The 288,358-nt window shown below is 49.2% G+C and overlaps 1 protein-coding gene and 1 long non-coding RNA gene across 11 annotated transcripts; one reads left to right on the top strand and one right to left on the bottom strand.

Annotated features, from left to right (window-relative positions):
• Window positions 1-52,127: 52,127 nt before the first annotated feature.
• Window positions 52,128-250,404, top strand: USHBP1 (USH1 protein network component harmonin binding protein 1). Of its 10 annotated transcripts, none has more exons than XM_086946817.1 (15): window positions 52,804-52,966; window positions 64,960-65,126; window positions 65,912-66,045; window positions 134,015-134,205; window positions 136,500-136,703; window positions 138,186-138,308; window positions 139,153-139,319; window positions 220,610-220,750; window positions 221,678-221,775; window positions 222,861-223,005; window positions 230,529-230,808; window positions 231,425-231,634; window positions 239,780-239,874; window positions 246,761-246,883; window positions 250,007-250,403. In XM_086946817.1, exons 1-15 carry the CDS (start codon window positions 52,943-52,945, stop codon window positions 250,185-250,187), a joined length of 2,283 nt encoding a protein of 760 aa, XP_086802943.1. In that variant the 5' UTR covers window positions 52,804-52,942; the 3' UTR covers window positions 250,188-250,403. The 10 variants fall into 10 exon arrangements, with proteins under 10 accessions (XP_086802942.1, XP_086802944.1, XP_086802943.1 ...); XM_086946815.1 differs by having other exon boundaries at window positions 52,819-52,966; window positions 139,156-139,319; window positions 231,425-231,589; window positions 250,007-250,404; XM_086946814.1 differs by having other exon boundaries at window positions 52,819-52,966; window positions 231,425-231,589; window positions 250,007-250,404.
• LOC147673109 (uncharacterized) lies at window positions 77,190-78,876 on the bottom strand. The gene is made up of 5 exons (XR_015302499.1): window positions 78,793-78,876; window positions 78,610-78,703; window positions 78,233-78,358; window positions 78,051-78,138; window positions 77,190-77,402 (listed from the first exon to the last, which is right to left on the bottom strand). It is a non-coding gene; the product is annotated as an uncharacterized LOC147673109 (long non-coding RNA).
• Window positions 250,405-288,358: the final 37,954 nt, after the last annotated feature.

Here is a 288,358-nt window from a genome sequence, read left to right as displayed (position 1 = left end):
CCATTGTGACCCCACTTAATGACCTGACAAGTAAGAAAATGCCAAAGAAAGTTCAGTGGACAGCTAGCTGTCAAAAGGCATTCGATGACCTGAAGCAGGCCTTGTGTACTGCACCTATTCTCAAGAGTCCAGACTACTCCAAAACCTTCATTGTCCAAACAGATGGTTCTGAGTTGGGTGTGGGAGCTGTTCTATCTCAACTGAATATTGATGGTCATGACCAGCCCATTGCTTTTATAAGTAGAAGGCTGACCCCTAGAGAGAAACGTCGGTCAGCTATTAAGAGGGAGGCCTTTGCTGTGGTTTCGGCCCTGAAGAAGTTGAGGCCATACTTGTTTGGAACTCACTTCAAGATTCAGACCGACCATAAGCCCCTCTTGTGGGTAAATTAAATGAAGGGTAAAAACCCCAAACTTCTTAGGTGGTCCATTTCCCTACAGGGGATGGACTTTACAGTGGAGCACAGACCAGGGACTGACCATGGCAATGCAGATGGTCTCTCCAGGTACTTCCACTTAGAACAAGAAGACTCACCTGGTCAAGGTTAGTTTAATGTCCCTAAGTTTGGGGGGGGGTTATGTAGGAGAGTAGGGTCTGCAATCCTATGGTCACCCCAGATTTTTGCTTTTTGCTTCACTGGTTTAGGACTTTCCCTGGCTGTGGGCCTGCTAATCAGACCCACAGCCTAGCTGTTCTCTCTCTAAATACACACACATGTACTTTAGGTGCATTTACCAATTGGTATTGGGTCACTCTTGTAAGTCCTTGTACAGTGTACCATAGGTACCCAGGGCATAAGTGCACCCAAGGCCTACCAGGGGCTGCAGCACGTATTATGCCACCCCTGGCTGGCCATCTAAACAGACACAACTGGCTGGTAACACAGCTGGGGCAAGGTGGTGTAATCACCCTTTGCTTTAGATATAGTATACCTATATCTAACCCTAAAATGGACACATATACTCCTATAAGTCACTCCTATGGCATGCCTTATCAATCCTGAAGGCAGAGTGCTTGGAATTATGTGAGATGGTGCTTTAGCATGAGCTGAGCCTGTCTGCAGCTTTCGGAACCAAGTCCTTTAGCTGTTTCCATGATAACGCTATACCAATACTCTTAAGTGCATTATAATCCTCGCGGTTATTGCTAACTTTGGCTTAGCATTATCAAAACATGTCGAGTAAGGTGTCATACGAATTGGGATACTACCCCCTCGCCAGCTCTGGCAACGGGGGTAGCATTCCACCCTTTTAGAGGGACACAACATGTATGTAACTGTGAACCCCGGTTAAAGTTAAACAGAGCCTCAGCATCACAAAATGGATACTGCCACCACAGACACGAGTCTGACCTCCTGCTGCTGGGAGTCCTTCCAGCGAGGGAGGCCTGGACAAAGGGTTTCCTGCCTTGGGAAGTGCTAGCACCACCCCAGACAGGATTTTGTGTATTGAGGTAGGACAGGCTGAAAGGAATGAGACATGCGTGGGGCACACAAGGTGTCCCTGTGCATACACCGGTTCAAGCCAGTTGCTGGGGCACTCCAGCCCCAGCTCTGGCGCGAAACCGGACAAAGGATATGGGGTGTAACCACCCCCCTTCCTGGTCCCACCCATAGGAGGGACCTAGCCACAGTACAGCTCCCTTTAGGAGAATAAAGGTAGGAGCTGGTCCCATTCCAAAGTAGATTAATCCTGAACAACTTTACAAGAAGAAACTCTGGACTTCGACGTTCTGCTCCATAGAAGACTGAAGAAATCTCCCTTGTGGCCAAGGAGTGACCACCCTGCACAAGCAGGCACCATCAAGCGTCCTAGCGGTTCACTTTGTCGTCCTTCTTCCGGGAACCAGACTTCAGAACCCGACGAGATCCGGACTTGCAGACCTCTCCGACCTCTACCTACATCTGCAGCACAGCTGAGATCTGTGGGTGCGACGAGACATGTGGGACTGGCCATCTTGGAGAAACTGCACTTCGCTTCCAGCACGACTTCAGAGGCATCCTCGAGAAAGTGCTTTGGGGATTAAGAAGCCCCAGCCCCGAGCAGCTTCTGCACAGAAGATCAGCCCTCCAGCATCCACGAGATCTGCGTGGGGCCCTTTTGCTTGATTGCTGCTCGACGCGTTGTCTGGTCACTTGCCAGCTGGCTAGTGGCCTCCTAGACGACGATCCACGAAATCTACACCGCTGGTCTGGTTGCTCCAGACTGGCCCTTGCTTCCTTCCAATAGAGAAGCACCCCGGACCCTCCTGGTCCGCACCAGACGCCTTTTCCACTCACCGCGTGGGTTGCCTTTGCCAAGGCCTGTTGACGCCGAATCCAGAACAGACACCGCCGACAGCGAGAGCCTGCGTAGGACAGCTCGTGCCTCCATCCTGGTCGTCGAAGACACCTCCTGGTCCACGTGGCTGCAGAGTCAAGCGTCCACTCTTCACCTGATCGCGACAACAGCATCTGGTTCCTTCCTGGTTCCACTCCGGTCACTGGCTAGTGACTTTGAACACTGTCCCCTCTCCTTTCAGGTCTCCATCTTCCTCGATCCACCCTTGGATCGCACCGGACATCTTCCTCCTGGTCGCCTGCAGCATCTTTTTTCAAGGCTCCATAGACTTCAACGCGGAAACCCGACACACTTTCACACCTATGCACCCGCAGCCCGTGGGTGAGGTAACGAGAGCATTTCGGTGCTCAAGGGTAGATTGACTCTCCTAGTGTCCAGGTATCCTGTCGTTTTAGTCGTAACTAGTAGGAACTATCTTTTACTTACCTTTTCGTAATTTGTTCTGCCCATTGACTTTCTTCCGCATCTCGCGTGTGAGTTCACACTCTGCACACGCGTCCCGTGGGCCTCCTGCTACTTACCTAAGGTTAGGGTAGTGTAGTCCCAGCGATCCTACAGCCTCTGGGCATCTTCATTTCCTCTATCGATTTCCTTATACCATTTACTTAGTATATGGTTTGTCGTGCCCCTAGGCACCATTGTAATTTGTGCAACTTATCGTATTTTTCTTAAGAGTCTTGTCATGTGCTTAGCCCTCTGACTTCATAAAGAGTTCAGAGGTGTTTGTTAGTAATAAATATATTGTTTATTTTCATAACAACCTGTGTGGTGTCCTTTCATCTGGTATTCAAGGGGTTATATGTGGTAAAACAGCTGGCTTCACATGCCAAAAGAGTTTAGCCTAAGACTGCTTTGTCCATGCTACCATTAGGATAGCTGGTCTATAAGGTTGACTTACAACCAATCACCATAAGGGTTGTTTGGACTGATACAAGGTGATCACTAGAACTAGTGAGCATCATATATCAGGCCAACTTCTCACACTCTGAAAATACTACAAGAGGGGAAACAAATCTCTGCGGAGATTATTGATTCGGCTGTAGATGTCGCTTCTACAGGTCTCAGACAGCTAGCGGGTGCTGCTGTTCGACGTCGGCAAGGCTGGTTGAAATCTACCTCGTTTCGCCAGGAGGTACAGGCAAAAATACTCGACATGCTGTTCAATGGAGAGGCCTTGTTCGGCCACATGTAGAGGAAGCCCAGCAAACCATCAAAAAAGACACAGAAACAGCCAGATCTCTTGGCACCTTGCAATTTCGTAAGCCGCCCTTTCGGGGTGCGAAAGGACGTGGATCATTCTCTAATCGAGGAAACTATAATCAACAAACTTCCTACAAATCGTATCAAGGAAATCAGCGCTACCAATCACAAAGGTACCAATCATATGGCCAGCGCAACACTTCCTATTCTCAAAATAAAAGGAAGCCTTCCTACCGCGGAAAGGATTCAAACAAAAAACAATGAGTATTGCCACCTGCCACCGCTTCTGCCGCAGCCCCATGTAAAGGTTGGAGGAAGAATCTCAAAATGTTATTTAAACTGGTCCTGAATGACATCGGACAATTGGGTCCTAGACACTGTAGCCAAGGGCCATGCTCTAGAATTCAACAAGTTTCTTCCAAATATTCCTCCAAAGGGCCCACCTCCAGCTCATCTCAAAGAGCTGTGTTCCCAGATAAATTTGATGTTCAAAAAGGAGCGATCGAAAAAGTCCCCCAATTGCAGAGAGGAACACAATTTTATTCAAGGTTCTTCCTAATAAAGAAAAAATCCGGAGAATGGCATCCCATTCTAGATCTTCGATCCCTCAACAAATACCTAAAGAAATTATCATTTCAAGAAATACTTCAACTTTTGTTGGCAGGGGATCACATGGCCACCCTAGACCTTCAATATGCGTACTTCCACGTTCCCATTCTCCCCAGGCACAGAAAGTTCCTGTATTTCAGAGTGGCTGGCAGGGACTTCCAATTCAAAGTCCTTCCCTTTGGACTACGATCGGCACCCAGAGTATTTACGAAGGTCCTAGCTCCAGTAGCAACTCACCTCCGTCTGGAAGGGATTCAAATATTTCCTTACTTGGACGACTGCCTTATCAAGGCGAGTTCTTTTCTTTCTCAGACACAAACGCCCATGTCCAAAGATGTCTGTCTCTGTTTCAGTCGCTGGGTCTCTCTATCAACCTCGACAAATCGCATCTTGTTCGTTCGCAAAGGCAAACATTCTTAGGGGCGACTTTGGACACGCAACTAATTCAAGCCTTCGTATCAAACGAAAGACGACAATGGATCCGCAAGCTGGCTCACAAGTTAAGATCAAAAAAATCAGTTTCAGTCCGACAGTTCAAGTCCTTTCTTGGAATGGTTTCTTCTGCTTCTGGTTGATATCCAACTGCTGCATCAGAATGAGGCCCCTTCAAGAAGAAGTCAACCAGCAATGGTTACAAGTCTCAGGGTCATTCGAAGATCTCATTCAAGTCACTCCTTGAATGCGGGAGGCCTTTCTCAGGTGGACTCAAAAAAGAAATGTAGAGAAGGGATGTGCATTCCTTCAAGAAGCACCAAATTTTACTATCACCACAGATGCGTTCCTCGAGTGATGGGGAGCACATCTTTAAGGGCTAAAGGTCAGCGGAAAATGGAGCCCTCAACAACGTAAGTGGCATATCAATCTACTAGAACTAAGAGCCATCTTCTTAGCCCTAAAGTCGTTTCGGACAATCATTCTAGGAGCCACAGAATTGATTCGCACGGACAATACTACAAGTATACATTACTTGAACAAACAGGGAGGAACGAGATTGGCTCTTCTGTCTCAAGAAGCCCAAGAAATCTGGGATTGGGCGACACAGTATAAGATCAATCTCTTGGCAGTTCACGTGCCGGGAGTTTCAAATGTTCTGGCGGATTCCCTCAGCAGGTCTACGGTGTCCACCCACAAATGGGAACTGCATCAGCCGACGGTGGATCGAGTCTTCCAACAGTGGGGTCTTCCCGATCTGGACCTCTTTGCGACCAAGAAGAACAGCAAATGCCTATTCTTTGCAAGCTGGCTTCCCCACAAAGATTCTCAGGGGAATGCGTTTTCGATGAACTGGTCTCAAATATATGCTCATGCCTTTCCTCCGATACCGTTGGTTCCCAGAGTTCTCCGGAAGATGAAGAAAGAACCTTGTCGTCTAATTCTCATCACTCCCAGGTGGCCTTGCCAATTCTGGTTCACCGAACTTCTCCTCCTATCAGAGTGCGATCCCATTCAGTTTCGACCAGTACCAAATCTCCTGTCCATTCAGGATAGTCATATTTGCCATCCGGATCCTGCTTCTCTGAAATTAGCTGCCTGGCGCCTGAGCACCTTGAATTCGTTCATCTGAATATCCCTGCGGATTGCAAAGAAGTTCTGGCTAACGCGCGAGTGCCTGCCACAATAAAGACATACAGACTTAAATGGAAAAGATTCTGCATGTGGTGTCAATCTGCTGAGGTTCACCCGATTCACGCAACACCTGAGCAGATATTACCTTTTTTCTTGCACATGGCAAGATCAGGCCTCTCTCATTCAACGTTAAAAGTTTTTCTGGCGGCCATTTCAAGGTTCCGACAGGATGGGTCCAATTCTCTTTATTCTTCAAGAATAATGCAACAGTTTTTTAAAGGACTGTTCTGAATGTTTCCTCCTGTACTTCGTCCTCCTCCATCCTGGCATCTTAATGTGGTATTAGCGCAGCTCATACGCCACCCATTTGAACCAATTCATAGAGTGGATTTTAAATTTCTATCCTGGAAGGTTTCTCTGTTGCTAGCATTGACTTCATCAAGAAGAGTCAGTGACATTCAAGCTTTCACCCTCAATTCACCTTTCTTGCAATTCACGTCCAATTCTGTGGTGCTGCGCACAAATCCTAAATTTATGCCGAAGGTGCCTTCAGATTTTCACCTGAACGAACCAGTCATTTTGAAAAAAAATGTCCTAACCCGCAATCCCCTGCGGAGAGGGCATTGCATACCCTTGACCTGTCCGCCGCTTTCGATACGGTGTCTCATCAAATACTTTTAGACCGACTGGAGCAGATTGGACTGGGTGGTTCTGCACTGTCATGGATCACTTCTTTTCTCCAGGGTCGATCACAGAGGGTTCTCCTCAGACCTTTTAAATCAGGGTCCAAACCTCTTGCCTGTGGAGTCCCGCAGGGCTCCGCATTGAGTCCTCTGTTTTTTAATGTCTACCTTGCCCCGCTGGCCAAGGTAGTGGAGGCATGCGAAGTCAGAGTGATTTCCTACGCTGATGATACACAGCTGATATTCTCCTTTAGAGATCACTCTGACTCCAGCCTCTCTAGCTTCCGCCACTGTTTGGGAGAAATCTGTTCTTGGATGGCCTCGAATCATCTTCGTCTTAACACTGACAAGATGGAGGTCTTGTTTTTTAATCAAAAAATGACAATACCCCCCTCACTGTGGTGGCCTACGGTACTCAACCCCCCCCCCCCAATTCCGGTGCACACCGCACGTAATTTGGGATTCCAGTTTGACGACACGCTATCCTGCAGCCCTCAAATTAATAAAGTCACGGCTGCCTGCTTTGGAAAACTAAAAATGATGAGAAAAATCTTTCCATTTCTGCCAATGGACGCGCGCAGAACAGTTACCCAGGCCTTAATAACCTCCCATTTGGATTATGCCAACAGTCTTTATGCGGGGGCCCCTTTGTACCAAATTGAACGCCTGCAAGTGGTTCAAAACGCGGCAGCAAGACTGATTGGCAACATCCCCTTTCGACATTCAATCTCAATGTTTCGTAAAAAGCTCCATTGGCTTCCTATAGCCTGTCGGATCAAGTTTAAAATACTCACTCTTGCTTTCCGTGCTCTGAACGGAACCGGACCAGAATACTTGAGAAAGAGACTGACATTATCTCACTCAGTGAGAGACCTACGTTCCAACAGCCTACGTCTTATGGTCGTGCCACGCTTCCGCCGCACACGAATGGGTGGCAGAGCCTTCGCTGTCCTGGCTGCGAAACATTGGAACAACCTCCCTTCAGACCTCAGATTTGCCCCATCTGAGGCACTGTTTCGCAGCCGCCTGAAAACATGGCTATTTTCCTCATTATAGATAGGTCCTCCTCTATTTCTGCTGTCAGTTTTTAGCGCCGGGACACCTCCGATGGAGGTAGCTGTGCGCTCTACAAGATTCATAAATAAAATAAATAAATCAGAATAGGTCTTAAGTTCTATTTACAAAGGACCTCTACCATCCGTAAATCCGAACAATTATTTGTTGCCTACGGAAAAATACGGCAAGGACAAGCGGTGTCTAAACAGACCATAGCTAGATGGATTTCTACCGCTATTGACTTTTGCCATCAACAAGCTGGAAGACCTTTGCAGACAAATCCAAGAGCACACTCTACGAGGGCGGTCTCTTCATCGACTGCTCTTTTGGCTGGTGTTCCTCTTCAGCAAATCTGCAGAGCAGCAACTTGGTCCAGCAGACATACTTTCACCAAGCATTACTGTTTGGAAGCTGCCAGCAATGCTGATACATCAGTGGGACAGGCAGTTCTCCGCAATCTTTTCAAATAAGGTGAGCCTCTGTTTTTCTCCTCCTCTGTACTGCTTCTCAGACGCTTATTATCTTGCCTATATTGAGTACATGCTCATGTGATTGCAAATGTTCATATATTTATGCATGTTAGCATTTCTATTATGTGATTGCAAATGCTTTCTATAAGCAGGTTATGTTACAAATAGCGTCTTCCAAGCATGATTTGGGTACTGCTATCTAATCAAATCAAATCAAATCAACAATTTATATAGCGCGCTACTCACCCGGTAGGGTCTCAAGGCGTTGGGGGGAGGGGTCCGCTACTGCTTGAAAAGCCAGGTCTTGAGTTGCTTCCTGAAGGAGAGATGGTCCTCGGTCAGCCGTAGGTGGATGGGGAGGGAGTTCCATGTCTTGGCCGCCAGAAAGGAGAAGGATCTTCCTCCGGCGGTGGTTCTGCGAATGCGTGGTACGGTGGCGAGGGCGAGGCTGGTCGATCGTAGCTGGCGGGTGGGCGTGTAGAAGGTGAGACGGTTGTTGAGGTACTTGGGGCCCAGGTCATGGAGAGCCTTGTGTGCGTGGGTGAGGAGTCTGAACGTGATCCTTTTGCTGACGGGGAGCCAGTGCATGTCTCTCAGGTGGGCGGAGATGTGGTTGTGGCGGGGGATGTCCAGGACGAGTCGTGTGGAGGCGTTCTGTATGCGCTGGAGTCTTTTCTGCAGTTTGGCAGTGGTTCCCGCGTAGAGGGTGTTCCCGTAGTCCAGACGGCTGGTGACGAGTGCCTGGGTGACCGTCTTCCTGGTTTCGGTGGGGATCCATCGGAAGATCTTTCAGGGCATGCGCAGGGTGTTGAAACAGGATGACGAGATGGCGTTGACTTGTCTGGTCATCGAGAGGGAGGAGTCCAGGATGAAACCCAGGTTTCGTGCATGGTCCGTTGGCTTGGGGGTGGTGCCCAGGGCAGGGGGCCACCAGTAGTCGTCCCAGGCGGAGGGGGATGATCCCAGGATGAGGACTTCCGTCTTGTCTGAGTTCAGCTTCAGGCGGCTGTTCTTCATCCATTCGGCGACGTCCTTCATTCCCCCGTGTAGGCTGGCTCTTGCAGTGGCAGGGTCATTGGTGAGGGAGAGTATCAGCTGGGTGTCGTCGGCGCAGGTGATGATGTTGAGGTTGTGTTGGCGTGCGATGTCTGCGAGGGGGCTCATGTAGACGTTGATGAGGGTGGGGCTGAGCGAGGATCCTTGTGGTACGCCGCAGATGACTTCGGTGGCCGCTGATCTGAGCGGGGAGAGGCGGACTCTCTGGGTTCTTCCGGCGAGGAACGAGATGATCCACTCCAGTGCCTTCTCTTGGATTCCGATGTTGCTGAGGCGCTGTGTTAGGGTGCGGTGGCAGACTGTGTCGAACGCTGCAGAGAGGTCCAGGAGGATGAGGGCAGCTGTTTCCCCGTTGTCAAGCAGGGATCTGATGTCGTCGGTGGCTGCGATGAGGGCGGTCTCGGTGCTGTGGTTGGCTCGGAAACTGGACTGTGAGGAGTCGTTGGATCCGTTCGTCTCAAGGAAGGCGGTGAGCTGTTTGTTGATGGTCTTCTCGATGACTTTGGCAGGAAAAGGGAGGAGCGAGATGGGGCGGAAGTTCTTGAGGTCGGTGGGGTCTGCTGTCGTTTTCTTCAGGAGGGCGTTGAGCTCGGCATGCTTCCAGCATTCCGGGAAGGTGGGGGTGTTGAAGGAGGTATTGATGATGTCCCGGAGTTGGGGTGCGATGATGGAGTTGGCCTTGTTGAAGACGTGGTGGGGGCAGGGGTCGGTTGGGGAACCGGAGTGGGTGGTGTTCATCGTGCGGGTGGTGTCTTCGGTGCTGACCGGGGTCCAGTTGCAGAGGGTGGTGGTGGGGGGCGTTGGTTCGGTGGTTGGGTGCGTGGTCGATGCGCCGAAGCTGTTGTGTATGTCGGCGATCTTGCGGTGGAAGAAGGAGGCGAGTGAGTCGCAGAGGTCTTGCGAGGGTGTGATGTCGTTGTTTCCGGCGCTGGGGTTGGAGAGCTCTTTGACGATGCTGAAGAGTTCCTTGTAGTTGTGGGTGTTGTTGTCCAGTCGTTCTTTAAATGTTGTCCTTTTGGTGGTGCGGATCAGCTGGTGGTGTGTGCGGGTGGCGATCTCGAGGGCAGTCATGTTTTCTGTAGTCTGGTCGTGGTGCCAGGCTTTTTCGAGGGTGCAGCAGTTTTTCTTGGATGTTTTGAGTTCGTTGGTGAACCACGAGGCTTTCTTGCTGCCGGGTCTTCTGGGTGGGTTCTTCAGTGGTGCGAGGTCGTCGGCGCAGTTGGTGAGCCACTGTGTGAGGTTGTGGGCAGCTTCGTTGGGGTCCGTTGCGCTGGCGGGACGGTTCTGGCTGAGGGAGGTGGTGAGCTGGTCGGCGGTGATCTTGCTCCAGCTCCTGCGGGGAACCTGTTGCGGGTGGTGGTGGGTCGTGGTTCTCCTGAAGCTGAAGTGGACGCAGCTGTGATCAGTCCAATGGAGTCCAGTGGAGTGGCTGAAGGAGATGTGCTTGCTGGAGGAGAAGACGGGGTCAAGCGTTTGGCCGGCGTAGTGGGTGGGTGTGTTCACCAGTTGCTTGAGTCCGAGGTTGGCGAGGTTGTCCAGCAGGGTGGCGGTGTTGCTGTCATTGTTGTTCTCCAGGTGGAAGTTGAGGTCCCCTAGGAGGATGTAGTCAGATGAGGTGAGGGTGTGCGGGCTGATGAAGTCTGCGATGGCTTCGCTGAATTGCGTGCGTGGTCCCGGGGGTCTGTAGATTTGAGTGCCTCTGAGGGTGGTCTTGGGGTCGGTGTGTATCTGGAAGTGGAGGTGTTCGGCGGCGGTGAGGGTGTCGTCAGAAATGGTCGTGATGCGGCTGGTGTTCCTGTGGACGATGGCGATGCCTCCTCCGGTCTGGTTGACGCGATCCTTCCAGGTGATCTTGTATCCGTCCGGGAGGGCTATGGCGATGTCGGGCGCTGAGGAGGCGTTCATCCAGGTTTCCGTGAGGAAGGCGACGCCTGGTGATGTTGTGTCGAGCAGGTTCCAGAGTTCGACGGCGTGTCTGTGGACGGAGCGGGTGTTGAGCAGGATGCACTTGAGGTGGTTGTTGCTGGTGGCTGGTCTTGCGGGTGCGGTGCAGGTCCGGAGGCAGGTGAACTTGCAGGCTTGGCAGCTGAAGGGTCCGTGGGTGCGTTTCGGGGTGGCTCGGTAGCAGGCGGGATTCCGGTCGGGTTTGAGTGCATTGAGGGTGGCGGCGTCGTAGGTCCGTCGTGTGAGCTGGCATGGTGGGGGCCAGGGATCCTGGCACTGGGCGTGGTCCAGGCGCAGACGGGCTTGCCTTTGGCGCGCCTTCGGCGCACAATCGGCGCGCCCGCTGCACGTACGCGCGGGCTCCATATGAGGCGAAGTGGGAGGGAGGAGCAGCTGGGAGGCGGGAGCGGGCGGCCAATGGGGTAACAGAAGGAAAAGGGGGTGGGGCCGCGAGGGAGCAGCGGCGGGAAGCGGGGAGGGGGCACACCAGGGGTTACCAGGGGTTACAGTACTAACGTAAAGGCACAAGAATCTACTTACAGAATAAAGAAGGTACAATCACTAAATACACAGAAATGAGGGCAACAGCAGGGAAGATCTACTCTGATTCAGGCATGTGAATCTATGAAAGACACCCCAATACAGGAGAAGAACAATAGTTACTTACCTGTAATCTGTGGTTCTCCAGTATTGGTGACTTTCATAGATTCACATGCAACCCGCCCACCTCCCCTCAGAGGCTGGTTTATGCTGTTATCTCTTGGTTACACTCTTGTGCGAGAAAATCTGAGAGCCTGAGCTGTGGCCTGGTATATGATGTCCACTATTCTAGTGGGCACCTTGCACCAGTCCAAACAACCCTCATGGTGATGGTTGTAAAGTCAACCTTATAGACCAGCTATCCTAATGGTAGCATGGACAAAGCAGTCTTAGGCTAAAACTTCAGGGAGCATGTGAAGCCAGCTGTTTTACCAATAATAGTCCATTGAATATCAAATGAAAAGACACCACACAAGGTATATATCAAATATATATGTATTTATTACTAACACAACCCCTCTGCACTCTTTATGAGGTCAGAGTTCGAGATACAGCACAAGTTACTCAATAAGCATACTATAAGTTGCACAAATACAATTCTGCCCTAGGGACCTCACGAACCATATACTATGTAAGTGGTATAAGAACCACTTCAGGAAAGGTGAATAGCCTAGGGCCTAGAGAATCGCTGGGGCTACACTGAACAACTTAAGGTTAGGAAGTAGGAGTCCCACAGGATGCGTGTGCAGTGTCTAAACACACACGCGGGTTACCATAGAGTTTCAATGGGAACGTAAAAGTTACAAAGTAGTAGATTTCGGACACTTCCAGGTGGACTACAGGAAAACCCAGTTAAACTAGGACACTTGGATAGTTATCACCCACGGGAGCACCGGAGTACTCGAGTTACCTCACCCAGGGAAGCCGGGTGCATAGGTGTCTTTTCGTGTCGGGTTTCGTCAATGTATCCTATGGAGAGCTGCAAGAAAGTGCTGCAAGCGACCCGGAGGAAAGTGTCAGGATGGATCCAAGGGTGGATCGGAGCAGTGAAGAACCTGAAAGCAGAGGGGACAGAGTCTGGGTCACTAGCCAGTGACCAGGAAGGAACCAGAAAGGAACCAGGCGATGTCGAGATGCAATCAGGTGAAGAAGTGAAGCTTGTCTCCGCAGCCACGAGGTCCAGGAGGCGTCGACGATGACCAGGAGCTGGAGTCGAGCTGTCCCACAACGGATCTAGCTGTTGGCGGTGTCGGTATCTGGATTGGACCCAACAAACCTTGGCAAATGCAATCCACGCAGGGTTGGAAGATTGGCTTCTGTTCAGACCAGCAAGGTCTGGGGCGCTTCTCCTTTGCAGGGAAGCAGGAGCAAGCCCTGAGCAACCAGGCAAGCGGTGTTGTTTCAAAAGGATGTTTTCAGAGGGGCCACTAGCCAACGGGCTAGCAACCGCGAAGACGCGTTGAGCTGAAATGCAGGCGCAGGCCCCACGCGGCACTCGTGGACTGTGGAGGGCTGTGCTTCAGTGCAAATGCTGCTCAGGGCGGGGGCTTCTCAAACCCCAATACACAACTTCGAGGGTGCCTCAGAAGCTGCACAGGTAGCAAAAAGCAGGTACTGCAGGATGTCCGGTCCCACGTCTCTCGTGTCCGCCACGGGTCTCAGCTTTGCTGTGGATGTGGGTCGGAGTCAGAGAAGTCTGGAAGTCCAGATTCTGCGTCGCTAAGTCTTCGGGTTCCGGCGGGAGCATCGACAAAGCAAACCTGCAAGTTACTGGTGGTGCCTGTTTGCACAGGGTGGTCACTCCTTGACCACAAGGGAGATGTCTTCAGTCTTCCAGTCTAAATGGAACGTCGAAGGTCCAAGAGTTCGTTTCAGAGTTTCTTTCCAGGATAATCTAATGTCTCTAGACACAGCTCCTAACTTTATACCTAACTAATGGGCTAGATTACCTGCTAGGTCCATCGTATGCGTGGAACCTGAGAAGGGGGTGGTTACACTCCTTTCTCTTTGTCCAGTTTCGCGCCAGAGCTGGGGCTGGAGTGCCCCAGCAACTGCTTTGAACCGGGCTATGCATGGAGCACCTTGTGTGCCCCAGGCAGTGTCTGGAAACAGCAGTTTCCATTGAACCCACCCTGCCCCAATCCACTACATGCTGTCTGGGGAGGTGCCAGCACCTCTCTTGACAGGAAACCTATTGTCCAGGCCTCCCCTGCCGGAGTTTCGTCCAGCAGCAGGAGGTCAGACTCGTGTCTGTGGCAGCAGCATCCATTTTGTAATGCTGAGGCTCTGTTTAACTTTAACCGGGTAAAGCAGTAACTACATGTCTTCTCCCTCTAGAAGGGTGGAATGCTACCCCCGTCGCCAGGACTGGCGGGGGGGGGGTAGTATTCCAAAGTGTTTGACACCTTACACAACATGTTTTGATAAAGCCTGAATAGCAGGATCCCAGGCCAACTAAGTCAAAAACCAGCTAAACACTAGGCAAAAAGTTGGGGTAACCATATAGTCAGATATCCACCTTCCTACACAACCCCCCCCCCTCCCCAAACAAAAGGAGATAAGGCTATCCTTGACCAGGTAAGCCTATATTGCCTAAGTGGCCATATAAGGAAATACCTGCACTAGCATGGTTACCCCCTATCTCATGGTCCACTAAGCAATCCCTTACCCTAAGGGTATCATAGGGTCTCCACCATAGGGAATCTCTACCTGTGGTGTGTTTTGGCAAAGTAAAAGGCTGGTGTTGGGATGGAGTACTGAAGTGAGGCTCCTCTAATGTAGGGCTCAGCTTCCTCCAATCACTTTCCACCATGTATGCCTTTCTTTCCATGACTGAGTTGCACTGTGCTCTCAGGGTCAACCTCTGGCTACCTAGAGCTGGAGGCTGGGTCCCTTTTGTTGGACCACAAGAGGGACAGGTCAGATTTGGGGCCATCAGGTCCCATGTTTGGCTGTGCCCAACAGAGTCCATATGGTGGGAGGTTCTACCTAAGGGGAAGGGAGATCCCTCAGAAGTTTTGGGAATTTACACCGTGCTAGGGCTGCTAGCTTTGGTGCCCCTAATCTGCTGATGGGGGTGTTCCTGAGGACAGGGGGCCCTTTGGGGTCCACTGGCCTCCCTGACCTCTACAGCCCTGGGCTGACTGAGGCAGGGTAGAGAGGGGCAAGTTACCTGCTCCAGACTGGGTTCCACCTTGGAAGGGTCCACTGACATCAGGGGCTCTGCCAGACTAGGCCTGACTACCTCTGGGGCAGTTCCTTCACAAGGGGTCAGATCAGTTCCCTGAGGAGGCTGACTCTCACTTAATGTCTGGTGGGAGGGAGACTTTTCTTCCTCCCCAATACTCTCTGTCTGAGTGGAGTGATCCATAGTTTCAGGCTTCACAACACTAACATCTGTTTGAGTTTGGGCTGTGACCATCACATCCCTACCAACCTTTTCAGGAAGGAACTCTGTTTGCGTGTGGGCTGTGACCATCAGAGCCCTGCCAACCTTTTCAGGGCAGTCTGCTTGAGCTTGGGCTGTGACCATCACAGCCCTCCCAACCTTGTCAGGGAGGAATTCTGCTTGAGCTGGGGCTGTGACCATCACAACTCCACTAACCTTTTCAGGAAGGCCTACCATTTTGGAAGGGTTTCTTGTTCTACCTCAGCCCAGGCTGAGATCTCTAGATCATTTCCCAGTAGACAATCTACAGGCAAGTTTGTAGACACTGCCACTCTCTTTGGGCCAGTGACACCTCCCCAGCTGAGATTTACTACTGCCATGGGGTGATCTTTCTGCACTCCATCAATATTGAGTACCTGGTATGTGAACCCAGGTAAACGTTGACCTGAGGGGACTAGTCTCTCAGTCACCATAGTGATGCTAGCCCCTGTGTCTCTATAGGCTTCAACTTTCTGACCATTGATGAGGGGCTCCTGTCTGTACTTGCCCAAGGTGTTGGGACAAGCAGTGAAGTTGGCAAACCCCATGCCAGTCTCACAGACAAGAGTATCTAAGTTTGGGGACCTGGTTAAGCCAGAGTCCACCTGAGTTCCCCAAGTATACCCAGCCACAGTTTTGGGGGTACTCCCTGTAGGAAGGTGGATACCTAACTATGGTTGCCCCCAACTTTTTGCCTGGTGTTTTGCTGGTTTTGGACATAGTTGGCCTGGGATCCTGCTATTCAGGACCCCAGGCTTCCTGCTCTCTCTGTTAAAATGGACTCCATGTACCTTAGGTGCATATCTAATTGGATACTGAGCCACCTTATCAGCCCCTGTACAGTGTACCTAAGGTACCCAGGGCATAGGTGCACTCAGGGCCTACCAGGGGCTGCAGCATGTATTATGCCACCCCTGGATGGCCACCCAAATCTGACACAACTGGCTGCTTGACAGCTGGGGCAAGGTGGTGTAATCACCCTTTGCTTTAGATATAGTATTCCTATATCTAACCCTAAAATGGACACATATATTCCTATCAGTGGACACATATATTCCTATCAGTCACTCCTATGGCAGGCCGTATCAATCCTGAAGGCAGAGTGCTTGGAATTATGTGAGATGGTGCTCTGGCATGAGCTGAGCCCGTCTGCAGCTTGCGGAACCAAGTCCTAATAGCTGTTCCATGATAACGCTATACCATATACTCTTAAGTGCATTATGTACCTCGCAGTCATATGCTAACTTTGGTATAACATTATCAAAACATGTCGAGTAAGGTGTCATACGAATTGGAATACTAACCCCTCGCCAATTCTGGTGACAGGGTTAGCATTCCACCCTTCTAGAGGGACACGACATGTATGTAACTGTGAACCCCGGTTAAAGCTTAACGCAGCCTCAGCTCCACAAAATGGATGCTGACACCACAGACACGAGTCTGACCTCCTGCTGCTGGGAGTCCTTCCAGCGAGGAGAGCTTGGACAAAGGGTTTCCTGTCAGGGGCGGTGCTAGCACCATCCCAGACAGGGTTTTATGTATCACAGGTAGGCAGGGCTGAAAGGAAGGTGACTGCAAGTGGCACCCCGGTGCTCACTGTGCATAGGCCGGCTCAAACCAGTTCCAGGGGCACACCAGCCCCTGAGCTGGGGAGAGACCGGACAAAGGAGAGGGGTGTAACCACCCCCCTCCTGGTCCCACCCATGGGCAGGACCTAGTCGCGTGCCAGCCCCTTTTCTTAGAATAAAGGTAGGAGCAGGCCCCCTTCCCAAATTAGATAATTCTGAATCTTGACTACTTTCCACGAAAGAACTCTTGAACATTTCTGAAGACTCTCCCTTGTGGCTAAGGAGTAGCCACCCTACATCAGCAGGCACCATCTAAGCGCTGCGGTTTGCTGTAAGTCTCTCCTCCGGATCAAGACTGCCCAGCTCGACGAGACCCGGATTCCCTGCCATCTCTGACCTCTACCTGCCTCTACAGCTCAGCTGAGATTCGTGGGTGTGACGAGACCTGAGGGACCGGCCATCTTCAAAACCTGCACAACGCTTATTCAGCACGACCGCCGAGGGATCCTCGAGTGAGTGCTTTGGGGTTTGAGAAGCCCTAACCCTAAGGAGCTCCAGCACCGAAGTCCAGCCCCCCAGCATCCACGAGATCTGCGTGGGGCCCTTCTGCTCTTTGCTGCTTCCCGCGTTGTCCGGTCACTTGCCCGTTGGCTAGTGGCCCTCCTGACGACGTACCACGACGATTGCACCGCTGGTCTGGTTGCTTCAGACTGGCCCTAGCTCCCTTCCAAGAGAGGAGCACCTCGGACCCTCCTGGTCCACTCCAGACGCCATCTTGAGTCCACCGCGTGGGCTTGCCTTTGCCAAGGTTTGTTGCCCCAATCCTGGGTCCAGCATCGCCGACAGCAGATACCCTCGTGGGACAGCTCGCCCCTCCATCCTGGTCGCCGACAACGCCTCCTGGTCCGAGAGACTGCAGAGCACAGCGTCGCCCACTCACCTTGTCGAGGTGACTTCATCCGGTGCCATCCTGGTGCCCACCTAATCACTGGCTAGTGGTTAAGAACTGAGTCCCCTCTGCTTTCAGGTCGTCTCCATCACCGATCAGACATGAGTCCCTTGCTCACTGCACCATCAGGATTCAAGCAAGCCGGGCCAACGACGGCTGAAATGCCAGAAACCGGTCCCCGGAAGCTTGTCTCCTTTCTGGTGAAGAATTGGCTTGGTAGTTTGGTCTGCCCTGTTCCCATGATGCACTGGGCCAGGGACAGACTAATTTGCATATAGCCAGGTTCTGAGCTGGGATGGTGCAGTGAGCTAAATAACGGTGATGGATCAAGCCCTGATCTTTGGACTGGGTAAGAGTGGTCTGCTTAATTGAGACACTTTGTTCATCACCACCCCCTTTTCTGAATCGTTTTTGGCCACTATAGGTGTGACAGGGTATGCTCAGACATGAGTCCCTTGCTCACTGCACCATCAGGATTCAAGCAAGCCGGGCCGACGATGGCTGAAATGCCAGAAACCGGTCCCCGGAAGCTTGTCTCCTTTCTGGTGAAGAATTGGCTTGGTAGTTTGGTCTGCCCTGTTCCCATGATGCACTGGGCCAGGGACAGACTAATTTGCATATAGCCAGGTTCTGAGCTGGGATGGTGCAGTGAGCTAAATAACGGTGATGGATCAAGCCCTGATCTTTGGACTGGGTAAGAGTGGTCTGCTTAATTCAGACACTCTGTTCATCACCACCCCCTTTTCTGAATCGTTTTTGGCCACTATAGGTGTGGCAGGGTATGCTCAGACATGAGTCCCTTGCTCACTGCACCATCAGGATTCAAGCAAGCCGGGCCGACGACGGCTGAAATGCCAGAAACCGGTCCCCGGAAGCTTGTCTCCTTTCTGGTGAAGAATTGGCTTGGTAGTTTGGTCTGCCCTGTTCCCATGATGCACTGGGCCAGGGACAGACTAATTTGCATATAGCCAGGTTCTGAGCTGGGATGGTGCAGTGAGCTAAATAACGGTGATGGATCAAGCCCTGATCTTTGAACTGGGTAAGAGTGGTCTGCTTAATTCAGACACTCTGTTCATCACCACCCCCTTTTCTGAATCGTTTTTGGCCACTATAGGTGTGGCAGGGTATGCTCAGACATGAGTCCCTTGCTCACTGCACCATCAGGATTCAAGCAAGCCGGGCCGACGACGGCTGAAATGCCAGAAACCGGTCCCCGGAAGCTTGTCTCCTTTCTGGTGAAGAATTGGCTTGGTAGTTTGGTCTGCCCTGTTCCCATGATGCACTGGGCCAGGGACAGACTAATTTGCATATAGCCAGGTTCTGAGCTGGGATGGTGCAGTGAGCTAAATAACGGTGATGGATCAAGCCCTGATCTTTGGACTGGGTAAGAGTGGTCTGCTTAATTCAGACACTCTGTTCATCACCACCCCCTTTTCTGAATCGTTTTTGGCCACTATAGGTATGGCAGTGTATGCTCAGACATGAGTCCCTTGCTTACTGCACCATCAGGATTCAAGCAAGCCGGGCCGACGACGGCTGAAATGCCAGAAACCGGTCCCCGGAAGCTTGTCTCCTTTCTGGTGAAGAATTGGCTTGGTAGTTTGGTCTGCCCTGTTCCCATGATGCACTGGGCCAGGGACAGACTAATTTGCATATAGCCAGGTTCTGAGCTGGGATGGTGCAGTGAGCTAAATAACGGTGATGGATCAAACCCTGATCTTTGGACTGGGTAAGAGTGGTCTGCTTAATTCAGACACTCTGTTCATCACCACCCCCTTTTCTGAACCAATCCTGGGTCCAGCATCGCCAACAGCAGATACCTTCGTGGGACAGCTCGCCCCTCCATCCTGGTCGCCGACAACGCCTCCTGGTCCGAGAGACTGCAGAGCACAGCGTCGCCCACTCACCTGGTCGAGGTGACTTCATCCGGTGCCATCCTGGTGCCCACCTAATCACTGGCTAGTGGTTAAGAACTGAGTCCCCTCTGCATTCAGGTCGTCTCCATCACCGATCCAGGCTTGGATCACATCGAACTTCTTCACTGGTCGCCTGCCAGCAACTTCTTCTTTCAGGCTCCATAGACTGTAACGAGGATTCCTGATGTCTTTTGAACCCTATGCAGCCGCGGCCCCTGGGCTAGGTAACTTGAGTATTTCGGTGCTCCAGCACAGGTTCACTATCTAAGTGTCCAGATCCTTTTTCGTTTTCAGCCTATCTAGTCGGATTCGTCCGATAACTGTAACTTTACGAAAGCTAGCATCCATAGTCTTTTTCCCGCATCCCGCGTGAGAGTGCACACTCTGCACCCGATCTCCCTAGGCCTCCTGCTCCTAACCTAAGAGTTCAGTAGTGTAGTCCTAGCGATCCTGAAGCCTCTGGATCTTGTTACTTACCTGCTAGTATTTCGCATTCCACTTTTGTAGTATATGGTTTTCGTGCCCCTCGGGCATTTGTGTAAATTGTGCAACTTAAAGTATTTTCTTAAGAGTTTTGTATTGTGCTTAGCTCCCTGACTCATAAAGAGTTCAGGGTAGACTTGGTATAAATAAATACACTTTATTTTTCATAACAACTTGTGTGGTGTCCTTTCACTTGGTGTTCAAGGGGTATATGTGATGGTAAAACAGCTGGCTTAACACGCCCTCTAGAGTTTAGCCTGAAGACTGCTCGTGTCCATGCTAATAGGATAGCTGGTCTATAAGGTTGACTTACAACCAATCATCAATAAGGGTTGTTTGGTATGATACACAGTGATCACTAGAATAGTGAGCACTATATATCAGGCCAACTTCTCACATTGGTGAGCAGCGGTTGGGATTTGAGCTTGCTGTTGTTTTACCACACGTATCCTAAGAATATCATTTGAAAGATCACATAAGTACTAAGGTACATATAACTTAGCTTAGAATACTCTGAGTTCTACTGAACCAGCTGTTGTAGTGTCACAGGGCCTAGCACACCCTGACTACAACTCTAGCAAGGGATCAGTAGGTAAACCCATAGTGTAGCTAGGTGCATCACTTACACCACACTAGAAGCATGTCTGACCAAGGAGAATCTACACAGACTCCCCTGGTAGTCATAGACCCTCCACAGGTCATGTCCAGATATGTAGCTCTTAGCTTTCAGGAGATGAGACAGTTGTGTACCTCCAGAAAGCTAAAACAGGGTTCTAACCCTACCACTCCTTTTCTGATAGGTCTCTTAGAGACTTATGATGCCAGGAGGGCTTCTAACACAGGCCTTCCTCATCCAGATGGGAGTATGCCCCCCTTAGAGGGAACCCTTGGTGACCCAGACCTCCACCTCCTAGATACAGACAATCAGGAGGAGGCAGAGTCATCAGGGGACGAGGCAGACAAAGGTCCATTAGTAGTCAGCAGACTTACCAGGGCCAACTTAAGTAGGCATGAGAATGGAACTGGGGCACCCCCAGGCCCACTCTCAGGCAGGCTTAACATTGGGAATGGACGAGTTAGGTCTCTCTCCAGAGGCTCTAACAGATCTGTTCACACCATGTCTCTCAGGCATCTTCTAGGAGAGGGATGACATCCCCTCAGAGAAGAGAGCATGAAGCTAAGATGAGGGAAGTCAATCTGAGGATTGAAAGGGAAGAACTTGCCCTTGCCAAAGAAAGACTTGCCTTTGCCAGAGAGCAGGAATTGAGTGGGGCAAACCCCACTGGTGGCAGCATTATCCCTAGTGATAAAGACAGGAGTTTAGATACTAGACACCTGAGTAAAATAGCGCCCCCCTTTAAACAAGGGGATGACATCCACAAATGGATGACTGCTTTGGAGAGGGCCTGCACTGTCCAGTGCATCCCCCAGAGTCAGTGGGCAGCTATATTGTGGCCCTCCTTTGAAGGCAAAGGTAGAGATAAGCTCCTCACTACTAGAGCTGAGGATGCTAACAATTACCAAGTCCTGAAGAATACACTGATTGATGGGTTGGGCTTAACAACTGAACAGTACAGGTTGATGTTCAGAGACACCCAGAAAACTCAGTCTCAGGATTGGACTGACTTTGTTGATTGTGCCACTAAGGCTTTTGAAGGCTGGCTACTGGGAAGTAAGGTTACTGATTTCAAAGGATTGTATAATCTAATTATGAGAGAGCAAGTCTTAAATAATTGTCAGAACCAGTTATTACACCAGCACCTGGTAGACTCTGATCTGACCTCTCCACAGGAATTGGGTAAGAGGGCAGACAAATGGGTCAGAACCAGGGTTAGGCCTAAGAACCAAGGTGGTGACCAAAAGAAGGAATCAACCAAGCCTCAAGAGAAGGATGGGAATACATCTTCAGATCAAACCACATCAGGGCCCCAAAAATCCTCTGAAGGGGGTGGGTCCCAGAATCCTTCCAATACCCAAAAGAAACCTTATTGTCATACCTGCAAACAGGTAGGCCATTACAAAACTGACATCAGTTGCCCAAGGGCCAACAACAATAAGGAAAACATACCCCCAAGTAACACTTCCAAACCTCCTGTTACTACTAGTAGTAATCCCCCAGGTGGTGGAAGTGCCCCCAAGAATTTGGGTGCACTTACTTTGGGAGTTCCTAGGGACTCTGGCCTAACCAGGTCCTCTGACTTAGATACTCTTGTCTGTGAAAATGGCATTGGGTTTGCCAACTTCACTGCTTGTCCCAACACTTTGAGCAAGTACAGACAGGAGCCCCTCATCAATGGTATAAAAGTTGAGGCCTATAGAGATACAGGGGCTAGCATCACCATGGTGACTGAGAGCCTGGTCCCCTCAAGGCAACTTTTACCTGGAGCCATATACTAGGTGACCAATATTGATGGAGTGCAGACAGCTCATCCCATGGCAGTGGTCAATCTCAGCTGGGGAGGTGTCACTGGCCACAAGAGAGTGGCAGTGTCATCAAACTTGCCTGTAGATTGCCTACTGGGGAATATTTAGAGATCTCAGCCTGGGCTGAGGTAGAGCAAGAAACCCGTTTTAGAATGGTAAACCTCCATGGTAAGGTTAGTGGGGCAGTGATAGCCACAGCCCCAGTCCAAGATGTCCTCCTTGAACAGGTCAGGAGGGCTGTGCCAGTCACAGCCCCATCTCAGACAGATTCCTTCCCTGAACAGGTTGGCAAGGCTGTGATGGTCACAGCCCATACCCAAACTGAGTCCCTTCCTGAAAAGGATGGTGGAGTTGTGATGGCCACAGCTCAAACTCAGACAGATAATAGTGTTGTGTAGCCTGAAACTATGGATCACTCCACTCAGACAGAGAGCATTGAGGAGGAAGAGAAATCTCCCTCCCACCAGACTTTAGGAAAGGATCAGCCTCCTCAGGGAACTGACCTGACCCCTTGTGAAGAAACTGCCCCAGAGGTAGTCAGGCCTAGCCTGGCAGAGCCCCTGATGTCAGTGGACCCTTCCAAGGTGGGACCCAGTCTGGAGCAGGTAACCTGCCCCTCTCTATCCTGCCTCAGTCAGCCCAGGGCTGTAGAGGTCAGGGAGGCCAGTGGTGGACCCCAAAGGGCCCCCTGTCCAAAAGAACTTCCCAATCAGAAGATTAAGGGCACTGAAGCTAGCAGACCTAGCCCAGTGAAAATAAAACACACTCCTGAGGGATCCCCCTTAAACTTAGTTAGGGACCTCCCACAGGTGGACACTGTTGGGCACAGCCAAACTTGGGACCTGAGGGTCCCAGATCTGACCTGTCCCTCCAGTAAGCCAAACAGAGGGACCCAGCCTCCAGCTTTAGGTAGCCAGAGGTTGACCCTGAGAGTTCATAGCAACTCAGCCCTGGAAAGAAAGGCACACATGGTGGATAGTGATTGGAGGAAGTTGAGCCCAACATTAGTGGAGTCTCACTTCAGTACTCCATCCCAGCACCAGCCTTTTACTTTGCCAAAACACACCACAGGTAGAGATTCCCTATGGTGGAGACCCTCAGATACCCTTAGGGTGAGGGATTGCTTAGTGGACCATGATATAGGGCGTAACCATGCCAGTGCATATACCACCTCATATGGCCATTCAGGCAATATAGGCCTACCTGGTCAAGGATAGCCTTATCTCCTTTCGTTTGGGGGGGGGGGGTTTGTAGGAAGGTGGATACCTGACTATGGTTGCCCCCAACTTTTTGCCTGGTGTTTTGCTGGTTTTCGACATAGTTAGCCTGGAATCCTGCTATTCAGGACCCCCGGCTTCCTGCTCTCTCTGTTAAAATGAACTCCATGTACCTTAGGTGCATATCTAATTGGATACTGAGCCACCTTATCAGCCCCTGTACAGTGTACCTTAGGTACCCAGGGCATAGGTGCACTCAGGGCCTACCAGGGGCTGCAGCATGTATTATGCCACCCCTGGATGGCCATCCAAATCTGACACAACTGGCTGCTTGACAGCTGGGGCAAGGTGGTGTAATCACCCTTTGCTTTAGATATAGTATTCCTATATCTAACCCTAAAATGGACACATATATTCCTATCAGTCACTCCTATGGCAGGCCTTATCAATCCTGAAGGCAGAGTGCTTGGAATTATGTGAGATGGTGCTCTGGCATGAGCTGAGCCCGTCTGCAGCTTGCGGAACCAAGTCCTAATAGCTGTTCCATGATAACGCTATACTATATACTCTTAAGTGCATTATGTACCTCGCGGTCATATGCTAACTTTGGTATAACATTATCAAAACATGTCGAGTAAGGTGTCATACGAATTGGAATACTAACCCCTCGCCAATTCTGGCGACTGGGTTAGCATTCCACCCTTCTAGAGGGACACGACATGTATGTAACTGTGAACCCCGGTTAAAGCTTAACGCAGCCTCAGCTCCACAAAATGGATGCTGCCACCACAGACACGAGTCTGACCTCCTGCTGCTGGGAGTCCTTCCAGCGAGGAGAGCTTGGACAAAGGGTTTCCTGTCAGGGGCGGTGCTAGCACCATCCCAGACAGGGTTTTGTGTATCACAGGTAGGCAGGGCTGAAAGGAAGGTGACTGCAAGTGGCACCCCGGTGCTCACTGTGCATAGGCCGGCTCAAACCAGTTCCAGGGGCACACCAGCCCCTGAGCTGGGGAGAGAACGGACAAAGGAGAGGGGTGTAACCACCCCCCTCCTGGTCCCACCCATGGGCAGGACCTAGTCGCGTGCCAGCCCCTTTTCTTAGAATAAAGGTAGGAGCAGGCCCCCTTCCCAAATTAGATAATTCTGAATCTTGACTACTTTCCACGAAAGAACTCTTGAACATTTCTGAAGACTCTCCCTTGTGGCTAAGGAGTAGCCACCCTGCATCAGCCGGCACCATCTAAGTGCTGCGGTTTGCTGTAAGTCTCTCCTCCGGATCAAGCCTGCCCAGCTCGACGAGACCCGGATTCCCTGCCATCTCTGACCTCTACTTGCCTCTACAGCTCAGCTGAGATTCGTGGGTGTGACGAGACCTGAGGGACCGGCCATCTTCAAAACCTGCACGACGCTTATCCAGCACGACCGCCGAGGGATCCTCGAGTGAGTGCTTTGGGGTTTGAAAAGCCCTAACCCTAAGCAGCTCCAGCACCGAAGTCCAGCCCCCCAGCATCCACGAGATCTGCGTGGGGCCCTTCTGCTCTTTGCTGCTTCCCGCGTTGTCCGGTCACTTGCCCGTTGGCTAGTGGCCCTCCTGACGACGTACCACGATGATTGCACCGCTGGTCTGGTTGCTCCAGACTGGCCCTAGCTCCCTTCCAAGAGAGGAGCACCCCGGACCCTCCTGGTCCACTCCAGACGCCATCTTGAGTCCACCGCGTGGGCTTGCCTTTGCCAAGGTTTGTTGCCCCAATCCTGGGTCCAGCATCGCCGACAGCAGATACCTTTGTGGGACAGCTCGCCCCTCCATCCTGGTCGCCGACAACGCCTCCTGGTCCGAGAGACTGCAGAGCACAGCATCGCCCACTCACCTTGTCGAGGTGACTTCATCCGGTGCCATCCTGGTGCCCACCTAATCACTGGCTAGTGGTTAAGAACTGAGTCCCCTCTGCTTTCAGGTCGTCTCCATCACCGATCCAGGCTTGGATCACATCGAACTTCTTCACTGGTCGCCTGCCAGCAACTTCTTCTTTCAGGCTCCATAGACTGTAACGAGGATTCCCGACGTCTTTTGAACCCTATGCAGCCGCGGCCCCTGGGCTAGGTAACTTGAGTATTTCGGTGCTCCAGCACAGGTTCACTATCTAAGTGTCCAGATCCTTTTTCGTTTTCAGCCCATCTAGTCGGATTCGTCCGATAACTGTAACTTTACGAAAGCTAGCACCCATAGTCTTCTTCCCGCATCCCGCGTGAGAGTGCACACTCTGCACCTGATCTCCCTAGGCCTCCTGCTCCTAACCTAAGAGTTCAGTAGTGTAGTCCTAGCGATCCTGAAGCCTCTGGATCTTGTTACTTATCTGCTAGTATTTCGCATTCCACTTTTGTAGTATATGGTTTTTCGTGCCCCTCGGGCATTTGTGTAAATTGTGCAACTTAAAGTATTTTCTTAAGAGTTTTGTATTGTGCTTAGCTCCCTGACTCATAAAAAGTTCAGGGTAGACTTGTTATAAATAAATACACTTTATTTTTCATAACAACTTGTGTGGTGTCCTTTCAGTTGGTGTTCAAGGGGTATATGTGATGGTAAAACAGCTGGCTTAACACGCCCTCTAGAGTTTAGCCTGAAGACTGCTCGTGTCCATGCTACTAGGATATAGTTATATTTGTCACGCTTGCACTCTGGAATTCCCTCTGTTTTTAATAAGTTGTTGCGTGCCCCAGGGTGTACCCTCCTTCTGAGTAGAGGTAAAACAACTTAATCGCGTGACCCCTAATTGAGTGACGTCCCCTGGTCACAGCACTTTCCCCATGTGTGGGGTTGTAAAGTTCCACAAAATGTTTCTGAATGTGAGTTCAAAGTGTTTCAAACTTCTTTATTCTCATTAATTTTCAAAGTTAGTTCTTCAAAGTAAGTAATCCAGCCTTATAGATACATTATTTTCTTGTCCAATGCATATCAGCTAAGCCATAGCCTTCGTCAGGGACCGTGTTCTACAAATTAAATAATCACAATTAAGGATATGTCAGAGGCTATATATCTAACTCATGTCGTCTAACTCATATCATCTAACAATCATATCTCAAACTCCGGTGATGTGGCTCGAGATTCAAAGTAAAAGGGGTCAAGGTGAGTTAACCGTGAAAATGATTATAAACGTACGTGAAAAGTGGATAGGATCCGTAAAAACAACCAATGGAGTTAAGAAACGTGAAGTATGTGCACCCCTTCACCAACTCAATAACAACATGTTATACGCAATTACGAACCCAAGGGTTAAATTAAAAAAGAGACCTCGAGTGAAGTTCAATCCGTGATTATTTAATTTGTAGAACACGGTCCCTGACGAAGGCTATGGCTTAGCCGAAATGCATTGGACAAGAAAACAATGTATCTATAAGGCTGGATTACTTACTTTGAAGAACTAACTTTGAAAATTAATAAGAATAAAGAAGTTTGAAACACTTTGAACTCACATTCAGAAACATTTTGTGGAACTTTACAACCCCACACATGGGGAAAGTGCTGTGACCAGGGGACGTCACTCAATTAGGGGTCACGCGATTAAGTCATGCTACTAGGATAGCTGGTCTATAAGGTTGACTTACAACCAATCATCAATAAGGGTTGTTTGGTATGATACACAGTGATCACTAGAATAGTGAGCACTATATATCAGGCCAACTTCTCACACTCCCACCACCTGGGGGATTACTACTAATAGTAACATGAGGTCTTGGAGTGTTACTTGGAGGAATATTTTCCTTATTGTTGGCCATTGGACAACTACTGTCAGTCTTCCAGTGGCCACGCTGTTTACAGACATGGCAATAAGGTTTCTTGGGGTTAGAGGAAGTGTTTTGGGACCCCCCCCCCCCCCCATTGGAGTTTTGGGGCCCTGTAGAGGATTCGTCCTTACATTTATCCCCACCTTTCTCTTGAGGTTTGGTAGAATCGTTCTTCTGGTCACCACCCTGATTTTTAGGCCTAATCCTGGTTCTGGCCCATTTGTCCGCCTTCTTACCCAATTTTTGGGAAGAGGTCAGATCAGAGTCCACCAGGTGCTGGTGTAGAAGCTGGTTTTAACAATTAATAAGGATCTGCTCCCTCATAATCAAATTATACAATCCTGTATAGTCATGCACGTTGCTGCCCAATAACCAGCCCTCCAGAGCCTTAGTAGCACAATCTACAAAATCAGTCCAGTCCTGAGTCTGTGTCTTCAGGGTATCCCTGAACATCAACCGATATTGCTCAGTGGTTAAGCCAAACCCATCTATCGGAGCATTCTTCAGGGCTAGGTAGTTATTAGCATCCTCATCACTAACTGTGAGGAGCTTATCTCTGCCTTTATCAGAAAAGGGGAGCCATAGTATAGCTGCCCACCGACTCTGGGGTACCTGTTGTACTTTACAGGCCCTCTCCAAAGCAGTTCTCCACTCGTGGATGTCATCCCCACTCTTGTAGGGAGGGACAATCTTACTTAGGTTTCTATGGTCATATGACCCTTCCCTATTTCTAGGGTGTAGGAACTGGGTTCACCAGTTCCCCGGGGGGTAGCTTGGCTCGAGCAGGTAGGCAACCAGGGGCTTACGTGTAAAGTAGCTACATAACACACTCATCCACTGAGACAATAAGTGGGCGCAATAAATGACACCATACCAGTACTTTTGATTAAAAATCAATAGCTTTTATATAGGATTAGGATCAAGGCAATCAATGTAAAAGCATTTCACTAAAGCATTTCATTAAAGCATTTCATTAACGCATTTCATTAAAGCATTTCATTAAAACATTTAATTAAAGCAAAGGTAGCAATTCAGAAAATACCATAGCCTGTTGCAATAAACTTCTCATCAAATGAAGTGGAATGTTTGCGTAATCATGAACTAACATGACAGGAAGTAAGACTGAGCATTACATCCCTTAATCCATTGCATCTTAAAAGAAGAAACAGTTCATTCAGGCACTTCTTTACATTAAGGCAATTCATCTCATTAAGGCAGATAACTCCCTTGGGCAGGGCTAAACCACTTCAGGATCATTTAAAGTGTTTTCAGGCATAACCAGTCACCAGGCCCGGTTCCACCTACTGGACCATCAGTGCCTAAAGAGTTAATCCAGGGCAAGCCTATCTCCAGGCAAAAGCAGTTAATTAGGGGCCTCGCAGTCACTAGAGGCACATTGGGGGCCAACAGGGCTCAGTCTCACTTTCCCCGGGGGATGGCGAACTCAGGGCCTTCTCCGGCCTTCCACCCTCCTCCCCTGGGGGTTACCTGGTGTCTTCGGCCCTCCGGGGCCCTTGCGAAGGCTCTAGGAAGGTGGGAGGGGCTTCAGCCCGACCGGGGGCCTCACTCGGCCCGGCGCGGTGAAGGGAGCTGATGCGTAGCACCGACGCCGGGGGCGAGGCAGTACAAGGTGGGGGCAACTCGGAGGGGGCTCTTCTGCTCCACGGCCCCCTTCCGCAACGAGTCACGGCTTTCTCCGGGCGCCGGGCCTTGTTAGAAGGGCTCAGCGGTGGCAGCCAATGGCTGCGCAGCTTGGGCGGGGGCGCGGCCGATGACGTGGCGGCGCTCCCGCTCACGTGATGTGGGAGAGCCCGGCTTCAGGCCTAGTGCGCTGTGAGCGGCGGCCCTCTCCTGGCATCCGGGGGCCGCCGAGAGGGCACAATGCTGGCGCGGGCCACAATAGAACGCCGGCGCCGGAAGGCGGGTCACTTGAGGCCTAGCGCAGCCTGTGGAGAATTCCGGCGGCCCTCTCCTGGCACACGGGGGCCGCCGAAGGGCAATCTTGGCGCTTCACGGGGCGCGGCAGGTAAGCGCTGGAAGGGCACACAGCACTTGATGAGGATCGCGCCTGAGGGGGCTTTCAGCGCGCCTGACAGGGCACAGCAGGGAAGCGCTTGAGGCAGTTTTCGGGCGTCAGCTCAGTCAGCTGAGGCAAGCGCTATTCACACGAAGCGGGGCACTCCCAGCAGCTCGGCAGGGCCCAGGGTAGGAGCGCTTACTAATTCAGGCAGTCTTTGACCCAGCGCTTGACAGGGGGGGGTTAGGTTACAGCGCTTTTATGGCGTTTCAGTCAGGAATACAAGCAGTTCAGTCAGGACAGCGCTGGGGGCACCGAGGGGAGACAGCACCAGTACCTGGTTGATCCCCCAGCAGTCTCTGGTTGTAGGGCAAGTAGTCTTCTCGGCGCTTGGATGGTTCCGCGCCCTTGTGAGGTGATTCCTGGAAGTGGGGGGGGTTTGAGTTGAGGGCTTGTCAAGTTCTCTCAGGTCACTGAAGAGGGCCCCTGGGTTCCCCTACCGCTGGGACAGATCAGGGGGCTAGTCTAGAGTACCTCACTCAGCTTAAGAGGCAGCACCTAAATCCTGTCCCTCCCAGTGGCATAAGTCCCTGACTAGGCCCTCCCGCCTAAATCTCCTGCGTGGGTCCCCCAGGTCAGTGATGCCCCAACTGACTAGAAAAAGTTCCCTCCCTTGCTTATATATGCCCAGGTCAGGTGACCACTCTCTAAGGCGGCAAAAATAGGCTCTGCCTTTCTTCTGGAAGGTTCCAGGAGCTTCCCCACTCTACCTAAGGGCAGGCGATGGCAGGCTGGCATTGCAACAATGTATGGGGTCCCAGCCAGCTCCTGGCAACTAGGGTGCTACACTAAAAGACCACGCTGCAGTAGCAGGGGCCAGTGGCAGCCATGTTTGTAGTAGAGAGCACCTGCACCCTAACATGGATTAGCCATGAAAAGGTGCCCGAAGACCTAAGGGCCAACAAAAAGAAGGTGGGAAAAATGAGGCAAGGGCGAAAAAAAGTAGGGAAAGACCACCCTAGGGCTGACAGGTCTAACATGCGTCCCCCCCAGCCGAAAGAGGGGAGAGCTACCCAACCTCTAGGGAGTTCTCGTCACTAAGGCGGAAAAACCGGGAGAGACCGTCAGCATTGGCGTGGTCAACTCCGGGCCGATGTTCCACCCTAAAGTCCATCCCCTGTAGGGAAATGGACCACCTTAGCAACTTGGGATTTTCGCCTCTCATCTGCATGAGCCAGCGAAGGGGACGGTGGTCGGTTTGAATTAGGAAGTGAGAGCCAAAAAGGTATGGCTTCAGCTTCTTCAAGGCCAGACCACAGCGAAGGCTTCTCGCTCGATGGTACTCCATCGCCATTCCCGAGGGAGGAGTCTTCTGGAGATGAAGGCCACAGGTTGGTCTTGGCCGTCATCGTTGAGTTGCGAAAGCACGGCACCTACAACATGCTCTGAGGCATCTGTCTGCACGATGAATTCTTTTTGGAAGTCCGGAGTGGCCAGCACCGGGGTGGTGCACATCGCGCGCTTCAGTGTTTCAAATGCCTCCTGGCAAGCAGCCGTCCAGATCACCTTGCGTGGCTGCTTTTTGGATGTCAACTCGGTCAAGGGGGCCACGATGGTGCCATATCCCTTGACGAACCTGCGGTAGTAGCCAGTGAGGCCGAGGAAAGCTCGGACCTCAGTCTGAGTTTTGGGGGGTTCCCAGGCCATGATGGTCTCAATTTTGGCCTGGAGGGGTTGCACCTTACCCCCGCCCACCAGGTGTCCCAGGTAGACGACAGATCCCTGTCCAATCTGGCACTTACTAGCCTTGATGGTGAGGCCAGCACGTTGCAACGCCTGCAGCACCTCCTGGAGATGCTGCAGATGGTCCTCCCAGGTGCTACTGAAGACAGCTATGTCATCCAGGTACGCCGCTGAGAAGGACTCCAGGCCAGATAGCACCTTGTTCACCAACCGCTGGAAGGTGGCCGGAGCGTTTTTGAGCCCGAAGGGCATCACTCGGAATTGGAAGTGGCCCTCGGGGGTGGAGAACGCTGTCTTCTCCTTCACTTCATCGGCCATGGCAATCTGCCAGTACCCTGCGGTCAAGTCGATGGTGCTGAGGTACTTGGCTGCTCCCAGCCGGTCAATCAGCTTGTCTGCCCGTGGGATCGGGTGAGCATCTGTCTTGGTGACAGAGTTCAATCCCCGATAGTCCACACAGAACCGAAGTTCTGGTGTGGTGCCCGGTGGGGCCGCTTTCGGCACCAGCACGACCGGACTAGCCCACGGGCTGCTGGAGGGTTCGATTACCCCCAGCTCCAGCATTTTGGTCACCTCACCCTGGATGCTGTTCTTCACTTTCTCGGACAGCCGGTAAGACTTGGTTTTTACTGGCGGACTGTCCCCTGTGTCCACATCATGGGTACACAGATGCGTAATTCCAGGCGTGAGGGAGAACAACGAGGCGTGCTGCGCCAATACCTGGCGGCAGTCCCTCTGTTGCTCCGGGGTCAAGGATGGGGAGAGGACAACTCCCTCCACTGAACCATCCTTTTCCTGAGCCGCTAGAAGGTCAGGAAGAGGCTCACTCTCCTCCTCCTCGCTCCCATCCGTCACCATGAGGAGAGCAAGCTCCGATCGCTCCTGGTGAGGCTTCAGGCGGTTGACGTGGAGCACCGATGGGGTTGACGGGGGGTCTTCAAATCCACGACGTAGGTGGTCTGGCCTCGACGCTCCACAATCTCGTACGGACCAGTCCACCGGTCCTGGAGGGCACTAAGCTCCCCAGGCTCCATGACCCACACCTTCTGTCCAGCGTCCAACTCCACCGTCCGAGCGTTGCGGTCATACCACTCCTTCATGACGGCTTGACTAGCCTCTAAGTTGTCTGAGGCTTCCTTCCACAGCTTGGCCATCTGGCTGCGGAACGCCAGCATATAGCTGACAACATCACGGGGAAGCTTCTTCGAAGTCTTCTCCCATCCCTCTTTGACAAGACTGAGGGGTCCCCTAACGGGATGGCCATAGAGCAATTCGAAGGGGCTGAACCCGACTCCCTTCTGTGGTACCTCGGGGTATGAAAACAGCAGGCAAGGGAGGAGGATGTCCCATTTCCGCCTCAAGTCCTCTGGCAGGCTCCGGATCATCCCCTTCAAGGTTTTATTGAAGCGCTCTACGAGCCCGTTAGTCTGGGGGTGGTAAGGAGTGGAGAACCGGTAGGTCACTCCGCACTCCTTCCACATGGCCTGCATGTAGGCCGACATGAAATTTGTGCCCCTGTCTGAGACCACGACCTTGGGGAATCCCACTCTGGTAAATATCCCCATTAGGGCCCGCGCCACCACAGGTGCAGTAACGGTCCTCAGAGGAATAGCCTCTGGGTACCGAGTGGCGTGGTCCACTAACACCAAGATGAACCGGTGTCCCGCAGAGGTCGGAGGGTCCAACGGCCCAACGATGTTGATTCCGACCCGCTCAAAAGGGGTCCCGACCACTGGGAGCGGTTCCAAGGGGGCCTTCACTTTGGTCCCCGTCTTGCCACTGGCCTGGCAAGTCTTGCAGGTCTTGCAGTAGGTGTCAGAGGCAATCCTCATCCTGGGCCAATAAAAATGGGGGACTAGCCTCGCAAAGGTCTTGTCCTGGCCCAGGTGTCCAGCCAAGGGTATTTCATGCGCCAGTTCCAACAAAAAGGCCCGGTAACATTGGGGGACCACTAAGGCCCTCGAGGATCCATGCACCGGAACCTTAGGCTCACTGTACAGGAGGCCATCCTCCCAATACACGTGAAAACTGCCGGTGTCCTGATCAGCCGCTTGGGCTTCGGCCTGTCGCCGCATGCCTTCAAGCATGGGGCACTCCTTCTGTGCCCGACAGAATTCCTCCCGGGTAGGGCCTCCTTCCACATGCCACTCGGCAAGGGTCGGCAAGTCCCCCACGGGAACGACATCCACCTCCACGGACTCCGGGGGTACCTCCGCGGGCTCCTCATCCATCACACGGGGCGTGTCCTCCACTCCATTCTCCTCTGGACCGGCATTGGGTTGGGCCATTGTCTCAGGCTCCAACCCGGGTTGAGCGTCCTGCCGGGCAGCCATGGACTGCGTGACCACGCAAGTCCACCCTGGTAACCCCAGCATCTCAGTGTGGGCCTTAAACTCCACTTCCTTCCAGGCGGTATGTTCCAGGTCATTACCAAGCAGACAGTCCACAGGCAAGGCAGGGCTGATCGCAACTCTCAACGGGCCTCGAACTCCTCCCCACTCAAAGGGAACTTGAGCCACGGGATAGTAGCTCATACTGCCGTCAGCCAACACGGCCGGATGGAACACATCAGGTACTACCTGCTCAGGGGACACCAGCCGCCTCACTACGGTGGTCATGCTGGCACCTGTGTCCTTCAGAGCGTCCACCTCCTCCCCATTGACCTTCAACCTCTGCTGGTACTTAGCAGTATTCGATGGTAAGGGCATCACTGGGACCATCTCTCTATCCCCAAGTGAAACCAGGGTCAGGCCTGTCCACTCCCCTTCCCTATCTAGGGGCAGCTCCATCCCCAGCGCTACACTAGCTACCCCGGGACTCTTGCCACCAGTGGGGGCTGGGGATCGTTTGCGACACTGGGCATCTCCCTGGTAGTGTCCGACCTCTCCGCACTCATAGCACCGGACCACTTTTGGCTGATGACTCTTGTCAGGGTAAGTGGGTTTTGGGGAACGGGACTGAGGTGGGGTACCTACTCCTCTCCCAAACTGTCTAGTTTGTGGGCCTCGTGAGAACCCCGTCTTTTTATCCCCACCCTCTTTCTTCTGGGGGGGCGCCCTGTCCGCCTTTCGGGCCATCTCCCCCGGGGCCCTTGTGTGACACCCGGGTGCTGACCCAGATATCCGCCTCCTCCGCAAGCTCACGGGGATCAGTAAGCTTGCGGTCCACCAGATGTTGGCGCAGCTCCGGAAAACACTTATCCAAGAGGTGCTCTCTCAAAAAAAGATTGTACAGGCCCTCATAATCATGCACCTCGCTGCCACGCACCCAACCATCCAGAGCCTTACGGGCATAGTCAAAAAAATCTACCCAATTCTCGGTGGACAGCTTATGGCTGCCACGAAACTTCTGGCGATACCTTTCGGGGTTGAGGCCAAACTTTTTAATAAGCTCCTCCTTCATGGGGGAATACCTGAACTGGTCTGCCTTGTCCAAATACAGGAGGGTGTCCCTGACGTCGGGAGGTATATAACGGTACAGGCCACCTCCCCAATGTTTCTCGGGCACCCCATGGGCAGTCAAGGCCACTTCATACGCTTCCAACCACCTCGCATTGTCATCCCCCTTGGTGTAGCTTGCTATCACCTCCTTAGGTAGCCTGAATCTGGGCTCCTGCTGAGCCCCTGGTTCGCTGCCACCATTAGGACTTCCTGGCGCACCCAACTGTAATGCTCTCAGCTCCATTTCCTTGAGCTAAAGCTTGTGCGCCAACTTCCTTTCCTCCATAGCTAATCTTTCTCGCTCCAAAGCCAACTTCTTATCTTCCCTTTCTCTCTCCCTCTCGTGCTCTAGTTTGGCAAGCTCCCACTTCAATCGCCTCTCCTCCCTCCTGTCCTCGTACTCCTGCGACGACGCACTCCCCCTGGATACACTACTCCCTGCCCTGGAACGTCTCCCTGGCAACACATTGTCAGTCATATCAATGTTGAGTAGGCCTGGGCCTTCAGGAGTGCCCGCCTCCCTTTGTGTGACCTGTCCCTCTTGCTCCTCATCCTCTCTCTCCCCTGGGTGGGCCCTTACCCATGCCCTCAAGGCAGTGCGGAGTTCTTCCTTTACAGCTCTCCGCCCAACCGGCACCCCCATCCCCTGACAAAACTCCTTTAACTGTGCTACCGTATACTCATCAAGGTCAGCCAGCTGGAACTCCATTTTGTCAGGTGGGGACCCAGATAACCTGGAAGAAAGATACTAGGACATAGGCAACAATGCTGGGTCAACATAGGTCCCTACACACTCTGCAGGCTAGACAGTGGGTGGTCAATTGGGTAAGCTTGTAGGCACGATAGGTGTCCAATTAATTGCAGCGCACTCTGTCCCACTGGAGGGTGCTAGGTAGCTACAGGTCCTGAATCCCACCGCTCGCCACCAATGTAGGAACTGGGGTCACCAGTTCCCCGGGGGGTAGCTTGGCTCGAGCAGGTAGGCAACCAGGGGGTTACGTGTAAAGAAGCTACATAACACACTCATCCACTGAGACAATAAGTGGGCGCAATAATGGAGACCACACCAGTACTTTTGATGAAAAATCAATAGCTTTTATATAGGATTAGGATCAAGGCAATCAATGTAAAAGCATTTCACTAAAGCATTTCATTAAAGCATTTCATTAAAGCATTTCATTAAAACATTTCATTAAAGCAAAGGTAGCAATTCAGAAAATACCATAGCCTGTTGCAATAACTTTCTCATCAAATGAAGTGGAATGTTTGCGTAATCATGAACTAACATGACAGGAAGTAAGAATGAGCATTACATCCCTTAATCCATTGCATCTTAAAAGAAGAAACAGTTCATTCAGGCACTTCTTTACATTAAGGCAATTCTTCTCATTAAGGCAGATAACTCCCTTGGGCAGAGCTAAACCACTTCAGGATCATTTAAAGTGTTTTCAGGCATAACCAGTAACCAGGCCCGGTTCCACCTACTGGACCATCAGGGCCTAAACAGTTAATCCAGGGCAAGCCTATCTCCAGGCAAAAGCAGTTAATTAGGGGCCTCGCAGTCACTAGAGGCACATTGGGGGCCAACAGGGCCCAGTCTCACTTTCCCCGGGGGAGGGCGAACTCGGGGCCTTCTCTGGCCTTCCGCCCTCCTCCCCTGGGGGTTACCTGGTGTCTTCGGCCCTCCGGGGCCCTTGCGAAGGCTCTAGGAAGGCGGGAGGGACTTCCGCCTGATCGGGGGCCTCACTCGGCCCGGCGCGGTGAAGGGAGCTGATGCGGAGCACCGACGCCGGGGGCGAGGCAGTACAAGGTGGGGGCAACTCAGAGGGGGCTCTTCTGCTCCACGGCCCCCCTCCGCAACGAGTCACGGCTTTCTCCGGGCGCCGGGCCTTGTTAGAAGGGCTCAGTGGTGGCAGCCAATGACTGCGCAGCTTGGGCGGGGGCACAGCCGATGATGTGGCGGTGCTCCCGCTCACGTGATGTGGAAGAGCCCGGCTTCAGGCCTAGTGCGCTGTGAGAGGCGGCCCTCTCCTGGCATCCGGGGGCCGCCAAGCGGCACAATGCTGGTGCGGGCCACAATAGAGCGCTGGCGCCGGAAGGCGGGTCACTTGAGGCCTAGCGAAGCCTGTGGAGAATTCCGGCGGCCCTCTCCTGGCACACGGGGGCCACCGAAGGGGGGAAACATCCATTACAACGCAACTTTTACCACGCAGTGCTTTTACATTGCAACTTTTACAACGCAAACCATTACAACGCATTGCGCTGGGGGGCGCTCTAGGATAGGGAATAGATTTAATTTACTATCCAACACCTTCCCTACTATCCACGGGGACTGGAGTTGGAATAGTAAATTAAACTATTCACTATCCAGCACCCCTCAACACTATGCGTTGTAACAGCATGCGTTGTAAAACTTGCGATGTAAAAGCATGCGTGGTAAAAGCATGCGTTGTAATGTCATACATCCGCCGAAGGGCAATCTTGGCGCTTCACGGGGCGCGGCAGGTAAGCGCTGGAAGGGCACACAGCACTTGATGAGGATCGCGCCTGAGGGGGCTTTCAGCGCTCCTGACAGGGCACAGCAGGGAAGCGCTTGAGGCAGTTTTCGGGCGTCAACTCAGTCAGCTGAGGCAAGCGCTATTCAGAGGAAGCGGGGCACTCCCAGCACCTCGGCAGGGACCAGGGTAGGAGCGCTTACTAAGTCAGGCAGTCTTTGACCCAGCGCTTGACAGGGGGGGTCAGGTTACAGCGCTTTTATGGCGTTTCAGTCAGGAATACAAGCAGTTCAGTCAGGACAGCGCTGGGGGCACCGAGGGGAGACAGCACCAGTACCTGGTTGATCCCCCAGCAGTCTCTGGTTGTAGGGCAAGTAGTGTTCTCGGCGCTTGGATGGTTCCGCGCCCTTGTGGGGTGATTCCTGGAAGTGGGGGGGGGGGGTTTGAGTTGAGGGCTTGTCAAGTTCTCTCAGGTCACTGAAGAGGGTCCCTGGGTTCCCCTACCGCTGGGCCAGATCAGGGGGTTAGTCTAGAGTACCTCACTCAGCTTAAGAGGCAGCACCTAAATCCTGTCACTCCCAGTGGCATAAGTCCCTGACTAGGCCCTCCCGCCTAAATCTCCTGCGTGGGTCCCCCAGGTCAGTGATGCCCCAACTGACTAGGAAAAGTTCCCTCCTTTGCTTATATATGCCCAGGTCAGGTGACCACTCTCTAAGGCGGCAAAAATAGGCTCCGCCTTTCTTCTGGAAGGTTCCAGGAGCTTCCCCACTCTACCTAAGGGCAGGCGATGGCAGGCTGGCATTGCAACAATGTATGGGGTCCCAGCCTGCTCCTGGCAACTAGGGTGCTACACTAAAAGACCACGCTGCAGTAGCAGGGGCCAGTGGCAGCCATGTTTGTAGTAGAGAGCACCTGCACCCTAACATGGATTAGCCATGAAAAGGTGCCCGAAGACCTAAGGGCCAACAAAAAGAAGGTGGGAAAAATGAGGCAAGGGCGAAAAAATTAGGGAAAGACCACCCTAGGGCTGACAGGTCTAACATAGGGGTATTGCTGCCACCAGTGGGTTCTAACCCACTTAACTGTTGCTCTCTTGCGAAAGCCAGGGTCTCTTTGGCCAGGGCAAGTTCTTGCCTCTGGATCCTAAGTTTGACTTCTCTCATCCTTGCTTGATGCTCTTTCCTCTCAGGGGAACTCATCCTCCTGAGAACATCTGACCCTATTGAGTCACCAGAGTGGTGAGATTCTCTGGAAAGGGATCTCCTCCTTCTGTGCTCAGTGTTAAGCCTGCTTGGGGGTCTGTATGGGGCTATGCCCCCACCCCAGCCCCATGTAGGCTTAGGTTGAAACTTCGAGGGTGCCTCAGAAGCTGCACAGGTAGCAAAAAGCAGGTACTGCAGGATGTCCGGTCACATGTCTCTCGTGTCCGCCACGGGTCTCAGCTTTGCTGTGGATGTGGGTCGGAGTCAGAGTAGTCTGGAAGTCCAGATTCTGTGTCGCTAAGTCTTCGGGTTCCGGCGGGAGCGTCGACAAAGCAAACCGGCAAGTTACTGGTGGTGCCTGTTTGCACAGGGTGGTCACTCCTTGACCACAAGGGAGATATCGTCAGTCTTCCAGTCGAAATGGAATGTCGAAGGTCCAAGAGTTCGTTTCAGAGTTTCTTTCCAGGATAATCTAATGTCTCTAGACACAGCACCTAACTTTATACCAAACTAAGGGGCTGGATTGCCTGCTAGGTCCCTCCTATGGGTGGAACCTGAGAAGGGGGTGGTTACACCCCTTTCTCTTTGTACGGTTTTGCGCCAGTGCTGGGGCTGGAGTGCCCCAGCAACTGGTTTGAGCCGGGCTATGCATGGAGCACCTTGTGTGCCCCAGGCAGTGTCTGGAAACAGCAGTTTCCATTGAACCCACCCTGCCCCAATCCACTACAGGCTGTCTGGGGAGGTGCCAGCACCTCCCTTAACAGGAAACCTATTATCCAGGCCTCCCCTGCCGGAGTTTTGTCCAGCAGCAGGAGGTCAGACTCGTGTCTGTGGCAGCAGCATCCATTTTGTGATGCTGAGGCTCTGTTTAACTTTAACCGGGTAAAGCAGTAACTATATGTCTTCTCCCTCTAGAAGGGTGGATTGCTACCCCCGCCGCCAGGACTGGTGGGGGGTGTGGGGGGGGGGGTAGTATTTCAAAGTGTTTGACACCTTACACGACATGTTTTGATAATGCCAAACCAAAGTTAGCATTAACCGCGAGGATTATAATGCACTTAAGAGTATATGGTATGGCTATATCATAGAACAGCTATAAGGACATGGTTCCGAAAGCTGCAGACAGGCTCAGCTTTTGCTAGAGCACCATCACACATAAAACCAAGCACTCTGCCTTCAGGATTGTCAAGGCCTGCCATAGGAGTGACTTATAGGTATATATGTGTCTATATATAAGGGTAGATATAGGAATACTATATCTAAGCAAGGGGTGATTACACCACCTTGCCCAAGCTGAGTGTTCAGCCTGTGGTGTCAGTTTGGATGGCTAGCCAGGGGTGGCATTATTCATGCTGCAGCCCCTGGTAGGCCTTGGATGCACCTATGCCCTGGGTACCTATGGTACACTATACAGGGGCTCACAAGGTGACCCAATACCCAATTGGATATGTACCTAAAGTACATGGAGTCCATTTTACAGAGAGAGCAGAAAGCCTGGGACCCTGAATAGCAGGATCCCAGGCCAACTAAGTCAAAAACCAGCTAAACACAAGGCAAAACGTTGGGGTAACCATATAGTCAGATATCCACCTTCCTACATGAGCTTCTGAGGAGAACATTCTGGTGGGTGCTGCAACCTGATTGTCTGCAGTTTGGGCTATGTATAATGACTATGATAGTCATAGATGTGGAACTTTTTTTTCTTGGTAGCTTTGGGCTACTTTACTTCCTGGTTCCATGTTACCAAGGTTTTTGGTTATTATGGGCATATTTATTGCTTTTTCATATACCGTGGGACTCCCACTCCGACGACGGGGAATGATTCAAGCATGTGAATCTATGAAAGACACCAATACTTGAGAACCACAGATTGCAGGTAAGTAACTATTGTTCTTCAGTCCGCTGCCGATATCCTGGAGAGTTTTCACACTCCATAATGGTTGTGCAAAGGCACCTAACAGTAGCTGGACACCCACCTTTTGAGCCACTCTGTGATATTGTCTTTTCACTGGGTGACTGTGTGAAGGGACACGTGTGACACATGGTGGTACTGTATGTGTTGCTAGAACTGGCATTCCATCCCGCCGAAGCATGAAGGGAGAGCACTGTATGCATGATCCCTAACTTGTCCCATTTCTCTTCCGTAGGGTGTCCTTACTAAGTCCAGATCTGCACCCCTTTGAGAATGGGGTGGCGGCCCAAGGAGCAATATGTGTGCTTACGTACCTGCAGCTGACATGGGCATAACGCAAGCCCCTGCAGCCCTCCGACCTTAAGGGCGCAACAATCCAGAGAACCTGCTTGTTTCTGAGAAGTGCTGCTACTATCCAATTAAACATATTACGTCCCTCTCGGCAGAGAACGGCCCGGGACCAGGGTTCAATTCCCGACGTGGCAGGGTCTTGGACCAGGGTCAACGGACTCGATAATTCTCGCCTCAGTGCCTACTCTAACCAGGGAACACACTCGGCAACTCTGGGCATTAAGCTTACCACATCTCCACAACGGCCCCCCACAGACGCTGGGGATGCCTGGTTTCACCCTGGAGATACCCAGAAAGGGACCATCTCACAGGGAAAACCAGGACGGGTTCCCCAGCGGTCTATAGCGCCAGGACAATGAGAGGGTATTTGGTGGTAGTGTTTCTCAAGGAGAAAGCGTCCGCACATACAGGTGATACAGCTCTCAAAGCATATCTACGTGTGATGTCAATATATATGAATATATTTAAGTAAGGTGCAATGTTGTCCTGTTATACACCCACCACCAGGGGTGTCAAACTAGCAAAAATTGCTAATGTACAAACTAAGGAAAAAACAGGTCTATCATAGCACTCTCACATTAGTTAAGTATTTCAGACAATAATTATTGTCATTCACTGTGAGCAGTGGAGGTTTCCCCGTGAATACACTTTGAAGAAGAGACTTATCATGGTCCCTATACTAATTATGAAGCAATGAACTAATCTCCATGCAGCAAGACTAAAGAACCCACTAAATTCATAGGAATACCACCTAAATCTTGGACTGCGACATTGGATCACTACCCATTCCCTTATTGTTACATTGGGCTGAGTAACCAGGACTGCAAGGATTATTTACCCTGGAAAATTCTAACTGGACTTACATTGAGTATACTACTGTTGACCTCATCCATACCGATACTTGAAAATAAGATCTGTGTTACACACACACCTCATCATAACATCTATTGCCTTGAAAAAGTCTCTATGAGACGAAACACGTGTCGGCGGTGTGAGCTGGAATAACTTTTAATGTATATCAAATAAAGAACTTGAAGCTTAACATCTTGTTTGGATCCGTATTTTGGAAATCTACTTTCTACAAATGAAATCTTCTCTATATTGAAGCTTTATTATTGATAACAAATTGTTTCTATCTAACTTTAGAACTTGTGAATGACAATAATTATTGTCTGAAATACTTAACTAATGTGAGAGTGCTATGATAGACCTGTTTTTTCCTTAGTATAGCGCCAGGACACTCGGGTAGAGTAACAGTGCGCTTTACAAGTATCCCACATTTACATTTGAAAAGTGCGGGTACTCTCCCTCTCAAAATAAAAAGGTGCCGGTACTCAGTACCGGCCCATTTAAAGCACCTTGAGATAATGGAAACCGAGAGGCCCCTCTTCACATTCTGCAGGGGGTCTCCATCATTTTACGTTACACCACTCGTAGCACACTAGGAAGTAAAGATATACCTCATTGTGGAAAAGCATAAATAACAAATATGTACGGTTTCACATGAGTACCGCGACCTCGTCCTCTTACGGACTAGGAATGTTGAATGGAGGCTGTTGCACAACAACGTGTATCTGCGACTACATTGCATTGCTTGTCAGTGGGGCTCACCGGCACTCATTTTTGGGGACTGGCCCTTGTTTTTCCACATCAGACATTGACCGAGAGCAGTAAATTGAAAAACACAAAATTTGTAAATAAGGGAGTTAAGAATGACGGATAAACAGCGACAGAGAAAGAAAGCAGGGGTGAAAATGAGCCTGAATAATGGAGATAAAAGGACGGGTAGAGCCTGGTGGTGGATTAGAGACATGGGCGGAACAGAAGTAAGACTAATCAACCTTCCAGTTCAGCACTCCAACATCCAGTGTCTCCGGTCCTGAGCTTTTGAGCAATGCTTTAGGCCCCAGAAACTGCTTCTTTTTAGGTCTCGTGACCTATCAATGCACTAGCATTGAGGTCACAAGACTATAGGGCTTTAAACAGACTTTAACTGACTGGCGATTTGGTCCTGTGCCCGTGCGCTTTTAGGTCAATGCGCAAGCGCATTGACCTAAAATGCGCGTGCACAGCATCAAATTGTCAGCCATCTGTTGCCCAGCTTGGTGCCGCTCCACCCCCTGCAGCATCAAAGGCTTTCACGGCCAGCCAGCCGTGCTTTCAGTTTCACGGCCGCCCGGCCGTGTGAAGTGCTGCTGTGTCGCATTTCTCCTCCCCCCTCCCCACAGGCACATCTCTGGGATCTGGGAGGACTGTTCACTTCTCGTTGTTTTCTTTTGCAGCTTCAATCCGTCCCCATTCAATGATGTCAGTGCATGGTCCCTCCGAAGTGGCACTGCATCCGCCTGGGTACTATCCCAGAACAATGCTGCTCTCTGCTTGCCACATTGCCGCTGTGGGGTCATTCTTCTACATTAGCCACAGGCCATGCCACGCTTTACCTACGTGGCCACAGTCTCGCTCTGCAGATGCTCTCTGCCGCTCTCTATCCCTCTTTGTCTCCCTCTCCTCTGTACCTTATCTGCATTTTTTTTCTCGGCCTCTACCTACGAACTGCGCTTGTTCTCCAAGTCTGTCCGCGTTTGCAGGGATTCTAGCAAAACCACCATGCTGTCTCGGTCTGCAGCCTCTCTAGCAACTCTTCACCTCTTTACCTTTGTGTTTTTTTATTTCTCTTTCTAGCTCTTTCAGCCTCTTTCCCTCTGTCCGCCTTTGTTTCTCCAACATTTTCTGTCTTGCTTTCTTTTCTCACTTATACGTTATCTTTGTTTGTTTCTTCCTTTGTCTTTTCTTCTCTTTTTCTCTCTCCGCTAAGCTGCCTCTGCGTACTATGAGTATGTAGCAAATCTTCTTTTCTTTGCGTCTCATACTATCTCTATTTTACTTTATTTCTTAGTTGTTCTTTGTCTCCCTCATTATTTTTTCTTTTTCCTCTATTTTTTCTTAGTTTTCTATCTTGCTACTTTGATCTCTTGCTATTTTTTCTGTTCCACTTTTATCTTCCATAATTTGCCTCCTACTTCTTTTTTTCATCTCTCCATTCTATTTTAATTTTTCCGCTTTCATTCTCTACTTTAAATGAGAATTATGATGAGTGATAAAACATTTGTTGGCAATTTGTTAATCCTGTAAGCATCCCTATCGTTTTTCCGTTACATTGTAAAATCTAACCTCTAATATGTACTGTTACATGTCTTTCCATTGATTTACAAATGGGGAACTCCAAGTCTAGCCCTAGACCTTAGCCTACACTTATCCTTTACCCTTATCCTGTTTACCAGGCCGGTCGCTTCCCTCACCGCCACGCAGCCCCCTGTGTGACCACTGACCGCTGCTGCATTGTGTCTGCCTGCGTTAAGATTGACTGTGCCCTCCTTCTCTTCTGTACCCACGAGTGAGTGATTCTAATGCCCAGCTCTGCTGATACAAGGCTTCTAGACAATATACACAACCACCCCATCCACCACCGCATCCACCATCACCACATCCACCGCATCCTCCACCATCACATCCACCACCACATCCACCATCACCTCCACATCCACCACCACCACATCCACCACCGCATCCACCACCACCGCATCCACCACCACCACCACCACACCCACCACCAGTACATCCACCACCACATCCACTACCACCACCACCCCATCCACCACTACCACCACCACCGCATCCACCACCGCATCCACCACATCCACCGCATCCACCACCACATCCACCGCATACACCACCACATCCACCATCACCACCACATCAACCACCACCACATCCACCACCACCACATCCACCACCACCACATCCACCATCACATCCACATCCACCACCACATCCACCACCCCATCCACCACTACATCCACCACCCCATCCACCACTACATCCACCACCACATCCACCACCCCATTCACCACCACCACCACCGCATCCACCACCGCATCCACCACCACATCCACCGCATCCACCACCACCGCATCCACCACCACATCCACCATCACCTCCACATCCACCATGACATCCACCGCCACATCCACCACCACATCCACCACCATCACATCCACCACCGCCACATCCACCACCACATCCACCACCGCTTCCACCACCACCGCATCCACCACCACCACTTCCACCACCACCACCACCACCACCACATCCACCACCACTACATCCACCACCACCACCACCACTACATCCACCACCACATCCACCACCACCACCACCCCATCCACCACCACCACCGCATCCACCACCACCGCATCCACCACCACATCCACCATCACCACCACATCCACCACCACCACATCCACCATCACCTCCACATCCCCATGACATCCACCGCCACATCCACCACCACCGCATCCACCACCATCACCACACCCACCACCATCACATCCACCACCACCACCACATCCACCACCACATCCACAATCACCTCTACCATGACATCCACCGCCACATCCACCGCCACATCCACCACCACATCCATCACATCCACCACCATCACATCCACCACCGCCACATCCACCACCACCGCCACATCCACCACCACCCCCACCACCACCGCATCCACCACCACCGCATCCACCACCCCCACCACCACTACCCCCACCACCACTACATCCACCACCACCACAACCACCACCCCATCCACCACTACATCCACCACCCCATCCACCACTACATCCACCACCACATCCACCACCCCATCCACCACCACCACCGCATCCACCACCACCACCGCATCCACCACCACATCCACCGCATCCACCACCACCGCATCCACCACCACATCCACCATCACCACCACATCCACCATCACATCCACCACCACCACCACATCCACCATTACCTCCACAACCACCACCACCACCACATCCACCATCACCTCCACATCCACCATCACCTCCACATCCACCATGACATCCACCACCACCACATCCACCACATCCGCATCCACCACCACCTCATCCACCACCACCACACCCACCACCACTACATCCACCACCACATCCACTGCATCCACCACCCCATCCACCACAACCACCACCCCATCCACCGCATCCACCACCACCACTGCATCCACCATCACCACATCCACCGCATCCACCACCACCGCATCCACCATCACATCCACCATCACCACCACATCCACCATCACATCCACCACCACCACATCCACCACAACCACCACCCCATCCACCACTACATCCACCACCACATCCACCACAAACAACAACCCATCCACCACCACCACCGCATCCACCACCACCGCATCCACCACCACATCCACCGCATCCACCACCACCGCATCCACCACCACATCCACCATCACCACCACATCCACCATCACATCCACCACATCCACCATCACATCCACCACCACCACCAAATCCACCATCACCTCCACAACCACCACCACATCCACCATCACCTCCACATCCACCATGGCATCCACCACCACCACATCCGCATCCACCACCACCGCATCCACCACCACCACCACACCCACCACCACTACATCCACCACCACATCCACCTCAACCACCACCCCATCCACCACCACCACCGCATCCACCACCACCACCGCATCCACCACCACCACCGCATCCACCATCACCACATCCACCGCATCCACCAACACCGCATCCACCACCACATCCACCATCACCACCACATCCACCATCACATCCACCACCACCACATCCACCATCACATCCACCACCACCACATCCAACATCACCTCCACATCCACCATGACATCCACCACATCCACCACCACCGCATCCACCACCACCACCGCATCCACCATCACCACATCCACCGCATCCACCACCACCGCATCCACCATCACATCCACCATCACCACCACATCCACCATCACATCCACCACCACCACATCCACCACCCCATCCACCACTACATCCACCACCACATCCACCACAAACAACAATCCATCCACCACCACCACCGCATCCACCACCACCGCATCCACCACCACCGCATCCACCACCACATCCACCATCACCACCACATCCACCATCACATCCACCACCACCACCAAATCCACCATCACCTCCACAACCACCACCACATCCACTATCACCTCCACATCCACCATGGCATCCACCACCACCACATCCACCACATCCGCATCCACCACCACCGCATCCACCACCACCACCACACCCACCACCACCACATCCACCTCAACCACCACCCCATCCACCACCACCACCGCATCCACCACCACCACCGCATCCACCATCACCACATCCACCACCACCGCATCCACCACCACATCCACCATCACCACCACATCCACCATCACATCCACCATCACATCCACTACCACCACATCCACCATCACCTCCACATCCACCATGACATCCACCACATCCACCACCACCGCATCCACCACCACCACCACTACATCCACCACCACATCCACTACAACCACCACCACATCCACTACAACCACCACCCCATCCACCACTACCACCACCATCGCATCCACCACCGCATCCACCACCACATCCACCGCATCCACCACCACATCCACCATCACCACCACATCCACCATCACCACCACATCCACCATCACATCCACCACCACCACCACATCCACCACCACATCCACCATCACCTCCACATCCACCATGACATCCACCGCCACATCCACCACCATCACATCCACCACATCCACCACCACATCCACCCCCACATCCACCATCACCACCACCACCACATCCACTACCACATCCACCACCACCACATCCCCCAGATCCACCATCACCACATCTATGTGTGTGTGTGGCTGTGTGTGTGTAGGTGCAAATGCAATGTTCTTGGATTTTCGTCACAATAAAATACACTGAACATAATCTTCACAAAAGTTATTTACAAACGTTTAAGCTATTGCCATTATAAATTACAATAACTTTTATTTAAGTATTAATTATTTACAAAATTAAAAGCCATTGTTATTTGTAATATCAATACATCTAAGTCAAGTAAATACAACACACATTGCATTACAAATGCTATAGGTGTCACATTTGCAAAAGTTAAAACTATTGACATTGTAACTGACAAAGCTATTAATTTTGCTACTTTCAAAACCAGCACATGAATAAAAAAAGTGTCATTTAGAATACCAATAGCTCAAACTTTCCTAATGCGAGACCTATTGCATTTCCAATGCTTGTTTAACCGAAGCACCGGTTGTGTGACTCCAAATCCGGGGGTTGTGCGGTGCTCCAGGTGCTCTGAACGGGAATTCTTTTGCCAAACCCTCTTGGCTGGAAATTGAAACCATCTGGCGATAATGAGCTCGGCGCCCGATGTGGTTTTACGGTGTGTGAGGTGGCCTCTGTCGGGAAGCTTGTGGAAGCCATTCGAAAAGCTCTTTACAGCCATCGAACTCGGAACTGTACCCCCAAATGAATGAACTCTCCCCTTGTGCTGCGGCTAGGCGAGTGCCTTAGGCAGTGTGACCTCTGGCCTCAAGCGACTGTGAAAATACATGGAGCTGTTGTCGGCGCGACAGGAACAGGGCGCGTCCTCGCGCAGACGCATGTTTCCGCAGCCACAGGAAGCTTCTCCGGGCGGAAAGGGAGGCGCGCAGGCCTCCGGGAAGTCCTGGGAGGGTAGAGCAGGCATGCCTCTAGCTGGCTCTGGGAGGGCAGTGCAGATGTGCAGCTTCCAGGAGAGGACTGGTGCAGGCACTTTATGAAGTCAGCGCGATGCAGGGACGCTCTGCTTGGACCCTGGACTCCGGAGCTGTAGCAGTGACAATCTGGTCGTAGACTCTGAAGAGGAAAGAGAAGTGTGCAGGCCTCCAGGGAGCCCTAGGAGCAGTGGGCAGGGCAGGCGTGTTTCCACCACTACCTGCATTCACTGATGCCCACGCGGCCTGGTTGATGCACTGCCCCTCTGCTTGAACCCATGGTTCTCTAGCTGTAGCAGTGGCCGTCTGGTTGTAGACTCTGCGGATGGAAAGGAAGGTCTGCAGACGTTCAGGAAGGCCTCGGAGGGCAGAGCAGGCATCCTTCAGCAGGTCTTGAGAGGGTAGAGCAGGAGGCTTCTGGCAGTGAGTGCATTCATTGATGGGCATGTGGCCTGGGTGATGCACTGAGGCTGTGCGTAGACCATAGACTAGCTGCAGCCGTGTCCGTCTGGTGGTTGGAATCCATAATACTCCAGCTTTAGCAGTGACCCGGCCGTCTGGTCATGCCGGTGATGTGTTTGATGTAGCGGTGACACAGTAGCAGTGACTGTCTAGTTCTAGCAGTTCCTGTCTGGTTGTGGCAGTAATACTTTAATTGTTGAGCTGTAGCAATGGTTTTCTATTGTAGCAGTGATTCTCTAAATGTTGCGGCCTCTGCCTTCTTATAGAATTGATAGTCTAGCGGTGTCAGTGCTTGTCTGGCTATACAGTAAGGCGATATGAGTAGCAGAATAGAGGCAAGAGTCACTCTCGGAGTAGGAGCACTGATTGTTTAGTTGTAGCAGTTACTTTCTAGATGTAGAAACCAGTGCCTCCTTATAGCAGTCACAGTGTAACTGTGCTATGGGTAGTGTGTACCAGTCACACTTCACCTATAGCAGTGGTGGTCTAATTACTGCAGTGACAATCTAGCTATAGCAGTGGTAGTCTAGCTGTAGCAGCCACAGTCTAACTGTAGCAGTGACAGTCTAGCTGTAGCGGTGACAGTCTAGCTGTAGCAGTCACAGTCTAGCTGTAGCAGTCACAGTCTAGCTGTAGCAGTCACAGTCTAGCTGTAGCAGTCACACTCTAGCTGTTGCAGTCACAGTCTAGCTGTTGCAGTCACAGTCTAGCTGCAGCAGTCACAGTCTAGCTGCAGCACTCACAGTCTAGCTGTAGCAGTCACAGTCTAGCTGTTGCAGTCACAGTCTAGCTGTTGCAGTCACAGTCTAGCTGCAGCACTCACAGTCTAGCTGTAGCAGTCACAGTCTAGCTGTTGCAGTCACAGTCTAGCTGTTGCAGTCACAGTCTAGCTGTAGCAGTCACAGTCTAGCTGTAGCAGTCACACTCTAGCTGTTGCAGTCACAGTCTAACTGTAGCAGTGACAGTCTATCTGTAGCAGCCACAGTCTAACTGTAGCAGTGACAGTCTAGCTGTTGCAGTCACAGTCTAACTGTAGCAGTGACCGTCTAGCTGTAGCAGCCACAGTCTAGCTGCAGCAGTCACAGTCTAGCTGTAGCAGTTACAGTCTAGCTGTAGCAGTCACACTCTAGCTGTTGCAGTCACAGTCTAGCTGTTGCAGTCACAGTCTAGCTGCAGCAGTCACAGTCTAGCTGCAGCACTCACAGTCTAGCTGTAGCAGTCACAGTCTAGCTGTAGCAGTCACACTCTAGCTGTTGCAGTCACAGTCTAGCTGTTGCAGTCACAGTCTAGCTGCAGCACGCACAGTCTAGCTGTAGCAGTCACAGTCTAGCTGTTGCAGTCACAGTCTAGCTGTTGCAGTCACAGTCTAGCTGTAGCAGTCACAGTCTAGCTGTAGCAGTCACACTCTAGCTGTTGCAGTCACAGTCTAACTGTAGCAGTGACAGTCTATCTGTAGCAGCCACAGTCTAACTGTAGCAGTGACAGTCTAGCTGTTGCAGTCACAGTCTAACTGTAGCAGTGACCGTCTAGCTGTAGCAGCCACAGTCTAGCTGCAGCAGTCACAGTCTAGCTGTAGCAGTCACAGTCTAGCTGTAGCAGTCACACTCTAGTTGTTGCAGTCACAGTCTAGCTGTTGCAGTCACAGTCTAGCTGCAGCAGTCACAGTCTAGCTGCAGCACTCACAGTCTAGCTGTAGCAGTCACAGTCTAGCTGTAGCAGTCACACTCTAGCTGTTGCAGTCACAGTCTAGCTGTTGCAGTCACAGTCTAGCTGCAGCACTCACAGTCTAGCTGTAGCAGTAAAGTAAGTAAAGTAAAGTAAAGTATGAAGTCTTATATAGCGCACGACTTACCCTGGGGCATCTCGGCGCTTGCTTAGGGAACCCGTCCTGGTATTCCCCTGTGAGATAGCCCTGGCAGGGTATCCACAAGGTGAAAGCCAGGCATCCCACCGCGAGGGGCCGTTGTGGAGATTAAGCAAGCTATTGCCCAGAGTCGCAGAGTGTGAACCCGTGAGCTGAGAAGGCACCGGAGCGAGAATTAACGAGTCCGCGGAATTTTGAGCCCAAGACCCGCCGAGGCGGGGAATTGAACCCTGGTCCCGGACTGAACTCAAGCTCCAGGTCTGCCGCCTCTAACCCCTGGGCCACACTTCTCCACTCACAGTCTAGCTGTTGCAGTCACAGTCTAGCTGTTGCAGTCACAGTCTAGCTGCAGCAGTCACAGTCTAGCTGTAGCAGTCACAGTCTAGCTGTTGCAGTCACAGTCTAGCTGTTGCAGTCACAGTCTAGCTGTAACAGTCACAGTCTAGCTGTTGCAGTCACAGTCTAGCTGTTGCAGTCACAGTCTAGCTGTTGCAGTCACAGTCTAGCTGTAACAGTCACAGTCTAGCTGTAGCAGTCACAGTCTAGCTGCAGCAGTCACAGTCTAGCTGTAGCAGTCACAGTCTAGCTGCAGCAGTCACAGTCTAGCTGCAGCAGTCACAGTCTAGCTGCAGCAGTCACAGTCTAGCTGCAGCAGTCACAGTCTAGCTGCAGCAGTCACAGTCTAGCTGCAGCAGTCACAGTCTAGCTGCAGCAGTCACAGTCTAGCTGCAGCAGTCACAGTCTAGCTGCAGCAGTGACAGTCTAGCTGTAGCAGTCACAGTCTAGCTGTAGCAGTGACAGTCTAGCTGTAGCAGTCACAGTCTAGCTGTAACAGTCACAGTCTAGCTGTAGCAGTCACAGTCTAGCTGCAGCAGTCACAGTCTAGCTGCAGCAGTCACAGTCTAGCTGCAGCAGTCACAGTCTAGCTGCAGCAGTCACAGTCTAGCTGTAGCAGTCACAGTCTAGCTGCAGCAGTCACAGTCTAGCTGCAGCAGTCACAGTCTAGCTGTAGCAGTCACAGTCTAGCTGCAGCAGTAATGGCCTCGCTGTAGCAGTGACAGCATAGTTGTAGCAGTCACAGTCTAGCTGCAGCAGTCACAGTCTAGCTGTAGCAGTCACAGTCTAGCTGCAGCAGTCACAGTCTAGCTGCAGCAGTAATGGCCTCGCTGTAGCAGTGGCAGCATAGTTGTAGCAGTCACAGTCTAGCTGCAGCAGTCACAGTCTAGCTGTAGCAGTCACAGTCTAGCTGCAGCAGTCACAGTCTAGCTGCAGCAGTCACAGTCTAGCTGCAGCAGTAATGGCCTCGCTGTAGCAGTGGCAGCATAGTTGTAGCAGTCACAGTCTAGCTGCAGCAGTCACAGTCTAGCTGTAGCAGTCACAGTCTAGCTGCAGCAGTCACAGTCTAGCTGCAGCAGTCACAGTCTAGCTGCAGCAGTAATGGCCTCGCTGTAGCAGTGGCAGCATAGTTGTAGCAGTCACAGTCTAGCTGCAGCAGTCACAGTCTAGCTGTAGCAGTCACAGTCTAGCTGCAGCAGTCACAGTCTAGCTGCAGCAGTCACAGTCTAGCTGCAGCAGTAATGGCCTCGCTGTAGCAGTGACAGCATAGTTGTAGCAGTCACAGTCTAGCTGTAGCAGTCACAGTCTAGCTGCAGCAGTCACAGTCTAGCTGCAGCAGTCACAGTCTAGCTGTAGCAGTCACAGTCTAGCTGCAGCAGTAATGGCCTCGCTGTAGCAGTGACAGCATAGTTGTAGCAGTCACAGTCTAGCTGCAGCAGTCACAGTCTAGCTGTAGCAGTCACAGTCTAGCTGCAGCAGTCACAGTCTAGCTGCAGCAGTAATGGCCTCGCTGTAGCAGTGGCAGCATAGTTGTAGCAGTCACAGTCTAGCTGCAGCAGTCACAGTCTAGCTGTAGCAGTCACAGTCTAGCTGCAGCAGTCACAGTCTAGCTGCAGCAGTCACAGTCTAGCTGCAGCAGTAATGGCCTCGCTGTAGCAGTGGCAGCATAGTTGTAGCAGTCACAGTCTAGCTGCAGCAGTCACAGTCTAGCTGTAGCAGTCACAGTCTAGCTGCAGCAGTCACAGTCTAGCTGCAGCAGTCACAGTCTAGCTGCAGCAGTAATGGCCTCGCTGTAGCAGTGGCAGCATAGTTGTAGCAGTCACAGTCTAGCTGCAGCAGTCACAGTCTAGCTGTAGCAGTCACAGTCTAGCTGCAGCAGTCACAGTCTAGCTGCAGCAGTCACAGTCTAGCTGCAGCAGTCACAGTCTAGCTGTAGCAGTCACAGTCTAGCTGCAGCAGTCACAGTCTAGCTGCAGCAGTCACAGTCTAGCTGCAGCAGTAATGGCCTCGCTGTAGCAGTGACAGCATAGTTGTAGCAGTGGTACTCTACAGCTGAGACGGTGTGCAATAGGAACAGTGGAGGTGAATTAGTTGCGGTCCAGTTTCTCCCAGTGTTTGTCGCTGTAGAAGAGCGCCGACTCTGGACCGCCCTGCGCCGGGGGCGGTGGGTCCAAGATTGTCGCCATCTTTACACCATTACAGAGAGCAGCAGCGCTCCACAGATGCGATGGACAGCGCTGAACTGGGCCAGGTAAGGACAGCTTGTTCTTTCCGGGGGTGTGCAAACTATAGAACAATATTAAGGATTCCTCGCACACTTACGTTTATATTTTGTATGGAGACCTCAAAGTCAATCCAAGCACTGTCCAAGTGCCTGGCTAAACACCAAGGAAAACAGCGTTGCAGGGTTTTGAACTCGAGCCTGTAGCTGAAAATAGAAGGTGCACCCTGGATTTCATGATATCCTTATGTAGTACATGGCCCCCGAACACTGAGCAGTCCTGTCCAGCTTGCCTGGTGGGAGAGTATATGTGTATGGTATGGCTTTAAAGGGATGACTGCGTGTTGTGCGAGAGGGCTGACGGGGTGCCCCACCCGTCGCTGCACATAAGCAGGCCATCGGTGCAGAAGTGTGGGAGCTGGCTAGGCTGGAGTTTGCTGATAGGGGCCATCTCATGGCGCCAGGACTGTAGGTCAGAACAGAGGTGTCAGTGCATTGATGAAACATTGGCAGTCCTCTGCGGCGCACGCTCTTGGGTGGGTAGCAGTGACGTGCGGCAGAGGGGAACAGCCAGGTCGCCATTGCTCTATGGAGCTGCAGGTATTCCCTCTTGGTTGGTGTGCACAGAGCTTGTGTGGCAGAAACATGGCCCAGCTCCCTGAATGACTCGAAGTGTGATGCACCGGGCCTTGAGGGCAGTCAGTGACCTGTTGGGAGAGCCAGGATCGTGTGATCCGGTTTGAGGGGTGTAGTAGTAGTCTAGCAGCAGCGTTCTGGACACTCTGAAGTCTGCTTAATCGAGACAGTAGAGCCCCGAGGTTTGGCCAAGTTGCGTTGTCTACGCGGAACATGGTCTTCCATGGTCCTCCCTCACAGCCACCGGGTGCACTGTAGGGGTAGGGCACTCATGCCACTCACTGGTGTAGTGCTCCCTCAGCACCAGGCACTTTCAAATTGACCAAGGTAAAGAGGACAGGAATAGTTACTGTCCTTAACTGGAAAGGACCTTTGTATAGCAATGTGAGGCGGGACCAAGATCTGACGATACAAAGAGGGACAGAGGACAAGACATGAAAAGAGAAAGAGAAGATGATAAGACTTAAATTCAAAAAGAGAAAGAATACAAGACCTGGAAATTAAAAAAAAGAGAGAGAGAAGAAGAGGACAAGACCTGAAAATAAAAAGAGAATGTGAAAAACAGGACAAGACCTGAAAATACAGAGAGGTCTAGACCTAAAAATACAAAGGGAAAGAGAAGAGCTTCGGAGTGGGACGATGTATTTTTTGTTCTGTTTAATTGTGCTAAAGTTTCACCATCTATGTGAGGCACCGTGATGCATTCTGGGAAGAGTAAAGGTAACTGATTCCAGGCGGGGATATGGGCGATGACACCCTGGGCTAGTGGACAGCCACTGTGTGGCCTTGGACGACTGTTGTTTTTTCCTTTCCATATATACACGCTTTTGATGTCTGAAGAAAGACGTCCTGCCCTGCCCCAGCCCCGCACGCCTGGATCCTTTTGTCCTGTTTGCCGAGGGGTCAAAGACACTGGAATGAGTTCCCTCTTCTATGGATATTGTAGTTCAACACCTGAACACAGGCGCTTGGCATCTCCTGGCTGCTGCTAGAAGCCTTCTGGTGGTTTAAGGTGGCGCTGTGTGATTCTAGACTCCTCTCCCTCTGGACATCTCTCCTTTTCACCCTTCAGTGGCGGCAGCCGAGAAGGGGTACGGTAAGGTGGAGAGGTGGGAGCGTTCCATAGTAGATAACTACTGAAAGGTTTTGTATAATGCTAATAACAAGAGCCTTTTTCAAGGATAGTCTTGACGTCTGTAGGGTGAGTGCAAAGACCGAGCCATTGACTGGGTAGAGTCCCCGAGATTGGATCGCTCTCTGTTTCTAACCCAAATGACTGAGTGCTTCCATTTATGAAACGCAATACAGCGATCAGCCTCAAGGCGCTAGGCCATGATTTCTAGAAGAGGCACAGAACACCTAGACTTTGCAGGCAGACAGAACTTGGAGACCCTCTCTCTGTGTTCCATGCTCAGGTCTCTATGCATCAAATCCCTCACTCTGTTGCATGCTCACATCTCTATGCATCAAGTCCCTCACTCTTTGTTCCATGCTCCTGTCTCTTTGCATCAAGTCCCTCACTCCCTGTTCCATTTTCACTTCTTTATCGGTCAAGTCTCTCTCTCTGTGTTCCATGCTCCAGTCTCTATGCATCAAACCCCTCACTCTCTGTTCCATGCTCCCTTCTCTATGCATCAAGTTCTTCACTCTTTGTTCCATAATCCTGTCTTTGCATCACGTCTCTCACTCTCTGTTCCATGATCCTGTCTCTATTAATGAAATACCTCTCTCTTTTTTCCATGCTCACTTCTGTATGCATCAATTCCCTCCCTCTCTGTCCGTGCTCACTTTTCTATGCATCAAATCCTTCCCTGCCCGTTCCATGCTCCCATTATATGCATCAAGTCATTCACTCTCTGTTCCATGCTCACTTCTCTTCCATGCTCACTTCTCTATGCATCATGTTTCTCTAGCTGTGTTCCATGCTCCAGTGTCTATGCATCAAGTGCCTCACTCTCTGTTCTATGCTCCAGTCTCTATGCAGCAAATCCCTCACTCTCTTTTCCATGCTCTTGTCTGTATGCATCAAATCCTTCACTCTTTGTTCCATGCTTCTGTCTGCATCAAGACCCTCACTCATTGTTCCATGGTCACGTCTCTATGCATCAAGTCCCTCACTCTCTGCTTTAATGCTCGTGTCTCTATGTATCAAGTCCCTCACTCTCTGCTGCATGCTCGCGTCTCTATGCATCAAATGCCTCACTCTCTGTTCCATGCGCCCTTCTCCATGCATCAATTCCCTCCCTCTCTGCCCGTTCTCACTTTTCTATGCATCAAATCCTTCCCTGCCCGTTCCATGCTCCCATTATATGCATCAAGTCCTTCACTCTCTGTTCCATGCTCACTTCTCTTCCATGCTCACTTCTCTATGCATCATGTTTCTCTAGCTGTGTTCCATGCTCCAGTGTCTATGCATCAAGTGCCTCACTCTCTGTTCTATGCTCCAGTCTCTATGCAGCAAATCCCTCACTCTCTTTTCCATGCTCTTGTCTGTATGCATCAAATGCCTCACTCTCTGTTCCATGCGCCCTTCTCCATGCATCAATTCCCTCCCTCTCTGTCCGTTCTCACTTTTCTATGCATCAAATCCTTCCCTGCCCGTTCCATGCTCCCGTTACATGCATCAAGTCCTTCACTCTCTGTTCCATGCTCACTTCTCTTCCATGCTCACTTCTCTATGCATCATGTTTCTCTAGTTGTGTTCCATGCTCCAGTGTCTATGCATCAAGTCCTTCACTCTCTGTTCCACGCTCACTTCTCTTCCATGCTCACTTCTCTATGCATCATGCTTCTCTAGCTGTGTTCCATGCTCCAGTGTCTATGCATCAAGCGCCCCACTCTCTGTTCTATGCTCCAGTCTCTATCCATCAAATCCCTCACTGTCTGTTCCATGCTCACTTCTGTATGCATCATGTCTCTCTATCTGTGTTCCATGCTCCAGTGGCAATGCATCAAGTCCCTCACTCTCTGTTCTGTACTCCAGTCTCTATGCATCAAGCCCCTCACTCTCTGCTTCAATGCTTGTGTCTTTAGGTATCAAATCCCTCACTCTCTGTTCCATGCTCACTTCTCTTCCATGCTCACTTCTCTATGCATCATGTTTCTCTAGTTGTGTTCCATGCTCCAGTGTCTATGCATCAAGTCCTTCACTCTCTGTTCCACGCTCACTTCTCTTCCATGCTCACTTCTCTATGCATCATGCTTCTCTAGCTGTGTTCCATGCTCCAGTGTCTATGCATCAAGCGCCCCACTCTCTGTTCTATGCTCCAGTCTCTATCCATCAAATCCCTCACTCTCTGTTCCATGCTCACTTCTGTATGCATCATGTCTCTCTATCTGTGTTCCATGCTCCAGTGGCTATGCATCAAGTCCCTCACTCTCTGTTCTGTACTCCAGTCTCTATGCATCAAGCCCCTCACTCTCTGCTTCAATGCGTGTGTCTTTAGGTATCAGATCCCTCTCTCTCTGTTCCATGCTCCCTTCTCTATGCATCAAATCCTTCACTCTTTGTTCTATGCTCCTGTCTCTGTTCATCAAACCCCTCTCTCTCTCTTTCCCAGGCTCACTTCTCAATGCATCAATTCCCTCACTTTCTTTTCCAGGCTCCCTTGTCTATGCATCACATCCCTCCCTCCCTCCCTGTTCCATGCTCCCGTTATATGCATCAAATCCGCCACTCTCTGTTCCATGCTGCTGACTCGATGCATTAAGTCCCTCAGTCTTTGATCCATGCCTCTGTCTCTATTTATCAAGTACCTCGATCCCAGTTCTGTGCTCCTGTCCCTATGAAACCCACTTTTTCGAGCTTCCTTCTCTGTATACCATGTTCCTTACCCTCTGTTCCATGATCTCTTCTCTATGTACGGTGTTTCACTCCCTATTTCTTGGCCCATTCTTTAGGCACCATGTCCCTCATGTCATGTTCCTTTCTCTTTACACAATGTTTCCTTCTTCCATGCTCCCTTCTATAAGCAATATCTCCCTCACTTCCCGTCCCATGGTCTCTTCTCCATGCCATGTCCCTCACTCCTTTCACCAAGTCTGTCATTCCCTGCTCCCTTTTTAATGCATCAGATCTCTCGCTCCCTGTCCCATGCACTCCTCTCCATGCACCATGTCCACCACTCCCTTCTTGAGGCCCCTTACGCTCATGCAGTATGCCCATCACTCCCTGTCCTATATTCTCTGTCAGACAGTTCTCTCATCCGCAGTGGCGCCTCTATTCGATGAGTGACCCTGGGGATGCGGGTGCTCCATAAGTGTCTGCGTTGATGCCTAGATTCTTTGAGAGATTGCGGCAACGCCTGTATTCGACGAGTAAGCTCAGTGATACTTCTATTCCCAGAGTGACCACGGTGATGCATGTATTCAGTGAATGATCACGATGATGTCTGCATTCCATTTGTGACCATGCTGATGCCCATATTCCCTGACCGACCGTGGTGATGCCCGTATGTCCGGAGCAACCTCATTGGCGCCCATATTCCATGAGTGATTCCGGTGATGGCATTATTCCATGAGTGTCTCTGGTGATACCTGTATTTCTTTAGTGATCCAGGTGACCCCGTATGCATGTATTTCATGAGTGACCTCAGTGGCGCCTGTGCAACCATGAGTGATTGCGGAGATGCTTGTATTCCATGAGTGACCATGGTGGCATGTAGATTGCATGAGTGACTGCAGAAGCGCCTGAATTCCATGAGTGACCTTGGTGGCATCTTTGTTCTCCAAGTGATCCAGTGATGCCCGTATTCCGTAAGGGACTGTGTTGGTGCACGTATTCCCTAAGTTAATCCGGAGTGAGGTCTGTATTCTAGGAGTGATAGTGCTGTTGCCCAACCTCAGATTGGCAAGGCGGGCAATCAGCCATCAGCCAGTGGGCTTGTGGTTGAGGCCCACTGGTGGGCCTTTTTAGGTCGAGGGACTGTAGGCTTGGCCGTAGGCCAAGACCGGAAGTCCGGAGAATTATTGTTACTTAGAGTGGCTGCTTTATCCCGCCTCTCTTTTCGTCTCTCCTCCATTGGCTGGCTTCCTAAACGGAGGCCAGCCATTGGAGGAGAGAGCACTCCCTCCAAAGAAGCTCCGTCTTTTTCGGATTCGGGGCGTAAGTTTTGCTGTTCTTTAGCTCGTGACGTCGTCCGTCACTCAGGACAGCAAAACACGCCCCCGAATCTGAAAATGGCGGCGCTTTTCTTTATGCCATTTCGCGAGGACCGCCGCACCAAGAAGTCGCCGAGTCCTCGCCCCTGCTGCTGCATTACTGCAACAGAGCTCGCAATGGCTGGGGAGTTAGGCGGAGGCAGCCCGGCCCAGACAGAAGACACCCACAGGATCGCAGGTACGGAATGGGAGCCAGAGCGCACAAGCAGCAGCCCCACTACACCCCGTCCTGCAGCTCGCACAGCCTGCACTCCCCATGGCCACCAGCGCCGTGCTGAGCATGTCCTCCCGGCTGGGCCCGCAGCGTCTCTACCCGGGAATGCACCAGGAGGAGCTTCCCGTTTTCGCCCAGCTCAAACCAGTGCAGCCGGGGGCCCGCGGGGGCGGCCCAGGTCTCTATGAAGAGGACTCTCTAAAGACCCCCTCCGGAGGCGAACAGCTGCTGCCGGAGGTGCAGGTATGTGGCATGCAGCTTTAGCGTGAAGGCTCGGGGCAGGGCTGATTGATTGCATTTTGGAATTGTGACTCAACAATTAAAGGTGCGTTTGAGCTCATAGGGCGGAAGGAGCAGGCAGCAGATGGGACACAATTGCACAGACTTCCGTAATTCTTGCCAGAGAGTCCCCGCAGCCCCCAACACGCAGGCTCCACGCTACACATTTCTCAGCGGAGGCTGAAGGCACGCAAAGTGTTTGTTTCCACTTATTTCCTTGTGTCTTTCTTTCTGTTCGTCGCTCCCAGGCCGAGAATGGCATGCGTGTTAACACATTTGAAATAAAACGCACATTCACCTTGAACACCCCAGAGAAGTGTGCGCATATGATTCAAAAGCGATTTTCCCAGAGCAGACTTTCCACCTCCAAAACCAAATCTTTTTAGAACCCATGACCCCAGATCCACACCACGCCCTCGGATCTGAACACTGAAGACCCCTAGCCCCCCCGGCCCTGGTATCAAAGACACAGGCTTGGCTTTGTGTGGTCCAGAGCATACTTACGCCACCAAATTCTGGCATTCATGCACTGCATTGACCCCAGGTTGTGTCGTATCAGATTCAACACTGACCGGACCCTCCATCCTGGCATTTAATTAACCTACACTACCCCCTCATCCTGGGACATTCCAGACGCTACACTGTCCGCCCCCACCCAATCATTGGCATTCCAGACACTGGGAGGGGGGCGAGGGGGCTGTCCTTGTCGCGTGGTGGAAATCTCTTTCAAGAACCGGCTCCGAGAGTCCCTGAATCCTAACCAGAGCATCCATTTCTCCTCCCATCCACTATTCTAGCGCCATTCTCTCGTTGATTCAACGAGACAGCGCCCGCCTCCCCGCTACGGCCCCCCCCACACACATAAAGAGCAGAGCAGCACAGACCTCGCATCTCCACACACCTCTTTTGCACTCAGCAGTCTGCGCTGGAACCACACAGGCACAAACACACACACCACCCTCCACTCAACAATGAACCGGCTGGGGCTGCCAGCGCTTCGATGTTGCAGCAGGTCAGTAGCTGCTAGAAGAGGGTGTGCAGCGGGTGAGGTGTTCAGGCAGGGCTTGTTGTGGATGCTGTGTGGTGCTTGGAACGGGCGTGAGAGGTCGGCGTGGTACTGCATAGGAGTTTAACGGTGTGCGGCATACTTAGCAGTACCATTAACGCAATAAAACAAAAAAAATATATGGCGCTTCACACGACACGTCTAGGTTTCTAAGCGCTCTAAATAAAACGCGTTGCTTTACTAATTGAATGGAACTCGTACCAGTGAGCAGGTATGCAGGAGGCATGGGGTTGTAGGGTGCGCCGGAGTTAATGAGGTGTAGGACTCACTGACTGGTGTAGAGATACTGTAGGGGAGTGGAGAGGGGCTAAGTGTTAATGGGTGTTGGACGAGTGTGTCGTGTTCATGCGAATGGTATGAGTGGACGTGACTGGGTAGTTTCGTGGGTATACGTGTTGGGTTGTGCTCTAAGTGTGTGGTATGTGTATGTGTTTGTGTAATCTACTTATTGGACATTTGATGTGGGTGTGTGGTGTTGAAGATGATTCAGTGGAGCCTATAGGTGTGAAGTGGGTGGATGATATACATCAAGGTGTAGATGTGGTTATAGATGGTGTGTGTGTGTGTATGTAGCTTGAGTGTTTGGAGTGCGTGCAATGGGTGGGGGAATCTTGTAGGGTTTGAGAGTAAGCGGTAGGTTCTTGGGGTGAAACCTATGAGTCACACCAAGGGTGGTCATAATAGTGGGAGGGTGATGTTAGATTTTAGAGAGAGGCTGAAGGGAGACATGTATATATCAAGCTGTGGGACGAGTTTTAAATGCTAATGTAGAGTTTAGGATTTTTTTATTTGTGTGATAAGCAGGTTTATTAATTGAATGCAGGAGGATTATAGCAGTGCAGTCCAACGTGTGATTGTTTGGAAGTGGTTTTCTCTCGTGGTGTAGAAGATTTGGGGTGAGTGTAGAGTGGTTAAAGGGGTTTACAGTGCATGGAGGAGTTGGGACAGTAGGCAGGATATGTGTTAGCATAGTCTGTGTGTGTGTGGAGCTCGGTCTGTGTGTGTGTGTAGTCTGTGTGTGTGTAGTCTGTGTGGCGCTCTGTCTGTGTGTGTGGCGCTCTGTCTGTGTGTGTGTGTAGTGCTCTGTGTGTGTGTGTGTGTAGCGCTCTGTGTGTGTGTAGCGCTCTGTGTGTGTGTGTGTAGCGCGTAGCGCTGTGTGTGTGTGTGTAGCTCTGTGTGGATAGCTTTTTTTGTAGTTGGCTCTATGTGTGGCTGACTATGAGAGTGGCTCTGTGCAGGTTGCTCTATGTGAATGACTGTGGGTGGGCGTAAATGCAATAGGTCATGCATTTGCGAGCGATTAAGCTATTGGCATTGTAAATTACAATGCCATTTATTTAACGATTAAGCTATTGGCAATGTAAATGACAATGCCATTTATTTATGATAAAAAAAAAGTCATGAGCAATGCCAATAGCTCTACCTTTAATAATGCAGAGACCATTGCATTGTAAATGCTTGTTTTGGTGGCCGTCTCAGTCTCCAGAGGTAGAATGACAATGGGCTGCTCCGGCTGTCACAGCATGAGGTGTGCCTGCCCTCTGGCTCCCTCCAGGTGTGACAGCATCTTCAAGGAGCTGCTGATGGGGAGCCATTAGCGCTTGCTTGGCTGGAGACTGGGACAGGCAGGAGGACTAGAGTGAGTGGTGGTAGGGATTTGTGAAGGCCAGCAAGGGGGCTCTCAGTTAATTTTGTCTCCTTCCCCTGCATGGATCAGGCAGAGATAAATTAGTCTCTGCTGTTCTCCTTTGCCTGCCAGAAATGTATTACCACATTCAACATGGGGAGATTGGGGCCTTAGCCGACTTTGATACTGGGAAACAGGGTTTGAGTTCCATCGTCAGCTCAACATCCTGTGATTCTGAGCAAATCACTTAGGGCCTTATTTAGAGTTCCGCTGACGGGTTACTCCATCATAAACGTGACCTATATCCTGTCCGCTGTATTACAAGTGCATTATATGCAAAGGCACTTGAACTATGATGGATGGGAAATCCGTCACCTTTATGACGGCGTAACCTGTCAGTCGAACTCTGAATCAGGCCCTTAATCTACATGAGCCAAAAAAGATGGCACTGACCGTCTGTAATGTTATCTCGTTCTCATGTATAACACTCCAATGACTCTGGGTCATTTTTGTGCTTTAAAAATGGGAATATAAAAAGGCATGTGCTTGAGGAAGGTGACACCATTTTTTAAAATGTATTTTTGCATTTAGACACTAGTATAATAATAATAATAATATAATTTCCTTTATTGGAATTTATACGTGATGTTAACAGTAAAACAAGAAAAAACATACGCCTTTCACCAGTCTCTGAGCATTGGGGGGCCTCTCTTAAGTACAGTAAACAAATATCTAAAAGCCCAGGGTGAGTGTAAAAGGCAGCCTAGTCTGTGCCATTTCCTGTTTCCCTGTGCATATTCATGATTTTTTCTTTGGAATTTTAATTTCCTATTTAAATACTGACCCTATTAGCCTTACAATACTTTCATTGCTGCAAATGTTTGCCAACACTTAGCTCCATGAACATAAACAAGCAGCTTATTCAGAAAGTTTGCGATCCGCAAATATGGGACATTTTTTGGGGGGCTGCCCGGAGCTAATTGTGGCCCCAGACCAACCCTGGTGTCTGTATTCTCTGAGTGGCTGTGATGGTGCCTACATTCCAAGAGTAACCCCTGTAGCTCCTGTATTCAGTGAGTAACCCCGAGGGTTCCTGTATTCCAAGAGTGGTGAACGCGATGACACCTGTATTCCATGGGTGACCGCAGTGACTCCTGTATTCCATGGGTGACCGCTGTGATTCCTGTATTCCATGGGTGACCGCAGTGACACCTGTATTCCATGGGTGACCGCAGTGACACCTGTATTCCATGGGTGACCGCAGTGACTCCTGTATTCCATGGGTGACCGCAGTGACTCCTTTATTCCATGGGTGACCGCAGTGACTCCTGTATTCCATGGGTGACCGCGGTGACTCCTTTATTCCATGAGTGGTCGCGGTGTATTCCATAAGTGACAACACTGGTGCCAGTATTGCATGAATGACCCCACTGGAGCCTGTATTCCATGAGTGACCATGGTGACTCCTGTATTCCATGGGTGACCACAGTGACTCCTGTATTCCATGGGTGACTGCAGTGACGCCTGCATTTCATGGGTGGCCGCGGTGACTCCTTTATTCCATGAGTGGCCGCGGTGGAGCTTGTATTCCATAAGTGACAACGCTGGTGCCAGTATTGCATGAATGACCCCACTGGAGCCTGTATTCCATGGGTGACCGTGGTGACTCCTGTATTCCATGGGTGACCGCAGTGACTCCTGTATTCCATGGGTGACCGCAGTGACTCCTTTATTCCATGGGTGACCGCAGTGACTCCTTTATTCCATGGGTGACCGCAGTGACTCCTTTATTCCATGGGTGACCACTGTGACTCCTGTATTTCATGGGTGAGTGCGGTGACTCCTGTATTCCATGGGTGGCCGTGGTGACTCCTGTATTCTATGGATGGTCGCGGTGACTCCTGTATACCATGGGTGACCGCTGTCACTCCTGTATTTCATGGGTGAGCGCGGTGAATCCTGTATTCCATGGGTGATCTCTGTGACTCCTGTATTTAATGGGTGAGTGCGATGACTCCTGTATTTCATGGGTGAGCGCAGTGACTCTTGTATTCCATGGGTGGCCGCGGTGACTCCTGTATTCCATGGGTAGCCGCGGTGACTCCTGTATTCCATGGGTGACCGCGGTGACTCCTTTATTCCATGGGTGGCCGCGGTGACTCCTGTATTCCATGGGTGGCCGCGGTGAATCCTTTATCCATGGGTGACCGCAGTGACTACTGTATTTCATTGGTGACCGGAGTGACTCGTGTATTTCTTGGGTGACCGCCGTGACTCCTGTATTCCATGGATGGCCACGGTGACTCGTGTATTTTATGGGTGAGCGAGGTGACTCCTTTATTTCATGGGTGACCGCGGTGACTCCTTTATTCCATGGGTGACCGCGGTGACTCCTGTATTCCATGGGTGACCGCTGTGACTCTTGTATTTCATGGGTGAGCGCGGTGACTCTTGTATTTCATGGGTGAGCGCGGTGACTCCTTTATTTCATGGGTGACCGCTGTGACTCTTGTATTTCATGGGTGAGCGCGGTGACTCCTGTATTCCATGGGTGGCCGCGGTGACTCCTGTATTCCATGGATGGTCGTGGTGACTCCTTTATTCCATGGGTGAGCGCGGTGACTCCTGTATTTCATGGGTGAGTGCGGTGACTCCTGTATTCCATGGGTGGCCGCGGTGACTCCTGTATTCCATGGATGGTCGTGGTGACTCCTGTATTCCATGGGTGGCCACAGTGACTCCTGTATTTCATGGGTGAGCGCGGTGACTCCTGTATTCCATGGGTGACCGCTGTGACTCCTGTATTTCATGGGGGAGTGCGGTGACTCCGGTATTTCATGGGTGAGTGCGATGACTCCTGTATTTCATGGGTGAGTGCGGTGACTCCTGTATTTCATGGGTGAGTGCGGTGACTCCTGTATTCCATGGATGGTCGCGGTGTAGCTTGTATTCCATAAGTGACCCAGTATTGCATGAATGACCCCACTGGAGCCTGTATTCCATGAGTGACCATAGTGACGCCCTAGTTGTCTGTCTTACAGGAAGACAGTGACCTCTTGGAAGAGGGCACTGAGTTTGCAGACTTGGAGGAGGTGGCATCGGCGGATGGTCATGCGATGCTGCGGTACGAGGAACACATCACCGAGCTGCTGGTAACCATTGCAGAGCTGAATGGGAGGATCGAGGCACTACAGCACAGTGAGGGCAGGTGTGGTACCCGGGTCCAGTGTGACAGCATCATTCTCTTGTCCCAGGAGATGTTCCCCTTCTGATGCCACCACATCGCAGTGCAGTCAGTCCTTCGCATTATTCTCTCCCATGGGGTATCACCCCTCACCCATCTCATCTCCTATGTGATGACATATCAATGCCTCCACTCTGTCATGCGGTGACACCCCTGCCCATGTCTCGTCTACCACGTGATGACGCCCCCTTCCTTCACTTCCACTCGATCACACACCCATCTCCCATTACTTTTCTCCTGTCATGACAGACCTATTCCATTTCCATCTCTTCTGTCACACAATGACACCTAAATCTCTTATATCTGTTGACAGCCTTTTACATCATCCCTCTCCTGTGATGGCACTCCTCCCTCTCCTCTCCCATGTTGCTGCACCCCTAGTGACACGCTCCTTCTGCTCTTTAACATGTCGTTAGTTGTGGCCACTGTCACCTTAATGATTTTGAGGCACTAGGCAAGAAATATTTTCGGGGCAACTGTTTGAAAGAATTTTGAATTTTATTACCCCCCTTTTTTTTTGCTTATTCAAGCCCTAGGCGGGTTAATATTATTTAAATATACGTTAAAGGTTAAGATAAAAGAATACACAGAAGTGAACCTGCCAGATCACCTTTCCAGGGAGTGCCTTGGCATGTGTGGCCCAGGGCAATAGCCCACTTTGCCCATGTCTTAAAACATCTGTTTGTGGTCTTGCTGGTGTCAATACCACCAATGGAACGCCACTTACCATTATTCACTCTTTCTTCCAGAGAGGAAGACGAGTTTTTCGACCAGTGCTCCCAGTACACGTCCAGCCTTCCCAGATATGTGTGGCAGCCAAAGGGGCTGGAGGTGAAGCCACAAGCGGATGAAGACTGTGAGGGCATACAACTCCCTGGTGAAGGTAAACTTTAAAATAGGGGCACCAAGCTCCGCTTTTACATGCAAAAACCGATTAAGAGAGTCAGGAAATAATCTGTGTCCCTAAATATATTTAATTTTAAAAACAGGAAAGACAGAAAGTATGTCTTCTTTCGAGTGACTTCATTTTGGGAATCCTTATTGCCTGGCTAACCGTTGTGCTAAGTGACCCAAAGGGATGAGTTAAAAGGGGAATAACATTTGATAGAGGATCTTAAGTGTCTATGGATGTGCAGATGCACCTGTACTACAATTATGATGTTGTCTGAGGAGTGCATTGTGTTATATGTGACTAAAACTCAACAGACAGCTGACAGCATATCTACACGTATCAGTTAAAAACGTAAGTAAATATACTTGCTTTAACACACAAGTTACTTACCTTCGGTAACGATATATCTGTAAGAAGCATTAGTTAGTGTTAGATTCCTTACCTTAGAATATTCGCAGGCGTCAGACTGGATCCGGAAAGTTTTTGTCAGCAGTACCCAGGCGCATCGCTAGGCATCATCTGAGGCTCCGCGTTTGTCGTCGGCGCAGCGATCGCCGGAATGACGTCGTCGGAGTACTTAGGCACCGCCCTCGTGCGCTGATGTCAGTTTTGTACATAGCTTTCCACGCCAGGAATGCAGCCATGCAAATAAACCGACACTGGTCCCATGAAACTAGGGCCCTCAAAGGGAGATACCTTAACCCTAGATATCGGTTCGCAGAATGGGGAGGATAGGTGGGGCGGTAGGGAATCTGACACTAACTAATGTTTCTTACAGATATATCATTACCGAAGGTAAGTAACTTGTGCATCTGAAAGAAACACATTAGTGTTAGATTCCTTACCTTAAAATAGATACCCCAGCAATGCCAACCCCGGTGGTGGGTCTGCGAACCAAGATCACACCAGGAAGTCCTGGAGAACGAAACGGCCGAAAAAACCATCTCTCCGGACTTGGCTGTCCAGGCAGTAGTGCTTGGCAAACGTGTGCAGCGAGGCCCACCTAGCTGCCTGACAGATGTCCTGCAGGGGGACTCCCCGACCCAGGGCAGTAGTAGCCGCCGTGGCCCGAGTGGAATTGGCGTGTAGTCCCACAGGAGGCTCCTTTTTAGCCAAGGAATAACAGACCTTGATGCACAAAACGACCCACCGAGAGATGGTCCGCTTGTGCACCGCCCGTCCCTTCTTAGTGCCCACGTAACCAACAAAGAGCTGGTCATCCACCCGGAACTGCTGTGAGCGGTCTAGGTAAAAAGAAAGCGCATCTTTTGGGTCCAGATGGTGGAGCCTCTCTTCCTCTTTCGAGGGATGCAGAGGCGGAAAGAAGGTGGGCAAGGTGATGGACTGCCCGATATGAAAGGCCGTAACCACCTTGGGCAGGAAAGAAGGACGAGTCCTTAGAACAACTTTGTCTGGATGGACAGAGAGGAAAGGAGGCTTGGAAGAAAGAGCCTGGAGCTCACTCACTCTTCTGGCAGAGGTGATGGCAACCAGGAAAGCAGTTTTAAGAGTCAGAAGATGGAGAGGGCAATTATGAAGTGGCTCAAAGGGAGCGCACATCAGATAAGTAAGCACCAAGTTCAAGTCCCACTGAGGCATCACAAAAGGAACAGGAGGGAACATGTGTCCAGAGAGGTTGAGCGTTTGGGAGGCAAGATGGCACCCGCACGACCGGACGTGTCGGACGTGTGAGCTGATCTCTCTCCCTGACCCACAGGTCTATGGCTTGGAGTAACTATCAGTGATGAGAGATAGACCTTGAAAACACCGGCGCAACAAAATAAACTCAAAACGGAAAGAAACGGAAAAGAAACGCAAGCAGCCCTTCTGACCTTTTCTGCAGGTTGTGGAGAATACTGCTAGCGCGACGAGGAAGAGAACGCTGACGCTGATGCGGAAAGTGGTTACAGCGCTGACGAGACTTCGCCGAGCCTGGTGGGTGGTAACTCACACAGGTGCTGCAGCTTGGCTTCGCTGTGAACGCTGTGAACGCCGCCTCACCGGACTTTGTGAGGAGAGAGGAGCCGCAAGAGTTTCTGACGTTATGGCCCCGAAAGGTACACGCAAAAAACGAGATCAGGAGGCAAATACTACCGGGACTGCATGTGGAGGTGAGAAAGACTTGAGTGGGGCAGCGGCAAAAACTGGGGCAGGGGTAGTTTCTGAAACTACTGGTGTAGTTAAACAAACGATCTCACCCTGTTTTTGGCGGTAGAGGAAAAAAAAACGAAAGGAAGCGGCGCGTAGTCCACAGTCAGCATCACAATCAAAAAACTGTACGGGAGAATCCACTACGGTATTAAAAGAGGTGATGCTGAACGATCAATCACTAGAGCAAGTATCAATCGCTGTGCCGCAAAATGTTATTACACCACTTGGTATTTCACCTTTAAATGAAAGCATCGGTCTTACTATGATAGATGGTGAGCCTAGCTCTGTATTATTGGAGAGAAGAGCTATAGATCCCCTTGATGGCTCAATTACGGTAGAGAAAGGCCTTGCTGTAAAGGTGGATACAATCGCAACTAATGAGGCAGAAGCAGTGGATTTTTACTCAGTCTCAGAAAACTCAGCCTCTTCATGTGAAGATTTGGTCACACAGTACTCTAAGCAAATGCGTATGGAGGAAGTTGAGAGTGAGGCTGATGATGACGAAGCCGATGAATGCACAGAAGAAAGCCCTATCACTGTGAGGGGTGAAGGGGATGCGTCTATGACAGAGGGGGCTGTCGGAGGGTATCAAGAAGGTCTGACGGATAATATTACTTTAGCCACGATATATCAGACAATCTTGAGCCATATGGACAAAACTGACCAAACAAGCCATAAAATCCAAAACTCTTGTTGGAAGCTTCAAAGTTCTATCCGGAGACTAGCGAAGTCACAGTCTGACTTCGGGGAAAGGTTTACTGAGGTTGAAACCAGAGTCTCTAATATTGAGGATGAATTGGTAAAACAGAAAGCGGCCACTGAAACTTTAAGTGCTAATAAAGAGGACTTGCTATGGAAAATGGCCGATTTTGAAAACCGCGCTCGGCGCAATATTTTAAGACCTATGCAAATCCCTGAAGGTAAAGAAGGGCAGGATTCACACAAGTTTATAGTGGAATTGTTCCAGAAGGCTTTCCCGGATCTGAAAAAATGTGACTGGGAGCGAGAGATCGAGCGCGCCCATAGATATCCCTTCAATATCCAACTTCGATCTGGGCAAAATGCCATTAAACCTAGACCTTTTCTTGTGGCCTTCAACAGCTTCCGTGCCAGAGAAGTTATATATATGCATACTCGACCAAATAGTAAAAGCATGGGTGAAGGGTTTCCCTTTTTTGCAACACCAGACTATAGTAAATATACAATGGATACTCGCTGGCAGCTACGACAGTTGGTGAATCAATTTCAAACAAAGGGTGCTCAAGCATATATCATGAACCCGGCTAAACTTAAAGTGATTTATAAGGAGAATGCTCGGTTCTTCACTAATGTTGCAGCCGCAAATGAATATTTGCATGCAATAAAGGACTCTTAGACTCTCAGATTAATTGGATCATCTATTTATACAAATATTTCCTAAATTAATGATATCCATGAATGACTTTTAGGTACCAGTTACTGACTTAGCTAAGGGGCATGCATTTTGTATGACGTACAATATAGAATGGTTGCTGCAATTTTTTCTCTATTTTTTAAAGGAATGGTCATGTATTTAGGAGATGTATTGTTTATCTTTTGGTCTTTGATAGTAAGAATTGGAAAGTTTGGATATGACGTTGTAAAATCAGCAGTTTGTATATAAGTTAAAAGATGAACGGAAAGAAGCCTGTGGGGTGACGACAGGGGGGGCGGGAAGCTCATTACAATCACCAGGACCAGGAGTCCGAAAGCCTCGGTAATGGAGGAGGGAGGGGGGAGGGTGGCCGGGGGGCTAGGGGGTTGCTGGTGGAGGGGGGCACTGGGGTTAAAGGGGGAAAAATACATGTTGGGGTCAAATGACTGTATAGAATCGACAAAAAGTCACAGATCTATTATTAGAGAACTAGCCGGGGGTAGGATGGGATTTACCAAAGCAACAATAAATCACGTAAGTGGAGAAGGCAAAGATGGTGGGAAATTACTGTGATGGCTAGGAATATCAAAATTTGTTCTTTTAACGTTTCGGGTCTCAACAATATAAATAAAAGGAAGAGGATTGCCTCTGAAATTCGTTTTTTGAAACCGGATATTTTGTGTCTGCAGGAGACCCATCACCCCTGGGAGAAAAGGGGCTTAGCTGCTGATCTAGGGTACATAATGTTGGCAGCATCTCAGCAAACAAGCTTGATTAGAGGGGTAATCATTTTGATTAGACCGCGTTTAGGTACGCTTGTACGCAGTCTAACGGATAAGTGGGGTAGATGGGTGATAGTGACATTAAATATAGGAGGTGCACACATAACGATATGTTAAATTTATGGATCTAATTTGGATGAGGGGGAAGTATTTGAGCATTTAAACTCTGAGCTGGCTAATTGGAGCTCTCCCTTAGTTGTGTGTGGTGACCTAAACATTAATTTGGCGGCTGGGGAGTTAGAGGCTGGAGCAGAGAATTATAAGAGGCGAAAGCCTCGTGTTTTTAAAGCATTATACAACCTTGTTAAGGCTTATGCGCTGGTTGACATCTGGAGTAAAAATGATCCAACATCACCAGGGTACACTTATTATTCCTCACCACATAGGAAATTTGTCCGCTTGGATTATTTTTTTACTTCAACTAGCATTCAATCCAAAATAAATATTCAGCTATACCCCAGGGTAACATCGGACCACTCCCCACTGATAATTGAGATCGCTTATGTTAGAGAAATGAAACAAAGCAGGAGCTTTTCGTTCGACAGGAAACCCTTGCCTGGATGAACAATACAGAGAAAATATGGGTAAATGGATTGCAGAATTTATACAGAACAACATGAGCTCCGCTAATATTGAGATAATATGGGATACTTGGAAAGTCTGTTTAAGAGGGTAAGCAGTGAGTTATGGCCTCTATCATCAAAATCAGCAACGGGGAAAAATGCGGGACTTGTATGAAGAATATCTGATTAAAGAAATAGAGAAGGGGGATAATAAGACCAAATCCAAGAGTATGAGGGGTTAATTGCTAAATGTCGTGCTAATATCACAGGAGTCTGGTGTGAGGAGATAGCTCGGAAATATCTAACATATAGAAGATATATCCATGAATATGGGAAGGCTATAGGAAGGGCTTTGGCCCTAAAATTCAAAATGAAGGAGTCAGCTCGCCAAATAACGAAAATGCAAGATAAAAATGGGGTCATGTTTGAGGATCCAGAGAAAATATTGGAATTATTATACCAGTTTTATACTGAGTTATATACCCATCAATCTAACCTATCTCCCGACGTCTTTTTGCATGAGCTCATTTTTAGCAAATTAACAGATTTTGCGAAAGAGGCGTTAGATCAGCCTTTTTCAGTGGAAGAACTGGAAAGAACCGTAAAAAATATTCTGAATGGGAAGGCAGCTGGCCCTGATTTTATTCCAGGGGAGGTGTACAAATGCTTTTTTGAACCTTTAAAAACTTTTATGTTGGAGACTTTCAGAATGGCACAATTGGGGAGAGCTCCACAGTCATGGGATAATGCTTCAATTGTTGTTTTTGCTAAAAAAGGGAAACCCCGAGAGCAGCCCGTCTCATATCGGCCCATATCTTTACTAAATTGCGATAGCAAGATTTATTCGAAGATGCTTGCAAACCGCATGTCTAAGGTTATAACACCTTTAGTATCACTGATTCAGCATGGGTTTATCCCAAATAGAGGAACTGTGGCACATGTTAATAAGGTGATCACCTTGATAGACATAGCAGAAACCGAGAGAAGAGACTTGGCGTTGTTATTACTCGACGCTGAGAAAGCGTTCGTTCGCGTAGAGTGGGCATATCTGTGGGTAGTAATGAACAGAATGGGATTTCGTAAAAACTTCCTGAGAGCTATTAAGGTATTGTATCGCTGACCTAACGCGAGAGTTGTGGTTATGGGCCGAAAGTCGTAAAGGATAGTTATTACAAGAGGTACACGCCAGGGGTGTCCCTGCTCTCCACTTCTCTTTGCGTTATTTATTAATCAATTCTTAACTAAATTGCTAGAGTCACCACATATAAAACCATTTATTGTTTCAAGCATACCTCACTCAGTATTTGCGTATGCGGATGACATAGCCATCATTACCACTGATCCTGGGCAGGCAATGACAGAGATTGAACGCTTGGCCACTGATTTTGGAAATAGCTCCGGCTATAAGTTAAATGCCGCAAAAACGCAGGTGCTCTGTACAGATAGCGTTCAATTTAACGATTATAGGGTTACCTCTGAAGTGACATTTAGGAATCACAATCAAATCTCATACACAAGAGATAGTGGACGTTAATTGGGGTAAAATAATCCAACAACTTAAGCAATCCTTAGATAGATGGAGGAGACTCCAATTGTCTATAAATGGGAGAGGTAACATCATTAAGATGAATGTATTAGCCAAGATATTATATTTATATCGCAGTATTCCCTTAGAGATACCCTTAAATCATATTTATAAATTGCAAACTTTATGTATAAAGCTTTTTTGGGCACCTGGAAAAACTAGGCGAGCAATGAAATGGTTGACTTTGCCAATAGAGAGAGGTGGGCGTGGGATTCCGGATTTCGTGTTTTATTATTATGTCTGTTTTTTACAAAGAATGAGAATCTTGCTGACTGGAGAACACATTGAGGACCCTGCAGAGCCCTGTCGATATTCTACCTATTATTGGGAGAGCATGCAAAGGGATGTTTGTTAAAAGAGTTGGAGGGGAATTACTACAAGCACACCCGTTTTAAGGTGGTTGAGTATGCGTATAAAGTTTGGAGAAAGGTCGCGAGGATCATGAAGCTTGAGAGAATCTCGTACCACACTCCTCTTTCAGTGGAGAAAATACTTCCATCGATATTCTGGGACAATGTAGCGAAGGAATGGAGCAAGAAAGGGGTGGTCAGAATTGGAGATCTATATGAGGCAGACGGAATATTCAGATCTTTTTCAAAATATGGGTAGTAAATATCAGTTACCTCATTTTTCTTTTTTTAAATATCTTCAAGTCAGAGATTTTTGTTTAAAGAAATTAACCAAATCCACTCCTAATAAATTATTAGAGGCAATTCAATTAAAAAAAGGATTGGTATGATATATCGGTCGCTGATGGAATATAAACCTGATGATTTGAACAAATATAATGCATACTGGCAGAATCAGTTGGAGGAATCCGACCTAAATATTGTAGATACTATTTTGATGGCTAAGGATATTTGTTTGTCAGCCAATCTGAAAGCTCAGGTATATAAGACTATATTTAGATTATATTATACTCCCAAACTAATGGCAACATGGGGGCCTATGTATGATGGAAAGTGTTTTCGGTGTGGAGGAGAAGATGCAGATATTGTTCATGTCTTTTACAACTGTCCTAAACTATCGTCTTTCATCTCCAGTATAGAAACGTTTAGATCTTTAGTCATTCATTATCCGATTAAAATATCCCCCGTACTTATGTTAATAGGGGGGGGGGCAATATGTCAATGAAAATGTGAATTTATGTAAATTTATGTAAATTTAAGAACTTTTTATTTGTGGCTATGACCATAGCCCGGTTCTGTATAGCCACGGAATGGCTACAACCTGAAGCACCGATGTTTGAATTTTGGAGAAGGAAATTGTTAAATGCATATGAATTAGAACGGAATCTGTAAGCTTTAAAGGGTGTTAGGAAAAAACGATTAGGTATAATGATTTGGGGGGCACTTAAAGAGTACTTAGAGGAATAGTTTATGGATTTATGTATTCTGCATTTGAATTTGGTAATCTTGTCCTACCCGTCCGTTTCAAATAATTTTGTAAAAGAAGATTGTGGATATTTATATTTTGATGCTGTGAATGTATTATTTGTCAAATGACCCAACTGTGGCAATAAAAATAAAAATAAATAAAAAAGAGAGAGGTTGAGGGCAGCAAATCGATTGAAGCATCAAGAATTATGGCTGACTCCAGGTAGCGTTTCATTGTTTTGCTCTCCATCGATCTCTTTCCAACAGTTGCGTGCAGGATGAAGGTATGTTTGCATCTCACTAATAGTTAATTGCAGCAGGCGAAAGGTTAATGGTTGGCATTTAACACCCCTTCCTGTTCCTTTATTCTTCACAAAAACAGTGACCCTTGACCTTCCAGGTAGGTCGCCCCCCCTGCAGCTCCACCTGCACTCTTGCCTGTGCCTGCATCCCTGGTCTCTTGCTGCCCATCCCTGGGCGCTATCTTTCCTCGCCCCCCTGTGCGTAATGCTCACTTCCCGCCCCTGCCGCCTGCCCCCGCACCTATTCGCTTGCCCCTGCCCCTGCCACCCGCCTCCCAGCTGCTCCTCCCTCCCAGCTCCCCTTTAAATGGTGGCAGTTGCGCGGCCGTGCCGCTGGCGCTCCGAAAGCACGCCTAAGGCAAGCCCATCTGCGGCCGTCCACGCCTGGACCGCGCCCAGCGCCAGAACCCCTGGACCACGCGAACGCCACAACACCAGACTCCACTACGACGCCAGCAGCCTCCACGCACTCAACACTGGCCGAAACCACACCTGCTTCCAGGCAGCCCCGAAACGTACCCACGGACCCTTCTCCTGCCGCACCTGCAGCTTCACCTGCAACAGAACCACCAAACCTCCAAGGACTGGACCCAACCACCTCCGCTGCATACTCCTCAACACCCGCTCCGCACGAAAACTCGCCGTCGAGCTCTGGGATCTGCTCGACACCTCTTCCCCGGACGTGGCCTTCCTGACCGAGACCTGGTGGAACGACTCCTCGGCGCCGGACATCGCCATAGCCATCCCGGGCAGCTACAAGATCACCTGCAGGGATCGCGCCAACGGAATCAGAGGAGGAATAGCCATCGTCCACAAGTCCACTCTCAAGGTCGCCACCCACGCAGACGACACCCTCAACACCGCCGAACACCTGCACTTCCGGATCCACACCGACCCCAACACCACCCTCAGAAGAACACTCATCTACAGACCCCCTGGACCCCGGGCTCAGTTCAGCGACTCCATCGCCGACCTCGTCAGCACCCACGCACTTGCCTCCACTGACTACATCCTCCTCGGGGACCTGAACTTCCACCTTGAGAACAACAACAACGCCAACTCCGCCACCCTGATCAACAACCTCGCCAAACCCGGCCTCAAACAACTTGTCACTACACCCATCCACTCCGCCGGCCACACGCTATACACCGTCTTCTCCACCCACGTTGCCTTCGACCACACCACCGAACTCCATTGGACCGATCACCGCTGCATAACCAACCACATACCACAGCACCCAAAAGCTGCCTCGCTACTGCTGGAGCAAAGTCACCGAAGACCGGTTGATCACCACCCTCGCCCAGAACCCTCCCACCGACCCCACCAACCCAGACACGCAGCCCGTAACCTCAGTCAGTGGATCGACGACTGCGCCAACACCCTCGCCTCGCTCAAGAAACCCTCCAACAGCCACGCCAGCAAGACAGCTACCTGGTTCACCGGCGAGCTCCAGACCTCCAAACCTGCATGCCAGAAACTGGAGAAAAAAATGGCTCCACGAACACCCACCGGACAACCACGCAGCCCACAAGGACGCCACCCGCAGACACCACCACCTCATCAGATTAGCCAAGAGATCCTCCTTCAAAGACCGCTTAGACAACAACGCACAAGACAGCAAAGAACTCTTCAGCATCGTAAAGGAACTCTCCAACCCCAACCCCAATGACATCCCGCCCTCACAAGAACTGTGCGACTCACTAGCCATCTTCTTCCACCGCAAGATCACTGACATCCACAACAGTTTCAACATCACAACCGCCCGACTACGACAGACTCCACCTCCCCTGTGAACACCACCAGGGCCATCCACCTGACCTCCTGGTCCAACGTCAACGACGACGAGACACGCAAGGTCATGAACACCGTCCACTCAGGACCTCCGTCAGACCCATGCCCACACCACGTATTCAACAAAGCAGATGCAGCCATCGCACCCCAACTACGGAAGGTCATCAACATCTCCTACGAAACAACGACATTCCCGGAAAGCTGGAAGCACGCCTAAATCAACTCCCTCCTCAAGAAGCCCATGGCGGACCCAAGGACCTCAAGAACTTCTGGCCCATCTCCCTGCTCCCGTTCCCGGAAAAGGTCATCGAGAAAATCGTCAACAGGCAATTGACCCGCCACCTGGAAGACAATAACATCCGTCCCAGTCTGGATTCAGACGAAACCACAGCACCGAGACAGCCCTCATTGCCGCCACAGACGACATCAGGCGACACTAGACAACGGCGAAACATCAGCCCTCATCCTGATGGACCTGTTGGCCGCCTTCAACACGGTCTGCCATCGCACTCTAAAGACAAGCCTCAGAGAAGCCGGAATCCAGGAGAAGGCCCTTGACTGGACCACGTCCTTCCTTTCCGGTAGAACCCAGAGCGTCTGCCTCCCACCCTTCCAATCAGAAGCCACGACATCATCTGCGGCGTCCCCCAGGGCCCATCCCTCAGCCCGACGCTGTTCAACATCTACATGGCCCCCCTGGCACAAGTGGCCCGCATCACGACCTCAACATCATCTCCTACGCCGACGACACCCAGCTCATCCTCTCCCTCACCAAGGACCCACACAACGCCAAAACCAACCTCCACGAGGGAATGAAGGCCGTCGCCGACTGGATGAGGAAAAACCGTCTGAAGCTGAACTCGGACAAGACGGAGGTACTCATCCTCGGACCCACCCCCTCAGCCTGGGACGACTCCTGGTGGCCGACCACACTGGGAACAGCACCAACACCCACCGACCATGCACGCAACCTAGGATTCATCCTCAACTCCTCCCTTTCCATGGCTAAGCAGGTCAACGCCGTCTCCTCCTCCTGCTACAATTTTGGAGAGCAAACAAGGACCCCCTGATACGGATAGATTTCCTGGGTCAGGGCAAAGAGCAAGTGTAAATAGATTACCCAGGCAAATGCATGGACCAACTGGCACAAGAAAAGTCACTCAATACATATTAAAAAAGATAATACACTATCGCATGTACATAAGAAAATACAAATTTAATAACATATTTCATAAAAACTGATACATATTCATACACAAAAGATAAAAAATGGTTGATAGCATTTTGACATATGCAAATTTTCAATCAAGTCAGTAATTCATTAGTATAAAAGGTCAGATGGTTTCCTGTTATTTGTCAACGCGTTTCGACACTTATGTGCCTTCCTCAGGACTGTACCATCCTACTGTAAAAGATTTAAAAAAAGATAATTTTACATTAATGTTTTGCTATGTACATGTCAACTAGTGCAATAGTTTTCTATCATGCGCTAAATGTTGGTCATATTCAAAGTTGATAATGCCACTTTAAACATTTTTACACTTTGATGGTGCTGCCATTTAGTTACATATCATACAAAATATTTGCCTTATACAGTCATTGGATAATTGTTCGATACGTTTTGTTATTATTTTGTTAAGAAAAACATACAGTTCATTTCATTCTTATAACAACATTGTATGTATAATTCCAACCCTAACTATTATGAACTAAAGACCGATAGACAAAAGAAACAGATGTACAGAGAGGACAGATATATGGCCTATTTTAGATAGAAAGTTACACAGAGTGTAGGTGAATGGTCCCTGTTCAGCCTATTGATGAAAGTATTCATCAAGATTTTAACCACTAGTTGTTCTAGACTACTCTTATTAATGCCATATAGACAGTGCCACATAGATAGTGCCATTTATGCGTCATTTGGGTGATGCTTGGCGGTACATAGCACCTCTATGCTAGTAGGATTTCAACATGCCTGTCCTCTATTTCTAGATATATTCTCTAATTATCTTGGTTTTAGCATTCTTATCTAACTTTATTAGGAGAAGCTTACCTATTATAAACAAAAAACCGGATTGATGCGCCCAAGGTTAAGGTCAATGTGCCATCCAAGTCAGTTTAAATATTGATGAACGTAGTGTCTGTATAATAAGAATGGTTTGCCTTTGATTAGCGTACATCTCCCAGCCAAAAAATGAAATAAAATGAAACCCTCAACATTGTCTGTATGCTTACCTGATTTTAATCTGACATTTTATTTTGGCAGGGTTTTCTGGTGAATATTTCGGATAGTCTACTAGTTATAGTTGGCTACTCCATATCGCAGCGCAGGAACAATATAGTAAGGATGAACAAATGCCACTGAGGATGGATAAAAAGGATCTTATTACTTAACCAATAGTGATATCTTTCATGGTGAATAATTCGAATACACAATGAGGTTTTGTAATCCTAAAAGGAGAATCCTTATTTTATTCTGTCAACATCCTGTTCGTATTTGTTAAATTCTATGTAGTCCCTTTTATTGGAAACATAGAGGTGTTTATCTATTTAACAAGCACATTGCTTTATTGCTATATTAAGCACACGTTACTAGTTGTTATATTTCTTACCATAAGTTTTTCTAGATAATTCCTAGCTGTCATCCGTTTATGAGCCGTGTTTTGGATATATCTTCTGGCAGTTTGGTTATTTACAGTCACCCATCTATAGAAAATATATAAACAGTACATATTGGCTGGGCGCTGAAGGATGTATTGCCTCTTAATTCGAAATAAGTTAGCTTTCTAATTTACCTATTTCCAATAGGTTGCAGGTCGCGCAGTGTCTCACTTGATATTTTCAATTATTTTCGGCGGATAAGCGGTACTTGCAATCTGTAACGATAGAGTATCGCTAGCATTACCATTCAGTCAGCACACTGCTTCGATTGATGTTTTCAGTTATTCTCGGCGGATAAGCGGTACTTGCATTCTGTAACAGCAGAGTATCGCTAACATTGCCTTCCTTCTCTTATTTTAAGCTTACGTGCATATGGGTTTAAAACTGCATTATATCTACATATGGCGCTTGTTTAACGGTACTTTCACTCTATAACAGCAGAGCATAGCTAGCATTAATTTACTGCCTTTACTTTACTTTAAGATAACGCGCATTTTGGTTTAGAGCTGCATTTTGACTCGATATAGCTCTTGTTTACCGGGATTGACTTACGCGTTGGAAAGAGCTGCTTCAGTGATACCTGCGGGCAGTTGTAACGATTGGGCGGTTCCTGTAGTCTGGAAGACAACAGAGTAACACTAGCGTTACCTTTTGTCCATAGTTTACAGCTATGTAGCATTAGGTTGCAGCGCACCGTAATATCAGCACTCACCTGTATTGTACTGTTCAAGACGGACCGCGCACAGCGGCGTTTCAGCGGTATTCGGTAATTTAAAAAAGAAATTGTTTTACAGTTTTTTATTGGCTTATATACCAGGACGGATCATTGGCCCATAGTGCGAGTATCCGTTTCTTAAAGGGACATGGTTCTGTATTGACTGAATGTGCCGGTTTTTCTTGAATGACGCCTGTGTATTTTTATAATTCATTTCTTAAGTATACCCCTACCTATATTCTTGTAGTATTTATTTATTTCAATTCATAAATCCTCCTCCTGCTACAACACCCTCTGCATGCTCGGCAGGACCTACAAGTGGATCCCGACCGAAACAAGAAGAACGGTGACACAGGCCCTCGTCAGCAGCAGACTGGACTACGGCAACGCACTCTATGCAGGAATCCCAGCCAAACACCTACGACGACTACAACGCATCCAAAATGCCTCCCCCCAACTGATCGTCAACGCCCCCCGCCGCAGCCACATCACCCCCCACCTGAGAGACCTACACTGGCTCCCCGTCGACAAGAGGATCACCTTCAAGCTCCTCACCCACACACACAAAGCACTCCACAACTCCGGACCAGCCTACCTTAACAGCAGACTCAGCTTCTACACCCCCACCCGCCAGCTCCGCTCCGCCAGCCTCGCCCTTGCCGCTGTCCCCCGCATCCAACGAATGACCTCTGGTGGCAGATCCTTCTCCTACCTCGCCGCCAAGACCTGGAACACCCTCCCCACCCACATACGGCAGACCAAAGACCTACTCGCCTTCAGAAGACTCCTCAAGACCTGGCTCTTCGAGCAGTCTCAGCACCCCCCCTCCCCTCAGCGCCTTGAGACCCTCACGGGTAAGTAGCGCGCTCTACATGTGCTCTGATTGATTGATTGATTGATGTGTGGGATGCCTTTCAAGAATATATTTACAACAGGGGACTTGAAAAGAGAAGGCTGATCAGGATCCTTAAGAAGGCTGAAATGGCACAGAGATAGCCTTTGATAATGCCCAGAGCAGTGCCCTGTTGGGCAAGATAAAGAAGAAAGAGGAGAACCTATGAAAGAGGGGCAGAAAGAGGATCCACAGCCTTTGATGTGCACCATGTCACAAATTTGTTCCACCTGCAGGCGTATACCGTTTTTGTGGAGCGACGCCTTGCTGCCAGAATCCCATCACAGACTTCAGGAGGCAAGTCAAATGACCTCAACTGTCGCCGCTCAATCTCCACACATGTAGGTGGAGACTGGACGGGTTCGGGTGGAGGACCGTCCCCTGTTGCTGCAACAGAAAGTCCTCCTGAAGAGGCAGACGAATCGGGGGATCGTCTGACATACTGAGTAGCTCGGGATACCACTATCTTCGTACCGAGTCTGGAGCCACAAGGATGACATGAGCCCAGTCGCGCCTGATATTCTGCACTCTGGGCAGAAGTGGTATAGGCGGAAAGGCGTACAACAGACCGCAACTCCACTTGTGACAAAAAGTGTCTCCGAGCGAGTGCCACCTTGGAAATTCCAACGCGCAGAACTGATGACTGCGTGTTCTCTTCGGTGGTGAATAGATCTAACCAAGTCTCTCCTCACTGCTGAAAGAGACCTTGCGCCATGTCCGAGTTCAGACGCCATTCGTGATCCATCATGCACTGGCGGCTGAGTTTGTCTGCCCTGGCGTTCAGGGAACCTGCCAGGTGTTGAACCACCAGGGTGACGCCCTGGTTGTTCCAGCCATGCCCAGAGGCGCAGAGCCTCCTGATAAAGGGTCCGCCCTGTTTGTTGCAGTACCACATGGTGGTGGTATTGTCCGTGAACACCTGCACTACACTTTCCCGGACAGAGGGAAGGAATGCTTTCAGTGCAAGTCGGATCGCCCGCAGCTCCAGAAGGTTGATATGGAGCCGGGACTCCGAAGCAGACCAGAGGCCTCTGATCTCCGCCTCTCCCATGTGGCCCCCCATCCCAGGAGGGACGCATCTATCACCACTGTGTGCTCTGGTTGGGGTAGGGAGTGGGATCTGCCGCTGACCCAATCGCGGTCCGTGAGCCACCACTCCAACTGCCTTGCAGTGCCCTTCGAGATCAGAACGTGGTTGGGCAAGTTGCCCTGATGCTGTGCCCACTGGAACTTCAGGTCCCACCTGGCGTGATGTAAAAGCAGGATGCAAGAGGCCATAAGCCCCAGGAGCCGCGCGTCATCCTGACCGAGACTCGGGATGAAGGCCGAAAGATCAGAATCAGAGCCTGAATATCCAGAACCCGCTACTCGGGAGGATACACCCGAAACTGCGCCGAGCCCAGAACCGCTCCTATGAAGAGGAGCTTCTGAGAGGGGCACAGGTGTGACTTCGGCACGTTGATGGAGAACCCCAGCGAGTGCAGGAGATCGGCCGTAGTCTGGAGGTGGGAGACGACTGTCTGGGACGAGCCCGCCTTCAACAACCAGTTGTTGAGATAGGGGAAGACTGGAACCCCTTGTAGGAAGGTGGACATCTGACTATGGTTACCCCCAACTTTTTGCCTAGTGTTTAGCTGGTTTTCTACTTAGTTGGCCTGGGACCCTGCTATTCAGGACCCCAGGCCCTCTGCTCTCTCTGTTAAAATGGACACCATGTACTCTAGGTACATACCAATTGGAACCTGGATCACCTTGTGAGCCCCTGTACAGTGTACCCTAGGTACCCAGGGCATAGGTGCATCCAAGGCCTACCAGGGGCTGCAGCACGTATTGTGCCACCCCTGGCCTGGCCTTACTATTTGACACAACTGGCTGATCACTCAGCTGGGGCAAGGTGGTGTAATCACCCTTTGCTTTAGGTATAGTATCTCTATATCTAACACATACAAGGACACACAGTAACCTATAAGTCACTCCTATGGCAGGCCTTATCAATCCTGGAGGCAGAGTGCTTGGTTATGTGTGAGATGGTGCTCTAGCATGAGCTGAGCCTGTCTGCAGCTTTCGGAACCATGTCCTTTAGCTGTTTCCTGATAGCGTCATACCATATACTCATAAGTGCATTATGAACCTCGCGGTTAAATGCTAACTCTGGTTTGACATTATCAAAACATGTCGAGTAAGGTGTCATGCGAATTGGAATACTACCCCCTCGCCAATGCTGGCGACGGGGGTAGCATTCCACCCTTCTAGAGGGACACGACATGTACAGAACCTGAACCCCGGTTAAAGTTAAACAGAGCCTCAGCATCACAAAATGGATGCTGCCACGACAGACACAAGTCTGACCTCCTTCTGCTGGGAGTCCTTCCAGCGAGGGAGGCTTGGACAAAGGGTTTCCTGCCTTGGGAGGTGCTAGCACCACCCCAGACAGGATTAAGTGTATCTGGTTAGGTAGGGCTGAATAGAATCAGACATGCCCGGGGCATACAAGGTGTCCCCGTGCATAGGCCAGTTCAAAACGGAGCTGGGGCACTCCAGCCCCAGCTCTGGCGCGAAACTGGACAAAGAAAAGGGGGTGTAATCACCCCCCTTCCTGGTCCCACCCATAGGAGGGATCTAGTAGGTAGTCCAGCCCCTAGAATTGGTTTAAAAGTAGGAGCTGAGTTCTAATACAGCAGATTACCCTGAAATTCGACTACACAAGAAGAAACTCTGGACCTTCGACGTTCTGCTGCTCAGAAGACTGAAGAATCTCCCTTGTGGCCAAGGAGTGGCCACCCTGTGAACACAGGCACCATCCAGCAATCAACGACTGCTTTGCCGCCGCCTCCCGCCGGAGCCCAGAGCCTGACCAGAACCAGACTCCCAGACATCTAACAGCCCGATCCACAGTCCCTGCAAAGCTGAGACGAGTGGAGGCGACCTGAGACGTGGGACCGGACCTCTTGAAAAGTCCACGAGAAGCTGACTGCGCAGCACCTGAGGCACCCTCGTCGCTGTGCTTGGGGTCTTGAGAAGCCCCACCACCGAGCTACATTTTCTCTAAGGACCAGCCCTCCAACTCTCACTAGATCTGCGTGGGGCCCTTCTGCTTTGTTCCAGTCGACGCGCCTATCCGGTTACTAGTCCGTTGGCTAGTGGCCATTTTGGCGACCAAACAACAACTTTCCAACGCTGGTCTGGTTGCTCCAGACTGGCCCTTGCTGCTCCCAAAAGCAGCAACCCATCTGACCTTGCTGGTTAGAGTGAGAAGCCTTCTCTGTTTCCTGCATGACTTGCTTTAGCCAAGGCCTGTTTGCTCCGATCGAGAAGCCGACTCCGCCATCAACTAGAGCCTACGTGGGACAGCTCGTGAGTGACTCCTGGTCGTCGTCATCGTCGCCTAGTCCACGCTGCTGAAGAGACAAGCTTCACGACATCACCTGTTGGCACCCAACAACGCCTGGTTCCTTCCTGGTTCCACGCCGGTCACTGGCTAGTGACTGTGAACATTGTCCCCTCTGCTTTCAGGTCTTGACCTCTTCAGATCCACCCTTTGATCCATCTGAACTATTCACATCATGTCGCCTGCAGCATCAACACTCCAAGGCTCCATCTGAGCTCCTGCAGAATCCCGACACACTTTGGCTCCACTGCACCCGCTTCCTGTGGGTGAGGCAACGCTGGCACTCCGGTGCCCCCGAGTAGTTTAACACTCATAGTGTCCAGATTCCAAAGGGTTAAGTTCTAGACTAACCAGAAGACTTCCTACCTTCACCTTTTTCACTTTTACGCATCCATTGACTTCAATGTAAACTGCTTCTAACTTTGCGCACAGCAAACCAGATCCCGTGGGCCTCCTAGTTCCTAACTGGCGTTAGTACAGCATAGCCCCAGCGATTCCCAAGGCCCTAGGCCTTACTTCCTTTCGACTCGTGGTATTTATACCACTTCTTTAGTATATGGTTTTAGGGACCACCCGGGCCTATCCATATTTGTGCAACTTTCATATACTTATCAATTGTATTGTTTTAACGTGTTTGCTTCTGTGCTCATAAAGAGTTCAGGGGACTATTTGTAGTAATAAATACATATATATTTTGAATATATATCCTGTGTGGTGTCCTTTCACTTGGTGTTCAAGGGGGTTACATATGGTAATACAGCTGGCTTCACATGCCAAAAGAGTTTAGCCTAAGACTGCTTTGTCCACACTACCACTAGGATAGCTGGTCTATAAGGTTGACTTACAACCAATCACCATAAGGGTTGTTTGGACTGATACAAGGTGGTCACTAGAATTAGTGAACATCATTTATCAGGCCAACTTCTCACACCCCTAATATGCGCAGGTGAGCGGCGACCACCGCCATCACTTTCGTGAACACCCGAGGGGCACTGGTGAGGCCGAAGGGGAGCATGGTAAACTGAAAGTGCTCGTGGCCTACCGTGAACCGCAGGTAGCGCCGGTGGGCCGGATGGACAGGGATGTGGAAATATACGTCCAGCAAGTCCAACGCTGCCATCCAGTCTCCAGGGTCTAGGGCAGCCAGGACCTGAGCTAAAGTCAGCATCTTGAACTTCTCCTTGTGGAGGAGCCCTTGACGCTCCGCAGGTCCAAGATAGGGCACAGGCCCCCTTTGCTCTTCTGGGAACCAGAAAGTAGTGGGAGTAGCAACCACATCCTACTTCTGGCCCAGGGATGCGCTTGATAGCCCCTTTGCCAAGCGGGCCATAGCTTCCTCCTGCAGAAGCTGCAAGTGATCCCCCGACATGCGGTGGTACTGCGGTGGCATGGCTGTAGGGGTCGCCTCGAAGGGGAGGGAGTAGCCCCCTGGGACGATTTACAGCACCCACCTGGCCGACGTGCTGGAGCGCCAGTGATTGCAAACCCTGCCCCCCGCTGGCGTTGAATGGGCCTGAAAGCTCAGACTAGGAAGGCTTTGAGGCAGATGCTGCGGGAGTGGATGTGGACTGACCGGGCCTCTGTCCCACTGCACCGCCACGGCAGTTACCACGTCCGCGACCGCGTTCAGGTTGGTTCTGCGGCCTGTGGCTGGACGAAAGTTTGGGGGCGCCCCTTCCTTGGCCACGAAAGGGGCGAAAAGCAGAAGTCTGCTGCGCTGGCCCGACAGGCCCAAGGACTTCGCCCTAGCCCTGGAGTCCTTGAAACGCTCAAGCGCACTGTCTGCTTTGTCGTCAAAAAGGCGACAGCCATCTAAGGGCATGTCCATGAGTGTGTTCTGGACATTCCCTGAAAAATTAGCGGACCTCAGCCAGGCGTGGCGACGGATCGTCACCATTGTTTAAATTGCTCTGCCCACGAGTCCATGGTATCAAGTCCACATCGGATGGAATAATGTGCTGCGTCCCGCCCCTCAGCAAGAGCCTAGGCGAGCCGTGCCTGGGCCTTCTGTGGACACTGGGGCAGCATGTCCACAACCGGATCCCACAAAGAGTGGGTGTAACGCCCAAAAGGCATGCAGTGTTGATGGGCCGCAATCCCAGGCTCACTGAGGAGAACAGTTTCTTCCCAAACTGATCAAGCTTTTGGATTCCCGATCTGGAGGAGCAGACGGGAATGCGGTCTGGGACATAGAGGCCTGGATCACCAGACTCTCAGGGGTAGGGTGTACGGACAGAAAGCAGGGGTCGCCCGGAGCCGGGCAGTGGCGTCGATCCACGTTCCGATCCACATGGGGCATTGTGGAGGGCTTGGACCAAGTGCCCATCAGAGCGTCTGTGAGGGCCTCATTGAATGGCAGCAGAGGCTCTGAAGAGATTACTGGCAGCTGAAGCACCTCATGAGGAGATTAGTCCTTACGTCCGCCGCAGGGAGCTCAAGAGCCAAGGCTTTGGCTGCCCTGCGCAACACCACACCATATGTAGCACCCTCCTCCGTGGCCACGGAGGGAGGAGAAATGAAGCCAGTGTCGGGCGATGTGTCAAGACCACTGGCACCCCCCAGCTCGTCTGCCCAGTCCTGACTCAGCTGGCACTGCCGTGCCAGAAGGTCCTCAGACCCCTCCCAGTCCTCCCCTTCATCCGTGTCCTGATAAACAGGAAGAAATGATGGAGCCAGGTCATAGATGAATTGCTCACCCACCGACGCCAGAGATTGGGGCCGAGTGGCGCTGCTCCGATGCGGGACCCGGAACGGGGCTGAAACCATGGGCGGCGTCTTCCGAAGACAGCGCCGGGAGTGACACCATAGGGGTCAGCACCAGCGGCGGAGTCGTGAGGTCAACTGGCGTCGGCCCGGATCCAGGCCTGAATCCCACGGGGGCCTGCGGCGTCGGGACCGAAGTCGACAACGGCGCTGGGGCCGAAGCCTCCGGCTCGCTCGGACCTCCAGTTGGGTCTGCGGGGCCCGAAGGTGTGCCGGCAGGCCTCAACGGAGGGAAGTGAGTCCACATGGCCACGAGGAAATCACGAATCTCCTCCGGCATCTCACGCAGTCCAGAGACTGAAGGGTATGGGACCGGATGCGACGCCTGCGGCTCCGGTGGAGCCACCTGAACCCTCGGCCGAGTCACGCGACGTGGGAACGTGCAGTGCAAAGTAAAGTGATTACATGGAAGTGATTAAAAAGGAATAGAGAACCAACATCAAACAAACTTTAATATATGTTGGTCTCTTTCGAGTTAAAAACCGGAACAGCGCAAGAATATGCAGTTTAAACAAATATCTGCAAATATCACTTCCATGTAATCACTTCACTTTGCACTGCACGTTCCCACCGAGTGATCATATGTATGGTCTACTTGTGATCGTGGGCAAACACCCCGTCCTACTTGGTGAGTGCTGGTTGAGTCTCGATACCCTAGAGATGACCTACTCTCACCTTGGGATGACCATATGATAAAACGATCACTTCCAAGATTTTGATGGGAATCCATCTCTGGATCGTGGGTCTCGCCTACGTTCGCTGATGACTATGTGTGTTGATGGCTGTTAGATGTAATTTAGACTGTTAGGTTGTGGTGGCATACCATGGTGATGCTCCAGTCTTATCAATGATCTGAGAACTGTTTGGACTATGGTGCAAAAACTAACAATTGTGTTTAGTGGCTGAGCCTGCTCTTCTGGTGTGGTAGGACACTTCTCCAGGATTAGCGTGTCTTTCATAGATTCACATGCCTGAATCATTCCCCGTCGTCGGAGTGGGAGTCCCACAGTACGTAAAAAAAGCAATAATATGGATATAATAACCACAAAAAAACCTTGGTAATAACCAACCAGGAAGTAAAGTAGCCCTAAGCTACAGGAGCAAAAACTTCCCCACTCATGACAATCTTAGTCATTTTGTATAGACCAAACTGCAGCCAATCAGGCGACAGCCCCTGTGAGAAGTTGGCCTGATATATGATGCTCACTAGTTCTAGTGATCACCTTGTATCAGTTCAAGCAACCCTTATGGTGATTGGTTGTAAGTCAACCTTATAGACCAGCTATCCTAATGGTAGCATGGACAAAGCAGTCTAGGCTAAACTCTTTTGGCATGTGAAGCCAGCTGTTTTACCACATATAACCCCTTGAATACCAGATGAAAGGACACCACACAGGTTGTTATAAAAATAAACAATATATTTATTACCAACAAACACCTCTGAACTCTTTATGAGATCAGAGGGCTAAGCACATAACAAAACTCTTAAGAAAAATACAGTAAGTCGCACAAATTACAATGGTGCCCTAGGGGCACGGCAAACCATATACTAAGTAAATGGTATAAGTAGAATGATGGAAGAAATGAAGATGCCCAGAGGCTGTAGAATCGCTGGGGCTTCACTACCCTAACCTTAGGTAAGGAGCAGGAGGCCCACGGGAAGCATGTGCAGTGTTAGAACACACACGCGGGTTTCAATGCAAAGTCAATGGGCATGAACAAATTACGAAATAGGTAAGTAAAGACAGTTCCGTCTGGTTGAGACTAAAACTACAGGATACCTGGACACTAGGAGAGTCAATCTACCTATGAGCACCGAAATGCTCTTGTTACCTCACCCACGGGCTGCGGGTGCATAGGTGTGAAAGTGTGTCGGGTTTCCGCGTTGAAGTCAATGGAGCCTTGGAGAAAGATGCTGCAGGCGACCAGCAGGAAGATGTCCGGAATGATCCAAGGGCGGATCGAAGAAGATGGAGACCTGAAAGCAGAGGGTACAATGTTCAAAGTCACTAGCCAGTGACCGGAGTGGAACCAGGAAGGAACCTGATGATGTTGTCGCAATCAGGTGAAGAGTGGACGCTTGACTCTGCAGCCACGTGAACCAGGAGGTGTCTTTGACGACCAGGATGGAGGCACGAGCTGTCCCACGCAGGCTCTCGCTGTCGGCGGTGTCTGTTCCAGGATCGGTGTCAACAGGCCTTGGCAAAGGCAACCCACGCGGTGAGTAAAGATGGTGTCTGGTGCGGATCAAGAGGGTCCGGGGGGCTTCTCTTTTGGAAGGAAGCAAGTGCCAGTCTGGAGCAACCAGACCAGCTGTGTAGATTTCAAGGTTCGTCGTCTAGGAGGCCACTAGCCAGCCGGCAAGTGACCAGACAACGCGTCGAGCAGTAATCAAGCAGAAGGGCCCCACACAGATCTCGTGGATGCTGGAGGGCTGGTCTTCGGTGCAGGAGCTGCTCGGGGCTGGGGCTTCTCAATCCCCAAAGTACTTTCTCGAGGGTGCCTCAGAGGTCGTGCTGGAAGCGAAGTGCAGTTCTTCGAAGATGGCCGGTCCCACGTGTCTCATCACACCCACGGGTCTCAGCTGTGATGCAGATGTGGCTAGAGGTCGGAGAGGTCTGGGAGTCCGGGTCTCGTTGAGCTCTGAGGTCTGGTTCTGGCAGGAAGGACGAAAAAGTTAACCGCTAGGACGCTTGATGGTGCCTGCTTGTGCAGGGTGGTCACTCCTTGGCCACAAGAGAGATTTCTTCAGTCTTCTGTGGAGCATAACGTCGAAGTCCAGAGTTTCTTCTTGTTAAGTTTCAATTCAGGATAATCTAATTTGGAATGGGACCAGCTCCTACCTTTATTCTGCTAAAGGGGGCTGTACTGTGACGAGGTCCCTCCCATGGGTGGGACCAGGAAGGGGGGTGGTTAGACCCCTTATCCTTTGTCCGGTTTCGTGCCAGAGCTGGGGCTGGAGTGCCCCAGCAACTGGTTTGAACCGGAGTATGCACAGGTACACCTTGTGTGCCCCAGGCATGTCTCATTCCTTTCAGCCCTGCCTATCTGGATATACAAAGTCCTGTCTGGTGTGGTGCTGGCACCTCCCCAGGCAGGAAACCCTTTGTCCAGGCCTCCGTTGCTGGAAGGACTCCCAGCAGCAGGAGGTCAGACTTGTGTCTGTGGCAGCAGCATCCATTTTGTGATGCTGAGGCTCGGGTTAACTTTAACCGGGGTTACAGTTACATACATAACGTGTCCCTCTAAAAGGGTGGAATGCTACCCCCGTCGCCAGAACTGGCGAGGTGGTAGTATTCCACTTCATATGACACCTTACTCGACATGTTTTGATAACGCTATGCCAAAGTTAGCAATAACCGCGAGGATTATAATGCACTTAAGAGTATATGGTATAGCGTTATCATGGAACAGCTATAAGGACATGGTTCCGAAAGCAGCAGACAGGCTCAGCTCATGCTAGAGCACCATCTCACATAATTCCAAGCACTCTGCCTTCAGGATTGATAAGGCCTGCCATAGGAGTGACTTATAGGAGTATATGTGTCCATTTTAGGGTTAGATATAGGTATACTATATCTACAGCAAAGGGTGATTACGGATCACTGAAATAATATCGAAGGACAAAATATAGACTTGCAAAAATATCGTTGACAAAATATCGACAGACAGAATATCGAGTTTGTATCTACAAACAGGTAAGTACAAAAATATCGAGTACAAAATATCGTTTACAAAAATATAGTTTTTAAAAAAATCGACTTTATTAAAAACAGTGTTAAATTAAATTAATATTAAAATTTAATTACTAAAATATACTTACAAATACTTAAATTAACTTATAATAATTAAATAATATATGAAATTAATAAAAATAAATTTTTACAATCATATTTGTTAAAACATATATATATATTAACATACTATAATTAAATAAGATACTATTATATTACCGTACAATAGCAGAAGTGTAAAAAATACTATTCCCACTCCAAAGAGTGCAAGCGTAGGGAAAGCATTGGATAGCGTAGGGGTTAAAATTACTATTCCCACTCCAGTGGGTGCAACAGTAGGGAAACCGTTGGATAGCGTAGGGGTTAAAATTACTATTCCCACTCCAGTGAGTGCAACAGTAGGGAAAGGGTTGGATAGCGTAAGGGTTTAAATTACTATTCCCACTCCAGTGGGTGCAACAGTAGGGAAAGCGTTGGATAGCGTAGGGGTTAAAATTACTATTCCCACTCCAAAGTGAGCGACAGTAGGGAAAGCGTTGGATAGCGTAGGGGTAAAAATTACTATTCCCACTCCAGTGGGTGCAACAGTAGGGAAAGCGTTGGATAGCGTAGGGGTTAAAATTACTATTTCCACTCCAGTGGGTGCAACAGTAGGGAAAGCGTTGGATAGCGTAGAGGTTAAAATTCCAATTCCCACTCCAAAGAGTGCAACAGTAGGGAAAGCGTTGGATAGCGTAGGGGTAAAAATTACTATTCCCACTCCAGTGGGTGCAACAGTAGGGAAAGCGTTGGATAGCGTAGGGGTTAAAATTACTATTCCCACTCCAAAGTGAGCGACAGTAGGGAAAGCGTTGGATAGCGTAGGGGTAAAAATTACTATTCCCACTCCAGTGGGTGCAACAGTAGGGAAAGCGTTGGATAGCGTAGGGGTTAAAATTACTATTTCCACTCCAGTGGGTGCAACAGTAGGGAAAGCGTTGGATAGCGTAGAGGTTAAAATTCCAATTCCCACTCCAAAGAGTGCAACAGTAGGGAAAGCGTTGGATAGCGTAGGGGTAAAAATTACTATTCCCACTCCAGTGGGTGCAACAGTAGGGAAAGCGTTGGATAGCGTAGGGGTTAAAATTACTATTCCCACTCCAAAGAGTGCAACAGGAGGGAAAGCGTTGGATAGCGTAGGGGTTAAAATTACTATTCCCACTCCAGTGGGTGCAACAGTAGGGAAAGTGTTGGATAGCGTAGGGGTTAAATTACTATTCCCACTCCAGTGGGTGCAACAGTAGGGAAAACGTTGGATAGCGTAGGGGTTAAAATTACTATTCCCACTCCAGAGAATACAACATTAGGGAAAGTAAATACTTCATAAATAATTAAAAAATGTATAAATGAATATCTATTAATAATTAATTAAAAATAAATAAAATTTGTATACAATATAATAATTAATATATTAAAATGACTAATTAACAATAATTATTTCAATTGATCACCTATTAATACTAATTAATAATAATATTTACAATTAATTATTTAATAATGAAAAAGTATTTAACAATTATTTGAAATTAAATAAATATAAATAAAAGTAATGAATTAATTAATTATAATTTAATCAATTCCCACCCGATTCCCCTATAAACTCACAACCCGCTACAAAAATAAATTATAAAAATTTACATAATTACCAATTAATCAATTAATTAAAATTAATTACCAATTAAAATGTAATTAATTAACTATTATAAATTAATTAACAATTAATTTAAATTTACTATCAATAAATAAATTTAAATATTTAATTAATTATAATTAAAATACTTCCCACCCTATTCCCCTATAAACCCACAACCCGCTACAGAATTAAATTACGCAATAATAATAAAAACAAAATTCATTAATAAAAATTAATTATAACATAAATACACACTTTTCACACATATTATACCATAAACATACACTATAAAAAATTATATATTATTAAAAAATCGATATTTTTTACTATCTATATTATATACTTCGATATTTTAACTTTCTATATTTTTAACAATCGATATTATATCACTTACCTTAAAAACGATATTTTGGTCATCTATATTCTGTCCTGTCGATATTTTGTCCAGTCGATATTTAAAACTCAATATTATGTCCAGTCGATATTTTGGAGTCGATATTATGTCTGTGCACCGGTGATTACACCACCTTGCCCCAGCTGTGTTACCAGCCAGTTGTGTCTGTTTAGATGGTCAGCCAGGGGTGGCATAATACATGCTGCAGCCCCTGGTAGGCCTTGGGTACACTTATACCCTGGGTACCTATGGTACACTGTACAAGGACTTACAAGAGTGACCCATTACCAATTGGTAAATGCACCTAAAGTACATGTATGTCAATTTAGAGAGAGAACAGCTAGGCTGAGGGTGTGATTAGCAGGCCCACAGCCAGGGAAAGTCATAAACCAGTGAAGAAAAAAGCAAAAATCTGGGGTGACCATAGGATTGCAGACCCTACTCTCCTACATAACCCCCCTCCCCCTAAACTTAGGGACATTAAACTAACCTTGACCAGGTGAGTCTTCCTGTTCCAAGTGGAAATACCCCGAGAGCCCATCTGCCTTGCCATGGTCAGTACCAGGTCTGTGTTCCACTGTAAAGTCCATCCCCTTTAGGGAAATGGACCACCTAAGAAGTTTGGGGTTTTCACCCTTCATTTGATTTAGCCACAAAAGGGGCTTATGGTCTGTCTGAATCTTGAAGTGAGTTCCAAACAAGTATGGCCTCAACTTCTTCAGGGCCCAAACCACAGCAAAGGCCTCCCTCTCAATAGCTGACCAACGTTTCTCTGTAGGGGTCACCCTTCTACTTATAAAAACAATGGGCTGGTCATGACCATCATTATTCAGCTGAGATAGAACAGCTCCCACACCCACCTCAAAAGCATCTGTTTAGACAATGAAGGTTTTGGAGTAGTCTGGACTCTTGAGAATATGTGCAGTACACATGGCCTGCTTCAAGTCATCGAATGCCTTTTGACAGCTAACTGTCCACTGAACATTCTTTGGAATTTTCCTGCTTGTCAGGTCATTAAGTGGGGTCATAATGGCCCCATAATTTCTGACACATTTCCTTTAGTAACCAGACAGGCCCAAGAAAGCTCTGACCTGTGTCTGGGTGGTTGGAGGAGCCTAGTCCTTTGTGGCCTGTATCTTGCTCTCCAATGGTTGAACATGGCCTCCACCTACAAGGTGGCCCAGGTACACAACCTGACTCTGCCCTATCTGGCACTTGGTGGCCTTGATAGTGAGGATTGCCTTCTGCAGGGCCTCCAAAACTTTCCTCAGGTGGATCAGGTGATCCTCCCAGGTGGAGCTGAAGGCAGCAATACATTTAGATATGCTGCACAAAGGTCATCCAACCCAGTGAGAACTTGGTTCACCAACCTTTGAAAAGTTGCAGGTGCATTTTTCAAACCAAAGGGCATCACCACAAATTGGCAATGATCTCCTGGGGTAGAAAATGCTGTTTTGGCCTTGGCCTCCTCAGCTAAACTGATTTGCCAATAACCAGCTGTCAGGTCAAATGTACTCAAGAATTTGTCAGAAGCCAATTTATCTATGAGTTCAACTGCCTTAGGTATTTGATGGGAATCTGTTTTAGTAACAGCATTGAGACCCCTGTAGTCTACGCAAAACCTCATCTCTCTCTTACCATCCTGGGTGTAATGCTTTGGCACTAGAACTACAGGACTAGCCCAAGGGCTCTCTGAGGGTTCAATGACTCCCAATTCCAACATCTTTTGTACTTCTTTCTTTATGCAGTCCCTGACGTGGTCAGGTTGCCTGTAGATTTTACTCTTTATAGGCAGACTGTCACCAGTGTCCACCTCATTTGTGCACCAGTTTGTCTGACTGGGGGTCAGAGAGAACATATGTCTGAAGGATTGAAGTACCTGTTTGCAATCCTTCTGTTGATGTTCAGAGAGGCTGTCAGAAAAGACTACACCATCTACTGACCCATCATCAGGGTTCTGAGTGAGCAGGTCTGGGAGAGGGTCACTCTCTTCCTCCTGTCCCTCATCTGTGGCCATGAGCAAGCCCATGTCCGCCCTGTCAACATATGCCTTGAGCCTGTTAACATGAAGCACCCTTTGGGGGCTCCTTCGAGTTCCAAGGTCTACCAGGTAGATGACGTCTCCCTTCTGCTCAATGATGGTGTGGGGTCCAGACCATTTGTCTTGGAGAGCTGCTGGGGCCACTGGCTCCAATACCCACACCTTCTGTCCTGGCTGGTAAACAGTTAGGACAGCCTTTTGGTCATGCCAAGCTTTTTGAAGTTCTTGGCTGGCCTCAAGGATTTTAGTTGCCTTCTCCGTGGACTCTGCCATCCTGGAGCGGAGACCAAGTACATAGTCCACTATGTCAAGTTTAGGCTTTTTGAGAGGTAACTCCCATCCTTCCTTCACAAGACATAGGGGTCCTCTTACAGGATGCCCAAACAGAAGCTCAAAAGGCCTGTAGCCAACCCCCTTCTGTGGGACCTCTCTGTAAGCAAACAGGAGGCAGGGTAAAAGGATGTCCCATCTTCGCCCAAGCTTTTCGGGTAACCCTTTTATCATCCCTTTTAGGGTCTTGTTGAATCTCTCCACAAGCCCATTGCACTATGGGCGATAGGGTGTGGTAAATTTGTAATTTACACCACACTCCTTCCACATTGCAGTCAAGTATCCTGACATGAAGTTTGCACCTGTGTCAGAGACAACCTCCTTAGGAAACCCCACTCTGGAGAAAACTCCAAGTAGGGCCCTGGCCACAACAGGAGCTGTAGTGGTCCTAAGGGGAATAGCTTCTGGATACCTGGTGGCATGATCCACTACCACCAGTATAAATCTGTGCTCAGATGCTGTTGGGGGGGTCCATTGGTCCAACAATGTCAATCCCCACTCCTTCAAAGGGCACTCCCAACACAGGTAGTGGTATAAGGGGGGCCTTTGTTGTGCCACCTGATTTGCCACTGGCTTGACAGGTGACACATGAGCGACAAAACTCTTTTGTGTCCTCAGACATGTGTGGCCAGTGAAAGTGAGGGACAAGCCTGTCCCAAGACTTGTTCTGGCCTAAGTGACCGGCAAAGGGAATCTCATGGGCTAAGGTAAGAAGGAAACCTCTAAGAGACAAGGGGATGACCAGCCTCCTGGTAGCACCAGGCTTGGGGTCTCTTGCCTCAGAGTATAGGAGTCCTTCATCCCAGTACACCTTGTGGGTACCTGTAGCATTCCCTGCAGCCTCAGCAGCAGCTTGCTGTCTGAGGGGTTCAAGGGAGGAACAGTCTAACTGTGCCTGCCTCAAGTCTGCCCTGGCAGGCCCCCCTGCCCCAAGAAACTCAACCTGTTCAGGTTCAAGCTCTTCTAGGACACTTCCTTCTGGGGTCTTTGGGTCAGCCTCCTGAGAGGGCTGATCCTCGACCTGAGGCAGGTGGGAAGGCATGATCCACTTCCACCAGTATAAGTCTGTGCCCAGATGCTGCTGGGGGGTCCATTGGTCCAACAATGTCAATCCCCACTCTTTCAAAGGGCACCCCACCACAGGTAGTGGTATAAGGGGGGGCCTTTGTTGTGCCACCTGATTTGCCACTGGCTTGACAGGTGACACATGAGCGACAAAACTCTTTTGTGTCCTCAGACATGTGTGGCCAGTGAAAGTGAGGTACAAGCCTGTCCCAAGTCTTGTTCTGGCCTAAGTGACCTGCAAAGGGAATCTCATGGGCTAAGGTAAGAAGGAAACCTCTAAGAGACAAGGGGATGACCAGCCTCCTGGTAGCACCAGGCATGGGGTCTCTTGCCTCAGAGTATAGGAGTCCTTCATCCCAGTACACCTTGTGGGTACCTGTAGCATTCCCTGCAGCCTCAGCAGCAGCTTGCTGTCTGAGGGGTTCAAGGGTGGAACAGTCTAACTGTGCCTGCCTCAAGTCTGCCCTGGAAGGTCCCCCTGTCCCAAGAAACTCAACCTGTTCAGGTTCAAGCTCTTCTAGGACAGTTCCTTCTGGGGTCTTTGGGTCAGCCTCCTGAGAGGGCTGATCCTCAACCTGAGGCAGGGGGGAAGGCACTGCCTTACCCTACTGCTCTTCCTCTTGGGTAGTGTCTGGTCCATTGTTCCAGGATCCAGCACTTGTTCAGCTGGGCATTTTCTGGCCTGTGACCTGGTCACAGCAAGGACACATGCTGACAAACCTAATATTTCCACATGAGTCCTATACTCCACTTCTGACCATAAGGAGGATTCCAAATCATTGCCCAAAAGACATTCTACCCGGAGGTCTGAACTAACTACAACCCTTTTGAGGCCAATTACCCCTCCCCAGGAGAAGTTAACAACTGCCATACTGTGGTTGGTAGTGACGTTGCTAGCATTGGTCACTAGATAGTCTGAACCTAGTATGATCTGATCAGAGTCCCCAAAGGCTGGTGTCACCATAGTGACACTGGCACATGTGTCCCTGTAGGCCTGAGCCATTTTTCTATTGAATAAAGGCATTTGCCTGTATTTGCCCAGAGTACTGGGACTTACAGTAGGGGTCATATCTGTAGGAGAGTAGGGTCTGCAATCCTATGATCACCCAGATTTTTTGCTTTTGTTTCACTGGTTTACGACTTTCTCTGGCTGTGGGCCTGCCAATCAGACCCACAGCCTGGCTGTTCTCTCTCTAAATTACGACATGTACCCTAGGTGCATTTACCAATTGGTACTGGGCCACCTTATCAGACCCTGTAACTCAGGGCATAGGTGTACCCAGGGCCTACCAGGGGCTGAAGCATGTATTATGCCACCCCTGGCTGGCCTCCTACATCTGACACAACTGGCTGCATGACAGCTGGGGCAAAGTCGTGTAATCACCCTTTGCTGTAGATATAGTATACCTATATCTAACCCTAAAAATGGACACACAGATTCCTATCAGTCACTCCTATGGCAGGCCTTGACAATCCTGAAGGCAGAGTGCTTGGAATCGTGTGAAATGGTGCTCTGGCATGAGCTGAGCCCGTTTGCAGCTTGCGGAACCAAGTCCTAATAGCTGTTCCATGATAACGCATACCATATACTCTTAAGTGCATTATAATCCTCGCGGTTAAATGCTATCTTTGGTATTGCTTTATCAAAACATGTCGAGTAAGGTGTCATACGAATTGGAATACTAACCCCTCGCCAATTCTGGCGACGGGGTTAGCATTCCACCCTTCTAGAGGGACACGACATGTATGTAACTGTGAACCCCGGTTAAAGTTAAACGAAGCCTCAGCTCCACAAAATGGATGCTGCCACCACAGACACGAGTCTGACCTCCTGCTGCTGGGAGTCCTTCCAGCGAGGAGAGCCTGGACAAAGGGTTTCCTCTCCGGGGCGGTGCTAGCACCATCCCAGACAGGGTTTTGTGTATCCTGGGTAGGCAGGGCTTTACAGGAAGGTGACTGCTGAGTGGCACCCCGGTGCTCACTACGCATAGGCCGGTCAGAACTAGTTCCAGGGGCACACCAGCCCCTGGCCTGGGGGAAGTCCGGCATGGGAGAGGGGTGTAACCACCCCCCTCCTAGTCCCACCCATAGGCAGGAGCTAGTCACCGGGTCAGCCCCTTTTCTTAGTATAAAGATAGGAGCGGGCCCCCTGTTCAAATTAGATCATCTTTGGAATCAAGACACGACTTTCTGCGAAAGGACTTCAAGATTTCTTCTTCAAGATTCTCCCTTGTGACTAAGGAGTAGTCACCCTGCATCCGCAGGCACCATCTTAAGAACACTGCGGTCTGCTGCAAGTCCTTCCTCCGGAATCCGACTGCCCAGCTCGACGAGAACCGGCTTCCCTGGCACCTCTGACCTCTACTCATCTCTACAGCAAAGCTGAGAACCGTGAGTGCGATGAGACCTCGAGGGACCGGCCATCTTCAAGACTGCACGACTTCTTTACAGCAAGCCCGCCGAGTAATCCACTGGTGAGTGCTTTGGGGTCCGAGAAGCCCCGACCCTGAGCAGCTCCAGCACCGAAGATCAGCCCTCCAGCATCTCCACGATCTGCGTGGGGCCCTTCTGCTTTTTGCTGCTCACCGCGTTGTTTGGCTACTAGCCCGCTGGCTTGTGGCCTTCTTAACGACGCCCGACGACATCACTGCTGCTGGTCTGGTTGCTCCAGACTGGCCCTTGCTCCCTTCCAAAAGAGGAGCACCCCGGACCCTCCTGGTCCACTCAAGACGCCATTTTAGGTCCACTGCGTGGGCTTGAATTTGCCAAGGCTTTGTTGCCCAATCCTGGGTCCAGCGACGCCGACAGCTTCATCCATCGTGGGACAGCTCGCTCCTCCATCCTGGTCGCCGACAACGCCTCCTGGTCCGTGAGATCTGCAGAGCCCAGCGTCGCCCACACACCTAGTCGAGGTGACTACCATCCGGTGCCCTCCTGGTGCCACCTGACTACTGGCTAGTAGTCACAAACTTGGTCCTCTCTGCTTTCAGGTATCATCCTTCTTCAAGATCCAGGCTTGGATCACTTCGAACTCTCTTCACTGGTCGACTGCCAGCATCTTTCTTCCAGGCTCCTGGTCCGTCTACGAGGATTCCCGACGTCTTTTGAGACCTATGCAGCTGCAGCCCCTGGGCTAGGTAACTTCGGCATTTCGGTGCCCCAGCATAGCCTCACAATCCAAGGGTCAGAATCCACTTTCGATTTCCTCCTACCAGGTCGTGTTCGCCCGAGAACACTAACTTTGTGAAATCTAGCTACCATAGACCTTGTCCCGCATCACGCGTGAGAGTGCACACTCTGCACCCGAGTACCCTAGGCTTCCTACTAGTAATCTGAAGGTTCAGTAACGTAGTCCTAGCGATTCCAAAGTCTATTAGTACTGTACTTACCTGCTAGTAATTTCGCATTCCACTTTCAGAGTATATGGTTTTCCGTGCCCCTCGGGCATTTGTATATACTGTGCTAACTTAAGTATTTTCGTAAGAGTTTCGTTTTGTGCTTAGTACCCTGTCCTCATAAAGAGTACAGGGCTGTTGTGATTCTAATAAATACATTGTTTATTTTCATAACACTTGTGTGGTGTCCTTTCACTTGGTGTTCAAGGGGTATATGTGTGGTATAATAGCTGGCTTAACACGCCCTCTCGAGTCTTTAGCCTTAGACTGCTCGTATCCACGCTACTAGGATAGCTGGTCTATAAGGTTGACTTACAACCAATCATCAATAAGGGTTGTCTGGACTGAAACATAGTGTTCACTAGAATAGTGAGCACTGCATATCAGGCCAACTTATCACATTGGTGGCAGCGGTGGGATTTGAGCTTGCTGTTGTTTTACCACACGTATCCTAAGAATATCTTGTTGAAAGATCACATAAGTACTTCAGGTACATATAACTTAGCTTAGAATACTCTGAGTTCTACTGAACCAGCTGTTGTAGCTCCTCAAGGCTTAGCACACCTTGGCTGCAACTCTTAGCAAGGGATTAGTAGGCAAACATATAGTGTAGGTAGGTGCATCACTTACACCACACTAGAATCAGCATGTCAGACAAAGGAGGGAACTCTGAGTCTCCCCTTGTGTCAGTGGACCTTCCACAGGTCACTTCCAGATATGCTGCTCTTAGCTTCTAGGAGATGAGGCAAATCTGCACATCCAGGAAGCTAAAACAGGGTTCTAACCCTACAATTCCCTTTCTGATTGGTCTCTTAGAGACTTATGATGCCAGGAGGGCTGGTAACCCAGACCCTTCTAATCCAGATGGGAACATGCCTCCCCTAGAGGGAACCCGAGGTGATCCTGACCTAATCCACCTCACAGTTGAGACTGATGAAGGGGATGAGGATGAGGATCTCTCGGGGGATGAGGCAGACAAGGGACAGGTAGAAGTCAGCAGACTAACCAGGTCCAACTTAAGCAGGCATGAGAATGGTACTGGGGGAACCCTGGGACCCCTCTCAGGCCAGCTTAACATTGGGAGTGGACGAGTTAGGTCTCTATCAAGAGGCTCTAACAGATCCATTCAAACCAATGGCTCTCAGAACTCTGCTCTGAGGAGGATGACCTCCCCTCAGAGGAGAATCTATGAAGCTAAGGAAAGGGAAGTCAATCTGAGGATTGAAAGGGAAGAACTTGCCCTGGCCAAAGAAAGACTTGCCTTTGCTAGAGAGCAAGAATTGAGTGGGTCAAAACCCACTGGTGGCAGCATTATACCTAGCAATAGGGAAAGGAGTTTTGATACAAAGCACCTGAATAAGATAGTGCCCCCCTTTAAACAAGGGGATGACATCCACAAATGGATTACTGCTTTGGAGAGGGCCTGCACTGTACAGTGTGTCCCCCAGAGTCAGTGGGCAGCTATCTTGTGGCTCTCCTTTGAAGGTAAAGGTAGAGATAAGCTCCTCACTACTAGAGTGGAGGATGCTAACAATTACCAAGTCCTGAAGAATACACTGATTGATGGGTTTGGCCTAACCACTGAGCAGAACAGGTTGCTGTTCAGGGATACCCAGAAAACTCAGTCTCAGGATTGGTCTGATTTTGTAGATTGTGCCACTAAGGCTTTGGAGGGCTGGTTGCTGGGCAGTAAGGTTACTGATTATACAGGATTGTACAATTTGATCATGAGAGAACAAATTTTAAACAATTGTCAGAACCAGTTGTTGCATCAGCATCTTGTTGACTCGGATCTGACCTCTCCCCAAGAATTGGGAAAGAAGGCAGACAGATGGGTCAGAACAAGAGTTAAGCAGAACCAGGGCCAGAATCAAGGTGGTCAGAAGAAAGCAGACCAGAAGGGTAAAGATTCTAAGGGGGAACAAAATGACCAGAAGTCTTCAACAGGTCCCCAACAACCCAAAGAGGGTGGGGGTCAGGCTCCCCAGAAAAAGAAGAATCAAGAAGGCCAATCTAAAAGGTGGTGCCAATACTGCAAAAGTAAAAGTCACTGGTTTAGTGAGTGCACCAAGAAAGGAGGAGGGCAGACTCCTGCCACTGCAGCCCCTAAGGCACCTGTGCCCCCTAGTACAGTCAGCAGTGGTAGTGCACCTCCCAAGGGTTTAGTTGGGTTAACCCTGGGTTCTGAGGGGTATGACAACTTAGTTGGCACACTCACTCAGGCTGTCCTTGTCTGTACAGGGGATATGGATATATCCCCTGATGTCAGTCCCAATACTTTGGGCAAATACAGACAGACACCTTTCATTAATGGAAAAATGGCTCAGGCCTACAGGGACACTTGTGCCAGTGTCACAATGGTGACACCTAACTTTGTGGACCCTGGACAGATCATGCCAGGTACAGATTTCCTGGTGACCAATGCAGGCAATGTCACTACCAGTCATAGTATGGCAATTGTAGCTTTCTCCTGGGGAGGGGTAACTGGCCAAAAGAAGGTTGTAGTTAGTTCAGACCTCCCAGTGGATTGTTTGTTGGGCAATGATTTGGAGTCATCACAATGGACAGAAGTGGAGCACAGGACTCACATGGAGATGTTAGGCTTGCCAGCACATGTGCTTGCTGTGACTAGGTCACAGGCCAGAAGATGCCCCACTGAACAGGTGCTGGATCCTGGAACAATGGACCAGACACCTTCCAAGAAGAAGAGCAGTAGGGTTAAGGCATTGCCTTCCCCCTTGCCCCAGGTTGTGGATCAAGTCTCAGAGGAGGCTGACCTACAGGAATTGAGGGAAACTGAGCCTAAAGAGTTCGAACTTGATCAAGTTGAATTTCTGGGTTCAGGTGGCCCCTCAAGGGAAGACCTGGGGAAGGACCAGTTAGACTGCCCTTCCCTTGAACCCCTCAGACAGCAGGCTGCTGCTGAGGCTGCTGGGAACGCTACAGGTACCCACAAGGTATACTGGGAAGATGGACTCCTGTACACTGAGGCAAGAGACCCCAAGCCTGACATGACCAGGAGGCTGGTTATCCCCTTGTCTCAGAGAAGTTTCCTCCTTACCTTGGCCCATGAGATTCCCTTAGCAGGTCACTTAGGCCAGACAAAGACTTGGGACAGGCTTGTCTCACACTTTCACTGGCCTCACATGAATGAGGATACCAAGGAGTTTTGTCGCTCCTGTGTCACTTGCCAAGCCAGTGGTAAGTCAGGTGGCACAACAAAGGCCCCCCTTATACCAATGCCTGTGGTGGGGGTGCCCTTTGAAAGAGTGGGGATTGACATTGTTGGTCCAATGGAACCCCAGACAGCATCAGGGCACAAGTTTATACTGGTGGTAGTGGATCATGCCACCAGGTATCCTGAAGCTATTCCACTTAGGACCACTACAGCACCTGTAGTGGCAAGGGCCCTAGTTGGAGTATTCTCCAGAGTGGGCTTCCCTAAGGAAGTTGTCTCTGACAGAGGTGCAAACTTCATGTCAAGCTACTTAACTGCTATGTGGAAGGAATGTGGTGTCAACTACAAGTTCACCACACCCTATCACCCACAATGCAATGGGCTTGTTGAAAGGTTCAACAGGACCCTAAAAGGGATGATTCATGGACTACCTGAAAAGCTCAGGCGTAGATGGGATGTCCTGATTCCCTGCCTTCTGTTTGCTTACAGAGAGGTCCCACAGAAGGGGGTTGGCTTCAGCCCTTTTGAACTTTTGTATGGGCATCCTGTAAGAGGACCCCTGTGCTTGGTGAAGTAAGGATGGGAGAGACCTCTCAAAAAGCCTGCAACCAGCATAGTGGACTATGTACTTGGTCTCCGCTCCAGGATGGCTGAGTATATGGAGAAGGCATCTGAAAACCTTAAGGCCAGTCAAGAACTCCAAAAAGCTTGGCATGACCAAAAGGCTGTCCTGACTGTTTATCAGCCTGGACAGAAGGTGTGGGTGTTGGAGCCAGTGGCCCCAGCAGCACTCAAAGACAAATGGTCTGGGCCCCACACAATTCTTGAGCAAAAGGGAGAGGTCACCTACCTGGTGGACCTTGGAACTCCCAGGAGCCCCCACAGGGTGCTCCATGTCAACAGGCTCAAAGCATATGTCGACAGGAAGGACATGAGCTTGCTCATGGCCATAGATGAGGGACAGGAGGAAGAGAGTGACCCTCTCCCAGACCTGCTCACTCAGAATCCTGATGATGGGTCAGTAGATGGTGTTGTCTTTTGTGGCAGCCTCTCTGAGCATCAACAGAAAGACTGTAAACAGGTTCTTCAGTCTTTCAGACATATGTTCTCTCTGACACCCAGTCAGACCAATTGGTGCACCCATGAGGTTGACACTGGTGACAGCCTGCCAGTCAAGAGTAAAATCTACAGGCAGCCTGATCATGTTAGAGACTGCATCAAAACTGAAGTGCAGAAAATGTTGGAGTTGGGAGTCATTGAACCCTCAGATAGCCCTTGGGCTAGTCCAGTAGTTCTAGTGCCAAAACCTCACACCCAGGGTGGTAAGAAAGAGATGAGGTTCTGCGTAGACTACAGGGGTCTCAATGCAGTCACTAAGACTGATGCCCACCCAATACCAAGGGCAGATGAGCTTATAGATAGATTGGCTTCTGCCAACTACTTAAGTACATTTGACCTGACAGCTGGGTATTGGCAAATCAGGTTAGCTGAGGATGCCAAGCCCAAGACAGCATTTTCAACCCCTGGTGGGCATTATCAGTTTGTGGTAATGCCCTTTGGTCTGAAAAATGCACCTGCCACCTTCCAGAAGGTTGGTGAATCATGTTCTCACTGGGCTGGATGACTTCTGTGCAGCATATCTTGATGATATTGCTGTCTTTAGCTCCACCTGGGAGGATCACCTGGTCCACCTGAGGAAAGTTTTAGAGGCTCTGCAAGCAGCAGGCCTCACTATCAAGGCCACCAAGTGCCAGATAGGGCAGACACAGGTTGTATACCTGGGCCACCTTGTAGGTGGAGGCCAGGTTCAGCCACTGGAGAGCAAAATACAGTCAATCAGGGACTGGGCTCCTCCAACCACCCAGACTCAGATTCGAGCTTTCTTGGGCCTGACTGGTTACTACAGAAAGTTTGTCAGGAACTATGGATCAATTGTGACTCCATTAAATGAACTGACAAGTAAGAAAATGCCAAAAAAGGTTCAGTGGACAGCAGGCTGTCAAAAAGCATTCGATGACCTAAAGCAGGCCATGTGCACAGCACCTATCCTCAAGAGTCCAGACTACTACAAACCATTCATTGTCCAAACAGATGCTTCTGAGTTGGGTGTGGGAGCTGTTCTATCTCAACTGAATGCTGATGGTCAAGACCAGCCCATTGCTTTTATAAGCAGGAGGCTGACCCCCAGAGAGAAGAATTGGTCAGCTATCGAGAGGGAGGCCTTTGCTGTGGTTTGGGCCCTGAAGAAGCTGAGGCCATACTTGTTTGGCACTCACTTCAAGATTCAGACCGACCATAAGCCCCTCTTGTGGCTAAATCAGATGAAGGGTGAAAACCCCAAACTGCTTAGGTGGTCCATTTCCCTACAGGGGATGGACTTTACAGTGGAACATAGACCTGGTACTGATCATGGCAATGCCGATGGGCTCTCCAGATATTTCCACTTAGAACAAGAAGACTCACCTGGTCAAGGTTAGCTTATTGTCCCAAAGTTTGGGGGGGGGTCATGTAGGAGAGTAGGGTCTGCAATCCTATGATCACCCATATTTTTTGCTTTTGTTTCACTGGTTTACGACTTTCTCTGGCTGTGGGCCTGCCAATCAGACCCACAGCCTGGCTGTTCTCTCTCTAAATTACGACATGTACCCTAGGTGCATTTACCAATTGGTACTGGGCCACCTTATCAGACCATGTAACTCAGGGCATAGGTGTACCCAGGGCCTACCAGGGGCTGAAGCATGTATTATGCCACCCCTGGCTGGCCTCCTAAATCTGACACAACTGGCTGCATGACAGCTGGGGCAAAGTCGTGTAATCACCCTTTGCTGTAGATATAGTATACCTATATCTAACCCTAAAAATGGACACACAGATTCCTATCAGTCACTCCTATGGCAGGCCTTGACAATCCTGAAGGCAGAGTGCTTGGAATCGTGTGAAATGGTGCTCTGGCATGAGCTGAGCCCGTTTGCAGCTTGCGGAACCAAGTCCTAATAGCTGTTCCATGATAACGCATACCATATACTCTTAAGTGCATTATAATCCTCGCGGTTCAATGCTATCTTTGGTATTGCTTTATCAAAACATGTCGAGTAAGGTGTCATACGAATTGGAATACTAACCCCTCGCCAATTCTGGCGACGGGGTTAGCATTCCACCCTTCTAGAGGGACACGACATGTATGTAACTGTGAACCCCGGTTAAAGTTAAACGAAGCCTCAGCTCCACAAAATGGATGCTGCCACCACAGACACGAGCCTGACCTCCTGCTGCTGGGAGTCCTTCCAGCGAGGAGAGCCTGGACAAAGGGTTTCCTGTCCGGGGCGGTGCTAGCACCATCCCAGACAGGGTTTTGTGTATCCTGGGTAGGCAGGGCTTTACAGGAAGGTGACTGCTGAGTGGCACCCCGGTGCTCACTACGCATAGGCCGGTCAGAACCAGTTCCAGGGGCCCACCAGCCCCTGGCCTGGGGGAAGTCCGGCATGGGAGAGGGGTGTAACCACCCCACTCCTAGTCCCACCCATAGGCAGGACCTAGTCACCGGGTCAGCCCCTTTTCTTAGTATAAAGATAGGAGCGGGCCCCCTGTTCAAATTAGATCATCTTTGGAATCAAGACACGACTTTCTGCGAAAGGACTTCAAGATTTCTTCTTCAAGATTCTCCCTTGTGACTAAGGAGTAGTCACCCTGCATCCGCAGGCACCATCTTAAGAACACTGCGGTCTGCTGCAAGTCCTTCCTCCGGAATCCGACTGCCCAGCTCGACGAGAACCGGCTTCCCTGGCACCTCTGACCTCTACTCATCTCTACAGCAAAGCTGAGAACCGTGAGTGCGACGAGACCTCGAGGGACCGGCCATCTTCAAGACTGCACGACTTCTTTACAGCAAGCCCGCCGAGTAATCCACTGGTGAGTGCTTTGGGGTCCGAGAATCCCCGACCCTGAGCAGCTCCAGCACCGAAGATCAGCCCTCCAGCATCTCCACGATCTGCGTGGGGCCCTTCTGCTTTTTGCTGCTCACCGCGTTGTTTGGCTACTAGCCCGCTGGCTTGTGGCCTTCTTAACGACGCCCGACGACATCACTGCTGCTGGTCTGGTTGCTCCAGACTGGCCCTTGCTCCCTTCCAAAAGAGGAGCACCCCGGACCCTCCTGGTCCACTCAAGACGCCATTTTAGGTCCACTGCGTGGGCTTGAATTTGCCAAGGCTTTGTTGCCCAATCCTGGGTCCAGCGACGCCGACAGCTTCATCCATCGTGGGACAGCTCGCTCCTCCATTCTGGTCGCCGACAACGCCTCCTGGTCCGTGAGATCTGCAGAGCCCAGCGTCGCCCACACACCTAGTCGAGGTGACTACCATCCGGTGCCCTCCTGGTGCCACCTGACTACTGGCTAGTAGTCACGAACTTGGTCCCCTCTGCTTTCAGGTATCATCCATCTTCAAGATCCAGGCTTGGATCACTTCGAACTCTCTTCACTGGTCGCCTGCCAGCATCTTTCTTCCAGGCTCCTGGTCCGTCTACGAGGATTCCCGGCGTCTTTTGAGACCTATGCAGCTGCAGCCCCTGGGCTAGGTAACTTCGGCATTTCGGTGCCCCAGCATAGCCTCACTATCCAAGGGTCAGAATCCACTTTCGTTTTCCTCCTACCAGGTCGGGTTCGCCCGAGAACACTAACTTTTTGAAATCTAGCTACCATAGACCTTGTCCCGCATCACGCGTGAGAGTGCACACTCTGCACCCGAGTCCCCTAGGCCTCCTACTAGTAATCTGAAGGTTCAGTAACGTAATCCTAGCGATTCCAAAGTCTATTAGTACTGTACTTACCTGCTAGTAATTTCGCATTCCACTTTCAGAGTATATGGTTTTCCGTGCCCCTCGGGCATTTGTATATACTGTGCTAACTTAAGTATTTTCGTAAGAGTTTCGTTTTGTGCTTAGTACCCTGTCCTCATAAAGAGTACAGGGCTGTTGTGATTCTAATAAATACATTGTTTATTTTCATAACACTTGTGTGGTGTCCTTTCACTTGGTGTTCAAGGGGTATATGTGTGGTATAACAGCTGGCTTAACATGTCCTCTCGAGTCTTTAGCCTTAGACTGCTCGTATCCATGCTACTAGGATAGCTGGTCTATAAGGTTGACTTACAACCAATCATCAATAAGGGTTGTCTGGACTGATACATAGTGTTCACTAGAATAGTGAGCACTCCATATCAGGCCAACTTCTCACAATATCCATGTCCCCACTACAAACAAGAACAAACAAGAACAGCCTGAGTAGGTATTTTGACTAAGTCAGAACTCACCTCAGTTCCACCTCCCTCCATGACAGCCAAGACGGATGTCCGGAGTACCGACGGACAGAGCGGTGCTCCGTTTTTGCCTGAGCTGTAGCCAGGTGAGGTGGAGCATATATTCCCCAGAAACTGGGCGAATTTCAGGTGACACTTTTATAATTTTTTTCACTGATATGCAGTAGCAATTTGACATAAGGTCCTGATGAAGCTGGAGGAGATCCTATGACTCCAACTACCGCAGAAACATGTTGACCTTTCTAACATCTGAGTATTTATAAGTTTAATAAACTCATGCACTGTTTTTATTGTTGGGTGTAGATAGGATACTATTAAAATATTTTTTCCACTTCTACAACCCAATCTTAATAATCACATACTTTGTCTACACAGTTACTTTAACACTTTTGGTGCACTGCTATCTATTCTTACCATCCTTATGCCACACATACCAACCCATCACATTTGAGTTTTTTCCACTTGATTAGGTTACAGTTCACCTAATTCCAAGTGGTTTTTCATCAATTCCTTCGGGTGAAGGATCCCAAATGATGTAGGGCGGCACAGGATGGGTATCTGATGGGAATCATTTTTGATGATCACCACGCACGTACTATTGAAATATAGATTTGGTGACTGCTCCCTAACCAACACGTTTTTGTGACAGTTTTTCTTTCGTTTGACCTACTGGTATCTTTTGGTAGTACTCAGAATCCAGGGGATGATACCATTTTAGGTCATTAAATATTCCCCATTGACCCTCTTTTTATTTATGGTATTTTGACTAAGTCAGAACCCAACTCAGTTCCCAGGGATAACCCAACTATAGCCTTGGGGGGTACACTACCACTACTAACTGTACTAGGGGGTGAAGGTGCCTTAGGGGCAGTAGTGGTAGGAGCTGAGCCTTTCTTGGTGCACTCACTAAACCAGTGAGTCTTACTTTGACAGTATTCGCACCATGGTTTCTTCTGAACATCATTCTTCTTCTTTTGTGAATTCTGGGACCCACCCTCCTTAGATTGTTGCGGCCCTGTTGAAGACTTCTGGTCATTTTGTTGATTCTGATTACTACCCTTTTGGTCTGCTTTTTTCTGGCCACCACCCTGGTTCTGGTTCTTCTGCGTAACCCTGGTTCTGACCCATCTGTCTGCCTTCTTTCCCAATTCTTGGGGAGAGGTCAGATCTGAGTCAATCAGGTGCTGATGCAACAACTGGTTCTGACAATTATATCAAATTTGTTCTCTCATAATAAGATTGTACAATCCTGTGTAATCAGTAACTTTACTTCCCAGTAACCAGCCTTCCAAAGCCTTAGTGGCACAATCAACAAAGTCAGTCGAATCCTGAGCCTGGTTTTCAGGGTGTCTCTGAACATCAACCTGTACTGTTCAGTTGTTAGGCCAAACCCATCAATCAGTGCATTTTTCAAGACTGAAGTCATTAGCATCCTCATCTCTAACAGTGAGGAGCTTATCCCTTCCTTTACCTTCAAAGGAGAGCCACAATATAGCTGCCCACTGACCCTGGGGTACCTGCTGTACTTTGCAGGCCCTCTCCAGAGCAGTCATCCATTTGTGGATGTCATCCCCTACCTTATAGGGGGGCACTATTTTACTCAGGTGTCTGGTATCAAAACTCCTGTCTTTATCCCTAGGGATACTGCTGCCACCAGTGGGTTCTATCCCACTCAATTTCTGCTCTCTGGCAAAAGCAAGTTTCTCCTTGGCAAGGGCAAGTTCTTCCCTTTGGATCCTCAGATTAACTTCCTTCATCTTTGCCTCGTGTTCTCTCCTCTGAGGGGAAGTAATCCCCCTCTGAGCAGACACATGAGAGACATGGGAGTGAAAAGATTTGTTAGAGTCTCTGGAGTGAGACCTACCTCTTCTATTCCCAAGGTTAGGCCTGCTTGTGGCTAGGTCTGGGGCTCCCCCAAACCCATCCCCTTGTAGGCTTAAGTTGGCCCTTGTAAGTCTGCTGACTAAAGCTTGGCCATTGTCTACCTCTTCCTCAGATGAGTTGCCATCTTCCCTACCATCTACATTTTCTGTTTCAGGGAGGTTAGAGTCATCTTCTAAGGGGGCATGCTTCCATCTGCTGGATCTGAGGGGCCTGGGTTAGAGGCTCTTCTAGCATCATATGTCTCTAAGAGACCTAACAGAAAAGGAAGGGTAGGGTTAGAACCCTGTTTCGGTTTCCTGGAGGTACACAATTGTCTCATCTCCTGGAAACTGAGTGCTGCATATCTGGAAAGTGTGAGAAGTTGGCCTGATATATGATGTTCACTAATTCTAGTGATCACCTTATATCAGTCCAAACAACCCTTATGTTGATTGGTTGTAAGTCAACCTTATAGACCAGCCATCCTAATGGTAGCATGGACGGAGCAGTCTTAGGCTAAACTCTTTTGGCATGTGAAGCCAGCTGTTTTACCACATATAACCCTTTGAATGCCAAATGAAAGGACACCACACAGGTTGTTATGAAAATAAACAAGATATTGATTACTAACAAAACACCTCTGAACTCTTTATGAGATCAAAGGGCTAAGCACATGACAAGACTCTTAAGAAAAATACGATAAGTTGCACAAGTTACAATGGTGCTCTAGGGGCACGACAAACCATATACTAAGTAAATGGTATTAGGAAATCGATAGAAGGAATGGAGCTGTCCAGAGGCTGGAGGGTCGCTGGGACTACACTACCCTAACCTTAGGTAAGGAGGAGGAGGCCCACGGGCCGCGTGTGCAGAGTGTGAAGTCACACGCGAGATGCGGTACAAAGTCAATGGACACTACGAGTTACGAAAAGGTAAGTAAAAGACAGTTCCGACTGGTTGAGACTAAAACTACAGAATACCTGGACACTAGGAGAGTCAATCTACCCTTGAGCACCGAAATGCTCTCGTTACCTCACCCACGGGCTGCGGGTGCATAGGTGTGAAAGTGTGTCGGGTTTCCGCATCGACGTCTATGGAGCCTTGAAGGAAGATGCTGCAGGCGACCAGGAGGAAGATGTCCGGAGCGATCCAAGGGTGGATCGAGGAAGATGGAGACCTGAAAGCAGAGGGGACAATGTTCAAAGTCACTAGCCAGTGACCAGAGTGGAACCAGGAAGGAACCTGAGGCTGTCGTCGCGATCAGGTGAAGAGTGGACGCTTGACTCTGCAGCCACGTGGACCAGGAGGTGTCTTCGACGACCAGGATGGAGGCATGAGCTTTCCCACGCAGGCTCTCGCTGTCGGCGGTGTCGGATCCAGATTCGGAGTCAACAGGCTTTGGCAAATGCAACCCACGCGGTGAGTGGAGATGGCATCTGGTGTGTACCAGGAGGGTCCGGGGTGCTTCTCTTTTGGAAGTAAGCAAGGGCCAGTCTGGAGCAACCAGACCAGCGGTGTAGATTTCTTGGGTCGTCGTCTAGGAGGCCACTAGTCAGCCGGCAAGTGACCAGACAACTCGTCGAGCAGCAAACAAGCAAAAGGGCCCCACGCAGATCTCGTGGAGGCTGGAGGGCTGGTCTTCTGTGCAGGAGCTGCTCGGGGCTGGGGCTTCTCAATCCCCAAATCACTTTCTCGAGGATGCCTCTGAAGTCGTGCTGGAAGCGAAGTGCAGTTTCTCCAAGATGGCCGGTCCCACGTGTCTTGTCGCACCCACGGATCTCAGCTGTGCTGCAGATGTAGGTAGAGGTCGAGAGGTCTGGAAGTCCGGGTCTGGTTGGGCTCTGAAGTCTGGTTCTCCAGTATTGGGGTGTCTTTCATAGATTCACATGCTTGAATATTCCCCGTCGTCGGAGTGGGAGTCCCACGGTAAATAAAATAGCAATAAATACTAAATATATATATATATATGCAAAAATACCCATATATAATTAGAAGAAAAAAACAGAAATATGTAAAGAAGAGGCATAGGTCGCCTGGTCAAAATTCTACATAGGAATGCATGGGAATAGAAAAGACCCAATGCAGCCTATCCTTGTCATTATGTTGGTCCAAACTTCAGCCAATCAGGCGACAGCAGCCCTCTAGAACCTTCTCCTCAGAGCTCAACACCTCAGATTTTCTACCGCACGTCGTGTCTCCCTGAGCTCTGCTCAGTTCCTTTCTCTTCAGGTTTTTTCCTGTTCTCTACAATGTTTTCTAGTAAGAAGTCTCTTTTCAGAGCCTGTTCATCCTGTGGAAAGCTAAGACTGTTTCATGAGGACCCACACAGTAAGTGTATTTATTGCCTTTACCCGGACCATGAGGTGGGAAGCTGTAAGTTCTGTAGAACTTTCTCCACTAAGACTCTTAAGGATAGAGAAGGCTGCTTACTACTCTGGCTTCAGAGGCTGAAGGATAAAGACAATGTACTTTCTGATGCTGGAAGTGTCATTTCAGGCCACTCTAAAGCAGCTTCAAAGCGTGGTAGTGTGCAGGAGGTGCCTTCTCCATTTTTAAAGAAGAGGAAAATCTCTCTCTCATTAACCCCTGCGGTGTCTTCACCTTTGCCTACCACTTCTGGGCCCACGAGACATGGCTCTCAGGCTCCTTCTGCTTCCACTTCCAGTTTTTCTCTGAAGAAAACTGATTTTCCGTCGACGACGGTGGCTTCTACTCCGTCGACGAGAATGGCTGTCTCTGGATCAAAGTCGATGACGACAGTCACGACGACGCTGACCTCTGGATCGTCGTCAGCCCCGGCGTCGACGTCTTCATCGTCGATGAGGGTTGTTCTCAGCTCCAAGACTGTTTCTTTAATTATTCCAATTTCGTCCTCGTCTATGAAGAAACTTCAGCCGTCGACATTCCGTTCGTCGTCGACGAAAGGCTCAAAGATGTTGGTTTCGTCGACGCTCTCGACGACGAGTGTTCCGTCGACTGTTGCCCCCTCGACGAGAGTGTCTGCGTCCTCTGTCCCGTCGACGACTGCTCCGTCGACGACTGTCTCGTCGGTGAAAAAGTTAAAATTGAAGGTTCCGTCGACGACTACGTCCATGAAGGTTCCGTCGTCGACTCCACTGCTGACGTCTCCCTCGGCGATGTCCTCGTTGACGACGATTTCAATGACAGCTCCCTCAAAGAAGACGACCGATAGATTGCCGTCGACACGGTCGCAGGATGTGGTTTCAATGTCAGCCTCTTCGTTTGCCTCACTACCTTTGTTACCGCTACAGTCCAGCAAATCGGACCAATTCGGAACTTTCACAGAAGGGGAAATGGCTCTTCCACCCTCTCCTTTGTTTGCTACTGACTCAGACCAGGAGTCTGACGGCTAAGCTCAAAGTCTTTCGGACTTGAATATAAAGTGCCAAGACTTCAGTAATGATGAAGATGAACAGTATGGCCAACATCATGAAGTTCACTCTCAAATACCAGCTGCGATGTTGCCTTTATTTATGATTTCGAGCCTCCAAAGCATGTTGGAGGATTACAATTGGCGATTCCCACCATCTCCACAAGTAACTACTGTCCCACCGGTTTTGAGCCCGATTACGGAACCGTCACCTGCTCCTTCACAACCAGCACCGCCTGTTACCATTCATAGAAGCACATCAGTTCAAGTTCACGCAACTCTTTATCCCGATGATGATGATGAGAATCCTCCAGAGCGTGAATATGGATAAGTTTCGGATGTGGATGGTGATGATGAACAGATGGCGGAGTGGGATGACTATCGTGCTCAAACACCATCCCCATCTCAGGTGACACCAGGGGATTCTCCTCCGGTGGGTATTGCCAGCTTCCACCAATTGATGGACAGGGCGGCGCAACGATTCAAGTTACCACGAGTCCAGAGAGAGGAAGATTGCTTCCTCTATGATTTTAAGAACCAACCGTTCAAACAGATTCACACTGTCCCGATTATAGATTTCATCTGGGCTGAAGTGGTAAAACTCATGAAGACCCCAAACTCTTTACCAGCACAATTGCCAAGGTTGGAAAAGAAATATAAGGCGCCGGTGGGATCTCCGGCATGCCTTACGGGCCAGCCTAAGCCTGATTCTGTCGTTACGCAGGCAGCTCAGAGAGGATCAAGAAATCCAGCATCTACTATCACCGCTCCTCCAGACCGAGAGGGCCGACGCCTGGATGCAATAGGGTGTAAGTTTTCCTCCGTGTCCTCTACAACTGTACGAGTGGCTAACGCTATGGCCATTTTAGGTCGCTATGACCGTCAGGTTTGGGCGGATATGTCCGCCTATGTGGCGTTACTTCCAGATGCTTCCAAGGCGGAAGCTCAGCAGCTTCTGCAAGACGGTGAGAGAACTTCCGAAGAGCTAATTGATTGTGCAGTGCATGTGGCCTGCACTGGTTTTCGACAACTCGCTGGAGCGGCCGTCCTACGTCGACAAGGTTGGCTACGCTCGACTTCTTTTCGGCAGGAAGTTCAAACAAAAATTCTAGATATGCCATATGACGGCGAATCACTTATTGGAGCGCATATTGACGAAGCATTGCAATCCATAAAGAAAGACACTGACACTGCACGTGCCTTAGGTACCCTTCAATTTAAGAAGCAGCCCTTTCGGGGTGCTCGAGGACGAGGCACTACCTCCACTTTTCGAGGGGGAAACAGTCAATATCGGTCCTATAACCAAGGCAACCAACGTTTCACCGGAAACCGACAACAGTCTTCTCGTCAGCAGCCTGCCATAAACTATCGAGGAAAGTCCAGTTTCAGGGGAACTTCCAACAAACGTCAATGACTTGCCTGTCAATCTAAGAATTGGAGGTCAAATCTCTCTGTTTGGTTCTCAATGGTCCTCCATTACAACAGACCGTTGGGTACTCGACATTGTGGAAAAAGGCCATGCATTGGAATTTGTCGAAGTACCTCCTCCAATGCCACCTTCCGGACCACCACCTCTGCACCTCAAGGAACTATTTCATCAAGTTCGCCTTCTCATTCAGAAGGGTGCAGTAGAAGTAGTGCCAAAGTCTCAGAGAGGGAAGGGGTTTTATTCCCGTTTTTTCCTTATTGTCAAGAAAAACTGAGAATGGAGACCCATATTGGACTTGAGAGCGCTCAATCAATATCTCAAGGATCAATCCTTCCGTATGCTGACGCTTGCAGAAATCTTGCGCTTACTCTTGGTCGGAGATTTCATGACAACCATCGACCTCCGAGACGCCTACTTCCATGTCCCAATACTCGCAGGTCATCGGAAGTTCCTGCGCTTCAAGGTGGGGCACCTTCATTTCCAGTTCAAGGTCCTTCCTTTTGGCCTCCAGTCGGCCCCCCGAGTCTTTACCAAGATATTTGCTCCGGTCATGGCCTTCCTTCGCCTCCAAGGTATCCAGATATTCCCATATCTCGACGACTGCCTCCTGAAATCGCAGTCCCGCTCACAACTGCTGCACCATACCTCCATTTGTCAGACAGTATTTTGTTCCTTGGGTCTGTCCATCAACCTGGAAAAATCTCAATTGCAGCCAACAACTTGCAAGGATTTCCTAGGAGCCACGCTGGACACCAAGCTGGCAAAGGTGTTTGTTTCCCTGGAACATCAACAAAGGATTCTAAGCCTAGTTTTGCTTCTACTGACAAAGAGGTGCATTTCAGTCCATCTGTTGAAGTCCTTTCTAGGGATGGCTTCTTCCTGCATCGCTCTTATCTCTCATTGCAGACTACGGGCACGACCTATTCAGGAGGGACTGGACGGACAGTGGCGTCAAGTCACCGGTTCCTTCAACGATCAGATCTCTGTCACCATTCCCATGAGGAAAGCGCTCAGATGGTGGGCACAGCCACGTCATCTTGCAGCAGGGATGTCCTTCCTGTTCAACACCACAGATCTGACACTAACTACGGACGCATCTCTGGAGGGTTGGGAAGCGCACCTCCAAGACCTGTCCATCAAGGGGAAATGGACTCTGCACCAGAAAGCCTGGCACATCAACAAATTGGAGCTCATGGCTATCTTTTTAGCCCTGAAATCGTTTCAACCCGTGCAGCAGGGAGAGTCTGTCCTCATACAGACAGACAACACAACCTGCATGCACTATATAAACAAGCAGGGCGGAACAAAGTCTCCGGTGTTATCCCGCCTAGCACAGGCGATTTGGGACTGGTCCATCAATCATCAAATCACAATCACAGCAGTTCATCTTCCGGGGTTGTCCAACCTCCTGGCAGATTCCCTAAGCAGATCCCGATCATCCACCCACGAGTGGGAACTACATCAACCGACACTCGATATGATCTTTCATCGCTGGGGTCACCCAGCACTGGACCTCTTCTCAACTCCAGAGAACCGCAAATGCCCCGCTTACGCAAGTTGGCATCCCCACAAAGGGTCACAGGGCAATGCCCTTTTGATGGATTGGTCGAATCTCTTTGCTTACGCCTTTCCTCCAATCCCTCTGGTGCCGCGAGTGCTTTGGAAGATACGGAGAGAACTCTGCCACATCCTTCTCATTGCTCCCAGGTGGCCACGACAGGCGTGGTTCTCGAAGCTGCTCCTCCTGTCTCAATGCAAGCCCATCCTTCTTCATCCTCGGATGGATCTTCTTTCCATGGACAGGGGTCTAGTCTACCATCCGGACCCCTCTTCTCTGAGCTTATCAGCCTGGAACCTGAGCACTGTGAATTTGCACATCTAGCCATTCCTCAAGAGTGTCGGGACATCCTTGCTCAGGCCAGAGCTCCATCAACTATAAAGACTTACAAGTTAAAATGGAAACGCTTCTGCCATTGGTGTGCTGACGCCAGGGTGCATCCCTTGCGTGCCACGCCCGCTGAGCTCCTCCCTTTCTTTTTTCAACTAGCTCAGTCGGGCTTGTCTCATGCTACTTTAAGAGGTTTTCTGGCGGCAATTTCACGCTTCCGCCATGATGGCTCCGCCTCCCTATATTCCTCCAGGATAATACGCCAATTCTTCAAGGGACTCTTTCGAACATTTCCTCCAGTTCGGCGTCCCCCTCCCGAGTGGCGCCTCAACATTGTCCTAACACAGTTAATGAATGCACCATTTGAACCAATCCATAGAGCAGACCTCAAGTATATCACCTGGAAGGTCGCGCTTCTTCTTGCTTTAACGCCTTCACGTCGAGTGAGTGACATGCATGCATTCACGATCAAACCACCTTTTCTTCAGTTTAAAACGGATTCTGAGCTGTTACGCACTAACCCTACTTTTCTTCAAAAAGTGCCTTCAGACTTCCATATTAATGAGCCTGTTATCCTGAAGTCTTTCTTTGCTAACCCGCAGTCTCCTGCGGAACAACGCTTGCACTCCTTAGACATTAGACGGTGCTTGAAGTTCTACATCAGCAAAACAGCCCAGTTCCGAAGATCGGATCAGCTCTTCGTGGCCTGTGGCCGCTTTCAAAGGGGACGACCAGTCACCAAACCTACAATAGCCCGATGGGTGGCTTCGGCTATTCCTTTCTGCCATCAGAAGGCGGGAAAGCCTTTACAGACTGCAGTACGGGCCCATTCCACCAGATCTATGGCGTCTTCTACTGCACTCTTTGCCGGTGTCCCATTGCATCAGATTTGCAGAGCAGCCACGTGGTCCAGCAGGCGCAAGTTCACGAAGCACTACTGTCTGGGTGCCATGGCTGAAGGGGATACCGCACTAGGACAAGCTGTGCTCCGTAATCTTTTTCAATAAGGTGAGCCTCTGTTCTACCCTCCTCCTATTAGTTTCCAAATGATTTATGTCTATTCATTATGTATACATTTGTGTATATATTTTCAATTGCATGTGTTCTTACACCTAAAATTGTTTTCAGTCTTTGCTTATGCATTGCATCTATGGAAACTTTGTTTTTTAGTACGGACTGCTAACTATTCTATATTCAAGCATGTGAATCTATGAAAGACACCCCAATACTGGAGAAGAACAATTGTTACTTACCTGTAAACAGGTGGTTCTCCAGTATTGGTGTCTTTCATAGATTCACATGCGACCCTCCCTCCTCCCCTCAGAGGCTCTCTTCTCCTCATAGACTCTTTGGGTCACTCTGTGCTACGAAAATCTGAGGTGTTGAGCTCTGAGGAGAAGGTTCTAGAGGGCTGCTGTCGCCTGATTGGCTGCAGTTTGGACCAACATAATGACAAGGATAGGCTGTATTGGTCTTTTCTATTCCCATGCATTCCTATGTAGAATTTTGGACAGGCGACCTATGCCTCTTCTTTACATATTTCTGTTTTTTTCTTCTAATTATATATGGGTATATATGCATATATATATATATATATATATTTTTAGTATTTATTGCTATTTTATTTACCGTGGGACTCCCACTCCGACGACGGGGAATATTCAAGAATGTGAATCTATGAAAGACACCAATACTGGAGAACCACCTGTTTACAGGTAAGTAACAATTATTCTTCCACCGGGAAGGACGACAAAGTGAACCGCTAGGACGCTTGATGGTGCCTGCTTGTGCAGGGTGGTCACTCCTTGACCACAAGGGAGATTTCTTCAGTCTTATGTGGAGCAGAACGTCGAAGTCCAGAGTTTCTTCTTTGTAGTTTCAAATCAGGATTAATCTAATTTGGAATGGGGCCAGCTCCTACCTTTATTCTCCCAAAGGGGGCTGTACTGTGACTAGGTCCCTCCTATGAGTGGGACCAGGAAGGGGGGTGGTTTAACCCCCTATCCTTTGTCCGGTTTCGCACCAGAGCTGGGGCTGGGGTGCCCCAGCAACTGGTTTGAACCGGGGTATGCACAGGGACACCTTGTGTGCCCCAGGCATGTCTCATTCCTTTCAGCCTGTCCTACCTCAATACACAAAATCCTGTCTGGGGTGGTGCTAGCACCTCCCAAGGCAGGAAACCCTTTGTCCAGGCCTCCCTCGCTGGAAGGACTCCCAGCAGCAGGAGGTCAGACTCGTGTCTGTGGTGGCAGCATCCATTTTGTGATGCTGAGGCTCGAGTTAACTTTAACCGGGGTTCTCAGTTACATACATGTCGTGTCCCTCTAAAAGGGTGGAATGCTACCCCCGTCGCCAAAACTGGCGAGGGGGTAGTATTCCAATTCATATGACACCTTACTCGACATGTTTTGATAATGCTATGCCAAAGTTAGCAATAACCGCGAGGATTATAATGCACTTAAGAGTATATGGTATAGCGTTATCATGGAAACAGCTAAAGGACATGGTTCCGAAAGCTGCAGACAGGCTCAGCTCATGCTAGAGCACCAGCTCACATAATTCCAAGCACTCTGCCTTCAGGATTGATAAGGCCTGCCATAGAAGTGACTTATAGGAGTATATGTGTCCATTTTAGGGTTAGATATAGGTATACTATATCTACGGCAAAGGGTGATTACACCACCTTGCCCCAGCTGTGTTACCAGCCAGTTGGGTCTGTTTAGATGGCCAGCCAGGGGTGGCATAATACATGCTGCAGCCCCTGGTAGGCCTTGAGTACACTTATGCCCTGGGTATCTATGATACACAAGGACTTACAAGAGTGACCCAATACCAATTGGTAAATGCACCTAAAGTACATGTATGTCAATTTAGAGAGAGAACAGCTAGGCTGTGGGTCTGATTAGCAGGCCCACAGCCAGGGGAAGTCGTAAACCAGTGAAGCAAAAAGCAAAAATCTGGGGTGACCATAGGATTGCAGACCCTACTCTCCTACAGCCCCCACCAGAATGTACTCCCGAAAGGCTCACGCTCTCAGATTTTCTACTGCACGTCGTGTGAAGGGAGTCTCCCTGAGCTCTGCTCAGTACTTCTCAACTTGGCTGATTTTTACCTACTTTAAAGATATCATCTTCTAAATCCCTCTTTTGGCCTTGTGAATCTTGTGGGAAGCTTAGGCTTTTTAAGGAAGATCCCCACAAGCCATGCATTTATTGCTTGTATACAGAACATGAGGTAAAGGATTGTAAGCTCTGCAGAACCTTTCCTTAGAAGACCCTCAGAGACAGGGAAGGTTGTCTTCTCCTGTGGCTGCAAAAGATCAAGGACCAGGGCAACCCCCTATCTGAGGTAGGAAGTTTGGCTTTGAGGTCAACTATGTCCTCTAGAAAGAGGAAGATTGAGGATGAGGTATCTTCTCCTGGGGCTAAGGTGTCGAGAAAAGCTCAATCCACCAAGGATTCTAGCTTGCCTTCCTCCTCTAACGCAAAAAAGGCTTCTCCACCTTCAAGATCTGGACTTAGTACGCCCCCGAGAAGTCTGGAAAGTCTTTGCCTTCAAAAAGACTGTCACAGAAAGTTTTACTTCAGAAAACGGCCTCATCGACGACGGCTTCGTCAACGGCTCCTCCGTCGAAGGTCACCATCTCTGACACTTCCTCTACGTCGACGGTCACCTTTTCATCGCCGAGACCAAAAATGATAATGTCTTCGGCTTCTTCCACGTCGACGCTGGTCTCAGTTTCAATTCGACCCATCTCGTCGACGAATATAATGCCTTCAATCATCGATGCGCCTTCATCGACGAAGAGTAAAAAGGTCCTGTCGACAAGCGCATCGTCGACGAAGAACACCTCGACGGCGCCTAGCCCGTCGACGAAAGTCACCCCGTCGACGGATTCCTCATCGACGAAGATCACCTTGCCGTCGACAACCTCACCGTGGACGAGATTTCCATCGTCATCGACGGCCGCATCATCGACGAAGACTGCCTCGTCATCGAAGACATCGTCGACGAAGATTGCCTCGTTGTCGAAAGCATCGTCGACTAAGTGCACTGTTTCATTGGTGGCCACAGTCCATACACCATCTCCGTCGACGGTTCGTTCGTCGACGCCTCTTCTTTGGTCATACAGGGAACTCCAGGTTTGGTTTGTTGCACCATCTGCTTCCTCCTTTGCCTCGCCGTCTACGGCGGCTTCTTTATTGGAAAGACGGGGCTCTTCCTCAGCGGCTCTCTCCCCATTGAAGTTGCCTGAACAACTTTTAGACTCAGAAGAGGATGAAGAACAGTCAGATGTGGATGAGAGGTTCCGTGCAGCCAGAAGTCCATATAAGCTGCTTATAAAGTTTCAAGATGAAGATCAGGAGGAAGAGCAGTTTCCTGAGCCAACAGGTCAGGCTCCTGCCACGGTGCCTACAGCACAGATGCCGTTAGCTCTCCTCAACAACTTGTTGGACGACTACTATCGCCGGTTTCCTCCATCTGAATCGGCAGAGTCGCTCCCTTCAACGCCCATGCCTCAAGCACCTGCATCAACGTTGAGACCCCCAAGGCAATCTTCTCCAATATCAGCACCTGAAATACGTTCCACAGTTCCACCTTCTCCGGCACAATCCCACCATACTCAGGAGGCTGTAACCACTGATGACGACAGAGAAGAAGGAGAAGTGGATGATAAATCTGTACTGTCGGAGTGGGATGACTACCAGACCCAAACCCCAACACCTACTGCTCCTCATACCGCGGACTCTCCACCTGTAGATATTGGAGGATTCCATCTCATAATGGAAAGAGCAATGAAGAGGTTCTTAATCTCTATGGAAACGAAACAGGATGACTGTTTCTTATATGATTTTAAAGATCAGCCACAACGACAGGCGAAGACGATTCCAATAATAGACTTTATCTGGAAGGAGGGACTTAAAATCATTTTTTTTTTTTTAAATTTGTTTTTATTGCAGAATTAGAAACCACAGAATACAATGGCTCAACCAGTCCACTCGTAATGTCCCCCCGTTCAATCAATAAGACGTATCCCATACACAGCCATTCAGCCCGCATCCCGGAGGCCGGGCGGCATAGTACCTTAAATAACAGGAAGGCATCACGGTGAGTGTCCCTTAGGGACCATGGTCGAAAGAGCGTTTTTCGTATCTGCATTTTACCCCCCCACCCACAACAAATAACAGCGTCAGCCATCCCACATGTGCAGGTCAATGCTATTAGCCGTTTCCAGACCCGCCCCGCGCTCTGTGGGGCCTACCACACCTAACCCGCTCCCCTCTGCCACCTCCCGCTCATCGCCTACGCCCCACTGGCCCTTCTCAGTTCAGAGACACCATCGCGGTCAACCAACCCCCTGGCTTCCGGCCCCCCCCCCGAACTCCCACTAAACAACCCCCCAATGTCCCCTCCCCGGCAACTGCTAATGGTGTGTGTCCTGTACATAAGTGTAGGATGGATCCCCGCTACAGTGTCAATGACATCTCCGAGTTAGAATGCCTCGCGGTGTCCACAGGTCCTATCCACTCAATCCTCGTCTTCCACTAACGAGTCACACAAGGCTTGCACCACCAATTCCCACGCACGCGCTGCATCCAAGGCCTTCTCATCACCAAGCTTGACAGCCTGCTTCATCCTGAGCACACTCTCACAGTCAGACCACCGCAACAATTCATTCTTCCACCTCCTCACTGACGGCCCGCCCCTGGACTTCCAATGCCATGAGATCTCTCGTTGTGCCAGTATCAAACCCAGGTCAATAAATTTGCTCGTCACCTTAGTGTGTTTGGTGTGCGGGAACCAGAGCAACAGACACGCCGCCATGTCGAAGTCTACTTCCCTGTCGGTCACATCGTTTAGGAGGTCCCCCACCTCTGCCCAATAGGCCTCCAAATGTGAACACCCCCAAAACAAATGGTCCATGTCCGCCTCCGGAGACGAACATCTCGGGCACCGTGCGTCCTGCACCTGGAAGTGCCGCCGTATTTTTTCCGGGGTCAGATAGGCCCTATGTAGCACAAAGAAATGCAAATGTTGGAAACGTGCATTCCTCGTGCCTTTCCACGTGCGCCGTAAAATATGGCTCCATACCGTGTCCGGAATAGGCCTGCCCACACTCACCTCCCATTTAACTTTGAGCCCCTGGAGCGGTTCCAGTCCCTCGTGCAACATCCTGTTATGGAGGCAGGTCACAGCCTTAAAGGTGCCCGCTGCCATCACCACGTATTGGCACGCCATTGTGGTGTCCGGTTCTATGAGCCCCCCCTTCCAGTGCTTCTGTATAGCCGCTACCACCGCCGCATGCAGGAGAAAGCCCCCATCAGACAGCCCGAACTGTTCCTGAAGGACTCCGAAGGGCACCAAAGTCCCATCGACATATAGGTCTCCCACCACCTGAAGTCCCGCCTCCTCCCATTCCAACAAAGGGGACCAATCGCCCCCGTGTGGAAGGGCCGTCAGCATGCCAATCGGTATTTCCGGCGCGTAAGGCCGAGTCGCCCTCCTAAGACTCCTCTGCCAGCACAGCCTGAGCGTCCGTTCCTCCAACGTGAGGCCCCGCAGCTCCAGCCTCTGCTGCATAACGATATAGGACAGCACATGGCGCTGTATCCCCAACTCCCGATCACACTCCGGTCCCCTAAACACCCGGGCCACATGTTGCGTGAGAACCTGGAGTTGCGCCGCCAAGTAATACAGTTCAAAATCAGGAACAGCCATCCCCCCCTCAGTCTTGGGGCGTAGCAACGTGCTCAGAGCCACTCTACGGCGGCCATGCCCCCACAGGAAACCAATTATCATCGTCCTCAGGTCCTTAAAGATCCTTTGAGGGATCCAAATGGGAAGCGTCCGGAAGTAGTACAGGAGTCGGGGGAGCGCCACCATTTTCAAAAGAGCAATTCTTCCCAGAACCGTCAGCGGGAGGGTCGACCAAAAGGACATGCTGCCCCTCAGCGCCCGCACGCACCGACCAATATTGCCTTCTAATAGGTCCGTGGACACATGGTAGATGCGGACTCCCAGATAAGTGAAACAAGATGGCTCCCAGACCACCCCCAAGTCACGAGCAGGGCAGGGCGACTCCGCTCTCAGCGGGAACACACAGGTCTTCGCCCTGTTAAACTTAAGGCCCGACAACCGGCCAAACTCCGACAACAGGTCCATCGCTCCTTCCAGGGCCCGCTCCGTATCGTCTAAATACAGCAGCAGGTCATCCGCATATAGCGAGATGTGATGTAGTCGCCCGCCATTATGTATCCCCGCGTATCTGTCACCCGACCTAGCATGGACCGCCAAGGGTTCCATCGCCAGAGCGAACAGGAGGGGGGAAAGGGAGCACCCCTGTCTCGTGCCCCTACCCACCGGGTACGCCGCAGACACCAAACCACCCAAACGCACCCGCGCCGTCGCTGAGGAGTACAGGACCTTCGTCCACCGGCGGAACCCATCGCCTATGCCAAACCTCTCCAGCACTCCATCCAGAAAGACCCACTCCAAACTATCGAATGCCTTCTCTATGTCCACTGATAAGACCGCTTGGGTCCCATCCTCGTCCAGAACGGCGTCCATTATCCCAACCAGGCGACGGATATTCAACGCCGTGCTCCTCGTGGGGATAAACCCTGCCTGATCCCTGTGTACCAGGCCCGTCATGTGTGGAGCCAGCCTGGCGGCCAGAATCCGGCTCAGGATTTTGTAGTCCACCGTCAACATGGACAACGGGCGATAGGACCTCACATCCATGGCATCCCTGTCGGGCTTTAGGAGCGGCACAATCAAGGCCTCCCTCATTGATCCAGGCAAACCCCCTAACTCATAAGCCTCCGTGTACACCACCAGTAGTCTGGGCGCCAGGCAGTCCACAAACTGCTGGTAGAATTCGATCGGTAGCCCATCCACCCCGGGCGTTTTATTCCGAGCCATATGTTTAATGGCCGCCCGTATTTCAGTGAGCGTAATCAGACCGCCCAACTCTTTCGCGTCCTCCTCGTCAAGGACCGGAAGCTGCCTCGCCTCTAGGTACTCCGTAATTTCCTGGGCCTCCACTCCCAACTGGCTCTGGTATAATTCCTCGTAATACACACGAAAGCACTCCAACACCGCTGCCTGAGAATATACCGTCTCCCCCAGTGCGTTGTTGATGCTAAGGACCGGGCCAAGAGCGTGCCCACCTTATCCCGTTCAGCATGCGCCCTGATGGCGTATTGCCTGTAGTCGTAACATCTCAACCGCTCCGTTTCGGTGGCGACCACCTCCTTCGCATCCAACAACCGGGCCTGCAAGTCCGGCTTGGACGGCCTGCGCCGTTCCAAGTCCCTCAGATTTTCCTCCGCTTTCGCAAGTGCATTCAACACAGTCGCACGAGCATTCGAAAACCGACCCAGGCATACCCCTCTCACCACCACTTTCATCGCATCCCATTCAGTGGACCTACACGTGGCCGTACCCTCGTTCTCGCTAAAGTAATTATCGATGCCCTGCTGGACAGCCTCTCTAAACACTGAGTCCTCCAACGTGTCAGGTCGGAGCCGCCATGTTGGAATCGCCGAGCGCTCCCGTTGCCACTGGATATGTACCAATAGGGGATTATGGTCCGAGATGGTTCTAGCCAAGTATTCCGTGTGTGAGATCAATGGGGCCAGGGATCCGCCTCAGAGCACTGAATCTATCCTCACGTGTAGCGCATGGAGAGCCGAGTAAAAGGAATAGTCCCTGGTGTCCCTGTGTTGTTCCCGCCTCACATCTAGCAACCCCCACCTGTCCTGCCAATCCTTCCTATGCATGGCCAACTTACGTACCGGGGAATCAACAAGGGGGGGGATGAGACCTATCCAAGACCACATCCGTAATCGAGTTAAAATCCCCCCCAAGTACCACCGGGCCCGCTAGGAAAGAGGCCAAGGACCCAGAAAGGCCATCGAAGAATCGGGCCTGATCAGTATTTGGCGCATACACACAACAGAGAACCACATCCCTACCATACAACCGCCCCTCTACCGCCACAAACCTGCCATCAGGGTCCACCACTTGGTTCAGCACCTGGAACGGTATCCCCGCCCTCACCCAGATCAACACCCCCCTGGCATAAGCTGAATAAGTGGTGCCGAACACCTGGCCCGCCATCTTTTCTGCAACGCAGCACATTCCTTTTTTGTCAAATGGGTCTCTTGTAGCATAGCAATCTGGACCCCCTGCGCACCAGATATGCGTGCACCTTGTGGCGCTTGACCATGGTTCGTAGCCCCCGGACATTCCACGTTAGGCATTTCAGACTAGGTAACGTCCCCATACCAGCAGCGAACAGTACAGGTCAAACAACGCCAGTTCACATCCCCACCAAAGCAGTTGCCCCCCCCGAAACAAACTCTGAAAAGAAAAACACCCCAAACCCCACCCCCCAGGACAGAGCCCACAAACCCAGTGTCAGCCCCGATCCAAACCTCAAACCAACCACACATTCTCCTAACCTGTGGTCCCCACCACAGAAGGCCTTAAGGGCCCTAGGGGGGTGAGTTATCGCCGACCCCAGCTAGCGGAGCCCACGCCTCGCGCACCCATCCCGTCCTGCCCCCGTGGCACCCTACCCGGCAACCCACCCATCTCCAACAGGATACCGCCCTACCATCAGATCTTGTCCAAGTCCCAACACAGCCTCAACCGTGAAATATCCCATCAGAAGTCTGGGGGGTCACCACCGGCCCCTTCAAGCTTTCCGCTTCCGAAAGGTCCTCTCCTGTCCTGCTGCCTTCGCCGCCAGAGTCCGTCTCCGCCAGTTCGCTCCCTGCTGCGACCCCGTAATGGCCGCCGTCGCTGCAAACGCATCTCTCTTCTCCGCAGCCATTTGGGCCTCCCGTTTCTCCCGCTGGCGCCTATTGCGGGACCGAATGCGTTGCGATTGTCTGATCTGAGGCAGTTTAGGCCGATCTCGCCTACTTTTGTGCGACCTATCCGTCCCCGCTCTGTACGACTCCAGCCATTGCCATGCCTCATCCGGAGTCTGAAAGAAGTGCGTGGTCTCATCCAGGATGACCCGCAGCTTGGCCGGGAAGAGCAAGGAGTATTGAATGCCCTCCTCTCGCAGCTCCTTCTTCACTGCCAGGAACGATGCTCTATTTCGTTGGACTGCCTGGGTGTAGTCCGGGAAGATTGTGACCCTGCTGTTCTCCACCTCAAACGGGCCCGACGTCCGAGTCCTCTGGATGAGGAGGTCCCGGTCCTTATAATGGAGGAGCCGCACCACCATCGGTCGAGGGGGGCGGCCAAGCCCCGGCGGGCGAGCAGGCACCCTATGGGCTTGTTCCAGGGTAAAGAAAGGAGTAAGCCCCTCCGGCGCCACCACAGTCCGAAACCAGTCCTCCATGTAGGCCACCGCATCCTCCCCCTCAATTCGTTCCGGCAGGCCTACGACCCGCACGTTGTTCCTCCTATTGCGGCCTTCTGCATCCTCCGCACGTCGCTCCAGCGAGTCCAGCCGGGCCAGGATGTCCGTGATCTTATGCTCCGCGGTCACCACCGACGGTTTCAGGTCCAACAGCAGCTGATCATGGTCCTTGACCTTATCCGCCAGCTTCGCATGGTCCGCTCGCAATAGCCCCAGCCCCGTGGCTCCTTGCGCGATGCCCTGCTGCAACGCCTCCTTGGTCGAGGCGATCGCATCCAGTATGGCATCCAAGCGTCGATTCAGTCGCTGCTCCTGGTCCAACTCCGGCGGGGGGGTCTCGCCCACCTGGGACAGCGCTGCCAGGTCCCCCTGTCCGTGCTCCCCGGCCACCGGCCCTCCTGTAGCCGCCATCTTAGGGTACTGCGTCACAGGCCAGGAAACCCGTCCAGTCCCGGCACTCGTGGGTCGGTGCCAACTTCCCAATATCGAGCAGGATCAGGCGCCACCTCCGATGCCCGCAGCTCCAAGGGCCCAGTGGGTGAGCACTGTCCGATCTACCCCCTCGTGAACCTGGAGGAGGAAGGGAAGAGGGAGGGATAGCAGCCAGCAGATGTCCTCAAAAGTCCAAGCGGAGCCGGGTCCCCTGTCCCCCGATCTTCAGGACCGTCGCCCCAGGCCCTACCGCTTTGATCTCTCGGCTGCAGAGCCCTCCACCAGTCAGCCCCAAGGCCGCTCAAGTTCGACGTCCGGAGCCGCCCGTCCGCTCCGCCGCCATTTTCTTCTCACTCTCGGCGACACCTCAGCCGCCGCTCATCAGGGTCTTCTCGGGGCCAACAGTCCCCCAGCAACTTTCTGCCGACGCCCAATGGTCCCCCTATACTTCGTAGGGCAGGAGTGTCGACCACGGGTCGCCCAGGGTGCAGAAATCAGGAGAATTAGCGGGATTCCGCGCAGAGCTGCGAGCTCACGCCGCCATCCCGATCAGCGTCCAAGCCACGCCCCCCCGGAGGGACTTAAAATCATGTCAACTCCACATGCTTTACCTGCAGTTTTACCACGTGTAGACAAGAAGTATAAGGCACCTCTCACCTCACCTGCATGCCTTATAGGACAATCAAAAACAGAGTCAGTTGTCATCCAAGCGGCCCAGAGAAGGGCTAGAAATCCATCTTCTCAATTAACCGCTCCGCCTGACAGGGATGGCAGACGCCTGGACTCCATTGGCAAAAAAGTTTCAACGATAGCTGCAACTACTGTCCGTGCTGCAAACTCCCTAGAAATATTGGGGAGATATGATAGACAAATGTGGTAGGATATTGCACCATATATTGAAAAGCTTCCAGAGCCTGAAAGATCAGAAGTTAGGAAAATATTACATGAAGGAGAGTGCACGTCTGCAGAGATGATTGACGCAGCAGTAGATGTGGCATCTACAGGCTTTCGGCAGTTGGCAGGAGCAGCAGTGCTGAGAAGGCAGGGTTGGCTGAAGTCAACATCCTTTCGCCAGGAGGTCCAAGCTAAAATCATCGATATGCCTTATGATGGGGAGTTTCTCTTTGGCCAGCATATTGATGAGGCCCTGCAGGCCATAAAGAAGGATACAGAAACTGCAAGGTCGCTGGGAAGCCTGCAGTTTCATAAATCGTCCTTTTGTGGTGCCAAAGGACGAGAATCTTTTTCCAGCAGAGAGGGCTACTCTCAGCAACGCTCGTACCAGTCCTCACAAGGTAACCGGCGATCTCAACTGTATAAACAACAAACAATTACTCGCAATGAAAAAGGAAGCCTTCTTAAGGAAGCCTTCTTACCGGGGACGAGATTCCTCCAGAAAGCAATGAGACGTACCACCTGCCACCACCTCTGCCCATTACAAGGTCAAAAGGTGGAGGGAGAATATCCCATTTCTTCTCAAATTGGTCCAAATTTACTACGAACAGGTGGGTCCTAGATGTAGTGGCCAGGGGCCATGCTTTAGAATTCGTCAAAACCCCTCCAAATTCTCCTCCAAAGGGTCCACCTCCAGCTCACCTCATGGAGCTGTTCTCCCAAATAAATGTAATGATTCCGAAAGGAGCAATTGAAAAAGTTCCTCTATTGCAAAAAGGAAGAGGGTTCTATTTGAGGTTCTTCCTCATAAGCAAGAAGTCAGGAGAATGGCGCCCTATCCTCGACCTGCGTGCCCTCAACGAATACCTCAAAAAATTATCCTTCCGGATGTTAACACTTCAAGAAATCCTCCAGCTTCTTTCCAAAGGGGATACCATGGCCACCCTCGACCTTCAGGATGCTTATTTTCATGTACCAATCCGGCACAGGAAGTTCTTAAGATTCAGGTTGGCTGGCAGGGATTTTCAATTCAAGGTTCTCCCATTTGGACTTCGTTCAGCGCCCCGTGTGTTCACAAAAATGTTAGCTCCAGTAGCGGCGCATCTTCGCCTGGAAGGCATTCACATTTTTCCATACTTGGACGATAGCCTTATCAAGGCCAATTCTTTAGGAGCAGCAAGAGTGCATGTTCAAAGATGCCTGACTCTATTCCAATCTCTGGGTCTCTCAATCAGTCTAAAAGAATCCCATCTAACTCCGTCATAAAAGAAAGTCGTTTCTGGGAGCCACACTAGACACTCTGCTCACTCAGGCTTTCGTCTCAAAAGAAAGGCAGGTCAAGATTTGCAAGATGGCTCTCCTCTTACAACAAAGAGAGTACGTTTCAATTCAGATGTTCAAATCCTTTCTAGGGAAGATCTCCTCCTGCATCACTCTGAAACCCAACTGTCGTCTCCTAATGAGACCTTTACAAGAGGAACTCAGCCTCCAATGGGTGCAGGTTTCGGGTTCGTTCAACGACAGGATCAGCATAACTTACCGTATGAAAGAAGCCTTTCACTGGTGGATTCACGGATGCTTCCCTCGAAGGATGGGGAGCACACCTTCAGGGATTACTGTCAGCGGGAAGTGGAATACGCAGCTAAAGAAATGGCACATTAATCTGCTAGAGCTGAGAACTATTTTTCTGGCCTTGAAGTCCTTTCGAACAGTAATAAAGGGGTCAACAGTTCTAATCAGGACAGACAATACAACAAGTATGCATTACTTAAACAAGCAAGGGGGTACAAAATTGGCCCTTCTTTCTCAGCAAGCCCAGGAGATTTGGGCTTGGGCTCTGGATCACAAGATAAATCTTTCAGCAGTTCACGTTCCAGGGATGTCCAATGTGCTAGCGGATTCTCTCAGCAGATCTGCAATATCCAATCACGAATGGGAGATCCATCAACCGACTCTGGATCAAGTGTTTCGAGAATGGGGTCCTCCCGATCTGGACTTGTTTGCAACAATCCAGAACCGAAAATGCCCTCACTTTGCAAGCTGGATTCCCCACAGGGACTCATGCGGGGATCTGCTTTCGATGAACTGGTCTCAGATATATGCATACGCCTTTCCTCCGATGCATTTGGTTCCCAGAGTCATCCGGAAAATGAAGAAGCAGCTGTGTCGCCTCATTCTCATTGCGCCCAGGTGGCCTCACCATTATTGGTTCATCAAGCTTCTACTCCTCTCAGAGTGCGATCCCATTCAGCTTCCATCAATACTGAATCTTCTGACAATGCAAGGGGGTCAAATTTGTCACCCGGACCCAGCTTCCTTGAAATTAGCAGCTTGGCTCCTCAACACGTTGAATTCGCCCATCTAGATATCCCTGAGGATTGCCAAGAGGTTTTGGCCAATGCTAGAGCGCCTGCCACTATTAAGACATACAATCTTAAATGGAAAAGGTTCAGTACTTGGTGTCGCTCTGCCAATCTACACCCAATTCATGCTAAACCAGAGCAGATCTTGCCGTTCTTTCTTCATTTGGCTAGATCAGGCTTATCTCATTCCGCACTGAAGGTGTTTTTGGCAGCCATTTCCAGATTCCGTCAAGATGGCTCTAACTCTCTTTATTCTGCTAGAATAATCCAACAATTCTTTAAAGGTCTATTCCAAATGTTTCCTCCTATTCGGCGTCCACCTCCATCCTGGTACTTAAATGTGGTGCTTGCCCAGCTCATGCGTCACCTCTTTGAACCTATTCATAAAGTGGATCTCAAGTTCCTTTCATAGAAGGTTTCTCTATTTCTGGCACTGGCGTTGGCACGTAGGGTCAGCGACATTCAGGCATTCACCATCAAGTCTCCTTTTTTACAATTCACTTCAAATTCAGTGGTGCTTCGTACCAATCCAAGTTATATACCTAAAGTTCCCTCTGACTTTCATCTTAATGAGCCAGTGATTCTAAAGACATTTCCTCCTAATCCGCAAACAGCGGCAGAAAAAGCCTTGCATTCCCTAGACATCAGTAGATGTCTTAAATTGTATCTCCAACGAACTGCAACATTGCGAAAGAAGGATCAATTATTTGTAGCATACGGAAGGCTACGTCAAGGATACGCTGTATCCAAGCAGACCATAGCCCGCTGGGTGTCCTCAGCAATCAGTCTGTGTCATCAACAAGCGGGAAGACCTCTACAATCTTTGACTAGGGAACATTCTACAAGAGCAGTCTCCTCTTCCACAGCTCTTTTCGCTGGTGTGCCTCTCCATCAGATCTGCAGAGCGGCAACATGCTCCAGCAGGCATACGTTCACCAGGCATTACTGTTTGGATGCTGCAAGTGCGCGAAAATCTGAGAGCCAGAGCCTCTGGGGAGAACATTCTGGTGGGTGCTGTCGCCTGATTGGCTGCAGTTTGGTCTATACAAAATGAATAGGATAGTCATGAGTGTGGAAGTTTTTGCTCCTGTAGCTTAGGGCTACTTTACTTCCTGATTGGTTATTACCAAGGGTTTTTTTTGGTTATTATATGCATACTATTGTTTTTTTTATGTACCGTGGGACTCCCACTCCGACGACGGGGAATGATTCAGGCATGTGACTCTATGAAAGACACCCCAATCCTGGAGAAGTGTCCTACCACACCAGAAGAGCAGGCTCAGCCACTAAACACAATTGTTAGTTTTTGCACCATGTCAGTTCTGGAATGTAAACTAATTGCATCCGGAGGCCTGGTGGTATTCTGAATTCTGTAAGGACCAGTGACGCAGTAGAACTACACTGAGGTACACTGTTAAATGAATGTAGAAATTACCACACATTATGTGGGAAAAGCATGGCATGGCTGGGTCGATCAGAGGTCAGTAAGTTGCAAGAGCCCAACTTCAATGTGCTAGGTGTCAGCGGACCAGACTGCAAGTGATCAGTATTTCTTCATCCCAATAACTTATAATCAGTTTTTTTTGCACATTTCATTATGTATTTATCCAGGTTTATTTTTTGCTTATCTTACCAATAATTATTGTTCTGTTGAAAAAGGAAATCTGAAAGAAACATGTTAGTGTTAGATTCCTTACCTTAGAATATCCCCAGGTGTCAGACTGGATCTGGAAAGTTTTCATCAGCAGTACCCCTGCGCGTCGGTAGGCGTCGTCTGCGGCTCCGCGTCCGTCATCAGAATCGTGATAGCCGGGATGATGTCGTCGGAGTCGCACTCCGACGACGGGGCATGATTCAGGCATGTGAATCTATGAAAGACACAAATACTGGAGAACCACAGATTACAGGTAAGTAACTATTGTTCTTACACATCAATGTCTAATGAGCTGTACAAATGTACCTTAATGTCCTGGTAGAGCAAAAACACACACACAAACACACAGACACACACACTCATACACTTTCACAAACTCAAATATACACACACACACATACACTCACTTGAACACATACTTGTTGACAGACACACAAACACACACTCTGAGACACATTCACATACAAACACACAGTAATATGAACACACATAAACACACACACATTGTCATACACACACCACCTGAAAATAAAAGCCAATGTTGACTGCCAATAGGTAAACATATTAATGTTCCAGAGTTTCTGACACACTTGTGATTATGGGGCAGCAGTCATGTGTTATGCTTTGGCAGGCATGTAACACATTTGCCCACATCTTACTTGCCTTTCCAAGGCACTGGTGTGCTGGAAACCTCCAGCTTTTCCCCAGAGCCAGTTCTAGCCTGCATCATTGCTGCTCTTCCAGTGCTGTTTCCCTCCCACTTTACCAATTGCCCGAGGTCTTTCTTCTCCTTGGCATGCCTTCTTTTGATTCCAGGACATGTATCTACACCTAGTTTATCTCACCTGGTAAACTCAAAACCTTACAGTGACCTGTGTATTCACTTCAAGATCACAGCCTGATTTCCAGCAGTGCCATACTTAGTCATTTAATCCAAACAATTTGAGATGTTGCTTTTGTCACAAGTGTGGAACTTCTTGATTACTGCACTGTTGTCCTCCAGTTTTATATCCCTATGCTCTTCCATGTTTCGCTCTTAGCCTCCCTCTCTGCCGTTCAGTAACCCATCCAGTGGATCTTTAAATTTTCTCTGCAGCTTCTCAAGATCCTTCCTGGTCATTTTCCAGGCTAGCTATCCACTGTCTCTGCCCTGGATTTATTTTTGCTGCCTAAGTCCTTAAGTAAAATCTCTTTATCTGTTGTGAGCGAAATGACCGTTCTTGGGCTGGAGTTCAATTTCTTTGTAAAGAGGTGGATTAACCGGGGGGGACACTTTCCGAAGGACAGGTGGACCGTGGCTCATGGTGTCCACTTCAACAAAACAATCCTGTGGACATCAGTTGCTTGGAGAAATAGGGTGAAGAAGGTGGGTCTTGGGGATCCCCACAGATGGATACTGAGAGTGAGGAACTGGAAACAGGAGATTAAGAATTTAGGGACAAATCTGATAGAAGGGACATGATCCATTCAAGTGCAGCACTCGTCAGAAAAGAATGGCTGAATGTGACAAGGGTAATGGACCAATCCAGAAGTACTGACAACTCACACCACCAGTATCAGTCTCCCTTCTGAGGTTGGTCAGAGTAGCTTTGACCAATGAGTCTATTTCCCTGGTTAAGCAAAATGCGGACTTTGGGGAACCCAACAGGTTGTTAGACCCATTGTAGGTTTCCAAGTGATCCACGAATGCCAAGAGTGTCAAATTTGGCATTGGGGACAGTTGGCCTCTTGGTAGGAGCAGCCAGAGGCTTCATGAATCCCCACTGCCTGAGTCATTTTGGAACCTCAGGGATAGAATCCAGGGAAGAGGTGAACAGATACTTGAGATGAGACAAAACATAGAAAGATGTCAACTGTTCTGAGGCAGATAGTAGGAGAACTTCAACAGGAGAAGACACATTTTTGATGTTTTTAACGCTTGATTACTAACTCCTGATCAGGCACAGATTTAAAGGTTTCTGCTATTCTAACTTGGGACTCCTTTTTTAGCAGACACAGACAATTGCTATGACTTTGGGTGGTGCATGATACCAAAGAGCTAATAAAAGGAGTGGGGAAAATACTATTGTTTGGTGATTCTGGTGTTGGAAATACATTCCTTCTATTAGTTCTCTTCTGCTCCTTATTTTTCCAATAGTCTTGAACTCTTGGATGAAGCTAATGCCTTTGTTTATTTGTACAGCAGAAGAAAGTTCTGAGCTGTTTGCTGAGCTGCAACAAGTGCTGTCCTCCTTAGAAAATGTGGTGTCTTGCCGGCGGAATCGGACCCTCAGCCTGCAAAGTTGTCCCGACAGCAGCAATGACCATGACGTGCACAGCATGGGTGCGAGAGTGGGACAGTGCAATGCAGAGAAGTGGAGAGAGCCTTTTGAGGTGAGAGACTACCAGAGGAAGTAAGAGGTCTGCTGATGCAACATTACCCAGGGACTCATGAAACTCCCAGAGTGGCCTTTGAGGCTCAAGCCTCGGGCCTGCTATTTGAATTATTTGTTGTTTCAGCATTATATGTTATGTTACGTGGGGATTTATAAAGCGCAACATACACCAACAGGTTCCTTGGCGCTGTAGAAGTGAGGGATGAATGCAGTGTTATGCCAGAGACAGCTAGTTATAGGCCATAGTGAAGAGCCAAGTTTTCAGCAACTTCTTGAACTGCAGGTAATCTTCTTCAAGCCTGAGAAAAGCAGGAAAGGTATTCCAAATCTTGGGACCCAGGAAAGAGAACCTGGTCCTGCCGATACATTTGCGACGGATTCTAGGTACCGTCAGAAGGTTCTGGTGTGAGGATCTCAGAGTGCGCTTGGGTAGATATTTATTGATCAAAGATACAATGAATCTTGGACCAGTATCTTGGGTGGCTTTAAAGAGTGTGCAACCTGCTTTGAACAAGGCTCGTTGCTCCACTGGGAGCCAATGAAGATCTCTGAGCAGAGGGGTGATGTGGCAACGCCTATCCTTAAGAAACATGATTCTGGTCGCTTGATTCTGAATCATCTGCAAGCGATGTCTCTGGAATTGTGGAAGTCCAATATATAGGACATTTCCATAATCGATTTTAGAGAGGACAAGGGCTATGGCAATTTGAGTGATGGCTTCCTTTCTGAAGAAACGTCTGATTTTGCGCAATTTGCGCAGTTGGACAAAACATGCCGATGTCACTGAACCAATTTGAGTGCACATAGAGAGGTCAGCATCGATATGAAGACCAAGGCTTTATATAGTGGATTTAGGAGTGGGTGCCTCACCTAGCTCAATTATAGTGCCCTTTGCAGTACATACCAGAACAACGTGTTTTGGAGAGAGGTCGAAGGTCCAACATATTGTCTCATTCTCCATATGAATCTCTCCTACCGTAGTCCACAAAAGAATATTTAAACATCTACCTAAGCTCATGGTTTCTTGTCAGAGTAGGAACATGAACCGGTCGTTTGTATACTTTGCGGTGCCTATGGTCCTGGTCTTTGTGACTTCTGTTTTATCCAAGAATACAAGAGGTGAATATATCGGCCCCTCCTCAGCACTCCGCACCTGCTAGGCTTGGCTGTGCTGACGCAGGTGGATTGCTTTTGCATATGGCTGTCTGGATGTTGTGCTAAAGACATCAGTACAGGCCATGTCTGAAGAAGTTTGGATATGGAAGATTGTTTTTGGAGGACCGAATAAAGTAAAGAGTGATGTTATCACCTGGTTGTGAACAAGGAGGTGATGGAAGTCTCAACAGAGCACCTCTTTTCCAATTTCAACACTAACATTTCCATGCAGTCCTCCATAGACAGTCCTGGTGTTGTGCTTGATGTGACAATGTCTATCAGAGCTCACATCACCCACTTGATCTGGTCAAGAGTTATCATCACTCATGTGACTAGGTCTAAGGGAGCTCCCATCGCTCATGTTACCAAGTCTATAATGACTCACATCACTCATGCAAGAAAGTCTACTGGGGTTCACATCACTCAATTGACCAGGTCTGCAGGGGCTCATCGCTCACGTGACCAGGTTTATGGGGGTTCCCTTCACTCATGTCAAGAGTTGCTCTACTCTTACCTGAGATGGTAGAGACAGATCCAGCTCTTTTTTATCTATAGCTCTCTGCACATCGATTGTGACAGGAGCTAAAATGAATTTGTGAATCCCTTACAGTGCTTCATCAAAAAGTGCCCCCTCATCAGGTTTTGCTACACTCTGCTGCTGAAATGATGGCAAACCTCTCAAGGCATCATCACATCACACCAGAAACTAACATACACAATTAGTAACCTTTCAGGACAAAGAACCACTTCAAGCCCTTGAAATTGATGTACAAGTCTTCTTTTATCATAGCTCCTCCTTTTATCTTAAAAGCAATCTGGCGGTACTGTGCTGTCAGATCTTGGCAGTGTAGTGGCAAAAAGCTGCTGCAGGTCTCGAAATATATACAGAAGCATACATTTGTCTAGTCACTCATCTATCTGGTGCACTGATAGCAAATGAGTTCTCAAAAGGGCTTTATGTGACGCTATTAGATGAACACGACCTGTTGAAGTCCCATATTCTGATTTGGGCCCCAAAATGTACAATGCTTTATAAAATAATATAGATATGGAAATCATAAAAAGGTACATTCGCTTATGAGTGGGTCAACTGTTCTAGGGAGATCATGTATTCCTGAAGTTACACTGTTTTTACAGGAATTGGATGAAATGGAAGAAGTGTTTGGCGTGTGGTCGGAGCTCACGACTGAAGAGCAGAGCCGGTACAAGGCGGAGGTTACTTATTTACGAGAGAAGAACTTGGCTCTTAAACAGGCACTTGGGGGAAAGGAGGAAGAGTTAAATCGGTCGAAGGGCACACTAAGGTCTTTCCAGGAAGAAAGGGATCGACTTCAGAGGAAGGTATGCAAGATGAGGATTGATGGATGAAAGATGAACCACATACTTCATGTAGGGATGAGTATGTCACATTCTTATGTGGCCTTCCCTCGTCCTCTCATTATATCTCCCCTACACACTCCCAGTGCCCTACTGCTATAACCATGCACCAGGCAATTACTTACTTCCTTTTTCTGTGGCTTCCCTCATATCTCACTGCTGCTCATAACACCACACAGAGACCAACTAGTGACACAAGTATCTACACCACAGCATCGCTGGTATCCCACTTCTGACACTAAATGCAGCTCTGCCATTTTGTATAATTCCTGCTATGTGGCAACACCCGCACACACAGCTCATCCACTCTTGATTTTGCCTGCAGAAACCATAACAAGCTACCATCCTGCCACCAAGGCCTGCTGCTTTAAAGCACACTCTTTCCCACCATGCACCCATTATTCCCCACTGGTGCCGCCACACACATATCTGCCAGTAAATATTACCAGGCCTACAGCATATGGTTCCCAACTGCTGCCATCTCATCCAGATCTCCCATTGAATGCCACTCATGCCAACACAAGCTACTTATGTGACAGTTTTCCCCAACACACAGCTCTGCCCCTAACCCTGACCCAAAGCTGTGTGTGCACTGTAGTTCTAACAGCAGATACTCTTCCAATTACTCTATTGGACCTCCCCCACACATACAGGGGTCACCACCATCAAGCCCACAGCCTCCCTTTCTGTTTCAAGTCTGTCCAGACATGCCACTCTTTGCCCATTGTACCTCATACTTCCAAAGTGCTGCAGTCCCTTACACAGCTCTGCCTGGACTGCAGTACAGCTGTGAATGCGAACCGCTAACCTGCGCTACAGTAGGGCTTTGACTGTGCTACCTAATGTTAGCCTACAGGAGAGCTCTGCTGTACCTCTCTATCCTTGCCTGTAGCACCCCACCATCCCCCACCACTGTGATCCGAACACAGCTTCTGCTTGTACACCTCAAACCCGGCCTGCAGTGCCCTGAACCTCCCCAATATTTTGATCTCTCGTGCAGCTCTGCCGGTTGATCTAAGTCCTGATTTGCTTTGGCGGCTGTGCGTCCAATATAGTTCAGTAGCTATATTTCACCCATGCTAGTTCAATACCGGAGCCTGGGTCGATGTATTGGACTGCCAGGTTCTCCTGCAGTAAGTGAAGTCCTGGAGCCCCCCTGCTTCACCACAACTAAGTCCTTGCTAGCAGCGCCATCTTCGCTCTGTACACAAACTCCGGCAAAGCGTTTAGTCTCTAACGCTCAGAACTGAGCTCTTGAACTGACAGGGTGATCAAATGCCAACTAATCTCTGTCTGTGATATAATAGTTCCGCACCTTTCAGAAGTGCTGACCTGTGATGAAATCTCCAAATTTCGCTATCGACTGGTGGGACTCTGTAACCAAGGCATGCATGAGGGCTTGATGGTAACCGTCAATTACAGCAGAGCCCCATTTCTCTCCATCAGGTGAAAGACCTTCAGGACAGTCTGCAGAGGGTGGAGTCGCCACCACTCCTACCATCAAGTTGCTCCAGCTCCTTTAGCGGAGCTCTCAGTCCCAGCACTGAAGAAGACTGCTGGGTGTGTAACGTGAGTCCAATGTATGTATGTATGTGTCTTGTGAACAGGACCACTGAAATTTTATGCGGCAATTATAAAAAACATTGGGCACCAAGATGACTGACTTATGAAGCAAAAAAAGGCAAATTAGGCGGCAGAAGGTGGCACCTTATTATTGTTAATTTCGACTCCACTGTATCGACTTGCACCCTGTTTTCACAGTTAGCAGCTATGAAGTTAGAATAGAAAATCTGTACCTTCCTATGCATTTTTCTCTTGACCAAATGGTGACCAATGATATTTTGGATTTGTAGATCGGTACTATAGTAGTTAATATTTGTGACATGCAATCCTCTGTTGTGGTATTCACCTGTTACAATGCATTTTTTACAACGCACTACCACTACAACGCAGGCATTACAACGCATACCATTACAACGCATAGCGCTGGGGGGCGCTCTAGGATAAGAGGTAAGTTTAATTTACTATCCAACACCTTCCCTAGGATCCACGGGGACTGGAGTTAGAATAGTAAATTATACTTACCACTATCCAGCACCCCAAAGCGCTATGCGTTGTAGTGGTATGCGTTGTGAATACCGCGTTGTAATGGTATGCGGAGTAAAAGTATGCGTTGTAACGTCATACATCCCTCTGTTGTATATGATATAGACTTACTCAGCAGGAATACTTGGACTGTATTGAGATTTACCAGTTAATTTTGTAGTAAATTTCAGAGCACTCTGGATACTGAGTGGGTTGGGACATAGACCTTGGTAAGGGTACCTGTACAACTATAGAGTGCATATTAGGCCTGCGGCTTTACCTGGACATTATATATGAAGCCTGAAAGCTTTTGTTACTTTTTGCACAGCAGCCCTCTTCCCAAGACCCCATTGCCACAATTCAGAGCGTTATCAAGTTCCTGCAGAACTGCTCCAGAGTCCAGCACCTCTGCCCGCTCCTCCCTCTACAGTCAAGACTCTTGGCACCGGAGACCAAAGTCAAAGAGCTGGAAGCTCACATAGAACATCAAAAAGGGTAAGAAGCAAGGTCCTTCTGAGATCTTTAGTGCAGCCAGGTATAAGAACGCTTGTAACCTGAGGCAAATTTTGCCAAGACAGTGAAACAAAATGATGGAATGAAAGGCAGCTGCTAAAAATCTTTGGAGATTCTGACTAGGAGCCTGATTTAGATCTTGGCGGAGAGGTTACTCCATCACAACGGTGACGGATATCACAACGGTGACGGATATCACAACGGTGACGGATATCACAACGGCGACGGATATCACAACGGTGACGGATATCACAACGGTGACGGATATCACAACGGTGACGGATATCACAACGGTGACGGATATCACAACGGTGACGGATATCACAACGGCGACGGATATCCCGTCCGCTGAAATATAAATCCCATTATATCCTACAGGTTTTGTATTTTGGCAGACGGGATATCCATCACTTTTGTGGCGGAGTAACCCACCCCGCCAAGATCTAAATTAGGCCCTTAGTTAATCCTTGCATGGTAAGAATCACTGAGTTGCTAAGTTGGTTAATACCATCAATTATTTGTGTCTCTATAGAAAGGCGACAGTACAGCAAAGTGCACCATGTGCAAGAACAAGTGGTTGCCATTATATAACCTTTTGCTTTTTTCATTGCAGCTGGCACTTAGTTGTCCATACTGTTTCAGCTGCTGCGTTTTTTTGTTCTTTGTAGTGTCGTTATTTAACTTGTTTTTTGTGGTGTTGTTTCTAATGTTGTTGTTGACTTTTTATATGCTCTTCTTGATGTTTGCTTTTTGCTTTTATTGCTTTTCATGGTGTGTTTTTGCTCTTTTTGTTCTTGTTATAATTGTGTTTTTCTGTTTGGCAGTGGCGTTCTTGATTTTTTGCTGGTCTTGGTGCTGGTGCTGCTGATTCTTGTTTTGATATTGAAAATGCTGCACTTTAAGTTGTTGTTAAACTAGTCATACCTTGTGGAAAGATAAGGCTCCCCTCAAAAGATACTCACAAGGAATGTATTTACTTTCTTGACCCCTCCCATAAGGAAAAAGAATGTAATGCGTGTGAGAATGTGGCCTGATATGCAATGCTCACTATTCTAGTGAACACTATGTATCAGTCCAGCAACCCTTATTGATGATTGGTTGTAAGTCAACCTTATAGACCAGCTATCCTAGTAGCATGGATACGAGCAGTCTAAGGCTAAAGACTCGAGAGGGCGTGTTAAGCCAGCTGTTTACCACACATATACCCCTTGAATACCCAGTGAAAGGACACCACACAAGTGTTATGAAAATAAACAGTTATTTATTAAAGATCACAACAGCCCTGTACTCTTTATGAGGACAGGGTACTAAGCACAAACCAAAACTCTTACAAAAATACTTAGGTTAGCACAGTATATACCAATGCCCGAGGGGCACGGAAAACCATATACTCTGAAAGTGGAATGCGAAATTCCTAGCAGGTAAGTACAGTATTAATAGCTTTTGGAATCGCTAGGACTTGACTAGGGAATCGTTAGATTATGTCTAGGAGGCCTAGGGGACTCGGGTGCAGTGTGGGCACTCTCACGCGAGATGCGGGACAAAAGTCTATGGTAGCTAGGAAATAGAAAGTTAGTGTTCTCGGGCGAACCCGACCTGGTAGGGAGAAAACGAAAGTAGATTCTGACCCTTGGATAGTGAGGCTATGCTGGGGCACCGAAATGCCGAAGTTACCTAGCCCAGGGGCTGCAGCTGCATAGGTCTGAAAAGACGTCGGGAATCCTCGTAGACGGACCAGGAGCCGGAAGAAAAGATGCTGGCCGGTGACCAGTGAAGAAAGTTCAGTCGGATCCAAGCCTGGATCTTGAAGATAGATGACACCTGAAAGCAGAGGGGACCAAGTTCGAGACTACTAGCCAGTAGTCAGTGGGCACCAGGAGGGCACCGGATGGTAGCCACCTCGACTAGGTGAGTGGGTGACGCTTGACTCGAAGATCTCACGGACCAGGAGGCGTTGTCGGCGACCAGGATGGAGGATCGAGCTGTCCCACGAAGATAGAAGCTGTCGGCGTCGCTGGACCCAGGATTGGGCAACAAAGCCTTGGCAAATTCAAGCCCACGCGGTGGACCTAAAATGGCGTCTGGAGTGGACCAGGAGGGTCCGGGGTGCCTCTCTTGAAGAAGGAAGCAAGGGCCAGCCTGGAGCAACCAGACCAGCAGAAGAGTTGTCGTCGGGCGTCGTTCAGAAGGCCACAAGCCAACCGGCTAGTAGCCAAACAACGCGGTGCACAGCAAACAGCAGAAGGGCCCCACGCCGATCGTGGAGATGCAGGGAGGCTGATCTTGGGTGCTGGAGCTGCGCAGGGTTGGGGCTTCTCGGACCCCAAAGCACTCACCAGTGGAAGACTCGGTGGGCTTGCAATAAAGATGTCGTGCAGTCTTGGCGATCGTCGGTCCCTTGAGGTCTCGTCGCACTCACGGTTCTCAGCTTTGCTGTAGAGGTGAGTAGAGGTCAGAGGTGCCAGGGAAGCCGGGTCTCGTCGTGCTGGGTCGTCGGATTCGTGATGAAGGACTTGCAGCGGGCCGCAGTGTTCTTTAGGATGGTGCCTGCGGATGCAGGGTGACTACTCCTTAGCCACAAGGGAGAATCTTGAAGAAGAAATCGTGAAGTCCTTTCGAAGAAAGTGGTATCTTGATTCCAAAGATGATCTAATTTTAACAGGGGGCCCGCTCCCATCTTTATACTAAAAAAAGGGGGCTGACCCGGTGACTAGGTCCTGCCTATGGGTGGGACTAGGTGGGGGGTGGTTACACCCCTCAGCCATGCTGGACTTCCCCAGGCCAGGGGCTGGTGTGCCCCTGGAACTGGTTCAGACCGGCCTATGCGTAGTGAGCACCGGGGTGCCACTCAGCAGTCACCTTCCTGTAAAGCCCTGCCTACCCAGGATACACAAAACCATGTCTGGGACGGTGCTAGCACCGCCCCTGACAGGAAACCCTTTGTCCAGGCTCCCCTCGCTGGAAGGGCTCCCAGCTGCAGGGGGTCAGACTCGTGTCTGTGGTGGCAGCATCCATTTTGTGGAGCTGAGGCTTCAGTTAACTTTAACCGGGGTTCACAGTTACATACATGTCGTGTCCCTCTAGAAGGGTGGAATGCTAACCCCGTCGCCAGAATTGGCGAGGGGTTAGTATTCCAATTCGTATGACACCTTACTCGACATGTTTTGATAAAGCAATACCAAAGATAGCATTTAACCGCGAGGATTATAATGCACTTAAGAGTATATGGTATGCGATATCATGGAACAGCTATTAGGACTTGATTCCGCCAGCTGCAGACAGGCTCAGCTCATGCCAGAGCACCATCTCACACGATTCCAAGCACTCTGCCTTCAGGATTGTCAAGGCCTGCCATAGGAGTGACTGATAGGAATCTGTGTGTCCATTTTAGGGTTAGGTATAGGTATACTACCCCTACAGCAAAGGGTGATTACACGACTTTGCCCCAGCTGTCATGCAGCCAGTTGTGTCAAATTTAGGAGGCCAGCCAGGGGTGGCATAATACATGCTGCAGCCCCTGGTAGCCCTGGGTACACCTATGCCCTGAGTTACAGGGTCTGATAAGGTGGCCCAGTACCAATTGGTAGATGCACCTAGGGTACATGAAGTAATTTAGAAAGAGAACAGCCAGGCTGTGGGTCTGATTGGCAGGCCCACAGCCAGAGAAAGTCGTAAACCAGTGAAACAAAAGCAAAAAATCTGGGTGATCATTGGATTGCAGACCCTACTCTCCTACATGACCCCCCCCCAAACTTTGGGACAATAAGCTAACCTTGACCAGGTGAGTCTTCTTGTTCTAAGTGGAAATATCTGGAGAGCCCATCGGCATTGCCATGATCAGTACCAGGTCTATGTTCCACTGTAAAGTCCATCCCCTGTAGGGAAATGGACCACCTAAGCAGTTTGGGGTTTTCACCCTTCATCTGATTTAGCCACAAGAGGGGCTTATGGTCGGTCTGAATCTTGAAGTGAGTGCCAAACAAGTATGGCCTCAGCTTCTTCAGGGCCCAAACCACAGCAAAGGCCTCCCTCTCAATAGCTGACCAATTCTTCTCTCTGGGGGTCAGCCTTCTGCTTATAAAAGCAATGGGCTGATCCTGACCATCAAAATTCAGTTGAGAAAGAACAGCTCCCACACCCAACTCAGAAGCATCTGTTTGGACAATGAATGGTTTGGAGTAGTCTGGACTCTTAAGGATAGGTGCTGTGCACATGGCCTGCTTTAGGTCATCGAATGCTTTTTGACAGCCTGCTGTCCACTGAACCTTTTTTGGCATTTTCTTACTTGTCAGTTCATTTAATGGTGTCACAATGGAACCATAGTTCCTGACAAACTTTCTGTAGTATCCAGTCAGGCCCAAGAAAGCTCGAACCTGAGTCTGGGTGGTTGGAGGAGCCCAGTCCCTGATTGACTGTATTTTGCTCTCCAGTGGCTGAACCTGGCCTCCACCTACAAGGTGGCCCAGGTATACAACCTGTGTCTGCCCTATCTGGCACTTGGTGGCCTTGATAGTGAGGCCTGCTGCTTGCAGAGCCTCTAACACTTTCCTCAGGTGGACCAGGTGATCCTCCCAGGTGGAGCTAAAGACAGCAATATCATCTAGATATGCTGCACAGTAGTCATCCAGCCCAGTAAGGACTTGATTCACCAACCTTTGGAAGGTGGCAGGTGCATTTTTCAGACCAAAGGGCATTACCACAAATTGATAATGCCCACCAGGGGTTGAAAATGCTGTTTTGGGTTTGGCATCCTCAGCTAACCTGATTTGCCAATACCCAGCTGTTAAGTCAAATGTACTTAAGTAGTTGGCAGAAGCCAATCTATCTATAAGTTCATCTGCCCTTGGTATTGGATGGGCATCAGTCTTAGTGACTGCATTGAGACCCCTGTAGTCTACGCAAAACCTCATCTCTCTCTTACCATCTTGGGTGTGAGGCTTTGGCACTAGAACTACTGGACTAGCCCAAGGGCTATCTGAGGGTTCAATGACTCCCAATTCCAACATTTTCTGCACTTCAGTTTTTATGCAGTCTCTAACATGATCAGGCTGCCTGTAGATTTTACTCTTGACTGGCAGGCTGTCACCAGTGTCAACCTCATGGGTACACCAATTGGTCTGACTGGGTGTCAGAGAGAACATATGTCTGAAAGACTGAAGAACCTGTTTACAGTCTTTCTGCTGATGTTCAGAGAGGCTGCCACAAAAGACAACACCATCTACTGACCCATCATCAGGATTCTGAGTGAGCAGGTCTGGGAGAGGGTCACTCTCTTCCTCCTGTCCCTCATCTATGGCCATGAGCAAGCTCATGTCCTTCCTGTCGACATATGCTTTGAGCCTGTTGACATGGAGTACCCTGTGGGGACTCCTGGGAGTTCCAAGGTCCACCAGGTAGGTGACCTCTCCCTTTTGCTCAAGAATTGTGTGGGGCCCAGACCATTTGTCTTTGAGTGCTGCTGGGGCCACTGGCTCCAACACCCACACCTTCTGTCCAGGCTGATAAACAGTCAGGACAGCCTTTTGGTCATGCCAAGCTTTTTGAAGTTCTTGACTGGCCTTAAGGTTTTCTGATGCCTTCTCCATATACTCAGCCATCCTGGAGCGGAGACCAAGTACATAGTCCATTATGTTGGTTGCAGGCTTTTTGAGAGGTCTCTCCCATCCTTCCTTCACCAAACACAAGGGGCCTCTCACAGGATGCCCATACAAAAGTTCAAAAGGGCTGTAGCCAACCCCCTTTTGTGGGACCTCTCTGTAAGCAAACAGAAGGCAGGGCATCAGGACATCCCATCTACGCCTGAGTGTTTCAGGTAGTCCATGAATCATCCCTTTTAGGGTCCTGTTGAACCTTTCAACAAGCCCATTGCATTGTGGGTGATAGGGTGTAGTGAATTTGTAATTGACACCACACTCCTTCCACATAGCAGTTAAATAGCTTGACATGAAGTTTGCACCTCTGTCAGAGACAACCTCCTTAGGGAAGCCCACTCTGGAGAACACTCCAACTAGGGCCCTTGCCACCACAGGGGCTGTGGTGGTCCTAAGTGGAATAGCTTCAGGATACCTGGTGGCATGATCCACTACCACCAGTATAAACTTGTGCCCTGATGCTGTCTGGGGTTCCATTGGACCAACAATGTCAATCCCCACTCTTTCAAAGGGCACCCCCACCACAGGCATTGGTATAAGGGGGGCCTTTGTTGTGCCACCTGACTTACCACTGGCTTGGCAAGTGACACAGGAGCGACAAAACTCCTTGGTATCCTCATTCATGTGAGGCCAGTGAAAGTGTGAGACAAGCCTGTCCCAAGTCTTTGTCTGGCCTAAGTGTCCTGCTAAGGGAATCTCATGGGCCAAGGTAAGTAGGAAACCTCTCTGAGACAAGGGTACAACCAGCCTCCTGGTCATGCCAGGCTTGGGGTCTCTTGACTCAGTGTACAGGAGTCCATCTTCCCAGTATACCTTGTGGGTACCTGTGGCGTTCCCAGCAGCCTCAGCAGCAGCCTGCTGTCTGAGGGGTTCAAGAGAAGGGCAGCCTAACTGGTCCTTCCCCAGGTCTTCCCTTGAGGGTCCCCCTGAACCCAAGAATTCAACTTGATCAAGTTCAAACTCTCTAGGCTCAGTTTCCCTCAATTCCTGCAGGTCAGCCTCCTCTGAGACTTGATCCACAACCTGGGGCAAGGGGGAAGGCACAGCCTTAACCCTACTGCTCTTTTTCTTGGAAGGTGTCTGGTCCATTGTTCCAGGATCCAGCACCTGTTCAGTGGGGCATCTTCTGGCCTGTGACCTAGTCACAGCAAACACATGTGCTGGCAAACCTAACATTTCCAGATGAGTCCTCTGCTCCACTTCTGACCATTGTGATGACTCCAAATCATTGCCCAACAAACAATCCACTGGGAGGTCTGAACTAACTACAACCTTCTTTTGGCCAGTTACCCCTCCCCAGGAGAAAGCTACAATTGCCATACTATGATTGGTAGTGACATTGCTTGCATTGGTCACCAGGAATTCTGTACCTGGCATGATCTGTCCAGGGTCCACAAAGCTAGGTGTCACCATTGTGACACTGGCACAAGTGTCCCTATAGGCCTGAGCCATTTTTCCATTAATAAAAGGTGTCTGTCTGTATTTGCCCAAAGTATTGGGACTTATGTCAGGGGACATATCCACATCCCCTGTACAAACAAGGACAGCCTGAGTGAGTGTACCAACTAAGTTGTCACACCCCTCAGAACCCAGGGTTAACCCTACTAAACCCTTGGGAGGTGCACTACCACTGCTGGCTGTACTAGGGGGCACAGGTGCCTTAGGGGCTGCAGTGGCAGGAGTCTGCCCTCCTCCTTTCTTGGTGCACTCACTAAACCAGTGAGTTTTACTTTTGCAGTATTGGCACCACCTTTTAGATTGGCCTTCTTTCTTCTTTTGGGGAGCCTGACCCCCACCCTCTTTGGGTTGTTGGGGACCTGTCGAAGACTTCTGGTCATTTTGTTCCCCCTTAGAATCTTTACCCTTCTGGTCTGCTTTCTTCTGACCACCTTGATTCTGGCCCTGGTTCTGTTTAACTCTTGTTCTAACCCATCTGTCTGCCTTCTTTCCCAATTCTTGGGGAGAGGTCAGATCTGAGTCAACAAGATGCTGATGCAACAACTGGTTCTGACAATTGTTTAAAATTTGCTCTCTCATCATCAAATTGTACAATCCTTTATAATCAGTAACCTTACTGCCCAGCAACCAGCCCTCAAAAGCCTTAGTGGCACAATCTACAAAGTCAGCCCAATCTTGAGACTGAGTTTTCTGGGTATCCCTGAACAGCACCCTGTACTGCTCAGTGGTTAGGCCAAACCCATCAACCAGTGCATTTTTCAAGACTTGGTAATCATTAGCATCCTCCACCCTTGTGGTGAGGAGCTTGTCTCTTCCTTTACCCTCAAAGGAGAGCCACAAGATAGCTGCCCACTGACTTGGGGGAACACCTTGCACAGTGCAGGCCCTCTCCAAAGCAGTAATCCATTTGTGGATGTCATCCCCTTGTTTAAAGGGGGGCACTATCTTACCAAGGTGTTTTGTATCAAAACTCCTTTCCCTATTGCTAGGTACAATGCTGCCACCAGTGGGGACTGTCCCACTCAATTGTTGCTCTCTAGCAAAGGCAAGCCTCTCTTTGGCCAGGGCAAGTTCTTCCCTTTCAATCCTCAGATTGGCTGCCTTTTCCTTAGCTTCATACATTCTCCTCTGGGGAGATGTCATTCCCCTTTGAGAGGAACGTTGAGAGCCATTGGTATGAAGGGATCTGATAGAGCCTCTTGATAGAGATCTATCTCGTCCATTCCCAATGTTAAGCTGACCTGAGAGTGGCCCCAAGGGTCCCCTAGTGCCCATCTCATGTCTGCTTAAGTTGGACCTGGTTAGTCTGTTGACTTCTACCTGTTCCTTTTCTGCCTCATCCCCTGATACCAAATCATCATCCTCATCATCAGCATCATCTGCTTCCTGAAGAGGATGGTCCTGGGCATCAAAGGGACCCTGTAAGGAGGGCATGTTGCCATCTGAATTAGAAGGGTCTGGGTTACCAGCCCTCCTTGCATCATGAGTCTCTAAGAGACCAATCAGAAAGGCAGTTGTGGGGTTAGACCCCTGCTTAATCTTCCTAGAGGTACACACTTGTCGTAACTCATGGAAGCTAAGCGCAGTATATCTTGAAGGGATGACCTGTGGAGGGTCAACTGACACAAGGGGAACCTCAGTGTTTCCTCCTTTGTCCGACATACTGTTTCTAGTGTGGTGTAAGTGATGCACCTACCTACACTATGTGTTTACCTACTGATCCCTTGCTAAGAGTTGCAGCCAAGGTGTGCTAAGCCTTGAGGAGCTACAACAGCTGGTTCAGTAGAACTCAGAGTATTCTAAGCTTTAGTTATGTGTACCTAACAGTACTTATGTGATCTTTCAACAAGATATTCTTAGGATACGTGTGGTAAAACAACAGCAAGCTCAAATCCCAACCGCTGCTCACCAATGTGAGAATGTGGCCTGATATGCAATGCTCACTATTCTAGTGAACACTATGTATCAGTCCAGCAACCCTTATTGATGATTGGTTGTAAGTCAACCTTATAGACCAGCTATCCTAGTAGCATGGATACGAGCAGTCTAAGGCTAAAGACTCGAGAGGGCGTGTTAAGCCAGCTGTTTACCACACATATACCCCTTGAATACCCAGTGAAAGGACACCACACAAGTGTTATGAAAATAAACAGTTATTTATTAAAGATCACAACAGCCCTGTACTCTTTATGAGGACAGGGTACTAAGCACAAACCAAAACTCTTACAAAAATACTTAGGTTAGCACAGTATATACCAATGCCCGAGGGGCACGGAAAACCATATACTCTGAAAGTGGAATGCGAAATTCCTAGCAGGTAAGTACAGTATTAATAGCTTTTGGAATCGCTAGGACTTGACTAGGGAATCGTTAGATTATGTCTAGGAGGCCTAGGGGACTCGGGTGCAGTGTGGGCACTCTCACGCGAGATGCGGGACAAAAGTCTATGGTAGCTAGGAAATAGAAAGTTAGTGTTCTCGGGCGAACCCGACCTGGTAGGGAGAAAACGAAAGTAGATTCTGACCCTTGGATAGTGAGGCTATGCTGGGGCACCGAAATGCCGAAGTTACCTAGCCCAGGGGCTGCAGCTGCATAGGTCTGAAAAGACGTCGGGAATCCTCGTAGACGGACCAGGAGCCGGAAGAAAAGATGCTGGCCGGTGACCAGTGAAGAAAGTTCAGTCGGATCCAAGCCTGGATCTTGAAGATAGATGACACCTGAAAGCAGAGGGGACCAAGTTCGAGACTACTAGCCAGTAGTCAGTGGGCACCAGGAGGGCACCGGATGGTAGCCACCTCGACTAGGTGAGTGGGTGACGCTTGACTCGAAGATCTCACGGACCAGGAGGCGTTGTCGGCGACCAGGATGGAGGATCGAGCTGTCCCACGAAGATAGAAGCTGTCGGCGTCGCTGGACCCAGGATTGGGCAACAAAGCCTTGGCAAATTCAAGCCCACGCGGTGGACCTAAAATGGCGTCTGGAGTGGACCAGGAGGGTCCGGGGTGCCTCTCTTGAAGAAGGAAGCAAGGGCCAGCCTGGAGCAACCAGACCAGCAGAAGAGTTGTCGTCGGGCGTCGTTCAGAAGGCCACAAGCCAACCGGCTAGTAGCCAAACAACGCGGTGCACAGCAAACAGCAGAAGGGCCCCACGCCGATCGTGGAGATGCAGGGAGGCTGATCTTGGGTGCTGGAGCTGCGCAGGGTTGGGGCTTCTCGGACCCCAAAGCACTCACCAGTGGAAGACTCGGTGGGCTTGCAATAAAGATGTCGTGCAGTCTTGGCGATCGTCGGTCCCTTGAGGTCTCGTCGCACTCACGGTTCTCAGCTTTGCTGTAGAGGTGAGTAGAGGTCAGAGGTGCCAGGGAAGCCGGGTCTCGTCGTGCTGGGTCGTCGGATTCGTGATGAAGGACTTGCAGCGGGCCGCAGTGTTCTTTAGGATGGTGCCTGCGGATGCAGGGTGACTACTCCTTAGCCACAAGGGAGAATCTTGAAGAAGAAATCGTGAAGTCCTTTCGAAGAAAGTGGTATCTTGATTCCAAAGATGATCTAATTTTAACAGGGGGCCCGCTCCCATCTTTATACTAAAAAAAGGGGGCTGACCCGGTGACTAGGTCCTGCCTATGGGTGGGACTAGGTGGGGGGTGGTTACACCCCTCAGCCATGCTGGACTTCCCCAGGCCAGGGGCTGGTGTGCCCCTGGAACTGGTTCAGACCGGCCTATGCGTAGTGAGCACCGGGGTGCCACTCAGCAGTCACCTTCCTGTAAAGCCCTGCCTACCCAGGATACACAAAACCATGTCTGGGACGGTGCTAGCACCGCCCCTGACAGGAAACCCTTTGTCCAGGCTCCCCTCGCTGGAAGGGCTCCCAGCTGCAGGGGGTCAGACTCGTGTCTGTGGTGGCAGCATCCATTTTGTGGAGCTGAGGCTTCAGTTAACTTTAACCGGGGTTCACAGTTACATACATGTCGTGTCCCTCTAGAAGGGTGGAATGCTAACCCCGTCGCCAGAATTGGCGAGGGGTTAGTATTCCAATTCGTATGACACCTTACTCGACATGTTTTGATAAAGCAATACCAAAGATAGCATTTAACCGCGAGGATTATAATGCACTTAAGAGTATATGGTATGCGATATCATGGAACAGCTATTAGGACTTGATTCCGCCAGCTGCAGACAGGCTCAGCTCATGCCAGAGCACCATCTCACACGATTCCAAGCACTCTGCCTTCAGGATTGTCAAGGCCTGCCATAGGAGTGACTGATAGGAATCTGTGTGTCCATTTTAGGGTTAGGTATAGGTATACTACCCCTACAGCAAAGGGTGATTACACGACTTTGCCCCAGCTGTCATGCAGCCAGTTGTGTCAAATTTAGGAGGCCAGCCAGGGGTGGCATAATACATGCTGCAGCCCCTGGTAGCCCTGGGTACACCTATGCCCTGAGTTACAGGGTCTGATAAGGTGGCCCAGTACCAATTGGTAGATGCACCTAGGGTACATGAAGTAATTTAGAAAGAGAACAGCCAGGCTGTGGGTCTGATTGGCAGGCCCACAGCCAGAGAAAGTCGTAAACCAGTGAAACAAAAGCAAAAAAATCTGGGTGATCATTGGATTGCAGACCCTACTCTCCTACAATGCGTGTCCTCCTTTTTCTTCAAAAACCCTAAAGGACAAGGAGGGCAGGCTTTTGTTATGGCTTAAAAAATGTAAAGCCAAGGATGCTCCACTCTCTGAGGAGGATAGTGAAGATTACTCTCAACTTTCATAGATTCACATGCTTGAATCATTCCCCTTCGTTGAGATGAGAATAATAAAAGGGTTCTCTTCCAGGGGATCCTCATCAATAGTCATAAGCACTGAATATTCTGGCCCATGTGCGGGGACCCCGGAAAATAATATATAAAAAATTATATATGGAAATCACATATATACAGCTCCACATATATGTATGCACATATATAATTTTTTCTCACACCAATGCAGCTCCCCATAGGAGGCTAAACAATGGAATTACCTATATAAAGATCATTTGCAAACATATAAAAAACACCTGAGGGCAAGTAGCACTTGAACCTTGTTTTTTAATGAGCAGAGAAACACTCATGTATCATAAAAAGTGCAAATAAAGTAGATATTGTTAGCCTACAGGCTGCATTGTAAACCAAACCCATAGAAAATGAAAGCATTTTCAACAAACTGGCACTGTGCCTTTAAGGCAGCCATGACCCCCAGCTTCCCATCATGCCTCAGGGGTGACAGTTAGGTCAGTTGTTCTTTCCGGCTTCTTCAGTCAGGACCCTGGATTTTCAGCTCCTACCTTTTTTGACTTTCTGTCAAAAATATCTTGTTATTGCCCCAGTATTGGAACTTTCATAGATTCCCATGCTTTTGTATCATTCCCCGTCATCGGAATGGGAGTCTCGGTAACACAAATACCATAGCAGTAATTACAAAAGAGAAAGAAAAAGGCCTAGGCCTCATTACCTTTTGTAGCATATCACCCTCTTTTTGTAAAAGAGACCAAACTTAGGCATCGGCCAATCAGAGGTGCCTCACCCCTTAGAACCCTCCTGAAGGAACCTCAGAGCCTCAGATTTTCTACCGCACGTTGTGCTTAGGGAGTCTCCTTTGAGCTCTGCTCAACTTCTACTCTTCAAAGAGTTTCTTCAAGGTTTTTTCTTCAGATTCTTTTCAGATTCACTTCAGAATTGTTAGCTGCCTTCCAGGATGTCTGACAAGGAGAAGATGAAGGCCCTTTTCAAGCCATATTCCACCTGTGGCAAGAAAAGGCTTTTTGTGGAGGATAAGCATAAGGACTGCATCTATTGCCTCTATCCTGACCACAAGGCTGCGGACTGTAAAATCTGTCGCACCTTTTCGACCAAGACCCTCCGGGACCGTGAGGGTAGGCTTCTGACATGGCTCCAGAAGTTGAAATCCAGGAAGGATACTGTCTCTAGTGACAGTAGTGAGAAGTTGGCCTTGTAGGAAGGTGGATATCTGACTATGGTTGCCCCCAACTGTTTGCCTAGTGTTTTGCTGGTTTTCAACTTAGTTTGCCTGGGATCCTGCTATTCAGGACCCCAGGCTTCCTGCTCTCTCTGTTAAAATGGACTCCATGTACCTTAGGTACATATCTAATTGGTATTGGGTCCCTCTTGTAAGTCCTTGTACAGTGTACCATAGGTACCCAGGGCATAAGTGAACCCAAGGCCTACCAGGGGCTGCAGCATGTATTATGCCACCCCTGGCTGGTTATCCAAATCTGACACAACTGGCTGATCAATCAGCTGGGGCAAGGTGGTGTAATCACCCTTTGCTTTAGATATAGTATACCTATATCTAAACCTAAAATGGACACATATACTCCTATAAGTCACTCCTATGGCAGGCCTTAACAATCCTGGAGGCAGAGTGCTTGGAATTATGTGAGATAGTGCTCTGGCATGAGCTGAGCCTGTCTACAGCTTTCGGAACCAAGTCCTTTAGCTGTTTCCATTATAACGCTATACCATATACTCTTAAGTGCATTATAACCTCGCAGTTATTGCTAACTTTGCTAGAGCACCATCTCACATAATTCCAAGCACTCTGCCTTCAGGATTGTTAAGGCCTGTCATAGGAGTGACTTATAGGTGTATATGTGTCCATTTTAGGGTTAGATATAGGTATACTATATCTGAAGCAAAGGGTGATTACACCACCTTGCCCCAGCTGTGTTACCAGCCAGTCGTGTCTGTTTAGATGGCCAGCCTGGGGTGGCATAATACATGCTGCAGCCCCTGGTAGGCCTTGGGTGCACTTATGCCCTGGGTACCTATGGTACACTGTACAAGGACTTACAAGAGTGACCCAATACCAATTGGTAAATGCACCTAAGGTACATGGATGTCAATTTAGAGAGAGAACAGCCTGGCTGTGGGTCTGATTAGCAGGCCCACAGACTGGGAAAGTCGTAAACCAGTGAAGCAAAAAGCAAAAATCTGGGGTGACCATAGGATTGCAGACCCTACTCTCCTACAACAGTGAGGATACGGCAACGGCATCTTCCTCAAGAAGGTCAGTGAAGAGGGGTAGGGGTTCCCCTTCTCCTTCTGTGGAGCGTCCTTCTAAGGCCTCAAAAAAGACCCCCAGTGAGTCTGAGAGCCAGGGTCCCAGCAAATCTCCTCACCGATGTAAAAAGGAGAGGGTAGGACCAGCTACGCCTTTCAAGGGTGAGAAGACTGACTCAGCCTTCAAGAAACCTTCTTCCCAGTCTTCTGAGAGGAGTTCTAAGTCCTCGACGACGAAGGCGTCGACGGCGGAGTTTCCGTCGATGAAGAAATTGAAGAAATAATTAAAATTGGTTTAGTCGACGAGCTCGTCGACGGGGGATTCGTCGACGAAGGGATCGTCGTCGAAGAAGGAAGCGGCGACGGCAAGTTCATCAGTGTCGACGGGAGGTTTGCCGATGACGGCGTCGACGACGAAGGCGTCGACGAGTACCACAGCATCGAGAGTTACAGCGTCGCCGACGATAATGATGACGTCGACGACGACGGTGTCGTCGACGAGAGCATCGACGATGCCGACTTTAACAACGAGGACAGCTGGATCGTCGTCAGTTTCATCGTCGACGACATCGACAACACCAATCTCGTCGACGTGTGTACAACTGTCGTCAACGGAACCGTCGACGGTATTGTCCTCTGAAAAGAGAATTACAATTTCAGTGACAAGAATTACGTCGGAGATGACATCTCCTAGGAGAGTGACCCCCTTGCCTCCAGCTTTGCTCTTTGAGGAAGGGGAGTCGGATGAGGATGACCAGGACTCGTATAGCTATGCTAATAGTCCCTCTCAACTTTTGGTCAAATGTCAAGAAACAGACTCTGAATGGGGATATTACCAGGAGGATGGTGGACATCATCAGGCGGCCCAGTCACAACATTATTCTGGGCAGGATATGAATACAGTACCATCTTCTTTCCTTCAGGACCTGAATAAGATGCTGCAGGACTACAAATCTAAGGCGATTAGGCCAATTCTGGTTCCGGCAGCGCCTGCTACGCCTGCTGTGGTTTCTGCCTCAACGCTATTCCTGGATTACCTGCTCATGTATCCCCTCAGCCTCAGACATCTTTTCCACAGGATCCTTCTGGGCTGGCAGATGCCCAGGATGATTCCTCGGATGAGGATCAACATTCGGATCATGACTCTTTACATACAACTGAATGGGATGAATACATCATTCTGGATCCTTCATCTCCAGTTCTGTATCCAGTAGATTTCCCGCCAGCGGACATAGGAGGTTTCCATCAGCGGATGGAAAGAGCAGCTGCTGGCAGGTTCAAATTGGCCTGCGGTGGATACGGATTGTTTCTTGTACGACTTCAAGGAACCCTACAGGAAGACAACAAGGTCCTTTCCTATTGTAGATCATCTGTGGAAGGAGGGCCTGAAGGCTATGAAGAACCCAGCGACGGTGGTCCCTGTGCTACCGTGTCTGGATAAGAAATACAGAGCACCTGACGATGGACCGGCGGCCTTAACGGGCCATCCCAAACCAGACTCAGTTATTTTACAAGCAGCGCAGAGGAAATCCCGTAACCCCTCTGCTCCCTTAACAACTCCTCCGGACAAGGAAGTGCGGAGATTGGATAATGCTGGGAAAAGATTCTCGTCGATGGCGAGTCTTCTAGTGTGAGCTGCCAATGCCCTGGCGATCTTGGGTAGATACGACCGCCAACTTTGGTGTGATGTTGCTCCGTTCCTAGACCAACTACCTCCAGAGTCAACATCAGAGGCAAAAAAGATCTTGCAGGACCATTGACCATTGACTGTGCCATGGACATTGCAACGACAGTGTTTCGTTCCTTGGCTGGGGTGGCAGTCCTCCGTCGCCAGGGGTGGCTGAAGGCTACTTGGTTTCGACCGGAGATTCAAGACAAAGTCCTGGATCTTCCCTTTGATGGGGAGGCATTATTTGGAAAACTGATCGATGACGCGCTTCAGGAAATCAAGAAGGATACGGAAACTGCCAGATCCTTGGGTACCCTTCAATACCGCAAGTCTCCTTTTAAGGGTTCTTGAGGCAGAGGTAATAACTACAGGGGGTCCTATCAACAACAGCGCTATTCATCCATGGGCTCAGGTTCCCAGCAATACCGTCAGCCTTATCAACAGAGACAAGGCCAATCTTCTAACTACTCCAGGCCTTACAATAAGGGGAAACAGGCTGGGTGAGGACGGGATTCGTCCAAGCGCCAATAGCGGCCTCCTGGCTCTTCCGACTGGACCCTCCTCCAAGAAATCATCAGTTGGAGGCAGGGTAACCAAATACCTTCAGAACTGGTCCAGGATAACATTGGACCGTTGGGTGCTCAACATCATTCGGAAAGGACATACCTTGGAATTTACGCAAGTCCCTCCCCCCAAGCCCCTTGCAGCCATTCCATCGAAACACTTAGATAGAGCCGGTCCCCTCCAATCAAAAGGGACAAGGATTCTATTCCAGGTTCTTCCTGGTAAGGAGGACGCTGGAGAAATGGCGCCCCATTTTAGATCTCAGGGAGCTCAACACCTATCTCATCTCCCTGTCCTTCCGCATGGTCTCTCTCCAAGACATCTTGAGGCTCATCAGTCCAGGGGATTTCATGGCCACGCTCGATCTCGAGGACGCGTACTTCCATGTCCCGATTCACCCAGCACACAGAAGGTTTCTACGATTCACAGTAGCCAAGAGCCACTTTCAATTCAGGGTTTTACCCTTTGGACTCCGCTCAGCCCGAGGATTTTTACAAAGGTGCTGGCGCCAGGAGCAGCATTTCTGCGAAGAAACCATTTTCAGGTCTTCCCCTACCTGGACCACTGACTGCTGAAGGCCCCGTCCAGGGAAGCAGCGCTGGACGCTGGCAGCGCTGGACGCTGTTCAGGCTTGTACAAATTTGTTTCAGAATCTGTGACTCACTCTAAACAAAGAAAAGTCATCCCTGGTCCCATCAAGAAAGGTTCGTTTCCTGGGAGCCATCCTGGATTCAAAGCTCTCGAAAGCCTTCCCTACTCTGGAAAGGAGGGAAAAACTACAGACCTTGGCCCGGGACTTAAAAGAAAGAAGGTGTGTTTCAGTACGCCGCTACAAATATTTGCTGGGGGTAATTTCATCTTGTATTCCCCTGATTCCTCACTGCAGACTGAGAATGCGTCCTCTACAGGAGCAGCTAGACAACCAATGGAAGCAGGTTCACGGATCGTTCGAGGACAAGGTGACCGTCACTCCAATGATGAGGGAAGCGGCCTTATGGTGGGCATATCAAGACAACTTGTCCCAAGGTCTATCCTTCGTAAACGATCCGTCTCCTCAAGTAGTAACAACAGACGCGTCATTGGAGGGTTGGGGAGCAGTGATGCAAGACCTACATGTCAACGGTCATTGGTCTCCTCAGGATCAATGACTCCACATCAACCTTGTGGAGCTAATGGCAATCAGACTGGCTCTGCAAGCCTTTCTTCCCCGCTTGGGATGTTCGCAAGTGCTTATCAGGACGGACAACACCACGGCCATGCACTACGTGAACAAGGAAGGAGGAACCAGATCTCGTCCATTGTCGCAGGAAGCTCAACAGATCTGGGAATGGGCGATCCTTCAGGGAATATTGCTAAAGGCGGAACACTTGCCAGGAGTTCTAAACAAGAACGCCGACAGACTGAGCAGGTCATCCTCAGTCAGCCACGAGTGGGAATTGAAACAGCGAGTTCTGGAAGAGGTCTTCAGCCAGTGGGGCAGACTGGAGGTGGATCTCTTTGCCACACCGACCAACAAGAAATGCCGGTCTTACGCAAGCAGATTTCACCATCGAGGGTCACTGGGGAATACGCTTTCGATAGCCTGGTCAAGGACATTTGTCTACGCCTTTCCCCCCATCCCTCTGATCCCATGGCTCATCAGGAAGATCAAGGTGGAGCTGTGCAGGATGATCTTGATAGCCCCTGCTTGGCCGAGACAGTTCTGGTACACGGAACTCCATCTGTTGTCGCTAGCTCCTCCTCTTCCTTTGAGGGTTATTCCAGATCTCCTCACAATGTCTAAAGGACAAGTTTGGCGCCCAGATCCACAGTCATTACACCTGACAGCATGGCTCGTGAGCAGCGAGAGTTTATGAATCTCCCCATCTCAAGCGAAATTAAGGAGGTCCTCTCCCAGGCAAGGGCCTTCAACGAACAGGACTTACCGTCTTAAATGGAAAAGATTTTGTTTCTGGTGTAGGAGAGAAAATATTGACCCCTTTGCTTCCAAGCCTCATCAGCTCCTACCTTATGTGCTGTCCCTGGCTAAGTCGGGACTAGCCCATTCATCAATTAAGGTTCATTTGGCCGCCATTTCAAGATACAGAAGGTCTGGGCCTTCCTTGTGGTCTTCCAGGATTGTCAAACAGTTTCTTAAGGGCTTGTTCAGAGTCTACCCACCAGTGAGGCCTCCGCCTCCTTCTTGGCATCTAAATCTAGTTCTTTCTCAGCTTATGAAAGGCCCATTCGAACCAATTCATCGCTCTGACATGAAGTTCCTTTCATGGAAATTAGCTCTCCTCCTCGCTCTCACATCGGCTAGACGTGTTGGAGAGTTGCAGGCCTTTACTATCCAGGAGCCTTTCCTACAATTTAAAAGGAACACTGTAATCTTGAGGACTAACCCTAGGTTTATGCCCCGAGTACCCTCGGACTTCCACTTGAACAAGCCGGTTATTCTGTAGGCGTTCTTTCCTCAACCGGCTACACCAGCGGAAAAAACACTGCATTCTTTGGATGTACAACGATGCTTGAAATTCTACTTGGAACGTACTAAGGGATTTCGGAAATCCTCTCAATTGTTTGTTGCCTTTGGGGGTCCAAACAAGGGCCTTCCGCTATCCAAACAGGGAATTTCAAGATGGATCACAAGTGCCATTCTGCATTGCCACACTGCGGCAGGAAAACCTCTGACTGGCAGGATTCGGGCACATTCCACAAGATCTGTGGCATCTTCAACGGCCCTCTTTGCGGGGTACAGATTAAAGACATTTGAGCAGCGTTCACACCTTTACTAAGCATTACTGCTTGTAGTCCTTACAACAAGATGATGCGGCAGTGGGACAGGCTGTCCTGAGGAACCTCTTCCAATAATTGGTGAGCTTCCCTTTCTATCCCACCTTCCGTTGTTACACATTTTGTATCTTTATGTCATGTTGGCTATTGCAATGTATTTATGACACAAAATGTGTTTTTTTATTGCTAACTGCTTGCGACTCTGATACAAAAGCATGGGAATCTATGAAAGTTCCAATACTGGGGCAAGAAAACAAGTTACTTACCTGTAACTTTGGTTTCCCAGTATTGGTAACTTCCATAGATTCCCATGCGCCCACCCACCTCCCCGAGGAAAGCTCAGCCTACAACAGATATGGTGACTGGTACACAACGGCTACGAAAATCTAAAGCTCTGGGGTTCCTTCAGGAGGGTTCTAAGGGGTGAGGCACTTCTGATTGGTTGATTCCTAAGTTTGGTCTCTTTTACAAAAAGAGGGTGATATGATACAAAAGGGAATGAGGCCTAGGGAATGAGGCCTAGGCCTTTTTCTTTCTCTTTTGTACCTACTGCTATGGTATTTTTGTTATTTTTGTTATTTGTATCATTCCCCGACGACGGGGAATGATACAAAAGCATGGGAATCTATGAAAGTTACCAATACTGGGGAACCAAAGTTACAGGTAAGTAACTTGTTTTCATCTTGAAGTTTTTCACTTTCACTCGACCTCTTTGGACTTTAGAGTGCTAGTGCTGCCTTTTTTTGTGGTACAGAAAAGGTTTATTTTTGTCAAAAATGCCTTCCCTTTTCGACCCGTGCCCTTCCTGTGGCAAGAAGAAGGCCAGGACCGATACACACCCTGTGTGTATCCTGTCTCCCTGAGACACATTCTTCAGACAGCTGTCATCAATGCAAGAACTTGTCAAGGAGCACCCTTAAAGACAGAGAGAGAATTCTTATTTATGGTCTCTCTGAAAGAGGTAGGTCTCCTAAAAGGCAGCAGAAGCGGAGAACCCGGTCGACGTCAAGAGAAGTCCTGACCTGTTCTCCGTCGGCGTTGAAGCTGCCTACGACGACGAAAACAACATCGAAGACTTTGATGATGACAAAACATCACTCGGCGGTGAAGACTTAGTCGTCGAAGGTACCGGTTCCTCCGTTGACGTCAACCAAGCGGTGAAAAACGTCAAGAGGCAGGTCTCCGTCATCGCCAGGTGGGCATACAACGTCGCAACAGATCACTCCGTCATCGCACCGGTGATCGACATCGAGGCACAGCGCTCCGTCGCCGCACCGGCGATCGAGGATGAGGCACAGAGCTCCGTCGACGCCTCACCACCGGCGTTCGACGTCGTAGCAGGTAACTCCGTCTTATTTTTATTTTATTTATTTAAAACACTTGTAGAGCGCAACTGTCACCTGACAGGTATCCTGGCGCTGAAAGCTTACTCCTAAGATGGAAAAGAGACGGGAGGCTAATTAGGGAATTAGAAGTGAACGGGATTGGGGAAGAGCCAAGAGCCAAGAGCTGGCGTTCGACGTCGAGTCATAGATCTCCGCCGAGGGCAAATCACCGGTCTTCGGCGTCGAGGCACCAGACACCCCCTTCGGTGTCGAGGCAACAGCATACCTCAACATCGAGGCAGAAGACGCCTATGAGAACGACGTCAAGATTGACAACTCCGTCACCGGGCCATCACCGGTCGACGTTGAGACAGAAGTTGTCTGAAACGACGTTGAGAAAGGAAGCAACATCAGCGTCAGAGAGGCGTTCGAAGTCTAGGGGACGTTCTTCCACACGCTAAAGCCACCCTTCTAAAAAGAGAAGGTCTTCCTCAAGGCAGATGTCTCCGCCCAGGTCCCAGGCAGCACATAGACACTCCAGATCTCAGTCTAAGTGCCCTTCAGGAGAGGCTTCTCCTCCACCGAGCCTATCGTCATCACCTTCGAGGCTCAGAGAGCGGACACGCATCCTGGTGTGTTCAAGCAGACGGAGGCCCAGATCAAGGAGCAGGAGGAGGGAGCACAGCTCTCCTACTCCTTCCTTGTCTTCTTCTCATAATTCTCATAGAGACTATTCTCCAAAACTGACGTCCACCTTCGAGAATTTCTCCAGTAGATGACATCTACACATTTCAGGAAATTCTAGGCAGAGGGGCACTTAAGCTGGGTATTCCCATGCCAGCTCGCCAAAGCAAGTCTTCCGTGATCTTTGAAACCCTGCATCACAAGACAGCAGCTAAGCCTCTACTTCCCTTGGTTCTGGGCATCATAGAACCAGTCATGGAAGTTCTCCTCACACCAACTACGATTAGATCCGTGTGAGAAGTTGGCCTGGTATATGATGTTCCCTATTCTAGTGAGCACCTTGCACCAGTCCAAACAACCCTTATGGTGATGGTTGTAAAGTCAACCTTATAGACCAGCTATCCTAGAGGTAGCGTGGACAGAACAGTCTTAGGCTAAAAGACTCTTGAGGGCGTGTAAAGCCAGCTGTTTCACCATATGTAACCCCTTGAATATCAAATGAAAGGACACCACACAGGATATATATAAAATATATATGTATTTATTTACTAACACACTCCTCTGAACTCTTTATGAGATCCGAGGCAAAAGCACATAACAAGTTATACTCAGAAATACTTTAAATAGCACAATTTACAGTTAGGCCCTAGGGCCGCGTAAAACCATATACTAAGTAAGTGGTATAAGAACCACGACTTGGGAAAGGAGGAGGCCTAGGGCCTAGGGAATCGCTGGGGCTACACTATCTGACCCTTAGGTTAGGAGTAGGAGGCCCACAGGCGGCGCGTGCAGAGTCAGTACTCTCACGCGAGAGTCAATGGAAAGTCAATGGGAACGTAAAAGGTAAGTAAATGAAGATTTAGGACACTTCCGGTCTAGCTAGAAGGAAACAACTAAAAACCTAGACACTTGGATAGTCAATACCCTTGAGAGCACCGAAGTACTCGCGTTACCTCACCCACAGGAAGCGGGTGCATAGGTGTGAAGATGTGTTGGGTTTCGCCGTTGAAGTCTATGGAGCCTGTGAATAAAGATGCTGCAGGCGACCAGGAAGAAGATGTCCGGGTGGATCCAAGGGTGGATCGAGGATGAAGGAGACCTGAAAGCAGAAGGGGCAGAGTCTAGGTCACTAGCCAGTGACCGGGTGGAACCAGGAAGGAACCAGTCGTCGTCGAGGAGCAATCAGGTGCTGTTGTGAAGCTTGTTGTTGCAGCCATGCGGACCAGGAGGCGTCGAGGACGACCAGGTGCTGGAGAGGAGCTGTCCCACGAAGGTTCTCGCAGATGGAGGGGTCGGCTTGAAGATCGGAGCCAACAAGCCTAAGCAAAGGCTACCCACGCAGGATACACAAAAGGCTTCTGGTGCAGACCAGGAGGGTCTGAGGTACTTCACCTTTTCAGGGAAGCAAGTGCCAGTCTGGAGCAACCAGACCAGCGATGGATTTTCAAGAGGATCGTCGCCACAGGGCTACTAGCCAACGGGCCAGCAACCGGGCAATGCGTCGAGCAGAACACAAGCAGGAGGGCCCCACGCAGATCTCGTGGAGTGTGGAGGGCTGGTCTTCGGTGCAGGTGGAGCTCGGTGTCGGGGTGTCTCAGTCCCCAGTGCACAGCTTCGAAGATGCCTCTGGAGCTGCGCTGTTAGCAAGTTGCAGGCTTTCCAAGATGTCCGGTCCCACATGTTCCAACGCCTTCCATGGTGCTCAGCTGTGCTGGAGTCGTGCAGTGGGCTCAGAGAGGTCTGGGAGTCTGGATCTTGTCGGGCTCTGTGCTCGGGTTCCGGCGGAAACGGGGACAAAGCAAGCCGTCGAGTTGCTGGGTGGTGCCTGGTTGCCCAGGGTGGTCACTCCTTGGCCACAAGGGAGATTCTTCAGTCTTCAGCTCAGGTGAATGTCGAAGGGTCCAGAGTTTCGTCTTCAGTTCGATTCCAGGATTAATCTAAAGTCTCCTGGGTCAGCTCCTACCTTTATACAACTAAAGGGGGCTGGTTTGCTCACTAGGTCCCTCCTATGGGTGGGACCAGGAAGGGGGGTGGTTACACCCCCTTTCCTTTGTCCAGTTTTGCGCCAGAGCTGGGGCTGGAGTGCCCGAGCAACCGGTGTGAACTGGGGGATGCATGACGCACCTAGTGTGCCTCAGGCAGTGTCTCAATCTATTCAGCCCTCCCTGTCTCAATACACATCCTCCTGTCTAGGGTGGTGCTCGCACCTCCCTAAGCAGGAAACCTATTGTCCAAACCTCCGTGACTGGAAGGACTCCCAGCAGCAGGAGGTCAGACTTGTGTCTGTGGCAGCAGCATCCATTTCGTGATGCTGGGGCTCTGGTTAACTTTAACCGGGATCGTTGGACTTAACATGTCTTCTCCCTCTAGAAGGGTGGAATGCTACCCCCGTCGCCAGAATTGGCGAGGGGGTAGTATTCCAAAGCGCATGACACCTTACACGACATGTTTGAATAAAGCCAAACCGTAGTTAGCATCTAACCGCGAGGATTATAATGCACTTAAGAGTATATGGTATGGCGATATCATAGAACAGCTAAAAGGACATGGTTCCGAAAGCTGCAGACAGGCTCAGCTCATGATAGAGCACCATCTCACACATAACCAAGCACTCTGCCTTCAGGATTGTTAAATTAAACAAAACGTGGTTCTGTCGGGTGGCTGGACAAATTACTTTGAGTAAGGCTATGTTAGCTCATAAACGATTGAAGAGAATGATGATAAATTACATTCGGATACACCTCTCAGAGAACAGATTTAGTTCAAGGTTTTTATGTATGAAAAAATCAACATTGTATTGTGCTGGAATTACTTCATTCCAATTCAAATTCAATAACATTTAAAAACATGTGAGCAAGTGACTGTTGGTGAACATAGTGAATAGTGAAACAAATTGAGTGACACTTATATACAAATCTATACAGTATTTGTACAAGAGTAAGTGGGGGAGAGGGGGGAGGTTAAAGGCAAAGTCTTTGATTTTGGTCGTCAGAGTTCTAAATGAGTACTCCAAGGACACAGATGGTCACTACGCCTGTTCCTGGAGGTTTCTTGACCAATGTTGTGCGTCGACGTTTCGACCCTTGGGTGCCCCAATCGGTGGTCACGGCGGGTCTTTATCAAGACAGGGAGGGGGGGGGGGGGACCTAGAACACAATGAGAGGGTTTTTTTTAGAGAGGTGTAGTCCAAGTGTTGAAACAAATTGGACAAGGTGAGTCCAAAATACTCACAAAAGGTCGGGGAGTCACTGGATGGAGTAATCGCACCCTGGAGGAAGGCCTGAGGTCAATCTGGGAAGAAGGTAACCTTGATTTAGTACCCTGACAGTAATATCAGAGATAGTTGCAAGGTGCAGATATAACTAAAATGCTGTTGGGGCCAGCCCCATTCGGAGTGAGCGTCGTCAGCTATGCTGACGACACACAATTAGTTGTGTCATTATCCCATCCCAGCCAACAACCAGCAGATTTATTTAACTGCCTTACGCAGGTTCAACGCTGGATGAACAGTTCAGCTTTAAAACTGAACGGAGCAAAGACTGACGTTCTCCTCCTTGGCCAGAAAGGAGTCACTCTTTCCCCGAACATCTGGCCAGGATGTCTGGGTCCGCCCCCTGACCCAAAACAAGAAGTAAAAAGCTTGGGCGTGTGGCTCGATACAGACCTTTCGTTCTCCACGCAAGCAAAAAAAGTAGCCGGGACGTGTTTCGGGCTCTTGAAATCATTGAGGAATATCCTGCCCCTCTTGCCCCCCAACTCGCAAAAACTGCTAATTCAAGGCCTGATACTCTCTAGGCTTGATTATAGCAATGTGATCTACCTGGGCGCCCCCGAAGCAACGATGAACAAGCTTCAGAGAATTCAGAACGTCGCCGACCGGATTCTCACTAATACTCCTGCCAGAGCCTCGGCCAAACCAGCACTAAAACTCCTCCACTGGCTCCCAATAAGGGAGAGGGTCAAATTTAAGGCCCTGTGCCTAGCCCACAAACTGCTACAAAATCAAGGCCCCCCTATTCTCAGAAAATGTATCAAACCCTATAAATCCTCTAGATCCCTCCGTTCGGACAAGGAGAATCTCATCATCACCCCCAGATTTAAGAAGGCGCGTTCAGGCGGAAGACGTTTCTCAGTTCACACCGCACGCCTTTGGAATGCACTCCCCCGTGACCTGAGAATCGAACCACATTATCTACGCTTCAGGAAGCAGCTGAAAACCCACCTTTTTCCCTAAATAAACTTGCTCGTCCGGAATCCCGAACTCCAGTTCCCCCCTCCCCTCCCTTACTCCCCCTCTTTTCCTGGCCCACTGACCTGTAGAGGTAGGGTTCTTAGCGCTGGGATACCTCCGGGTGACTACGCGCTCTATAAAATTTTTTAATAATAATAATAATAAGGTGAACCAATTCCCAATTGTGGATGTACCTAGAGTACATGGTGTGAATTTAGAGAGAGTGCCTCTAGGCTGTGGGTCTGATTAGCAGGCCCACAGCCACATCTAAGTCGAAAACCAATGAAGCAAAAGCAAAAAGTGGGGATGACCATAGGAAGCAGACCCTACTCTCCTTCACAACCCACCCTCCCCCAAACTTAGGGACATTAAAATAACCTTGACCAGTTGAGTCTTCATGTTCTAAGTGGAAATATCTGGAGAGTCCATCTGCATTGGCATGGTCACTCCCAGGTCTATGTTCCACTGAAATGTCCATCCCCTGTAGGGAAATGGACCACCTAAGAAGTTTGGGATTTTCACCCTTCATCTGATTTAACCCTAGGAGGGGCTTGTGGTCTGTCTGAATCTTGAAGTGAGTGCCAAACAAGTATGGCCTCAGCTTCTTCAGGGCCCAAACCACAGCAAAGGCCTCCCTCTCTATAGCTGACCAACGTTTCTCTCTAGGGGTCAGCCTTCTGCTTATAAAAGCAATGGGCTGGTCTTGACCATCTATATTCAGTTGTGAAAGTACAGCTCCCACACCCAACTCAGAAGCATCTGTTTGGACTATGAACTCTTTGGAGCAATCTGGACTTTTCAGAATAGGTGCAGTACACCTGGCCTGCTTCAGGTCATCAAATGCCTTTTGACAGCTAACTGTCCACTGAACTTTCTTTGGCATCTTTTTGGAAGTGAGGTCATTCAGTGGTGTCACAATGAACCCATAGTTCTTCACAAACTTCCTTTAGTACCCACCCAGGCCCAAGAAAGCTCTGACCTGTTTCTGGGTGGTTGGAGGAGTCCAGTCTCTGATGGTCTGGATCTTGCTCTCCAGTAGCTGAACCTGACCCCCACCTACCAGGTGGCCCACGTACACAACCTTGCTCTTCCCTATCTGGCACTTTCTAGCCTTGATAGTGAGGCCTGCTTTTTGCAGGGCCTCTAAAACATTCCTCAGGTGGACCAGGTGATCCTCCCAGGTGGAGCTAAAGACAGCAATATCACCCAGATAAGCTGCACAATAGTCATACAGTCCTGTGAGAACTTGATTCACCAGCCTTTGGAAAGTGGCAGGTGCATTCTTCAAACCAAAGGGCATTACCACAAATTGATAATGTCCTCCTGGGGTCGAAAATGCTGTCTTGGCTTTTGCATCCTCAGCTAACCTGATTTGCCAGTAGCCTGCTGTCAGGTCAAATGTGCTCAAGAACTTGGCAGAAGCCAATCTATCAATGAGCTCATCTGCCCTGGGGATGGGGTAGGCATCTGTCCTAGTGACAGCATTGAGACCTCTGTAATCCACACAAAACCTAATCTCTCTCTTACCATCTTGGGTGTGAGGTTTTGTCCCCAGGACTACTGGACTGGCCCAAGGGCTCTCTGAGGGCTCAATAACTCCCAGCTACAACATCTTTTGGACCTCTGTCCTTATGCAGTCCCTGACATGGTCAGGTTGCCTGTAGATTTTACTCTTGACAGGCAGACTGTCACCAGTGTCCACCTCATGGGTGCACCAGCTTGTCTGACTTGGGGTCAGAGAAAACAAATGTCTGAAGGAATGTAGAAATTGTCTACAATCCTGTTGCTGATGGTCAGAGAGGCTGTCTGAAAAGACCACACCATCCACTGAGCCATCATCAGGGTTTTGAGTAAGCAGGTCTGGGAGAGGGTCACTCTCTTCCTCCTCCCCCTCATCTGTAGCCATGAGCAAGCCCATGTCTGCACTGTCGACAAATGCTTTAAGTCTGTTGACATGAAGCACCCTGTGGGAGCTTCTGGGAGTCCCAAGGTCCACCAAGTAGGTGACTTCTCCCTTCTGTTCCACTATTGTATGGGGTCCAGACCATTTGTCCTGGAGTGCTGCTGGGGCCACTGGCTCCAACACCCATACCTTCTGTCCTGGCTGGTACACAGTCAGTACAGCCTTTTGGTCATGCCAAGCTTTTTGTAATTCTTGGCTGGCCTCAAGGTTTTTGGAAGCCTTCTCCATATACTCGGCCATCCTGGAGCGGAGACCAAGTACATAGTCCACTATGTCATGCTTAGGCTTTTTGAGAGGTAACTCCCATCCTTCCTTCACAAGACATAGGGGTCCCCTTACAGGATGCCCAAACAAAAGTTCAAAAGGGCTGTAGCCAACCCCCTTTTGTTGGACCTCTCTGTAAGCAAACAGAAGGCAGAGTAAAAGGATGTCCCATCTTCGCCTTAGCTTTTCTGGTAAACCTTTTATCATCCCTTTGAGGGTCTTGTTGAATCTCTCCACAAGCCCATTACAATGTGGGTGATAGGGGTGGTGAACTTATAGTTTACACCACACTCCTACCACATTGCAGTCAAATATCCTGACATGAAGTTCAAGTTCAAGTTCAGTGATTTGTATAGCGCACTACTCACCCAGAGGGTCTCAAGGCGCTTGAGGGAGGTTGGGTGCATTACTTATCGAAAAGCCAGGTTTTGAGCTGCTTTCTGAAGAAGAGGTGGTTCTGCGTAAGACGAAGGTGAGTGGGGAGAGAATTCCAAGTCTTGGCCGCTAAGTAGGAGAAGGATCTTCCTCCCATGGTGGATCTATGGATGCGCGGAATTGCGGCGAGGGCTTGATTGGATGAACGTAGTTGGCGGGTGGGTGTGTAGAAGGATAGTCATGTGTTGAGGCATTCAGGTCCTAGGTCGTAGAGAGCCTTGTGTGCGTGGGTGAGGAGACGGAATGTGATTCTCTTGTGTACAGGGAGCCAGTGGAGGTCTTTCAGGTGGCAGGAAATGTGAGCATGACGGGGGATGTCCAGTATGAGTCTGGCTGAGGCGTTTTGGATGCGTTGGAGTTTTTTCTGTAGTTTGGCTGTGGGTCCGGCGTAAAGGGTATTTCCATAATCCAGTCGACTAGTGACCAGTGCGTGGGTGTCTGTCTTTCTTGTTTCGGTGGGGATCCAACTGAATATTTTTTTGAGCATGCGTAGGATGTTGAAGCATGAAGATGAGACGGCGTTGACTTGTCTGGTCATCGAGAGGGAGGTGTCTAGGATGAAGCCCAGGTTACGTGCGTGATCTGTAGGTATGGGTGCTGTACCCAGGGCCGGTGGCCACCATGAGTCGTCCCAGGCGGAGGGGGATGAACCTAAGATGAGGACTTCCGTTTTGTCCGAGTTTAGTTTTAAACGGCTGTTCTTCATCCAATCGGCTACTTCTTTCATTCCTTTGTGTAGATTGGTTTTGGCGGTGTTTGAGTCTTTGGTGAGGGAGAGGATCAGCTGGGTGTCGTCTGCGTAGGAGATGATGTTGAGGTTGTGTTGTCGCGCGATGGATGCGAGGGGGCTCATGTAAACGTTGAAGAGGGTGGGACTGAGCGATGATCCTTGTGGTACGCCGCAGATGACTTCGGTGGCCTCTGATTTGAATGGGGGGAGGCGGACTCTCTGGGTTCTTCCTGCGAGGAACGAGATGATCCAGTCTAGAGCTTTTCCTTGTATTCTGACGTTGCTGAGGCGTTGTATGAGGGTGTTATGACAGACTGTGTCGAAGGCTGCGGAGAGGCCAAGTAAGATAAGGGCAACTGTTTCTCCGTTGTCTAGTAGTGTTCGGATGTCGTCTGTAGCTGCGATGAGTGCGGTTTCGGTGCTGTGTTTGGCTCGGAATCCGGATTGTGAAGGGTCGAGGGATTTGTTGGATTCGAGGAAGGCGGCGAGCTGATTATTGACGGCTTTCTCAATGACTTTGGCCTGGAAAGGGAGGAGTGAGATGGGGCGGTAATTCTTAAGTTCAGAGGGGTCTGCTGTGGGTTTCTTTAGGAGGGCGCTGAGTTCGGCATGTTTCCAGCTTTCCGGGAAGGTAGCGGAGTTGAAGGAGCAGTTGATGACATCGCGGAGATGGGGTGCGATGATGGAGTCTGCTTTGTTGAAAATATGGTGGGGGCATGGGTCGGTTGGAGAACCTGAGTGGATGGAGTTCATCAGGCGGATGGTGTCTTCAGTAGTGATTGGGTTCCAGGCGCAAAGGTTGTGAGAGTGCTGTTTTGGTTCAGAGGTGGGAGGAGTGGTCTGATCTTCGGGCTGGTTATCAAAGCTGTTATGTATGTTGGCGATTTTGTTGTGGAAGAAGGAGGATAAAGAGTCGCAGAGGTCTTGGGAGGGAGTGATGTCGTTGGTGTTGGCGATGGGGTTGGTAAATTCTTTGACGATGTTGAATAGTTCCTTGCTGTTGTGGGCGTTGTTGTCGAGTCGGTCCTTGAATGCTGATTTCTTGGTGGATCGGATCAATTGGTGGTGTTTGCAGATGGCGTCCTTGAAGGTGGTCAGGTTGTGAGTGGTTGGGTTTTTTCTCCAGGATTTCTCGATTGTACGACACAATTTCTTGGATTTCTTAAGTTCATTGTTGAACCAGGTGGCCTTTTTGCTACCTTGTTTGATCTGGTGGTTTTTCAAGGGTGCTAGTTCGTCCGCGCTGTGGGTGATCCATTGTGTGAGTTTGGTGGCTGCTTGGTTTGGGTCCGATGATATGGCAGGAGGGTTTTGGGTAAGCGATGTGAAGAGTTGGTCGATGGAGATTTTGTTCCAGTTTCTTCGAGGAATAGGTTGTGGGGGGTTGTGAGTCGTGGTCTTTTTGTAGTCTTTTGCACCTCTGTCAGAGACAACCTCCTTTGGAAACCCCACTCTGGAGAAAACTCCAAGTAGGGCCCTTGCCACAACAGAGGCTGTTGTTGTCCTCAGGGGAATAGCTTCTGGATACCTGGTGGCATGATCCACTACCACCAGTATAAATCTGTGCCCAGATGCTGTTTGGGGGTCCATTGGTCCTACAATGTCTATCCCCCCTCTCTCAAAGGGTACCCCTGTGAGAAGTTGGCCTGATATATGATGCTCAAATAATTCTAGTGATCACCTTGTATCAGTCCAAACAACCCCTATGGTGATTGGTTGTAAGTCAACCTTATAGACCAGCTATCCTAATGGTAGCATGGACAAAGCAGTCTTAGGCTAAACTCTTTTGGCATGTGAAGCCAGCTGTTTTACCACATATAACCCCTTGAATACCAAATGAAAGGACACCACACAGGTAGTTATGAAAATAAACAAGATATTTATTAACTAACAAACACCTCTGAACTCTTTATGAGATCAGAGGGCTAAACACATGACAAGACTCTTAAGAAAAATACGTTAAGTTGCACAAGTTACAATGGTGCCCTAGGGGCACGACAAACCATATACTAAGTAAATGGTATAAGGAAATCGATAGAAGGAATGGAGCTGTCCAGAGGCTGTAGGATCGCTGGGACTACACTATCCTGACCTGAGGTAAGTTATAGGAGGCCCGCGGGACGCGTGTGCAGAGTGTGAACTCACACGCGAGATGCGTAACAAAGTCAATGGACATTACAAATTACGAAAAGGTAAGTATTAGACAGTTCCGACTAGCTAGGACTAAAACGACTGGAAATCTGGACACTAGGAGAGTCAATCTACCCTTGAGCACCAAAATGCTCTTGTTACCTCACCCACGGGCTGTGGGTGCATAGGTGTCAAAGTGTGTCGGGTTTCCGCGTTGAAGTCTATGGAGCCTGGAAGAAAAGATGCTGCCGGCGGCCAGATGGAAGATGTCCGGAGTGATCCAAGGGTGGATCAAGGAAGATGAAGACCTGAAAGCAGAGGGGACAATGTTCACAGTCACTAGCCAGTGACTGGGGTGGAACCAGGAAGGAACCAGATGCTGTCGTCGCGATCAGGTGAAGAGTGGACGCTTGACTCTGCAGCCACGTGGACCAGGAGGTTCTCGCTGTCGGCTGTGTTGGATCCGGATTCAGCATCAACAGGCCTTGGCAAAGGAAACCAACGCGGTGAGTGGAAAAGGCGTCTGGTGCGTCCAGGAGGGTCCGGGGTGCTTCTCCTTTGCAGGGAAGCAGGGGCAAGTCTGGAGCAACCAGACCAGCGGTGTGGATTTCAAGGATCGTCGTCTAGGAGGCCACTAGCTAGCCGGCAAGTGACCAGACAACGCGTCGAGCAGCAATCAAGCAAAAGGGCTCCACACAGATCTCGTGGATGCTGGAGGGCTGATCTTCTGTGAAGTAGCTGCTCGGGGCTGGGGCTTCTCAATCCCCAAAGCACTTCGTCGAGGATGCCTCTGAAGTCGTGCTGGAAGCGAAGTGCAGTTTCTCCAAGATGGCCGGTCCCACGTGTCTCGTCGCACCCACGGATCTCAGCTGTGCTGCACATGTAGGTAGAGGTCGGAGAGGTCTCGAAGTCCGGGTCTCGTCGGGCTCTGAAGTCTGGATCCACTCGGGAAGACGACAAAGTGAACCGCTGGAACGCTTGATGGTGCCTGCTTGTGCAGGGTGGTCACTCCTTGGCCACAAGGGAGATTTCTTCAGTCTTCTGTGGAGCAGAACGTCGAAGTCCAGAGTTTCTTCTTTGTAGAGTTTCAAATCAGGATAATCTAATTTGGTATGGGACCAGCTCCTACCTTTATTCTCCTGAAGGGGGCTGTACTATGACTAGGTCCCTCCTATGGGTGGGACCAGGAAGGGGGGTGGTTACACCCCCTATCCTTTGTCCGGTTTCGCGCCAGAGCTGGAGCTGGAGTGTCCCAGGCATGTCTCATTCCTTTCAGGCCTGTCCTACCTAATACACTAAATCCTATCTGGGGTGGTGCTATCACCTCCCAAGGCAGGAAACCCTTTGTCCAAGCCTCCCTTGCTGGAAGGACTCCCAGCAGCAGGAGGTCAGACTTGTGTCTGTGGTGGCAGCATCCATTTTGTGATGCTGAGGCTCGAGTTAACTTTAACCGGGGTTCACAGTTACATACATGTCGTGTCCCTCTAGAAGGGTGGAATGCTACCCCCGTCGCCAGAACTGGCGAGGGGGTAGTATTCCAATTCGTATGACACCTTACTCAACATGTTTTGATAATGCTATGCCAAAGTTAGCAATAACCGCGAGGTTATAATGAACTTAAGAGTATATGGTATAGCGTTATCATGGAAACAGCTAAAGGACTTGGTTCCGAAAGCTGCAGACAGGCTCAGCTCATGCCAGAGCACCATCTCACATAATTCCAAGCACTCTGCCTCCAGGATTGTTAAGGCCTGCCATAGGAGTGACTTATAGGAGTATATGTGTCCATTTTAGGTTTAGATATAGGTATACTATATCTAAAGCAAAGGGTGATTACACCACCTTGCCCCAGCTGATTGATCAGCCAGTTGTGTCAGTTTTGGAGGGCCAGCCAGGGGTGGCATAATACATGCTGCAGCCCCTGGTAGGCCTTGGGTTCACTTATGCCCTGGGTACCTATGGTACACTGTACAAGGACTTACAAGAGTGACCCAATACCAATTGGTAAATGCACCTAAAGTACATGGATGTCAATTTAGAGAGAGAACAGCTAGGCTGTGGGTCTGATTAGCAAGCCCACAGCCAGGGAAAGTCGTAAACCAGTGAAGCAAAAAGCAAAAAAAATCTGGGGTGACCATAGGATTGCAGACCGTACTCTCCTACAACCCCCACCACAGGTAGTGGTATGAGGGGGGCCTTTGTGGTGCCACCTGACTTGCCACTGGCTTGGCAGGTAACACAGGAGCGACAAAACTCCTTTGTATCTTCTGACATATGGGGCCAGTGAAAGTGAGGGACAAGCCTGTCCCAAGTCTTGTTCTGGCCCAGGTGTCCTGCTAGGGGAATATCATGGGTCAAGGTAAGAAGGAAGCCCCTAAATTGCAGAGGTATGACCAACCTCCTGGAAGCACCAGGCTTGGGGTCTCTAGCCTCTGAATAAAGGAGCCTATCATCCCAATACACTTTATGGGTACCTTGAGCATTCTCAGCAGCCTCAGCAGCAGCTTGCTGTCTGAGGGGTTCAAGAGAGGAACAATCTAATTGTGCCTGCCTCAGATCTGCCCTGGAGGGTCCCCCTGTCCCGAGAAACTCAACCTGATCAGGTTCAAGTTCTTCTAGGACAGTTCCTTCTTGGATCTCAGAATCATCCTCCTGGGAGGGCTGATTCTCAACCTGAGGCAGGGGGGAAGGCACAGCCTTAACCCTCTTGCTCTTTCTCTTGGGTGGTGTCTGGTCTATTGTTCCAAGATCCAGCGCCTGTTCAGGTAAGCACTTTTTGGCATGTGACCTGGTCACAGCAAGGACATGTGCTGATATTCCCAGCATTTTTGCATGGGTCCTATACTCCACCTCAGACCAAACTGAGGTATCTGAAAGAAACAGGTTAGTATTAGATTCCTTACCTTAGAATATCCCCAGGCGTCAGACTGGATCTGGACATTTTTGCGTAGCAGTACCCTTGCTCGTCGCTAGGCGTCATCTGCGGCTCCGCGTCAGTCGTCGGCATCGTGGCTGCCATGATTACATCGTTGGAGTACTTAGACGCCGCCTCCGCGTGCTGACGTCAGTTCTTCTTTTTTCCGCGCCAGCAGCGCAGATCCGGAAAAAGTGGTACCTTAGTCACTTTTTGACTAAACTTTTTTGAGATCTTTTTGATCATTCTTCGAGTGTTCGACTCCGATCGGTGCTGATAGGGATGCCAGGTTTTAAGCCTTGGGGGGACTGCGACCGACTGATGTCGGTCACCGACCCTCACCGAGGGTGCCTCCACTGTCTCGGCGTCGATCATGACGACAAGACCTGCTCCGACTGTCAGGCCTTAACCTCGAAAGCTAGGCAGGAGTGGTCCCGCAAGCGGCTCGAGCTCCGGCAGTCGGCCCCGTGCCGTGAGAGGTTCCGGTCCGGACGGAGGTCGAGGGACCGGTCGCAGGGGCGGAGCCATCATAGCTCCGGGAGTCGACATCACTCCTCAGGATCGAAGTCGTCAGGTAAGCACAAGAAGTCGAAGAGACGTCATCGCTCTTCCGACTCCCCCCGATGCTCGTGCGATGCGGCCGGGGGTTCGGGTGACACTGCCCACGCGGCTCCGCCGGAGTTCGTGGGCATCGCGACCTGCCCCCTACCCTCCGGTCCCTGGGTAGCAAGCGACGCCGGAGGAGATTGAGCGCTTCCTCATGGCCATGAGGTCCCTCACTCCTCCTGTGGGTTCCGCGGCGCCTTCGGGCCCAGCGGACCCGTCTGGGGGCCCTAGCGGGTCTGGTGCTTCGGCCCGATGCCGACAGGTGCTTCGGCCCCTACGCTGCCGGTGCCTTTGCGCCCGGCGCCGCAGGGCCCCACTGGATCCGCTTCTGGATCCGGATTGTCGCCGGTCGACCTGACGACCTCACCGGCTGGGCGCCGCTCTCGACGCCGCTTGGGGAGTTCTACTTCAATGAACCGGCCCTGTCCTTTGACAACCCTGATTATCAGGAGATGGGTGATGAGGAATATTGGGAGGGGTCTGAGGACCCTCTGACACGTGATTGTCAGTCCCAGGTGGACTGGGCAGGTGGACTTGGGGATGCCAGTAGTCTGGACACTTCCCCAGACACTGGTTTTGTCTCCATCAAACAACACAAATCCTAGTTCTCGCGGCAATATTTATCTATTGGTCTGTAAACATCACTGGTTAAGAATAAATCACACCAGGGAATCCCTTAATCTAGGGATAATCAAGATGTCTCAGTCTATTGCCTATATAAAAAGCAACCTAGCTCTGATCTATACATTTAGAACAGCACAAGACTAACAATCACCTTGAAAGACAAAAAATGTGTGAAGAGCGAGATGGCACCTCACGGGCGCACCACCAATGGGACCCCTGGCTGGTACTCACCAGGATGGCCCTGTTCTCATCATTGGTGCCATCAAGCTTTAACGTAAACGTGTCTCAAACCCAAAGTAAAAGGACAGTGAGTGGTGCAGTGAACACAACTTATATGTGACAGAAACTTACAACAATAAACATTTAACATACAAGCTACCGTGCAACCAGGACATTAAACTTTACTCATGTTCCTTTCTTTGTTGCAAACAGTAAACACATGAACATAAAAAAGGAGAGTGTGAATACTACCTATCGCTTCACACCCTACTTACAGCCGACATGTTTCATTGCCTTGGTTTTTATCAGGCAATTTCCTCAGGGCAACTCAATTTAGATGCCACTGCAAGAGACACTGTGCTTCGAGTGCCTTCAAGTAGCCTTGCCTCTCATACCAGCCAAGAGGAACTTAAAAACAGGAAAACAGCTCCCAAAGGTGAGCGTGGTCCTATCTCCCTTCAGTGCAATTACAGTGGAGATCAATTGTTCGGCGTCTTCTCAGCACTCTTCCGGCCCTGTCCTTTGACAACCCTGATTATCAGGAGATGGGTGATGAGGAATATTGGGAGGGGTCTGAGGACCCTCTGACACGTGAGTGTCAGTCCCAGGTGGACTGGACAGGTGGACTGGACAGGTGGACTTGGGGATGCCAGTAGTCTGGACACTTCGCCAGACACTGGTTTTGTCTCACCTCCTACCGTGGCTTCGGAGGGGGGGGCAACCTTCAGTGTGGTGTTGACGCGGGCAGCCAAGGCCTTGGGCCTTGAGCTCCCCGTCGCGGCCGTGAGGACTAACCTCCTCACTGAGGTCCTTAAACCGCAGTCAAGCTCAACTGAGCCTCTGCTGCCGTTTAATGAGGCCTTGACTGACGTTCTTTTGGGCACTTGGTCCAGGCCCGCTACAGGCCAGCCTGTAGATAGGACCGTGGCCAGACGCCACCGCCGGGCCTCGGGCGACCCTTGTTTCCTGTCCTCCCACCCCACCCGAGAGCCTGGTCATCCAGGCCTCTAATTCCCAGACCGCATTCCCGTCGGCTCCGCCTGATCGGGAATCCAAGAGGTATGAGCATTATGGAAAGAAAATATTCTCCTCCCTTAGTTTGGGACTGCGGTCTTCCAACACCGCATGCCTCTTGGGCCGTTACACCCACTCCCTGTGGGACACGGTCGCGGACGTGCTGCCACAATGCCCGGCGGAGGTCAAGGCTAAACTCGCCCAAGCCCTTGTGGAGGGTCGAGATGTGGCACGTTTCTCAATCCGGTGTGGGCTGGATACCACCGACTCACTGGGCAGAGCGTTGGCAACGACGTCGCCAAACCTGGTTGAGGTCCACCAACTTTTCAACCGATGTCCAGAATACGCTCATGGACATGCCGTTTGATGGCCGTCGCCTCTTTGGCGACAAGGCAGACCATGCGCTTGAGCGCTTTAAGGACTCCAGGGCTGCGGCCAAGTCCTTGGGCCTCTCAGCCCCGTGCCAGCAAACGGGTGCCTTTCGCTCCTTTCGTGGCCAAGGAAGGGGCGCCCCCACACGTGCTGCCAGCCACCCACCGCAGACTAACATCCAACACGGTGGTAGCCGTGGAAATCGCCGTGGAGGCGGTCGGGGACAACGGAGAGGCCAGTCCACACCTTCCCCCGCAGCATCCGCCTCAAAACCCTCCTAGTCCGTGCTTTCAGGCCCATGTGACGCCAGTGGGGGGCAGGGTTCGCCATCACCACTCCATGGCGCACTGTCACATCGGACAGGTGGGTGCTGCAAATCGTCCGAAGGGGCTACTCCCTCCCCTTTGAGACGACCCCTCAAGCCATGACACCGCAATGCCACTGCGTATCGGGGGATCATATGCGGTTTCTGCAGGAGGAAGTTACGGCCCTCTTGGCCAAGGGGGCTATCGAGCGCGTTCCTGGGCCAGAAGTAGGGTGTGGTTGCTACTCCCACTACTTTCTGGTGCCCAAGAAGGGCAAAGGGGGCCTACGCCCTATCTTGGACCTACGGAACATCAACGGCTTCCTCCTGAAGGAGAAGTTCAAAATGCTGACTCTGGCTCAGGTCTTAGCTGCCCTGGACCCAGGAGACTGGATGGTAGCTTTGGACTTGCAGGACGCTTATTTCCACATCCCCGTCCTGCCGGCCCTCTGGCGCTACATGCGGTTCACGGTAGGCCACGAGCACTTTCAGTTTACCGTGTTCCCCTTCGGCCCTACCAGCGCCCCACGGGTGTTCACGAAAGTGATAGCGGTGGTCGCAGCTCATCTGCGCAGGTTAGGGGTTTCAGTCTTCCCCTACCTCGACGACTGGTTGTTGAAGGCGGGCTCGCCCCAGACAGTCGTCAGCCACCTCCAGACGACGGCAGACCTCCTGCACCAGCTGGGGTTCTCCATCAATGTGCCGAAGTCACACCTGTGCCCCTCCCAGAAGCTCCTCTTCATCGGAGCGGTTCTCGACTCTGCGCAGTTTCGGGTTTACCCCCTCCCCCCCCCCCCCCCTGGACAGCGGATTCGGGATATACAGGCTCTGATTCTGATCTTTCAGCCTTTATCCCGAGTCTTGGTCAGGTTGACACTGCGGCTTCTGGGGCTGATGGCCTCCTGCATCCTTCTGGTGCATCACGCCCGTTGGCGGATGCGGGCTCAGCAGTGGGACCTGAAGTTTCAGTGGGCCCAGCATCACGGCAACCTGTCCGACATGTCCTGATCTCAGAGGGCACTGCGAGACAGCTGCAGTGGTGGCTCACGGACCGCGATTGGGTCAGCGGCAGATCCCTCTCCCTTCCCCAACCGAAGCACGTAGTTGTGACGGACGCGTCCCTCCAGGGCTGGGGAGGCCACATGGGAGAGGCGGAGATCAGAGGCCTCTGGTCTCCGGCGGAGTCCCAGCTCCATATCAACCTTTTGGAGCTGCGGGCGATTCGTCTAGCACTGAAGGCATTCCTCCCCTCTGTCCGGGGGAGTGTAGTGCAGGTGTTCACGGACAACAGCACCGCCATGTGGTACTGCAACAAACAGGGCGGGGTGGGGTCGTGGACTCTCTGCCAGGAGGCTGTGCGCCTCTGGCAGTGGCTGGAACATCAGGGCGTGACCCCGGTGGTTCAACACCTGGCAGGTTCCCAACGCCAGGGCGGACGAACTCAGCCACTGGTGCATGATGGATCACGAATGGCGTCTGAGCTCGGACGTGGCGCAAGGTCTCTTTCTGCTGTGGGGAGAGCCTTGGTTAGATCTATTCGCCACCGAAGAGAACGCGCAATGTCACCAGTTCTGCGCGTTGGGATTTCCAAGGCGGCACTCGCTCGGAGACGCTTTTCGTCGCGAGTGGAGTTGCGGTCTGTTGTACGCCTTTCCGCCTATACCACTTCTGCCCAGAGTGCTGAAGAAGATCAAACGCGACCGGGCCCAAGTTATCCTTGTGGCTCCGGACTGGGCACGAAGGTACTGGTATGCCGAGCTACTCTGTATGTCAGTCGATCCCCCGGTTCGTCTGCCTCTTCAGGAGGACCTTCTGTCGCAGCAACAGCGGACAGTCCTCCACCCGAACCTGTCCAGTCTCCACCTCCATGCTTGGAGATTGAGCGGCGACAGTTGAGGCCATTTGACTTGCCTCCTGAAGTCTGTAATATCATTCTGGCAGCCAGGCGTCCCTCCACTAAGTTGGTATACGCCTGCAGGTGGAACAGATTTGTGGCATGGTGCACAGCAAAGGCTGTGGATCCTCTCTCTGCCCCTCTTTCTGAGGTTCATCTCTTCCTTTTTCTCTTGCCCAGCAGGGCTCCTGCTCTGGGGACTATCAAGGGCTACCTTTCTGCACTTTTGGCCTTTCTGAGGCTGCCTGATCAACCATCTTTGTTCAAGTCCCCTATTGTAACTCGTTTTCTGAAATGCATCACTCACACGTTTCCACCTGTTCCCTTCGTGATGCCTCAGTGGGACTTGAACCTGGTTCTTACTTATCTGATGTGCGCTCCCTTTGAGCCACTTCACAACTGTCCTATTCGCCTTCTTACTTAGAAAACTGCTTTCCTGGTTGCCATCACCTCTGCCAGGAGAGTGAGTGAGCTCCAGGATCTTTCCTCTAAACCTCCTTTCCTTTCTGTTCATCCGGACAAGGTTGTGTTGCGGACTAGGCCCTCTTTCCTGCCCAAGGTTGTCACGGCCTTCCACATCGGGCAGTCTATCACCTTGCCCACCTTCTTTCCGCCTCCGTATCCCTCAAAGGAGGAAGAGCGGCTCCACCGTCTGGACCCAAAACGTGCGCTCTCATTCTATTTGGATCCCACACGCCAGTTCCGGGTGGATGACCAACTCTTTGTTGGTTACGTGGGCGCTAAAAAGGGTCGGCGGTACACAGCGGACCATCTATCGGTGGGTCGTCTTGTGTATCAAGGCTTTTTACTCATTGGCAAGGAAGGAGCCTCCTGTTGGGCTGCGGGCCCATTCCACTCGGGCCACGGCAGCTACCACTGCCCTGGGCCGGGGTGTCCCCTTGCAGACATCTGTCAGGCAGGTACGTGGGCATCGTTGCACACGTTTGCAAGACACTAATGCCTGGATAGCCAAGTCCGGAGGGATGGCTTCTTTGGCCGTTCCGTCCTCCAGGACTTTCTGGTGTGATTATTGGTTCGCAGACCCACCACCAGGGTTGGAATTGCTGGGGTATCTATTCTAAGGTAAGGAATCTAATACTAACCTGTTTCTTTCAGATGAACAATTTACTTACCTTCGGTAACGATATATCTGTAAGAAACAGTAGTTAGTATTAGATTCCTTACTGCCCCACCCATCCTCCCCGTTCTGCGAACCGATATCTAGGGTTAAGGTCATCCCCTTTCAGGGCCCTAGTTTCAATGGCACCAGTGTTGGTTTTTGACATGTCTCTGCGTTTTTGGCACGGAAAAGCTGTGTCTAAGAACTGACGTCAGCACGCGGAGCCGGCGTCTAAGTACTCCGACGACGTCATCACGGCGCCCACGACGCCGACGACGGACCTGGAGCCACAGACGACTCCTACCGATGCGCAAGGGTACTGCTACGCAAAAATTTCCTGATCCAGTTTGACGCCTGGGGATATTCTAAGGTAAGGACTCTAATACTAACTACTGTTTCTTACAGATATATCGCTACCGAAGGTAAGTAACTTGTTCTTCAAGATAATTTCCCAACAGACACTCTACTGGAAGGTCTGACCTCACAACAACTTTCTTGAGGCCAGTTACCCCTCCCCAGGAGAAGTTCACAACTGCCACACTATGGGAAGTAGTGGCATTGCTAGCATTGGTCACTAGGTATTTCTCACCTAGTATGATCTGATCATGGTCCACAAAGTTAGGTGTCACCATGGTGACACTGGCACATGTGTCCCTGTAGGCCTGAGCCATCTTGTCATTAATAAAAGGTGTCTGCCTGTACTTGATCAGATTACTGGGACTTACAGTAGAGGACATGGCTATGTCCCCATCAAAGACAATAACAGCCTGAGTTTGTACTCTGACTAGGCCAGAGTCCATCTCAGTTCACAGGGTCAACACTACTACACCCTTTTGCTGGGAACCACCACTAACAGCTGGACTAGGGGGAACAGTTGCCTTAGGGGCAATGGTGGTTGGTGCTGTGCCCTTTTTGGTGCACTCACTAAACCAGTGTCAGTCAGTCAGTCAATTCATCTTTATTCGATTTAGTTAAAAATCATACAAAGAGCATAAAAACATATTATATACAAGTAAAATACAATTAAACAATTACATTTCAATCGAATACATGTGACAGGGTATACAGTAAAAACAGGGTTTAAAAAGAGAATATAAAAACAATTTATACAGGGAAGTTTACTGGTTTCTTGCGTAATCTTGATCTAGCTGCCGCCACAAAAAAATTTGCCACGCAAAATGTGATGCGGATGTTATTCAATGATTGGAGGTAAAACATGGCTGGTCTCACCTGGGAGAAACCAGCTTCCCTTAAGACAGGTAACAAATGTTTTTTCCTCTGTACAGAAAAGAAATCGCAAAACATAATAAAGTGCATGGTATCTTGTGCAGAAAAATGATCACAAGAACAGGGTGGTGCTAACTCAGGTTTTGTCCAAGTGTTGAAACTTCCCAAATAAAAGTGAATAAGATTAAACCTGAATTTCGTTAAAAGAAACCTGTGAAATTGGTTGGTAACAAAACATAAATAAGTTTCAAGTACAGGTGTGTTGACTAACAAATAATGGCGTCTGACGGTGGGTTTTAACAATTCCGTTTCTTCTCGACTCATTCTTGCCCTTAGCATAAATTGTTTTTTAATACTGTCTACATCTTGGATTGTTTTGCCAGAGGGTCAGTAAAAAGATCTGGCCGCCCCAAGTCCAGAAAGGTTTTTTTCAAATAGGCCAACCATGGGATTGCGTTACTATGCTCCAAAGACATGACATCCGTCATAATCAAATGATTAAGAGTTAATTCTGAGTTTAGCCATGTCTTGAGCCAGTATGTTATGGGCGCCAGTTTTAACCTATCATGGACATAGTCCATTCCCACCTCAGCATGTATAGAAAAGGTTGGTGTTGATTGGGGAAGGCACAAAAGAAAGCGTAAGAATCTATTTTCCGCCTTCTGGATATTTTCCAAACATGCATAACCCCATAAAGGCGCGCCATATAGTGCCACAGAGATGCATTTACTATTATAAACCTTTAGGATGGCTTCCATCGGTCTGTGGCCCAATCTTTTGGCAAAACCCAAAAGGGCCGTTGATGTCCTTGTCACCGCCAGGCTTTTGGCCCTTACCTTAGTTGCCTTAGGGGCAATAGTGGTTGGTGCTGTGCCCTTTTTGGTGCACTCACTAAACCAGTGAGAGACTGACTTACAGTATCCACACCAGGGCTTCTTTTGGCCTTCTTGTTTCTGTTTGTTCTTTTTGGAGCCACACTCCCCCTGTGCCTTTTGGGGGCCTGGTGAAGACTTCTGGTCTTTTGGTTTCTGCTCATTACCCTTCTGGTCTGCCTTTTTCTGATCACCCCCTGGTTCTGGTTTGTTTGCTTAATCCTGGTACTGACCCATTTGTCTGCCTTCTTTCCCAATTCTTGGGGAGAGGTCAGATCAGAGTCAATCAGGTATTGATGCAATAACTGGTTATAAAAATAGTTTTTTTTTTGATAATCAACTTTATTAGGCATAGAAACCAGCAAGAAATTCATTAAGGGCAGCTCGCAAATAAATAAAGACAATGGTACAAAAGCATCGACACGTACAGATGGGATCAGTCCACTCCAGTCCAGCAATTCATCTTGCGCGACAATGGTAGTGCACCGTAGGACAGTCATTACCCCTGGACCTAAGGCGGAGTCACGTTGAACCATTTCCCCCATATTTTGAGGAACATCTCTGGGCAGCCTCTGGATTTGAACAAGGCGTCCTCCAGGGTGCCACACCAGTCTACCCTCCTCCTCCACCAGCCCACCGTGGGAGCATCGGGCCGGGACCATTGGCCCGCTATATCCCGCTTAGCCACAACCACCGCCGTTCCCAGTAGACGTTTATCCATCCTTGACCCATCCAGGCCGTCAAATATCCCCAGCAGTAGTCGCAATGGGTTATGACAATTGTTAAGTATTTGCTCTCTCATGATCAAATTATGCAATCCTGTATAGTCCTTAACTTCACTTCCCAATAACCAGCCTTCCAGAGCCTTAGTGGCACAATCAACAAAATCAGTCCAGTCCTGAGTCTGCGTCTTCTGGGTGTCTCTGAACAGCAACCTATATTGTTCAGTGGTTAGGCCAAACCCATCAATCAGAGCACTCTTCAGGGCAGAGTAGTTGTTAGCATCCCCATCACTAATTGTGAGGAGCTTGTCTCTACCTTTTTCTGAAAAGAAGAGCCATAAGATTGCTGCCCACTGACTTTGGGGTACCTGTTGTACTTTGCAGGCCCTCTCCAAAGCAGTTATCCACTAGTGGATGTCATCCCCTTCTTTGTACGGGGGCACAATCTTGCTTAGGTTTCTATTCTCATAGGACCTATCTTTATCCTTAGGGATATTGCTGCCACCAGTGGGTTCTAACCCACTCTCTCTATGCTCTCTAGCACGAGCAAGCTTCTCTTTGGCCAGGGCAACCTTAAGTTCCTGTCTCTCAATCCTAATAGCAGCTTCTCTCATTTCGGCCTAATGTTCCCTTTTCTGAGGGGAGGTCATCCCTCTCTGAGCAGGGCCATGAGAGCCATTTGAAGCGTGAGATTGGAAAGATTCCCTGGAGTGGGATCTCCCTCTTCTCTGCCTCTGGGGAAGCCCACTTGGGGGTCTGTATGAGGGCTGCCCATACTGACTCCCATGTATGCTTAAGTTAGCCTGACTAAGTCTTCTGACTAAGACCTGACTGTTTGTCTCAATATCAGAATCATCTCCTTCTCCCCCCTCTTCTTCTTCCTCTTCTGGTACTGGAGTATCAGCATTGTCATCTGAGGAGGGAAGGACTTCATCTGCACTGCCTGTGTCACCTGTCTTCGGTGGCTGTTGAGCATCATACTCTTTTAAGAGCTCAACCAGGAATCTGAGGGTAGGGTTTAAACCCTGTTTTAGCCTTCTAGAAGTACACAATTGTCTCAATTCTTGGAAGGCTAAGGCTTCATATCTCGAAGCAGTCCTCAAGGGATCTACTTCTGCAGGCAGAGAACCACTGGGGTTCACTGTCTGAGACATGTTTTCTAGTGAGGTGGGGTGTTGCACCTACCTACACTATGTGTTTTCCTACAGAACCTGTCTGGGAGCTGTAGTCAGGGTGTGCTAGGCCCAGGCTCTTCAACAGCTAAGTTCAGTAGAACTTAAGTATACTAAGACTTGTTTTTATATGTACCTACAGGTACCTATGTGATCTTTCAAATGATATCTCAAGATTACAAGTGGTAAATGAACAGCAAGCTCTAATCTCACCGCTGCCACCAATGTGAGAAGTTGGCCTGGTATATGGTGTTCACTATTGTAGTGATCACCTTGCACCAGTCCAAACAACCCTTATGGTAATGCTTGTAAAGTCAACCTTATAGACCAGCTATCCTAGAGACAGAACAGTCTTAGGCTAAAAGACTCTTGAGGGCGTGTAAAGCCAGCTGTTTTACCATATGTAACCCCTTGAATACCAAATGAAAGGACACCACACAGGATATATATAAAATATATATGTATTTATTCACAAACACACTCCTCTGAACTCTTAATGAGGTCAGAGGTCAAAGCACATAACAAGTTACACTCAGAAATACTTTAAATAGCACAATTTACAGTTAGGCCCTAGGGGCGCGTAAAACCATATACTAAGTAAGTGATATAAGAACCACGACTTGGGAAAGGAGAAGGCCTAGGGCCTAGGGAATTGCTGGGGCTACACTATCTGACCCTTAGGTTAGGAGTAGGACGCCCACAGGCGGCGCGTGCAGTGTCAGTACACTCACGCGAGAGTCAATAGAAAGCCAATGGGAACGTAAAAAGGTAAGTAGTGAAGATTTAGGACACTTCCGGTCTAACTAGGACTACACAAGTAACAAAACTAGACACTAGGATTGTCAATCTCTACAGGAGCACCGAAGTACTTGCGTTACCTCGCCTACAGGCTGCGGGTGCATTGGGGTCAAAGTGTGTCGGGTTTTCTCGTTGTTCCGTATGGAGCCTTGGAAGAAGATGATGCAGGCGACCAAGGGGAAGATGTCCGGTTGGATCGGAGTTGAAGAAGACCTGAAAGCAGAGGGGAAAGAGTCTAGGTCACTAGCCAGTGACTGGGTGGAACCAGGAAGGACCTAGACGTCGTCGAGAAGCAATCAGGTGCTGTCGTGAAGCTTGTTGTTGCAGCCACGCGGACCAGGAGGCGTCGAGGATGACCAGGTGCTGGAGAGGAGCTGTCCCACGAAGGTTCTCGCATATGGAGGGGTCGACTTCAAGATCGGAGCCAACAAGCATAAGCAAAGGCAACCCACTCAATATACACAAAAGGCTTCTGGTGCAGACCAGGAGGGTCTGAGGTACTTCACCTTTTCAGGAAAGCAAGGGCCAGTCTGGAGCAACCAGACCAGTGATGGATTTTCAAAAGGATCGTCGCCACAGGGCTACTAGCCAACTGGCCAGCAACCGGGACAACGTGTCGAGCAGAACACAAGCAGAAGGGCCCCACGCAGATCTCGTGGAGTGTGGAGGGCTGGTCTTCGGTGCTGGTGAAGCTCGGTGTCGGGGTGTCTCAGTCCCCAGTGCACAGCTTCGAGGAGGCCTCAGGGGCTGCGCTGTTAGCAAGTTGAAGACTTTCCAAGTTGCCTGGTTCTACGGGTTCCGACGCCTTCCACGGCGCTCAGCTGTGCTGGAGTCGTGCAGTGGGGTCAGAGAGGTCCGGGAGTCGAGGTCTTGTCAGGCTCTGTGTTCGGGTTCTGGCTGGAACAGGGACAAAGCAAGCCGTGGAGTTGCTAAATGGTGCCTGGTTGCCCAGGGTGGTCACTCCTTGGCCACAAGGGAGATTTCTTCAGTCTTCAGCTCAGGTGAATGTCGAAGGGTCCAGAGTTTCGCTTCAGCTAAAGGGGGCTGGTTAGTTTCTAGGTCCCTCCTGTGGGTGGGACCAGGAAGGGGGGTGGTTACACCCCCTTTCCTTTGTCCAGTTTCGCGCCAGAGCTGGGGCTGGAGTGCCCCAGCAACCGTTTTGAACTGGGGTATGCATTAAGCACCTAGTGTGCCTCAGGCAGTGTCTCAATCTATTCAGCCCTCCCTGTCCCAATACACATCCTCCTGTCTGGGGTGGTGCTCGCACCTTCCCAAGCAGGAAACCTATTTTCCAAACCTCTGTGACAGGAAGGACTCCCAGCAGCAGGAGGTCAGACTTGTGACTGTGGCAGCAGCATCCATTTTGTGATGCTGGGGCTATGGTTAACTTTAACTGGGTTCGTTGGACTTAACATGTCTTCTCCCTCTAGAAGGGTGGAATGCTACCCCCGTCGCCAGAATTGGTGAGGGGGTAGTATTCCAAAGTGTATGGCACCTTACACAGCATGTTTGTATAAAGCCAAACCAAAGTTAGCATCTAACCGCGAGGATTATAATGCACTTAAGAGTATATGGTATGGCGATATCATAGAACAGCTTTAAGGACATGGTTCTGAAAGCTGCGGACAGGCTCAGCTCATGCTAGAGCACCATCTCACACATAACCAAGCACTCTGCCTTCAGGATTGTTAAGGCCTGCCATAGGAGTGACTAATAGGTTACTATGTGTCTATATGTAAGTAGGTATAGAAATACTACACCTAAGCAAGGGGTGATTACACGACCTTGCCCCAGCTGAGTGATCAGCCAGTTGTGTCTATTTGAGTGGCCAGCCAGGGGTGGCATAATACATGCTGCAGCCCCTGGTAGGCCTTGGTTGCACCTAGCTGACTGATTGCAGCCTTTCCGCGAGCAGCCGTGACCCGTAGTGAAATTCTTTTTCACAGTTACCGCTTTAAGGATTTTATGGCAACCTGGTCAAGGTGACTTATCCGCACTTGAACCCCAGGACTGTCGTGCCCTACACACCTGTCTTGAGAAAGACCCGCTGCGACCCGATTCACCTTGGCGCTTTAAGGGTCGAAACGTCGACATTTTCCTACTGGCCCTAATATCCCAGAATCCCAACAAAATTGATAAGCAAAAAATAGGATTCTGCAAATTTGTATTAGCTGATGGCCTTTTTGAAAGTCAAAGTTGTACATATTTGTATAAATTGTCTATACTGAAAATTATTATTGTACATATTGTATGTGTCACACGATCACTATTCACTATTGTCACTCTTTGCACTTTTTACTAAGATATTGACAGTCATTTATGAGTTGTTTTGAATGAATTTTGAAAAATATAAAGATAAAATTAGTTCTATACAGGCTTTTCTTTTCATTCATTGTAAGAACCTGTTGTGAATTCTTGTCAGAGGGAGGAAGTTAAATTGCATACAGATAGAATTTGCAAATTAGTTGTTTCGCTACCTGACAGAACCAATTTTCCATTTAACCGCAGCCCCTGGTAGGCCTTGGTTGAACCTATTCCCTGAGTACCTAGGGTACACTTAGTACAGGGGCTGACAAGGTGAACCAATTCCCAATTGTGGTTGTACCTAGGGTACATGTTAAATTTAGAGAGAGTGCATCTGTGCTGTGGGTCTGATTAGCAGGCCCACAGCCACATCTAAGTCGAAAACCAGTAAAGCAAAAGCAAAAAGTGGGGGTGACCATAGGAAGCAGACCCTACTCTCCTACAGAGACAAGCTCCTCACAGTTAGTGATGGGGATGCTAACAACTACTCTGTCCTGAAGAGTGCTCTGATTGATGGGTTTGGCTTAACCACTGAACAATATAGGTTGTTGTTCAGAGATACCCAGAAGACACAGACTCAGGACTGGACTGATTTTGTAGATTGTGCTACTAAGGCTCTGGAGGGCTGGCTATTGGGCAGCAAAGTACATGACTATACAGGATTGTATAATTTGATTATGAGGGAGCAGATCCTTAGTAATTTTCAAAACCAGCTTCTACACCAGCACCTGGTGGACTCTGATCTGACCTCTCCACAAGAATTGGGTAAGAGGGCAGCTAAATGGGTCAGAACCAGGATTAGGCCTAGAAATCAGGATAGTGACCAGAAGAAAGATTCTACCAAGCCTCAAGAGAAAGGTGGGGATAAATCTAAAGACAAGACTTCCCCAGGGCCCCAAAATCCCAATGATGGGGGTGGGTCCCAAAACACTTCCTCTAACCCTAAGAAACCTTATTGCCATGCCTGTAAAAAGCCTGGCCACTGGAAGACTGACAGCAGTTGCCCCAAGGCCAGCAATAAGGAAAATATTCCTCCAAGTAATACTCCGTCACCACCTGTTCAGGGGCGTTGCTACAGCTTCTGGCGCCCGGGGATACCGCTCAGATTGCCGCCCATGGCCGATAACGTGGGGGGCCTGGGGCAAAAGGACGGCAAGTAGCGGCGGTGGTGGATTGGCAGAGTTTAAGTTTAAGTTACGACGCCACTGAAAAGTACTCCAACCGCGCCAGTGGAGGACTCAAAACAACACTGCTGCTCATGCCAGGCCCAGTGCATGCAAGCACAAACAGGCCGGGTTTATTCTGCTAGAGAGACAGTCCAGACAGTAAGGGACTGACTCTGAGTAAATCAGAAGTCCGGTCAGACTGTCTGCAACAAATCTGCATAACCCAGCACAAGACTCCTCCACTCAAGAGAATCCTAGTCCATAAATATCTAGTTGCTCCAGTCCTTTGATTTGGTTTGCATTCTGGGACTGGTAGTCTTGTTTATCCCACAATAAATCCAGGACTACGAACTCCACAACTGAAAGGAAAACTCTAGACCAGAACAGCTAAGCACAGATGAATGTGGTTAGCCCCCAACTCCCCCTTGTAGGACAGTCAATTCCCAGAAATAATTTCAATGTGGATTGGGTGGTCCTACATACCCTACTGACCCCGCCCCCACCTACTCCAGAGTGCACTTGACCTTGCGCTGCCCCCAAATGTTTCTTCGGGAGCTCTCAGGTTTCGTGTGGGGACAGTTTCACCAGTCCGGCTAGGAGAAAGCAGACCCGGGGTCCGATAGTCAACAGCTCGAAGGCTCCTCTGGATGTGACCACCGGTGGGGCCCGAGGTGCAAGCGAAGGGGTGGGGAGGCCGAAGGGCCACGCTCGGCCGTGCAGAGGTTTGGCAAAGAAAGAAAGCGTGCAATGTTCACAGAATGGAGGCCTCGGCGCTCTCTGTAATGCGCAGTTTAAAGTTCAACGTTGGGGCGGATGAATGGTAGGTCTTTGGATGTTCGAGCAAAAAAACCATCCTACATCATTGACGACTTCCACCAACCCTCACAGATGGCGCAGTATCATTCTGGGGCAGGTTTATAGCAAAAAGGTGACAGGAATAGGAGCGGCGGTGGTAGAATTCGAGACGTTTGACGAGACAGAAGAGAAACAATAGGCACAATGCAAAATGGAATACACAATATCACTGCGACGTGTTTTTTTCACACAAACGATGCCAGAGTGTTGCATGTAAACAAAAGAAAGGAAATATGTTTGCTGACATCACAAAAAACACAACGGTGTGCTTTTACAAAGTCCCCCAATGTCCCTTCTGTGACCTCATTATATCAGTATTTCGTGACACTCCAACAATGCCAAATTGTATTTTTTTTCCACAGGAGATACCACAGTGTGGTGCAGCGTTTGTCTGCAAGCACGTGTGCTTGCACTTACAGATACACTGCCGCCTCCAAAATGGTGCCTCTGGGGGCGGACTGCCCTCCTCGCCCCCCCCCCCCCCTAGCTACGCCACTGCTCCTGTTACTACTAGTAGTAATCCCCCAGGTGGTGGGAGTGTCCCCAAGAATTTGGCTGGGTTTACTTGGGGAACTCAGGTGGACTCTGGCCTACCCAGGTCCCCAACCACAGCTACTTTTGTCTGTAAAAATGGCATGGGGTTTGCCAACTTCACTGCTTGTCCCAACACTTTGGGCACGTACAGGCAGGAGCCCCACATCAATGGCCAGAAACTGGAAGCCTACAGAGATACAGGGGCTAGCATCACTGTGGTGACTGACAGTCTAGTTCCCCCAGGACAACTTTTACCTGGGTTCACCTATCAGGTGATCAACATTGATGGAGTGCAGAAGGATCATCCCATGGCAGTAGTAAATCTCAGCTGGGGAGGTGTCACTGGCCCCCACAGAGTGGCAGTGTCTACGAACTTGCCTGTTGATTGTCTACTGGGGAATGCTCTAGAGATCTCAGCCTGGGCTGAGGTAGAACAGGAAACCCATTCCAAAATGGTAGGCCTTCCCCAAAAGGTTAGTGGGGCTGTGATCGTCACAACCCCTGCTCAAGCATATTTCCTCCCTGAAAAGGTTGGAAGGGCTGTGATGGCCACAGCCCAGGCTCAGGCAGACTTCCCTGAAAAGGTTGGCAGGGCTGTGATGGTCACAGCCCACACCCAAACAGAGTTCCTTCCTGAAAAGGTTGGTAGGGCTGTGATGGTCACAGCCCAAACTCAAACAGATTTTAGTGTTGTGAAGCCTGAAACAATGGATCACTCCACTCAGACAGAGAGCATTGGGGAGGAAGAAAAGTCTCCCTCCCACCAGACATTAGGTGAGAGTCAGCCTCCTCAGGGAACTGACCCTACCCCTTGTGAAGGAACTGCCCCAGAGGTAGTCAGGCCTAGCCTGGCAGAGCCCCTGATGTCAGTGGACCCTTCCAAGGTGGGACCCAGTCTGGAGCAGGTAACGTGCCCCTCTCTACCCTGCCTTAGTCAGCCCAGAGCTTCAGAGGTCGGGGAGGCCAGTGGTGGACCCCAAATGGCCCCCTGTCCACAAGAACCACTCCATCAACAGGTTAGGGGCACCAAAGCTAGCAGCTCTAGCAAGGTGAACATTTCAAACATTCCTGAGGGATCTCCCTTACACTTAGTTAGGAACCTCTCCCAGATGGCTTCTGTTGGGCACAGCCAAACCTTGGGACCCAAAGGCCCCAAACCTGACCTGTCCCTCCAGTAAGCCAACAAAAGGGACCCAGCCTCCAGCTTTAGGTAGCCTGAGGTTAACCCTGAGAGCACAGTGCAACTCAGTAAAGGAAAGAAAGGCCTATATGGTGGAAAGTGATTGGAGGAAGCTGAGCCCTACATTAGAGGAGCCTCACTTCAGTACTCCATCTCATCACCAGCCTTTTACTTTGCCAAAGCACACCACAGGTAGAAATTCCCTATGGTGGAGACCCTATGATACCTTTTTGCCTAGTGTTTAGCTGGTTTTCGACTTAGTTGGCCTGGGATCCTGCTGATCAGGGCCCCAGGCTATCTGCTCTCACATTAAAATGGACTCCATGTACCCTAGGTACATCTCCAATTGGGAATTGGTTCACCTTGTCAGCCCCTGTACTAAGTGTACCCTAGGTACTCAGGGCATAGGTGCAACCAAGGCCTACCAGGGGCTGCAGCATGTATTATGCCACCCCTGGCTTGCCACTTAAATAGACACAACTGGCTGATCACTCAGCTGGGGCAAGGTCGTGTAATCACCCCTTGCTTAGGTGTAGTTTTTCTATACCTACTTACATATAGACACATAGTAACCTATTAGTCACTCCTATGGCAGGCCTTAACAATCCTGAAGGCAGAGTGCTTGGTTATGTGTGAGATGGTGCTCTAGCATGAGCTGAGCCTGTCCGCAGCTTTCAGAACCATGTCCTTATAGCTGTTCTATGATATCGCCATACCATATACGCTTAAGTGCATTATAATCCTCGCGGTTAGATGCTAACTTTGGTTTGGCTTTATACAAACATGTCGTGTAAGGTGTCATACGCTTTGGAATACTACCCTCTCGCCAATTCTGGTGACGGGCGTAGCATTTCACCCTTCTAGAGGGAGAAGACATGTTAAGTCCAACGATCCCGGTTAAAGTTAACCAGAGCCCCAGCATCACAAAATGGATGCTGCTGCCACAGACACAAGTCTGACCTCCTGCTTCTGGGAGTCCTTCCAGTCACGGAGGTTTGGACAATAGGTTTCCTGCTTGGGGAGGTGCGAGCACCACCCCAGACAGGAGGATGTGTATTGGGACAGGGAGGGCTGAATAGATTGAGACACTGCCTGGAGCACACTAGGTGCTTCATGCATACCCCAGTTCAAACCGGTTGCTGGGGCACTCCAGCCCCAGCTCTGGCTTGAAACTGGACAAAGGAAAGGGGGTGTAACCACCCCCTTCCTGGTCCCACCCACAGGAGGAACCTAGAAACTAAACCAGCCCCCTTTAGTTGTATAAAGGTAGGAGCTGACCCAGGAGACTTTAGATTAATCCTGGAATCGACTTGAAACGAAACTCTGGACCCTTCGACATTCACCTGAGCTGAAGACTGAAGAAATCTCCCTTGTGGCCAAGGAGTGACCACCCTGGGCAACCAGGCACCATCCAGCAACTCAACGGCTTGCTTTGTCCCCGTTCCTGCCGGAACCCGAGCAAAGAGCCTGACCCAGGAGCTGACCCAGGAGACTTTAGATTAATCCTGGAATCGACTTGAAACGAAACTCTGGACCCTTCGACATTCACCTGAGCTGAAGACTGAAGAAATCTCCCTTGTGGCCAAGGAGTGACCACCCTGGGCAACCAGGCACCATCCAGCAACTCAACGGCTTGCTTTGTCCCCGTTCCTGCCGGAACCCGAGCACAGAGCCTGACAAGATCCAGACTCCCAGACCTCTCTGACCCCACTACACGACTCCAGCACAGCTGAGCACCTTGGAAGGCGTTGAAACACGTGGGACCGGACATCTTGGAAACCCTGCAACTTGCTAACAGCGCAGCTCCTGAGGCATCCTCGAAACTGTGCACTGGGGACTGAGACACCCCGACACCGAGCTCCACCTGCACCGAAGACCAGCCCTCCACACTCCACGAGATCTGCGTGGGGCCCTTCTGCTTGTGTTCTGCTCAACGCGTTGTCTGGTTGTTGGCCCGTTGGCTAGTAGCCCTGTGGCAACGATCCTTTTGAAAATCCATCGCTGGTCTGGTTGCTCCAGACTGGCCCTCGCTTCCCTGAAAAGGTGAAGTACCTCAGACCCTCCTGGTCTGCACCAGAAGCCTTTTGTGTATCCTGCGTGGGTTGCCTTTGCTTTGATCTTGAAGTCGACCCTCCATCTGCGAGAACCTTCGTGGGACAGCTCCTCTCCAGCACCTGGTCGTCCTCGACGCCTCCTGGTCCGCGTGGCTGCAACGACAAGCTTCACGACAGCGCCTGATTGCTCCTCGAAGATGTCTGGTTCCTTCCTGGTTCCACCCGGTCACTGGCTATTGACCCAGACTCTGTCCCCTCTGGATTCAGGTCCTCTTCAACTCCGATCCACCCTTGGATCCACCCGGACATCTTCCTCCTGGTCGCCTGCAGCATCTTCTTCCAAGGCTCCATAGGAATCAACGAGAAAATCTGACACACTTTGACACCTATGCACCCGCAGCCCTTGGGTGAGGTAACGCGAGTACTTTGGTGCTCCTGTAGGGATTGACTATCCTAGTGTCTAGTTTTATTAGTTGTGGATTGTGTCTTCCTAGTTAGACCGGAAGTGTCCTAAATCTTCATTTACTTACCTTTTACGTACCCATTGACTTTCTATTGGCTCTCGCGTGAGTGTACTGACACTGCACGTGCCGCCTGTGGGCCTCCTACTCCTAACCTAAGAGCCAGATAGTATAGCCCCAGCGATTCCCTATGCCATGGGCCTTCTCCTTTCCCGAGTCGTGGTTCTTATACCACTTACTTTGTATATGGTTTTAAGCGCCCCTAGGGCCTAACTGTAAATTGTGCTATTTAAAGTATTTCTGAGAGTAGCTTGTTATGTGCCTTTGCCTCTGATCTCATAAAGAGTTCAGAGGAGTGTGTTAGTGAATAAATACATATATATTTTATGTATATCCTGTGTGGTATCCTTTCATTTGGTATTCAAGGGGTTACATATGGTAAAACAGCTGGCTTTACCCGTCCTCAAGAGTCTTTTAGCCTAAGACTGTTCTGTCCACGCTACCTCTAGGATAGCTGGTCTATAAGGTTGACTTTACAACCATCACCATAAGGGTTGTTTGGACTGGTGCAAGGTGATCACTAGAATAGTGAACACCATATACCAGGCCAACTTCACACACATGCAACCAATGGCACAGGTAGCCCTAGTCCCTACTTCCAATAGAAAGCCTAACCCTACTCTAAGTCCCACACCTAGTCCAGCAACCAATCACACCAGAAGCCCTAATCACTACTTTCAATTAAAGGTCAAACCCTAGCCCTAGTTCCACCCTACTCCCAACAACCAATAACATAGGAAGCCCTAGTCCCTACTTCCAATAGAAATCCTAACCCTAGCCCTAGTCCCAACCCTACAATGATTGAATCACAGACCCAGAAACCAATCAGAACCCTGAAATACCCAACCAATGAGGACATTCACCCTAATGCAATAGAAACACCAGATACAACCATCAATCAGTGTAGACATGCACCAACCACTAGCAGACCATATAAGGTCCCAGCGACCTCAGACAAGGTTTGCTGGCTAGGGAGTTGGAAGCTGCTTCTCCTGTTCAGAATCTCCTAGGAGACAGACAGGCTCAATCCACACTTTGGACTTCCGCAGGTAAGGGCCTCACTAACTTGAAATCTCACAATACTGTTTGAATAAAACTTTACTCCCTCTGCTGGCCAAAAAACGAAGTGCACAGGCCCTAGTAAATACAGTTTAAACAGCTCACAGAAGCACCCTCTGATGTAGAAAATCCCTGTTGCTGGGTGGGGGGGAGAGGCAGGGGGGTTGGTCTCACTGGCTTGTGAACACAAAATGGTGGCTGGGAGTGCAATAGCCTTCCCTCCAAAGAAACGGCCTCCTCCACCATGACAGCTTAGTTAGTGCTTTCACAATTGATAAAGGCTCCATTCGAACACGTTTATAAAGCTGAGATGACATTTTTGTCATGGAAAGTGGCACTTATTAGCCTTGATGTCTGCAAGAAGAGTTAATGAAATACAGGCTGTAGGAAGGTGGATATCTGACTATGGTTGCCCCCAACTTTTTGCCTGGTTTTTTGTTGGGTTTTCGACTTAGTTGACCTGGGGCCCTGCTATTCAGGACCCCAGGCCCACTGCTCTCTCTATAAAATGGACTCCATGTACCTTAGGTACATATCTAATTGGATACTGAGTCACCTTATCAGTCCCTGTACAGTGTACCTTAGGTACCCAGGGCATAGGTGCACCCAGGGCCTACCAGGGGCTGCAGCATGTATTATGCCACCCCTGGCTGGCCATCCAAATCTGACACAACTGGCTGCACGACAGCTGGGGCAAGGTGGTGCAATCACCCTTTGCTTTAGCTATAGTATCCCTATATCTAACCCTAAAAATGGACACATATATTCCTATCAGTCACTCCTATGGCAGGACTTATCAATCCTGAAGGCAGAGTGCTTGGAATTATGTGAGATGGTGCTCTGGCATGAGCTGAGCCCGTTTGCAGCTTGCGGAACCAAGTCCTAATAGCTGTTCCATGATAACGCTATACCATATACTCTTAAGTGCATTATGTACCTCGCGGTCAAATGCTAACTTTGGTATAGCATTATCAAAACATGTCGAGTAAGGTGTCATACGAGTTGGAATACTACCCCCTCGCCAATTCTGGCGACCGGGGTAGCATTCCACCCTTCTAGAGGGACACGACATGTATGTAACTGTGAACCCCGGTTAAAGTTAACTAGAGCCTCAGCATCACAAAATGGATGCTGCCACCACAGACACAAGTCTGACCTCCTGCTGCTGGGAGTCCTTCCAGCGAGGGAGGCTCGGACAAAGGGTTTCCTGCCTTGGGAGGTGCTAGCACCACCCCAGACAGGATTTTGTGTATTAGGTAGGCCAGGGCTGAAAGGAATGAGACATGCCTGGGGCACACAAGGTGTCCTGTGCATACACCGGTCAGAACCAGTTCCTGGGGCACTCCAGCCCCAGAGCTGGCGCAAGACCGGACAAAGGAAAGGGGGTGTAACCACCATCATTCCGGGTCCCACCCAGAGGAGGGACCTAGTCGTAGTGCAGCCCCCTTTAGCCGAATAAAGGTAGGAGCTGGTCCCATTCCAAATTAGATCAATCTTGACAACTTCCACAAAGAACTCTTGACCTTCATCCTCCTGATCATCAGAAGACCGAAGAATCTCCCTTGTGGGCAAGGAGTGTACACCCTGAACAGCAGGCACCATCAGCGTACAGCGGCTTCCCTTTGTCGTCTTCCTGCAAGGATCCAGACTTCAGAGCCTGACGAGACCCGGACTCCCAGACCTCTCTGACCTCTACCCACATCTGCAGCACAGCTGAGACCAGTGGGTGCGACGAGACACGTGGGACCGGCCATCTTGAAAGAAGCAGCACTTCGCTCCAGCACGACTTCCGAGGCATCCTCGTCCAAGTGCTTTGGGGACTGAGAAGCCCCGACCCCGAGCAGCTCCTGCATCGAAGATCAGCCCTCCAGCATCCACAAGATCTGCGTGGGGCCCTTCTGCCTGTTTGCTGCTCGACGCGTTGTCTGGTCACTTGCGGGCTGGCTTGTGACCTCCTAGACGATGAACTCCGACAACTTTGCTGCTGGTCTGGTTGCTCCAGACCGGCCCTTGCTCCTTTCCAAAAGAGGAGCACCCTGGACCCTCCTGGTCCACTCCAGACGCCGTTTCCACTCACCACGTGGGTTGCCTTTGCCAAGGCCTGTTGAACCCGAATCCGGACACGACATCGCCGACAGCGAGAGCCTGCGTGGGACAGCTCGTGCCTCCATCCTGGTCGTCGAAGACACCACCTGGTCCACAGACAAGCGTCCACCTTCACCTGATCGCGACGACGACATCTGGTTCCACTCCTGGTTCCACTCCAGTCACTGGCTAGTGACTTTGAACATTGTCCCCTCTGCTTTCAGGTTCTACTCTTCACTGATCCACCCTTGGATCACACCGGACATCTTCCTCCTGACCGCCTGCAGCATCTTTTCCTCCAGGCTCCATAGACTTCAACGCCGGAACCCGACACGACTTGGCACCTATGCACCCGCAGCCTGTGGGTGAGGTAACACGAGCATTTCGGTGCTCAAGGGTAGCTTGACTCTCCTAGTATCCAGTTCCATTGTCGTTTTTGTCCTATCTAGTCAGGGACGTCCGTACTCACCTTTTCTTTAAACTGTCCTGTCCATAGACGTTTGTACGCATCCCGCGTGTGAGTTCACACTCTGCACACGCGTCCCGTGGGCCTCCTTTCACTTACCTCAAGTTAGTATAGCGTGGTCCCAGCGATCCTACAGCCTCTGGACAGCTCCATTCCTTTGATTGACTTTCACATTCCACTTACTTAGTATATGGTTTGTCGTGCCCGTAGGGCAACATCGTAATTGTGCAACTTAAACATATTTTTCCTAAGAGTTTGTCATGTGCTTAGCCCTCTGACCTCATAAAGAGTTCAGAGGTGTATGTTAGTTAATAAATATACTGTTTATTTCATAACAACCTGTGTGGTGTCCTTTCATGTGGTATTCAAGGGGTTATATGTGGTAAAACAGCTGGCTTCACATGCCAAAAGAGTTTAGCCTAAGACTGCTTTGTCCATGCTACCATTAGGATAGCTGGTCTATAAGGTTGACTTTACAACCAATCACCATAAGGGTTGTTTGGACTGATACAAGGTGATCACTAGAACTAGTGAGCATCATATATCAGGCCAACTTCTCACACAGGCGTTCACACTTAAAGTAAAAATTTTACTTTTCAGAGATTATAGAGTGATTTTAAGCACCAGCCCCCAATTCATTCTGAAGGTTTCAACAGATTTTCATATGAATGAACCAATTGTCTTGAAAACATTCTTTCCAAATCCACAGGATGTAGCAGAAAGGTTATTACATACATTAGACATTATAAGATGTCTAAAATTCTACTTGCACCAGACAAAACAATTTAGAAATTCAGACCAGTTATTGGGTGCTTATGGTAACCTTTGAAAAGAGTTTTCACTCTCCAAACAAAATATTTCAAGGTGGAATTCTACAGCTATCCGGTTTTGTCATCTTTAAAGCTGGAAGATCTTTGGTTGCCAAGGTATGAGCGCACTCTACAAGAAGTGTTTTTACATCATCAACTACTCTTTTTGCTCGTGTGTCTCTTCAGGACATTTGTATAGCAGCTACATGGAAGAGCAGACACATTTTACGCAGAACTAATGCTCAGATTCGAGAGTGCAGAAAGATGCGGCATTGGGAAATGTGTTTTTACGTCATCTCTTTCAATAAGATGGACCTGCTTTGTTCCATTATCCCACCATCCGCCGTTATTTCATTAATAATAATTATTGTGTGCATCTTTTAACTGCTAGCCATTCTGAATGAAGCATGTGAATCTATGAAAGATCCATTACTGGAGAATAAAATAAGTTACCTACCTACAACTGTGGTTCTCCGGTATTTTCTCTTTCATAGATTCATAAACGACCCACCCTCCTCCCAAGAGGCTCACCTTCTAAACATATTGTTGTATGATCACACTAGTGCTTCTGAGTCTCAGGGAGAGAAGCCTCAGAGGGGTGTATTCTAAAAGGTGCTGTGTCTGATTGGCTGCGGTTTGGGTCTTACTAAATGATGAGAATAAGATACTGAAGTGAATGTTTTCTATCCCTTAAAGGTTATGTATAACACTGTACTGCTTTCTGTTATACCGTGGGACTTCGACTTCGACTGATTGAAAAAGGGGGGTTTGGGACCGGGAGACAATTATTTAAGCAGGTCCTGCAAACATGGCTCAGAGGAGAACATGTTTATTTATTTTATTTATTTATATAAAGCTTATAAAGCGCCTGGTTACACTAGCTAGTGTGTCCCCACGCTGGATAGAACTGAATGAAAGACCTGATGTTCATAAATTCTAGGCAGCCCATGGTCCCTAAGTTAATCTTTGGGGAACAGGATAGTTTTTAGCTCCTTACGGAAAACGGCTTCTGATGTTTCAAGTCATAACCTCTGAGGCAGTTTGTTCCACTGGGTGGAGGTCATGACTCTAAAAGAGCGCCCTCCCATTCTCGCTCTGTTGAATTTTGGGGCCTGGACTAGCCCGGTCCCACTTGATCGCAGCTGTCGGGTAGGGAGGTATGGGTCAAGCAGATTGTGCAAGTACGTGGGGCCCTTCCTCTGTAAGATTCGGTGGCCTACATAGAGGGCTTTGAATACCACACATTCCTTGACTGGCAGCCAGTGCAGAGTTTTGAGCGCTTTCTTTGCTGACGCTCTCTTGGGAAGCATCAGAATCAGGCGGGCAGCCGCATTTTGTATGCGTTGCAGCCTCTGCATGCACTTTGCACTGGCTCCCAAATACAGGACATTTCCATAATCCAATCTGGAAGTAATTAGAGCGTGGATTAAAGTTTGTCTAGTAGGCAGTGGCATGAGGTCCAGTGTTTTCCCAAGGACCCTCAACATTCCAAAACAGGTGCCTGCCACTTGTTTGGTCTGGTGCTCGAACGAGATTTTATTATCCAGCCAGATCCCCAGGTTCTTCACTGGATTGCTGGGAGTGGGCAGGGCACCCAGCGTGGAAGGCCACCATGTCGAAGTCTAGACTGAAGTAGCCCTGCCCACAATCAGCACCTCCGTCTTATTTCCATTTAACTTGAGGCAATTATCAGCCATCCAAGCGGCAAGTTCCTGCATACACGCGGTGAAGTTGGTGGCACATTGCTCCTTTGGTTGTGTCACAGTCACAACCACTTGCGTGTCATCTAAATAGGACACTACTTCTACCCCAAATCTATCTGTGATGTCTGCAACAGGTGCAACATACAAGTTGAAAAGGGTGGGACTAAGACTGGATCCCTGTGGTACTCCCTGTTTTAGGGCAATTTCTTTGGACCGAAAGGGTCCCTGTGCCACTTGGAAACTGCGGTCTGCTAGGAATGACTTCAGCCACTCCCACGCTTTACCCACTACTCCTCCCTTTTTCAGACACCGTAGCATTGTGTGATGGGCTACAGTGTCGAAGGCGGCACTAAGGTCGAGTAAGATCAGTGCCGCTGTTTGACCCTCATCCGCATATTTCCGCAGGGTTTCAGTTGAAAAAAGAAGTGCTGACTCGGTCGAGTGGAGGGCACGAAAACCCGATTGGGTGGAATGAAGCAAGCCATTAGCCTTAACATAGGCAGATAGCTGTTTATTGACTGCCTTTTCCGCGATCTTTGCGAAGTACGGGAGAAGTGAAATGGGGCGTAAGTTCTCAAGTTGTTCCATACGGAAGTTGGTTTTTTTTCTCAAAGGGAGGACCACTGCCTTTTTCCAAGATTTAGGCACCTGTCCTGAGTCAAAGGAGAGTTCTAATAAATATCTGATATGGGGCTCAAGGATTTCCAAACTACCTTGTAGTACTTTGGCAGGTGCCGGGTCTGTAGGGGAACCTGATTTAATACTACCTGCAATCTGGCATAGGGTCTCCCGAGGGGGAACCAAAAATGCTGTGAGACAGTCCCTATCCAGATTCGTGGGGGTAGAATCGTGGGGGTAGCATCTTTAACAAAGGGATTGCAGTTCCTAGAGGTGGGGTGAAAGGGAAGGTGGAAAAGACAAATCTTTTATCATGTTGCCCTCACACACCCCGAAAGGTGTCATGCTTCATCATTGGGCCTTGCTCCTTGTCGGGCCTGCGCTGCAATTCTCGATGTGCTCACCGTTTCCGGGGCTCTTTGTCGGAGATCTTTTTAAGAAGCCGTTAATAAGAGTGGACGTCCTATGGGAGTGTGATGTTCCCGATGGGCAGTCTCTAGGGTGGGGTCGACATGTTTCGTGCCTGGTTGTTCCAAAGCCCCCGCTCCGGAGCGAGGGTAGGCTAACTAGCAAGTTGCCGCCACCCTTCTGAGTGGAGCAAAACCATGCTCCCTTACACCCCCGTCAGGCCGTAGCTCCTGCTACTCGGGTTTCCAGAACGCCCAGTGCAGGACTACTAGGGCCCCACTCAAGGCTACCTTCAACAAACTTAGAGCCTGTATATACCTGTGCACCACACTTCACATAGGTCCTGAAGAAGTGCCACCTGATTCCTTTGGAACAACCAGACACGAAACATGTCGACCCCACCCTAGAGACTGCCCACCGGGAACTTCACACTCCCATAGGACGTCCACTCTTATTTTAATTAGGCCGGAACTACCTTAACCATTAAAGTTATTGATTATAGGACTGTGACCCTTACCTATTTTAATTGACAACTTATGTGCACACATACTCCCAATGCTCCCACACCCGCACGCACCCAACGGCTTCTTAAAAAGATCTCTGACAAAGAGCCCCGGAAACGGTGAGCCCGTCGAGCATTGCAGCACCGGCCCGCGAGGAGCAAGGCCCAATGAGGAAGCATGACACCTTTTTGGGTGTGTGAGGGCAACATGACAAAATATTTGTCTTTTCCACCTTCCCTTTCATCCCCCCTCTAGGAACTGCACTCCTACTTCGACACCACAAATGTTTCAAGCATGTGAATCTATGAAAGATGCCAATACTGGAGAACCACAGTTACAGGGAAGTAACTTATTTTCTTATTATTATTCTTTTGAGTCACATTACTTGTTCTTATTCGTATTGTTCTTGTTACGCCTGTTGCAATGTTTAAATATACTTCTACCTGAATACTTTGAGCACAAAAAGAGTTAATAATTTAGGAACAATACGAGAGCTTTAAGAGTGGCTCAGGCAGGATCCGCATGGATGGTCTAGCATACACTAGTAAGGTTACCTGTTTTGAAACAGCATGTAAGGACTTGGGTAACTTGTAGGGTTTGAGGGATACTTTGTGATGAACAAATTACTTACCTTCAGTAACGCCTTATCTGGTAGAGACAATATTTAGCCGCAGATTCCTTACTTTTGAATTTCTCCAGGCGTCAGACTGGATCCAGAAGATTTTTCATGAGCAGTACCCCTGTGTGCCAGTAGGGGTGTCGGTCGACTCCACGTGGCATCCACGCCAGAAGTGACATCTGTGTTACCTCTATAGTCACCAACTCGGCACGCTGACATCAGTTTCTTTTCACAGCTTTCAACTTAAGAAGCGCAGAGCCATGAAGTGCACTGACACTGGTGTGTCCAAACTAGGGCCCTGAATGGTATCATCCCTGACTCTAGAAATCTGTCCGCAGAATGGGAAGGATGGGTGGGTGTCTAAGGAATCTGCGGCTATATATTGTCTTGTTCATCTGATAGAGACTTTTAGCTGCAGATTCCTTACCTTTGACTAGATACCCAAGCAATACCATCCCCGGTGATGGGTCTGTGGACAGCTGTAAACTTCAACGTCCTGCAGGACCGAATGGGCAAAATGCCCATCCCTGCAGACCTGACTGTCCAGGCAGTAATACTTGGTAAATGTGTGCAGGGAAGCCCATGTTGCTGCCTGGCAAATGTTTAGGTCTGAGACTCCACATGCTAACGCAGGACTGGACTGTTCCCATGGGGCTCAGGGTCAGAGCTGATTTGCATATCGCCATTGTCTAACCCGGGGTGGTGTGGAGTGCAAAAAAACGATGGATTTGGGCCCAGATCTTTGGACTGGGGTGAATGTGTGACATTGATCCACATTCGGTCCATCACCTGTTTTGTTTGCAAATTCGCCATAAGTGCGCTGGGGATGCTCAGACGTGGGTCCCAGGCACTCCACACCACTGGAGTCAAGCTAGCCGGGCTGATGAGAGGTGTTACCTCGAAACCGGTCCGGTCCTCGGATGCTTGATTCCGTTCTGGGAAGGACATGGCTTTTGTAGTTCGGACTGGACTGTTCCCATGGGGCACAGGGTCAGAGCTGATTTGCATATCGCCATTGTCTAACCCAGGGTGGTGTGGAGTGCAAAAAAACGATGGATTTGGGCCCAGATCTTTGGACTGGGGTGAATGTGTAACATTGATCCACATTCGGTCCATCACCTGTTTTGTTTGCAAATTCGCCATAAGTGCGCTGGGGATGCTCAGACGTGGGTCCCAGGCACTCCACACCACTGGAGTCAAGCTAGCCGGGCTGATGAGAGGTGTTACCTCGAAACCGGTCCGGTCCTCGGATGCTTGATTCCGTTCTGGGAAGGACATGGCTTTTGTAGTTCGGACTGGACTGTTCCCATGGGGCACAGGGTCAGAGCTGATTTGCATATCGCCATTGTCTAACCCAGGGTGGTGTGGAGTGCAAAAAAACGATGGATTTGGGCCCAGATCTTTGGACTGGGGTGAATGTGTGACATTGATCCACATTCGGTCCATCACCTGTTTTGTTTGCAAACGCAGTAGTTGCAGCTTTAGGTCTGGTGGAATGAGTCCTTAAGCCTACAGGAGGCTCATTCTTTGCCAGTGCGTAGCAGATTTTGATGCAGAGCACGACCCAGCAAGAGATGGCTCGCTGCTGCAAACCTGACTTTTCTTCCCACCATCATACCCCACAAAGAGTTGGTTGTCCACCCGGAACTTTCACATGCATTCAAGTTAGAATGACAACGCTCTTTTTGGGTCCAGACCGTGGAGTCTCTCCTCTTCCTTACAGGTATGTGGAGGTTCATAGAAGGTGGGCAAGGTGACAGATTGGCCCTTGTGAAATGTTGTCACCACTTCTGGCAGGAAAGCATCATTTTTTCCGGATAAACAAATAGAGGCTTGGAAGATCAAGCCTGCAGCTTATTCACCCTCTGGGCCAATGTAATTGTCAGACGAAAGACTGTTTTGATAGTAAGCACCCTGGTGGAACAATTGTGAAGAGGCTTGATAGGAGCACACATCAAGAATGTGAGAACCAAATTAAGGTCCCACTGCGACATAATTGAAGGGGGGAATTAATGCACAAGGCCCCTTAAAAATCTATTTACAATAGGGGAATTAAATAAAGAGAGTTGGCCAGACCGTCACAGGAAGGCAGACAAAGCAGAACGAGAACTCTTTAGAGTACCCAAAGCCGAGCCCTGCTGGGCAAGGGTAAGAATAAAAAGCAAAATATCAGAAAGGGAAGAAGAAAGTAGATCAATGTACTTTTCTATCCAATATGATACAAATTGCTTTCAACGACAGGCGTATTCGTCTTTGTCGAGGGACACCTGGCTGTCAGACTAACATTGTAGACTTAGGGAGGAAGGTCGAAGACTATCAGCTGCCGCTGTTCAATCTCCAAGCAAGAAGGGGGAGAGTTGACAGGTTCGCGTGGAAGACAACTCCCCTGCTGCTGCGACAAAAGATCCTTCCAAAGGTGCAGCCTGATCGGAAGATTGACCCTGATGTTCAGAAGCTTGGCCTAATGCACACTCCATGCCAAGTCCGGAGCACCAAGGTTGACTTGGGCCTGGTCGTTCCTGAGCTTCTTGAGAACTGTGGGCAGGAGTGTTATGGGCAGAAAGACGTAAAGGAGGCATAAGATCCACTCCGAGGGAGACCTACCTTGATAACTCCAGCGGGCACAACTGTTGACATTGCACGTTCTCTGTAGAGGTGAACAGATCTAACCAGGAGTCTCCCCACTGCTGAAAGAGACCTTGCACCACCTCCTGGTGCAGACGTCGCTCATGACCGCTAGGTATCAACGGCTAAGTTAGTCCGCTCGGGCATTCAGAGAGCCTGCCTGTTGTTGAACCACCAGGGATATGCCCTGCTGTTCAATCCATGTCCAGAGACTCGGGGCCTCTTGACAGAGGGTCCACAACCCCACCCACCCTGTTTATTGCAGGAGCACATGGCAGTAATGTTGTCTGTGAACACTAGCCTTCCCCTGATGGAGGATAGAACGGCTTTCAATGCCAATCGGATCGTACAGCGCTCCAGAATGTTAATGTGGAGTCTGGATTCCACCAGAATTCCTTGATTTCCACCTCTCCCAGGTGGCCGCCCCGTCCCAAGAGTGATGCACCTGTTACTACTGTGGGACCTGGTTGGGGAAGGGAGAGGGATCTACCTCTGACCCAATCGCAGTTCGTTAGGCACCATTGCAGGTCATTTGCAGTTCCCTTCGAGATCTGGACCATGTCAGAGTGATTCCCCTGATGCTGCACCCACTGGAACTTAAGGTAGCGCAATTATCAACCACAGTCTTCTTCTGGCACCGGAACCCTCTCTATGGCTCCATTGGCCAAGAGAGCCATGACTTTCTCAGGGAGCAGGAACAAATGATCCTCCGTCAGCCGGTCGTAAGATGGAGGCATAGAGGGAGGAGTAGTCTTTAAGGGGTTCGAGTAGCCCCTTCGGATGATCTGTAAAACCCACCTGTCCGATGTTATGTTATGGACTGCCAGTGGTGGAGGTGATGGTTGGACCTGACCGCTGGCTACCTAACCCACGAGGCCGGTAGGAACCGTGCCAATGTACACGCAGAGGCTGGGAAGTTTGCGCGGCTCAGTGGCTGGGATAGGGTTCGTGCTGTTGAAAACCCCTTCTCTTCCAGGGGATCCTCATCAAAGTCATAAGCACTGAATATTCCCGTCCATGTGCGGGGACCCCGGAAATAATATAAAATTATATATGGAAAACACATATATCTAGCTCCACATATATGTATGTACATATATCATTTTTTCTCACACCAATGCAGCCCCAAAACTGAGGCTAAACAATGTAATTACCCATACATAGACTGTATTTGCAAGCATATAAAAAACACATTGTGAGAAGTTGGCCCGGTATATGATGTTCACTATTCTAGTGAACACCTTGCACCAGTCCAAACAACCCTTATGGTGATGGTTGTAAAGTCAACCTTATAGACCAGCTATCCTAGAGGTAGCGTGGACAGAACAGTCTCAGGCTAAAAGACTCTTGAGGGCGTGTAAAGCCAGCTGTTTTACCATATGTAACCCCTTGAATACCAAATGAAAGGACACCACACAGGATATATATAAAATATATATGTATTTATTCACTAACCCACTCCTCTGAACTCTTTATGAGGTCAGAGGCATAAGCACATAACAAGTTACACTTAGAAATACTTTAAATAGCACAATTTACAGTTAGGCCGTAGGGGCACGTAAAACCATATACTAAGTAAGTGGTATAAGAACCACGACTTGGGAAAGGAAGAGGCCTAGGGCCTAGAGAATCGCTGGGGCTACACTATCTGACCCTTAGGTTAGGAGTAGGAGGCCCACAGGCGGCGCGTGCAGTGTCAGTACACTCACGCGAGAGTCAATAGAAAGTCAATGGGAACTTAGAAGGTAAGTAAATGAAGATTTAGGACATTTCCGGTCTAGCTAGAAGGAAACAACTAAAAATCTAGACACTTGGATAGTCAATACCCTTGAGAGCACCGAAGTACTCGCTGTGAGAAGTTGGCCTGATATATGATGCTCACTAGTTCTAGTGATCACCTTGTATCAGTCCAAACAACCCTTATGGTGATTGGTTGTAAGTCAACCTTATAGACCAGCTATCCTAATGGTAGCATGGACAAAGCAGTCTTAGGCTAAACTCTTTGGCATGTGAAGCCAGCTGTTTTACCACATATAACCCCTTGAATACCAGATGAAAGGACACCACACAGGTTGTTATGAAAATAAACAGTATATTTATTAATAACAAACACCTCTGAACTTTTTATGAGATCAGAGGGCTAAGCACATGACAAGACTCTTAAGAAAAATACGATAAGTTGCACAAATTACAATGGTGCCCTAGGGGCACGACAAACCATATACTAAGTAAATGGTATAAGGAAATCGATAGAGGAAATGAAGATGCCCAGGGGCTGTAGGATCGCTGGGACTACACTACCCTAACCTTAGGTAAGTAATAGGAGGCCCACGGGACGCGTGTGCAGAGTGTGAACTCACACGCGAGATGCGGAACAAAGTCAATGGGCAGAACAAATTACGAAAAGGTAAGTAAAAGACAGTTCCTACTAGTTACGACTAAAACGACAGGATACCTGGACACTAGGAGAGTCAATCTACCCTTGAGCACCGAAATGCTCTCGTTACCTCACCCACGGGCTGCGGGTGCATAGGTGTGAAAGTGTGTCGGGTTTCCGCGTCAAAGTCTATGGAGCCTTGAAGAACCAGACCAGCGGTGTAGATTTCGTGGATCGTCATCTAGGAGGTCACTAGCCAGCCGGCAAGTGACTAGACAGCGCGTCAAGCAGCAACTAAGCAAAAGGGCCCCACGCAGATCTTGTGGATGCTGGAGGGCTGGTCTTTGGTGCAGGAGCTGCTCGGGGCTGGGGCTTCTCAATCCCCAAAGCACTTACTCGAGGATGCCTCTGAAGTCGTGCTGCAAGCGAAGTGCAGTTTCTCCAAGATGGCCGGTCCCACGTGTCTCGTCGCACCCACGGATCTCAGCTGTGCTGCAGATGTAGGTAGAGGTCAAAGAGGTCTGGAAGTCCGGATCTCGTCGGGCTCTGAAGTCTGGTTCCAGGAGGAAGGACGACAAAGTGAACCGCTAGGACGCTTGATGGTGCCTGCTTGTGCAGGGTGGTCACTCCTTGGCCACAAGGGAGATTTTCTTCAGTCTTCTGTGGAGCAGAACGTCGAAGTCCAGAGTTTCTTCTTTGTAGTTTCGTTCAGGATAATCTAATTTGGAATGGGACCAGCTCCTACCTTTATTCTCCTAAAGGGGGCTGTACTATGACTAGGTCCCTCCTATGGGTGGGACCAGGAAGGGGGGTGGTTACACCCCCTATCCTTTGTCCGGTTTCGTGCCAGAGCTAGGGCTGGAGTGCCCCAGCTACTGGTTTGAACCGGGGTATGCACAGGGACACCTTGTGTGCCCCAGGCATGTCTCATTCCTTTCACCCTGGCCTACCTCAATACACAAAATCCTGTCTGGGGTGGTGCTAGCACCTCCCAAGGCAGGAAACCCTTTGTCCAGGCCTCCCTCGCTGGAAGGACTCCCAGCAGCAGGAGGTCAGACTCGTGTCTGTGGTGGCAGCATCCATTTTGTGATGCTGAGGCTCTGTTTAACTTTAACCGGGGTTCTCAGTTACATACATGTCGTGTCCCTCTAAAAGGGTGGAATGCTACCCCCGTCGCCAGAACTGGTGAGGGGGTAGTATTCCAATTCATATGACACCTTACTCGACATGTTTTGATAATGCTATACCAAAGTTAGCAATAACCGCGAGGATTATAATGCACTTAAGAGTATATGGTATAGCGTTATCATGGAAACAGCTAAAGGACTTGGTTCCGAAAGCGGTAGACAGGCTCAGCTCATGCTAGAGCACCATCTCACATAATTCCAAGCACTCTGCCTTCAGGATTGATAAGGCCTGCCATAGGAGTGACTTATAGGAATATATGTGTCCATTTTGGGGTTAGATATAGGTATACTATATCTAAAGCAAAGGGTGATTACACCACCTTGCCCCAGCTGATTGATCAGCCGGTTGTGTCTGTTTAGATGGCCAGCCAGGGGTGGCACAATACATGCTGCAGCCCCTGGTAGGCCTTGGGTGCACTTATGCCCTGGGTACCTATGGTACACTGTACAAGGACTTACAAGAGTGACCCAATACCAATTGGTAAATGCACCTATAGTACATGGAGTCCATTTTAACAGAGAGAGCAGATAGCCTGGGGTCCTGAATAGCAGGATCCCAGGCCAACTAAGTCGACAACCAGCTAAACACTAGGCAAAAGAAAGTTGGGGGTAACCATAGTCAGATATCCACCTTCCTACACTCGCGTTACCTCACCCACAGGAAGCGGTGCATAGGTGTGAAGATGTGTCGGGTTTTGCTGTTGAAGTCTATGGAGCCTGTGAAGAAAGATGCTGCAGGCGACCAGGAGGAAGATGTCCGGGTGGATCCAAGGGTGGATCGGAGTTGAAGAAGACCTGAAAGCAGAGGGGACAGAGTCTAGGTCACTAGCCAGTGACCGGGTGGAACCAGGAAGGAACCAGACGTCGTCGAGGAGCAATCAGGTGCTGGGGTGAAGCTTGTCGTTGCAGCCACGCGGACTAGGAGGCGTCGAGGACGACCAGGTGCTGGAGAGGAGCTGTCCCACGAAGGTTCTCAAGAACGGAGCCAACAAGCCTAAGCAAAGGCAACCCACGCAGGATACACAAAAGGCTTCTGGTGCAGACCAGGAGGGTCTGAGGTACTTCACCTTTTCAGGGAAGCAAGGGCCAGTCTGGAGCAACCAGACCAGCGATGGAGTTTCAAAAGGATCGTCGCCAGGGGGCTACTAGCCAACGGGCCAGCAACCGGACAACACGTCGAGCAGAACACAAGCAGAAGGACCCCACGCAGATCTCGTGGAGTGTGGAGGGCTGGTCTTCGGTGCAGGTGGAGCTCGGTGTCGGGGTGTCTCAGTCCCCAGTGCACAGCTTCGAGGAGGCCTCAGGAGCTGCGCTGTTAGCAATTTGAAGACTTTCCAAGTTGCCTGCTTCCACGGGTTCCGACGCCTTCCACGGGGCTCAGCTGTGCTGGAGTCGTGCAGTGGGGTCAGAGAGGTCCGGGAGTCGAGGTCTTGTCAGGCTCTGTGCTCGGGTTTCGGCGGGAACGGGGACAAAGCAAACCGTTGAGTTGCTGGATGGTGCCTGGTTGCCCAGGGTGGTCACTCCTCGGCCACAAGGGAGATTTCTTCAGTCTTCAGCTCAGGTGAACGTCGAAGGGTCCAGAGTTTCAGTTCAGTTCGATTCCAGGATTAATCTAAAGTCTCCTGGGTCAGCTCCTACCTTTATACAACTAAAGGGGGCTGGTTTAGTCACTAGGTCCCTCATATGGGTGGGACCAGGAAGTGGGGTGGTTACACCCCCTTTCCTTTGTGCAGTTTCGCCCCAGCAACCGGTTTGAACTGGGGTATGCATGGAGCACCTAGAGTGCTCCAGGCAGTGTCTGATTCTATTCAGCCCTCCCTGTCCTAATACACATCCTCCTGTCTGGGGTGGTGCTCGCACCTCCCCAAGCAGGAAACCTATTGTCCAAACCTCCGTGACTGGAAGGACTCCCAGCAGCAGAAGGTCAGACTTGTGTCTGTGGCAGCAGCATCCATTTTGTGATGCTGGGGCTCTGGTTAACTTTAACCGGGATAGTCAGAACTAACATGTCTTCTCCCTCTAGAAGGGTGGAATTCTACCCCCGTCGCCAGAATTGGCGAGGGGGTAGTATTCCAAAGTGTATAACACCTTACACGACATGTTTTGATAAAGCCAAACCAAAGTTAGCATTTAACGCGAGGTTCATAATGCCCTTAAGAGTATATGGTATGGCAGTATCATAGAACAGCTATAAGGACATGGTTCCGAAAGCTGCAGACAGGCTCAGCTCATGCTAGAGCACCATCTCACGCATAACCAAGCACTCTGCCTTCAGGATTGTTAAGGCCTGCCATAGGAGTGACTTATAGGTTACTATGTGTCTATATGTAAGTAGGTATAAGAATACTACACCTAAACAAGGGGTGATTACACGACCTTGCCCCAGCTGAGTGATCAGCCAGTTGTGTCTATTTGAGTGGCCAGCCAGGGGTGGCACAATACATGCTGCAGCCCCTGGTAGGCCTTGGTTACACCTATGCCCTGAGTACCTAGGGTACACTTTTACAGGGGCTCACAAGGAGACCCAATTCCCAATTGTGTATGTGCCTAGAGTACATGGCTTGAATTTAGAGAGAGTGCATCTGGGACGTGGGTCTGATTAGCAGGCCCACAGCCACATCTAAGTCGAAAACCAGTAAAGCAAAAGCAAAAAGTGGGGGTGACCATAGGAAGCAGACCCTACTCTCCTACACACATTAGGTCAAATAGCACTTGAACTCTGTGTTTTAATGAGCAAAACACTCATAAATCCTGAAAATGGCTAATAAATAGACACTGTTAGCCCATAGGCTGCATTGTAAAGCAATAGCATAGAAAATGAAAGCATTTTCAACAAAAACTGGCACCGTGCCTGTAAGGCAGCCATGACCCCTGGCTTCCCATCATGCTTCAGGGGTGACAGTTAGGTCAGTTGTTCCTTCCGGCTCCTTCAGTCAGGGCCCTGGTTTTACAGCTCCTACCTTTTTTGACTTTCTGTCAAAAATATATTGAAATTCTTCAACTTTTTCACTTTCACTCGCCGTCTTTTGACTTTAGAGTGCTTGTGCTGCCTTTTTTGTTCTTCAGAAAAGGTTTATTTTTGTCAAAATGCCTTCACTTTTCGATCTTTGCCCCTCCTGTGGCAAAAAAAGGCCAGGACTGACACACACCCTGTGTTTATCCTTTGTCTCCCTGAGACTCATAATGCAGACAGCTGTCAACATTGTAAGAAATTATCAAGGAGAACCCTCAAGGACAGAGAAAGAATCAGAAATGATGGCCTCTCTGAAAGAGGTATGTCTTCTAAAAGGCAGCAGAAGAGGAGAACGCGGTCGACGTCGAGAGAAGTCCCAACCTGTTTGTCGGCGTCGGGATCAGCGTTGAAGCTGCCTGAGAAGGCAAAGACATCTTCGAAGACACATTCTTTGACAGCGAAGACTTCGACGGCAAAGACTCAGGTACCTCCGTTGACGTCAACTAGGCGGCGTTCAACGTCGAGAGGCAGGCCTCCGTCGTCGCAAGGTGGGCATATGACGTCGAGGCAGATCACTCCATCGTCGCCACAGCGATCGACGTCGGGGCCCAGCGTTCCGTCGTCGCACCAGCGATCGACATCAAGGCACAGCGCTCCGTTGACGCACCGACGTTCGACGTCGAGGCACAGGCGTTCGCCGTCAAGGCACGCTTTGTCGTCGCCTCATCACCGGCGTTCGACGTCAGGACACTCTTCGTCAACGCAGCATCACCGGAGTTCGACGTCGAAGCAGGTTGCTCCGTCGGCGTCCCAACGGCGTTCGACGTCAAGCCCCAGGTCTCTGCAAAGGATGGGTCATCAGTCCCTGGCGTCGAGACACCAGCCGCCACCTCCAGTGTCGAGACCGGCGTTGGGCCCAACGTCGACACAGAAGACCCCTGTAAGGTCGACGTTGAGTTTGCAAACTCCGTCACCGGGTCTCCGGCCAGCGTCGATGCAGAGATCTCCAAAGTCGACGCCGAGAAAGGAAGCGGCATTAGCGCCGAAGAGGCGTTCCAGGTCAAGGGTACGTTCTCCTATACGCTCGAGCACACCTTCAAAAAGACGACATTTTCTTCAGGACAGTCTCAGCCAAGACACCAGGCATCACAGAGTCGCTCCAGATCTCGCTCTAGATGTCCTTCAGAAGAGGTCTCTCCTCCGGTGAGCCTATCGTCATCTCCCTCAGGCTCTCATGTCTCTCACCGGGAATCAGCATCTAAGACCTTGGATGTTGTGATCTATTCTTCTGACAGTGCATCAGAGCATTCACCGGCAAGATCGCGGCACGAAGAGGTAAATCCATCTCCTCCAGCACGTTCCCCTGAGAGGAGAGAAAGGCAAAATTCGCCTTCCATTACTCTGTCTCCTAGGTGGTACAGACCATTACACCACTGGGCCCCCGACAAAGACACAGCCACTCGATTAACGCAGCAGGTGGATCAGGATCGACCTCCTTCCAGGCCCAGAGAGCGAACGCGCACCCCAATGCGCTCAAGCAGGTGGAGGTCCAGGTCAAGGAGCAGGAGAAGGGAGCGCAGATCTCCTACCTCTTCCTCATTGTCTACTCGCTCACATAGAGACTATTCTCCCACACTAACCGACAGCCCGCCGTCGAGAACCTCTCCAGTGGACGACATCTTCACTTTCCAGGACATCTTAGGCAGAGGGGCGCTTAAGCTGGGGATTCCCATGACAGCGCGCCAGACCAAGTCTTCAGTGATTTTTGAAACACTGCACCCCAAGACGGTGGCCAAACCTCTGCTGCCCTTGGTTCCAGGGATAATAGAACCAGTCATGGACGTATTCCTCACGCCTGCGACCATAAAGTCAGTACCGGCAAGGATTCTTAAAAAATATCGGTCCCTTGAGGAGGATCCACTATTCCTCAGAGCCGACCCTCCCCCGGATTCAGTAATCATCGCAGCGGCAAGAAAGACCCATGCCGTGGCATCTTCCTCCACTGTACCTCTAGACAAGGAGAGCAAGACGCAAGACTCCTGGTACGAAGAGTATGCAGCACCTCAGCCTCCTTGCTGAAGGTTTCCAATGCGGAGGTGCTATTGGGTCGCTATGATAGATCCCTGTGGGATTCCCTACAGCGCTTCGTTGAAAAACTCCCTCAGGAAGATCGAAGGGATTTCGAAGAGATCCTTACAGAGGGCAGCCAAGTCTCCAACCAGATTATTAGTGCTGCAGCGGATGAAGCTACCCTGTCGGAGCATGGATTTGCTCACGGGGTATGCGCAAGGAGGTCTTCGTGGTTGCGCCTTACTGCCCTAAAGCCAGAAGCTCAGACACGGATCATGAACCTGCCTTTCTCTGGAACATCTTTATTCGGTTCACACACCGATGAGGAAATGCAGAGTATGAAGACGGAATTGGACACGCTAAAAGGAGTAGGGCTTGTAAAGAAAAAAGCATTCCGCAAAAGGTTCCTCCCCTACAATAAGCGACCCTCCCAACAGAGGGTTCAGACCCCTCAGTGGCAGAAGGGTCAAGACCAACAGGGGCAGCAAAAATCCCAGTACAGAGGCAGGCGCTCCTCAAGAGGCGGAGGCAATCAGCGACAAGGCAATAACTCCAACAAGGTGCAATCCAAACAATGAGTCCTTTCTTCCCCCAGCGTCGTTGACCACTCCAGTGGGGGGAAGCATTGCGTATCATATGAAAGAGTGGCGGACGATTACAAAAGATCGCTGGGTGTTAACTACGCTTCAGAATGATTACTTTCTTTGGTTTCAACATCAACCGCCCTCTATCCCTCCACTGCCAACATAGAGTCATCAGTTAAAATTCCTACAAAAAGAGGTAGCCATCCTTCTCACAAAATCAGCTATCGAGAGGGTACCAAGATCTCAAAGAGGGAAAGGACTTTATTCAAGATACTTTCTGGTCAAGAAAAAAGGCCAGAAAGCGGAGTACAGACCCATTCTGGACTTGCGGACACCCAACCTTTACATCAAAAAAGAAAAGTTTTGCATGTTGGCGCTTCATCAAATATATCCACATCTCAGGCAGGGGGATTGGATGTGTTTGCTGGACCTACAAGATGCATACTTTCATGTACCAATAGCTCACAGTCCCAGGAAATTCCTCTGTTTCCGGGTGGGGACCTCTCATTACCAGTTCAAAGTCCTCCCATTCAGGTTGAAGTCAGCTCCCCGAGTGTTCACAAAGTGCATTGCAGTGGTAGCAGCCGCTCTACGCCGCAGGGGTGTCTTCTTGTACCTATATCTGGACGATTGGCTGTTGAAAGGTCCTTCCCCAGACAGTGCAAGGAATCATTTTCTGAGTTGCATCGATCTATGCCATCGGTTGGGTCTGCATGTGAATTTCAATAAGTCAACTTCACAGCCGACACAGCAAATACATTTCCTAGGAGCTCTGCTAGACTCCGAGGCAGGAAAAGTGTTTCCTTCGGAGGAGAGACAGTCTTCCATCACTCAAAAATGCCAACTGGTTCTCCGGAACAAAGATCTGACGGTGCAAAGGATTGCCTCCCTTCTAGGGTCGATGGCATCCTGCATTTTTCTGGTCCCCAATGCCAGACTACGGATGCGTCCTCTTCAGCAGGATCTGGAGGACAAGTGGGACCAGCAATCAGCTCGCTGGGACAACAAGATAACTTTGTCAAGCACAGCGCGAGCGTCCATACCTTGGTGGATGAAAAGGCGAAATATGCAAGTAGGCATTCCGTTCCATCAACATCCGCCTGCCCAGACGCTGATAACAGATGCCTCTCTACAAGGCTGGGGGGCACACATGGGTCATCTCCAGACGCAAGGACTGTGGTCTCCCAAAGAGCGCTCCTACCACATCAACATGTTGGAGCTGATGGCAGTCCATCTAGCCCTCAAAGCTTTCCTGCCCTCGATTCAAACATCATCAGTGTTAGTACAAACGGACAACACCACCACCATGTACTACCTGAACAAACAGGGAGGAACACGCTCATGCACTCTCTCCCTGGAAGCACAAGATCTATGGCATTGGCTCCTGGCTCGGAATCTGTCAGTCACAGCAGTCCATCTCCCAAGAGAACAGAACGTGAGAGCGGACGCTCTAAGACAGCATTTCGAAGACAAAGAGGACTGGGTTCTCAATGACGAGGTAGTCGAAAGCATCTTCCAGTCATGGGGTCATCCCACAATAGATCTCTTCGCGGACGTCGAAAACACTAAATGCCGAGACTTCACCTCAAGATTCTACCGACCAGGATCGAAAGGGAATGCCCTTTTGATAGACTGGTCAGGGGAATTTGTGTATGCCTTTCCACCCCTTCCGCTGATCCCAAAGGTGGTGAGCAAGCTGACTCACTCGTACACAAGGATGATTCTCATTGCCCCTGATTAGCTGAGACAGTGATGGTACACGGACCTTCTACATCTGTCAGAGTGTCCTCACAAGACGCTGCCGTGCAGGCCGGACCTGCTATCCAAGATGAACGGGAGGATTCATCATCCCAACTTTCAGTCACTGAACTTGGCAGCAGGGCTCCTGAGGTCATACAATACGGCCACCTAGGACTGACGCAGGACTGCATGTCCATTTTGAAAGAGGCGAGACGGCCTTCCACAAGGCATTTATATGCATGCAAGTGGAAGCATTTCTACATGTGGTGTATGCAGAACAATTGTCATCCTATCAAGGGTCAGGAAGAGGTCATTCCCCTTGGCTAAAGCAGGGTTGAAATTTAATTCCATTAAGGTGCACTTAGCAGCTATAACAGCTTATAGGCGGTCACCTTCCCAACCTTCTTTTTTCCAGTTACAGGCTGTGAAAGATTTTCTACAGGGCTTGAAGAAGGTCTACCCTCCGTTACGCCCTCCGTCGCCCCCCTGGGAGTTGAACCTGGCGCTATCGAAATTGATGGGTCCTCCTTTCGAACCCTTTCATAAAGCAACCTTGCAGCATATTTCTTGGAAGGCTGCTTTTTTGGTAGCAATCACGTCAGCCCGGAGGGTGAGCGAAATTCAAGCGCTCTGTTCCAAAGAGCCTTATACAGTGTTCCATCTGAATAGGGTGGTGTTGAGGACACATCCCTCTTTTCTACCTAAGGTGGTGTCAGATTTCATGTAAACCTGACTGTAGGAGAGTAGGGTCTGCAATCCTATGGTCACCCCAGATTTTTGCTTTTTGCTTTACTGGTTTACGACTTTCCCTGGCTGTGGGCCTGCTAATCAGACCCACAGCCGCGCTGTTCTCTCTCTAAATTGACACACATGTACTTTAGGTGCATTTCCCAATTGGCATTGGGTCACTCTTATAAGTCCTTGTACAGTGTACCATAGGTACCCAGGGCATAAGTGCACCCAAGGCCTACCAGGGGCTGCAGCATGTATTGTGCCACCCCTGGCTGGCCATCTAAACAGACACAACTGGCTGGTAACACAGCTGGGGCAAGGTGGTGTAATCACCCTTTGCTGTAGATATAGTATACCTATATCTAACCCCCAAATGGACACATATACTCCTATAAGTCACTCCTATGGCAGGCCTTATCAATCCTGAAGGCAGAGTGCTTGGAATTATGTGAGATGGTGCTCTAGCATGAGCTGAGCCTGTCTGCAGCTTTCGGAACCATGTCCTTTAGCTGTTTCCATGATAGTGCCATACCATATACTCTTAAGTGCATTATAATCCTCGCGGTTATTGCTAACTTTGGTTTGGCATTATCAAAACATGTCGAGTAAGGTGTCATACGATTTGGAATACTACCCCCTCGCCAGTTCTGGTGACGGGGGTAGCATTCCACCCTTTTAGAGGGACACGACATGTACAGAACTAGAACCCCGGTTAAAGTTAACCAGAGCCTCAGCATCACAAAATGGATGCTGCTGCCACAGACACAAGTCTGACCTCCTGCTGCTGGGAGCCCTTCCAGCAAGGGAGGCCTGGACAAAGGGTTTCCTGCCTGGGGAGGTGCCATCACCACCCCAGACAGGACTGATGCAGGGCAGGGCAGAAAGGAATGAGACATGCCTGGGGCACACAAGGTGTCCCTGCGCATACCCCGGTTCAAACCAGTTGCTGGGGCACTCCAGCCCCAGCTCTGGCGCGAAACCTGACAAAGGATAGGGGGTGTAACCGCCCCCCTTCCTGGTCCCATCCACAGGAGGGACCTAGTCGCTAGTACAGCCCCCTTTAGCAGGATAAAGGTAGGAGCTGGTCCCATTCCAAATTAGATTATCCTGAACAACTCTACAAAGAAGAAACTCTGGACTTCGACGTTTGGCTCCACAGAAGACTGAAGAAATCTCCCTTGTGGCCAAGGAGTGACCACCCTGCAACTGCAGGCACCATCAAGCGTCCTAGCGGTTCACTTTGGCGTCCTTCCTGGCGGAACCAGACTTCAGAGCCCGACGAGACCCGGACTTCCAGACCTCTCCGACCTCAACTCACATCTGCAGCACAGCTGAGATCCGTGGGTGCGACGAGACACGTGGGACCGGCCTTGGAGAAACTGCACTTCGCTTCCAGCACGACCTCTGAGGCACCCTCGAGTGAGTGCTTTGGGGATTGAGAAGCCCCAGCCCCGAGCAGCTCCTGCACCGAAGACCAGCCCTCCAGCATCCAGGAGATCTGCGTGGGGCCCTTCTGCTTGATTGCTACTCGACGCGTTGTCTGGTCACTTGCCGGCTGGCTAGTGGCCTCCTAGACGACAAAACCTTAAAACTACACCGCTGGTCTGGTTGCTCCAGACTGGCCCTTTCTTCCCTGCAAAGGAGAAGTACCCCGGACCCTCCTGGTCCGCACCAGACGCCATCTTCACTTGCCGCGTGGGTTGCATTTGCCAAGGCCTGTTGACTCCGATCCTGGAACCGACACCGCCGACAGCGAGAGCCTGCGTGGAACAACTCGTGCCTCCATCCTGGTCGTCGACGACGCCTCCTGGTTCACGTGGCTGCAGAGTCAAGCGTCCCCTCTTCACCTGATCGCGACGACATCATCTGGTTCCTTCCTGGTTCCACTCCGGTCACTGGCTAGTGACTTTGAACACTATCCCCTCTGCTTTCAGGTCTCCATCTTCTTCGATCCGCCCTTGGATTACTCCGGACATCTTCCTCCTGGTCGCCTGCAGCATCTTTTCTCCAAGGCTCCATTGACTTCAACGAGGAAACCCGACAAACTTTCACACCTATGCACCCGCAGCCCTTGGGTGAGGTAACGAGAGCATTTCAGTGCTCATAGGTAGATTGACTCTCCTAGTGTCCAGGTATCCCGTAGTTTTGGTCTCAACCAGTCGGAACTGTCCTTACTTACCTATTTTGTAAATTGTTCGTGCCCATTGACTTTGCATTGAAACCCGCGTGTGTGTTCTAGCACTGCACACGCGTCCCGTGGGCCTCCTGCTCCTTACCTAAGGTTAGGGTAGTGTAGCCCCAGCGATTCTACAGCCTCTGGGCATACTCATTTCTTCTATCGTTCTACTTAACCCATTTACTTAGTATATGGTTTGTCGTGCCCCTAGGGCACCATTGTAATTGTGCGACTTACTGTATTTTTCTGAAGAGTATTGTTATGTGCTTAGCCCTCTGATCTCATAAAGAGTTCAGAGGTGTTTGTTAGTAATAAATATATTGTTTATTTTCATAACAACCTGTGTGGTGTCCTTTCATCTGGTATTCAAGGGGTTATATGTGGTAAAACAGCTGGCTTCACATGCCAAAAGAGTTTAGCCTAAGACTGCTCTGTCCATGCTACCATTAGGATAGCTGGTCTATAAGGTTGACTTACAACCAATCACCATAAGGGTTGTTTGGACTGATACAAGGTGATCACTAGAACTAGTGAGCATCATATATCAGGCCAACTTCTCACACTGACCATCTGTCTACCCCCCTTTTTCCCAATCCATCCACTCCAGCTGAGAGGGCCTTGCATTCTTTGGACCTGAAAAGGGTTTTAAAATTCTATCTTGATAGGTCCAAATCTATACGTAAGTCTGATCAACTGTTTGTCAACTATGGATCGATCAGATCAGGTTATGCAGCCTCGAAACGTTCCATCACGAGGTGGATAGTTTTGTGTATAAAACTTGCCTACCAATTGGCGCAGAATCCCAAAGCACATTCCACCAGAGGGAAAGCGGCCACTACAGCTTTTCTTCATAATGTGCCCATGTCTGAGATTTGTAAGGCGGTGACCTGGAGGTCCGTCCATACATTTACCAGACATTACTGTCTAGATTCAGACACTAGAGCATATACCCAGGTAGGCCAGGCCTCCTTGCGCAATCTGTTTAACGGCTGATTTTCGGCTGTTACAACCTTTGGTTGGGTCATGTGTTTCTCATTTACCTGCAGGTGGTTGTTGGGCTTGCTATTCTATTCAGTGCTTATGACTATTGATGAGGATCCCCTGGAAGAGAAGGAGAAGTTACTTACCTATAATCTTAGTTCTCTTCCAGGGGTATCCTCATCAAAGTCATAAGCAACCCACCCGCCTCCCCAGGTAAATGAGACGTTGTCAAAGTGTTTATAGTTTATTGTTGAGCCCTGACTTTCAGGGTTATGCAAAGAACAACTGACCTAACTGTCACCGCTGAGGCATGATGGGAAGCCAGGGGTCATGGCTGCCTTAAAGGCACGGTGCCAGTTCTTGTTATAAATGCTTTCATTTTCTATGCTATTGCTTTACAATGCAGCCTATGGGCTAACAATGTCTATTTATTAGCAATTTTCAGGATTTATGAGTGTTTTGCTCATTAAAACACAGAGTTCAAGTGCTATTTGACCTAATGTGTTTTTTATATGCTTGCAAATACAGTCTATGTATGGGTAATTACATTGTTTAGCCTCAGTTTTGGGGCTGCATTGGTGTGAGAAAAATGATATATGTACATATACATATATGTGGAGCTAGATATATGTGATTTCCATATATAATTTTATATTATTTCCGGGGTCCCCGCACATGGACGGGAATATTCAGTGCTTATGACTTTGATGAGGATACCCCTGGAAGAGAACTTATCCTTTTGTGGCAATAAAAGGAGCGAAAGGCAGGCAAGGGATGTGGGGCAGCCGAGAGTCCCAAGGACTTGGCCATAGACCACGAGTCCTTAAAGCAATTCAGTGCTGAGTCTGCATTGTCTCCGATGAGACAGGTGCCATCAAAGGGTATGTCCATGAGGGAAGCCTTAACATCCCCCAAAAAGCCAGATGTTCTCATCCATTCGTGGCGTCTGAGGGCCACTATCAGTGAATCCGATCTGCCCAGTCGTGTTCATGCCACAGCGTATACTGAACTGTGCTGTGTCTCTCCCTTCTGTACCTGCGTATGAGAGAATGGCCCAGGCCTCTTCCGGGGACTGTGGTAGAACGTGCGCAACCGCTTCCCACAGCGTTTGGGAATAGCGGCCCAATAAGAATTTTCTATATCAAGCTGCCCAGCCTCTTGGATTCCATGTCCCGGGGAGCAGCAGGGAGCACACCATGGGAAGTGGAGGTTTGGACCACCAAGTTCTCTGGGGTAGATTGTTCGGTGAGAAAATTTGGGTCCCCTAAATTGGGGCGGTGGCAGCGGGCAATCATCCTATTTACAGGAGCCCCTGTGCTGGGTTTGGACCAGTTCCCCAGAAGGACATTTGTGAGGGCTTCATGGAATGAGAGTAGGGGTTCAGAGAAGGATACTCCTGGTTGCAGCACTTCCATCAAGATGTTAGTTTTGACTGCCACCGAGGACAACTGAAGGCAGAGGACCTCAGCCACTCTCCGCACCACCAATGCATATATAGCTCCCTCCTCCGAAGCCACAGCAGGGGGAGAAAGCATGCCAGAATCTGGAGACTTATCCAGTCTGCTGGCATCACCCAATTCCTCACGCCAGTCCATACCAGCGACCCCCTCCTATCCCTCCCAGAGGCTGTGCCCTTCAGAATATGGCTCAGGGTCCGACTTAGGACATGGAGGGATCCTGTTGGTGCAAGAACCGGCATCGGTCAACGTGGCTCTGTGTCATCGGGAATCCCAATGGGGCTTGCGCCGATGGCATTGGCGACAGGGAAAGTTATAGTGACATGACCGGCGCCGGTCTGGATCCATGACTGTTAACATGGGGGCCCATTGGAGCTGGAGCTGCCGGCTCAGAAATACATGGAGCTTTCTCTGGACCCGTGGGGCTCAAACGCATGCTGGAGAGGCCGGGCTGCTAAACCAATTCCACCTGCCAGGGTGCAGGATTACTGCTCATAAAAGATCTTCGGATCCAGTCTGACGCCTGGGAAAATTAAAAGGTAAGGAATCTGCGGCTAGAGGTCTCTGTCAGATACATGTGTACATCAGACTTAGGATACACTGACAAAGTTTCCTGGAATGATGTTATCTCACTCTGTTTTGGGAGTCACATTAAATTGCAGCTTTGAGTCCCTGGCTCCTAACAACAAAGCCTCCTAAAGTATTTTATGATTTCAGGTGCATCGATAAGCTGAAATGTCTGAACGACCTCCTTGTGGTGACCCTGGAGGAGTGCAAGAGTGATTCCGAGAGTTTGAGCATGATGCTGGGAAAGCACGAGTCAGACAGCACTGCACTGCACATGGCGGTGCAGGCCAGGTGAGACCCATGCTGAAGTCACTGAGGTGCAGTGTGTTCTCGAATGCTTGTGAGCTGGAGCTAGAGCAGTGTGGTATGGGTTCTGGTGTGTTGGCAGAGACTGGCTACCCTGTGAAGAGTTCCAGAAGTCAGTGCTTTTGGGAGTCCCTTAGGACTGGATCAGAAGCTCCTCTGACAGCCTTTGGGAGGGACAGACTGGTTAGGTTGTAGATTTCGCCAGAGGCCACTGAGCATCTGTGTGTTAGGGCAGACCATGAGGTGTCCTAAAAGAGGAATACCTGAGTTCAGATAACCTGATACGAGTTGTTTCTATAACTCCCCTTTATCATTTGAGAGTCTGAGTCCAAAGACAGATGTTTATGCTTGTTGAGCCACTTAAGGTCGACAAACCATTCAGTGAGCTATTTTGAGCTAACAGAAACAATTTCACAACCTAAGGCTGTAGATATAATGAGGTGCTGCAAAATATATTTTTACAAAGTAAAACCATATTTTTGTAACAGACAGAAAACACCACTTCATTGCTACATGAATATGTGCAGCTACTATGGGAGAGCACTGCTACACTAACACATGCATGTATGGTAGGCGTGCAGTGGTACTTTAAAATGTTCAGTTAGATTGAAGGCATGAAATGCAAAACTGACACATCCAGGTATGGTTGGGCATGCAATTCTACATGGACATGCACATGTATGGGAGGTGTGCAGTACTACACAAACATGCGAAGACATGGGAGGCATACAATTCTCCACTAACATGTGCAGGCATGCAAGCAGAATGGTCATACAATGACAATTACAATGAGCAGCAAATTTGCAGAATACCAGAAATAATGTATTTATGAAGTAGTCAGCAATTGACAGTATGTGGTACATGCTTGGATGTGTGTGACCTAACCACAATGACGCCTGTTTTCTCTGGCAGTGAAAGACATATAGCGGTGCAGGAGATGCTGCAGATGCTGTCAGAGGCAAAGCTGGAACTTCTACAACTAGTAAAAAAGAACTACTCTGCATCACCAGGTGAATGGTTGCAGCATTGTCTAGTATTCTTCAGGTCTGTGTCATATATGTCAGCATTTCTATACATCCTAGCCACAGTCAGAGACAAAAACCACACCTCTTTACTATATGAGTAAAATGCATACACAGATGAGAATTCAGGTAAGGCCCATTGATTGGTTGAGAAGAGTCAGCTGTTAAGTGGGCAAAACAGAGTGCGCTCCTCCAGCGTGGGTTGGGTGGCAGTCGAAGATAATGTTAATGATGCTTTGCTTGTGTGGAAGCTTGCAATTATTGCTCCAGACATTTTGTGATTAGCCAGTTAGCAAGATTTTTCTAGAAGACTTGGTTGCATTTGTTGGCCAAGACTTTGGGGCTGATGTAGTGGAATTTAACAGTAATTTTGACACACTGAGAATGCCATCATGGATGCTTTAATGTTTGGCCATTTATGTGCTCCTGTTACTTCCTTGGCAGTGGTGTCCAGAACTTACTTTGTAGGGGCTAAGTCATGTGTTGAGATGACGGATACTCCCCAGAAACCAAGAAGCAAAAGCCTTCATCATCAGGGTTTTTATTGGTGATCCTGACCTCTTTCCTACTTAGGCCTATAGGAAGGTGCTAGAATTCTAAAGTTCTTCGTGTCAGGGCCAGCGGTTTCTCCAGTCTTTTTTCCTCCCTATGTCGGCATCTCTTGTCAGACTGGTTTCCAGTGCGAAGAACCTCTTTATTTCACAAGCCATAATATAAAATACATGCAACTTTTTTGGTCCAAATCTGGAACTCCTCCACTTTTGTAAGATACTCGGGGATAAGCCTCTGTACTATGAATCCACTGTCTATATTTTGGGCCTTTAATTCATGTTTTTGTCACTCTAGGAGGTTGTTCCAAGTAGTCAATATTTCTCAATGGTAATACATTCTTCGGTGTTGCTCCAAAATGTATTGATTGTGTTTTTGATTGCGTTGTTGTACTGGTGAGTGGAAAATGTATGCACATGAGGTGATTGATGGAAGATTTCTGTTCTGCCAATGTTCTTGCTAGTTCTCTTTTGTGCACGTCGGTGGTTGACTTCACACATTGCCGGTATGTATTTCTAATCTAGATGAGACATTAAAATGGCAGTCGTGGTTAGAAGAATTTGAGATCAAAAAGAAAACCATGCTTTCAGAGGCCAGGACACTGTTCCATGAGGTGGAAGGTTTTCCCATGTCTGACGGGAAAAATTCGGGAGGAGGCTTACAGCAAACGTAAGTGTGCTGTTCTATTTCTGTTTGACGGTAAGGTCTAAATAATGGCTATAGGCCTTATTTAGATTTTGTTGGAATGAATACTTCATCTCCAATCCACCATATTACAAGCGCGTTATAGCCTCTGGCATTTGTAATATGGCAGATATGGTCTTCGGCACGTTTTGATCGAGTGTCCTGTCCACTAAACTAAACAAGGTCCAGTGTCTTCCTATAAGGGTCTCGGAAGCCGAAGCAGAGGAGGTTGTGATGGTACATTGCCCCAGTATTGGAACTTTCATAGATTCCCATGCTTTTGTATCATTCCCCGTCGTCGGAATGGGAGTCTCGGTAACAAAATAACATAGCAGTAAGCACAAAAGAGAAAGAAAAAGGCCTAGGCCTCATTCCCTTTTGTAGCATATCCGCCTCTTTTTGTAAAAGAGACCAAACTAAGCATCAGCCAATCAGAAGAGCCTCACCCCATAGAACCCTCCTGAAGGAACCTCAGAGCCTCAGACTTTATACTGCACCTTGTGCTTAGGGAGTCTCCTTTGAGCTCTGCTCAATCTCTACTTTTTTCAGAAGTTTTCTTCAGGATTTCTCTTCAGAATTGTTGGCTGTCCATTCCAGGATGTCTGATAAGGAGAAGAAGAAGGCCCTTTTCAAGCCATGTTCCACCTGTGGCAAGAAAAGATTGTTTGTTGAGGATAAGCATAAAGATTGTATATATTGCCTCTATCCTGATCATAAGGCTGCGGACTGCAAGATTTGCCGCACCTTTTCTACCAAGATCCTCCCGGATCGTGAGGGTAGGCTTCTTACCTGGCTCCAGAAGTTGAAGTCCAGAAAAGACACAGTCTCCAGTGACAGTGAAGACTCTTTTTCAGCCTCATCTACAAGAAAGTCAGTCAAAAGGGGTAGGGTTTCCCCTTCACCTTCTATGGAGCGACCATCTAAGGCCTCAAAAAAGACCCCCAGAGAGTCTGAGAGCCAGGGTCCGGTCGAATCTCCTCACCATGGTGAAAAGGAGAGGGAAGGGCCATATACACCTTCTTCTGGGATGAAGACTGATCCAGCCTTCAAAAGACCTTCTCAGTCTTCTGGGAAGTCTGATAGAAGTTCCAAGTCATCGACGACGCAGATAACGGCTTCGTCGACGAAGGCTTCGTCGACGAAGGCGTTGAAGCCTAAGCTTAAAATGGTACCGTCGACGGGCTCGTCCACGGTACAATCGATCCCGTCGGCGACGAGAGAGTCGTCAACGAAAGTGTCAGCGACGTCGACGAAGATGTCGATGGCAGCGACGACGAAGAGTTCGTCGACGTTGGTGACGGCAACAGTGTCAGCGTCGAGGGCTTCGACGACGACAACATTGACGACGACAGCAGGAGCGTCGACGGTCTCGTCGTCGACGGCGCCCATCTCGCCGTCGATTGTTCGTTCGTCGACGAAGTCTACTCCGTCGACGACGGCAGTATTACCACATACAATTCCATCATCGACGGGATCGTCGACGATTCTGTTGTCGACGGAAAGAATCACTATTTCCATGAGACAGATTACACCTGACATGACGTCTCCTAGGAGAGTTACCCCCTTGCCTCCAGCTCTGCTGTTAGAGGAGAATGATGACGACTCAGATAATGACGATCAGGACTCATATGGATATGCAAACAGTCCATCTCAGCTTCTGGTTAAATGCCAGGAGACGGATTCCATAGGGGAGTACCAGCAGGAATGTGGGAATCATCATTCTGCCCAGCCACAACAGTATTCGAGGCAAGACATGGTGTCTGTACCATCTTCTCTCTTGCAGGATTTCCACAACATGCTGCAGGATTACAAATCTAGATGTTCACAGCCTGCTGCTGTTCCGACTACGCAAGCCCGGCCCGTCCCTGCGGCCCCTGCAATGGTTTCTCCAGAATTGCTGGCTCAGGTGATATCTCAGCCGCAGACACCGGTTCCACAGGTACCTTCGATACCACTGGACACTCATGATGATTCTTAGGATGAGGATCAAAACTTTCATGGCAGACCTGATCAAGGTGTAGAATGGGACGAGTATGTCATCCCAGACCCAGCTTCACCATGTCCGGATCCAGTGGACTCCCCGCCAGTGGATTTAGGGCGGTTCCATAAGCTGATGGAGAGAGTGTCTAGCAGATTCAAGCTACCAATGCCTTCTGTTGCCACCGAATGTTTTTATATGACTTTAAAGAGCCTTATAAAAAGACTACTAGATCTATCCCTATTGTCCAACATGTTTGGGAGGAAGGCCTTAAGGCAATGAAGAATCCAGCAACAGTGGTCCCTGTACTACCGCGCCTCGACAAGAAGTACAAAGCACCTGAGGATGGTCCGGCGTCTTTGACGGGACACCCAAAACCGAACTCGGTAATTTCACAAGCGGCACAGAGGAAGTTACGCAACCCTTCAGCTCCTTTGACAACTCCTCCAGATAAAGAAGGCAGGAGGTTAGACCACGGTGGGAAGAGGTTCTCTTCAATGGCTAGTCTGTTGGTGCGAGCAGCAAATGCCTTGGCAATATTGGGCAGGTACGATCGCCAACTATGGTGTGACGTTTCGCCACATTTGGATCAACTTCCTCCAGAATCAAAAACAGAGGCGAAGAAGATTTTACAAGAAGGGGAAGCAATGTCAATGGAAATTATAGACTGTGCCATGGACATCGCCACAACAGCCTTTCGTTCATTGGCTGGTGCTGCAGTCCTTCGTCGCCAGGGATGGCTCAAGGCGACTTGATTCAGACCTGAAATCCAGAATAAGATCCTGGATCTACCTTTCGATGGAGAGGCATTGTTTGGAAAGTTTATAGATGACACTCTCCAGGATATTAAAAAGGACACCGAGACAACTAAGTCTCTGGGTACGCTTCAGTACCATAAAGCTCCATTCCGAGGTTCCAGAGGCAAGAGTACCACGTACAGAGGCTCTTACCAGCAGCAACGGTACTCATCATATGGCTCAGGTTCACAACAGTACCGCCAGCCTTATCAGCAAAGACAAGGCCAGTCCTCGAATTTCTCAAGATCTAATAATAGAGGAAAGCAAACTCACCAAGGACGTGATATGTCCAAGAGACAATAGCGGCCTCCTGGTTCTTCCTACTGTGCCCACCTCCGCAAGATCATCAGTGGGACGCAGGGTATCTCAATACCTTCAGAATTGGTCCAAGATAACATCAGACCGTTGGGTGCTAAACATCATTCGAAAGGGCCATACTTTGGAATTTACACTAATCCCACAATCCAAGCCCCCGGCCGCCATCCCATCGAAACATCTGCATCTTCTGCTGCTCAAAGTTCATCAGATGCTCCTGAAAGGTGCTATAGAGCCGGTCCCCTCCGCTCAAAGAGGAGAAGGATTCTATTCCAGGTTCTTCCTGATAAGGAAGACGCTAGAGAAATGGCGCCCCATTTTAGATCTCAGGGAGCTCAACACCTATCTCATCTCCCTGTCTTTCCGGATGGTCTCACTTCAAGACATACTACGTCTCATCAATCCAGAAGATTTCCTGGCTACGCTCGATCTCGAAGATGCATACTTTCACATACCGATTCACCCGGTACACAGAAGGTTTCTTTGATTTACAGTAGCCAAGAGCCACTTTCAATTCAGGGTTTTACTTTTTGGGCAGTGGTTCCCAAACTTTTTTGACCCGTGGCTCCCTTGACCTAATTGGCAGTTGGCCGTGGCTCCCCACCATTTTTTTACCAGCCCACCGGGGTGCCGCGGTGCACACTTTGGGAACCACTGCAGTAGACCTTTGTACTCTCTACCATTCTTATGTGACTCTTAGAGTTTATCCATTTGTATCTCTTCCTTGAGTGACTTTACAACCTGTACATTTGCAAAAAAAATTCTATTTGTCTCTTCCCTGTGTGACTTTACTACTTGTACATTTGCAATTTATTTCTGTTTTATATCTCTTCCCTGTGTGACTTTATAACTTGTACATTTGCAATTTTTTTCTGCTTGTTTCTTTTATGTAATGCCTGTACTCCTAAGTCCTTATGTATCGCAACTGGTTCTTATGTAAAGCGCTCTGACACCTTCGGGTAATGTTTGCGCTATATAAAATCGCATTAAATAAAAATAAAAATAAAACCAAAGGGTGTACGTTCTGATATGTATCTTATTGTAGTGATTTTTCTGCTTGGTTTTAATTGCAATTACGTTTCACTGTCTCTCATGAAGCACACTTAAACTCTAGGAACCATGTGATATATGCAAAGCGATACTCTTTTGCGTCTTGTCCCGTTTTGTAAAATTGCACACACAAAAACACAATGTGTTTTTCAAGCACTTCCGAAGTACTTTGCATTCTTCCGTCACAAGGAGAGGAAATGTGTTGCAATGTTTATGGTGGTATTTACACTTTAAAACTAGGCACTTCCATGCGGTACGGTGAGGCTATTTGGGGACCCTGCCCGCTTAGCGTTGTTTATTGTTTTCCACTTCTTTTGTACATTAAGGCAGGGCCAAAGCTACAATGTACGTAGTATTTTTTTTCTCTTTGTCTTTGTGTGAAATCTCGTCTGCAAATATCCGAAATGAATAAAGCCAGCCTGACGAAATCAGACTGAGGAAACTTAATTTTGTCGAAATGCAGTGAAGGATTATTTGTTCCACTTTTTTTAGTAATGCAAAATGAAGCAGTCTTGTAGCTTGGTTAGCACTTTTTCATTCCTCATGAATACCCATTACTTTTGTCAGAAACCTCACCGAGCTCTTAATTGAGCCATTGAAATGCAGAGTGCGGCGAGGGCAGGGCTCACGTTCAGCACAAAGGTGGGGGAGGAATTGCGTCTGCAATTTCCACAACCCACATCCTGGCGGCGGCGCGGCGCCCCAGGCTTCTTATCGCGGCGCACCGGGGTGCGCGGCGCACACTTTGGGAACCACCGCCTTTGGTCTTCGCTCAGCCCCAAGAATCTTCACCAAGGTGCTGGCACCAGAAAGAATCACTTTCAAGTCTTCCCTTACCTGGACGACTGGTTGCTGAAGGCTCCGTCCAGGGAGGCCGCGAGGGAAGCGGTCGACGCATGTACAAACCTTTTTCAGAATTTGGGTCTCACTCTAAACAAGGAGAAATCATCTCTGGTTCCGTCCAGGACTGCATTCTTCCTGGGGGCCATCTTGGACTCAAATCTCAAAAAAGCTTTCCCAACCTTGGAGAGGCAGGAAAAACTGCAAACCATGGCGCTAGCCTTAAGAAGAAGAAGGTATCTTTCAGTACGCCGTTACAAATCTCTTCTAGGAGTGATCTCTTCATGCATTCCTCTGATTCCACACTGCAGATTGAGGATGCGTCCTCTTCAGGAGCAGCTGGACATCCAGTGGAGACAGATTCACGGTTCGTTTGACGACAAAGTGACCGTCACCTCGGCAATGAGAAAGGCTGCCTTGTGGTGGACAAAGCAGGAGAACTTATCCCAAGGTCTATCCTTCGTAAGCGATCCGTCGCCTCAGGTTGTGACGACGGATGCGTCATTGGACGGCTGGGGGGCAGTACTGCAGGATCTGCATGTCAGTGGACATTGGTCACCTCAGAACCGTCTGCTTCACATCAATCTCTTGGAACTCAGGGCAATCAAACTGGCTCTTCAAGCTTTTCTCCCTTGACTAGGATGTTCGAAGGTTCTCATCCGGACGGACAACACCACGGCCATGCATTACATAAACAAAGAAGGAGGAACCAGGTCTCTCCTGTTATCTCAGGAAGCTCAAGAAATCTGGGAATGGGCGATCCTTCACAGGATTTCACTGCAGGCAGAACATCTGCCAGGGATCTTAAACCAAAATGCCGACAGACTAAGCAGGCTATCCTCAGTCAGTCACGAGTGGGAACTGAACCAGCGAGTTCTAGACAAGGTTTTCCAACAGTTGGGCAAGCCTTCAATAGATCTATTTGCCACACCGACCAACAAGAAATGCCGGTCTTATGCAAGCAGGCTTCACCATCAAGGATCATTGGAGAATGCACTTTCGATAGCCTGGTCAGGGACATTTGTTTACGCCTTTGCCCCCATTCCAATGATCCCGAGACTTATCAGGAAAATCAAAGTGGAGCCATGCAAGATGATCTTGGAAGCCCCTGCTTGGCCGAGGCAGTTCTGGTTCACGGAACTCCATCTGTTGTCGCTTGTTCCTCCTCTTCCCTTGCAAACCATTCCGGACCTTCTCACAATGTCCGAGGTGTTCCTCACCCTTCCACACCAGCGGAGAGGTCACTGCATTCTCTGGATGTACAACGGTGCTTAAAATTTTATTTGGATCGCACCAAAGGATTCCGTAAATCTTCCCAATTGTTCATTGCTTTTGGTGGTCCTCGCAAGGGCCTCCCTCTTTCAAAACAAAGTATTGCGACATGGATTTCCAGTGCCATTCTCCATTGCCATTCGACAGTGGGTTAGCCGCTGGCCAGCAGAATTAGAGCGCATTCCACAAGATCGGTGGCTTCTTCGACAGCTCTCTTCGCGGGAGTGCACATCAGAGACATTTGCAGGGCTGCGACTTGGAGCAGCGTGAACACCTTTACAAAGCATTACTGCTTGGAATCCTTGACACAGGAGGACACGGCTGTGGGCCAGGCAGTTCTAAGGAACCTCTTTCACTAATTGGTGAGCTTTCCTTTCTATCCCACCTTCCTTTTTCTGCACATTTTGTATCTATCATGTACTGATGGCTATTGCAATGTATGTTTATGCCACAAAATGTGTTTTTTATTGCTTACTGCTTGCTACTCTGATACAAAAGCATGGGAATCTATGAAAGTTCCAATATTGGGGCAAGAAAACAAGTTACTTACCTGTAACTTTGGTTCCCCAGTATTGGTAACTTTCATAGATTCCCATGCGCCCACCCACCTCCCCGAGGAAAGCTCAGCTTTCAGCAGATGGGGTGACTGTTACACAACGGCTACGATAATCTGAGGCTCTGAGGTTCCTTCAGGAGGGTTCTATGGGGTGAGGCTCTTCTGATTGGCTGATCCTTAGTTTGGTCTCTTTTACAAAAAGAGGCGGATATGCTACAAAAGGGAATGAAGCCTAGGCCTTTTTCTTTCTCTTTTGTGCTTACTGCTATATTATTTTGTTACCGAGACTCCCATTCTGACGACAGGGAATGATACAAAAGCATGGGAATCTATGAAAGTTATCAATACTGGGGAACCAAAATTACAGGTAAGTAACTTGTTTTCTTATACCATTACTCGCACAGATGTTACTGTAGAAAGGGTTTGAGAAGAATTTATAGTATGTGGGTACTTGTACACTTGGAACTTAGGTAGGACTTCATGTTTTTACATTCACTAGACCCAATGGACTATTCTCTGTGTACATCACTGTCTGTGACAACAAAAGCTGTAGTCTTGTTTCATTGATAATAATGGAAGGTAGAGATGGGGTCTGAGGGAGAGTCAGTGCACACATAGGGTAGTAGGGAGTATGTGTGATAGTAACATACATTGTACTGTGAATTTGTAATTATTTGGTCTAACAATTTGTTGCCTCTAGTTCTTCCAGTTGGAACAGTTTTGAGTTGAGCTGTGAAGAAGAGAAGTGTCTGAAAGATTACCTTTGGAAACGCAGGCAAGACCAGGCATCCATTAAAGTCACCCTGGTAGAACTGGCTATGAAAGGCCCCACTCCGCCGGTGGATGTGGCGCGCATCAGTGATGTCATCAAGGCCAAGGTTGAAGATGCCATTGAGGCTTCACTAGACATCTTACCCGGCTATACAAGGACACCCATTCTGGAACGATCTCAGCTCCTGCAGAACTTATCAACGCTCAGGGTGTGTGTTGCTAATTATCACCCTTCAACTTGGGAATGTTACTCATACAAATATGTTTCAAGCTGGTTTGGTAACGTAAATTCAAAGCATAATTGAAGAGAGCTGTTCATGTAGAATTTTCAAGGCTACATTTTCTGAAAGATCCTAAGACTTTTGTTAGTAAAGTTATGCTAGGGATCATCGTGGAAGGTACAAACAATGTTTCCAACTGGCCCAGGCAATACCCATGTCAACTATTGACATTGGTAACAATAGTTCTCTTCCAGGGGATAATCATCAATAGTCAAAAGCACTGAATTATCTCCGCCCACGTGCGACTTTGATGAGTATACCCCTGGAAGAGAACTAGGATTACAGGTAAGTAACTTATCCTTACTGCTACAAACACTACTGCTGTTCCTTTGACTGCTGCTGTGAAGACAACATAGACAACTTTCATATACAATTATGTTGCTTTAAAGTGAGTTCCAGCCCCCCACATGGGCTCTCAGATAGTATACGTTTCTGTGTTTCCTTGCTTTTTCGAAACAGTAGTGAGCCCATCAGATGACAAACTGAGTGTGCAAGCAAGCTTGTTTTCCACCGTCATGTAGGAATTTGTGTCTTCTTCCAACAGGAGCAACTGGCAGATCTGAAGGCGGAGCTGCATCTGCGGAAGAAGGAAAACAGGGTCTTGGAGCTGCAAGCCCTGGCCCAAGTGCACCAGGAGAATGCGTATGTACTCCTCACAGATCACCTGAAGTGGCAGCTAAAGGATGGAAGTGAAAGGCTTCCGTCACCGGTGAGCTTGAGAAGAGGTACAGGTGGTAGCAGCTCGGGGAGAGAGGTGAGCGTAGCCATCATCTCAGCACAAGATGAGCGAGGGGATATTGTCCAGCCCGAGTCACTTGGAAGAAATGTTAGGGCGTTTCTCTGATGAGGAGTAAAGGTTGTGGAGGGGACTTTTACACTTGATAGCACTCTCTAGTAGCAAGTTGGGCATTTGTTTGATTAGCCATTTTTAAACTAGGATCAATATGCTGTTCCTATTAGTTAAAGGGTAATGGGGCTGACATCAGTATGGCTGACCACTAAACTTATCTCATTTTTGGTTAGAGGCATAAGGCAGAAAGGTTTAAAAGGAGAATTTAACTGATTTGCCTAACTTATCACTGTTGGATGTCAACATGACGATAATTTACAACTGCAATGACTAAATATAGTTGGTAACCCGAACCCCGTACAAAGTATATGTAAAAAAATAATAATAATAAGATTGAAACTGCTAGTGATGTTACATTCTGCACCTCCTCTAGTATAAAACTGCAAATAACCAGGAAACTTAATTCAGCTCCTACACAGTGACAGTTATTAAACAAAGAGCCAATTTATACACAGTTGGCACCATGAGCAAAAAATACAAAAGTAGACGCAACAAATAAAGTCCAAATGTGAGTCCTTAGTATTTTCTTCTTGCTTTATTCCAAGCTCAACTGGTATATATTCATATTTTCAATCATCTTAACACTTGTAATCCAAGCCACAAATCATGTCAACACGTGTTTCGTCTATTCTGCTGTGGGCCATTGACTTCATCGGGGCAAAATAAAAACGTATCCTAATCATTGTGTTCATAAAATAGTAGATATTACAAATATCCAGAAATAACCTTAAAATCCAAGAGCATTTCATGAAAAAATTCCAGCGTGGAGGCTCGTCAGTAATATAAAACTGTATACGCTAGAAGGTCACAATAGACCATATTTCTCTTCCAGGGGATCCTCATCAATAGTCATAAGCACTGAATATTCCCGCCCATGTGCGGGGACCCCGGAAATAATATAAAAAATTATATATGGAAATCACATATATATACAGCTTCACATATATGTATGTACATATATCATTTTTTCTCACACCAATGCAGCTCCCCATAGGAGGCTAAACAATGAAATTACCCATATAAAGATCATTTGCAAACATATAAAAAAACACCTGAGGGCAAGTAGCACTTGAACCTTGTTTTTTAATGAGCAGAAAACACTCGTATATCATAAAAAGTGCAAATAAAGTAGACATTGTTAGCCTACAGGCTGCATTGTAAACCAAAACCATAGAAAATAAAAGCATTTTCAACAAACTGGCACTGTGCCTTTAAGGCAGCCATGACCCCCAGCTTTCCATCATGCCCAGGGGGGGCAGTTAGGTCAGTTGTTCTTTCTGGCTCCTTCAGTCAGGACCCTGGATTTTCAGCTCCTACCTTTCTTGACTTTCTGTCAAAAATATCTTGTTATTCCTAATGTTTTTCACTTTCACTCGACGTCTTTGGACTTCAGAGTGCTAGTGCTGCCTTTTTTGTGTTACAGAAAAGGTTTATTTTTGGCAAAAATGCCTTCCCTTTTCGACCCTTGCCCTTCCTGTGGCAGGAAGAAGGCCAGGACTGATACACACCCTGTGTGTATCCTCTGTCTCCCTGAGACACATTCTTCAGACAGCTGTCATCACTGCAAGAACTTGTCAAGGAGAACCCTTAAAGACACAGAGAGAATTTGTATCTATGGCCTCTCTGAAAGAGGTAGATCTCCTAAAAGGCAGCAGAAGAGGAGAACCCGGTCGATGTCGAGAGAAGTCCCGACCTGTTCTCCGTCTGCGTCGGGATCGGCGTCGAAGCTGCCTACGATGACAAAAACAACATTGAAGACTTTGATGACGACGCAACATCACTCGACGGCGAAGACTTCATCGTCAAAGGTACTGGTGCCTCCGTTGACGTCAACCAGGCGGTGTTCAAACTCGAGAGGCAGGTCTCCGTCGTCGCCAGGTGGGCATATGACGTCGAGACAGATCACTCCGTCGTCGCCACGGTGATCGACGTCAAGGCACAGCGCTCCGTCGTCGCACCGGCGATCAACGTCGAGGCACAGAGCTCCGTCGACTCCTCATCACCGGCGTTCGACGTCGAAGCAGGTTACTCCGTCGTCGTCTCAACGGCGTTCGACGTTGAGTCACAGATCTCCGCCGAGGGCAGTTCACTGGTCTTTGGCGTCGAGGCACCAGACACCCCCTTCGGCCTCGAGGCAGCAGCATACCTCGACGTCGCAGCAGAAGACGCCTATGAGAACGACGTCGAGATTGACAACTCCGTCGCCGGCCATCACCGGTCGACGTCGAGACAGAATACTGCTGAAATGACGTTGAGAAAGGAGGCGACATCGGTGTCGGAGAGGCGTTCGAAGTCAAGGGGGCATTCTACCACACGTTCAAGCCCCCTTCTAAGAAGAGGAGGTCTTCCTCAAAGCAGATGTCTCCGCCCAGGTCCCAGGCAGCACATAGACGCTCCAGATCTCAGTCTAATTGCCCGTCAGGAGAGGCCTCTCCTCCAGTGAGCCTATCGTCATCACCTTCAGGCTCTCAGGGTTCACTCCAAGGGTCAACATCCAGGTCCCTGGAGGTTGTGATCTCGTCTTCTGACAGCGCAGTGTCAAGACATTCACCAGCAAGGCCAATGCATGAAGATGTGAACCCATCTCCTCCGGCACATTCTCCTGAGAGGAGAGAAGGGCAGAATTTGCCTTCCATCAGGGTGTCAGCTAGATGGTACAGACCATTACATCACTGGGCTCCTGACAAGTACACAGCGCGGGAGTACTCCAGTCCCCAGCACATGTCTCCATTGGCTCGTTTGATCCAGCAAGCAGATCGGGAACGATCCCCGTCAAGGCCCAGAGAGCGGACACGCACCCTGGTGCGTTCAAGCAGACGGAGGTCCAGATCAAGGAGCAGGAGGAGGGAGCACAGATCTCCTACTCCTTCCTCGTCTTCTTCTCATAATTCTCATTGAGACTATTCTCCGACACTGACGGACAGTCCACCATCGAGAATTTCTCCAGTGGATGACATCTACACATTTCAGGACATTCTAGGCAGAGGGGCTGGGTATTCCCATGCCAGCTCGCCAAAGCAAGTCTTCCGTGACCTTTGAAACCCTGCATCACCAGACAGCGGCTAAACCTCTGCTTACCTTGGTTCCGGGCATCATAGAACCTGTCATGGAAGTCTTCCCCACACCAGCGTCGATTAAAACCGCTCCAGCGAGGATTCTGAAAAAATATCGTTCGCCAGAGGATGATCCACTCTTCCTCAGAGCCGACTCTCCCCCAGATTCAGTAATAATCGTGGCGGCGAGAAAGACTCATGCCGTTGCATCTTCCTCCACTGTACCACCGGACAAAGAGAGCAAGGCGCAAGATTCCTGGGGACGGAGGGTGTGTGGCACTTCGGCCTCCTTGCTAAAAGTATCCAACGCTGAGTCGCTCCTGGGTTGCTACAATAGATCCCTGTGGGATTCTCTACAACACTTCACTGAGAAGCTTCCTCAAGAGGATCGCAGGGATTTTGAAGAAATCCTTACGGAGGGCAGCCAGGTTTCCAATCAGATCATTAGCGCTGCAGCTGACGGAGCTACCCTATCGGTGCATGGATATGCTCATGGGGTATGTGCAAGGAGATCATCTTGGTTGCGCCTCATTGCACTAAAACCAGAAGCGCAATCATGTATCCTCAACCTGCCTTTCTCTGGGTCATCCTTGTTTGGTTCACACACTGATGAGGAAATGCAGCGTATGAAAACGGAACTGGACACACTTAAGGCCGTTGGCCTGGAAAAGAAAAAAGAGTTTTGTAAAAGATTCCGCCCCTACAATCGGCGATCTTCCCAGCAGAGGGTTCAAGCCCCTCAGTGGCAGAAGAATCAAGATCAACAGGGGCAGCAAAAGTCACAATACAGAGGCAGGCGTTCCTCAAGAGGTGGAGGAAATCAGCGTCAGGGAAACAACTCCAACAAGACGCAATCCAAATGAATACTCCCTTCCCCCAGCGCCGTCTACCACTCCAGTGGCGGGAAGCATCACACAGCATATCGTAGAGTGGCGAGCTATCACAAAAGATCAGTGGGTGTTAGCTACGCTTCAGAATGGATACTCTCTTCGTTTTCAATATCATCCTCCTTCAATCCCTTCAATGCCAACATCAAGTCACCAGTTAAAACGCCTGCAAAAAGAGGTGGCCACCCTTCTCAAAAAATCAGCCATCGAGAGGGTACCGATATCTCAGAGAGGGAAAGGAATGTACTCTTTTCTGGTCAAGAAAAAGGTCCCAAAAGCAGAGTGCAGACCCATTCTGGACTTGGGGACACTCAACCTGCAAATAAAGAAGGAAAAGTTTTGCATGTTGGCGCTTCATCAAATATATCCACATCTCAGGCAGGGAGAGTGGATGTGTTTTTTTGATCTGCAAGATGCATACTTCTACGTCCTGATCGCTCAGCATCACAGGCAAATCCTGCGTTTCCGGTAGGATCCGCTCATTATCAGTTCAAAGTCCTACCATTCGGGTTGAAGTCAGCCCCCAGAGTGTTCACGAAGTGCATAGCGGTGGTGGCAGCCGCTCTGCGCCGCAGGGGTGTTTTCGTGTACCCGTACTTGGACGACTGGCTGTTGAAGGGTCCTTCTCCGGACAGGGTAAGAAACCATTTCCTGAGCTGCCTCAAATGATGTCGCCGTTTAGGTCTACAAGTGAACTTCAGAAAATCAGTTCCACAACCGACACAGAAAATACATTTCTTAGGAGCTCTGTTAGACTCCTAGTTAGGAAAAGTGTTTCCTTCGGAGGAGAGACAGTGTTCCATCATTCAGAAATTCCAACTGGTTCTGCACAACAAGAAGTTTCTGGTGCGTCGGATTGCCTCCCTGTTAGGGTCGATGGCATCCTGCATCTTTCTGGTCCCAAATGCCAGACTACGGATGCGTCCTCTTCAGCAGGATCCGGAGGACAAGTGGCACCAACAGTCAGCTCGCTTGGAACGACAAAATAACTTTGTCAAGCGCTGCTTGAGAGTCCATACCTTGGTGGATGAAGAGTCGAAATCTACAAGTCGGAATTCCGTTCCATCAGCCTCCTCCTGTCCAGACACTGATCACAGATGCCTCGCTGCAAGGTTGGGGAGCCCACATGGAACGTCTCCAGACTCAAGGTCTGTGGTCTGTCAAAGAGCGCTCCTACCACATCAACATGTTGGAGTTGAGGGCAGTCCACTTAGCCCTCAAAGCTTTCCTACCCTCGATTCAGGCGACATCAGTGTTAGTACAAACGGACAATACCACCACAATGTACTACTTGAACAAGCAGGGGGGGAACACGCTCACATAGCCTTTCTCTGGAGGCACAGAATCTATGGCATTGGCTCCTGGCTCGGAATCTGTCGGTCACAGCAGTCCAGCTGCCAGGAGAGCAGAACGTGAGAGCGGATGCTCTCAGCCGTCATTTCGAAGACAAGGAGGACTGGGTCCTCAACGACGAGGTTGTAGAAGACATCTTCCAGTCATGGGGTCGTCCCACCATAGACCTCTTCGCGGACGATGAAAACACCAAATGCCAAGACTTCGCCTCGCGGTTCTACCATCCAGGATCGAAAGGGAATTCCCTTTTGATAGACTGGTCAGGGGCATTTGTGTGCGCATTTCCGCCACTTCCGGTGATCCCAAAGGTGGTGAACAAGCTGGCTCATTCGTCCACGAGGATGATACTCATTGCCCCGGACTGGCCGAGGCAATGGTGGTACCCGGACCTTCTGCACCTATCAGAGTGCCCTCACAGGAGACTACCGTGCAGAGCGGACCTGCTATCCAAGGTGAACTGGAGGATTCATCATCCCAACCTTCCCTCACTGAAGTTGGCAACATGGCTCCTGAGGTCCTACAATACGGCCACCTAGGACTACCGCAAGACTGCATGTCCATTTTGAAAGAGGCAAGACGTCCTTCCACGAGGCATTCCTATGCATGCAAGTGGAAGCGTTTTTATATGTGGTGTATGCAGAACAATTGTCATCCTATCAAGGGTCAGGAAGAGGTCATTCTCCCTTACCTACTGTATCTGGCGAAAGCAGGGTTGAAATGTAATTCCATTAAGGTGCATTTATCAACTATAACGGCTTATAGACGCTCACCTTCTCAACCTGCTTTCTTCCAATTACAAGCTGTTAAAGATTTTCTGCAGGGCTTGACGAAGGTTTACCCTCCGGTACGCCCTCCGTCTCCTCCCTGGGAACCTTCACCAGGTGCTATCGAAATGATGGGTCTGCCTTTCGAACCCATTCACAAAGCAACCTTACAACATATTTCTTGGAAGGCTGCTTTTTTGGTAGCGGTCACGTCAGCTCGCAGAGTGAGCGAGATTCAAGCACTCTGTTCTAAAGAGCCCTATACAGTTTTCCATCTAAATAGGGTGGTGTTGAGGACATATTCCTCTTTTCTTCCTAAGGTGGTGTCAGATTTTCATGTGAACCATACCATCTCTCTACCCACCTTTTTTCCCAATCCCTCCACTCCAGCTGAGAGAGCCTTGCATTCTCTGGACCTGAAAAGGGTTTTATAATTCTATCAAGATCGGTCCAAATCTATAAGAAAATCTGATCAGCTGTTTATCAACTATGGGTCGATCAGATCTGGATATGCAGATTCGAAATGTTCCATTTCCAGATGGATAGTTTCATGTATCAAACTTGCTTACCAATTGGCGCAGAAGACCCTGGGGTTTTCTCCCAAAGCACATTCCACCAGGGGAAAACCTGCTACTACAGCTTTTCTTCATAATGTGCTCATGTCTGAGATTTGTAAGGCGGCGACCTTGACACTACTGTCTAGAATCAGACACCAGAGCAGACACCCAAGTAGGCCAGGCCTCCTTGCGGAATCTGTTCAACAGCTGATTTCGGCTGTTGTAGTTTGGTTGGGTCATGTTTTTTCTCATTTACCTGCAGGTGGTTGATGGGCTTGCTATTCTATTCAGTGCTTATGACTATTGATGAGGATCCCCTGGAAGAGAAGGATAAGTTACTTACCTGTAATCTTAGTTCTCTTCCAGGGGTATCCTCATCAAAGTCATAAGCAACCCACCCACCTCCCCAGGTAAATGAGACACGTTCAAAGTGTTAATGGATATTGTTGAGCCCTGACTTTCAGGGTTATGCAAAGAACAACTGACCTAACTGTCACCCCTGAGGCATGATGGGAAGCTGTGGGCCATGGCTGCCTTAAAGGCACGGTGCCAGTTTGTTGAAAATGCTTTCATTTTCTATGGTTTTGGTTTACAATGCAGCCTGTAGGCTAACAATGTCTATTTGCACTTTTTATGATATATGAGTGTTTTCTGCTCATTACAAAACAAGGTTCAAGTGCTACTTGCCCTCAGGTGTTTTTTATATGTTTGCAAATGATCTTTATATGGGTAATTCCATTGTTTAGCCTCCTATGGGGAGCTGCATTGGTGTGAGAAAAAATGATATCTGTACATAAATATATGTGGAGCTGTATATATGTGATTTCCATATATAATTTTTTATATTATTTCCGGGGTCCCCGCACATGGGCGGGAATATTCAGTGCTTATGACTTTGATGAGGATACCCCTGGAAGAGAACTAGGATTACAGGTAAGTAACGTATCTGTCCTTAATCTGGCATTGCAAATAAGCCACGGAGGACACAAGGAATATTTTCTGAAGATACAGACACAGCCTCCACCCCCAGCCACTTCCCGCTCACCCCCTTCAGCTTGCAACTCTGAAAAATAATCAAGACAATAAGTTAAGAGGATAGCATCTCTGTGCCAAGCAAATTAAAATAGTATGATAAATTACTCAAATATTGAACCTGTCTAGGACCTGATTAAGTGAAGATTGTATTCTTTTAGCACCACTTTTACTCTTTGCATAATTAGGAGTGGAGCAAAACGGGTTGTTAAATGAATGCTATTACTGACATTTCTATTTAGTTTTAGTATTTGTTTAGTTACTTTCAGATTTTGTTGTTTATATTTCTTTCCCTTAGTCTTTCTCCAAATTTTGAAGTTCAAACACGGTAAGCCTATTTCTGTGACGTCTGTGACCATGTCAACAGGATACATTTACATGCTGGCTTTGTTTCTTGTGCCAGGTGCCAGCCTCTGACTGTGGACCAGAGGCTGATGAAGAGATTGACGGCCACCAGGGATCGAGCACGATGCGAGACCTTGAGAGGTCTGTGGCTCGGTAAGTTCCCACCATGTCTATTATCTGGTGTCACCACTGTACTTCAATTAAACATGCTTCCAAACGCCAACACAGTTGCAGCCCCTTTAACAGAGGACTCCTCACAGACCACTAAGGCTTCTCTCCACTTAGCCTGACTTCGTTTGCCAGTCACATTTCCTGCCAATCCCTCAGTCTGCCTGCCTCATTTAAAGATGGGCAACCTTAACTTTTTTGTTCATGGAGCTTTACTTGACACTCCGTTGACTGAAAACATCCTCTGAAGACCTTACAGAGTAGGGGCACGAGAGGAAAGCCATTACACTGCCTGTCCTGTTTAGAGTGGACGGTGTAATGTCTTTTTTTCTGGCTGTCAATGCCAGGCAAAACATGGCAGTGAGGGACAGAGAAAAGTAATAATGGCCCCAACACACCAGGAGAGAACTCCCAGAGTGTGGGGGTCAATGGTTTTTAGGACTGCCTAGGCAGTGCAAGTACTGTCTCTTTGAGACATGCTGTATCTACTCTGTGGGCTTACAGCCTGCCCATCACTTTTAATGTGTTACTTTGCGTGTTCTTCGCAAAGGCTTGCTTCTCTGTGGTCAGTGTTTGTTATATGTCCCTCCTTTAGCTGTGCTTTCCCCTCCCATCGAGCATGGCTATATTACTTGTAGTCTTGCCCTTTTGTGCACGAAGGTTTGTTTAGGCTCACTATTGTTTTCCTTTGTTTCTGCCCATGTTTTCAAAATGTCGCCTTTTCTTCCTATACGCTTTATCCCGACGGGAGTTCAGCAATGATTGCCGCAGTCCTAATAAACGTACTTATCGGTATTTGGCTTTTGTCCTTTTATTTCCGTTCCGTATTTGGTTTTTGTTGGACCTGGTGAAACCAGTCCACATAGGGTAGCCTGGCACAGAGTGGGAATGGCTTTTCTCGAAGGCTTTCGTGTTGTACTTACATCACTCACTTACAGTAACCCAGCGTCCAACCACCAAAAATAAATGACACTACACCAGTTTAGAAAAATACAGGTACCTTTTATAAAAGTTCTTTGAATTATCTTCTACCTCTAGCAGTGTTTAAATTCAGTACAGTACAATCTTCCACATTCAAATATTGGATTTCATAAGCTTTTTAGTACATTACTTGATACATCTTGTCATCCCCTACTGAAAGAGTCACAGCAATAACATCTGCACCTTATCTCTTCCCCAATATCTCCACAGTGTAATCAGGGTACCAGCAAGAACAAATTCCTTTTAGGTTGAAATTAATTGGTACCTTACCCTTGGGGTCACAGTGTCATCATTAGCTAGAGGAAACAGCTGCTCAGCACATATCTCCACAAGTTTTATACTGGTAACTCATTCTACACAGCTGAATTTCTAAATAGAAACAGGCAGTTTTAGTTGATTATTACATTTAGCCATATAGCTCACTTTACAGCCACCTCAAATTGTTAGGTTTTCACAATAACCCTCCTGGGCCTAGAATGATCGGTATAAACATAGGCCCCTCAACCAACTAGGCCTTATCTTTGAATAAGCCTTACTACTCCGTCTTCTCATTAGTTGGGATTAATAAATTGCATACAGAATTCTCACTCTCTCCCAGAATGGTCTTTACCCGGTAAGAAAGAAACTAGAATAAACAAGTTCAGTCAGTAGGTACGTTGTTCGTTGCACAGTTCAGCAGGCTTGAGGAAATCAAAGCTGGTGCTTCACTTTCTAGGCCCTGATAGCTCCTGCCACTGTAGGCCTGTTAACGATCTTCCCCGCCCACCGGACTCGATTCCCAGCTTACTTCAACTGCCAGGCTGACAGGCAATTCTTACTCGGGTCCGATCTGTTCTCACTGACAAGAGAAGGCCCCGCTCCGGGCTGGTTCCGCTTGCCTTCTCGTTTGCTGCTCTTCGACCTGCCGGCCTCAGTGGAAACCTGTCAGCGCTTCCGCATTCCTTCCCTCATCGGCTTCTCACGGGCAAGTCTCCGCCCAGGCCCGGCCTCCACCAGCGTCTCTCCTCCCCTTTCCGACGTCGCAACACACTTGCCAGACAGAGGTCGATTCGCTCCCTCCGGCTCCCGCTTCGCTTCCACAGCGGTGAGCTCGCGTCTAAGGCACTCGCATGCAGGAGAGGATGACGGCAAGCCACCAGGCACTTCACCCCACTCTCGGTGAGTTCAGTCTTCCGTCTGATGGGATATATCTCCGCTTTTCCCTCTCAATGGTCCCGCCCTAAACTAAACTTTGGGCAGGTAATGTAAGGCTTCACCGCCCCACGGTGCAGAGCTCTTCACACGGTGATTAGGTTTCCTCTGAAATTGCCACAGTTTTTGGACGCCTCTACTTCCTAGATCCAGACGGGCTACCCACAGCTTATGAGGGGCAGCACAGGGATATCTGACCAGAGGCATTCACAGGCCGAAGGAGTTAACCGGGACAAATGTGGCAGGGTTCAGTCAACAGGCAGGGGGTCACGTCAGAGGAAAAGAGCAGCCAGCCCAAGGGATGATCTAACCCCAATCAATGCGCCTTCCTCCCCACACTATTGCCTCACTCCTCACCAGATTCCACCCAAGTCTCCTGGTCACTCTAAAATGGCCGCCCTAGTCCTGACCTTTTATAGGCTGGGCTCTGGCTACCGGAACTGGCTAGAAGGTTCTAGAACTTCCCTATTAAGTCCTATGGGTCAGAACTTCTGAGGTAAAAGATTTGGCAGTTACAAGCCACCATTTTGTGTCTCTGTTTTCACCACTTCTTGAAAGTGCGTCAAGGCCTCAAAAAGTTATAGGGACAAAGTAGCACCTAACCCCCAGGACAACACCAAAAATCCCAGTGGACATAAAAAGGCGAAAGGAGTTAGGAGGCAAAAAGGGGACAAAAATAAATAAATAAATAGGAGGGACCACCCAAAGGGCTGACAGGTCTAACAGTTTTCAATCAGCTTTTTTGGGAGGTTTTGCCATTGATTTATTTTGTTTATGGTTGCCATTTTTTTTTTGTAGACACGGGGAGAGCTGACGACGAGACTCGAACTGTTCCCCAGTTCCAAAGTCAGCATCTCTGGATGTTACGACACATCTCCTCAGACTGAGATCAAATGGCAGATGCTGTTTATTCTCTGACTTCAAAATGATTGCTTAACTACCAGTTTCACCGGCGCTTGGATGCATGGTTGCTTAGTTTACAGTCTTCGAGCAGCCCGTAAATCTCCTCCCGCCTCTAAACTTGTCCTTGTTTTCGTGTAGTGCTTTGTTCCTGGGTTAACTACCTCTAGGCGATATCAGTTTCTGTGCATTAGGAACCAGACATTCAGAATTGCTAACTTGAAAAGCAAACTTGTTTTGTTTTGCTGACTGTATTCGTTTTGGATGCCCGTCTCATAATCACAGCGCTTCTTAATGGGTGGTACCACCCCCAGGTATACCCTTTGTCAGTGATTGGTCAAGAGCTTGTAAAGCTCTCCTGTTATTGGATGACTAGCACCAATTTGTGGTAGCTGCTGTCTGTCACAAACTGCTGCTATAAATCAGACTTTTTAAAATAAGCCATTAAAACACTTCTGGAACTAAAGTAGCTCAAAAACGTCAACAGGCAACTGACAAAATAATTTTAAAAAATAGTGGTAATGAAGGAGCTCTATATCACTTACCAGAAGCATGCATGACAACACGGGCTGTTTTTTCTAGAGGCGGGTATTTTTTCTAACCAATCGTAGGATTTATGGACACCAAGGCTTTCCTATCACTTTCCCGTCTCCTGTCAATCATAAAACTAGCTTTCCGATTTTATCCCCCTGGTTTCACTTACTGAAGTTGTTTAGAGTCAGCAGGGAGGCAAAAGCAATTGGATTTTTTTTGGCACACTTGTGATCCGGGAGGTAAGGGTAACATTTGGAAATCTCCTGCACGATTTGGGAGTGTTGGTGGGTGTGTTTTTTGGTCGAAAAGCTGTTTGTTGGTATTGCAGCACCCCTGGCGATTAAAGTGATCTGAAGTTTCTTTGATTTTGAGTACAAGCAATAGGCAGTACCTAAAATGTGAACATTGTTATGAATATAAGAGTGCGGGTGTAGCATAAAACACAGCCGCAGGAAAAGCGGTGTGTACTTCGCGCATAATGGGGTGTTAAGCTCATTCTCTCATAGGGGATTTCCATTTATAGTCATAAGCGCTGAATAGTCCCATTAACGTGCGGGGACCCTGGAGCAATTGTTCAATATATCTTCTGAAATGTAGAGTTTAGCCTTTCTTCAGGAAGGCCTGCAAAGACACTTAAGAAAGAGACAGATTATGCAGCCTATATACCTAGGCTACAATGGCCAGACTCTTCATCATGAAGACAAAAAGGGGCCAGAATAAAGTATTTGAGGATAATTTGAGATGATTTGCAAACAATGTAAATATCCCTCACAAACCCTTTTTATGATAGTGATAAAGGAGAGCAAGACAGATTAGCCTCATAGGCTGTCATTACATGTCTGAAAAAGACACTGTGCCTTTAAGGACCCAGATACCACTAGTATCCCATTATGCACATCAGTTCTTTTTACGGCTCCTGCTGACAGGACTCAGGAGCATTGAGCATTTTGGCTTTTTTAATCAAAATTCTTAACTGCATTTGCTGTCAACCTTTTCACTTGACATCTTTGGTCTCTACCTGGCTTTTTTGTCTTTTATGACAGATATTAGAGACAATTTGACAGAAAAATGCCATCTCTGTTTTACAAATGCCCAGCCTGTGAGAGAAAAAAGGCCAAGACATTTCCTCATGAGGTGCGTATACTGTGCCTCCCAGAACAGCATGTTCCTGAGTCTTGCCACCACTGCAGGTACTTTTCAAGAGGCACCCTGAGAGACCAAGAGAAGATTCACCTTCATGGGTACCAATGACGGACGAAGTCTACAGACTCAGCCTGAAGGTGGGACCTCAGGGCGAGTAGAGGGTCAGACCTATACCAGGGCTCTGTCATCTGTCTCTGGAGGGCATGCAAGAAGAGAACGGCACAAAAATGCCATCGTTCTCGGTTGAGAGCATCAACATTGATGAGAGGTACAACACTGACCTGTTCAACTTCTTTCCACGGTTCGACTTAGAGCAAATGCTGCAGATCAGTGTCAAGGCACCACTGAATAATGTGCTAAACTCGTCCCGGTGTAATTTCCAAACACCGGGACACTTTCAGCAGCGCCTGCACGTTGTTTCTTTCCAACAAGCAACAACGTGCAGATGGGGACGGGGCTTTCTTATATAAGACACCTGCTGGGCCCATAGCAAAGGCTAAATTTGAGGGGTCATCAGGCCTCCTTTTGTTTGAGTCCCTTGGCTGGGAACAGTCAAGAGCCTCACACCTGATGCAAATGAAGTGGAGGTGAAACAAAGGCTCACACCTTGTTAGCACTTCACACATACTTTAGAAAGGGAGCTTTTCACTTGGTTCAGTCCCTGTTTAGCAGATATGCATGCACTGTAAGAATATCAGATGTGTTGGTCTTTCCCAGTATTTACACAAAGCAAATTGCATTTATATAGAGCTTACTTCCCCTGAGGAGGCGTTGAAATAAATTAAGTACCACTATTTTTTCTTGTATAGCCCTACTCATTCCAATGCAGGGTGTCAGAGCACTTTACCTCAACATGTGCATATTACATAGACAATAAATTATATAAGTTTGTAAATTAATGTACAGGATGTGTTACATAAAACTGGGGGATTGCAAGGTGTAGAAGTCACATATCATCTTCCATAGTTCACTGTGCTATTATCCTCCCAATGCGCTCAAACGTACACATGATAGAGCTGCTAAACATATATGTGAGGGCTTTTGATCTGATGTCACTTCTTGTGACGCCACTTCCTGTAAAGTCATGGCTTGTGATGCCACTTTCTATGATGTCAATTCCTGTGATGCCATGTTTGATGTTGTGTGCCGTGATGTCGGGCGCCGTGATGTCGCGCACCATGATGTCACGCTCTGTGATGTCGCGCTTCGTGATGTAAATGAAATGAAATGAAAAATTGCACTTGTATAGCGCATAACTACCTGGAGGCCTCGCAGCGCTTGTGACTGATTGCTTAACGCGAGCTCAGGGTAGTTCAGCAGGTTTTGGCAAACAGGTGCGTTTTCAGAGCTTTCCTAAAGGACATATGATTGCTGTTTTCTCGAAGAGGGAAAGGGAGGGAATTCCAAAGTCTGGCCGCAGTATGGGAGAAGGAGCGGCCACCCCAGCTGGCTCTGTTAACTTTGATGGAGGTTGCCAGCTGGAGGGTACCAGAGCGAAGGGGGCGGGATGGGACATAAGGCGTGACCATGGAATGTAGAATTGCAGGGCCTATTCGATGAAAGGACTTGTGCAAGATGCACATGGCCTTGAATTGCACTCCTGCCGCCACTGGGAGCCAGTGGAGTTCCTTTAGGGCCTTCTTCGCTGACTGCCAGTGGGGCAGGTTGTAAAGTAGGCGGGCAGCGCTATTTTGTGTAACTTGAAGCTTCTGTGTAACGGAAGCCGGGGCTCCCATACAAAGAGCGTTCCCATAATCCAGGCGGGAGAGTATCAAGGCCTGCATGTCACTTGCATACTGCCAAACTAGGTCAGTCCCCCAACTTCTGTTTTTTAGGACTTGTGCCCTGGTTTCGTGCCTCCATCCTGCATAAGACACGCACCTTGAATCAATTTCGTTTTTCCACCCTGCATAACACTCGCACCTTGCATCCGTTTTGTGCCTCCACCCTGCATAACACACGCACCTTGAATCCATTTTGTGTCTCCACCCTGCATAACACACTCACCTTGAATCCATTTTGTGTCTCCACCCTGCATAACACACGCACCTTGAATCCATTTTGTGTCTCCATCCTGCATAACACACGCACCATGAATCCATCTGCCCGTTTTATGTTGCAGGTGCAACGAGCTGCATGCCCAAATACAGATGCTGTCGGTAGCGCTTGAAAAGTCGACCAGAGAGGACGGCGCTAAGAAAAGGCAGTCCATCGACCTTACCAGGGATTTTTTCAGAGCATACAGGTGGGACATGAAGAAGGGCTTGTGGGGGGTTATTTCTGTAGCGCCTACCGCAGGCATTGTCAGCGTGGAATTGCAGGGGGCGTCACTGCGCAGATTAAGGAGTAGTGTTTAAAGTTGGACCGCGTAGGTTTCCGATTCGGCCTGCAGAGGGCAGTGTTGAATAAACGAGAAGGCAAGTGGCTGCGCGCGCCGCTGTTTGGTGGGAGGCCTTGTAACAACGGAAGCTAGAAAGTGGGTGTCCTTTCGTTTTATTATTTATGAAAGTTTATGTAGCGCGGATATAACTTAGGGCTATAGAGTGCTATACACACGCCTAGGGACACAGTGCATTCAGCTGTGGAGTTACTCATGTAGTACAAGCTACGCAAGGGCATGATGTTACACAAGCTTGACATAATGCAAGTGCAGGTACTCAATACTCAACAGTACCTGTCTGTTTAAAGCACAGTCCTTCTGAGTGACCCACAGCGCTTTACATGAAGCAGAAGCGCTAGCTTCAGCGGGAAGCATTTGAGCGTTTGAAGCGCTGATGGGAAGTGTTTTGGGACGGCACAGCACTAAGGCGGAGGAGCTTCGCACCACTGCCCTCAGAACCGGGGAAAAAAATAAAAGGATCATAACATCGTTATCATTTTATTTTTCATAGTTACAAGGCTGGGTTGGGGCGGGGCTGGTGTCAGAGGGAGGAGGAGGGGTTTATTCACAATAAGTGCGCATGGTGGTTTGGCCGGCTGTCTTGGGCTGGCCAAACAGTCATGCGCACTTAGCATGTTCTTCACTGGGCTGTAATAGACAGTCTGGGTGGAGAACTTGTACAGGCCCCCAGTCCCCATCTGAGCGCCGAACCACCCCACTCAGACCAATCACAGTGCTGTTGACAGCAGCGTTGTGATTAGCTTAGGGGAGCCTGTGTGCTTCCTGATTCCTGGATTCGCCAGGTAGAGAATCAGTGACGGAGGAGAGACGGCGGACGCGAAAAGGTGTTTTCTTTTATATGTTGTTTTCTTAAAACCCCTGCTCCGCCACCCCTGTTTCCTGCCAGTCGCCATTGCCCGAAGCTCTGGCCCCATGTTACCGAATTCTGATTTGTACATAGAAAGCACATGGGTGGGAGAAGCACAGGGTTATGAGCAGAGGCACTGCCTGGACCCCAACCCTCCAGGCACCCTGTGGCTTCGCCCAGATGGTGCGCACCCTCCACATTCCTCGATCCGCATCCATCACACGCACCTCCACCCAGGCCTCCCAGAGATACTTACCGCAGGCGGTACATTCTGCGTTAAACCCTCCAGCATTGGTGAACCTTGGTAGGATAGTCAGGTTCATCGCCATTGTGGGGAGTTTAACTCACGATCTTTGTTCATTCGCTGCGAAACACTGTCTGGAATCGTCAGGTCCGGCCTATGTATCTCCCCAACAAATATCAGGGGGTTCGTAATGGAGGCCAAGTGAAGGCAGGCACCAGTAACCAGGAAAAGAACCAAAAATTGGCACAAACAAGTGCATAATTAAAAGAAGGGTGCAGCTCCAAGCCTTTACTTAGCATCCTACTGCCAAGTGATGATGTCACCTAATATCAAGGCTGCATCTTCTTCAATTCATCTCTTTCTTCCTCCATCCCCAATTCCTGTCTCTTTATCCCATGAATACCGAGGCTGCCTGGTCCTGATTCCACCTCACACCTCTTTCTTCCTCCACACTACACTTGCTGTATCTTTAGCTCATCAAAGACGAGGTTGAATAGTTTTGAGTCCACCTAATGTGTCTTCGTTCCACCACCCTACACTTCCTGTCTTGTTTTTTTTTTTAAACCAACTTTCTCCTTTCTTGCAGTTTTTGGTCTTGCTCTCCCTTCTTTCTCCATTTTCTGCCTTTCCCTCTCTTGCTGCGCCTCAAAGTCTGATGATGAAAAATAAGACCTGGTCCCCAAAAATGTGTGCTGCCGCTCATCACCTGCAGCCATGTGCACATAACCCGTTTGTAGCACGTGCACCTACCACCAACTGAGGCCATTATTGTCCAATCGAAAAACAAAGTAAATATGTTCAAAGAAGAGGTCTGCAAACAGTACTTTAGTTGGTGCATGGCCCAATAGTACCAATATATATTGTGTGTTTTTATCTTTTGGAAAACATTATTTTTTAAAGTTTCTGGCTTTTAGCCATAACGTGGTAACTGTTTTTATCAGTGTGAGCTTTCAAAGGCCACACACACTGCCCTGCAGTGACACCTAGTGGTGTATCATGTCCTTAAGTAAGATTCTAAGGGAGGGTACTGAAATATTGCGAGCACAGCAGGGCCACCTAAGGACTCATTATTGCACATAAGGATAAATAAGAATAACTAAAGGCGGGAGGAGATACCAGAGCAGCAGAGACACCTCGGGGCAAGGTGTGAAATTGTTTAAAACACAACAAAGAGGATCAGCATTTGAATCTTTCGTATATCCACACGCTTTCGTCATTCCCCGTCGTCAGGCTGGGATTTCATATACATTTTAAATAGCAATAAACCGTGATCAAATGGCCATGGGCCTCAATGACAGTGTTTGTTTAGTAGCACAGCCACCTCATGTCAAACAGTCCAAACTTCAGCTAGTGAGGTGAAGTTCTAAGCTCTCCTACTCCCACCAGAGTCCACCATAGCTTATATTTCACAGCGCAATTTGTGAGTAGAGTACCTAATAATGTATCCTCTGACTGGAGAGGAAGGAGGGTTACGTGCGAAAAGCTGAAAAATGCCAATGATGAAGAACTGGTGTTGCAGGTAAATAACTCATTTTATAGTACAGCAGGGACACATAGAGGCTAGTTATGGAATGACAGAAGAAGGTTATGGAGATAGCAGAGATATAACAGGACAGCAGCGACACTTAGAGCCTCGGTATAGAATTGCACAGGATGTTATAAAGGAGGAAACAGAGAACAGTGCAGCAGCGACAACTAGAGGTTAGGTGTTGAATGGCATAAGACCAAGGTGAGAGAGTGATCAGGCACATGTGGGGTCTACTTGAGCGCTTTATCTCAAAGTAATTCAGATGAGGGCAGAGCCAGCCTCCCAATCCAACTCTCTGGAAGATTCCATGAAAGGCTGACAAGACTATAATGTGTTTATTGTTTCCAGCAACCTTCTCTCGTCCTTTAAGAACTCAAGGAAGAAGCAGGCCGACCAGTTGTGGCACCTGGAGAAGCAGGTGGAGATGATGTCTAGGTGGCACCTGGTTCAAGCTCGGAACTTGCAAGAGAGAATCGAGCAACTGGAAGCAGGGCGTGCTGTAAGGGTCCAAGGCGAAACTTCCCTGTGAGGCCTGCCCCACAGATAGAACTTTGGAGTAAACGCAAGAAAGATAGGATGGCCAGATTTTGAACAACCTAAACCAGGACATTTCATAAAAAATATTAGGACCACAATTTGATATCAACCAAGAGGCACAGAATAACTTGCATGCCAAAGCTCTTCAACATAGAAACAGGGATAACCAGGCACTAACGGAACAAATTAAAATCAGCTTTTGAATCAGTATTATGCATGTTAAATTGCTTTCTGATAAAAGCTGCTTACTTGTCCTGACTTGAAACACACAAAAACGAACCGCGATCTGTTTTTAGTCAATCCTCTCTGAAAACCGCGACATGTGCTAAATTTGGTGAAATCTACCGTAGCAGCAGCTAGTGCAAAACTGGGACTGCCCCAGCAAATCGCGGACCCCTGGTCACCCTAAAGAAAGAACTACCAGACGCTGCAGAAAGTTGAGCTATGAGCCCTCCTCGAGACAGATGAAGATACCCACAAGAATGATGGGAGTCGGTATCATACCTGGAGTTGGAGGTGTTAAGTTGCGTTACATTACAAACATCTGTATAGTGCCTTTTACCTTAAGAATGGCATCCAGCCGCTTCCTTATTTTGGTTAGTCAACACTTGTTAAATGTCTCGATTACTAATGCTTTGTGTTGGTTATTGTGAAAGTATGGTGAGTCTGCTAAAGTTGTTTGTAGTGTGTTTTGTGTACATATATTGTACTGATGGTCTTTGCTGTTCTCCACTGTGCCCGTTGGTTGTTTGGTCACTGTCTTACCTATGTGCATTGTTGTATATGCAGCTTACTTAGCCAGGCTGACAGCTAGGTTGCAATGTTTTGCATGTGCTGTGGTATGTTTTAGACTATTTGTATTGGATTGATTCTATTGTATATATATATATATATATATATATATATATATATATATATATATATATATATATATATATATATATATATATATATATATATAATATGTATGATGTATGTTGCTGTGGTGAGGGGGTTCCTTTTGTGTTGCCATAGTTTTCACAACTTAATGACTCTGGTGCACTGTTCTGTTAGTGATGGAGTCTCCGACTCTGCCTTGTGTACCATTTTAGAAAAGTAAATTGTAAACGTAAGTATAAGGATGTTGTATAGTGAGTATTGTTGGATTGAAGGTTCTTAAGGTATCTGATGGTTTATTACAGTCAATGGGGTAACCCAGTAACCCTCAGAACCTGGGAATTATCAAAAAAAACTACAAGTGGTTCTGTTGGGGAACATGTTTGTGTTTCCCGACAGAACCACTTGTAGTTCTTTTTGGTAATTCCCAGGTTCTGAGGGTTACTGAGTTACCCCATTGTCTGTAATAGTTCCCTTGCGCAGGTGATACCTGCGAAGGTTTCATTTTAATTTTATTCGATTTTACTTCATTAATTTTCTAAGATTGTGTCATTCTCAGACCTGTCAGATTTTCATATTTGAGCTAGGTCAGAAAGTGACAGGCTTTCCTATAGTGAAGAATATATCAATAAATTGATACAAGACCAAGGAGAGTTTAACATTTTAGGACTAGGCTCGATATCGATAGACTCTACCCTCAACAAAAAACTTGCTAAACTAGAAAGGTTAGAGAAAAAGTGAATACGATCCAGATTACATGTTGACTTGCTCACTAAGGGGTCCATTAGGATGGCGGGCGGATTGCCACCGCCAGCCTGGCGGGGGCAATCCGCCCACCATCCTTCCCTGTATTCCCCCCGCCATATTAGTATGGCGGGGGGACCACGGCGGAAGAAAACACGGGCCGCCACTTTTCCGCCCCGGTGGACTTGCGGCCGGGGCGGAAAATGTTTAATATGGTGGCGGTGTCTATTAGACACCGCCAGCCATATTACGATGGCAAGAGTGCAATGCCTTTTCATGGTGGCAATGCCGCCATGGAAAGGCAGGCGGTCTTCACTCTGAGTGAAGGTGAGTGGGGGGGTGCACACGGGGGGGGGGTACCTGTGGTACCCCCCTTCATTTTAATTTCCAATGCTGAGAATACAGGATGTGCCCGCCACTGTGGCGGGCACATCCTAATGGCACCCCCGGGACCCCTGCCCTTAAGGCGGGAGGTCCCGTTTTCCGATAGGGTGGCGGGTGGGCTTTGCCTGCCCGCCATCCTAATGAGGCCCAAAGTGTTTGCAATCAAATATCATTCCCAAGGGCCTACAGGTTAAGAATGAACTGCCATATTTATAGATATCCAGAAATTCAGGTTGGGCTTTAGCTTTGTAGCCAACAACTGTAGCAGACACTGGATGGCCCTAGGCATAGAGACTGCACTTGAATACGTCATGAAACTAGCACAGGAAATGTCAGACTTAAAACAGGAGATTTTGGAGGACAGGGCTTTAAGCAATGCGACAGAGGCACTGGAATATGCAGAGAAGGCGATCAGTGAATTTAACGCTACCACCCTCAACAAGAAACTCAACAAATTAGGCAAAGACTTCCGTACCTATGATAAAAAAGTCACCTGCCCCAACTGAGCTGAAGAGTATTACCAGCAAGAAAGCCAAGAGTACTACACAAATAGAGGCAGACAAGGCCCGAGGACATTTGCCACATTCTGTGACTCTTCGTTCAGCAGTGGGTCAGACAGTGACTCGAATAGACCCACCACTAGTCACCCACAAGGTCAGGGACCTAGATACCAAGACGCACAGGGTTTGTCTTCTCGTTTAGGAGATACAACATGGATGCACAACAACAGAGGGGGTGGGCAGGAACACAATTGGGACAGATCAAGAGGCTGGAACAGGGGAAGAAATACTTGTACACTTTATATAATATATCACATTGTCACTGATATCACTTTGTTCACGTACTTCACCTTCATTACATGTCACCTTTTTGAAAATGTAAACTGTTTATATTTGACAGCCAGTAAATGAATTAGCAAATATTAAGCATTGAAATAACTCTCGCTTTTGTGTTCCATTTTCCAAAAAGTTTTAAAAGCATTTACTAGACTTGTATCTTGCCGGCCATTGCCTTACATGTATCAAAGGAATTTGTTTGTGTTCCCCGACAGAACAACTTGTAGTTCTCTTTAGTATCTGATGGCAACAGGTTAAGCAGGCATGTCACAATGTTGAAAAAATAAAAAGACATACTCAATTATGTGATGTGCACAAAATAGTTATTTTCCTTTTATTTATTTATGAAATTTGTTAAGCGCAACAAATGGCCAAGGGCGTCTCGGCGCTGTGAACGTGGCAGAAAAGGAGGGGAGAGTTATTGAGTGAACAGCCAGGTTTTTATTTTTCTCCTGAAAGCTACCAGAGTGGGACTGGATCTAATATCCAAATCAAGAGAGTTCCAAAGTTTGGCTGTAGAAACAGTGAAACGGTGATCGCCCCAGGAAGCCGTTTTGGTGCGCGGTACGGACATCAAGAGGGCGTTGGTAGATCGTAGTGGTCGGTTGGGAACATGGAAGGCTAAGGAGTTAAGGAGGAATCAGGGTCCTTGCTTGCGTGAGGCTCTATAAGCAATGAATAGAGCCTTGAATTTGATGCGGTTTTTCACTGCAAGCCAATGGAAGCTTTTGATGATATGGGCGATGGGTTTGAACTTAGGAGTTCCCAAAAGCATTCTTGCTGCCGCGTTCTGCACCGACTGTAGTTTACGGATGACTTTTTGCTGGGAATTGATAAAAAGTCTGTTGCAATAATCCAAAGAGAACATTACAAAAGCTGTGACCAGTGTTTTTCCTGAGTTTGGGCAGTAAAATGGAAGGATTTTTTTTATGGTTTTCAGTTTGTAAAAGGAGGATGAGACGATGGTGTTGGCATGAGCGGCAAAAGTGAGTTTGTCGTCAAGTACAATGCCTAGGTTTCTAACCTTGGTAACAGGGTTAGGCGAGGGACCTAGCTCTATGGGCCACCAGGAAATGGGCCAGGTCGGGCTAGGCTTGCCAAAGATCATAACTTCCATTTTTTCGGAATTTAATTTTAGACAATTTGTAGCCATCCAATCGCTGATGGTGATCATGTCATGCTGGAAGTTAGCCACTACTTTTTGTCCATTGTTTTTTATGGCCTGGACCAACTGGGTGTCGTCCGCGTAGGATGTAAGGCTCATCCCGTAAGACTTGATGACTCTTGCTAGGTCAGTTACGTAGACATTAAATAGCTTTGTGCTCAGGGATGAGACCTGTGGGACGCCACATGGTAGTGTCACCTGGGTGGAGCTGAAGTTGCCTAGCGTGACTGTCTGGCTGCGGTTTGAGAGAAATGATGAAAGAAGGTCCCTGGCTTTATCCTGGACGCCTATGCTGTTGACACGATCGATCAGGGTGTTGTGGTCGACCGTTTTAAAAGCGGCGGATAAATCCAACAGGATGAGCACAGCCGTCACTCCTTGGTCTAGAATGGCTCTTATTTCATCTGCCGCTTTGATCAGAGCTGTCTCCGTACTGTGATTCTTGCGGAAACCAAATTGTGTATCATCCAGGAAATGGTGATCTTCGATATATTGTGAAATTTGTGTGTTCATGAATTTTTCTACGACTTTAGCTGCAAATGGCAGATTGTCAATCAGTCTGTAATTTTTAGTGTCTTCTGCCTCTAAGTGTGGTTTTTTCAGGAGACTTTCAGAAGAGGTTTGACAAGGGTATCTTTCCAGACATCAGGGTAGATGCCTGTGCGAAACATTGAGTTGAATATTTCTGCTAGTGGAGGGGCTATGATGTCAGCCGCCGGAAGGAGGATGGCGGGTGGGCACGGATCAATAGCAGATCCAGATTTGACGGAAGTCATAGCTTTAATAACCTCCATGGCCGTGACCCTTTGGAACTGTTTGAATGTGGGCCTAGAGTCACTTGTGAGTCGAGAAGGTGCAGGTTCTGTAATGCAAATGGTTTTGTGGTGCCATCGATTACAACTATCTGCCTGCCAGAAGGAGGACACCACATTCTGCCTTTTGGGGTGCATGAGGACAAAGGTTGTCCTGCGGACCAGCTGTTCCTACCACCGATGGGACCTTAGCATAATGTTGTCTCACCATTCTGAGTGCAGCTAGTCAGAGACATTTTAAGGCATGGGCAAAGTGGGCGTTTGGCCAGGCCCCCTACAATCCAAGGAGTACCCTCGGAAAGCGAACCATCTCCCTCTTCCTTGACTACCTCTAGCCCTGCCTATTTCTAACTAGTGTCCTCTTAACAATTTTTGAGCCCAAGCAAGACATATTTAATTGTTTTTTTGTGTAACCTTTTCACTGAAAGGTTAGCATATGTTGAAAGCATTGTATGGTATCACGTGGCCTCAAATTAGCAACAAAAAAAATCTACGTTCTGAACAGCGGCCCCCAAAATATGCCCTCAAAATCTTCAAGATAGCACTGCGCCTTGTAGTATTCTTAAACAGAGTCGGTACCCACAGAACGTGGCGTACAATTAGCTCCCCCTCCTACATTTGAGAAATGGCAACCCTCAGGAGAGCTCTTTACTCCACTGAGAGTCAGCACACCCGAATTGCCTCTTAATTATGAGTGCCTTCACCTTTTTGAGGTGGTTAACTCCTATTTGTCCCCCAGCGCCATCTGACTCCCTCGGCTAGCCTATGCGAGGATCTCTGACTTACTTTTGCATAAAATCAAAAGGATTTATGACCAGTTTCTCACACAGCGCACTGCCAACTATCCTGGAATGCTACTTCTTTATATGGCCTGCTACTGCTAAAGTTTGAACCAATCTCCCTGGAGGACTTATTTTCCATATTGGCCAACTATAAATCTGTGTCGCCCCTTGACCAATGCTCTCCCAACTGTAGTGTCTTGCGAGTTAAAAATGATGGAACCCTTTTGGTTCCTGATGGACTCCGTAGAACTGTGACGAAAGTGTTAGAGTGGAATACAATGAAGTCTGGTTTTGTTGAGTTTGCAGCTACACACAGATGAATAAAAGATGTGTAATACTAAGCTCTGTAAGTGGCATAGTCATTGGTGGGTACCCAGGTTGGGGAGGATGCTACAACTGGTGACGAGTTGGGGGGATAAGTAACCCAAAGATCGACAATGCTTTCCCAGATAGTTTGTCGTAGTCCAACAAACTGCTAGTGCGTGCCACATGTGTTGCAGTCGAAGTACAGAACCGATGCTTAATGCATGTGGAGTCAAAGCGCAACTGCAGCTGCTGTAGAGAAGTTAAAATCAACAAAAATATTGCAAGAAATCTACATATCGGTGACCGAGTACCTGCTTGTCAGACCGTACATAAAGATACTGCGCTGCTACGCGATATACAGTAGTACGTAATCCGGATCATTAATGCTGATGGCAGATATAACCAGGTTTTCAATGAGCGGCTATTGATAATCATGAATTGCAAGATAATGTTACAATTAGAAGTGGTGAAGACAAAGAGCATGACAAGAGCCGCCTAAGGATAAAACAGTTAATTACTCACCAGACCTGAGTAAAGTGAGATGGTATTACCTTAGAGCAGGGGTACTCATAGTACGGCCCGCGGGCCAGTGGCGGCCCGGCAAGCCTTCCCTGGCGGCCCGCGGACCCCCGAGACATCATACCTGTGTTTCCCGAGTTTTTTTTTTAAAGTGTCTGCAGCAGCGAGAGAGACTCTTGCTGCTTTGTGGGGGCTGCCGGCGGGCGATCCTAGGAATGGCCAGAGTAAAGCTGCAGGGGCCTAAGTAGAGGCGAAATACAAAGGCATCATTAACATGCAAATGGTCTTTTAATGACCTGTGAAGTGCTTGGGTGCGGCTGTGTGTGTGTGCCCCGGCTGGCGCACAGGCAGGGTGAGGTGACAGAGGGAGTGGGAGGGAGGAGGAGGGGGACGGAGAGGGAGAGAGAGTGAGAGGGAGGGAGGGAGTGAGTGAGTGAGAGGGAGGGAGGGAAGGAGTGAGAGGGAGGGAGGGAGTGAGTGAGAGGGAATGAGAGGGAGTGAGAGTGAGAGGGAGTGAAAGTCAGAGGGAGTGAGGGAGAGGGAGTGAGGGAGAGGGAGTGCGGGAGAGGGAGTGAGTGACTAAGAGGGAGTGAGTGACAGGGAGTGAGAGAGAATGAGTAAATGAGTGGGAGTGAGTGAGTGAGTGGGAGTGAGAGGGAGAGTGTGAGAGGGAGAGAGAGAGGGGTTGAGGGGTTGAGAGGGAGTGAGTGAGGGAGAGGGAGTTAGTGAGGGAGAGGGAGTTAGTGAGGGAGAGGGAGTGAGTAAGGGAGAGGGAGTGAGTGAGGGAGAGGGAGTTAGTGGGAGTGAGTGAGTAAATGAGTTGAGTGAGTGAGAGGGAGTGAGTGAGCGGGAGTGAGTGAGAGGGATGGAGTGAGTGGGAGGGAGGGAGGGAGGGTTTGGGAGGGAGCGAGTGGGAGGGAGGGAGGGAGGGAGTGAGAGGGAGTGAGTGGGAGAGAGTGAGAGGGAGTGAGTGGGAGGGAGGGAGTGAGAGGGAGGGAGTGAGTGAGAGGGAGGGAGTGGGAGTGAGAGGGAGGGAGGGAGTGAGAGGGAGGGAGTGAGAGGGAGGGAGTGAGTGAGAGGGAGGGAGTGAGTGAGAGGGAGGGAGTGAGTGAGAGGGAGGGAGGGAGTGAGAGGGAGGGAGTGGGAGTGAGAGGGAGGGAGGGAGTGAGAGGGTGGGAGTGAGAGGGAGGGAGTGAATGAGAGGGAGTGAGTGAGTGGGAGGGAGGGAGTGAGTGAGAGGGAGGGAGTGAGTGAGTGAGAGGGAGGGGGTGGGAGGGAGGGAGGGAGGAAGAGAGAAAGGGAGTGAGAGGGAGGGAGTGAATGAGAGGGAGTGAGTGAGAGGGAGGGAGTGAGAGGGAGGGAGTGAGAGAGTGACTGAGAGAGTGAGAGTGAGTGAGAATGAGTGAGAGGGAGTGAGTGGGAGTGAGTGAGTGAGAGGGAGGGAGTGAATGAGAGGGAGGGAGTGAATGAGAGGGAGGGAGTGAGTGAGAGGGAGGGAGTGAATGAGAGGGAGTGAGTGAGTGAGAGTGAGTGAGAGGGAGGGAGTGAGTGAGTGAGAGGGAGGTAGTGGGAGGGAGTGAGTGAGAGGGAGGGAGAGGGAGGGAGGGAGAGAGTGAGTGAGAATGAGTGAGAGGGAGTGAGTGAGTGAGAGGGAGTGAGTGAGAGTGAGAGGGAGTGAGTGAGTGAGAGGGAGTGAGTGAGAGAGAGAGAATGATTAAATGAGTGGAAGTGAGTGAGTGAGAGGGAGGGAGTGAGAGGGAGGGAAAGGGAAGGAGACGGAGAGGGAGGGAAAGGGGGTGAGACAGAGAGTGAGTGAGAGGGAGGGAAAGGGAGGGGGACGGAGAGGGAGTGAGAGAGAGGGAGTGAGAGAGAGGGAGTGAGACAGTCAGAGTGAGACAGAGGAAGACAGGAGAGAGGGAGGGTGAGAGGGAGAGAGAGCTAGAGAGAGGGAGGGAGACCGAGAGAGATGTGTGTATGCCGGGACGGCTCAGTGGACGAAGGCGTCCGCTGCAGGGACCTATGATCAACCTCATGGTCAGTTTTATGTTGTTGCTCTAGCCCCTCCCCCCTCCCCCACTGACCCTGCCCCCCCACCGATGCGGCCCTCGGACACAAACCAAACTGTACATTTGGCCCCCGAGAGAAAGTTTGTGAGTACCCATGCCTTAGAGCTAGGCACCACATCCCAGACCAAGCACAGGAGTTGTGTTTGACAAGTGTGCGATAATCACCGCAATCTCCGATATCTTAGTAATAGTGAAATGCTGCTTTTCAAATGGAGTCAAAGACCAAGGCCGTCTTTCTAAAGATCATCAAGGATGATCCACAGGCCAGCACGTCCCAAGACTTTAGAGATGGCTCACACAAACAGGTTCAAAATGAACAGCCACAGGAGCTGAAGAAAGCTTCACCCTCAGTATCAACCACTTCCATAAATGGCTACAATGCAGCTGCTTTCCTGAAACCACCACCACTGTTCAATACTGCCAAAAAGCAAAATATTGGTGATAGATGGACTGCTTGGATAGAGACATTTGATGATTTCATTGATGCACTTGAAGAGACTGATAATAAAAAGATTATCAAGTATCTCAATATTCTCCAGTATTGAATCTTTCATAGATTCACATGCTTGTATCTTCCCCGTCGTCATGGTGGGAGTCTCACGGTAACAGAATGACTATAGCAGTATCATAGAGTAAAACACTGCATAGAAAGTCCCATAGGGGACCATAATATTTGGTTGCCAAACCTCCTCATTATTTGGACCAAAACTCAGCGAATCAGCTGCCAGCCCTGACATCACACTCCCCAGCAGAGCCATCATACCTCAGATTTCCAACCGCCTTCATGTGAGAAGGAGTCTCCCTGAGCTCTGCTCAGTTTTGTTCCTGTGAACTTTTCACCTTTTCAACTGAAAGTCTTCTCTATTCTGGATTAAGGAACTGTGTTACTTACTTTACCTACAATGGCTGAAAGCTCTAAAAAGAGGCTGTTCAGGCCCTGCAGATCCTGTGGAAAACCTAGATTATATTCTGAGGATCCACATAAGGACTGTTTGTACTTCTCCACCCTAAACATGTCCCTAAGGACTGCAAGCACTGCAGAACCTTCTCAGCTAAAACCTTGAGAGACAGGGAGGCACGTCTATTACTGTGGCTTCAAAAGAAGAAGGCTACTTCAGATTCAGACTCTGAGGAAGATGTTGATTCTCAGTCATCAAAGAAGAGGAAGTCTTCTGCTCCTGAGGAAAAAATAGATCCACAAAATAAAAAGACCAAAGAAAAAGAAGCTTCTTCATCTTCTTTACCTCAAACCCCCTTAAAAAAGTCATCTGGTTCATGTCTTCTGCTCCTTCGCCTAAGGTAGGAGTTTCTCCGGCTTTGACCCCTGTGAAAACGGCGACGACGACGACATCTACGACGACAGCCGCGTCGACGACGAAGACAACATCGTAGAAGAAGGGTTCGTCGACGATCCCGTCGACAGGAAGATCCGCGTCGACACCGTCGATGACCGCATTGACGATTGCCTTGACGACAGCCTCGTCGACGTCATCTTTGACTCCATTGACGTCGACATCATCGACGACGATAATTCGAATTTCGTCGATGGGAATATCGTCGACGGGAGGTCCGTCGACAACACCTTTTAAGTCTCCGAAGACAAAGTCTCACCCATTTTGCTCCTGATTAGTTCGTGCAGCGGACTTAGCGCTGCCGCGGCACCTAAATCGAAACACTTCTTGCCGCCATTCCGGCGAGGCCGGAGGCCACGCCCCTTTCTCTGAGGCCACGCCCCCCCCCCCCCCCCCCCCCCCCCCCCGGTCGCCGCCCTACCTATCTATAAATCATGTGCATCTTCCGACGCGCAGCGGACGAGCGCAGCGGGCGCGCCGACTGCGCGCCGAAGGCGCGCCAAAGGTAAGCCCGTCTGCGCCCGTCCGCGACCGGCCGGGCCTAGGGGCTCTCCATCATGCCCAGATTATACAATATTCATCTGCGCAGCTTTACAACCTCCAAGGCCTGTGGCCTTTGGATGACCCTGTGATGCTGCACATCGGCAGGTTGGGATTGACTGCCCCGCGCCCTTCCCCTTCTCTCCCCCCTTTACCCTCCCTCTCCCCCCCTGGCCCTCCTCCCGACCCTCCAGCTCCCCCGGTGCTTACCACACTATCCATTTATTAACACCAGGTCAGCAGTGAAGCACTACCACGAACTCTTTGTCTTATTAGACTCGCACAAACCGGATCTCTTATTTCTTACCGAGACTATGTTTTGTGACAACTCCCTTCCCTCTTGTTAGCTGCCCTTCCTGCCTCATATTATGCTCTGCGCACCGACCGACCCTCCGGCAAATCGGGCGGCGGAGTCGCCCTGATCGCCCGTAGAGAAATTTCCTTTCAGTCTTTAGTCTTTCCCCCCATTGGCTCATCAGACTTTTTAGTTGTCCGCTCACCTTCTTTTAGTGTCCCGCTCACTTGCTTACTTATGTATCGTCCCCCCCAACCCCCTCAACTTTTTCTATCCGGCTTCCAAGATTTAGTGGCCACTTTAGCGGTCAACAACTCCTCCATCTTGGTATTAGGAGATTTTAACTTTTGGCCTTCAGACCCCGCTGAATGCCCGACCTCCAAAGAATTCTCAGATACCCTTCGCTCCCTCAACTTCGACTCCCACGTTCACTCCCCCACTCACACTCAGGGCCACATCCTTGATCAGATTTGGTCCCTTAACTGTCCAGTAGCCTCCCTGACCATCTCCCCCTGCACATGGTCCGATCACTTCCTGATATCCTTTTCCCTACATCTTAGCCCAGTCACCAAGCCCTCTCTCCCCAAAAACATCTGGGCGCGCTCTTGGAACCAGGTGGATGTGGCCGCTCTGTCCACCATACTCTCCGTATCCAGTCCGGACCTATATGGCCTGTCATCTTCCGCACAAGCCGACTCCATTAACTCCTGGCTCCTATCAGGCTGCGACTCTGTCGCCCCCCTTAGACGGGTGTCCTCCAGGCGCGCAAACGACGCAAGCCGTTGGTTCAATGAGGAATTGAAGGCCTTAAAACTTACTGTGCGCCGGGCTGAGCGGACCTGGAGGCGAGCTTACTGCCCCAACCTCAAAAACCAGTATATCATCCTCTTGTCTCAGTACAAAAAAGCTATTTTGGCGACCAAGACTGCTTACTTCTCAAAAATCCTGGCTGCCGAAAATCAGCCTAGAGACATTTTCTCCATTGTGCACGATCTCGCCTATTCCGACAGAGCTACCCTTAAGCCTTCCCCTTCCCAGGACTTATGCGATTCCCTTAATACTTATTTTCTGGATAAAATCTCTAACATCAAAGCAAACATCCCTCCCCCCCTTCCTTTATCGACCCCCAGTGTCCGTCAGTCGGGGCACGACTTGACTCCTTCCCCCTTCTGACAGAAGAAGCTTTTCTCTCCCTCCTGTCCATGGTCAAGTCAGGCTCCCCTCTGGACCCCTGTCCCGCCCACATCCTCAAACGCATCTACTCGGTTTGTGTGCAGCCCCCTCTTGAATTTCTCAACAGCTCACTGTCCCAGGGCACTGTTATTCCTCCTCTCAAATCGGCCATCATTGTCCCTATCCTTAAAAAACCTGGCGCTGACCCTTCCGCTCTTGTCAATTACCGCCCCATCTCATTATTGCCTTTTCTGGGGAAGGTATTGGAGCGCCACGTGACCAGAGCGCTCAGTGCCTTTGTGGAGGAGAACAGGGTGCTAGCCCCCCGTCAGGCTGGTTTTCGCCCCGCGCACTCCACGGAGTCCGTGGTGCTATCGGTCCTCGACAACCTCAGAGAGGGCATGAACACTAACCACCCCCAGGCCCTGGTCCTCCTTGACCTCTCCGCCGCCTTCGACACGGTTGACCACTCCATCTTACTTTCCCGTGTCAAGGCGGCAGGAATTGGAGGTTCGGCCTTGGTCTGGCTGTCCTCCTTTTTGAGGGAACGCACCCAGGCAGTGCGCCTGGGTGACTTCTCGCCGGACTTCCGTAAAGTACAATGCGGGGTTCCCCAGGGCTCCTCCCTCTCCCCTCTTTTATTTAACTTGTACATTGCCCCTCTCATTTTTGCCCTTCAACAAATGGAGGTCTCCGTCTATAACTATGCGGACGGCCTTCAGCTCATTTTTACTTTGTCCCCATCCCCTGAGTCCATGATCAAAGTCCAGTCTGTCATGATCTTTATCCGGGACTGGATGAACTACAACCACCTGAAGTTAAACCCAGACAAAACTGAGCTGGTTTTGACAGGTGGTTGCTCCAGTCCCTGGACCTCTCTCTTCTGGCCCCCCTCCCTTGGTCCCCCCCCTTCTCCTTCTTCCTCGGTGAAAACACTTGGGATTAAGTTAAACGATCAACTCACTCTGCACTCCCAGGTCAGTCAAGTGGTGTCCTCTTCTTTCCTCTCACTCCGCACCATCCGCAAAGTTTCTAGTTTCTTTTCTTTCTCCGCCCTAAAGCTCATAGTCCTGGCAATGGTAATCTCTCGCCTTGACTATGGCAACGCTCTATACTGTGGCATGCCTGCTTACAGTATGCGACGATTACAGCTGGTCCAAAACCAGGCTGCCCGCCTGGTTTACAACTTGGCCAAATCCCACCAAGTCACCCCTCTCCTCAAGTCCCTGCACTGGCTCCCCATCCGAGAACGAGCCCAGTTCAAGATGGGCTGTATTACTTTTCAGGCTCGGGTCGGCGCTGCCCCTGTCTTCATCTCTTCGGAAATCAAAGCCTACGCCCCCGCCAGGGAACTGCGCTCATCCTCCCAACAACTGTTGGCAGTTCCCCGTTTTAGGCGTAAAAAGTGGGGAGGCACGAAATTTTCCACACTTGCCCCCGCCTTTTGGAACTCTCTCCCCGTTCACCTGAGATCCTCCACTCAATATTCACACTTCCGAAAGGCTCTAAAAACTTTTCTTTTCTCACAAGCTTTCCCATCATAACAGTCTTATTCTCTACCCCCTCCCCGACTTTCCTGTTCCTAGGGGCTCAGTACACTACAGCGCCATGAAACCGCCAGGTTAACGTGCGCTATACAAATGTTTTAAACTCAAACTCAAACTCAAACTCACATCTTTAAAGTCCTTTCCACCGTCGATGGGATTGTCGTCGGCAAGTATAGGGCACCAGAATCCTCTCCGGCGTGTTTAATTGGGCACCCACGGCCAGAGTCAGTGATGCAGGCAGCACAACGCAATTCAAAGAATCCGGTTTCAACAACTGCAGCCCCTCCAGACAAGGAGGGAAGGCGTATGGATGGAGCAGGAAAGTGTTTTGCTGTGTTTGCGGCAGCAGCGATTAGAGCTGCAAATGCGTTAGCCCTCCTCAGTAGATACAATCTGGTCGTATATAGCTCCATTGTTGTCACATTTGCCAGAGGATAAAAAGGAAGAGGCAGCCGCCATAATCCAGGATGGTTTCAGAGCGGCATCTGAGTCTATAGATATAGCAATGGATATGTCTTCTCTTTCATTTCGTAAAATGGCAGCGGCGGTGGCGCTGCGAAGACAGGAATGGCTTAAAGCCACTTCGTTTAGACCAGAAGCCCAAGCGAAGATAATTGATATGCCGTTTGACGGAGAAAATCTGTTCAGAAAGCACATCGATGAGGCCCTTCAAGGCATCAAGGCTGACACCGACACAGCGTGTGCATTGGGCTCTCTGCAACAGGGCAGGTTTCAGTCCTTTCGAATGAGGGGGTCGAGATGACAGTATTCTCAAAGACAACCATATCAATCTGGCAGATAGCAGCCTTACAATCAGCAGGGGTATCGCCTGTTTTCAAGTGGACAGCAGTTTCGATCCTCAGGTATCTCGTATCAGCAACAGTCAAAAGGAAAATCTTCGGCAAGAGGCAAGTCTCAACAGCCTACTAGAAGACAGTGACTTCAACACAGCGCCCGCCACTTGTTCAAGCTCCAACAACCATTATCTGGCTCTATTTTATCAAGAATGGAAGTCTATTACAACAGACAAATGGGTATTGGACATAATTCATTAGGGCCATACCCTGGAATTTATACAGAAGCCTCCAAATCAACCTTCTATTCTCAGAGAGCAACAGCACCTGTCCGCTCTCAAAGTGGATGTTTTATCTCTCTTTCAAAAGGAGGCAATAGAAGAAGTGCCACGTCTTCAACGGGGGAAAGGCTTTTTTTCACATTTCTTTCTAATAAAGAAAAAACTTACGGGGAAATGGAGACAGGTAATGGACCTGAGAAGTTTGAACAAATTAATCAAAAAGATATCTTTTCGCATGTTATCCCTTCAGGAAATTCTACTTCTTCTCTGCAACGGAGACTACTTGGCATCCCTGGACCTCCTAGATGCTTATTTTCACATCCCGATCCATGTAAATCACAGATAATTCCTATGCTTCATGGTGGCGGGGCACCACTACCAATTCAAAGTCTTGCCATTCGGTCTGAAATCGGCCCCAAGGGTTTTTATGAAGTGTATGGCGCCAGTGGCAGCTCACTTAAGGCTTCAAGGCCTCCAAGTCTTCCCGTATCTAGACGACTGGCTCATAAAAGGTGCTTCGCTTCAGGAAACACAGCTCTCTCTGCAGTGTTGCATGGATCTCTTCAGTCGTCTGGGTCTAAGAGTCAATCTGGAAAAGTCATGTCTTATCCCATCGCAATCTGTTCAGTTTCTGGGAGCCATGCTCCGCACAAGAGAAGCGAAAGCTTATCCATCAGAGGAACGCGTACAAAAGATAATAAATCTGGCTCTCATCTTCAAACAAGAAAGTTCACTTCGGTGAGAATCTACAAGTCACTATTGGGGATGATGTCTTCTTGTATCCCCTTGCTTCCCTATTGCAGGCTGCACATGAGGCTTCTTCAAGAGCTTCTGGACAAACAGTGGTTTCAATCTCAAGGATCCTTCAAAGACCGAGTGTCTATCTCTCCTCAGATAAAAAAGGCCCCGTCATGGTGGACAATCAGAAAACACTTAACAAAAGGCCTGCTATTCGAACCTCAGCGTTACAGTTATGTAATGATGACTGACGCATCTCTGCAAGATTGGGGGGCACATCTCCAAGAATTAGAAATAAAAGGTCATTGGTCAGAAGAAGAAACTCATCTTCACATCAACCTACTAGAGTTACAGGCAGTGTTCCTGGGATTACAGGTGTTTCTACCCAGGATCAGAGGTTCCACGGTTCTGGTCAGGACCGACAGTAAGATTCCCATGTTTTACCTACTAAAACAAGGGGGTACAAGGTTGGAACTTCTCTCAAAACAAGTGCAAGAAATTTGGAGGTGGTTGCTACTCCACAACATCTTGCTGCAACTCTGGGCTGTACACAGATACTGACGGCAGATAAGGCCTGGCACATCGCGAAAATCCTGGAGGGTCTGATTAACTGCCAAGCGAGGAGCCTGGTTACCTCACTGAGTCATTGTGCCATCAGCAACTGCCAAGCAATGAGCCTGGCTACCTCACTGAGACATTGTGCCATCACCAACGGCAAAGTGTGGGGCCTGGCTACCTCATTGAATCATTGTGCCATCACCAACTGTCAAGCGTGGGGCCTGGCTACCTTATTGAATCATTGTGCCATCAGCAGTTGGCAAGCAACAAGCCTGTCTACCTCACTGAGTCATTGTGCCATCACCAACTGCCAATCGAGGAGCCTGGCTACCTCATTGAATCCTTGTGACATCACCAACAGATGTATGACGTTACAACGCAGGCTATTACAACGCCTGCCTTCACAACGCGGTTTTTACATCGCAATCCATTACAACGCATAGCTCTTTGGGGTGCTGGATAGTGAAAATTTTAATTTACTATTCCAACACCAGTCCCCGTGGACACTAGGGAAGGTGTTGGATAGTAAATTAAACTTATTCCCTATCCTAGAGCGCCCCCCAGCGCAATGCGTTGTAATGGTTTGCGTTGTAATGACCGCGTTGTAATGGTAGTGCGTTGTAAAAGTTTCGTTGTAAAGGTTGTTCACCATCACCAACTGCTAAGCATTGAGTCTGGCTACCTCATTAATTCACAATGCATTTACCAACTGCCATGCGTGGAGCCTGACTACCTCATTGATTCACAATGCCATTGAGTCCTTGCGCCATCACCAACTGCCAAGCCTAGCTACCTCCATGGGAGTTGGTGTCTTCAGCCTCTTCACAGTGCAGTGAAATCTTCATCAGCTGCTGAGCCAGGATCTCGCTTGTTACCAAAGCTTTCTTTGTAATAAGCAGACTTCCTAAAATTTGCTATTAATGTGAATGATTTTAAACTACTTACAAAAGGCAGGGCCTTCCACTATTTTCAAGGGCTAAAATATAACGCATTGTGTTTTTTTATTTAAATCTTTTTCAGCCATTAATTAACAGTTGCAAACAATGGGTGGCAGTTTGGGGGAGATCAAGCAAACCCGGGGTTACGCTAAAGGCTGCGTCAGTGTTCCTGGGATTACAGGTGTTTCTACCCAGGATCAGAGGTTCCACGGTTCTGGTCAGGACCGACAGTAAGATTCCCATGTTTTACCTACTAAAACAAGGGGGTACAAGGTTGGAACTTCTCTCAAAACAAGTGCAAGAAATTTGGAGGTGGTTGCTACTCCACAACATCTTGCTGCAAGTTCAGCACATTCCGGGGGTGAACAACATTAGAGCAGATGCCCTCAGCAGATCTCCAAATGTTTCTCACGAGTGGGAATTACTTCAAGATCAACTTCTCCAAGTCTTTCGCCTATCACTGGATCTTTTCGCGACGGTTCACAACTCAAAATGCAAGCACTTCGCAAGCAGATTCCATCAGAAAGGATCGTAGGGCAATGCACTTCTAATGTGTTGGACAGGGATGTTCGCATATGCCTTCCCTCCATTCCCTCTAATTTTAAGAGTGATTCGGAAAATGAAATCGGAACCGTGCCAATTAATTCTCATAGCTCCAGCATGGCCGAGACAAGCTTGGTTCTCCGATCTCCTCAAGCTGTCAGTGGCTCCAGGATTCAGTTCCCACTCTCTCAGAATCTGATTTCCATGAACAAAGGTCAAATTCTCCATCCAAATTTGAAATCGCTCAATTTATCGGCATGGAACCTTATGAGCATGAATTTCAATCTTGGAATATTTCTCAGGGACCCCGAGATATTCTCTCCAAATCACGGGCAATCTCTACAAACAAGACCTATACGGCAAAATGGAGGAGGTTTTGTCAATGGTGCACTTCCCAAAATCTTAATCCCTTTAATATCTCTTCAGAACAAATCCTGCCTTATCTTTTGCATTTGGCTAAAGCTAATCTTTCATATGCTTCTATAAAGGTACATTTGGCAGCTATCTCAAGATATAGAAGAGATCCTAACCGTCCATCTCTCTGGTCTCAAAGAGTGATAAAAGAATTTCTCAAGGGACTTTTCAGAACGTTTCCCCCAGTTCCCCGTCCAACAGTCTCATGGCAATTTAATATGGTTCTGGCACAGCTAATGAGGTCTCCTTTCGAACCGATACATAAAGCGGATTTACAATTTCTCTCATGGAAGACGGCCTTACTTTTAGCTCTCACTTCAGCAAGGAGAGTAAGCGAAATTCAGGCTTTCTCGATTTCTGAACCTTTCCTCGAATTTCATCCTGACAAGGTTATCTTGAGGACAAATCCGAAGTTCATTCCTAAGGTTCCCTCCATATTTCATCTTAACGAACCTTTGGTGTTACCTACATATTTTAAAGATCCTTCGTCGTCTGTGGAACGATCTCTACATTCTCTAGACGTCAAAAGGTGTCTAAAGTTCTACATTGACAGAACAAAGTCATTCAGAAAAACAAACCAGCTTTTTGTAGCATTTTCCGGTCCAAGAAAAGGTTTGGCACTATCCAGATCTAGTATTTCTATATGGATTTCTTCGGCTATCTCTCTGTGCCATGACAAAGCCGGTAATCCTCTTCAATCCAGAGTACATGCACATTCCACCAGAAAGATGGCAACTTCTACGGTCCTATTTGCAGGAGTGTCACTGTCAGACATTTGCAGAGCAGCAACGTTGAAGAATGTGCACACTTTTACTAGACACTATTGTCTAGATACAGCATGGCGAAATGACGCAGCAGTGGGACAAGCAGTTCTATGCTATTTATTTCAATAAGATACTGTTCAAGCGTACATATTTCATTATATAGATTTATATATATATTGCATGTATTTCAAGGTCATGCTCTTGCTTTATTTACATTCTGTCTGGTCAATAGACATGCTTTGTGTAACATTTTGGAAATATTACATTTTTATGAATGTTAATATATGAAAATAGGAGCAGAGCCCACAAAGGCTGTGAGGTTCTATCCTGAGCAACGCTCCTTGTAATAAGTACTGCTGTAGAAAAAACTAATTACTGCTGGAGAAAAAACTAGTTACTTACCTGTACACTATGGTTCTCCAGTATTATCTTTCATAGATTCACATGCGGCCCTCCCACCTCCCCGTTACTCAGGTAGACCTCTTATCTCTGGATATATCCTTGGCTCTCACTCTGGGTTGGAAATCTGAGGTATGATGGCTCTGTTGGGGAGTGTGATGTCAGGGCTGGCAGCTGATTGGCTGAGTTCTGGTCCAAATAATGAGGAGGTTTGGCAACCTAATATTATGGTCCCCTATGGGACTTACTATGCAGTGTTTTACTCTATGATACTGCTATAGTCATTCTGTTACTGTGAGGCTCCCACCATGACGACGGGGAAGATACAAGCATTTGAATCTATGAAAGATAATACTGGGGAACCATAGTGTACAGGTAAGTAACTAGTTTTATCTTGCTGGTGTAAAAGAAATCATAAAGAAAATGCCACGAATAGACGAAGAAGTCACATATCGTCCGAATAATGAAGTGTTGAATCTCAAGTTTAATCTGATGCCAAATGTTGATTACGAACTATACATCTTCAACCAAGAATGCCAAAAAGTTGGTGAAACCATTGATGAATTTGTGGAGAGACTCAACACACTCATCAGACATTGTAAGTTCAATAAATGTAATAATGTAGAAGCTGTGCGTTGGAGAGTAATTGATGCATGCTTGTCAGATTCATTCAGAAAACGAATGCTGAGAGAAACTCTCAGTATGGAGTGAGTGTTAATGGTTGCCAGAATTGAAGAGCGTGCTGATAGATAAGCTGCTGACATGGAGGCCGGAGGTGCCCAGAATGAATCTGTTATGTGAGTGAAAAGTAAGCCAAAACAAATGACTGACCGACACAAAGTGGTCTACCCATAAAAAGAAGTTGTGTTTTAGATGTGGATTTTCGTTTCCACACGAAGGCAAATGTCCTGCACTTGGACAGATATGTAAAGGCTGTGGGAAGGAGAACCATTTTGTGACTGTTTTGCAAAGCAAAGAAAAAAGTAAGGTTGTTACGGCACAAAGACATAATGGCCACCCGAAGGCTTCAGAATCAAAGTTCGACGCACACCCACAAAGCCAAACAGCGACATCAGTTAAGATAAATTGACACTGAACTAACTCGATCAACATCTAAATCATTGTCAAACATTTGTTCTGTATCAGTATTAACTGAAAGTGATGAAAATGATTGTGCCATGTCGATGTTTACTTCAGAAAAGCATGTGCATGTAGGTTTGGCCACTTGTGAAGAAAAATGTCAGCCAAAGAAAGATCGAAATGGCAAAGTACTAAAGCCAGTCAAAAATTATTCGAAGATTACACTGAAAGTAAATGGTTGTTCAATATCTTTCATTACCACAGTGGTGCATCGATAAACATTATGCCTGAGGAGAAATACAAAGAACTATCTCCATTGGCGCAACTTATGCCATCAAAAACTTAAGTGTATACATGGGCTACATCGACGCCCTTAAAAAGTCAAGGTTCATTTATAGCCAGAATGAAACACAAAAAAACAAAGGTACAAACACCCATCCAGGTGCTTCAAGGCACACTCTGAAGTGTATGTCTTCTCAGTTTCAGCACAGTTGTTGTTATGGGACTGATTTCAATGAATTACAACTTGAATGTACACCACGAAATAGTAAGACAGTTCCCTTCATTATTTCATGGTTAAGGAAAGCTTAAGACTATGAAAGTAAAGTTACATATTAATGAGGACATCCGTCCTGTTGCTCAGAAACATTGACAATTGCTTTTCATTTGCAAGAAGCTGTTGGAAAAGTATTTGAAGCGTTACTTAAGCTTAACAGACCCCCCTGGATATAGCGACATGGATTCGCAAATTTAGCGGCACAAATATGGCAATTCAGCTGCATTTTTACTGCACTTTATTATACTCATAATCATTCCTTTTCAGCCTTAAATCAATGGAAACTGTTTTAGCAGAGTATTCCACTTGGAAATAGGCAACCTGGGATATGGAACAGAGGAAGCAGCCCACAGGTGAAGGCTGTTATCCCTTGGAAAAGCAATCCTCCATTTGCTTTAGTACATGTTCTGAGAAGTCCTTCAAAGGTAGCCTAGTAGCATCCCATAGGAAATGGCATTCCAGTATCTACAAACCGGGCGTTAGGCTTTCTTTGTCTCGGGTCCTTTACTTTCCTTCCAGGCGTGTGGATCTCAGCCAATGGGTATCGACTGAAGGAATTACCATCACAAAACCACGTTCTGTGGGCCAATTTGGTGGGCTGTCGAACTGCCACATATTCGGTTTCTGGCTAAACCCCCACAGTCACTCTAACGTGGTCAAAACAACAACGTAAACGGTTTTAACCAGCCTGCCCCTCGAGGAGAAAAGAAAAGGGGCCGAAAATGGGATAGTGAAGCAAAAGGGTTTTAATGAAATTAAATATTTGCGTAAGATCACACAACTTCAGCTTGGAAGCCACGATTTTATCCAGTTTTTCTGGTTTCACTCTGTACAAATCAGCAAGTGCTTGGGTATCTATTTGTCTTTCCTTATGTTAAGACTCTGTTTTTAGTTGTAACCTCCTAGTGCATTCTTCTGTAGTTTTTTAGATTATAGCTCCAACTTGACTCGAAGGTTTTGAAGTGCTTCACATGCGCACCAGTCCCACTACACAATTACAACACAAACACATGCATTGTTTATAGGCATAGGAAGAGTAAATGACTTGCCCAGAATCACAGGATGACGAAACACTACAGAGGTACTCGGATGCTACTCTGGGCTGTACACAGATACTGACGGCAGATAAGGCCTGGCACATCGCGAAAATCCTGGAGGGTCTGATTAACTGCCAAGCGAGGAGCCTGGTTACCTCACTGAGTCATTGTGCCATCAGCAACTGCCAAGCAATGAGCCTGGCTACCTCACTGAGACATTGTGCCATCACCAACGGCAAAGTGTGGGGCCTGGCTACCTCATTGAATCATTGTGCCATCACCAACTGTCAAGCGTGGGGCCTGGCTACCTTATTGAATCATTGTGCCATCAGCAGTTGGCAAGCAACAAGCCTGTCTACCTCACTGAGTCATTGTGCCATCACCAACTGCCAATCGAGGAGCCTGGCTACCTCATTGAATCATTGTGACATCACCAACAGATGTATGACGTTACAACGCAGGCTATTACAACGCCTGCCTTCACAACGCGGTTTTTACATCGCAATCCATTACAACGCATAGCGCTTTGGGGTGCTGGATAGTGAAAATTTTAATTTACTATTCCAACACCAGTCCCCGTGGACACTAGGGAAGGTGTTGGATAGTAAATTAAACTTATTCCCTATCCTAGAGTGCCCCCCAGCGCATTGCGTTGTAATGGTTTGCGTTGTAATGACCGCGTTGTAATGGTAGTGCGTTGTAAAAGTTTCGTTGTAAAGGTTGTTCACCATCACCAACTGCTAAGCATTGAGTCTGGCTACCTCATTAATTCACAATGCATTTACCAACTGCCATGCGTGGAGCCTGACTACCTCATTGATTCACAATGCCATTGAGTCATTGCGCCATCACCATCTGCCAAGCCTAGCTACCTCCATGGGAGTTGGTGTCTTCAGCCTCTTCACAGCGCAGTGAAATCTTCATCAGCTGCTGAGCCAGGATCTCGCTTGTTACCAAAGCTTTCTTTATAATAAGCAGACTTCCTAAAATTTGCTATTAATGTGAATGATTTTAAACTACTTACAAAAGGCAGGGCCTTCCACTATTTTCAAGGGCTAAAATATAACGCATTGTGTTTTTTTATTTAAATCTTTTTCAGCCATTAATTAACAGTTGCAAACAATGGGTGGCAGTTTGGGGGAGATCAAGCAAACCCGGGGTTACGCTAAAGGCTGCGTCATGGTGAGAGGTAAATCGTCATGTATTCATCAGCGGATAATGACCCGCTAACGTGGCATTCCCAATCAGCTGGTAGGCCCGGCATAAGCATGCCCATCAAGATGCAGCAGCTCGGATACAGCCAAGCCGGGAGATAACGGGCTGACATTTATCATGAATCAGCTGTTAGCAGTGCCGGCTGAAAACAAACCTGAGTGCCACTGCCTACGGCATCCTGGCCTTATCCGATCAGGAAGGAATGTATACTCATAAAAACAAATTCCCAAGATAATAAAAAATGCCAGTAGTAGCAACAATGTATATTTAACATGGGGATCGATGAATAAATCAAAAATGATCTTTTACGGAACGGACTGCGGAAAAAGCATATGTGGAAACTGCTGCTTCTTAAACACACAGCGACTGATGGAACGAGTAGATGAGAGATGTATAATTCCAAACTTGAAACATAAGGACATCACAGTTTGCACAATAAAAAAATCATTATATGTAAGTGGAGAAAATTAAAACCACACATCGAATGTAGACATCTACTGTGATTAACAATATATATAGTGAAGTGGTCGCACAGTGCTGTTGACACAAATGCAAAAAACAAGGCATCTTGTTTGTGAATGATGCATAAGGTAGTCTTGACACAGAAAACACAAATGCTAAACATTTTTCACTGCTTGTAATATTGTAACATCCATGCAGGCACGTGAAGAATTACAATTACCATAGAAATATACAACCATAACTATTTCCATGCATTCCTTCAATTTCGCGGGCACTTTTGTAAAAATCGCTGCATTTTTACAAAAGTGCTGATTTAGCGCGCACTTTTGTAAAAATCACGGCATTTTTACGAAAGTGCCGATTTCCCGGCAAACCGCGAAATTGCGATATCCTGGAGGGTCTGATTATTGAGTGTTCAACTGGTCCACCGCCATGGGTTTCTCCCATAGTAGTAGTGCCTAAAAAGGACAGTTAAGGAGCTGTACACTTAGCATTGACATGTGTCAGGAAAACAAGGCAATTGAACGAGAACAACATCCAGGTCTACACATTGCTGACATGAAAATGCAATTAAATGGTGCAAAGGTCTTCTCTTGTCTTGATTTAAATAAAGGTTATCATCAGTTATAACTCTAAGAAGATTGCAGGCATATTACAACCTTTTCTACACCTTGGTCTGTTTTGATACTAAATACTAGATTTTGGTGTGTCATCCGCTGCAGAACTGTTTCAAGATGTCATTCGACGTATCATACATCCTGTCTTGAATACGTTCAATTTCAGCAATGACATGCTGGTTTTCGTAGCTGCATAAAAAGAAAACGATAAAACTTACACAAGTATGTTGCTTACTTGCTGAAGCAGGTTTGACTTGGAATGCAGACAAACGTGAGTTCCACAAGACAAAGCTAACTTTTTTTGGCCATTTTCTTTCTGATGGGGTTGTGATAGCAGATCCTGCTAAAATACAAGCTCTGTCAAATGCTGATCCCCACAAGATGTGTCTATGGTATGTTCATTTCTTCTCATGGCCAGTTATTTTTCTAGATACATACAAGACTTTGCCACTGTAAGTGCTCCGTTGAGAGACTTGATGAAAAATGTTTAATTTCATTGGTCACATGAATGTGAAAAAAGCTTTAAAAGAATTAAGCGATTTAGAATGCTGCTGAAATGGCATACTTCAATCCGTAGTTTCATACAGCACTTGTTGATTCTAGCCCAGTCGAGTTAGGTGCTATCCGTGCACTGCACAGCAGACACCAGAATGTTACAAGGCATATTGTGGCATATGCTAGTAGAAGTTTTTCCAAACAGAATTTGCTTGCTCACAACCTGAAAAATAAAGCTTAGCTGTCATATCGGCTTGTGAACTTTTCATGTATTTTTTGTACGGAAAACCTTTTACACTGGTACCTGGTCATCAGGCTTTACTGACTATATTTGGCAATCCAAAGGCCAAAATACCTCCTTGCATTGAACGATGGGGACTATGGTTACAAGAGTATAATTATGCCATTGTGCATCATCCAGAGAAGGACCAGAACCCTGCTAACTACTTTTCCAGAGTGCTGATCCAAGTCATAGTACTCCATCCAAGATGACTGAGGCCTATATCAACTTCATTGTAAAATCAAATGCATCAGCTGCCATTATGTTATCCCAGATTATCACTGCCAGGAGCCATGATACATGAGACATGTTAAAGTTGAAAGATATAATTACACATCAGTCATGGAACCAACACACTTGATCGCTCACCGGTGATGGTGAATATCAAAATTACAAAAATGGCGAGGATGAACTGTCCATAAGTCAGGAAGGAGTGATACTACAGGGGTCAAGAATCCTGATTCTGGAGAGTCTGCAACAGAAAATAATTGAAGTAGTCCATGAAGGACATTGTGGAATTGTTGCCACAAAATGAGCTCTCAAAGTCTGAATCTGGTTTCCTTATCTTAATGACAGGGTTGAAAAAGTATTAAAGACCTGTCATCTATGCGACTGGCTTTCTACAAAAACTACTCACCACACCTTGAACATGTCAGAACTCCCAAAGCATGCATGGGAGAGAATAGCCATTGCATTTTTTGGTTCACTCAACAACGGACATCATTATACTCATAATTTCCATTAATTGCAGATCTTTCATTTACTACTCAAGAACGAGTCATTAAAAGACTAGAGGGCATCTTTGCAACATGGGTGTTCCAGCCATGGTGAAGTCTGACAATGGCCCTTCTTTCAACAGTCGAGAATTAAAACATTTCTTGGAGCATTTAAATATAAAACATCAGAAGAGCATACCTTTGTGGCCTCAGGGCAATTGACTTGTTTATTGTATCTGATAGAAACATCTAGCCGCAGATTCCTTACCTTTGAATTTCCCAGGCGTCAGGCTGGATCAGGAAGACTTTTCCTTGAGCAATGCCCTTGCACACCGGTGGGTGGCATCGGCCGGCTTCACGTGACGTCGTCCGCGTTGGAAGTGATGTCCGCATCACCTATATAGGTACCACCTGGGTGCGCTAACATCAGTTCTTTTCTTTCTGTGCCACCTAGCACAGATCTGTGAAAAGAGCTTCCCTCTGTCAGTTTTTACCAGGCTTTTTTTTTTGTTTTTTGTCAACGATTTTTGGTGTATGGGTTTTCCAAACACATCGCCGAAGACTTATGGATTCAAACCATGCGGCGCCTGCCATCGCACCATGACGGTGAGGGATCCACACTTATTTATTTATTTATTTATAAAGTTTTATATACCGCGATTTGTCTCGGGTGCCTGGAGCACAACCACAACTCAAGGTTGTAATCCAACTGCTGGGCCATGGCTCCGAAAGCTTTGAAGGAGAGGTCCCTAAGGCTGCTTGTGGCCCAGCACTCGGCACCATGTCTTTTGCCCCGGAGGTCTCGTTCTCAGTGCTGGTCGAGAGGAAGATCCAGGCACCGCTCCAGGAGTACTAAGTCCATATCCTCCCACTCAAAAAAGTCAGGTCTGTCAGGTAAGAGGCATATAAAACACAAGAATTCAAAGCGAGCTTATACTTCTCCCTGTCCGTCGGTCGACGTGATGGAGGAGTCCCAATACTTTAGACCTTGTTCTGCGGAACCTGCACCTGGGTCGTCTCCGCGCTTCCTTCCTTTCCAAGAGCCAGAGTGACCCCCTCTTAGCTTAAATAAATTTATGATGCCGTGTGCCTCATATTTAGGCAACCTAACCCTCCTTTTGCGCCTTCAGGCACCGGGGGCTCAGAGGGGGTTTCATTGGGTTCCACACCTGTGGCTCCTGCCCCGGCACCGATGCCCCCAATGGATTCGGCGGTGGATCCAGACCGGCGCCGGTTGTGCTACTGCAAACTTCCCCGGCATGGCCTACGCGCGGAGTCTCCCGACGCTGACGGCACCCCCGGCGGCACCAGCCCCATTCTTATTCCCGGCGACCCAGAGCCAGATCGGTGCCAACCGACGCCGATTCTAGCGCTGACTGCACTCTTTGGTCCTAGGTCAGTTCCTCAGCCTTATTTTGAGGGGCTAGGAATGGGAGATGATTGAAAGGGATCGCTGACCAGCCTGACCATGAAATGGACTGATATGAGGAACCGAGTGGGACCAGTGGACTAGATACCTCTTCATATTCTGGCTTGCTTTCTCCCCTACTGTGTCTATAAAGGAGGGAGCTTCATATGCTATGGTGGTGAGAAGGACAGCTGAGGTCCTGGACCTTCAGTTCCTTCTGTGGAAATCAAGACAAACATCTTGACAGAGGTCCTGCAGCTGGTTGTCTCCTCCTTGGAACCCCTTCTGCCTTTGAACAAGACCATGGCTGATGTCATTCTGGGAGCCTGGTCCAATTCTAGCACAGGAGCTCCAGTGAATAGGACTATCACCTCCTGCCATCGCCCTGCACCTAGGCGACCCAAAATTCCTCACCAACTACCCTACCCCTGAGAGCTTAGTGATCCAAGCCTCTACCTCACAAGGTGCATTTCCTTCTGCACCCCCGGACGGGGAATCCAAGAGGCTAGATGGTTGGGGCAAGAATTGTTTTTCTTCCGCCAGCCTTGCATTGCGGTCAGTGAACACTGCATTCCTATAGGAGCGCTACTCCCTCTCCTTGTGGGAAACGGTTGCGCAAGTGCTGCCACAGGTCCTGGATGAACCCTGGGCCATTCTCTCCCAAGCAGTATAAGACTAGAGAGATGCAACAAAGTTCACCATTCGTTGTTGCCTGGACACAGTCGACTCACTGGGAAGAGCAATGTCATCGGTGACTGTTCCAATGTCACACCTGGCTGAGAACTTCTGACTTTTCTGGGGCTGTCCAGGACAGTTTCCCTTATGGTCCTGCCTGTGATGGCACTCGTCTCTTCGGAGACAAGGCAGACATGGGCATGGAGCGCTTTAAGGACTCATGGGCGATGTCCAAGTCCTTGGGCCTCCCAGAGGCCACCCGTACACCTCTAACCCCTTTCGTGGCCACGTGGCTTTTAGCTGCGCCAGTCATATCCCAGCCACAAGACAGTGCAAGTTTAGCAACCTCTGTGCGGCCTTGGGTGCTGCTCGTTTTGAACCCATGGGTCAGGCAGCAAGCAATCGGGTCAGTCCACTCCTCCCCCTGCAGCATCCAAACCTTCCTAGTCCGGCCCATCAAGATCATGGGCAGCTAGTTGATGGCAGGATCAGCCATCACCTCCACTACTGGCAAAACATATTGTCAGACAGGTGGGTTCTTCAGATAGTCTGAAGTGGCTACTTCCTCCCCTTCAAGACTACTTGTCCCCCCATGCCTCCAACTTCCGACCGGCTGATGGAGGACCACTTGAACTTGCTTCAGGAAGAAGTCAGGACTCTCATGAACAGGAGCCATAGAGAGGATTCCGGCCACATGTAGGCTGTGGTTGCTATTCCCATTACTTTCTGGTAATGATAAAGGACAAGGGCCTTCGTCCTATCCTAGATCTGTGAGCCCTCAACTACTTCCCCAAAGCGGAAAAGGTCAAGATGATCGCTCTGGCACAGGTTTTGTCTGCCTTAGACCCCGGAAATTGGATGGTAGCATTGGGTGGTAGCGTTGGACTTGCAGGATGCATATTTTCACATTCCCATCCTGCCTACTCATCGGTGTTACCTGCAGTTCACAGTAGGCCACAAGCACTTTCAGTTCACAGTGCTCCCCTTTGACCTTACCAGTGCCACTTGGCTGTTCACCAAGGTGATAGCGGTGGTCGCAGCTTATCTGCACAGATCAGGGGTGCCAGTTTTCCCCTAACACAAGAAGGGCTCGCATCAGGCTGTCGTCTCCCACCTCCAGACTACGGCAAACCTCCTGCTTTTCCTGGGGTTCACTATCAATTTGCCAAAATCACCTAACAACTCTCAGATGCTCCTTTTCATCTGAGCTGTCTGGACACAGTGCAGTTTCAGGAGTATATTCCGGAGCGGCGAGTCCAGGATATTCAGGCTATGATATCGATGTTTCAGCCCTTTCCTGGATTTCTGTAAGACTGACTCTGAGGCTGCTGGGGCTCATGGCCTCCTGCGTCCTACTAGTGACACATGCTAGATGGCATATGTGGGCTCTACAGTGGGACCTGAGGTTCCAGAGGACGCAGCATCAGGGGATTTTCTCCAACATGATCCAGATCTCAGAGGGAACTGCACAGGACCTGCAATGGTGGCTGACCAACCGCGATTGGGTCAGAGGCAGACCCCTCTCCCTCCCCAACCAGATCACACAGTAGTGACAGATGTTTCACTCTTGAAATGGGGCGGCCATCTAGGAGAGGTGGATATCAGAGGACTCTGGTCTCTGGGGTGAACAACCTTTACAACGAAACTTTTACATTGCGCTACCATTACAACGCGGTCATTACAACGCAAACCATTACAACGCATTGCGCTGGGGGGCGCTCTAGGATAGGGAATAGATTTAATTTACTATCCAACACCTTCCCTACTATCCACGGGGACTGGAGTTGGAATAGTAAATTAAATAATTCACTATCCAGCGCCTAAAAGCACTATGCGTTGTAATGGTATGCGATGTTAAAACCGCGTTGTAAAGGCATGCGATGTAAAAGCATGCGTTGTAACGTCATACATCGGTACCCGAACTCCACATCAACTTGCTAGAGCTCTGAGTGATTTGCTTGGCATTGAAAGCTTTTCTTCCTTCCATCAAGGGAAAGCTGATTCAGGTGTTCACAAACAACACAACCCCCATGTGGTACTACAAAAAACAGGGCGGGGCAGGGTCGTTGACCCTTTGTCAAGCAGCCCTCCGTCTCTGAACGTGGCTGGAACAGCAGGGCTTATCCCACATGGTTCAATACTTGGCAGGTTCCCTGAACGCCAGGGCAGACGAACTAAGCTGTCGATGCCTAGTGGATCACGAGTGGCAGCTCCATCCAGAAGTGGCGCAAGCTCTCTTTCAGCAGTGGGGAGAGCCTTGGTATGATCTGTTTGCCTCTGCAGAGAACGTGCAATGTCAGCAGTTTTGCGCGTTGGAGTTTTCAAGGCGTATGTCGTTTGGAGACGCTTTTCATCTTGAGTGCAGCTCAGACCTGCTAAGAGCCTTTCCGCCTATACCACTCGTGCCCAGAGTGGTCAAGAAGATCAGGAGCAACTGAGCCCAATTCATTCTTGTGGCTCCAGATTGTGCGCAAAGAGTCTTCTATCCCGAGCTTCTCCAATTGAGCATCCATCCTTTGATCAGGCGGCCACTTCGGAAGGATCTTCTATTGCAACAGCTAGGGAGGGTCCTCCACCCGAACCGGTCAACTCTACGCCTTCTTCTGTGGAGATTGAGCTGTGAAAGTTGATAGCATTTGACCTTTCTCCCGAAGTCTGTAATGTTATTTTGGCAGCCAGGCATCCCTCTAACAAGACCATATACACTTGCGAGTAGAACAAATTTGTCGAATATTGTACAGAAGGATCTATTGATGCTCTTTCTGCTCCCTTCTCTCAAGTCTTGTTGTTTCTTTTGACCCTTGTCCTGCAGGGCTCTGCCCTGGGCACTCTCAAAGGATACCTTTCTGCCTTGTCTGCCACATCAACTCTCTTTATTTAAATCCCCTATTATAAATAGATTTCTTAAGGGGCTTGTAAAGGCGTGTCTCAACTGCCCCATTCATCATGCCTCAGTGGGAGCTTAATTTGGTTCTCACCTTCCTGATGTGTATTCCATTCGAACCTCTGCACAATTGCACCCTCTGGCTGCTTACCATCAAAACAGCCTTTTTAGTGTCAATCACTTCTGCCAGGAGGGTGAACAAATTGCAGGCTCTGTCATCCATGCCTCCTTACCTGACCATCTTTCCTGAGAAGTTGGTGCTTCACACTAAGGCCTCTCCTTGTTACCGAAAGTTGCAACACCATTCCACGTGGGGCAGTCAGTCACCTTGCCCACTTTCTGTGCTCCTCCGCACCTCTCTAAAGAGGAGGAGCGACTCCGCCATCTGGAACAGAAAAGAGTGTTGTTTTACCTTGACCGCACTAAAGAGTTCCGGGTGGACAACCAACTCTTCTTGGGGTACGTTGGATCGAAAAATGGTTGTGCGGTGAAGAAGAGGACCATCTCGCGATGGGTCATCCTCTGCATCAAAATTTGCTATACTCTGGCCAAAAAGCAGCCTCCTGAAGGCTTAAGGGCTCATTACACCAGAGCCAAGGCTGCTGCAGCTGCATTGTACTGTGGAGTCCCAGTCCTCGACCTTTGCCAGGCAGCATTGTAAGCATCCCTGGGCGGATACCAAAACTGTTTTTTACCCACTGCGGAGACCGAGCAACCTTGGCCGATGCCCGGTGGAGCTGTCCTATGCAGCTATAGAGGAGCCTGGCCCCTTGGCCGTCACCTACCCAGCCGGTCATCTGACATTGTTTTTTCCTTGTCTCCCCGTCTGTGTCTCTTTCCCTCCCCCTTCAATGGAACTATGACGAAGCCCCCTGGGCGGATACCAAAACTGTTCTTCCCTACGCGGAGCCCGAGTAACCTTGGCAGATGCCCGGTGGAGCTGTCCTATACAGCTATAGAGGAGTCTGGCCCCTTGGCCGTCACCTACCCAGCCGGTCATCTGACATTGTTTTCCTCGTCTCCCCGTTCGTGTCTCCTTCCCTCCCCCTCCTCCTCCTCCTCCCTCTGTGATTCTTTAATTCAAACTGATGTAACTATGTCACCTGTAACTCGCTGATTCAACTGATATAACTATGTATTCTGTAACTCGCTGATCCTCATGTAAAGCGCTCTGATACCTCCGGGCCTAGCCAGCGCTATATAAAACTTTGCAAATAAATCCATGCACATGTTTACTAAATACTACTGCCTGGACAGTCAAGTCCGAAGAGACGGCCTTTTCGGCTGCTCTGTCCTGCAGGACCTCCTGGTCTAACCTTCTCCGCAGCCCCTCCTACTGGGATGGTACTGCTTGGATAGCTCTTCAAAGGTAAGGAATCTGTGGCTAGATGTCTCTATCAGATTGACAAGTTACTTACCTCCGGTATCACCTTATCTGATAAAGACAATATCTAGCCGCAGGTTTCTTATCGAGCCACCCATCCTCCCCACACTGTGGACAGGTTTTTAGGGTCAGGGCTGATCCCTTCCGGGGCCCTAGTTGTTCTAAACCCACCACTGTCAGTGTACTTCGTGGCTCCGGGCTCCTGCGTGGAAAGTCGTGAAAAGTAACTGATATAGGCGAGCCGAAGTGGCACCTATATAGGTGACGCAGATGTCACTTCCGGTGCGGACGATGTCACTCGGAGCCAACTGACGCCACCTTCCAGTGCGCAAAGGTATTGGTCGAGGAGAAGACGTCCGGATCCAGCCTGATGCCTGGGAAATTTAAAGGTAAGGAATCTGCAGCTAGATCATGTCTCTACCAGATAAAGCGTTACTGAAGGTGGGTAACTTGTCCTTTATGAGTACTCTAAAGAAAGCAGTGCAGCGTACTACTCTTGAGAAGCTCGCTTTGTAAACTGTTAAATTCTACCTTGAGAGCTTATCGTTCATCGCCCCACTCAACTACAGGTGAAAGTCCGGCGACATTGATTTTTGTGAGAGCAGTGAACACAGAGTTAACTCAATAGACTAATCAGAGAAAGAAAGAAGATAAAACAACTCATGAGAAGGACTCGGTGAACAAACAAACGTCTTTAAGAAAGAAGAACAAGTGCTCGTACGACAGATGAAGTGAAGAAAATCTGATGCTCCATTTGATGCAGAACCTTTTCAAGTGGTGTCTCCCAAGGGACACATGGTGACTGCCCAGTGCCCTGGGAAGTATATTGCCAGAGACGCTTCTCATTTTAGGCACTTAAGTAATAGTTCATCAGATCTAACTGTTGAAGGAGAGACTTGGTCTGAAATATCAGTGACTGCTGTTGCCTCTACATCGTCGACGTAGATCCTGGACATTGGTGATGACAGTTCCCAATTTCAAAGAACAAGATCAGGTCCATCAATTCCAGCGCCAAAGAGATTGATTGAAGAGATTTAATTATATACGTCTATCTTTATATAGATTGTAAAAAATATATATTTAACAGGGGGAGAGGTAGTGTCTTGAGAGTTAGAAATGATGGAACTCTTTTGACTCCTGATGGACTTTGTAGAACTTTGACTTAAGTGTTAGAGCGGAATGCAATTAAGGCTGGTTTAGAATATTATGTTCGCAGTTACACGCAGAGGAATAAAGATGTGTAATACTAAGCTCCGTATGTGGCGTAATCATTGGTGGGTTCCCAGGCTGGCGCTGAACTTGCCCACTCTGCTTTTGAATCCCATTCTGAGCAAGCTGATGAATTTCTCCTTGGAGTCCACTGTAGTGTGGTTAGTTGGAAGCAGGCCCTCCTGCTCACATTACTGAAGAAACCCAATGTGGACCCTAAGGTGCTTAGTAACTTTATACCTATTTCATTACCAGCAGTAGCGAAAATGCTGGAGAAGTTGGTCAGTAGACAATTCTTCCACTTCTTGGAACTTAATCACCTTCTACACGATATGCAATTTGGCTTCCAGGCAGGTTATAGCACAGAGTCCGCTCTCTTGGAGGTTTCTGAATTTCTAAAGGACAATCCCGACCAGAATGGTGTGACAGTGGATGTTCTATTGGATCTGTCATCAGCATTCAACACATTCTTGCACTCAATTCTTCTTAACAGGCTATGGAGTGTGGGAGTCCAAGGCCAGGCGTGGGCTTGACTTAAATCCTGCCTGGAAGGTAGGACAGACGGTTAATCTTGCCCCTTTTACTTCAACCACTAAACCACTTGACTGTGGGGTGCCTCAAGGTTCCACCTTGAGTTCGACCCTCTTCAATGTCTACCTTGGCTCATCTGGCTAATCTGGTGTAAGCCTGGGGTTTGTGCATGATTTCTTATGCTGATGATACTCAGCTGCTTCTGGCCTTTCAGAATAATGAAGTGAAAGTGTTGAACTCTTTCAAGCACTGTCTGAAAGCTGTATGGGAATGGATGGATGATCCATTGCCTCAAATTGAACTCTGCAAAAAACAGAAATTCTCTTCTTTGGCACCAGCCACCACCCAGATTCCCATAACTGGTGTTCTTTTGAGCTCAGCGCCCCCCTGGTGCTATCTTCATGTTTAAGAAATTTAGGTTTTAAATTTGACTTGAATCATTCTTTTGAACTACAGGTTAAGTATATATATGCAAGTTGCTTTTTGACTTCGAAATTACTCAGGAAGATGCTCCATCAAGTTCCTGAAGCTAATCGTAAGACCATTGTACACTCCTTGGCTACATCCAGGTTAGATTACGAGAACAGTTTATGCCTGGGCCAGTGGGCCTGCTGTTTTACTTGATGCACCGTCTGCAGATTATCAAAAATGCAGCAGCGCGCCTTATGCTGAAGGTTCTGGCGTGCCTCTCCGTCTCTGCCTACCTGTGAGAACTGCATTTGCTGCCCATTATTAGCCAAATTTAATTCAAGGCTTTACTTTTTGCCCGCAGAGCTTTTCAGTAGAAGGGCCCTCTGTATCTGAGAAATCTTAAAGTTTATTACCAGTGTAGAGCTTTGCAATCTAATGCTTTAAATCTTCTGCAAGTCCTGAGGGTGCGAAAGGCGAGATGAAGGGGAGATGCTTTGTGTTCCTGAGTGCCAAACTCTTGAACCCCCTTCCGATTGCTCTGCTCTCTGCCCCATCTGCATCAGTCTTTCAGAAACACCTGAAGACTTTTCTTTTTGCTGCCTAGACAAAGGGCCTCATAACGATGCGCAACCGACGGCTTGTTGGTTGTGGTCTGAACCGCATCTACTGCTGCAGTCTGACAAACGCATTATATCTGAAAGAAACAGGTTAGTATTACATTCCTTACCTTAGAATATCCCCAGGAGTCAGACTGGATCCGGAAACATTTGCGTAGCAGTACCCTTGCGTGTCGGTAGGCGTCGTCTGCGGCTCCGCGTCCGTCGTCGGCATCGTTGGCGCCGTGATAACGTCGTCGGAGTACTTAGACGCCGCCCTCTCACGCTGATGTCAGTTCTTATTTTTTCCGCGCCAGCAAGCGCCGATCCGGAAAACGTAGTACCCTTAGTCAATTTTTGACTAAACTTTTTCGATCCTTTTTGATCATTTTTCTTGAAGTCTATCGACTCGACGGTGCCGGTAGGGATGCCCCGGTTTAAACCCTGCGTCGACTGTAACCGACTGATGTCGGTTACCGACCCCCATCGCCGGTGCCTTCACTGTCTGGGCCCCGACCACGACGACAAGTCCTGCTCCGACTGCCGGGCCCTGACGTCCAAAGCTAGATGGGAGAGGTCCCGCAAGCGACTCGAGCTCCGGCAGTCAGCCCCGCGCCGCTCGAGGTCCCGGTCCGCGAGGAGGTTGAGGGACCGGTCGCGTGGTCGGAGTCATCATAGCTCCGGGAGTCGTCACCAGTCTTCGGGCTCAAAGTCCTCAGGTAAGAGGCACAAGAAGTCGAAGAGGCGTTATTGCTCTTCTGACTCCCCCTGACGCTCGCGCGACGCGACCCGGGGTTCGGGCGACACCGCTCCCGCGGCTCCACCGGAGCCGCAGGCGTCGCGGCCTGCTCCATACCCACCGGTCCCTGGGCAGAACGCGACGCAGGAGGAGATCGAGGCGTTCCTCACGGCCATGAGGTCACTCACTCCTTCGACGGGTTCCGCGGTGCCTTCGGGCCATGCGGCCCCGACTGGGTCCCCACGTGGGCCGGGTGCTTCAGCCCCGGCGCCGTCGGGTGCTTCGGCCCCGGCGCCGTCGGCTACTTCAGTCCCGACGCCGCAGGGTCCCGCTGGATCCGGGTCGTCGCCGGTCGACCTTACGACCTCGCCGGCGCCGGCCCCCAGGGTGTCGCCTCCGGCACCGTCCCAGGACGACACCGTCCCCGATCCCACCCTCGATTCGGGTCCGATGTCGGAGCGGCGCCGCTCGACGCCGTATTCCACGCCGCTTGGAGATTTTTATTTCTATGACCCGGCCCCATCCTTTACACCTGAGTACCAGGTGATGGGTGACGAGGAGGATTGGGAGGGGTCCGAGGACCCTCTGGCACGTGAGTGCCAGTCTTCTCAGGACTGGGCAGGTGAGCTTGGGGATGCCAGTGGTCTGGACACTTCGCCCGACACTGGTTTTGTCTCCCCTCCTACCGTGGCCACGGAGGAGGGGGCTGCCTATAGTGTGGTGCTGACGCGGGCTGCCAAGGCTTTGGACCTTGAGCTCCCCGTAGCGCCTGTGAGGACTAACCTCCTCACTGAGGTCTTTAAATCGCAGGCAAGCTCGGCTGAGCCTCTGCTGCCGTTTAATGAGACCTTGTCCGACGTTCTTCTGGGCACTTAATCCAAGCCCGCTACAGGTTCGCCAGTAGATAGGAACGTGGCCAGGCGCCACCGTCCGGCTCCGGGCGACCCCTTCTTGCTGTCCACCCACTCCACCCCGAGAGCCTGGTCATCCAGGCCTCCAACTCCCAGACCGCATTCCCGTCGGCTCCCCCTGATCGGGAATCCAAGAGGTATGAACAGTATGGTAAAAAGATGTTCTCCTCAATTAGTTTGGGGTTGCGGTCAGTCAACATCGCGTGCCTCTTGGGCCATTACACCCACTCTCTGTGGGACTCGGTCGCGGACGTGCTGCCACAATGTCAAAGGGTCGAGATGCAGCGCGGTATTCCATCTGGTGTGCACTGGATACACTGAGCAGAGCGATGGCAACGACGGTGGCGATTCGACGCCACGCCTGGTTGAGGTCCGCCAACTTTTCGGCAGATGTCCAAAATACTCTTATGGACATGCGTTTGATGGCCGTCGCCTCTTTGGCGACAAGGCAGACCATGCGCTTGAGCGTTTTAAGGACTCCAGGGCTACGGCCAAGTCCTTGGGCCTCTCGGCCCCGCGCCAGCAAACGGTCGCCTTTCGCTCCTTTCGTGGCCAAGGAAGGGGCGCCCCCACGACTACCATCCAGCGCGGTGGCGGATGTGGAAACTACCGTGGTGGCGGTCGGGGACAACGGCGAGGCCAGTCCACACCTGCCTCTGCAGCATCCACCTCGAAACCCTCCTAGTCCGAGCTTTCAGGCCCATGTGACGCCAGTGGGGGGCAGGGTTCACCATCACCACCACCACTGGCGCACTGTCACATCGGACAGGTGGGTGCTGCAAATCGTCCGAAGGGGCTACTCCCTCCCCTTTGAGGCGACCCCTCCAGCCATGCCACCACAGTACCACCGCGTGTCGGGGGATCACTTGAAACTTCTGCAAGAGGAAATTACGGCCCTCTTGGCCAAGGGGGCCATCGAGCGCGTTCCTGGGCCAGAAGTAGGGTGTGGTTGTTACTCCCACTACTTTCTGGTACCCAAGAAGGGCAAAGGGGGCCTATGCCCTATCTTGGACCTGCGGAACGTCAACAGCTTCCTCCGGAAGGAGAAGTTGAAGATGCTGACTTTGGCTCAGGTCTTAGCTGCCCTGGACCCGGGAGACTGGATGATAGCGTTGGACTTGCAGGACGCTTATTTTCACATTCCCGTCCTGCCGGCCCACCGGCGTTACCTGCGGTTCACAGTAGGCCACGAGCACTTTCAGTTTACTGTGCTCCCCTTCGGCCTTACCAGCGCCCCACGGGTGTTCACGAAAGTGATGGCGGTGGTCGCAGCTCATCTGCGCAGGTTAGGGATTTTAGTCTTCCCCTACCTCGACGACTGGTTGTTGAAGGCGGGCTCGCCCCAGACAGTCGTCAGCCATGTAGGAGAGTAGGGTCTGCAATCCTATGATCACCCCAGATTTTTGCTTTTTGCTTCACTGGTTTACGACTTTCCCTGGCTGTGGGCCTGCTAATCAGACCCACAGCCTAGCTGTTCTCTCACTAAATTGACATGTGCCTTAGGTACATTCACCAATTGGTACTGGGCCACCTTATCAGACCCTGTACACAGGGCCTAGGTGTACCCAGGGCCTACCAGGGGCTGCAGCATGTATTATGCCACCCCTGGCTGGCCATCTAAATCTGACACAACTGGCTGCACGACAGCTGGGGCAAGGTGATGTAATCACCCTTTGCTGTAGATATAGTATTCCTATATCTAACCCTAAAATGGACACACATATTCCTATCAGTCACTCCTATGGCAGGCCTTAACAATCCTGAAGGCAGAGTGCTTGGAATAAAGTGAGATGGTGCTCTGGCATGAGCTGAGCCCGTCTGCAGCTTGCGGAACCAAGTCCTAATAGCTGTTCCATGATAACGCGTGCCATATACTCTTAAATGCATTATAATCCTCGCGGTTATATGCCAACTCTGGTATCGCTTTATCAAAACATGTCGAGTAAGGTGTCATACGAATTGGAATACTAACCCCTCGCCAATTCTGGCGACGGGGTTAGCATTCCACCCTTCTAGAGGGACACAACATGGATGTAACTGTGAACCCCGGTTAAGGTTAACTCGAGCCTCAGCTCCACAAAATGGATGCTGCCACCACAGACACAAGTCTGCCCTCCTGCTGCTGGGAGTC

The sequence above is a fragment of the Lissotriton vulgaris genome, chromosome 12 (genome assembly GCF_964263255.1).
Source record: "Lissotriton vulgaris chromosome 12, aLisVul1.2, whole genome shotgun sequence".
In the NCBI taxonomy this organism is placed as follows: domain Eukaryota; kingdom Metazoa; phylum Chordata; class Amphibia; order Caudata; family Salamandridae; genus Lissotriton; species Lissotriton vulgaris.
Note: the sequence above shows the minus strand (reverse complement) of the source record. Positions and strands in the feature narration are given on the sequence as shown.

Bases quoted from the DNA above. Each gene is read 5' to 3' on its own strand.
- USHBP1 (XM_086946817.1), top strand. From the start codon at position 52,943: ATGGACAGCGCTGAACTGGGCCAG. The intron at 139,320-220,609 runs GTAAGAAGCAAG...TTATGATTTCAG, and splicing joins CACATAGAACATCAAAAAGG to GTGCATCGATAAGCTGAAAT. The intron at 230,809-231,424 runs GTGTGTGTTGCT...TTCTTCCAACAG, and splicing joins AGAACTTATCAACGCTCAGG to GAGCAACTGGCAGATCTGAA.